Source organism: Stenella coeruleoalba (genome assembly GCF_951394435.1).
Source record: "Stenella coeruleoalba genome assembly, chromosome: 2".
Lineage (NCBI taxonomy): Eukaryota > Metazoa > Chordata > Mammalia > Artiodactyla > Delphinidae > Stenella > Stenella coeruleoalba.
Genome location: NC_137147.1, coordinates 103,042,088 through 103,274,418, shown reverse-complemented (window position 1 = coordinate 103,274,418; position 232,331 = coordinate 103,042,088). Strand labels below are relative to the sequence as shown.

The 232,331-nt window shown below is 48.1% G+C and overlaps 1 protein-coding gene across 3 annotated transcripts; it reads left to right on the top strand.

Annotated features, from left to right (window-relative positions):
* The first annotated feature begins 34,830 nt into the window (after nucleotides 1–34,830).
* Nucleotides 34,831–225,400, top strand: PCSK6 (proprotein convertase subtilisin/kexin type 6). Of its 3 annotated transcripts, XM_079912964.1 has the most exons (22): nucleotides 34,831–35,431; nucleotides 82,310–82,414; nucleotides 97,052–97,162; nucleotides 97,678–97,821; nucleotides 99,237–99,313; nucleotides 101,566–101,654; nucleotides 143,946–144,118; nucleotides 148,120–148,332; nucleotides 151,634–151,734; nucleotides 155,730–155,833; nucleotides 157,593–157,710; nucleotides 168,896–169,084; nucleotides 172,802–172,938; nucleotides 204,283–204,462; nucleotides 204,608–204,646; nucleotides 207,976–208,078; nucleotides 209,013–209,209; nucleotides 210,998–211,085; nucleotides 214,028–214,131; nucleotides 218,421–218,550; nucleotides 222,547–222,659; nucleotides 224,042–225,400. In XM_079912964.1, the coding sequence occupies exons 1-22, from the start codon at nucleotides 35,141–35,143 to the stop codon at nucleotides 224,137–224,139; spliced, it is 2,904 nt and encodes a 967-aa protein (XP_079769090.1). In that variant the 5' UTR covers nucleotides 34,831–35,140; the 3' UTR covers nucleotides 224,140–225,400. The 3 variants fall into 3 exon arrangements, with proteins under 3 accessions (XP_079769090.1, XP_079769091.1, XP_079769092.1); XM_079912965.1 differs by lacking the exon at nucleotides 204,608–204,646; XM_079912966.1 differs by lacking the exons at nucleotides 204,608–204,646; nucleotides 207,976–208,078; nucleotides 210,998–211,085; ... (2 more) ...; nucleotides 222,547–222,659; nucleotides 224,042–225,400 and having other exon boundaries at nucleotides 209,013–209,137.
* Nucleotides 225,401–232,331: the final 6,931 nt, after the last annotated feature.

Genomic DNA, 232,331 nt, shown 5'->3' with positions numbered 1-232,331 from the left:
CCCGTGGTGCCCTCAGGACTGCCCCTGGATCTGAGTTCTGACTGTTTACTGCTCTGAATTTCCGTTTTGCTGGTTTGTGGCGTGGCTGCTGCAGCCCTGGGGCTGTTGGGTGTGGGTTTCCTCAAGCACGGCGATGTTTATATCCATACATGGCTCTGCAGCATTTTTGGAAGAGAATTAAAACCAAAGTAACTGCCATGATAAGCGTCCATACCCTTGGCTCTTACCAGACCTTCCGGTAGAACTTGGAACTGGTCAGTTCCGAGGAGGATAAAGTTAATGATAATAATACTTTGCACTTGGTCTAGCAAAAATATTTTGAATACGGTGGAGGCAAGGATATGAATGTTTGCTTGGCACTGTTTATCAGGAAGTGCTTCTGCTTGTTTGTTATGTTAGGGCTTTGTATACAGAAATCAATTTTTCCTCTCTCACCAATGGGGGGCCACATTTCTTGCCAGTTGCTACATCCAAAGTTTAACAGGAAGTTGCCATTCATATTTAAATGGTATATTTTAAAAACATATCTGTAAATAGCTGAAGACAGGACGGCTGAAGGTGTGAGTTGTTTAATATTCTCCCTGACAGATATTTTTGCTCGTGAAATTACATTTCAGTAGTTGTAAAACAGGAAATTTAAAAGCACCAAATCCAGGAGATGGTGACATTTTGATGCTTATCCATCTTTGAATCTGTGGAGGTTCAGAGTTACTCAGGGGATAAGGATTTTTTTTTGGTGGGGAGAGGGTGGCTCTGAAGAATTATTCTTAGTTGTATCCAAACATATAATAGGAGAGCAGGAGATAACCTGGGAAAAGCAAAGTGCATACCAGTATTCTCCCCTAGTTGAAAGGGGGGGAGAAAAAGCCCCTTTATATGCAGCATGGTAGCTGTCTTTTCTCCAATAATTATTAAGAGTTTTCTTGCATATCTTTCACTTCCTCCAGGGGCCATCTCCCCGCTGTGTAATAATACATCACCTATGGGGACTCTTTGGCATCAATAAAACAGCACCAGAATGATGGGTTGGAGCTGTACACATCCCAGCAACAGGTCCCTTGGATGGGTATTAGGGCAATCCGTCTCCAGCACAGGGCTCGGGTAATGTATTATTCACAGGATAGAATCACCCAAGGACCAATACACTCTGGCTGTAACTCAGATCAACCCAAGATGCAGCTCCAGGTTGCTTATTGGGTCTACACAGCAGTAATTCAGTATTTTGTAATCCTTTGGAGTCAGAGATCTTGCTACAGCAAATCTGGCTTCAGATCCAGGGGACCTTCTGTTACCCCACAAACCAGCAGACATCAAGTCTGTGCACCACAGACCCATGGCACCGGCTGGCTCAAGAACTTGGAACGTTCTTTGACTGCTACTTAGACGTTTGTCTCAGTTAAGGAAAAACCAATTATGTGTTTATTCTGCAGAAGCTTAAGGGCTCATAAAACTGGGGAAAAACAGACTTCTGGTTTAAGATGGTGGATTTTTCACATGGATTTTTCTTTTTCCTTCCAAATCCAATGAGGAGTTACAAAATGAAAAAATATCCCCAAACAGGAAGGGGGTTGGAGAAAGGGTTATAGGCAAATAAGACATTAAAATGGATGTAGGGAGATAGAGAACAGAAGGCATAGGTAACAGATGGGAAAAAGCCAAGGATCGTGTGCAGTGCAGAGAACATGGCAGTGGGGCTCACAGCAGTGGCCAGTTCTCCCAACTGAACACAGAGAGACTGGAAAGTGAAGGAGGGCATCAAACAGAATGTTTAATTAAAGGTTTGTCAACAGTTGTGCCAATCGGTCCCTTCTCTAAATCCCCGCTCACTTCACAGGGAGAGACCAACATTAGATATTTATTCCTAAGCAAACTAAAAAACCAGAAGGCACTTCCTAAAGACATTTGACCAAGGAGATCCAAGGTTCCTAGTGTCAGTATTGGTGACTTCCCATTCTAATATCAAAGAATGGTCCCAAGAGCACCAGCATCCTACTTGTGAACCCTAAAGCAAAGTCTGCTGGTGCACAAGGCCAACCCCACACATGATACTCCGGTCCAGGCCTTTTATTAGCTCAAGGGTGTGGCTTGTTGACAAGACACAACATGCCAGCTACTGTAAATACGGTCCTTCACCTCAAATATGAACAGAGGACTAAACATAAACAAGACACATGGGAAAGCTGGCCATCTGTAAAAAAAAAAAAAGACCAAGAATATTGAACAGAATAGCTGACTGCATGAGATTAAAAACACAACCCAGGGAAGAGAGGGAACCTGACAAATCTAGTTAGTATCCTCAGAGAAATCTGGGGGAGATTTTGCATCCACAAAATCAGAAGTGGATGCTGTGAAAAGAGAATGAGAAGGAGCGGTTTTTGTTTGTTTGTTGTTTGGTTTCTGGCTTAAAACAACAAAAATTCTTTCCTTCACAGTTCTACAGGTTAGAAGTTTGAAATCAGGTGTTGGCAGGTCTGTGCTCCCTCTGAAGGCTCTAGGGAAGAACCCAGAAGGCATTTTTTGAAGCTAAACATTCAGATGAAGAGCTGAGAGATAAAGTTGAGGAAACCTTTTGGATGTGAAACACAAGAACAAGGATATAAAAAATATGAGAGAAAACATAAGGGACCTAAAGCATTACTCCAAGAGGGCAGCACCCAACTACTATCCATTTTCAGACAGAAAATGGAGAGAAGAATATTACCAAAGAAAAATAGAGATTTTTTTTGTTCTTTTTTTAAAATTTTTTATTGAAATATAGTTGATTTACAATGTTGTTTCAGGTGTACAATAAAGTAATGCAGATGTATATATATATTTCTTACATTCTCTTCCATTGTAGGTTATTACAAGATACTGAGTATAGTTTCCTGTGCTGTATAGTCTGTTCTTTTTGGTTATCTATTTTATATATAGTAGTGTGTATATTTTAATCCCAAACTCCTAATTTATCCCTCCCCCCACCACCTTGGTAACCATAAGTTTGTTTCCTATTTCCGTGAGTCTATTTCTGTTTTGTAAATAAGATCATTTGTATCCTTTTTTTAGATTCCACTTACATATCATACGGTATTTATCTTTCTCTGTCAGACTTACTTCACTTAGTATGATAATCTCTAGGTCCACCCATGTTGCTGCAAATGGTATTATTTCATTCTTTTTTATGGCTGAGTAATGTTCCATTGTATATATGTACCACATCTTTATCCATTCATCTGTCGATGGACATTTATGTTGTTTCCATGTCTTGGCTCTTGTAAATAGTGCTGCAGTGAACATTGGGGTGCATGTATCTTTTGGAATTATGGTTTTCTCTGGATATATGCCAAGCAGTGGGATTGCAAGATCATATGGTAGCTCTATTTTTAGTTTTTTAAGGAACCTCCATGCTGTTCTCCATAGTGGCTGCACCAGTTTACATTACCACCAACAGTACAGGAGGGTTCTCTTTTCTCCACACCCTCTCCAGCATTTATTGTTTATAGACTTTTTGATGATGTCCATTCTGACTAGTGTGAGGTGATACCTCATTATAGTTTTGACTTCCATTTCTCTAATACTTAGCAAAGTTGAGCATCTTTTCGTGTGCCTCTTGGCCACCTGTATGTCGTCTTTGGAGAAATGTCTTTTTAGCTCCTCTGCCCATTTTTTTTACTGGGTTTTTTGTTTTTTTGATATTGAGCTGTATGAGCTATATGTATATCTTGGAGATTAATCCCTTGTCAGTTGCATCGTTTCCAAATATTTTCACCCATTCTGTAGGTTGTCTTTTTGTTTTGTTTATGGTTTCCTTTGCTGTGCAAAAGCTTTTAAGTTTAATTAGGTCCCATTTGTTTACCTTTGTTTTTATTTCAGTTACTCTAGAAGATGTAATCCAAAAAGGTATTGCTTCGATTTATGTCAAAGACTGTTCTGCCTGTGTTTTCCTCTAGGAGTTTTATAGTATCTGGTCTTGCATTTAGGTCTTTAATCCATTTTGAGTTTATTTTTGTGTATGGTGTTAGAGAATCTTCTAATTTCATTCTTTTACATGTAGCTATCCAGTCTTCCCAGCACCACTTATTGAAGAGACTGTCTTTCTCCATTGTATATTCTTGCCTCCTTTTTGTAGATTAATTGACCATAAGTGCATGTGTTTATCTCTGGGCTTTCTATCCTGTTCCATTGGTCTATATTTTTGTTTTTGTGCTAGTACCATACTGTTTTGGTTACTGTAGCTTTGTAGTATAGCCTGAAGTCAGGGAGCCTGATTCCTCCAACTTTTGTTTTTCTTTCTCAAAATTGCTTTGGCTATTCGGGGTCTTTTGTGTTTTCATACAAATTTGAAAAATTTTCATTCTAGTTCTAAGAAAAATGCAGTTTGTAATATGATAGGAATTGCATTGAATCTGTAGATTGCCTTGGTAGTATAGTCATTTGGACAATATTGATTCTTCCAATCCAAGAAAATGGTATATCTTTCCATTTGTTTGTGTCATTTTTGATATCTTTCGTCAGGGTCTTATAGTTTTCAGAGTACAGGGCTTTTGCTTCCTTAGGTAGGTTTATTCCTAGGTATTTTATTCTTTTTGATGCAGTCGTAAATGGGATTGTTTCCTTTATTTCTCTTTCTGATATTTCATTGTTAGTGTATAGAAATGCAACAGATTTCTGTTTGTTAATTTTGTATCCTGCAACTTTACCAAATTCACTGATGAGCTCTAGTAGTTTTCTGGTAGTGTCTTTAGGATTTTCTATGTATAGTATCATGCCATCTGCAAACACTGACAGTTTTACTTCTTTTCCAATTTGGATTCCTTTTTCTTCTCTGATTGCTGTGGCTAGCACTTCCAAAAGTATGTTGAACAAAAGTGGCAAAATGGGACATCCTTGTTGTGTTCCTGATCTTAGAGGAAATACTTTCAGCTTTTCACCATTGAGTATGATGTTAGCTGGGGTTTTGTCATATATGGCCTGTATTATGTTGAAGTCAGTTCCCTTTATGCCCACTTTCATGATAGCTTTTATCATAAATGGATATTGAATTTTATCAAAAGCTTTTTCTGCATCTATTGAGATGATCGTATGGTTTTTATTCTTCAGTTTGTTTATGTGGTTTATCACACTGATTGATTTGCAGATATTGAAAAATCCTTGCATCCCTGGGATAAATCCCACTTGATCGTGGTGTATGATCCTTTTCATGTATTGTTGGATTCAGTTTGCTAGTATTTTGTTGAGGATTTTAGCATCTATGTTCGTCAGCAAAATTGGCCTGTAGTTCTCTTTTTGTGTGTGTGTGGTATCTTTGTCTGGTTTTGGTATCAGGGTGATGCTGTCCTCATAGAATGAGTTTGGAAGTGTTCCTTCCTCTGCAATTTTTTGGAATAGTTTTAGAAGTTTAGGTGTTAATTCTTCTCTAAATGTTTGCTAGAATTTGCCTGTGAAGCCATCTGGTCATGGACTTTTGTTTGTTGGAAGCTTTTAAATCACAGATTCAATTTCAGTACTTGGAATTGGTCTGTTCATATTTTCTGTTTCTTCCTGGTTCAGTCTTGGGAGATTGTACCTTTCTGAGATTTTGTCCATTTCTTCTAGGTTGTCCATTTTATTAACATATAGTTGCTTCTAGTAGTCTTTTATGGTCCTTTGTGTTTCTATGGTGTCAATTGTAACTTCTCCTTTTTCATTTCTAATTTTATTGATTTGAACCCTCTCCCTTTTTTTCTTCATGAGTCTGGCTAAAGGTTTATCAATTTTGTTTATCTTTTCAAGGAACCAGCTTTTAGTTTCCTTGATCTCTTCTATTGTTTTTTAGTCTCTGTTTCATTTATTTCTTCTCTGATCTTCATGATTTCTTTTTTTCTGCTAACTTTGGTTTTTGTTGGTTCTTCTTTCTCTTGTTGCTTTAGGTGTAAGGTTAAGTTGTTTATTTGAGATTTTTTCTTGTTTCCTGAGGTGAGCTTGTATTGCTATAAACTTCCCTCATAAAACTGCCTTTGCTGCATCCCATAGCATTTGTATTATGGGTTTTGGGTTGTTGTGTTTTTGTTTTCCTTTGTCTCTAGGTATTTTTTGACATTTTCTTTGACTTCTTCAGTGATCCATTGGTTGTTAAGTAGCATATTGTTTGGCTTCACGTTTTTGTGTTTTTTTTTTTTTTTTTTTTTGCGGTACGCAGGCCTCTCACTGCTGTGGCCTCTCCTACTGCAGAGCACAGGCTCGGACACGCAGGCTCAGCGGCCATGGCTCATGGGCCCAGCTGCTCCACGGCATGTGGGATCCTCCCGGACCGGGGCACAAACCCGCATCCCCTGCATCTGCAGGCAGACTCCCAACCACTGCGCCACCAGGGAAGCCCTGTGTTTTTGTTTTTTTGCAGTATTTTTCTTCTCACACTTGATTTCTAATCTTATAGCATTGTGGTTGGAAAAGTTGCTTGATACAATTTCAATTTTCTTAAATTTACTGAGGCTCACTTTACGGCCCAGCATGTGATCTGTTCTGAAGAATGTTCCATGTGCACTTGAAAAGAATGTGTATTCTGCTGATTTCAGATGGAATGGTCTATAAATATCAACTAAGTCCATCTGGTCTAATGTGTCATTTAAGGTCTGTATTTCCTTATTGATTTTCTGTCTGGATGATCTGTCCATCAATGAAAGTGAGTGTTAAAAGTCCCCCACTATTATTGTGTTACTGTCAGTTTCTACTTTTATGTCTGTTAACATTTGCCTTACATATTGATATGCTCTTATGTTGGGCGCATATATATTTACAATTGTTATATCTTCTTTGTGGATTAACCCATTTATCATTATGTAGTGTCTTTCTTTGTCTTTCGTAACAGCTTTCATTTTAAAGTTTATTGAAAGTCTATGCTGCCTTGGAACTTCCCTGGTGGTGCAGTGGTAGAGAATCTGCCTTCCAATGCACCGGACAGGGGTTCTATCCCTGGTCAGGGAACTAAGATCCCACATGCTGTGGGGCAACTAGGCCTGTGCACTGCAACTACTGGGCCTGCATGTCCTCAACTAGAGAGCCCGCATGCCACAAACTACAGAGCCCACATGCTCTGGAGCGCACGCACCACACTACAGAACCCATGCTCTCTGGAGCCTGCACGCCACAAGTAGAGAGAGAAAACCTGCATGCCACTACTAGAGAGAAGCCCGTGCGCCACAACAGAAGATCCCGTGTGCCACAACTAAGACCTGACAGCCAAAAATAAAAATAAATAAATAAATAAAATAAATAAATACTAAAAAAACAATAAAGTATATGCTGTGTTGTAGAGAGCATATATATGAGTCTTGCTTTTGTATCCATTCAGCCAGTCTGTGTTGTTTGGTTGGAGCATTTTATCTGTTTATATTTAAGGTAATTATCAGTATGTATGTTCTTATTTCCATTTTGTTAATAGTTTTGGATTTTTTTTGTAGGTCTTCTTTCTTCCTTTCCTCTTTCGTTCTCTTGTGGTTTGATAACTGTTTTTAGTTTAGATTCCTTTTTCTTTTTTGAGTGTGTATATCTATTATAGATTTTTGGTTTGCAGTTACCATGAGGTTTTGCTATAGCAGTCTATGTAAATACATGATTATTTTAATTTACTGATCTCTTCATTTCAAATGCATTTCAAATATCCTGGATTTATACTCTCCTCCTCTTATGATTACTGGTTTTGATACCATATTTGTGTGTATCCAACCTTTCCTACCTTTACTGTATGTTGGCCTTTACCAGTGAGCTTTCCCATTTTGTACTTTCCTTGTTTCTCATTGTGGCCTTTTCTTTTCTGGCTGGAGAAGTACCTTTAGCATTTGTTGTAAAGCTGGTTTGGTGGTGCTGAACTCTTTTAGCTTTTGCTTTTCTGTAAAGCTTTTGATTTCTCTGTCAAATCTGAACGAGAGCCTTGCTAGGTAGAGTACACTTGGTTGTAGGTTTTTCCCTTTCATCAATTAAAAAAAAATATTTCTTTTACTTAGTTGTCTTTGGCTGCACTGGGTCTTCGTTGCTGCATGCGGGCTTTCTCTAGTTGTGGCAAGTGGGTCTACTCTCTGTTGTGGTGCATGGGCTTGTCATTGTGGTGGCTTCTCTTGTTGCAGAGCACGGGCTCTAGATGCACAGGCTTCAGTAGTTGTGGCACGCGAGCTCAGTAGTTGTGGCTCATGGGCTCAGTAGTTGTGGCTTGTGGGCTCTAGAGCGCAGGCTCAGTAGTTGTGGCGCACAGGCTTAGTTGCTCTGCGATATGTGGGATCTTCCTGGATCAGGTCTTGAACCCATGTCCCCTGCATTGGCAGGCAGATTCTTAACCACTGTGCCACCAGGGAAGCCCCCCTTTCATCATTTTAAATACATCATTCCACTCCCTTTTGGTCTGCAGAGTTTGTGCTGAAAAATCAGCTGATAAACTTATGGGGATTCCCTTGTATGTCATTTGTTGCTTTTCCTTTGCTGCTTTTAATATTTTCTATTTATCCTTAATTTTTGTCAGTTTGATTACTATGTGTCTCAAACTCAAAGCGTGGTCCTCCTTGGGTTAATCCTGTAAAGGACTCTCTGCACTTCCTGGATTGGGTGACTGCTTCCTTTCCCATGTTAGGGAAGTTTTCAGCTATTAATCTCTTCAGATATCTTCTCAGGCTTCTTCTCTCTCTCTTTTCCTTCTGGGACTCCTGTAATGTGAACATTGGTGCATTTGACATTGTCTCAGAGGTCTCTTTAAACTGTCCTCATTTTTCATTTTTTCTTTATTCTGTTCCAAGGCAGTGATTTCCACCACTCTGTATTCCTGGTCATTTATCCATTTTTCTGTCTCATTTATTCTGCTATTGATTCCTTCTAGTGTATTTTTCACTTCAGTTGTTTTATTCTTCAACTCTGTTTGGTTGTTCATTATTTTTTTAAATTCTTTGTCAGAAACTTTGTGGGCTTCCCTGGTGTGCAGTAGTTAAGAATCTGCCTGCCAATGCAGGGGACATGGGTTTGAGCCCTGGTCCGGGAAGATCCCACATTCTGCGGAGCAACTAAGCCCATGAGCCACAACTACTGAGCCCGTGCTCTAGAGCCCATGAGGTACAACTACTGAGCCCACGTGCCACAGCTACTGAAGCCTGCGCACCTAGAGCCCATGCTCCGCAATAGGAGAAGCCACCACAATGAGAAGCCTGTGCACTGCAATGAAGAGTAGGCCCCGCTCACTGCAACTAGAGAAAGCCCCCACACAGCAACAAAGACTCAACACAACCAAAAATAAATAAAATAAAAAGTATATAAATTTTTTTTAAAAAAAGCTTTAAAAATAACTTTTTATAACTTCTTGCTCTATGCCTCCATTCTTTTCCCAAGTTCTTGGATCATCTTTACTATCATTACTCAGAACTCTTTTTAAGGTAGATTGCCTGTCTCCACTTAACTTAGTTGTTCTTCTGGGGCTTTATCTTGTTCTTTTGTCTGGAACATATTCCCTTGCTGTCTCATTTTGTTTAAACTTATATTTGTATTTTTTATATATGTATTTTTATATAGTAGCTTAGTTATGCTTCTTGACCTTGGAGAAGTGGACTTCTGTAGGGCAAGTCCTATGTGTCCCAGCAGTATACTCTCCTCTCATCACCCAAGGACCAGGGACCAGCTGGTCTCAGGGTAGGTTCTGACCTGTGTTTACAGACTCAGTTCTGCAGGTTAAGGAACATAGTTTCCTTTCTTCTGGTGTCTGCTCCCTGGTGGGTGAGGCTGGACTAGAGGCTTGTATAGGCTGCCTGGTGGGAGGGACTGTTGCCTGCCCACTGGTGGATGGAGTTGGGTCTTGGCTCTCTGGTGGGCAGGACCATGTCACGGGGCATGTCTAGAGGTGGCTGTGGGCTCAGGATGTCTTTAGGCAGCCTGTCTGTTGATGGGTGGGACTGTGTTCCCACCCTGTTGGCTGTTTGGCCTGAGGAGTCCCAGCACTGGAGCCTACAGGCTGTTGGGTGGGGCCAGGTCTTGGTGCTAATGTTCCAAGCAAGATGTCAGCCCTCAGATGAGTACTCTGTGTATGTTCGCCACCAGCTTTTATGTCCCGAGAGAGCCACAGCTGCCCCTTGCCTCCCCAGGAGACCCTCCAAGACCAGCAGGTAGGTCTGACCCAGGCTCCTTTGAAGTCACTGCTTTTGCCCTGGGTCCCAGTGTGCATGAGATGTTGTGTGTGCCCTCCAAGAGTGGAGTTTCTGTTTCCCTCAGTCCTGTAAATTTCCTGCGATCAAGACCCGCTGGCCTTCAAAGCCAAATGCTCTGGGGGCTCCTTCTCCTAATGCCAAACGTGGGGCTCAGAACTCTTCCGTCGAAGAACTTCTGTGATATAATTATTCTCCAGTTTGTGGGTCACCTACCCAGGGGAGTATGAGATTTTTTTCTATCATGAATGTGCCCCTCCTACCATTTCATTGCCATTTCTTCTTTGTTTTTGGATGTACAGTATCTTTTTTGGTAGGTTCCAGTTTTTTTTATTGATGGCTGTTCAGCAGTTGTGATTTCGGTGTTCTCATGGGAGGAGGTGAGCTCAAGGTCTTCTACTCTGCCGTCTTGTCTTCAATCTCAAGAGTATATTATTCTTATTCAGGATACCCGTGTTCCTCTGCCTCACAGTGATGTTGTTGCCTTGGTTAAAATCCACACTGCGAATGGGAAGTCCCTCACTGAAAAACAGAGACTCTCAGATTGGCTTAAAATTCTGCCATATCCTGCTTATAAGGTACATGCCTTTGCTCTCAGTGCTGGGCAGTCTGAAAGCACCACATAACAGAGCAGACAGAAGTGTCAACAGGGTGACCAGGTCCAGAGAAGGTAGGGAAACCGGTGGGGCAGTCAATCATCAGGGAGGCCCGAGCCCCAGTGTACAGCTGCTCATGCTGCAACCCCGGCTGTGCTCCAAATAGAGATATTTTAGACATAGATCTATCTTCTGGTTTAACATGGCAGAGAAAACACCTGAATTTATGGTTGCTTTCTCATAAAGGAAGCAATTTCAATAAAATGAAAATGGGGGGATAGATCTGTAAGGGCAAAGAGAATGCGAGGAGAGACTGAAGCAATCTGTTTGGAAGCTGGGAGGTAGATGGCTGAGGAATAACTGTTAATGGACCCATGAAAGCTGAAGCCTACACTAGGGGAAAATCTAGAAACTGAAGAACTACCAAAAGACTCTGGAGTTGAAAGCATCAGTTAACTCTGAATGAAGGGATTAGGTGAGGCTCAAATGAGGAAGAATGTTTGAAAATCTTTACATGAAGTAGGTAGACCTCCTGGGATTCCCTCCCTCATCCTGTGCATCCTGATGAGCATCACCCTCTTGTGATGAGCAGAAGAAAGCTTAAAAAATCATAATTGAAATCTTGGAAACAAATCTACCCATCAAACAGGATTATTGGACTTCTATTTTACCTGATGATAAATGTAACAGGAATCAGATTTATCCTCTCTTCTAAAACAACTAAAAATCTGGAAAAATGAATGAAACTGAATTGTAGGGCAACTTGAAATGGCCTATTGTATGTAATTGGAACTCTAGAAGGAGAAGATAGTGGGGTGAGGTTGTGGTAGGAGACAGAAAAAACATTTGAAGAAATAATGGCCGTAATTTCCCCAATTTTGATGAAAATTATAAATCCACAGGTCTAAGGAATTTGGTAAACCCCAAGCACAAGAAATGTAAAGAAAACTACACAAAGACACGTCATAATCAAATTGCTTAAAACCAGAGGTAAAGAGAAAATCTTAAGAGCAGCCAGAAAATAAATACACTGCTATTAGATAAAAGTGATGGCAACTTCTTGTTGGAAACAAAGCAAGCCAGAAGACAGTGGAGCAACATATTTATGTACCAAAAGGAAAAAAACATTGTCAAACTAGAATTTTATACATGGAGAAATTGGGAAACACTAAAGCAGAAAAAAGTTACCACTTGCAGAAACAAACTAGAAGAAGTTTTAAAGGAAGTCATGGAGACAGAAGGAAAATGATCCTAGAAGAAAAACTGGATCTGCACAAAGGAATGATAAGCACCAGAAATGATGTGTATGTGAATATAAGATTTCTTTTTTTGTTTTTAAAAAAGTCTTAATTTTAAATATAAAAATAGTAACCATAGAGTTTATAACATATGTAAAATCTAGACAAAATATAGCGCAAAATTCAGGGGAGGAAGAATGGAAATATACTGTTGTAAAATTCTTATACTACACACAGAATGGTATAATATTACTTTAAGTGAGACTGTAATAAGTTAAAGATGTATACCATAAACCCTAAAGTAACCAGTAAAATAAGAAAGTAAAGGCTTACAGCTAATAAGCCAAAAGAGGAGATAAAATTAAATTATAAAAATACTCAATCTAAAAGAAGCCAGCACAAAAGGAAAACGGGAACAAATAAAAGATGAGACAGGGGCTTCCCTGGTGGCGCAGGTTGAGAGTCTGCCTGCTGGCGCAGGGGACACGGGTTCATGCCCCGGTCCGGGAGGATCCCGTGTGCCGCAGAGCGGCTGGGCCCATGAGCCATGGCCACTGAGCCTGCATGTCTGGAGCCTGTGCTCTGCAGCGGGAGAGGCCATGACAGTGAGAGGCCCGCATGCCACACACACACAAAAAAAAGATGAGACAAATAGGAAACAAATATCAAAATGATGTATTTAAACCCAAACACATTAATAATCAGACTAAATGTAAATGGTATAAACATCCCCAATCAAAAGGCAGAGGTAGTCAGAATGAATAAAAAAAACAAGATAACTATTTGCTTTCTAAAAGAAATCCATTAAAATATAAGGACACAAACAGGTTAAAAGTAAAAGTTGAAAGAAGGCATACAAGGTAAAAAATAGATTTTAAAAATTTAGATCCAGTAGTCAAACCAATTTAAAGAAAGAAGGAGTGGCTCTCAGAGAAATTAAATTTCAGAGTGAAGAATATTATTAGGGATAAAGAGGATAATTTGGTAATGATAAAAGAAGCAAGTTACCAAGAGTGTACAAAACAAATGGAAGCATTAATGCACATCATAACAGAACTTCAAAATTCTTGAAGCGAGAGTGAATAGAATTGTAAGGAGAAATGGACAAATCTTCTACTCTCAATAATTTGAATAAAAAGTAGATCGAAAATCAGTAAAGATATAGAAGCCTTGAACAATACTTTCAACCAACATGTTCTAATTGATATTTGTAGAGCTTTACACTTAACAACAGAAGAATGCACATTCTTTTGCAGTACATATGGAACGCCCACTAAAATAGTATATTCTTGGGCAATAAAAAATTCAATAACTGTATAAGAATTTAAATCAAACAGTCTGTTCACTGATCACAATGGAATTAAAAGTTAATAATGTAAGGATTGCTGAATATCTTCAAATATTTGGAAATTAAACAACACATTTTAAAATAACCCAAAGGTCAAGGAAGAAATCAAAAGGGAACTGAATCAAAATGAAAATGCAACCTATCAAAATTTGTGGGATGCAAAATTTGTGGGATGCAAGTATGCTTTAGTTAGGGGAAAATTTATAGTACCAAATGCATATACATTAAGTCTCCTACATACGAATGAGTTCCATTCCAAGAGTGCGTTCGTAAGTCCAATTTGTTCATAAGTCCAACAGAGTTAGCCTAGGTACCCACCTTTTACAGATAATGCCAGACATGTGAACTAACTTACATGATTGGACATGCAAATGCATGTTTGCCTCTTTGAAAGTTCACAACTGGAAGGTTTGTATGTAGGGGACTTACTGTATTAGAAAAAAGAAAAGTCTCAAATAAATTACTTCAGCTTATACTATAAGAAATAAGAGGGCTTCCCTGGTGGTGCAGTGGTTGAGAGTCCGCCTGCCGATGCAGGGGACACAGGTTCGCGCCCTGGTCCGGGAAGATCCCACATGCCGCGGAACGGCTGGGCCCGTGAACCATGGCCGCTAAGCCTGCACGTCCAGAGCCTGTGCTCCGCAACGGGAGAGGCCACAGCAGTGAGAGGCCCGCGTACCGCAAAAAAAAAAAAAAAGAAATAAGAGAAAGAAGAAAAATTAAACTCAAAACAGAAGAAAAGAAACAATAAAGAGTATAAATAAATAAAATAGAGAATAGAAAACAAAAGAAAAAATCAGTGAAACCAAAAGTTTGTTCTTTGATAAAATCAATAAAACTCAAAAGCTTCTTGCCAGAAGTATCAGAAAAAAATATCAAAGATACAAATTACCAATATCAGGAATGAGAGAGGGGACATCACTACAGACTTTATATATATTAAAAGGAAAATTATAAAGTATTATAAATAACTTCATATGAGTTAGTTTAATAATTGAGATGAAAGAGACTTCCCTTGAAAGATATAAACTTTCAAAGCTCACTCGGAAAGAAACAGCCATAATAAAAAACAACATTCTGATATTTGCTACAACATGGATGAACCTTGAAAACATTATGCTGAGTGAGTAAGCCAGACACAAAAAGACACCTGTTGTATGATTCCACTTGCATGAAATATCTATAATAGGCAAATTTTATAGAGAGGAATAGAGGTTACGGGACTGAGAGGAAGGGGAAAAGCGGTTTACTGTTTAATGGGTACAGAGTTTCTCTTTGGAATGATGAGAACGTTCTGGAAATAGTGGTGATGGTTATGGGACATTGTTTATGTGCTTAATGCCCTTGAATTGTATATTTAAAATATTTGAAATGGTAAATTGTACATTATGAATATTTTATCACACACAAAAAATAAAAAGAATCTGAATTTGAAATAGATAATCTGAATCAAAAATACATAATCTGAATATGAATAAATCTATTAAAGAAATTTAATTTGTAAGTAAAAATCTTTCCAAAAAGATGACTCCAGGCACAGATGGCTTCGCTGGTGTATTCTGCCATACATTTAAGGAAGAAATAATATCAGTTCTATACAAACTCTTCCAGAAAATTGAAAAGGAGGAAATACTTTGCAACTCATTCTGTGAGGCCAGCATTACTCTGATACCAAAACCAGACAAAGACATTATAAGAATACAATACTACAGACAAATTCCCTTCATGAATTTAGATGCAAAAATTTTTAACAAAATTAAGCAGAGTGAATCTAACAGTAAATAAAAATTGCAATACATATTGCCAGGTGGGATTTTTCCCAGGAGTGCAATGTTAAACATTAAAATCAAGTAACTCGTCATATTAGCAACCTAAAAAAGAAGAATCATGTGACCATCTCAGTATATGCAGACAAAGCATTTAACAAAATCTAACATCCATTCCTGGTCACAACGCTCAGCAAAGTACAATTAGAAGAGAACTTCCTTGACCTGATAAAAGGTGTCTATGAAAAAACTATAGCTAACATCAAATTTAATGGTGAAAACCTGAATGCTTAAAGCAACAATAAGATACTGCCACACACCTGTTAGAATCTAAATCCAAAACACTGACAACATCAAATGTTGGTGAGGATACAGAGCAACAGGAATTCTCATTCATTGCTGCTGGAATGCAAAACACTAAATCCACTTTGGAAGACAGTGGTAGTTTCTTACAAAACTAACCATATGCTTACCATACAATCCAGCAATTGCACTACTTGGTATTTATCCAAATGAGTTGAAAAGTTACATCCACACACAAAAACTGCACACAGATATTTATAGCAGCTTTATTCATAATTGCCAAAATTTGGAAGCAACCAAGATTTCATTCAGTAGAAGAATGGATAAACTGTGGTACATCCATACAATGGAATATTATTCATCACTAAAAAGTAATGAGCTATCAAGCCATGAAAAGATATGGAGGAAACATAAATGCATATTGTGAAGTAAAAGAAGCCAATCTGAAAAGGCTGCATACTGTATGATTCCAACTGTATGACATTTTGGAAAAGGTAAAACCATGGAGACAGTGAAAAGACAGTAACAGATGTCCCACTCTGGGGCAGGATGTTGATAGTGGATGAGGCTGTCCATGTGTGGGGGCTGGGGTGTATATAGGAATTCTCTGTACTTTCTGCTCAATTTTGCTGTGAGCCTAAAACTGCCCTGAAAAATAAAGTCTATTTAAAAAAAAAAAAGGAAAAGCACCCACAATGTTATGTTTCAGTATGTTGTGCTTTGTTAGAAAAATTCACCTTTCCCTCACAAGATTTCTTTTGTGATTATTACATTGTACCTCTAAGAAAGTGATCTTTTAAGTTTAAAAAAAAAAAACTGAATGTTTTCCCTCTAAGACAAGAAACAAAGCTAGGATGTCTGCTTTCAGTATTTCTATTCAACCTTGTCCTGGAAGTTCTCGTCCATTCAATAAGGCAAGAAAAAAATATAAGGCATCCAGATGGGAAAAAAGAAGAAAAACTGTCTTTATTTATAGACATGATCATCCTTGTAGAAGTCTTTACAAAATCTACAAAGAGCTACTAGAGCTAAGAAGTAGTTACAGTAAGATTATAGGATATTTGATCCATGTACAAAAAAAGTTAATGTGTTTCTATGTACTAGCAATGAATAATTAGAAATTAAAGTTTCAAAAACAATACCATTTACAGTAGCATCAAAAAATTAGATATTTAGGGATAAGCTTGATGAAAGATGTGAAACACCTTTATGCTAAGAGAAATTAAGGAGGATCTAAACAAATGGAGAGATAATGCCTTGTTCATGGATCAGAAATCTCAATATTATTAACAGGATGGGTCTCTCCAAATTGATGTATAGATTTAACACAATCAGAATCCCAGCAGATTGTTTTGTAGATATTAATTCACTATTTCTAAAATTTATATGTAAATGCAAAGGACCCAGAATGGCCAAAACAACTTTGAAGAGAAGAACAAATGAGGAGGGTTTTCACTACCTGATTTTCAGACTTATGATGTAGCTACAGTAATCAAGTAGGATGGTATTGGTGTAAAGATACACAAGCAGATCAGTGGAGGAGAGGAGAGTCCAGACATAGACTCGCACATGTATGGGCAATTAATTTTTGAGAAAGACCCCAAGGCGATTCAAGGAGAAAGGGATAGCCTTTTCAATAAATAGCACTGGAACAATTTGATACACATATGCAAAAAAAAAAAAGAACCCTGTTTATTGGTTTACATTGGATCATAGACCAAAATGTAAATCCTAAAACTACACATTTTCTAGATAAAGAAAACATAGGAAAAAAATCTTTGTGAGCATGAGTCAGGTAAAAATTTATCAAAACCGTAATTCATCTAAGAAAAAATTATTATATTGATTATGGTGATGGTTTCATCGGTATATACATATGTCAAAACTTATCAAATTGTATATTTTAGATGTGGACAATTACATATTAATTATACTTCAATAAGGCTGATCAAAGAATATTGCTGTAGAAAGGAGGATTTAGAACACAAAAATGATTTTGGAATTTAAAAATAAAAAAGCAGAAATGAAATATTTAGTAGAAGCCTGGAAAGAAAGTTGAGGAAATCTAATAATTAGAACAACTTCAACAAAGAAATGGAAAATAGAAGCTAAAAGCTAAGAAAATTAGACTAAGGAGGAAATGGAACAGTTTAAATTATAGAACTTTCAAAAATAGAGAAGAAAGAAAATGGAGGGGCAATATACCAAAGAAACAACTCAAGGAAATTTCTTGCACACAAAAGACTGGATTTCTAGTCTGAGGGGTTTACCACTTGTCCAGCACGATGAGTGGAAACAAAGCCACACAAGACACACCAGTGAAAAGTTTTAAAACACTGGGGACAAAAAAAAGGCACTAAAGTTCCCAGAGAGAAAGAATAGGCCCACAAGGCCTAGTATTAGTCCTGTATTAGACTTCTCAGCAGCAAGGCTGAAGGTAAAGGATAAGAAAGACCTTCACAGTTCTTGTTGAAAATGATGTCTTAGAATTCTGTGTCCTCAAGACTCTCATCATGCTGTTACTAATGGACACTTTCAGATATGCAGTGTCCTGAATTTTAAAAAAATTGCTCATATTTTCTTTCCCAGGAAAGGGGAGATTTTTTTTTCTGTTGAAGAGTTTGGGGATGAATTTGTGATAGGTACATAAAAAAACTAAACAAATGGAAAAAAAAATTGCCTCCAGTGAAAACAAAAAATTGTATAAGAAAGAAAATTTTAATGTACCACATGCTACAGCCTCAAATAATATATACAGTCATAATAATATAAATGCTAAATATTGATTTGTCCAAAAATTATTATACCATTCTATTAGAAGAATGGGAAGGGAAAGAAATGTATTTTAGGGTATGGGAGTGGAGTGCGAGAGCTGAACCCTTATTGTCCATTGTCTGAAGTAAATACATTATATTTAAAATAAACAAAAATCAATACATTGGAATTTAAGCATGTGATTTACAAATACAGAGGCAAATATCAGAGGCTAAAAACATCAGAAGTAGTGGCTTCTGGGGTGTGGAAAGGAAACAGCTAACTTCATGTAAGACCTATAGAACTATATGATTTTTAAACCATGTAAATGTACAACTTTTATTAAAATTAAAAGAACAAAGACACTATAGAAGAAAGTTTCTCAGAACTGAAGAAACATAGTTATCTCCGGACTAAAAGACCCTCCAAGCTCCAAGTAGGACAGAGAATAAAAGATTCATGCCTTGATGCAGACTCAATTCAGGACATCACACATAAAGGGAAATTCCTAAAGCTTCCAGGAGAGAAGAAGTCATCCTTGAAAGAGCAAAAATAATGCTGGCCTCAGACATCTTACCAGGAACATTGGATATTAGAAGAAGAAAAAATTCTGAAAAATATAATTTAAAACCCAGTATTCTATATGAAGAAAATTGTTATGCCTGTGAGAAAACAAAGAGTTTTAGATTTATAAGTACTCTAAAAACTGATCTCCAAAGCGCTCTTTCTGTTACTGCAGGATATATTCCAGCAAAAAACTTCAAGAAATAGTAGAATTAAGAGGCTTGGTAATCTCAAAGATCCAGCAAAGAAAAAATAAGGCAAATAAATATTCCAAGAACAAAAAGTTATGTGAGAAGCTCATGTCTGCGTCTAAATGTGAAGGAAGCAAAGTGACATGAATTTAATGATTGGCCATTCGCGATTCTTGTAGTTAATGACACTGGACCCACAGAGAAGGAAATAAAATCCTACTATCCTGACTGACTTTGAAGGAACAGTATTTACTAACTCATAATAGCGTAAACAGTGTTTATTGTTTTTTAGGTTTTAAGAATCAGCTTATGGACAAAACATGAAAGAAGTATGTTCATAAAATAGTATATAAAATTATCAACTCTGACAATTTAAATGTTGTCAGGGTATAGTTGAGAGAAATTAAGAGATTGTCTGAAAACAATAGAAGAAGTAAGATTAGGTGTGAGACAATGTTTCAAAGGTAGCCAACAGAAAAATTTAAATAGTAACTCTTAAAATTTAGAGGAGGGAGTAGTGTGTTAGCTAAAGCCTGTGTTTCATAGCAAAGAGTCAAGCTGAATATCAAGATAGAGCCATAGTGTGCTAAAATTAAGATGCTAACCACCAGAAAAGCCAAATGCAGAAATGGTTAAAGATGGCCCCCCAAAAAAGGATGGCAGCTTCTGGGACTGTGGGTGGGGAAGGGAACGGAGTGGGTGGCCTTTGCTTTTCATTATGTGGCCTCCTCTACCGCATGTATTCAGAAAAGCATTTTGAAATGCTTTAAATGAATAAAATAAAATGTTGATGTAGTGCAAGCCCAGACAGTTTTTCGTTTCTGTTTGTCTTTTCTGTTTTGCATTGCAAGTGCCTGACTTACTCTCTGATCGCCTAGGCATCCACTTCAAAGACGGCTGTCTCGGTAAACACGCAGCCAGCCACAGGGCTGGATAGAGAGCCAGACTGCCTCCTTCACTGAGGTTCCCCGTTTTAGAGATCTTGGTTGATTTCAATAACTAACCATTTGGGCCACTTGGGGTTTTTTTTTCCCTTCCTGCTCTTGTGTTTTAAATTCAGCAATAGTGAGCGAGCCTGTGAAACCCTAGGCCCCTCCCTCAACCCCAGTAAAAGCAGAACCCCAGCACCGAGAACTCTCTGTGTGGCTGTGTAATTTCCAGGTCCTGTAGGTAATGAACCTTTATTTTCTCCAAGTTTCCTGATGGCTGTTGCTGAAGGGTATCTTGCAGTCATAATAAGAACCACAAGGGCCCATCCATCCACAACACTGGTTATTGATAGGCGGAGACAGGCACAACACAGTTGCATTGTGAATAAATACATCCTTGTTCTGAGAACTAGATGTGAAAAAGTTGATAGTGAAAAGCAGTGTCTTAGACCATCAGGACACGAGGGTCTTCAGCATTTGTCATCCATTTGTCATCAGGCTTCAGGATGGTGGCCTTGCTGGGAGTAGGAGGGACAGTCCCTTCCTCATTAGGACTTCTGCAAAATTAAGGATAAGCTTACTGTGGACACAGGGTGTTGTTTTGATGGCTGTGTGTGTGCACGCACGCATGGGTGTGCGCGCACGCATGGGTGTGCGCATGCGTGTGCCAGGTGGATGATAAGAAAAGTGTCTGAGTTATGAATCAAAGTGGCCGAGTGGTTTTGGTAGAATGTGATGTAGAAGACCTAAGAACAGAACAAGACTAAGTATAGAAGAAAGTCCATTATTATGACCTTTACTGATAGAGCCAACTGCCAGCTGGAACTCTCCCCCAGCCCCTCCACCTGCCGCCGCTCTGACAGATTTCTGTAGTGGCCTCTGCTCGGAGAGGGTCCCTTGCATGCTGGTCTTATGAGAGAATCATGTAAGAAAGCCCAGGTTAGTTCAGAAGACTTGGAGACCCTTTTTGCTTCCTGTTTACCCGCCTCCTCACCCCGACAGCAACCTCTGGGTTCCAGCAGACAGACCCCAGTGAGCTGGCAGCTGACCCGCCACCTGGCAGGTGCCCACGGCCTCCTGTTCTCCCAGTTCCCTTCCCGTCTCGTTGTGGGAGGTAGTTCCTACATTGCATGACCTCTTACATGCCAAGCTAAGCCTCCAGTGGACCATGTCTAACAGCCCAGGTCACAGGCCCAGTGTCCGAAGGCCTCGGAAACGGCAGGCATGTGGGCCCAGCCCCAAGGGATCTCCCTCCTCATGTTCACCCCTACCACCCCAAGAGCCGAGGTGCATAAGGATGGCGTGGACAGCCTCGGCGACCCCTGAATTTCAGCATCAGTGAATGCTCTGACCCTTAGATCCAATCCGGTGTTCAGGGTTGGTGGAATCTGTACATCGCTTACATATTTCACATGGAAAAAATCCTCACCTGGGCAAAAATGCAGGCCATCTTGCCAGCCCCTTCAGGCTATTTTCAGTGCCATTGTCTTTTCCACTAGCACTTAGACTCTTATCTTGATTGCATTTGTTCAGTTTTAACGACCACTTGGTTATCTTTGCCTTTGGGGCTGTGGGTCGGACCCTTTTGGCATCTGTGGGAAAAGCTTTGAGTGATGTATGTCTGCACGGAGGTAGTGTGCATCTCGGTCTCACTTAAAACGAGAAACCGCGTCACCTTCGTGTGAAGCTCTGAGAAGAGCAGTGTCAGGGCCGTGTTAGAGGATCTGGGGCCAAGATGGGCTATTAACGCTTGGTTGGTCTGAAAGGCTCCCAGACACCCACTGACATGGTGCATCCTGATTGCTCCTCCAGCATGAGGGATGACCCCTCACCCCACATCAGGGTTTGGTCCAGGTCCCTGGTGACGGCCAGCGGGAGCACCCCCCTTGCCTGGTGAAGCACAGGGAGGGGTCGATGTCACTGCAGATGCGCTCGGCTGGAAAAGCGTTCAAATGATGGGCTGGTGGCAAAAGTTTGACATTTCGATATCTCTTTGCCTTTTAACGTGCTCATGTGGGGACAGCCTGTACCTGCTTTTCTGCTTTAATCCATCATTTTTCTCTGGGCAAAAGCACAAAATAATACAGAATAGGAAGAATTTTGGGTCCAGCGATGGTAGGTACAGCCAGCTCTCCATGAACCTGACAACACGTAGATTAGTCAGAACATGGTTGGCTCCCTGTTCCCGTGTGTGGCAGACGTGGATGACAATTTTCATGTAATTAGAGAACAGTTCAGTAAATTACTGTATCGTAGATTCTCTTTAACCCGTGGCTCAGACAACCCTAGGACTGCTTACAGCCTTGACACCGACAGTCCAAACATTGTCATTATTCTATAGATCCCCAGAAGGGCTGGTTAATGTAGAACTGCAGTCGCTAACCCTTAACCCTGCCCCCTCTTTTGGACTAGAAGACAGTGCTGTTGACATTCCTCCTGGACTCCTCCTTGCAAAGCGCGGTGTGTGTCCCCATGGCCTCCTGCCTGGTGTCCGAGCTGCCCCACGTGCTGTGTCTCTCACCACGCCTGCCCCAGCAAAGCAGAGTTCACGGAAAAGTTCACGGGTGCCTAGTCCCATGGGGCAGAAAGGGCAACAGACACAATTCACGTTGGGTTATATATAGGCATAGGTGTCTTACTGACGATCAGAAAAACATTTCTGGGGGGAAAATAAGTAACAAGAAAATGGAGGAAAAACAATTGAAAACTCAAGAAGACAGATAAGATGTGAAAGGAAATGACAAAATAGAAGAAATAAGAATTGTTTGGGAGGGGTGCCTGTGACTTGGACAATTGTCCATTTTGCTGGGGTGTCAGGGTGGGTAGTGGGAGCAGGGAAGGACCCTGGGGGGTGGGGAACGAGCACAGCAAATGGGTGCTGCGGCACTCCTGGCCTGGGCAGATCCCGCTGGGGCCAGGATGGGAGGGGGACTGGCAGGCAGAGGGGTGCTTCCCGGGTCACCCAAATACTGCCTGATACACCAGCTCGCAAAACCTCCCTGGCACGAGCCACTTCCGAGCCACCACTTCTCCCACGGATGCTGCTGCCTGAGGCCCCAAGGGTTATTACTGTAGTCTCAGATGTTTCATTTAGTCTTATCTCCCTCCCTGTCGGTGTCTTTCTTTGTTTTTATTTATTTTCACGTTATTTTAATCTGTCTAGATGCCTAATGGCCTGTATCTGAGCTCAGCAAGATACTTTGAATGGTTTGAGTAGCTTGATTCCTGGCCCCATCAGAAGGTGTTCTGAATTCTTAAACCAAAACCTTCGCCTGGCACTTCTTAAAGTATTAGTGATACCCTGCCCTCCCCAGTTCCAGCTGAAGCATTTGGTCCCCATGTAAAGTTGCCAGGTTTAGCAAAGAAAATTACAGGACAGCCAGGTAAGTTGGAATTTCAGATAAATAATTGGTGTAAGTATATCCCAACTATTGTGTGGGATATATTTATACTGAAAAATTTTTTCATTGTTTATCTGAAATTCAAATTCAACTGGGCATCTAGCATTCATCTGCAAGCCTACCAGCTAGTCCTGCAACTGCTCTGTGAAAATGTGCACCCTGGGCTGGTCGGCGGTGCCCGTCCTCAGATGTGGCCACGCTCCTGCCTCTGGAGGAAGGCCATGGGGTGTGGGTGCATCCTTGGGCTTTGTGTCCCAAAGGACCAGTTTTGCCCCCACCCAGGGCACTCACTTTCTTGAGTTCCTCTGACAGGGAGGTGACACAGGCAGAGAGTGGAGGCAGCTCCGGGGCTGGTGGGCACCCCACCCAGGGGTTCCCCAGCTTGGAAACCCTGGCCTCCCTCCTGGCCTCCCTGGGCCGGCTGCTCCAGACACGGCTCCTCCCTCCTCTGTCTCCTCTAGGGGCAACGGTGTAGCCTGCTGACCCCGGGGGCAGTTCTGGAGGGACCCTGAGTGCCCAGGAGCACAGCCCTGGGGTGGGGATGGCAGAGATGGTCACCATCAGCCAGTGACTTCCCCAGGCCTGTTGCCCGTTTCTGCCGACCCCCAGGTGGACCAGGGGAGGGTTCTGCTTCCCCGCCCTCCAGGCCTCGCGGGCCTTGCCCGTCATCCAGGGATCTCGCTCACTGTCTGCGGGACAGGACAGGCACCTCTGGGCGTGACTTGGCTTCCTCCTCCACCTTTGTCTTGTGCCTTCACAACCACCCCTCCACCCTGACTACAACATTCACTTTTATCTGTAAAATGGGAGGAATCATAACCATTGTACGGGGCGGCTTTAAAAACAAATGAGACACAGATGTACGTGAAAGCCTGGCAGAGGCCTCAGTAGGACATGAGTGTTTCTCTTCCTTGCCCCCGCTTTGTCCTGCCTTCCTTGGCCCCCACTTCCTCCTTCCTTCCTTGCCTTGCTCCCTCCTGACGGCCCTGGGGCTGTCTGTGCGCCGCATGCTCCTTCTGTGTCTGGGATGTGGAACATCTGTCTCCGTGGAGCGGCGCCATGGGGCTGGCCGGCCTGGAGCACATTTGTGCTCACACAGCCGCACACAAACTTCTGCAGCATGTGTTTACAGGTAGCAGTCAGATGTCTGGCCTCATAATCACACCTCTTACGTGATGCTGTCTAAGCGCAGGGCACAAGTCAGAGCACTTTATCTACCTTGACTCATTTGAGGTGAACACAAATTTTGTGCCCATTTTATCCTCAGTTGGGAAAACCTAGGCCCAGAGAGGTTAACTGACTTGCCTGAGGTCACACAGCTAGGAATGGCAGAGCTGGAATGAGAACCTAGATGGTCAGTTCAAGAATCTCTGCTCTAACCACAGTGCTCCACTGCCTCTCCTTCTCCTGCCTGGGCATCTGCTCTGTCCAGACCCTCCCCTGCCTGTTCCAGGAGACAGGACCTGAGCTCACTTCCTGCTGTGCTGTCTTGTGGTACTGCTTGTGCCCCAAGCCCTCCATGAAGTTTGGCCTGAGAGGTGCAGCATTTTGGCTGTGAGCGAGAAGGTTCCCAAGGGTAGGGACTGAGAGAACGAGGGTGACGACCTGTGACCCATGATGACTACATGCTTGGGGGGAGCACGCTGCTCCATGTTGCTGGTTTGTAATGAAAGATCACCTTACAGGATTGGGGTAAAAGGGGCTTAGGAGAAAGAAAAATAATAAGGGAATTAGCCCTGATCCAGATGAAGACAGCTAGACGCAAAATCGTATGGGTCACAGAAATATTGTTTGGTTACCAAATTTTCCACCTTTTGGAAATGACCGTATGGAACGGCAGGCTTGGTGGCGTTGTTGGTGGGACTGGACATGGTGGCCAGTGGCCTCACACAGGGCAGAGGAGTTCCTGGGTCTCGCTCCCTGAGGAGAAAGAGTGCTGGGCTTGCTGGGGCTGCAGTTCACGCTGCTGTGTTCCCTGCTGCTAGTGCGTCTGGGTGGAGAGAAAACACAGCAGGAATGATTTTGGCTGGGTTGGGGATTTGGGAGAGTTTAGACTATAAATAGTGAGTATATAAAAAGCCTCAAGTGGATTTTTGGAAGCCCTAAATTCACCACATAGATCCAGGCAAGATAACAGTAACCATTTAGGTTTTAGTAACATCTAAATGTAACTCGGCACAGCGCCCTGCCACCCCACGCTTCTGCTGTCACCACAACCCCTGCCAGCATCTGCCAAACCAGAGACACACGTCTCAGGAGCTTTGCTGCCAGCCTGCTGGCTGCCCTTGAGGTCCTGGCCCTGCATGAATGACCTTGCCTCCTCTCCATGGAGGGGCCGTTTTAAGTCTCATCTACGGCGGAGGAAACTGAGGCCTAGCAGGCGAGGTGACCTGTCCAAAGTGACACAGCCAGCAAGCACTGGGCTGGATTCCACCCACTACCCAGAGCCCACCCCACTGCCCGCTGCCCCGCCCTGCCTGAGACCGGACTCCGGGGCCCGCACCAGGGCAATGCTACAGGAAGCTATGTTCAGGTCAGCAGAAAATTGAAGCAGCATGTGGAAAGGAACGTGGGTGCCTTTGCGTCTTGCTTCTCGGGGCCTGTGGTCACCAGGCTTCTCTTGTCTCTAGGCCCCTTGTTTCACGTGATACACCGACTTGTCATAAAGCCCCTCTGCGCTCCTGCAGCCCCGGCTCGGGAAGCCCAACGCCTGCCCTGGTCCTAGGGCTGCTTGGCGTCGATGAGACCCGGCTCTACTGCCCTTGGCCCTGGATCTGCGCTGCTCTTGGCCACCTACAGTCAGGTCTTCTGGTCTTGATTCTTTTAGCAAAATCATTGTCACCTGATACTGAGGGCTAGATAACCTGGATGGTGTGACATTTAGGATGACAGCAGTCATATTTATAGGAAAAACCCAGGGCTCCAATGGATTGTATTTAAACCTGTAGGATTCCCTTCACAGTCCTACCTGCCCACGTCAGACTAGCTTATCCTCCTCCAAGGTTCTGGAAGAGACTGCTGTAGGAAACCCCAGAAGGAGGTTCTAGCTTGTTTGTATAGGGAAAAGGCACCAGGTCTGAGGCTTCTTCCTACCAGGGAGGAAAGGGAGGTCCAGGGAGCCCCAAGAGCTGGAAAGCAGCTTCTGAGACTCAGCCCCCAGTCGGCACCGAGCTGGGTGTGAGAGATTCCAGAACCAGAACATAAGGCAGCACAGCCAGGTGAGCAGCTCTGCCTGGGGACAAGAGGGAGAGGGCTGGGGCAGGGGAGGGGTGCTTTTGGTGAAGGAAGGCTTCACAGAGGAGGTACCCTGCGGCAGGAGGAATTTGCATGTGGGGGCGGGGAGGGGAGAAAGGCACACCCAGGGAGGAGGTGTCGAAATCCAAGCAGCCTGGGCCTGAAGGGCTGGTCCATCTGGGAAGGTGGTTGGCCCACGATGGGGCAGGAAGAGCAAGAAAGACAGCGCCAGCTTGCTAAGGCCATGAGGGCTCTGCCTCATGGAGTTTGGTCTCCACCCTGTTGGCTGCAGACATTCACAGTGGTCTTATTAGTAGGCTCCCAAGAGCACGTGGGAACCAGGCCTCAGGTCGAGGGTGGGGTTAGAGGGGCAGTGAGCTGGAGCAGAGAGCCAGGTTGGAAGTTATCCTGACAGTCTGTGTGTGCGAGGTGAGGCCTCCGCTGGGACAGGAGCCCAGGGGGTGGGGAAGGATGGGGAGCCAGGCAGGAGCCAGGTGAGGGAACAACATTTCCATGGATGTCACAGGGAACGTTTGAGGCCAGGGTCTGGGCAGGGCAGAGGTGAGCAGGCTGGTGTTTTTAAGAGACCAGAACAGTGAGGGTGTTGAGTAAAGAGCTAAAGGTGTGGGACCCAAAGTGTGTCCTGAAGATGGGAAGGGCTGCAGAGAGCCATGAGGCTTGGCTGGTCGCAACAGCGGGAGCGTCTCTCCTCTGCTTTCCACTTCTCTTGGCATTAAGTCCAAATTCTTGCCAGGGCTGGTGAAGCTGCCCCAGCCTGGCCTCGTGTCCCTTCTCAGGCCACCCTCCTTTCACTATCAATGCCCCTGCCCCTTTGTTTCTCTTCTAGCTCTCCCACCACACCACCTTCCTCCTGCCTCAGGGCCTTTGCACATGCTGACCAACTGCCAGGCGCTTTGCCTGGAGCCAGGTGATACCGGGGGGTGGGGGAGTCGGTGTTAATGTCGGGTTGCCCCTCCCTTCCCCATCTCAGCTCTTCCATCATCCATGTCACCAGTTCCCTCCACTGTAAACACTTGGTGCAGTCTCTGTTTTCCTACTTAGACCTGACTGATGTCTGCTCATCTAGGTATTTCCTGTTTATTTCTTTGAGCTCAGCTTAAAAGTCACTTCCTCCGGGAAGCTCAAACCATCCAGTTCAATGCTCTTCCAATATCTGACCAACGGGCTGTGCATGGTGGGTGTGGAGGCTGGCGTGGGTTGTAAGGGACTTCTGGGGCTGCAAGGACTTTGGTTTTGTTCTGTTTGAGCCTGGAAGGGCTCTAAGCTGGGGAGTGGCCTGTGTGACTCTGTTTCACATGATCCCCCGTGTTGAGGGCTGATTCAAGGGGCAAGGGCAGAATAGGGAGGGCATTTAGGAGACTGCTGAGTTATACCAGGGGACATGTGAGCGTGGCCTGGCCCAGGGCGGTAGCAGTGGGAGTGGTGAGAAGTACTCAGGCTCTGGATGGATTTCCAAGGTAGAAATGACCAGATTCCCTGAGAGCCTAGACTCGGGGAGGGGTCAAGGGGGCTGCAGGCTTTGGGGCTGCCCTTTACCATGATAGGAAATCTGGGGGTGGGTTAGGGGGCTGGGAAGAGCAGGAGCTCAGTTTGTGTGATGAGCCTTAGACGCAGAGGGGAGATGTCTTCAGTGTCTGGAGCTCAGGTGTGATGTCCAAGCTGGTGACACAGGTTGGGAACCATCAGCTGGTAATGGGCACCCGCAATGATGAAAATGACTGATGTCTCCGGTGGGGCGGTAGAGGTGGGTGGGCGGGGGAGAGGGAGGAAGCCCAGAACTGGGGCTTGGGGCCCTTGATGCTAAGAACCAGCAGTGGAGACTGAGGAGCAGCCTCTGTGCTGGGGGGACCAGCGCGGTGGAGAGGGGTGTCCCAGAGGCCACGTGGGAAAGGCTTCAGGGATGAGTGGTCACATGCTGCAGGAAGGGCTCGGGGGACCAGGGCTGAGAACTGGCCCCTGGCCTCTAGCCACCCGGGGCAGTGGTGACAGCAAGCAGGGTGTGGCTTCAGGCAGTGAGGGGTGATCTGATTGGCATGGGTTTGAGAGCGCCAGAGAGAAACTGAGACACTGGGTGGAGACAACTTTTTGAGAGTTTTGTTTTCCTATAAAGGGAGGAAGAAAAATGGGAGGGTAGCTGGAGAGTTCGTTGTTATTGCTGTTTTAAAGATGCTGGAATCACAGAAGCAAAGAGAGAACTCAGCAGCTGGTGCAGGGACACCCTTGAAGAACCACATGGCAGGGCTGGGGGGGCGGCGGGCGCAGGGGGGCGCCCAGGAAGGGAGTGGGTTCCTTGGCAGGAGCGGGGCCCCCTCGGGCAGCAGGGTTGGGAGACAGAGCCCACGGGTGCAGTGGGAGAGGACGGTTTTCCCTGAGAACCTGATGAAGAAAGACGCGGGGCCTCGGGAGAGTGAGGGTGGGGACAGGGTGGGAGGCGGAGAAAGGAGCATGGGGATTTGCACGACTGTGGAGGTGTGGATGGTGCATGTCAGGGAGACGGGTGGCTGGTTCTCCATCCGCCGTCGGCTGCGGTCGCAGGTGCCGACACAACGGAGAGCCAGGCGCAGAGTGACCCTTAGGTGAAGAGCCAGGTGACCTTCTCCAGGGCCTGGGGTGGGGGGTGAGGGAGCCTGTTTAGGGTGGGGGGCAGGGCGCTGGGAAACGTGCAGATGAGGAGAAGGATCTGGGAGAGGAAAAGATGAGTGTGCTTAATTGCCAGAGCAGGAGCCCACGGGGTGGGGGTGGGGGTGGGAGGGTTCCCTGAGGAACCAGGGAGGGGCAACCAGGGAGGGGCAGCTTGGAGGGGGCGGGGGGACAGAGAAGAGACCGACCGCGTTGCTGCCTCCGGCTGCAGCAGCCAGTTCCTCTGCTGCACCCAGCCCGGCCCCTGAGATGCACGTTCCCCATTATCTCTTTATACACTCGGGTTCCCGAGACAATGGTTGTCTAGAAAGGACTGGATTTCGAGCTCTTCTCTCCAGCTTGTGCCTCGCTCAATTTGCAGAGAGTGGGGGGGGCGGAGCCCAAGTTCCTAATTTATTCTCACTTGGAAAGAGTGCTCAGGCAACGAAGCCAAAACTCGTCCTGGCATCAAAGGAATGATGTCCTCACCCAGGAATAAGACGCAGATCCCGCCGCCCATCTGCTGGGCTCGGGTAGAATGCAGTGCGATCCTGGGGGTCTGCTTGGCATGGGGGGGGGGCTCTTCCTTCCCTCCCTCCTCCTTTGTGTTCTTCCTTTCAATAAATACGCATTTGCAGTCTGAATCTATATGAAGGTGATGGAATAGAAAGGGAGGGGAGGAGATGGTAGGCCCAGCCAGCAGCCTTCCTGGACCAGCGTCTTGCTAGCAGATCTCTGATTTTACTCAGTCTGGGGCGGTGATGTTTCCCCAGGAGGAAAACCAAGACTGATGCAAACCAACGTGGGTGACCCCGCTTACTCTGTCAATGATTACCTGGGAGGGGGAGGGTTTGTGATCCAGTTCGGGTCAGTGGGGCCTGAGGTGAAATGGACTGGACATTGGGTGTGTTCCCCTAAGGAGATGAGACAGTCAGGAGAGGGAAGGTCGCTCCTGCCATTCCTTCCTTGGAGGCCATCTTGAGATGCCCCAGGGTGGGGCAGTTGTCTCTGTCCGTGAGGAGAAGGCCAGGCAAAGGACAGGAAGGCTATCTTGAGCCCTGCTGTCACTGAGCTGCTGAATTAACAACCCTGGATCCAGCTCTCACCAAATTCCTGTTCATGGGATAGTGAGTCATCTTTATTGTCCACGTGCCTTTTACTTGGATATTCCAGTACTTGTAACCAGAGGCATCCTAACTGCCGCGGCAAGGAGAAAGTAAACCATTGTGGTTTTCTATCACATGGGGCGCGGAGCCTCCTGGGAGCCAAGGCAAGAAGGGAAAACAGAGAAATGGCAAAGCTTTCATTCTTAGTTGGGAAGAGCTTCTGAGGGAGTTTCAGCTGTTTTGCTCCTAAATTCCTTGTTTGACACTAAATTTTTGCCTGGGAGTTTATGAAAGGAACACTGAGATACATAATTGCTAGATTCAGGATAATTGTTTTGCAGGAGAAGCAGTTTTCACAAGACTCTTAAGACAACGAGGATCTAGGTATAAAGGGAGAGTCTAACCAGAGAGGCAAAGAGTGGGTGGGAGTGGGGTGGGCAGAGAGCTGCTCCACGCACCCCCCAAGATGGTCAACCCCCCACCTCGAAAGGAGTAAAGCCCAATATGAATCAGAGCCCACACTGAGGAGATGATGAGATAAACTGGCAATAACACAGAGTGGAAGGTGGAGCAAGACAGAAAGGGAAGACCCCTGACCCACCAGAGCGAGAAGGATTTGGGGTGAAAAGACTTGGAGTCATTTGGGGGACCCCTGGTTTGTAGAAGCCCTGGTCCTGGATGCTTTCTCGGGACCGGGGGTGGGGGTGGGGTGAGGAGACGGGGTGTGTGTGGAAGGGGTGGAAGGAGGCAGTGGTCTACTCTTCTGCGGGCCCACTCTCATCACAGGCCCACTCGCTATGTGGCGTCTGTGTCAGCATCTCCTGTCCCCCAGGCTAGGGACCATGTGTGTTATCCAGGCTTGGTGTCAGGGCTGTCAGCTCTACAGAATGCGTCCTATAGGGCATCACACCTCTGAATGCTGTGTAGTCTAAACCATCCAGGTGGTCTCCTGAGAGAAGGGTAGAATTTGAAAATTCACAGTAACCAGGCGATGGGAGACCTTTGCTTTGCCAAAGGAGTCAAAACAGATTTTCATTAAAAACACGGCGCTTTCTGTACCTCTGCTGTAGAATGTTAATAGATGCCACAAAAAGAAACATCAGAGCCATTTGAGAGAGTCAAATAGGCATCTCCACTGCAGTACGTCTTGGAGGCATTAATGCCATATTCACCAAATCCAAGAGACACCCTTAAGTGGGAGATGCGCCAGGAGTTGACATATTGCTGAGAAAGCAAAAGTGTCCAAGTTGGGAAGTGTCATGGGGACTCTTCCATTCATGTGCCAGTGAAAGGCTGCACCGTTGGTGCAGGAGAAGATGAGAAATAAACCCACCACCAGAGAGGGACAGCAGGGAGCCCCCTGGCCTGTCCCCTGGCCATGGTGGAGGCAGGGAGAAATGCTTGTACTGATCATTTGAACCATAAGCTGGTTCTCAGCTGGGGGTCACAGCACCCATGTGGTCCCCAAGGGGTCTCAGGAGCTGTGTCCCAGACCACTGGGGGGAGCAAACACAAATCCTCTCAGGAAGAAGTCAATTTCGGTCAATTTCGGTCCAGGCCAGTGGTGATCGCAAGACACTGGACTGTGAGATTTTCCCCGATTTCAGGGATGTTAAGATGTGAGGAAATGTGCAACTAGGCCTGGTGGAAGGACAGGACATTTATGTGCCCGTGAACCCCACAGAGGGACAGAGTGTGCAGCCTTGCCCATCTTACCCCACTGGACGCTCCTGGTGCCCGGCGGCAGCAGTGGTCACCGGTATCACCATTTGCGCGTGTACTTGGTGCCAGGCTGGGCAAGGGGCTTGGCCCCTGTCAGCTTTGACTGGCTCCACAGATCCCCTGCATCGGCACAGCATCATTACTGCCATTTTGGCAGAGGATACTGGAATAGCTTTGCCCGGGGTTGCACACAAGTGGCAGGGAAGCTCTGCTGAGTGCGTGCTCTTCTCCCACATCCTGAAGGTGGTGCCCATCAGACGTTCTTTGAGGGATGCCACCCCAACCTAAACCTACCGAACCTAGCACACTTCCGAAGTTTTAGAAAACTTCCCTTCAGAAGTTTTAGAAAATGCTAATACAAAGATGTGATATTTATGCTAGTATCTTCCCAAATCAGACAAGAGGAGGTGGCATCACTGGGAAGATGTTACTGAATTACAGTGTGTTCTCATGCCCACCATTGATCCCTTCACAGCAAGTACAGGATTACACAGCTGGGGCCAAGGGGTGCCCAGTGCTGCCCGGACCACTTGATAGCAGAAGACTTCACATAGCCACTTGGGGTGTGTTGAAACAGAATTTGATCCAGAAATTGCCTCCTTCCGAAGTGGTTAAGATTCCGCGCTTCCAGTGCAGGGTGTGTGGGTTCTATCCCTGGTCAGGGAACTAAGATCCCACATGCCGTGTAGTGTGACCAAAAAATAATTTTAAAAAATAATAATAAAATTTTTTAAAAAAACCGAAAAATTTCCTGTCTCCAGTCACCTTTGTGGTCTATGTCCTGTCCATCCGCAGGCCTGCTGACCTCAGACTAGGGAAGCAGCAGGCCCCCCACCCCCGTCCCTACAGAGCTGTGTGGCCCTCAAGGGCCATCTGGAGAGCTGGAGCTGGAGTGAGTGGTAAACCCCCTCCCTACAGGAAGACGAGGCAGGTCTTATTGCAGATCCAGTCACAGTGCAAAGGGCTGGTCCTTCTGGGATCAAGCTGTCCTGTCACCTTGTAAATCAATGAGCAACCCACAGCAGGTGCTTTAAGATGTTCATTTTGGGAAGCTGGGCTCCCGACAAAATTGAAGCCAAGATATTGTCTGGGCACATCCACAGTAAATGTAAAGTTTACCCCAAATGAGCAGATCTATTAATAAAATAAATTCGGATCCCTCCAAATAAAAATTCAGATGCATTTTAGTCTCCTCTCAGTTCAGTGGGCTGAATCCCTTAATCTACTAAATTATTATGGAAAAACCCTTATCTCTATCTGTCAAAATCACTGCTGCTTTGGTAGTATCCTCTGGGGACACATGAGCCGCTTCATAATAACTTAGACTATGTGCATTGTAGCCTTAGCTTGAAGAGGGTCACGTACTTGAAGGAGTACAACACAAGGTCCAGGACAGGGTCGAGGGACAGTCTGGCCAACAGGGGCCAGAAAGGTGACAAGTGTATTGCTGGTAAGTGACAGAGGGAGGCCTTTAATCCAGTGTCCCTCCTCTGTGGGCAGCCAGGGTGGCATTGGGAAGAGACAGGCTGTGGGTTCTGGGTACTGTTTCTGCCCTGTCAGGGCAGTGCGATTTCCCGCAGGGCAGCCCAGCCTGTGCTAGGGCCTCTGTCTCTCACGTGGGCAGGGTGAGGCCATCTGCAGGAGGGAAACTCAGGGCCTGCATTCTGCATCGTGGGCTGAGCCCACTTGGCCAGGGGAGGAAAGGGAGGACAAACTGCATTTAGTGCAGAAAAGGGAAGAAAGTGTGGGAATTCAGTCCCCAGGTTCCAGAGGGGCCCCTGGCAGGAGCACTTGTGAACAAGAATTTGGCTGGTCCCTGTTCTCCCACCTCCACTGGGGTGACTCACGCCAGCAGAAAGGATGAATCATGTGGGTTATGAAACCGAAGGGCTCCTGAGAGGGAGGCTGGAAAGGACCCGGGGAAGCCATCGGCATGGGTCCTGCTCTGTCCCCACCTGCTCCTGCCCCTCGTCACCGACCTTCCACCTGCCACGCCACAGTCTCGCACAGTGAGCTCTCTACAGCAGCCCGAAGGCAAGGGGCTGCTCCTGGAGACAGACCATCAGGGCACGATTCCCTTCCCACCTCAAGGCCTTCCTGGCCTAGTTTTTGTTTCTTCACCAGCCGGTAGTAATCAGGGTAATAAAGGCTTGCTTTCCACATGTGGCCAGTTGGGACCAACACCCCTTGGGAGGAATGGGAGAAGAGATCCTGCCATTCACCTGTTGCAGGTGTGAACATTTCTGCAGCTTTCCAGGTGCACCAAATAAGTCTCTGTTGGATTCTAGGCTGCTCCAGGCAGCCGGGGCCAAGATGATTCCACTTACTTTCCCACTGATTGGTCCCAGGTCAGCGGGAGCTTTTAAGAGTCTACACAGCTAGTGATCACCTACCATGCGGCAGGCTCTGCGCTCATATAAACATTTATCAACATCCGATTGCAAGGCCAGCGCTCATGTCATGCCCTAAACAGCCCCACGGGGTAGATAGCTACTGTCACCCGCTATCACAGGTGGAGCCCTGTGCTCAGAAAGGACAGCAACTTGCCCAGGATCACACAGCTAGGAACTGGACAGCTCGGGATCCACAGCACCGTCTACCCCCCAGTGGGCTGCAACCTGGGGGCTGTCCCCCGAGGTTCCTCCCGAAGCCAGCTAATCTGCCAAACGTCTTTGCCCCCCTCACCAAGCCCCTTCCATCAGGCCTAGCTCTGAACGGGCCCTGACCTGTCTTTCCTTGTGGCTTCTTGCCCCAGAATCCAGGACCTAGGGCGAGCCGCTTGTCTCACGCAGGGACGAGCAAGAGCAAGGCCTCGCACGCAGGTCAAAACACCATCAGGCAAATGAGGCCCCCAGGCTGCCCTACCAGAGGGGGGCGCCGGCCCCCAGCCCGCCAGGCTGGGAACGGGACTCACCTGAGACGACCCGGGCCCTCCCGGACGCCAGTGGAACGCGTGTCCCGAGGGTCCCCGAAGTCTGCGGGAAGTTCCAGGCGGGAGCTTCGCCCCGGGCTCGCGAAGGTGGGGTGCGGGCCGCTGAGCGCGGGCCAGGGCGCCGCCGGGCCGCGCGGGCGGGAACGCGCGGCGGCCGTCCCCTCCTCCCTCGCTCCCGCCCGCAGCGGCGGCGGCGGCGCTTCTCCGGCGCGGAGCGGCTTTAAAAGGCGGCACCCCACCCCCTGGCGCACTCGCCGCTCGGGCGCCGAGCGAGCCTGCCGTTGCCATGCCTCCGCGCGCGCCGCCCGCGCCAGGGCCCCGGCCGCCGCCCCGGGCCCCCGCCGCCGCCTGGGACGCGGACACCGACACGGACACGGCCGGCGCCGGCGGGCCCGGGCTCCGGCCGCTCGCGCCGCGCCCCTGGCGCTGGCTGCTGCTGCTCGCGCTGCCCGCCGCCTGCTCCGCGCCGCCGCCGCCGCGCCCCGTCTACACCAACCACTGGGCGGTGCAAGTGCTGGGCGGCCCGGCCGCCGCGGACCGCGTGGCCGCGGCGCACGGCTACCTCAACTTGGGCCAGGTGAGTGCGACCGGCCCGCGCGCCCGAAACTTTCCCGGCCTCCGGCGGGCGCGGCGCGAGGGGCCGCCCTGCAGGGAGTCGCCTGGGAGCGCGGCGCGCGGGGCCCTCGGCGGGGACGCCGGGGCAGGCCCGGCGCTACGGGGTCAGCGCCCCGGGTGCGGGCACCTGCCTAGCCGCGCGAGAGGAGAGCCCGTGGCGGGAGCCGTCCTCCGTGTCCCCCGAGCTTGTCCCGCCGCCGACCCCGGCCTCTCCGCGCCGGGCCCTCTGACCTCGACGGGCCGCGCGGGGCTCAGGAACCTGTGCGCGGGGCTCAGGAACTTGTGCGCGCGCCGGAGGGGCAGGCGGCTGCGGGGGTGACGTGCGCTCCCTAGGTGTCCGCGACTCCCGGAGGGAGGGCGGCTGGTGCCTGCGCCCGGGAGGCGCGGGACCGGGCAGTCGCGTCGAGGGTCGGAGGCTGCGGTCCCGCGTTTGAAACCCCTCCAGGCTTCTGGCGGCGACGGCGGGGGTGGAGGGAGTTGGCTTTGTTTCTGGGCCTCCGCGCGGGGTTCTGATGGTAGTTTTCTGCGGACCAGATGTATGACCTTAGGCAAGTCACTTCCCGTCTTCTCCATCTGTCCGGACAGTGACAGTGCGTACGTGCGCAGTGGTTGCGACGATCCTGTGTTTTCTGGCCGCAGGGCACCTGCCGGGTCTGACCCTGGCCGGGGAGCCAGGCGTCCTCCCGTGGCCTCGCCCTCAGGACTGCTGTCAGTTAGCAAGAGGGGACAAACTCCGGGCACAGAGGGTGCATAACTCCAAAGGACCTCGGTGGCAGGTCCCTTTTTCCAGCTCCAACCCTGCAGGGTGGCAGTGGGGCAGGTTGATCCTGATTTATGGCGGGGGGAGGGGCCGCAGCAGGCTCAAATGTGCGGTCCTACCAGTGGATCTCTCTGTGCAGTGAACAAGTCTCCTACAAACTACACACTTAGAGGATCAAATGGAGTGACAGGGACGCGCGCGCTCATAACTCAAGCCCTACTGCCAAGTGGCGTTAAATTTAGTTTCATCGTTATCCGTGACAGAAGCCAGCAAAGTGTGGTGCGGCCCTAATGTAAATGACATCTCTTTGCATCCTGAGTCTAGTCCAGATGCTGCTAATGTGAGATGTGCCACCTTTGGGAAAAGTGGATTCTACCTGTTTCAGCTGTACTTCACACCACAGGTTAGAGTGTATCTGAAAGAACCCATCACATCCTTTGTATATCTTTTTTTGTTGTATTTTGACCACTCAAGTCTGTCCAAACATCCTGTGATTTAAGATTTGCCTTTGAGTAGCACTGGCTTCAATTCTCCCTGTGGTTCCTAAGTCTCTCTGGTTCACGGTCCAGACTGAAGAAGGGGCTCCTCAGGGTCCATCCGGCGCCTTGCTTGCCCTGTTGGCTTAGGGCCCCAGCTCCTGCTAAACTTGGCTGCTCTGCCCAGATGGTCCAGCAATTTGTCTTCCGCTAGAAGTGACTCTTAAATGGCGTGGTAAATTACAAATTACAAAGTGCCTGGGTTTCTGGCTCTTATAATTAAATGAGCAGAGGGGAACTGAAGTTGAGTGGAGAGCTCCTGGACATTGCAGGAGAGAGGCATCGTGACTCCCCCTCATGACTCCTGTCCTTGGGGATCAGAAATGCCAGTCCCCTGGCCACGCCCGATCTTTGAAACAACTTCTGTCTGACTCACTGAGTTGCTTGTGCATGAAGTCTGCTGTCCTCACTTTGCCTGTGGGAGAGAAGTTTGCTCAAGGGTGTGCACCCCTCCACCCGGGACCTTATGGGGGAGCGTTTCAGTGTCTCCCCACTTGGTCCAGGGCAGCCAGGGTGGACTGCACACAACGTGGTCGCTCAGCCTGGTGGGCGTGCTTCTGGGGCTGCCACTGGAGGCACTCTCAAACGGAGGGGCTGGTTGGTTTGGGATACGAGCTGTGTCAGGCGAGTGTGTGTGTGTGCGCGCGTCCACGCGCGCTTGCAGTTACTCAAAGAGGGCCTGTTATTCTTTATTCCCAAACCTGCTTTCCTGCCCACCTCCCCCAAGTGCATTGCTAATGTGGAAAAGGCCTGGAGCACTCCACCTTCTGCCTATTCACTAAGAACTCTTTAAAAACCTTATTTGCCTTTTTCAGCCAGGAGAATTTGTGACTCATAAATAAGATGTAGATATTATTAGCTTTGATTTATGGGTGAGTGAACTGCGGTGAAGCATGGGCTGGAAGCTGTTTGTGTTCACACAATAAGAGTGTGTCACCTCCAACAGTTGTGATTCGTCCACTTCGTCTCCTGCTACGTTCTCTGGTCCCGGGTCTCCTTTGGGCGACTCTTTCCCCCAACCCTTCATGGGCAGTTAGTGTTATGCCCGGTACCTGCCCTGACTCTTTTTCTCCCAAGTCTTTGCTGCGCTCAAGTTCTGGCTTGATTGCTTTACTTTCTTTCTTTCATACAACTGATAACCTGATTCTGTTTATTTTATGTGGTGCAAAGGTAAATTAGACCAATGGTTTTTCATCTTTCTTGAATCGTGGGTCCTTTTCAGAGTCTGATAAAGGCTCTGGATCCGCTTCATTTAAAAATATGCATCATCAGGAACAAGACAAATGAGTCTCTTTTGGCCCTGGGGGCCCCAGATAATGCAACACAATTTACAAAAAAAGGAATAAAAATTGGGAAGAGTCAAATGTCACTCTTGACAGATGACAAAATTAGCCACAAGGATAATCTGAGAGAACCTGGAGACCAACTAATGAGAGAGTTGAGTGGGTGCTTGATCAACAGGAGCTGCCCGACAGTGGCCACAGCTGCAAAGATGAGAGGAATTATAATTCCCTGCAGCATAGGCACTGTTAGAGACTTAGGAATAAATCTTAGAGTAGCGCGAGACTTGCGTGGAGAAGATTACAAAACATTTAAAGAAGCATTAGGAGAAAGAAGGCCTGAATGATGGAGAGACAGATTATGTTCTTGATGGGAGGGCTGACTGTCACAGGTCCCCTGAATTAACGTGTAAATTGAGTGTCGTCTAGTTGTGATACCGATAGGTTTTGTTTTCTTTTTAAGCCAGGTATGAGCTATTTATTTATTTTTGATTTTGACAGTTTGGGAATTTTTATCTTTTAATAGTGGAATTTGACATATTGACATTTACTGTTCAAACCATGTGGTATTCATTTTTTTTAACAAAGTATTTTTTTAATTAAAAAATTATTTTAACATCTTTATTGGAGTATAATTGCTTTACAATGATGTGTTAGTTTTCTGCTTTGTAACAAAGTGAATCAGCTATACATATACATATATCCCCATATCTTCTCCCTCTTGCATCTCCCTGCCATCCTCCCTATCCCACACCTCTAGGGGTCACAAAGCACCGAGCTGATCTCCCTGTGCTATGCGGCTGCTTCCCACTAGCTATCTGTTTTACATTTGGTAGTGTATATATGTCCATGCCACTCTCTCACTTCGTCCCAGCTTACCCTTCCCCCTCCCCGTGTCCTCAAGTCCATTTTCTATGTCTGCATCTTTGTTCCTGTCCTGTCCCTAGGTTCATCAGAACCATCTTCTGTTTTAGATTCCATATATATGTGTTAGCATCTGGTATTTGTTTTTCTCTTTCCGACTTATTTCACTATGTATGACAGATTCTAGGTCCATCCACCTCACTACAAATAACTCAATTTCATTTCTTTTTATGGCTGAGTAATATTCCATTGTATATATGTGCCACATCTTTTTTCTCCATTCATCTGAAGATATATAGATTGCCAACAAACACATGAAAGGATGCTCAACGTCACTAATCATTAGAGAAATGCAAATCAAAACTGCAATGAGGTATCACCTCACACCACTCAGAAGGCCATCATCAAAAAATCTGCAAACAATAAATGCTGGAGAGGGTGTGGAGAAAAGGGAACCCTCTTGCACTGTTGGTGGGAATGTAAATTGATACAGCTACTATGGAGAACAGTATGGAGGTTCCTTAAAAAACTAAAAATAGAACTACCGTATGACCCAGCAATCCCACTACTGGGCATATACCCTGAGAAAACCATAATTCAAAAAGAATCATGTACCAAAATGCTCACTGCAGCTCTGCTTCCGATAGCCAGGACATGGAAGCAACCTAAGTGCTGATAGGTTTTGATATGGAGTATGAAATCACACAAAGGAAGAGTAGGGTCTTGGAATACCAGAGACAACTCTGAGAAGGGAGATGGGCAGCGTCTCTGCCACCATAAGCCTTGGTGATCACAGCAGCTCCGCCTTGGCCCAGTGATGGTCTGGTCCATTGGTGGAGTTGACTCCAACCCAGGCATATGTGGGAGCTTGTATGTAAGCAGAAGAGGCTCATGTGGATGGGAAGTCTGGGCAGTTCAGTAAACGGCGCTGAGAGGGCCGACTCTGCAGGGAAGGGCAGCCAGACCCTCACCTCACACTCCATAACAACAAACTCCAGATGGAATGAGAGCCTGAATGTGTAACTGCCATGGAAGGCCTTTATGACATAGGGAAAGGAAAGGATTCCTTTTTTAAAAAAAAACTTATTTTACTGAATTATAGTTGATTTTCAGTGTTGTGTTAATTTCTGCTCTACAGCAGAGTGATTCACTTATATATACATTCTTTTTCATACTCTTTTCCCTTATGGTTTATCCCAGGAGATTGGTTATAGTTCACTGTGCTATACAGCAAGACCTTGTCGTTTATCCATCCTATGTATAATCGTTTGCCTCTGCTAACCCCAAACTCCCAATCCATCCCTCCCCCACCTCCCGCCTCCTTGGCAACCACCAGTCTGTTTTCTATGTCTGTGAGTCTGTTTCTGTTTCGTAGATAAGTTCATTTGTGTCATATTTTAGATTCTACATATAAGTGATATCGTATGGTATTTGTCTTTCTCTTTCTGACTTACTTAGTATGATAATCTCTAGGTCCATCCCTGTTGCTGCAAACGGCATTACTTCATTCTTGTTTTATGGCCGAATAATATTCCATTGTATATATGTACCACATCTTCTTTATCCATTCTTTTGTTGATGGACATTTAGGTTGTTTCTGTGTCTTGGCTATTGTGAATAGTGCTGCTACGAATATAGGGGTGCATGTATCTTTTTGAATTAGAGTTTTGTCCAGATGAATGCCCAGGAGTGGGATTGCTGGACCATATGGTAGTTCTATTTTTAGTTTTTTGAGGAACCTCCATACTGTTCTCCATACTGGCTGTACCAGTTTACATTCCCACCAACAGCGTAGGAGGGTTGAGAAAGGAAAAGATTTCTTAAACAAGATGCAAAAAGATCAAATAAAAAAGGGAAGAGATTGATCCATTAAAAGTTCTGTATAATAAAGGCTTCATAACAGTTGAAAAGCAAATAAGAGAGTAGGAAAAGTATTTATAACATATAACAGATTAATGCGTAGATTATTTAAAAAGTTATAAATCAATAAGAAAAAGGATAAATGCCAGGTAGAAAAATGGAGAGGCATATGAGTAGGGAATTGAATGAAAAGGAAACCCGGATGAGAAAAGATGCCCAGTCTCCCCGGGAGCTGTTGGGGCAATGCACCTTCAGGCAGTAATCCCATTTCACACCTATCTGATTGGCAGACTGGGAACGTGTTAGTATGAAGTGTTGCCAAGGCTGTAGAGGAGCTGGAACTTTCAGATGCTGCTGACAGAGTGGAAATGGGGACAACTACTTGGAGAGTAATCTGGGGTCAGGTCACATCAGCAAGTCCACATCTCAGCTTTGTCATAAGAAACTCTTGCACAGGTGCACCAGGAGACTTGTACCAGAATGAACGCAGGGGCATTTTTAAACGAAGGGAAACACAACCTAAATATCCATCAGCAGAAGAATGGAGAGACATATCGAAATAGCCACACCATGGGGTACTCAACAATACTTAGAAATGAGTGAGCTAGGCATGTATCTACACAGATAAATGTCAGAAATAATGTTGAGTGAAAGAGGCAAGTTGCCGATGTACAATGTAATAGTATTTATGTAAACTTAAAAAAACACTGAGCCATTCTGTAATATTTATGAATGTTTACACATGTAGTAAAAGTATAGAAGCTTGGGCTGGAAGGATCCACAGCAAATTCTAGTTAGTAGTAGAATTTCAAACTTCATCTGCAGTGTTCTAATTCTTAATGCACTTTGTAGACATATATGTAATATATGCACTTGTAGGGACTTCCCTGGTGGCACACTGGTTAAAAATCTGTCTGCCAACGTGAGGGACAAGGGTTGGAGCCCTGGTCTGGGGGGATGCCACGTGCCGCGGAGCAGCTGGGCCTGAGGGTCACGGCTGCTGAGCCTGTGCTCTGGAGCCCGCAAGCCACAACTGCTGAGCCCACGTTCCACAACTGCTGGGGCCCGCGTGCCTGGAGCCCGCGCTCCGTAACAGGAGAGGCCGCTGTGGTGAGAGGTCCACACACTGCAGCAAGGAGTGGCCCCCGCTCGCTGCAACTGGAGAGGGCCCGCACATAGCAAAGAAGACCCAGCGCAGCCATAATAAATAAATAAATAAATAAATAAATATACACACACACACACACACACACACACACACACACAGTTGTATACAGACATCCATAAGTACATGCATATACACATGTGCATATTTATACGGGTATACACGTACACCTACACATGTGCACGTACACAGAGATACACATGAAATGTTAAAGGGGGAAAAGAAAAGAAAAATGCACATCATACACACATACCGCTGTCTGTGTTCCTGGGCCACCTGTGGGCATACAGGTAGCTGTGGGCCCAGCATGAGAAGCCCGTGCTTTACACTCCCCAGGCTGGGCTGATCCACTTGTCAAGGAAATGGTGACCTAGGGAAACAATGCCTGGCTGCAGCTCACGGGGCTGTTGGGAAAGAGCTGGACCCAGAGCCCAGGAACCCTGCTGCTGGCCACTGCCTTCTCCCTCTGCCAGGCTTCTTTCTCCCTCAGGTCAGTTTGTGGCAGAGGTGGCCTCACTCCAACCTACATCGTTACCTTTGACACTAATGACTCTGAGAAAAGACAAGTTGTTTATTCACGTGAAGAGAAAGGCAACAAGCCATTTGCACAAACCAAATCACAGCAGCTCAACGTCTGCAGCTCTTAGAAGTGATGTTTACCTTTAAGGTGGCGCTGAGGCACCACGCTTGCCCTTACGTTTCTGCTTTGCCTGGGGAATTGACTAATTTGTTGGTTCTGAGTCTGAACATAAAACGGTAGGCTGGCTGTCAGGGCCCTAAAAGATCTAAGAGCCTTCAATGATTTTGAACTTGCCTTAAATAGTTGTACTTAAAATAGCTGCTGAGTGGAGCATACCTGGCTCAGAATTTCAGGTGGGCCTTTGTCATTCACTTGTCAACAGAGGAAAATTGTCATGCTGCGGATGGCTTGTTCCTACAACTGAAAACAAGCTGAAGCTTTAGCTGGGTGTTAAAATAATGAGCCAGAACTTGTTCCAGGGAGTGTTGGGGGCTTGGGAGGGGCAAGGGGAAGCCCTGCAGCTTCCCCAGTCACCTGCAGCATAGTCCTCTGGTATTGATTTTCGGCTGGAGGCTGTCTTTTATGCTCTGAACCAGGAGCCATGCTGGTGACTGGCCTGCAAATGGCAAGGGAGAGGTTCTGGTGTGAGCTGGGGCTGGGGGTACAAACAAAATTGGGATTGTGAAGCTTGTGTAGTATCCCACCTTCCCATTTGCTATCTTTATTCGGATGGTAATGGATCAAAGTGGATAGGGTTTTATTTGATGGGGGTGGCGGTGGAGAGATGCGTGCCAGGCTGAGTTGCAGTACATGGAGCCGGGAGAGCTCCCAAGGGCAGCATCCGAGGGGGACTCAGAACCAGGCCGGGGTGGCTGCCTTGGCTGTCTGGTCCCTTGGGAGGGTTTGAGCTTCTCTAGGCAGAAACCAAGGGTGCAAATGAGAAACACAGCGGCTGATGGGGTGAGAGAGCCAGAGGACTGTCTGGGGCCCCCTCCCTGGTCTTGGGCTTTGCAGGACTGTCCACATCCTGGGGAATACTCCGGGATCCTCGGGGTCTCTGAGTCTCTGCACAGATCTTGCCTCTAAAACGTAGTTCCTCCGGTCTAACCCAGCCCAGCCAGGCGCTGACACCCTCCCCCTGCTCCTCCCATCACCCTGCCCAGGGAGGCCTTCTGACTGCGCTTGTGAGCGCCATCTCCTTTCCAGCCTGGACTGTGGCGTGGCCTCGCACTGACCGGAGGCCCTGGCGTGTGCTTGCGCCTGGCGGGCAATTCCCTGGGAGTGCTGTCGCCCACGGAGCCTCATACCACCCTGCAGGCAGGTGTCAAGGGCCTGTTTTACTGTGAAGAGATCTCAGGTCCAGTTAAGTGTGACTTGCTGCAGGTTATAAACCGGTGACTGACAGGCCAGGGCCCAAAGCCCTCCCATTCGGCTCGCCTGCCCCGTCCTCCCCTCTGGCAGAGGAACCTCACCTCTGTGTCTCAAACGAGGGTGAGCAGCGGACAGACCCGCCAGCCGCTGTCCCTCCTTCCTGCCACCTGCTTATGTGCACGCAGGGTGCTGGAGGTGACGTGTTCCATCCTGAGTAGCTGCGCTGGCTCCTTCTCATCAGCACTGAGACTCACAGTTCTCCACGTGGAGGGAAAAAAACCAACCCCTCCCTAGGATGCCACACACAGTCCCTCAAAGTCTGCACATTCTCCAAGGGACTGATCCTCCTTTGCTGCAAACCTCCTCCTCTATGTGTGTCCCCGTCCACAGGGGGGACCACCGTCCACCGGAAGCTCAAGGCCTGGAAGTCACCACTGCTCCCCTGCTCCCGCGCCTCCTGTCCTGTCCATAACCAAGCTTGTCTCTTTGGCCTCCTGGATGGCTCTTAGGTCCCCCCAGCTTCTCCCCGCCACCACCCGGCACAGGCCTGGGCCTCTCACCCGTCCATGCCATGCAGGCCCAGTCCACTGCCTTCTGCTCCGGCCCCGCTGATCCCCTCACTTTGTGCACTTGCTTCCCTTTCAGCTTCCTTGTGCTGTTCTTTCTGCCTAGGATGGCTTTCCCCTGCCCACCTGGTCAGCGCCTCATCCTTCCTGGCCATCTGTGGCCGGACCTGACTTCCCCAGCTCTGCAGATGTGCCCTCTGGGCTCCCAAGCCTCCATCATCCTGACCCTGTCTGCTGGCTTGTGTGTTTCTGCCACTGGGCTCTGGACTTTGTGGTGCCTCAGTCCACATCGGCTCTCTGGTTGCCCTCTGAGATGAGGTCTGATTCTGCCGCTTCTCTGATGGCAGAGCCGTCTTCCCAGGGCAGCCTGGGCCCAGCAGACACGCCCTCATTTATTCAGCCAGTGTTTGTTATGTGCGCGTGTGCGGGTGCTGGGCCCTCAGAGATAAGGAAAACATGGCCCCTGCCCTGTGAGAGCCTTTCAGTGGAGGGCAGGATGTGAGCATTTTGACCGAGCAAGGTCAGGCTCCTCTCGGTGTCTGGACTGAACCATCTCCACCCACACCTTTTATCTTAATCCCTTGCTTCTCAGAGTCACGCTCAGCCGGCAGCTCCCGCCTCTGCGAGGATGCATGGGGAGGAGCCGGCCCGTGATGCTCTAGTTTGCTCCTAGGTCTGGTGGGCTACACACTGTGGCCCAGCCGTGCCCTGGAGCCCACCGTAGATTCTTCAGATCCCAAGGGTCGCATCATCCTGCTGAGTCCTGGGTCTTCCTGAGGTCCGGTGCCTCTGCTTTAGGAAATTTTGAAGACCCGGCAGCAGGCATAAGGCCCTCGGTCCAGTGCTGCGCAGAACGGGGATGAATAGCCGTCAGCTGTCGGGAGGGAGCCTCACGCTCCACAGGATGGGATGGGATCAGCAGCTCGAGTTCCCATGGTAACCAGCCCATCAATGCCCTCAGTGTCAAGTCGATGGCACCGTGGAGAAGAAGAAACAGTCTCATTGTCTCCCCCTTGGCCGCTTGGGCACAAACCAGCCGCGCTCCACAGGGCTGGACAGCCATGGGCCACCGTGGGGCACGATCCAGCCAGAAAGGGGCCGTGGGGCTTCAGCTTCCTAACCCTTCCTGGGGCCTCATAAATTCCTACCGCTGGCCAGCATCTGTCACTTACAGAGTCCTTGTTGGGTGACTGTCTTCTCAGTGGGAAGAAACGGCCCATCCACCATGGGGGTGGATAAACTGTGTCCAGTGTCTCGGTCGGGTGTTCGAAAGGGACCTCGGTGTCCAGACCTCGGTGTCCAGACCTCCCCTTTTTGTTTGTGCAGCGGTTCTCAGAGATGACCTCCTGTGTTTACTTGACCAGAACCTCGTTGCCCCCTCAAGGCCCCAGCCCAACCCGGGGTCTTTGTCAGACTGCCTGGGGTGGACAGTCTGGGCAGGAGGGGGTGAGGGGGAGGGCAGGCTGGCCTGCTCATCAGATAAGGGCCTGGAGTCCCCTGGCCTGGAGGAGGCGAGGCTGTTCCTCTGCTCACCCGCCCTCACCCTGTCCTCCAAGCCAGAAACCAGGGCATCGCTGAGTTTCCCTCCTCCGCTGGTGCCTGTCTGCTGGCTGCAGCTCCTTCTCTCTGCCTCCTGGTCTCGCCTGCAGCCCTTTCCCTGCCTCTGACAGTGCCTGGGTTACTGCCTCACTGCTCTCTAGGCCGTTCCCCACCTCGTGCTGTCATTTCCCTGCTTTGAAACCCACAGAGGCTCCTCCACAGCAAAGCCTGACAGGCTCAGCCCTTGGGGAGCGAGCTGTCCCCCTGTCCCTGCCTCTCCATCCTCCACACAGAACCCCTCACAGTTGCCAGATGCTCCAGCCGGTCCAGACCTCTGCTATGCTGGAAATGTTCCATGTGCCTTTTCTTTCTTTTGCACCTGCTATTTGGGGGCAGCTTTTTTAACCTGGGTGCCCATTCCCATGTGGTCCACTTGGAGAACCTGCTCTTCTTCAGGATTAGCTGAAGTGCTGTTTCCTGACCTGTCTGCTGCCCAGCAGGGCTGAGCTCTGGCTCCCAGGCTCCAGGGCCACGGCCTGCGAGGGTGTCTGTCTCCCCACCAGACCGCAGCCCCTTGTGGTCAGCGTCTTTGTTCTTTTTGTTTGCTCATGCCCCGGCCCCGCCCTCAGCTCCCACACCACCTCCCAGAAGCACCTGATGACTGTGTTTTCCTTAGAAGGGGGTCACTTGGTCACTGGGTTCCAGGACCCCCATCACCACTGCCGCCGGCCAGCCCCTGCGCTGTTCTTACTGTTCACCAAGCACTGCTCTGATCATCACCCCAGAGCCCTATTACCCCGTTACACAGAGGAGCAGACTGAGGCACCGAGCAGCTGAGTAACTCCCTAAGGCTCAGTCCAGGTCAGAGCAAGGCTTTCCACAGGGGCGCCTTCGATTCCAGCGTCCACGTCAGGAAAGGCTGCAGAGAGCAGGTGGCAGCGGGGCTGGCCGGGGAGCTGGAGTCGGGGTCTTGTAACTGGTAAGGCAGAGGGTGCAGTCCAGGCAGAGGGAAGGCTGAGACACAGGGGTGCCCTGGGAAGGTACCTGCACTCTCCCAGCGAGGCAGAGGGCTCGGCTGTACCTTCGGACCCTCCCTTCTTATCAGGCCTCTGGCCCCGGGCTTCACTTCAAAGGCTTATCTATGCAGCAATGAAGGCAGCCCTGAGCTTTGGAGTCTAAGAGCCTCAGGAGCGGGGAGCTTTCCTTGGATGCCTCACCAGCCTACCCGGAGCCGGAGGAGAGTAGAAAACTGTCAAGCAGACACCCAGGAAAAAAACCAGAACTGGAGAGAAGGGGCTTCATGACCCAGGGTTGCACAGAGAGTGGCACAGCCTGGAGGTGAAATGGTCATTACTTGATTTTTCTTTGTATAATACAGAAAGAATACGCGATATAGAAAGTTTGGAAGATATGGAAAAGAGCAAAGAAAACTTAAAAAATCATTTATAATTCTTCCACCCAAAGATAATCACTGTTAACATTTTGGACCGTGTCTTTTCTTTTTTTTTTTTTACACTGTGTGAGTGTGTGTTTGTGTGCGCGCATGTATCTGTATATATATCTGTATATACGGATGCACACACTCACACAAATGTCTTAGGCAAATAAGGTTGTACAGTTTTGCAGCTGTACTTCCCAGGTCTATAACGGTTCTGTGGTACAATTTTTAAAAAATATTTATTTATTTATTTAGGCTGCGCCAGGTCTTGGTTGCGGTGCGCGGGATCTTTAGTTGTGGCATGTGAACTCTTAGTCACAGCATGCATGCGGGATCTAGTTCCCTGACCAGGGATCGAACCCGGGCCCCCTGCATTGGGAGTGCAGAGTCTTACCCACTGGACCACCAGGGAAGTCCCTGTGGTGCAATTTTTAATGACTGCTCAGTGCATCATTTAGTGGCTGGCCCGTAACTTACCTAATCTTTCCCCTGACATTTAGGTCAGTGGATTCTTTGTGAGTCCTCAGGAAGGTGGATATTGCTGCTGGTCTGGAATGCCAGCACCGGGTAAGGAGGTGGATGGGTTCCGTCCCTGCCCGGTTGCCTGCTGCCAGGCCTCACAGCCCTGGTTCCCACGCCCGTCACTTTCCCCGTCTCCCCACCCTGATAACTTGTGCTTTAGTTCAACTCATAAGGATTGTATGCAGTACTTTTTCCTTATTTTATAAAGTTACACATGTATTATAAATATTCTCCCGTCATAAAGATTCAAACGGTGCAGATGTATAAAGAAGAAAAACCCCAAATCTCCTTCCTCCCCTCATCCCATCCTCAACTTAACCTTCCCCCCAGACGCCACCACCGTCCACACGTTAGTATCTGTGTGTCCTGTTTCACAAACACATTGGCACACTTACATGGAGAGTTTAGGGGGTTATTTTTCACGTAAACGGGATTGTGCCAAACATGTTTTTCTGCACCTAGCTTTTCTTAGCCTAACAATACATCTGGGAAAGCTTTCTACGCAAGTACACAGAGATCTACCTCATTCTTTTGAAACAGTTTAAAGCTATTGTATTGAAGCAACATATTTGGTTTACAGCATTGACTTAATGTTATTTGATTTGCCTCCAGGTTTTTGGGGGTTTTCTGGGGGATATTATAAACAACATTGCAGTGACCATCTTTATTCGTCCTCTCTGTGCACATGTATGAGAATTTCCGTAAGATACATAATAGCAAAAACAAGTAGTAGTTAGAGTAGTGAATAACGATTACAGACACCTACTGGCCCTTATGTGCTTTCCTGGAATTGACTCGTTTAATCTTCTTAGAAACCCTGTGAAGTAAGTACTGTCATTATCCCCATTTTACAGATGAGGAAACCAAGGCACAGAAAGGTTAAGTAACTTGCCCATGGTTGCAGAGCTTGTAAGTGCCAGAGCCACGATTTGAACTGATATGGTCTGGCTCCAGAGACTGGGGAACTGCTGAGGCAAAGCTGTTTTCAGCATGGGGGCGGGGGGGGGGGGGCGTCGGTCCAGGCAGGTGGCTCCGAGTGGCACTGCCCCCAGAAGTGTGTGGAGGCCAGGCCCTCAGCGGTCCTGTGGGGAGGTCATCAATGCCCGAATTTCTAGTTCTTACAGGTAAAAATGAGCTCTCGTGGTTGTTTTGCCTTTTTCTGATTACTGTTAAATACCTCTTCATAAAGTTATTCATCACTTTAGTTCTTCTCTGAATGTCTTATCTTCTTTGCCCATTTTTCAGTTGGGTTATTTCGCTTTTCTCCTGATGGTCCAGTCGCTGTATTGTGGATATGAATCTCCTGTCTGTAAATAGACTCTCCCGTCTGTCACTTTTCTTTGAACGTTGTTCAGAGGGTGTTTGCTGCTTGTTTTCGGAAGTAAAATCCGCAGTTCCCTTTGTTTGCAGGGCTTTGGGCTGGTCACTTGATGTAACTCAGAGTGAACAAGACAGGGTCCCTACCCACAGCAGAAAAGAACTTAAGTAACCGTTGCAAGAGGAATACTGGAAATAATACAGGGGTGAAGTCCACATGCTTTAGGATGATAGGAGAGCGGGGCTGATTTTCACCTGGGAGGTTCAAGGGTGGCTTTGTGACCAGTGGCCTTTGAACCAGACCTGGAAGGGCCCATGGGTTGTCATAGGCAAAGGAGAAGCGGGGAGCAGGTGGGCCATGCGTGGGAGCACTAATCTGCGTCCCGTTGGGAAGCAAGCCAGCTCAACGGCTCAGGCAGAGGCACATTTACAGCGGGGCTGCTTCTAGACGTGTGAGCGGCGTGACAGAAACCAGCCAAGGCTGTTGGCCAGCGCGGAGGGGGAGCTGCTACCCACCTCGGGCTGAGGGGACAGAGGGAGGAAACAGGGTCAGCAGAGCCTGTGAGACCTGGGGTGGTGAGGATGCAGCCTCCTGGCACCTCCCACTGGCTCAGCCCTCAGGGGGTGTGTTGTCAGGAGGGGTGCAGGGCAGGGCGGAGAGGAGAATACCAAGAGAAGGAGCAAAGTCCTGGGTACGATGTCATCAGAGGGCAGAGGAGTTCACTTGCTGCTGCTTTTATTCAGCAGGCATTTATCGGGTGCTGGCATGAAGCCTGGCACCATGCAAAGGACTGAGCGGGTAGAGGTGTATCCGGCTGGCGTTGCCCCTGGGGACGGGGCCTCGGCGCCACCATTAACTCTCCGAGTGTCCTCTTGGCGGGTACGGCAGAGGTATGTGGTTGCAGCCCTGCTAGACCCCACGTACCTGGATCTATGCCTCCTTGTTCCAGTCGGGGTTTATTTAGGTATGTCTGGCTGAAGACAGATTTTAACACGGAAAAATAAGTCCATTTGTGGCCACTAGGCACTCGGTCTAACACACGTCTTGATCTTCTGCTGTTTTCCTAAACGTAAACAAACAAAAATATCCGTATTTGGGTTCCTCTTGATAAAGCCCAATTTCTGTGAAAAGAAAAGAAACCTTATTTCTGTTCTGCTATCAAAGTAGCCGTTCATGGACTTCCTTGGCAGTGCAGTGGTTAAGAATCCACCTGCCTATGCAGGGGACACGGGTTTGAGCCCTGGTCCGGGAAGATCCCACATGCCGCGGAGCAACTAAGCCCCTCTGCACAACTACTGAGCCCACGTGCCACAACGACTGAAGCCCGGGCACTTAGAGCCTGTGCTCTTCAACAAGAGAAGTCACTGCAGTGAGAAGCCTGTGTGCCGCAATGAAGAGTAGCCCCCGCGCGCCACAACTAGAGAAAGCCTGCTTGCAGCAACGAAGACCCAACGCAGCCATAAATAAATAGATAGTTAGATAGTAGTCGTTCATGCCTGAGATCTTAGGCACGTCTCAATTTCTCTTTTGCAGGAATATGAAATTATTAGCTGCAGACAAGCAGCGGGATTTGTTTCAGTAGCTTAAACAAATTTATATACCACAACTTTGTCAATTCCATGCCCTCACACCCCTCCATTCAAGTTCAAGATGCAAAAACCCATTTGTGGGAAAGGAAGCTTTCTGTTCCCAGAGTTTCGTGTCCTTGTATAAAATGAACTTTCTGGTACTTTCTAGGTCTTTTTTTTTTTTGGTTTGCTTTCTCAAGGAACATGGTTTTCTACCTTCCTGTGATATATGGCCACAGCAGGAACATCCTAAAACCAAATTGTTACTTCTCACACCGAGTAGCCTTGAGATCCAAACAAACCCCAGAGGTAGAGGTGGGTTCGCGAAGTCAGGAAGACCATCTCTGAGGCTCGTGGCCAGGGGCCAGGACTGACCACCCCACGTAATGACAATCTGTGTCATCCTTACTCCAACTGAGGAAGTGCGTTTCCAAATCCTAACCAGGAGCATCTTTCCACTTTCCAACTTGACTTTTACTTGCAAAGAGCCCTGGATGTGTTTCTGTTTTCTTCTTGTGTCAGAAGTTCGATTGCTACATAGAACCATTAGAAAAGCCTCTCTGCAAGCCAGTTGGTTTGTCTCACTAAAATTTGGTCTTACTTTCCAGCAGTTGGTTCCTTTCCTGAAGTTTGTCACTTGCGGTGCCTTGAGCTGTGCCAACAGCTGTGCCAGCCTGGCCTTGTCTTGGGGCCAGGCAGCCGCTCAGCCTCCTCCCCGGGGTCTCCCCAGCACACTCACCTCCTCAGGGGAGTCTTGAAATGACTCAGCGCCTCCACTGAGACCCCTTTTCTCCCGGCAAAGCCAAGGAAACTTGTTTGCATGCTTGCCACTGCTTTTCTCCCCTTGGTGTTTGTGTTTCGTATGAATCGTGTGGTCAGGCTGCATGCATTAGACTCCAAGTCTCCAGGCAGGGCTGTGTTCCTGCACGCACCCTGGGCACGGAAGAGATGCTCGAAGATTGTTATAGACAATGGATGCAGCCAGGAGGGAAGAGCCATCTTGCCGGAACTGTCCAGTTTGTTCTAAATGACCGCCTTTGTCCTGAGGTCTTTTGGGGGAGTTTTGTTAGCATTGAGCCCAGTTTGATTTCTGCATCAGCCTTTCATAGCAGAAGATGACATGTTGGCCGCTGTGACTAGCCTTCCTGTGGCCAGCAGGAGCGGGTGCCATGGTTTCCCCAGCAGGTCGTGGTGCTTTGCTGAGAGAATCAGACGGACACGTGTTTCCATCCGTCAGAGCAAGACACCAGCCTGCCTGTCCCCCTGCTGGTTTCTCAGCAATCTGGGGGCAAACTCTGACTTTTTTCCCCCAGAGGCTTATGGAGTTTCCTGGGTTGTTGAGCTTGTGTATCACAATTCCTTAAGTTTCTGAGGTCCACCAGCAGGAGAATGGATAAACCAATGTGATGTATTCCTTCGATGGGCATCTTTATTCAGCAATAAAGAGGAATAGGCAACTGCTTTGTGACAGCGTGGATGAATCTCAGGCTTTGTACAGAGTGAAAGAAGCCTCACACAAGAGAGCCATCTGATTCCATTTCTAGAACAGGCAAAAACCAATCTGTGGTGGAATAAAAACTAATCTATGGGGTGGGGATTGACTGGGAAGGTAAGGTGCATAGGGAGACTTTCTGGGGGTGATGGCTATGTTCTCTATCTTGATAGGGGCTTGGGGCTATACCGGTACACACGGTTATGAAAACTTAACAGATGTATAACTAACAATTACTCATTTCCCCATGTGTAAATTTTACTTCAAAAGAAAAAATCTGTAAGCAAGTATTGAACTCCCCATTATGATGTATATATTGAAGTATTTAGGGGACATGTACCGATACTGCAGTCTACTTTGGAATGCACTGGAAATAAGATGGATTGACAGATGGATAGAGGCATGGATAGATGGAGAGGAATGTGATAGAGTCACTGTAGCGATTGTCAATGGTGGAGTCAGGGCAGTGGGTATTTGGATGTTGGCTGTACAGTTCTTTCAACTTTGCTGTTTGTTGAAAATTTTCACAATAAAATGTTGGGAGAAAAAGATCTTTAGGGTTGTGGTGGGGATAGGACAGATTTGGAAGACATCCCCTGCTGTCCTTGGAGATATATCATGAATCTGTGTGTAGAGATAAGGATGAGAAGCCTAGGGATTTCCTGGGGCCAGTGAGGTCATCAGAGAAAGCCCCATGGAATCTGGGTTTGGGGGACGTTTGCTTTGGTAAGGTGTGTTCTGGGGTCACGCCCGCATCTGGAAGGATTACTGTGGCTCCCTGAGCCCTTAACTTGCTTGTTTCCCAGGAGCAGAGCTTCAGCCTGGGGAGAAGCACCCAGTCCACGTAAAGGAGCAGAGTCCTGCTGTTGAAGGACCTTCCTGCAGGTAGATAAGCCTGCAACAGACGCCCCTGGCACGGTGGTGGTGGTCTGGGCTGCTGGCCTGCTACTTACCTCCTTGGGCCTGTTCTGCAGTGCTTTTCTAGTTCCAGGATTTGAATTATTGACTTTGTACAGAACTTTCAGCCTCTCTTGAGTCATTGGATTGGAGAGCTGGACTAGCAGCCGTCCTGCGTGGAGTCCTAACGGAGGGCTGTCCTAAGCTGGGATCCTGCCCCTGCCTTGCTCCAGGCTGCCCCAGGCCAGATGCACCAGAGATACTGCCCTCAGGCTCCTCGTCAGAGAATCTCTGCCTGAGAGAGGAAGCTCCCCGTCTGCTGGTAAATTTAGGGCATGTGTGAGAAGGCGGGGTAGGGAGAGTGGAGAAGAATGAAAGCATTATTCTAGGAAGCTTCTTTTATTTATAGATTCTCCTAATTCTATTAAAATGAATGCCGGAGGGTTGTAAAACTTGGAGCACGTAACATAATAGCCGTGAAAGGATGTTAAGTGAAAATAGAGAACGATGATAAAGTAAGAAGAGTCTTAGTACTGAGAGGAAGATGTGACATTTTTCGGAAGTAAAATCGTCTTAGAGCACACTGTACAGGGAAAGTGAATTAAAATAAGGACTTGGGGGCTTCCCACTTGGTGCAGTGGTTAAGAATCCGCCTGCTAATGCAGGGGACACGGGTTCGAGCCCTGGTCCGGGAAGATCCCACATGCTGCGGAGCAACTAAGCCCATGCGCCACAACTACTGAGCCTGCGCTCTAGAGCCCGCGAGCCACAACTACTGAAGCCCGCGCACCTAGAGCCCGTGCTCCAAAACGAAGAGAAGCCACCACGATGAGAAGCCCGCGCACCACAACTAGAGAAAGCCCACGCGCAGCAACGAAGACCCAATGCAGCCAAAAATAAAATAAATAAATTTATTTTTAAAAAAAAGATAAGAAAATAAGGACTTGGTTAGGATAGAACTTGGAAGGAAACAGAAAATATTTCATAATGAAAAAGAGACAGTGTTAACTGACATTACACTAATTACATTATAGCGACAAATAAAATGTCATCGTTCTAAAAGGAAATAAAACTAATTATGTACTTAATGCGTTTTAAGAGGAGTTGGCAAAATAAGATGTGTTAAATATGAGAAATATGTAAACAGCCATAAGTTGCCCGCTCTGTTCTGGCAGCCGGGACAGTGCCTTATCTCCCACATGTAAAACAAGGGATCTTTGATTCCTGACATAACATATTAATGGGACAAAAAACTAAGTAGCCCCTTATATTAGAAAAGCTGGAATCAAACAAATGCTTTTAAATGGATGAATTGATGAATGAGTGAAGCGTTTAAAAATACACACTCAAAAGGGAAAACAACAGAACTACCTTCTAAGATAAAAATCTAATGAATGAAGGCATGAAAGAAGGTGCTTCTCTTTACCGCCAGTAACTTAACCTCTTTGTGCTTTTTCTACTGGAGAACGGAAGTTATTGGTGCCCCTGACAGGTGCTTGGAAAAAGCCAGGCCCAAAGTGGACACTTACGCATGTTAATACTAATAATATTATCATCACGGTGATGACTGTTAATACCAAAAGAGGGGAATGACATGTCCTTTCAATGTCAGGCATTGGAGTCAGACTAGGAAGGCACCGTCTGTTTTTAAAGTTGGACTTCAAAGCTAGCAAAAGGTGTCATGGAGAAGATTTCAGACATACTGCTTCTTTTACCTTTCATCTTTTCTTTGGGAAAAGACGAGCTGATGTGAAAAGTTTAGGGTGGGAAAGATAGAAGTTAAGCCAGACCAAGAAAGAGCCAGTGAGCCATGGTTTGGGAAGCCAGGACACCCCAGCCGCAGAGCCTGCCCACCGGCTCCCAGGGAGGCACCTGGCCAGTGGCCGCTCCAGCCAGCCCCACATGGGATGCGCCCTCCTCAGCCGTCCCCCTGCCTGGCAAGCTCAGCCAGACTCATGTCCACCACCACGGATGCAAAAGAGGACACTCCTGCTTGAAATTAACTGGTTAATGATCCTCTCTGGAGGATGAAAGAAAATTTTAGATTAAGTAAAACTTATTATCAGTTAGCCTGTGTGGGCACCTGGGAGCCAACGCAGAAGCTCAGGAAGGAATAGTTTGTTACCTGGACCCGGCAACCTGGGGCCTGGAGCAGCTCTGTACAACGTGCGTTTGCCTGTTGATTACAACCGACAGGTCTACTTTTACTCCTGACGGAGAAGAGTGTGCCTGGGGATGCTGGATTTTATCCTTTTCCCAAACTGTTTTTAGTCTTGACATCACTCAGGAGGGATTGCACAGAGCACTGACTCTCCTAATTCAATGAGCAAGAGTCGTAATCGGACTTCAGGCACAGGAGGGCAAGAGGTGGTTGTTTTCTCTTCTGCTGCTCTTCTTGTAAGAGCCAAATCTCCCCACAATGGGTGTTTTTCATTTTATCAGGCAATTTTGATCTGGTAGCTCTTGCAGTCAGAGCCAGTGGCCAAAACACAGACTGTAGGATCAGAAGAGCCGGGTTCTAATCCCAGCACTTTGTCTGCAAATTGGTCAGCAGTTGACGAGCCAGTTGACATCTCTGGGTGTCAAGTCATGCATTGATCTGTAACGTATGATTGTAATAATCACTTTCTAAATAGCGTTCTCATCTGGCTGTTGTGAGTGTCACGGTGTGGACCTCAACATCTGCATGACTGAAAAGGGATGGTGGTTATTAGTGCAGCTGTGAGTGAGCCCACTGGACCAACAGATGCTCTGTGCAGGCCTCCCGCGTGGACACTGTGACCACCAGCCCAGGGCCCACTCCCATTTACCAGCGCCTGCTGTAGCTTCTCCCCCACATCTTGCCTGGGTTGGTTCCATATTGATTTTGAAGGAGCTGTGGAATGCCGGGTGTTTGAGGCATCCTGGGGTCACAGTCCATCTTGGGGTGTGAGAGCTGAAATATGAAATGATCAGATTGCTACAATTTAATTTAAGCGGTAATCTAAAAGCTCCCCTGCTGAGAGTGGAGCGTGTTCATTCTGCTGAGGGATAAGACAACGTGCCACCAATCTCAGAGCATCGTGGGACAGTAGCTCGGGATGCATTCAGCTGCTAAACAAGAAGGTGGTGCCTGAAACAAAGGCTCACACAGCACGTCCGGAGATGGGCCCTCCAGGGTTGGCGCGGGACCTATCGGTGTCTCCCTCCCCTTCAGGCCTCACGTCCAAGTTCCAGGCAGGAGACAGGGCTGGGGGCAAAAGGTGGAAGGGTGAAGTCTTTCCCTTTTTATTCAGGAAAGGTCACCTTCCCCAGGGACTTGTGCTGACAGCTCATGGGATAGAACTATGTCCCTGGCTGGCTATGCTGGCTACAAGGGAGTCTGAGAAATCAGGATTTTAGATTCTACAACCTCTACAGAAGAGGCGGGTAGAAGAGAAAGTGTTGGAAATTGAGGTAGTGTCTGCCAGCCATGCATCACAATGGCTGTAGTACGCTTCTAGTGTCTTACGGAGAATCAGGAAGGAGGGCGTCTTGTGTTGTAACAAGAGAGAAACCGCTTCTTAAAGTTGCTCAGAGTAAGCAGCAGTTCAGGGAAGGGCAGGCTCTGACTTAGCTGCTATGGGAACACAGAGAGCACCAAAGAGGCAAGCTGGTCTCAGGACTTGCTCTCCAGCCAGGGAGACACCTGCACCAATAACCAACCAGTAGAATGTGGTAAGTTGGCTGGGAGGAGTGGAAGTGATACTGGAGGACTGGGCAGTGGGGGATCACTTGTACGTTCCAAAGGAAAATACTGAGGAAGACGATGATGATGATGATGATAAGGGTAATGATGGTGAGGATGACGATGGTGATAAGGATGAGGACAGTGACAATGACAAGGATGGTAAACGCTTATTGGGCCAGAAACCGCTCTACATGCTTGATCTCATTTACTCCTTACAGCCACCTCCTTACCACTGTTAAAAGATAAACCAAGGCATATTGAAAATTTTAAGAATTTATTTGAGCAAAAATCGATTTGAATCAGGCAGTGCCAACAGGAAGTGGTTATTAACGCTGTACAGACAGGAGCAAGACTTTTATAGGGGAGACACAGAAGCAGAGCAAGGAAGCGATTTGATAGGCTGTAGCTGCAGCAGTTGCCTTATTTGGGAAAGCCTAGTTAGCTGTTCCTGATTGGCTGTCCTTAGGTTGTGATTTCTTAACCTTGAGGCATTTACAAGCTTGGGTTTGGCTGCTTGTAAATGCAGGCTGCTAAGGCCTTAGAGCCACCTCAGCCTAATGGCCTCCTCGTGTGATTAATTTAACCCCACCCTGCCCCCACCTCTCCAACCCCACAGGGTAACCGCTGTCCAAACAGTGCATGTAGCACAGGTGAAGAAGACATGCTTAGACAGTACCTTGCTTTGTTTCGCTTTTGAGCTCTCTAAAAATGATATACTGTGTGGTGTTCTGGGACCTCCCCCCCGGCCCCCTTTACATGTCTCTAAGGCTCAGCCACATTGTAGCCACAGCCCCAGCTTAGCTGTGGTTCATTTATTTTCACTGCTATACAGTATTCATTGGCCAACAAATCATGATGTATCTGTCCTTCTCCTGGCAATGCATGTTTGTGATTTTTACGAAGAACATTGTTGCTAAGAACAGCCTTGTGTGTGACCTGTGGTGACCTGTGGCGCGCATATGCCAGAGTTTTTCTTGGGCACATGCCTAGAATTGGGATGACGGGGTTTATGTGTACTGGATACCAGTGCTTTATCAGTTACAAGTGAGGGAAATAGTATTTCCCAGTTTGTGAATTTTTTAAAAACTTGTGTACGTGTCTTCTGATTAAATAGGAGAATTAACTTTTACGTAATTGTATGTATCAATCTTTCCTCTTTTTTATAGCCGTTTTATTAAGATATAATTCATGTGCCGTGTGATTTACCTATTTAAAATATACAATTCAGTGTTTTTAGTGTATTCACAGGGTGTGCTACCATCAGTGCAGTCAGGTCTAGAGCATTTCATCACCCCAGGAAGAAACCCCACACCCACTGGCTGCTGCTCCTCGTCCCGTCCCCACTCCCCCAGCCCTAAGCCACAACTCATCTGCTTTCTGTCTATAGCTTTGCCTGCTCTGGACATTTCATAGAATGGAATCATACAGTATGTGGTCTTCTTTGTGTCTGGCTTCTTTCCCTTAGCGTGTTTTCAAGATGATTTTGTAATATGTACCAGTACTTTATTCTTTTTATTTCCAAATATTCCACTGTATGGATATACCAATATATGGATGTTTTATTTGTCTATCAATTGATGGACATTGAGGTTGCTTCTGCTTTTTTGGCTCTTATGAGTAATGCTGCTGTGAGCATTTGCATGGAAGTTTTTGCGTGGGTGTGTACTTTCACTCCTTTAGGATAATATTGAGGAGTGGAGCTGCTGGGTCACTTGGTAACCCTATGTTTGACCTATTGAGAAACTACCAGGTTGCTTTCTAAAGCGGCTCCACCATTTTACAATCTCTCCGGCAGTGTATGAGTCTTCCAGTTCCTCCACACTGTCATCAACACTCGTTATTATCTGTCTTTTGTACCCATCCTAGTGCTGTTCTGGTTTTGGTTTGTGTTTCCCTGATGGCTGATGATGTTGAGCATCTTTTCATGTGTTTCTTGGCCTTTTGCATGTCTTCTGTAGAGAGATGTCTGTTCCAATCTTTTGCCCATGTATTGTTTTGTCTTTTATTATTACATATTTTAGATGCAAGTCCATACCAGATAGGTGATTTCCAAATACTTTCTCCCATGTCGTGGGTTATCTTTGCACTTTCTTGGTGGTGCCCTTTGCAGCACAAAAGTTTTTTTTTTTTTTCATCCATTCTTTCTCTGGCTTTTAGTTGGTATGTTTAGGCCATTCACATTTAAAGTGATTGCTGATATCATTGGCTTAATATCTACCATGTTTCTAATTGTTTTCTGTTATATTTGTTCTCCTTCCTGCTTTTTCTACATTCTCTGATTATAATGGAGCCTCTTAGATAATTCTATTTTATCCCCTCACTTAGCATATCAATTATAGTTCTTTAAAAGTCTTTTAAGAGATTTCCTTGGAGTTCACAGTATGCATCGTTAACTAATTTAAGTCCACCTTCAGATGGACTTCATGGGTAGCGCAGGTGCCTTGTAACAGAGTATTCCCAATTCCCCCCCCCCCCACCCCCGCCCCTGGTGATGCCAGTCTCTTCCTCTGTGGATAGCGCTTCCTCTGCTCTCGTTGAAGAAACCCTTCCTTACCTGAGGTCAGAAGGCTCGCCCAGGGTATCACTCAGCATCGCAGAAGGAGCAGACAGCACCACGGCCCTTTCTTTATAATAGCCCCAGCCCCCCACCCCAGAGCCAAAGTGGGGCCATGGCCATTCCCTGGCGTGCCTGCCAGGCTCTGTGTTCTGGAGCTGGGAAATGACCCAGCAGGGGCCCTCGGGGGCACTGGACACAGCGTCAGGGAGACCTGGTCCATGAACAAAATAAAACAATACAAGGAGCGTTTACATCAGTCAGAGACAGGACCCGTGGGCCACGGTGGCATTTCAGGGATGTGGGATCAGTGCGAGTTCAGAGCTCAAGTCTCATAGCTGCCAGGAGGTCTGGATGCCCCTCCCGCAGTGCACCGCCACCGGGAGGGGGCTGCAGGAGCCTGGGGAGGTGTGAGGAAGGGCTCTCCCCTAAAGGCACCCGGTCTTTCTGTGCTTGTTGTGGAGCTCTGGGTCTGGGCACTGAGATACTGGGGATCCCCACTGCAGGGCTCTGCAGCAGCTGAGTAGGCTTCGGCTTCTCTGTGTCGAGAGGCTGCCCCTCTTTTCCTGGGTCTCACTCCATCTCTTTGCTCGGTGTCATCATCGCACCTACCTCCTGGCCTCCATCGGCTGTGCCCACCGCTGGCGTCTGCCTCTCAGAATCCCGTGGTTCCCACTGAGAGGCGCTGGAGCAACCCTTGGTCACCTGCCTGACAGAGAGGACGGCCACCTGGAACCCTTGAAGGGTGCTGCCCTGCCTCCCCCAGGCACCTTCTGAACTCCTTGGTGAGGGGTGGCTGAGCAGGTTTCAGAGAACAGATCCCTCCAACATTCCTGTTTCCTGGGGTCCCCACTGACCACCCACAGCAGCATGTTGGACCCTGCAAGAGATACAGTTGCTTGGACCCCACTACGGCCCTGCTCGATGAAAACCTCTGTGGGTAGGCCCAGCCGTCGGGTGTGACGAGCCCCTGGGGACCCAGCGCCCTCGAGTCTGGAGAGCCACTGCCTCACGGGCATCGGTAGTTCCAGCATCCTGACCTCACCAGCCATCAGATTTGGTTCACTCTCTATGTTGATCGGCCAATCTTACCAACTGTAAACACACCCTGCGTATCTGAGTTACACATTACACACCCCGTTTGTGGGGAAAGGACCCGTATCTGCGAGTCTGGCTCTGTCTGGACCATTTACATCCCATCCGCCTGCTCTCGCGTGGTCCAGGCTCCTGCTGGTACATACCGGCTCTCTCCTCCCAGGGTAGCTCCTGGATCCCTGGGACGCAACTCATTTTGTGGGTGTAGGCGGCGAGGGGTGTGGACTGGGTCCCGAGGAGAGAGGCCCCCCCGCCTGCTGTGAGGCAGTAGCTTTTCTTGCAGAGGTGAGCCTTTCCCCTCACAGCTGGTGGGAGGGTTGTTTCTGTAGATCGGGCAGGTCAGTTCTCTGTTGCAGCCAGTGTCTGCCTGGCTCTGATGGGCCCTCTTCTTCCCACCTTTCCTAACTGTTACTTACCTAGGAGTGTTGTGCGTTTCAATTTTTTTTTTTTTTTTTGACTCTGGAACCTTAAAATCACACTCTGGGGCTGCCATGGGGGGGGCCTTCTGGTTCTCCACATGTGTTCTTAGTTACTGATTCTTAGCTTTTAATTTCTCCTTTCCCCCATGTGTGCTCTCTAGGGTCATAAGCAGAATCGACCCAATTTTACAAGCTTTGCAATCACATTTGCCACGGCCCCTGTTCTCCCAAGGCCCCACCTCCTCCTGCACTTCATCCCAGTATTATTATGTGTAATCACGGATGCTCTGGATTTGCGTGTAATCCAGTGCTGTGGATTACCCTCAGTCACACATGCACACACACGTCCCCAGCAAGGTGGTTATCTCAGTGCTCCGGAAATGTATGCACAACCCAACCGCAGTATCCCATTTTGAGGGTCTATTTTAGGATCACTTCCAGTAACAATTACTTTATCAGTCAGGGTCTCAGCAGGAAAGATTAGGCTACTGTGAGGAGGGTAAATAGATAGACTCACCTTTTCCAGAGATGTGGGTGGACTGTTAACAGCAGAGTTGCCTTTATCCCATGGCCCTGAAGGAATAGGGAGGGAAAAGTGGTGGAGCCTGGGAGGAGAGCTGTCTTCGACCAGGTGCCTTGAGAAGAGCAGTGACTTTCAGGGAGACACGGCAGCCTGAAGAGACCCCACAGGGAGCGTCAGGGGAGTAAATAGGACAACTTCACTCTCTCCGTCCTCCCTCTGCTACCTTCCCAAGGTTTTCCAGGGCCAAACCCATCCTCAGCCAGAGAGCTCACTGATGCAGTCCTTGTTACTGGGGCTGAGAGCCGGGGTTGGGGGGGGTGGGTGGGGAGGAAAGTATTCAATAGATTTAGGGAGTTAATTAGAAGCTATCTGGCCCATTCCCGTAAGTTCTAAAAGCTTTAGTTAGACTTCTCACACTTAAGTACTTAATCTGACTCCAGTTTGTTTTTGTATTTGATGTGAAGAAGGGATTTAACTCCCCCCTACCCCATGAATTTCCCAGCATCATCATTTGATAAGTCCCTCATTTTAATTGATGTTTCCTGGTAAATCAAGTTCTGTATTGGCATGAGTTTTTCTCTTTTCTGTTCTGTGAGTTTATCTGTCCTTGACCCAGTGCATCACAAACTTTCATACTGTAGCCTTATAATAAGGCTTGATATATTGTAGGACAAGTCTTATTCTTTTTCAGGAATATCTAGGCTATTCTTGGCCCTTTGTTCTAACATGTTAACTTTGAATCAATTTGACAAGTTTCACAAAACAAACAAACAAAAACCCTGTTTGAAATTTGACTGAAATTTTATTTAATATATAAATCTGTTTGATGTATTTGTTATAGCTTTATGATATGGGGTCTTCCTGTCCATGAACATGGTATGTCTATTTATTTACGTCTCCCTTAATGTCTATTAGCAAAGTTTTATAACTCTCTCCATATAGGACTTACACATCTTTTGTTAAGTATATAGGTACCTTAAGTTTTCTAACATTTGTTGCTAGTATGTAGAAATGCAATTTATTTTTAAAAAATACTGTTCTTATATCCAGCCACCTTGCTACAAACTCCCTTATTCTTTCTAATAATTTGTCTATAAATTTGTTATGGTTTCCTAAGTAGATAGTCATATCACCAGTGAATGATGGTAGTTTTGTTTCTTCCTGATCAATATTTAAGCTATTTACTTATTGTTGGTGATCCTGGACCTTCAGTATAATGATAAATAAAACATTGGTTATTTGGACATTCTTACCTTGCTCTTGATTTTAAAGAGAATACTTTCAATATTTCCTTGTTAAGATTGATATTTGCTATTTGTTTTTATAGATAACTTTTTAACAGGTTAAGAAAGTTCCCTTTTCTTTCTAACTTGCTAAGAGCTTTTTATCATGGGTTTTGCATTTTAGCAAAAGTTTTCCTGCATCTCCTTTAATCTATTCATGTAATGAATTACATTTATTGATTTTCTAATGTTAAAATACCCTTGCATTTCTGGGATAAACCAAACTTGGTCCTGGTGGACTACCCGTAAAACTTATAGGCCTGTTTGTGTGATAGAAAAGATGTTTAACTACTGCTTCAGTTTCTTTAATGGAAAGCCTGTTGTCTTGTATTTCTTTCTTTGTTAGTTTTTATAATTTTCCAGGGACTTGTTCATGTTGTCTAAGTTTTCAAATTTGTTAGCTTACCATCGTTGATAGTGTATCCTTATTATTTTTAAATTCTCTGCTTTATCTGTGGTTATATCTCTCCTTTCGTTCTCTTCTTCCTAGGTTTTGGCCTTGTTTATTCTCTTTATTATAAATTTATTTTCAATTTTTGCAGAATTCTCCTAAATTTATCTCCTTTCTTCACTGGTTTATTTACTTTTAAAAATTTTTAGTAAGACACTTAATCTCATGAATTTTCAGTGTGTTCACTTCTAATCGGAGCACCTAAGGTTATACACTTCCCTTCCACTGTCATGTTCACTGATGCTCCTAAGTTGTTGTATGTAATATTCATTCACTCATTCCATTCTACGTATTTTAAAATTCCCATTATGGTGTTTTCTTTGACCTATGAGTCACATAAACATGTTTGTTAATTTCCAAGTGTGTGGGATTTTTGAATCCCTCTTTACGTTACTGACGTCCAGCTGAATTACACCGCCGTCAGAGACTGTGTTGTCTGGGAGATCAGTTCTTTGATGCTATAGCAGACTTGCTTTTAGCCCTGGTCGTGGGTCAGTTTTTGAAAATGTCCTGTGTGTCTGGAAAAGAGTGCTGTCCTCTGTGGTTGGGTGCAGAGTTCTGAGCCCTCTTGAACACGCCTCTGGATAGAGCTGCTCAGACCCTCTGCATCTCCGTTGACTTTTTGTCCACGCGCCTCTCTGCTCTCCGGGGATATCTCTGTGCCTTACGGCTTCTGGAGTTGGGGCTCATTAAGGAGAAACAGATTTGGGCTGACCGTGGAGGGTGAGGAGGATTCTGTCCGATGTGGGGGGGCAGCTGGACGAGAGCAGCATGAATACTGGTGGGAGGAGGGCCAGAGAGAAGGGGCAGTTTGGGGCAAGGACCAGAGGCCCTGGGAAAGGCCTATTTTAAGAAGAGAGGCAGGAGAGAGTTGTTGGAGGGCTAAAAGAAGGGGACCCACAGGAGGGAGAAAGCCGAGGGGCTTTGAGCTGAGTGGGCCTGTGCTGTGGTGGAGGGTGTCCTCTGGTCACTGAGAAGCCCAGCAGTGCTGAGGGTCTAATGTCATGACAGCTTGACCAGGCGGGAAGGATGCCCTTAGCTGTGCCGGGGACTGGAAAAGCAGGATGGCTGAAGGTGGGAGGGACAGGCAGTGTATGGTTCTAAGGACAACATGGTTGAAACAGTGGCCCCAAAGGACCGGGCTGGGGTAGATGGATGGGGCAGGATGGACCAGTGATCGGGGCATCCAGGTCATGATGGACGGGAGGGGAGAGTCGTGGCGAGGGAGGGGTTTGGGTGTGGGGGCCTGGCTGGGAACGTGCTCATGGTTGCTGGAATGGGGGGGGGGTGGTCTGGGAGAGAATGAGGGGAGTGTTGAGGCCAGGGTGTCAGGAGCGTTGTTTACCAGGGTGTCAAAGTCATGTGTCAGTGGCAAAATGGTGATGAGAGGAGGGTGAGCCCTTTGACAGTGGCATGAGGGGTGTAGCCAGGAACACGTGGTGGTGGGTGGTATGGACTCAGGGAAAGGAAACTCGGGTCGGCCTGCAGGCGATCTTTCCTGGGAGGGTCCTACGGTCACGTTTCTGAGAGTGAGGAAAGCCGTGAATAATCAGGTCAGACGCCAGGACTGAGAAAACCAGGACACACACAGTATACTGGGGGGTCCCAGGCAACTGGAGGCTTTCAGCTAAGACGAGGCTGTGTACGGAAATACCAGACCGGTAGAGGGATGTTTGTTTGAGGCTTTTTTTTTATAAGTTTATTTTGTTTTATGAATTTATTTATTTATTTGTTTTTGGCGGTGTTGGGTCTTCATTGCTGCGCGCCGGCTCTCTCTAGTTGCGGCGAGCAGGGGCTACTCTTTGTTGCGGTGTGCCGGCTTCTCATTGCGGTGGCTTCTCTGGTTGCGGAGCCCGGGCTCTAGGCGTACGGGCTTCAGTGGTTGTGGCTCACGGGTTTAGTTGCTCTGCAGCATGTGGGATCTTCCCTGACCAGGGCTCGAACCCCTGTCCCCTGCATTGGCAGGCGGATTCTTAACCACTGCGCCACCAGGGAAGTCCCTGAGGCTTTTTAAAAAAGTGGTCAACTGTGGTAAAATATGTGTAACATAAAATGTACTATTTTCACCATTTTTCAGTGGACATTTTAGTGGCATTGGGTACATTGATATTGCGGTGCAGCCGTCACTACTGTCCGTCTCCAGAGCTCCTTGTCTTGCAAAACTGAAAATTTCTATCTAGTAAACACTAACGTCCCACTCCCCTCCCCCTTCACCCCTGGCAACCATCATTTTACTTTCTGTCTCTATGAATTTGGTGACTCCCAAGTGCTTCGTAGGAGTGGAATCTTACAATATTTATCTTTTTGTGACTGGCTTATTTCACGCAGCAAAATGTCCTCAAGATTCATCTGTATTGTAGCAGGTCTCAGGATTTCCTTCCTTTTCAAGGTTGAATTCCGTTGTGTGGATAGAGCACATTTTGGTTATCCATTCGTCTCTCAGTGAGCACCTTTGGCTCCTGTGACTAGTGCTCCTGTGAACACTGGCTTACAAAGATCTCCTTGAGATCCTCTGTTTCTAATTCTTCTGGGGCATATGCTCAGAAGTGGAGTTGCCAGATCATATGGTAATTTTATATTTACCTTTTAGAGGAACCACAATGCTGTACCATTTTACATTCTCACCAGCAGTGTACAAGGGTTCAAATTCCTGCACATCCTTGACAACACTTGTTATTTTCTGCTATTTGGGTTTTTTTTTTTATAGTAGCCATCCTATCTGGTGTGAAATAGTATTCCATTATGCTTTTGGTTTGCATTTCCCTAATGATTAGTGATGCTGAGCATCTTTTTATATGCTTATTGGCCATTTGAATATCTTCTTTGGGGAAATGTCTGTTCAAGTCCTTTGCTCATTTTTAATCTGGGTTTTGTTATTGTTGAGTTGTAGGAGTTCTTTATACATTCCGGATATTAGCCCCTTTTCAGATATATGACTTGCAAATATTTTTTCCTATTCCATTTTTTGTTTTATTTTTAAAATTAAAAAAAATTTTTTTTTTGATTGCACCACAAGGCTTGTGGGATCTTAGTTCCCCGACCAGGGATTGAACCTGGGCCCTCGGCAATGGGAGCACAGAGTGCTAACCACTGGACTGCCAGGGAATTCCCCTATTTTTAAAAAATAATAGGGATTCCCAAGGGTTCAGTGAGAGGAGTTAGGAGCAGGGCTGGGTGAGGACATTCAGGGGGTAGGGGGTGGGGAGAGGGGACCTGGAGGAGGCTTGGGGGTGTGGAGTGCGTGAGCAGTTGGTGTCTGAAGCTGGGGCGATTCACCCACGTGGGTGCCCAGAATGAGGGAAGTTGGGCTGTCACATTACATGGCAGTGGATACGGCTGGCGGTGGATTAGGGGGTCCACACGCGCGGCTTCCCCCGGCACGCAGGTGCGATTCACAAGCCCTTCCAAACTCTGGGATCTCCAGGTGCCCGGAGCAAGGCGGTGAAGGCTTCTTTGACTTGGGGACAGGATAGCCTGTCAAGACAAGTTGCGTTTTAGTTTCTTTTTCTGATCTTTTCTTCTTTCCCAAAGCCTCTCTCCCTTGGCTGAGAAAAGGCACACGTGCAGCCATTCTGGTTGATGAGGCCTGCAGAACCGCAGCAGAACTGCTGGCGGTAAATAACCAGGCGTAGAAAAGAATTCTCGAGGAAAGTTCCATGGCAGGTAGGGGTCATCAAATGAAATGGAAGGCAATTTGTTTCTCTCGAGGTGAGGCGCATGTGGAGGAGTGATGTAGAAGCTGACAGAGAGCTACCAAAAGCTGCTAAACGTAGCTTGGATTTGGGGAAGAAAGAGGTTTGAGAGGTGATGTGTTGAGTAATTAGACCATCGCTGAGAATCTGAGTCACCATTTGACAACATTCACGTCTGTCGTTGTCACTGGGGAGAAACATCACAGAGCAGAGGTCTTTGAAAGGAGCTGATCTACAGAGAACTCCCTCCAGGCTGCTGGGTCTGTTCCTCTCGGGGAGACCCCTGAGAGGGGTATGTGCTGTGAGATGCAGAGCAGGGCGGGGGGCCCTAGAGGTGGGAGATGGTCCCCAGAGGGGGGAGTGAACTCAGAGGGTGTGGCAGGCGAGCCAGGTCCCACGGTGGCCCAGGGGTGTGTGCAGCCCCCCAGGTGTATTTTATTCTAATTAGAATGCTTTTAGAAAATTGGAATAGTTACTAACATTTAAACATTGGGAGGAACTCTGCTCAATATTTTGTAATAACCTAAATGGGAAAAGAATTTGAAAAAGAATGAATATGTGTATGTGTATAACTGAATCACTTTGCTGTACACCTGAAACTAACAAACATTGTAAATCAACTATAGTCCAATATAAAATAAAAATTACAAAAAAATAAATGTTGGGAGATTTCAGATAGGAATTTAAGTTTCCAGCTTCTCTCTTTCTTTTTTTTATACCATTTTATTCAAGAAAAAGAAATTCAGTGCTACCTACTTTTTAAAAATAATTTTTTTTTAAATTGAAGTATAGTTAATTTACAGTGTTGTAAATTAACGTCCCTAATTTATTCCTCCCCCGCTTCAGCTTCTCTTGAAAAACGGAAGAGCAGGTCCCTTCCTCACAGCGAGACAAGGAGGGAAAGTGACCCCAGAGCACCTGTGTCCTGTTGGGTCTCAGGACAGTTGCTCCCTTTGCCACAACTTGGCTCTCCCTTCCCCTTTGCCCATCATCCTCTGGCAGGGGGGCAGGTCCTCACTGCTGACCCAGCTCTGGAAGAGAAGCCGCTGGGCCCTGGGAGCGCAGGTGTGCGGCTGCGACCTTGTGGGTCACCCGGAAAGCCCTGGACCCCGTTCCCCTTGGAGGAGACGTGTCATCTGTGTTTGCTGATGCGGGTGTGGAAGTACCAGCTCTAGGCTCCAGTGAGTGGTGATCATAAATCAGACAGAACTTCACAGAACCCAGTGAGCGAGTCACCCGGAGTTTGTCTTTACAGACTTGTGAGCATGAATGATGACAAAAGCATGAATTCGTTTTACAGAACTGAAAAAAATGGCTCAGCCTGGGATTGATCGTATATTGCAACCTCATTTTATACGAGTGGATGAAAATAAGAGGGACAAGAAGTTAAGTCGTAAGTCCATCTCAGGGACATGAAACATCCTGAGGATGCCCGGACAGGGCGGGCAGCGTGGGGCATGCATGGAGGCCCCCAACCCTGCGGGTTCCCACGTGCCCCCAGCGCAGACCTGGCCAGTCGTGGATGGGGAGTGTTCGCACTGGCCTTTCTGGCTCTGTCTAGGTGGGATTATTTTCCCCACAGGGACCACTAATAAAGAGGGGTATGTTTATGGGTTTTTAAAAAATCTTTATTTATTTATTTATTTGGCTGCACTGGGTCTTAGTTGCGGCCCGCAGGATCTTTTAGTTGCAGCATGCATGTGGGATCTAGTTCCCTGACCCGGGATTGAAACGGGCCCCCTGCATTGGGAGTGCGGAGTCTTAACCACTGGACCACCAGGGAATGTATATATATGTTTTTAATTGAAATCAAAGGGCAAATGGGATTTGTTACCTAACTAACTTTGCAACTGGCTTTGTTGCAAACCATTTTTTCCCTCCCAAAGTGGGATGTATATTATTTCTTACAGAAATAATATGAAAAAAGCTACTTGAACGACAGCCTGCCATGTGTCAGGCCAGGCCCCATTCACATGTGTCGTGCCTCATTTATCCTCCCAGCAGCCATGGGGGGGTGGGGTGGAGGTGTACTGTTATCCCATTGCCTGGAAAGGGAAATGGAGGCAAAGAAAAATTAAGGAACTTGACTGGAGTCTCTTTTCAGTTAAATGGAGGAGCTGGCCGGGCGGCCTGGCTCCAAGGCCACAGTCGCAACTTGGAGTTCCCCCGCTCTCCCCGTCCCAAGTCCATGTAAGGTGGTGACCGGGGTCCCTTTGCTGTCACCTCCCTGCCCTGGCCCCATCTTTCCTTGAAAGCGCGGTAGAGAAGAGGTTCTCTCCACTAGTAGGATGCCAGCCTCTCCAAATGTGGGTCCCCGTTTCTGTCTTAGGGAGTATTTGGGTAGCTTGTTGCTCAGAGATGAGATCTGAGTGCCAGCGGGGCAGGAGGGCTTCCTCTGGGGCCCTCCTCGCCCTGCTCTGAGGTGCTCACTTCTGGGGGCCTATCCCCGGAGGCAGGTCCTGAGTCGCGTGAGCCCTGCAGGACCCCAGAGCCTGGAATAGCGCCCAGCTTGAGAGCTGCTCAGAGCCTTGTGGGGAGAGTGGAGGCGTGAGCGGGCAGTCGTGTGGGTGTGTCCAGGGGTCAGTAAACACAGGAAGGTAGCTGAAGGGCAGCGCCCCGTGTGGGAGGCGTTCATCCAGCCGTCAGTCAGTCGTGTGCACAGTCTTAGTGAATCGTGGGCAGAGGTGAGAGGGCTGACAGAGAACAGGGTAATCTGTTTTGTCCCGCTTTCCTTTCAAACAGCGACTTCTCACCTACAGATTAGTGCTTTTGAAGTTCTACTTTGAATATGAAAGTTCTGTTGAAATTTTTTATGGCCAAATATTCCATAAACCATAATGTTAACATGAAAGGGGCAGAGAGAGAAGCTGATCCAGCTCCTCCTGAGACAGAGTAGAAACGGAGGCTGGCAGCCACCGCGGTCCCCTGACCCCTTAATGCAGCAGCTGCGTGAAAAGTCCCAAATGCCGCAGTAAAAGGGCCCAGATGGAAGTAGTTGTACGAAGCTGTTTTAGTTTATAAACCAAGATGTGCTTTGCAACCAGGTGAGGGTGTCACGCGAGTTGGGTGTTGGTGAAATCATGACAGCTGACTCCCCAGCAACTTCTTCACTTTGAACTGCTGGCGGGGGGTTGAGTCACAGAAGCCAAAGGACAGTGCGTGCTTCTCTTTCCATCTGTTCTTAATGGGCATTATTGAGTTTGGGCACTGACGTGCTTGGACTGAAGGTTTCCGTGAAATCTAAACCTCCTGTCTCAGCAGGGCCAGCCCCTGAGAGGCCAGCTTCCAGGGTGGGTCATGGGGCCCCTGGTCAGCAGACCTTCAAGGCTGTCACTTGGGATGGGTGTCAGGATATAAGGAAGCTGGGGTGATGGGCTCAGGTCCCTCCCTGGTGTCTCTTTTCCCTTTAGGGGAAACCACATAACTGAGAGGAACATAGGATGGGGCTGAGCCGACTGGAGCCCAGAGTAGTTAGTAATGACAGCCGAGCAGCGTCACTGGGCTCTGTTTCTGTCCTGGGCTCTTTGGGGCTGATGGCATCTCCCCATCTCAGGCCTCCACATGCCACTGTCCTGGGAGCTGAGGTCCCCAACACCCAGCGTGACACCAGAGAGGAGCCAGTTTTAGGAAAGGGGGGCAAGAATGTAGAGGAGATATATTTTTTTAATGGCGGTAAAATATACGTAATAAAATTTACCATCTTCACCGTTTTTAAGTGTCCAGTTCAGTGACATTAAGCACATTGCTGTGCAGCCATCACCACCATCTCCAGAACGTCCTCATCTTCCAAGAATGGAACTCTGTCCCTCTCAGACACTAACCACCGCCCCCAAGTCCTCACCATCTGCTTTCTGTCTCTGTGAATGTGACTGGTGCCTCAGATAAATGGAATCAAACAGGATTTGTCCTTCTGTGTCTGGCTTATCTCACTGAGCATAACGTCCTCAAGGTTCATCCGTGTCGTGTCGTAGCAGGTGTCAGACTGTCCTTCCTTTTTTAAGGCTGAATGATAGTCCCTTGTGTGCATAGAACACACTTTGTTTATCCATTCATCCATCGATGGGCACTTGGGTTGCTCCAGCTATTGTGAATCATGCTGCTGTGAACATGGGTGTACAAATATCTGTCCGAGTCTCTGCTTTCAATTTTTTTTTTTTTTTTTTTTTTTTTTTTTTGCGGTACGCGGGCCTCTCACTGCCATGGCCTCTCCCGTTGTGGAGCACAGGCTCCGGACGCGCAGGCTCAGCGGCCATGGCTCACGAGCCCAGCCGCTCCGCGGCATGTGGGATCTTCCCGGACCGGGGCACGAACCCGTGTTCCCTGAATCGGCAGGCAGACTCTCAACCACTGCGCCACCAGGGAAGCCCCTCTGCTTTCACTTTTTTTGGGTATAAGAGCTATTTATTTTTAAAGAGAAAAATTTTGAAGATTAATTTCTCTAAAACACTTTTTAATTTCCCTTAGCATAATTCCTCTCAAATGAGAGTTTTTGATATTAAAGTTTGAATTTTAAACATCTTTTTTCATAAGGACAAAAATCTTTTTTTTAGCCGTGCCGCGCAGCATGCGGGATCTTAGTTCCCCAACCAGGGATTGAACCTGTGCCCCCTGCAGTGAAAATGTGGAGCCCTAACCACTGGACCACCAGGGGAGTCCCTAAAAATCTTTTTTTTTTCTTTTTTTCATACCTTGTAGCCTCCTGACCTGCCTTAGTCAAGTTTCCCCAAATTGCAGTCCAGCACTGGCCCTTCTTTCTGGGGAGCCTGGGAGGGGGCTGGTAGGACCCAGATGGGCCCTCCCCAGTTTCCTTGGGTGCTCAGGGGATCCCCGGCATTGCTGGCCCCGCAAAGTGTGCTATGCATGGCCATTGTGCTGAAGGTCATGGACATCTTTTACTCCACTCACAAGTCTTTGCCAAGAGCAAATCTGGGCATGTCTGTCCCAGACTGTCTCTTCCCTGGCTAATTTTCCAGATGAGAGTTTCTGAAGATAAGGCTCTCCCCCTATGTCTTCCATACTCAGCAAGAAAAAAGTCAGCAGCAGGCCTCCTAGAGTGGGGAAAGTCCAGACCAAATGTCTAGATCCCCTGTCGCAAGGACCACGGGCTGCTTGCAGCCCACAGGTTTGTTTTAGGCGGGCCGCACAGGGGTGTTAACATTTTAGAATTAGTGCCAATGTACTATTAAAAACTTGCAAGAGCTCATGTAGGATCTGAACGTTGGCTTCTCTGGAAGATTTCCAGAGATCTAGCAGTACTGAGTTCCTGACTCTTTATCCACCCATCACCTCCCGGTTGTGGGGTCCCTGCCTGGGCCCTGTGGGCGTCCAGGGTACCTCTCCCCACTGGAGACCAAACATTGCAGAGCAGTTAGCAGGCAGTGGGGACACACGGGGTGAACCCACCCTCACCATCAAATCAGCCACGTGGGTGATGGCTTAGAAATCTGGCAAAATGACTAATTCCGGACAGCCATAAAGAAACCGTTAACCAGTAAATGGCTTGAAATGAAGAGCTTCAAAAAGGTTGTAGAGTTTTTCAGATGTCTGTTTGTGAATATTAAAGGTATAGGTTGAGGCCAGATGTATACGTTAATTGTCCTCACCTGAAGCTAGACGATTTGGCTTGGTGACTTCAGGGAAGAGAAAATGCAGTCTGCTAAGTAAAAATTAATGATTTTTCAGGAATTTGTAGGAAGTTGGGCAGCTTAATTGCACTCTTTGGGTGGATACACGTTGAAGAAAGCAATCTGAGGAGACTAGGAAATTGTGTAACAGCCTTAACTTGGGTCAGAATTGTAATTACTGTAGTAACAGAATGTTGCTGTGTGTATCTGTGACTGAAATGGGAAGCAGGATTTTTTTAAAATGCTTTTGAAAGTAACAACAAAATGTCCATTCTCTCTCTCTGGACTTCCTTAATTATAAATACCATAAATACCAAGTAACTCACTGCTAGCTAAATATAGGTTCAGTGGCCATCTATATTTATAACTTTCTAAAGGTGGAAGTCACCAGCGCCAGGCTGAATTAATTTGGTGTGTAGGTTTTTATAGGCTCTAATTAGTTATGTTTTTCTTAAGCAGACCCACTGGGATGAATAACATTATATAACTGAACTCTGTTTGAAAGTGACGCCCGTCACTTTCAAACATAGACTCTCCTCCAAGAGCCAGAGCCCTTGAAGACACAGGCCCTGTAGACCAGGAGTTCCGGAAGCTGGCCCACTGCAGCTGTGAGCAGCGGGGCTCAGGACATCTGTTTCCATCCAGGGGCAGGCTATGGGAGTGATAAAGTGAATACTTTTTTGCAAAGTCAGAAGCCTCATCTGCAGCCCACTGGCTTCTGAGGCCTTGAATTGGGACACTTTGTGACTTACCAGCTGTTCCCCTGAGGCAGATGCCACTGTGCTGGCCTGGGGAGGTGGGTGGCATCCCCGTGGACTGACCAAAGTATGTGCTTGGCCATCCCCCACCCCCCCCCACACACACACCAAAAGCCAGCTTGCTGACTTGAGGGCTTACAGCATTGCACCTGCATCTGAGGTCACGTCCATTGGAGGCCTGAGTGGGCGGGTGGACCTTTGGAACCATCAGATGTCATTTGGGGTGGGTCCGGCATGCTCATCGGTGACTTTGCTGCAAAGCAAACGTGATAAATCAGATGAGGTTCTGCTCCTCTGTTCCCGAGGCTCTGCAAAAAACACCAAGTCATCTTCTTTTCCTCCAGGAAGGCAGGGTGCGCCCCAGCTGGCAGCACCCACGGATCCCTCCTACCTCACACCTGCCCTGTGTAAGCAGGGAGGTGATCTGAAGCTGGCTGTACTCACATTGACAGGAAAAAACAGGACAAGAGAGGCTCTTTCTGTAAACACCCCCAGCCCAGGCCTCTCCCCCATCACACTTGGCTTTTGCCCCTTCCTTGCTGGGCTCTGCAAGCTGTTTATGCTCCTCCCCACCTGTGGTCACTGAGATGCTTCCTCTCCACAGCCGGCCACTTGGAGGGAGTGCAGAGCCCTGCACCGCCGGCCTCGCTCAGCCCCGTGTCCCTGTGACTGGACGTCAGAGGGGCCGGCTCGGGTCCCGCCCGGGCCACACAGCTGATGGGAGGTCGGCCTGCCTCCACGGCCTCAAGACTGTCCTGGGAGGGGGCTAGAGAGAGCCCAAAGGCAAAACAGCTGGGAGGCCTGGGGTCTTGGTCACAGCCGAACTGGACAGCCCTATGTAGGTGGACAGGGGAAGACATGTGTCCTTCCAGTGTTACTCAAGGTCTGTTCATTTCACCAAACATTTCTTGAGCTCCTGCTGTGCCCCAGGCGCTGCCAGGGCCTGAGGATTATACAGATGACAGTTTCTGCCTTTGAGGAGCTTAACGTGGAGGGAGGAAGGGAGGGAGGGAGGGAGGATAGGCTGTGATGGGTACATGTAGGCAGACCTGGGCCTGGGAGGTCCACGAGGGCTTCCTGGAGGCAGTGACAGCTGAGGTGATGGTTCAAGTCAGAGTTGGAGGTGGCATTGTTGGTGTGAGGTGTCCAGCATGCGCAGGCTCGGGGGTGTGAAAGAGCATGCAAGGGTCCCTCAGACACCGCAGCGTCGCGGGAGAACAGAAGGTGAGGCAGGTGAGGCCAGGCCTGTGCTGGAGAGCTGGCCTGGCCTGGTTGTGGAGCATTCGTGTGCCCCGTGAAGGGCTCGGGCTTCATGCCCCTAGAGGGGGCAGAGCTGGCATGGCAATGGCAGTGTGATGGAGTCTAGGAGGCCAGCAGTGCCCTGCCCTGGTCCAGGCAGGGCGGTGGTGCTGCCTGCCCTGGAGCGGGGTCAGTGGGGAGCAGCCAGGCTCGAGAACCATTCAAGAGGTCGCTTTCAGAGGGTTTGATGGCTGGATGCGCGCGGAGGATGGTGGTGCCTCACCAGGATGAGGGATTCCTCGGGAGGAGGAGCGGATCTGTGTGGAGGTGAGGGCAGCAAGATGGTGTTGATCTAAGGATGGATGCTCTGGTTGCGGCTGGGGTCGTCTCACCCCAGGTGGTCTGCTGAGAACAGGGAGGACTCAGCCCTTCCAGCACACCGTGCTCAGGGCCCCAGGCAGGGCCAGTGGGGGAGTGCTAGGCAGGAAGGGGAGGAGGGTAGGGGCCTTCTCCTGGAAAGGGCTGTCCTCGGGGTTTGACATGATCCGTGGCTGCAGCTCAGCGTCTCCTGGGGATGGGTTTCAGAATCTACATGCCCAGTTGTGTTCCAGTCCTCTAGAACCAGAACCTCCATCTGGGGGCAGGTCTGGCCCACAACAGGTTTGCTCCAAGCCTCAGATGCAGAGGTTCTGAATTAGGGTGACCTGCAGTGGCCCTGGAGGTCCACTCGGATGTGAGGGCTGTGGGAAAACCAAAGACTTGCCTGGTTGCATCTCAGGGCCATTTATGTGTGAATCTTGCATAAACACACACAACTGTATACACACAAACATAAATATACACACAAATGTGAATACACAACATGTGTATATATACACACACACATCTGTGTACACACACATGCAGTCATACATCTATATACATACATACATACATAAATACACAGACACATGCCCATCCATCCACACACACACTCACACACAGACACAGTGCAACAGATGTGTGCGTGGGCCGTAATAGTGTCTGTCCTGATTGCTGCACTGGAAGGAAGGAACGTGAGCCCCGTGAGGCACTGGGCTGTGTGTGACCGAACTGCTGCCGGGGACCAGACTGAGACGAGTGGGATCCCCATGGCAGTGATGCTGCACGTGTGTCTAGAGGCAGAGGGGCGGTGGTTAAGGGTGTGAACTCTGATTCACCTCCTGACTGTGCTGTGTGGTGGGGGTGGGGGTTGAGCGAGTCACTTGACCACTCTGTTAAGTGGCGCCTCTGTTTCCCTGTCTGCAAGATGAGGGCGCTCCTGGCACCTGCCTCATAAGGTCGTTGCAAGAATCAAGTTAATGCATCTGGACTCTCAGCTTGCGGCCTGGGTGCTGTTCTTGTTATGAACCAGGAGCCCCCAGCAAAAGTCGGGGTCCTTAGTGGCTGTGAAAAGGAGGAGGGGGACTTGCTGTTTCCTATAACTCTATACCCTGTTTACCGTCCAGATTTTGTACCGAGTGCATATATGACTAGGTTGTTTTTTATTCTTTTCATTTATTTATTTATAATATTTATTTATTTATTTGGTTGCAGTGGGTCTTAGTTGTGACAGGTGGGCTCCTTAGTTGTGGCATGCATGTGGTATCTGGTTCCCTGACCAGGGATCGAACCTGGGCACCCTGCATTAGGAGCTTGGAGTCCTATCCACTGCGCCAGCAGGGAAGTCCCGGTTTTTTAAAAGTGTCTAAAAGAGGGCCTTCCCTGGTGGCGCAGTGGTTGAGAATCTGCCTGCTAATGCAGGGGACACGGGTTCGAGCCCTGGTCTGGGAGGATCCCACATGCTGGGGAGTAACTGGGCCCGAGAGCCACAACTACTGAGCCTGCGCGTCTGGAGCCTGTGCTCTGCAGCAACAGAGGCTGCAATAGTGAGAGGCCCGCATACCGCGATGAAGGGTGGCCCCCGCTTGCCACAACTAGAGAAAGCCCTCGCACAGAAACGAAGACACAACACAGACAAAAATAAATTTAAAAAAAAAAAAAAAAAAGTGTCTAAAAGAGCAGAGGTCCCCAACCTTTCTGGCACCAGGGACCGGTTTCATGGAAGACAACTTTTCCACGGATGGGGGCGGGGGTTGGTTCAGGCGGTAATGCGAGCGATGGGGAGCGGCAGAGGAAGCTTCGCTCGCTCTCCTGCCGCTCACCTCCTGCTGTGCGGCCCGGCTCCTAACAGGCCTGGGGGTTGGGGACCCCCGTAACAGAGGAATCTGTTAGAGAGAAACCACATCCAGCTCTCCTCACTATGGGTTCTTTGATCTCGTTTCTTCCAATGTTCTGGCTGAGAACTCTTAGCGAGGTTTTTAATGATGTTCTAATGATGTTACCAGTTTTATCAACTAATGTGTATAATTACATATCAGTGTCGAGTGAAGGGATGGGAGCATCACAGACTCAGCGGATTGTTCATTTTCTGTAGTGGCAGGCTGAGAGAATGACTCTAATTAACGCATTGTGAAAATATGAAGGATACGAAAGAGAAAAAGCATTTATGGAAATTTTATGTCGTGACCGACACTCCCCTCCCACCCACCCCCGAAAAACACAACAAAAAACACCTCGCAGACCGGAGACCAGGTTCATTGAGGAAGAATAGATTGAGGTTCTGGAGGTTCAGCGCTGAGCAGGACTGGTAGGCAGCCTGGGAGGACGGAGAACAGCTTCTATTCCGTGCTCCGGAGGAGGAAGAGGAGGCTGCCAGGGCCCTCGGGCAGCAGGGCTCTGTTGCAACCGCCGCCCCTGTGTTGACGGAGCAGGTTGCTTAGGCGCTGGCTGTGGAAGTGGTGCCCAGAGCATGGGCGTGGTGGCCAGGGGAGCACAGCAAGGCCAGGCTGAGGGACAGCATCCAGGATGGCCAGGGCTGCCGAACCAGGACGAGCGCCTACTTTAATGTCAATGCAGATGCCAAGTAAAAATGAGAATGTTTTCTTTTTTAAACATCTTTCTTGGGATATAATTGCTTTACAATGGTGTGTTAGTTTAGAATGTTTTCTTTCTTAGGGGATTACCCTGAATTTAAGACGTCTTTGTGCCAACCCCACCTTTTTGTCTATTCTTCTGCTTCCAGCTCTTGTCAGTTTGACCCTCAAGCAGCATCAAAAGTGTAGCAGTAGGTCCTGAGCCCTAACTGTGTAGCTGTTTGTCATGCTGTGTAAGGTGTCATCCCCTGTTTGTCTGTGGGCACAATGGGGAGAGTTGGCTCAGGAATTGGGAGACCCTGAGGGTAACGTTGGGCTTAACCCCCCTGGGCCTCAGTCTTCCCATCTTTAAAATGGAGTCATCTCCGTGGTTCCTCCCCCCACCCCTGTCTGTGAGGCCAGAGGACAGTCAGCTGTCCCTCATGTTTAACCAGGCCAGTGGCCACGTCCCCAGAGTGATCTGCCCTCCTGTCCTCTTATCTCACGAAGGTACCCGGAGAGCTCAAGGGGCAGCTCCCAAGTGGGGAGGGCATAACTGGGGTTGACACGGCTGTGGTGGGGGAGGTGACAGGGTGGGCAAGGGGGACGGGGCAGGAAATGGCTATGTCGTAAATGCCACGTCATCCAAGCTGGGCTGTGTCCCACTTGCAGTCAGGGCACCCGCCTCCTGCTCTGCCATCCCTTGATCCTTTCCAACCTTCTGCCTGTCTCGGAAACCTCATATTCCTGACCCAGGCCTGATGCCAGGGGGCGAGCTGGGCAGAGGGCAGCACAGCGTGAGTCAGACAGACAGGAGTGACCCGGGGGGCATCAGACAAGGATGGTGCCTCGAGAAAGGGCAGCTCAGTGACTAGGTAAGATGCTGAAGGCGCTGGCCTTGCAGCTGCACTTGTGTTTTTAAGCAGAGCCCCTCGGTGTGTGGACTGGTCGTCCCCAGCCCTTAGAGAAACCATGTCCAACCTCAGAGACTTTGGTGGACTCCCTAGACACACTCAGCAACAAATGCTATAAATCGCAGGTTGGCAGACATTTTCTGTAAAGTCCACATGTGACGTGTTCTAGGCGTGGGGGCCAGAGGGTCTCTGTAGCCACCACTCAACTGTGGCATCACAGCATGAGAGCAGTTGTGGGCAGAAGGTAAGTGGACGCTGGTGGCTGTGCCCCAGTAAAGCTTTATTTATAAAAACAGGAGTGTGTGTATGTCCAAAAGAATGGAATGCAGGGTCATAGACTGATACTTGCCTACGTGCTCAGAGCAACATGATTCACAGTAGTCAAAAGGTAGAGGCAACCCAAGTGCCCATCAGTGGATGAACAGATAAACGACCTGTGACTTGTACACACAATGGAATATGATTCAGCCTGAGAAAGGAAGGAAATTCTGACACCTGCTACAGCATGGGTGGACCTCGAGGACATCATGTTAAGGGAAACAGGCCAGTCACAAAAGGGCAAATGATCCTGCTGAGACAGCTAGAGTTGTCAGATTCCCAGAAACAAGAAGCAGATGGTGGGCGCCCGGGGCTGGGAGAGGGGGAGGGGGAGCTCGTGTTTAACGGGGACAGAGTTTCAGTTTGGGAAGATGAAAAGATTCCGGAGGTGAAGGTGGTGACGGTTACATGACAGAGCGAATGTGCCCAGTGCCCCTGAACTATACGCTTAAACATTGTTACAATCATCAGTGTTATGTCTATTTTACCACAATTTTAAAACTTAATGTAAAAAACCAGAACGTAGACCAGATTTGACCCATAGGCCATCGTCTGCCCACCACTGCTCTGAATGAGTTAGTACTTGATAACCACACAGTGTAGCCACAGCCTTCGGGATATTATGTTCATCCAAGCTGCAGAGGGTGCCCAGGCCTCTCACAGTATCTGGATTCCCTCCTGAGCATCTGGGCCCTGTCTTCCTCCTTCCTTCCTTTTCCTACCCTTGCAGTCATTCCAGCGTCAGGCGGCCCTTTCTGTCCCGTGCCCTGTCAGGCCTATGTTTGCCTGACATTCAAATCTTTGGTTTCAAGGAAGGAAGGTGTCTCTCCCCATGCTCTCACACCGGCTTCTGGAGGGGCAGAGGGTGGATGGAGGTGCACAAAATCTCAGGGGGATCTGGAGGGCCGCTTCCAGATTCCTGAATAGCCAGTGACCCAACTCCCTCCTTTTTTCCTGAGTCAGATTCCAGCTTTTCCTGCAGCTGGGCAGGAGGGGGGCCTTGGCTGGTGTCCCCTTCTCCCCTGCACCTAACCCTAACCCAGGCCCTCCCCCTCCCCAGATTCTAACCCTAACCTAACCCTAGCCCAGACCCTAACCCTCCCCAGATCCTAACCCTAACCCAGACCCTCAGCCTCCATGCTGGGCTGGATATAAGCTTCCAAACAGATGTGGCATTGGCCATTGCTGCCCTCAGGGGCAGTTGGCTGGGTCAGGACTGTGAGAACCATCTGTTCTTCCCTTGAATTGCTCAAAGAGAATGACTCGCGTCAGCTCAGACCCTCTGAGCCATTGCTCGGGATGTAGCTGGATAGGGGCAGAGACAGGGGCCTGGGTGGCCTTGGGACTGGCCTTTGAAGAGAGGCTTGGCTGCCAGGTGCTGCCCTGAATGGCTTCCAGGGCTACCCTGACATGGGTCTGCTTAGGGTCAGCAGCTCTTCGATTAATCCATCCCCTTGCCAGCAAATTTGATTCCACTCTTAGTTTCTCCACGTCCCTCAGTGGAAATTGACTTGAATGCCTGGAGTTAAAAGACCAAAAGTTGTGAAACATCTCCCAGGGAAGGTAGCAGCTTATAAGCAAACATGCTGATTAAACATTGCTGTAAGTTAAGACTCCATTATTGCTAAATAACAGCTCTGGCTTGTTCTAGGAGGAGCCCTTTGACATACATAACAATTAACTTTGTTGAAGAAGTGAGCAGTTAACTGTAGGAGGAGGAAAAAAAGTGCTTTTGTGCAAAATAGGGCAGAAATAATGAGGTTTATGATGGTAGAGCAGTGTCTTGGGGTAGGAAATGAACTGAGAATCATAATTGCAGAAAACTATGTATAGAGCACTTACTACCTGCTGGGCACTCAGCTGGCTCTTTATATATGAAGAGCTGTACCTGACTCTGTACATTTATATAGAGAGAGAGAGTCTTGGAGCAGCCCTTAAACGTAGTAGTTAGTTTTCTCACAAGGAAACTAAGACTCATGGAGGGTCTGAAGCCCAGGTCACCCAGCAGGAATGGTTGAGTTGAGGTCTGTCCTAGACCCAGTGAAGGATTGAAGGAGCCTTGGAGAAGAGCCAGAGAGAGAATCCCAGCTCTCAGTACGGCCAGGATTTCTCGAACACCCACTAGGTTCAAGGCACTAAACTAGGCACTGTACAGATGATACCTGCTTACCCTCATGACGATCACGGTATTCACTGTTCTGTGCTTGTAAGCGACAGAAACACCCTGGAGCAAGCTTAAGTGAACAAGGACGTTCTTTATTTCAAGGACAAGTGGGTGTCTCTGGAAGCTCAAGAACAGGATGCATCCAGACTGCCAGGCTTTCTGGCAATGAGCGCTGAAGGCTGTAGTAAAGTGGGCTCTCTCTGTAGATACTTGCTTGATCTTCTTGTGGAAAGATGTGGAAATGGCCACTCAGAATCTCCACGTCCCTCCAGGTCTCTGCCTGGGCCGGTCCACTCTGCTGGGGATATCTTGTAGCAGATGCAATGTCTGTGAGTAGAAGGTCTTGGTGAATTGGGTGGACATTAGTCCTACTTAAACAACTGCATGGGGTAAGTAGTTTTATCCCCATTTTACACGTGAGGAGTTGAGATTTGCAGGAGGTGAATCTTGCCTGAGAGATCACACGATCATTGGCGGTGAAGGGAGTGGGCAGGGCTTGGATTAGGTCTATCTGACTGGAAACCTAGGCTCATCATCACATCTAACTGCTCTAGAGGACAATTCACCCTAAATTCACTCTTTAATCAGACACTGGAAAAGAAACTAGGATGGCTTAGCCTGAGAAGGGCAGCGTGAGAGTCTATATAGTATTCGGTCAGAAAGGTCTCCTCTTCAGTTAGAAAGCTCTGCTGTCAAGGATGGTGACCAACCAGCTGTTTTCAACAACCAGTGGAAGTTAGAACGAGAAGCAGGTCTTCTGAGAACAGTGTCCTTATGCTCCGGGGTCGTGAGATACGAGAGCAAGTCGGTGCTGCGGGGAGTGGCCAGCGGGAGCAGCCCATCAGAGGGCCACATTCACTGCCCCTCCACGTCCCCTCCAGGCCTCAGGCTGAAATCTGTCCTGACAAACCACTGCTGGCAGAAAACTGGGACACCCTGGGGGCTTGGATGTTCTCAGCTGACCTTTCCGCAATCCCCAAGCAGATGAGGCCGAGTGTTTGCCTTGGCTCCCTTGTTGCACTTGAGAGTGAATGTTCATTCTTAGATATTTCAGTTTACCCATGGGGTGGAAAGGATGGAGTTTGTTTATAAATGAATATTTTGGTGTAGGCCTGACTTGACACTAACTTAGCTACTTCAGGGATGCTTGACCCTAAATGAACATTAATTCATGTCTAAAAAACTTGGCCAAGATAATACAAACTTTAAGTGATATGACCTCATCGCAAGATTTGGGGAGTGTGTGCTTCATTGGAAAATACTACCTAGTGTTGTTTATCCAAAAGGAGTCTCTGAATCGACCTTCGTGTTCACAGACGCTGAGTCTGCCAGAGACTTGAGTGGGGAAGTGTGACGAAGGGTATGTTTCCTTTGGGAGCAGGACGAGCCTCTCAGAGGAGGATGTTTGTGGGATGCAGAATTTTGAAAGACTGTATTGACTGGTGATATCCTGCTTCTTGTTTTGCAGATCGGAAACCTGGAAGATTACTACCACTTTTATCATAGCAAAACCTTTAAAAGATCAACCTTGAGTAGCAGAGGCCCTCACACCTTCCTCAGGATGGACCCCCAGGTACAAATCTCTGCTCCCTATGCAGGGTGCTTTTTTAGGGCCTAGGGTATTGTTTGCTTATTTTGGGGGTCTGTGGTTCTGAAAATGCCTGAGTCTGAGTTTTAATGGGATTCTAGATAGCCTTTAGTTTTCCATATCCACTTGGAATAAAACCAGAAAGATGTGCAGCTACATATCAGACCATCTAAAGGCTCCAAATATTCGGGTTCCTTGGGAGACTTGGGAATTTAAATTCTTGACTTCAGTTTGAAGTAACAATCAAATGACTATAGATCTAATATTTTAAATCTTTAAAAATCAACAAAATACACAGTAGTCAGAGGCGATAAATGTGTGAATCTTACCCATAAAGGCTATGCAATTCAAGCTAGCGTTTTTATAATGAAATTAGAATTTGGACAAATGGATGTTTTTGTGATTGTCATAACACATATCTTAATGGTTACCATGAACTTAAAAACCTGGGAAGTAAATGTAACTCTTTTTTCCTTAAAAATTCCTGTGATCTCTGAGATGAAAACAGATGTAATTTGAAAAGAGGCTGACATTTTTAGTATAGTTCATATTTATTGGGTGGTTAATTATACTTTCTTTCTGCATAGATTTTAGATTAATATTTGACAAATATCAATCAACACTTGGTAAGATTAAAAATGTCAGATGGTCAAGTGAGCCTTTGATGACTTCATTCATTCACCAGGTGATTTTGGAATACCTGCTATGTCACGCTGTGTCCACAGCAGGGCTGTCAGAGTGGATGGTGGGGCTGACAGTCTATAGAAGAATATGTGATATGTCACAGGGCATTGAGCGCTATGAGGGACAGTGAAGTTCAAGTGAGAAGCAGTAGCAGCCCCAACAAAGAAATGAGGCCGTTGGTAAATCGTAGTTTTAGAACATGGAAATCACCTTCTCTTAAAAGCAATGTGTGAAATGTTCACTTGGGCTCCAAAGCTGGCACGTGTCACTCCTTCAGTGATCCCCAGAGAACATGGATAATAAAGTTTCCTTGGGGAAATTGGCCTTGGTGTTGTCCCAAGCCACCCCACTGATAATCGTGGATACTTTTGTGTTGGCGGAGCTGGGGGTAGTGGGAGAGATGGTGTATCCCTGAGAACTGTACCTAAAACATTTCTCCAGGACATGACCTTGTGGTGGTCTGGTTTTAAGAACATGAGGAAGTGGTCCCTGTGAAACTAATTCGTGCAGTTGGGCTCTGACAAGGTAGACATGTAGTGTATGATTCTGAGTTCATTTTATAGGTGGGTAGAAGGATGGATGGATGGAAGTGTGGGTGGGTGGACAGACTGAAGGAGATAGATAGCAAATATTGTGCTAATACCATTCTTCCTTCATAGCAGGGAAAGGAATTTAATGTTTTTGTTTTGTTTGTTTGTTTGTTTAATTATTTATTTATGCATGGATGCATACTGCATCAGGTCTTAGTTGTGGCATGCTGGATCTTTTAGTTGCAGCACGTGGACTTCTTATTTGCAGCATGCGACTCTTACTTGCAGCATGCAAACTCTTAGTTTAGGCATGCATGCAGGATCTAGTTCCCTGACCAGGGATCGAACCCGGGCCCCCTGCATTGGGAGCACGGAGTCTTACCCACTGGACCACCAGGGAAGTCCCAGGAATTTAATGTTTATGAAGGGATTAGTATGTGCTCAGGCAGCTTACATGCATCCTCCCACCTGACTGTTTGGGGCTGTGTTTATACCCGTGTGTGTTCATGCCATGGAGCTTGAGGGAATGCTTTTCAAAGGGGCTGGTGTATTTTTTTTTTCCTCTCGGAAGCAAAGCCAGGTGGTAGTAGCTCATTCCCACAGGATGGGGCCACTGGAGAAGGGCCAGCAGACCCGAATCACCGTAGAGCTGAGTGCAGAGTGCCCAGCCCGTCACCAAAGACATGTGGGTTCTATGCGGCTGCGGGGTCGGGGGAGGCGGGGTGGGGGGGCTGAGGTTCGCAGTGACCAGTCACCTGTCAGAGTGCGGAGACGTTTCTAAGCTAGGAAGGGAGTTGCTGCAGTGCCCTCCACAATTTCTCTTAAGCAAGCAGTGGTCTGTCTTGTGAGGACGGCATGCTTGTTCTCTGTCCAAAGTCTTCGGAGCTATCATTCCCACAGAGGGAGTCACAGTGAGGTGCGCGCTGTTTGCATGGGGGAGCCCCTGCCCGCCCCCAGCCCTGTAGAGATGTGCAATGAGAAGAGGATGGGACAGTGGATTTCTTGGTCCCCTTTCTGTCACTGACGAGGGTTCTTAGCCTCCTAATCAAAAGAAATTGATAAAAGCCCAGACAAGAAATTCAGGCAAGGCTTTATTGGGGCCCCGCTGCAGCAGAGGGGAGCGGGAACAAACAACAGGTACCTTGCTAGCTCCCTGATGGGGGCTGAGCCTGTTCCTTATATGGGGTGAGGGTAGGGGGTGTGTCCAGAATTCGGGCCAGAGGGGTGGCTTAGGTGGCAGTGAGTGCAGGGGGCACGCACAGTACCCTGCGTTTGCTCCTGATCCCTGCATTTGCTCCCTGCTCTTCAGAAGTGGCAGTTGGGTTTTCGGTCTTTTTGTATCTTGCTGTCCCTAAATTGCCCCAGCTGTGCACGCATGCAGTTACTTTTTTAGTCCCTTATAGTTTCTTTGTATTTTGTTGCTTGAGGAGACGTTTGTCCAGGTGCAAGCACTACGGCAAAGGGTCCCAGGTCCCAGGTCCCAGCCTGTCTCATTTCCTGAGGGATTTTGGAGAATGAAGCTGTTTCTCAATTGTTAGAACTATTTCTATTAGTTAGACGTAATCTGTGTTTTAGGCCCCCCCCCACTCTTTTTTAGTGATTAAATTTTAAAACTCTTAAAGGTATTCAACTCAACTCCTCCATCCTTCCTTCCAAAAATATTAATTATGCACCTGCTGGGTGTGAGGCCCTGTGCCCCAGGGGATGCAGAGATGCCCGCCCAGCGGGTTTCCGCTCTGTCAGCACCAGCGGAGCAGGACACTGCAGCCCGAGCGTCCGGCGCTGAGGAGAATTCCGGGCGGGCCCCAGCCAGCCTCCTCCAAGGCATCTGAGATGATGGGCTTGGGCATTGTGGGTGGGTTCAAAGTACGGCATTCAGTCTGGGTCTGAGGGCAGGGTATTCCGGTCATCAGCTGTGTCCTTGAAGGAAAGAGCAGGAAGGAGAGACTTCCAAAGGCTATGGCAGTTAAGTTTTTCAAATAAGAATCCCTTTTGTACAGAGCTTCTTAATAAGCTCCTGGCAGGGCCGCTATCAGACCATCCTGCCAATAAAGAGGAAAGAGAGAAAAGGTAAACAGCCCTCACATTCCAGCACCGCCTGCGACTCCCACGTGATTGGCTGATTGTTTCCTACAGTTCTAATTAAATGCTTAGCCCCAGGGAACGCACATAGACATCTGAACCCAATTCCGAATACAAATTCAGAATTGTGACTGAAATGCCTCTGTTTAAATCAGTCTCGTTTTAATGCAAACCAAATCAATTAGCTGTCACTCTAATATTTACTCTACCTAGTCGTTCCAGTGAAATATTGGGTAAAATTAGCTATTTTACAAAAGTGTTTAGTGTTACCTTGTCCTGCAGCACCAGGACATTTTCCCACATGAGCAAAGCATTTTTGTGTCACCTTCTCGATTGGAGAGTTGTGTAATTAATATTATTGAGAAAGGGAAAAGATGATTTAATATTATTCAGAGTCATTGGAATGCGGTTGCCATCATGTTTGAATGACCAAACTGGAGATGAATGTTATAGGGTTTAGGATAAAGCTCAATCGAATGCAGATGGTATTTTATTTTAATTAGCTCCAGTCCCTATTGTATAAAATTGCTTTGATAAGTGATGGAATTTACAATCCACCCCTACTTCGTGTGAACGCTGATAGAGTGTACATTTGGTGAACGAAATGGAAGCAACACACGAGCGGGAGGGAAGATTTAAGACTTCAGCCACACGTGCACACACGTTTATTAAGCATCCCTTGGCTCCGATCTTGCACCAGCATCGTGCGGTTGTTTTCCTTCCATTCTTAATCACCTTTACTTGATGTTTTTAACCACCTTTGGAAAGGGCCATTTTGCTCGAAGGGGTTTGTGGACCAGCCCTCTCCTTGGCAGAACAGCCCGACTGTTCTCAGGGTGCAGTATCAGTCACTGGGTTTTTCCCAGGGCTGTCATTTAAGCCAACTGAGGGCATTTGTTTTTAACTTGTTCTTTTGCCAAAAGTCGGGAGAAGGGTGGATGTTACTGAAGCACCAGCCAATAGCTGTAAGGGCTCCCAAATTTTTTAAAAATTACTTGTTCTGATTACGTTCCAAGCTGGCTTATAGTTCGACACTGCTGCTGCATCTTCCAACCCTTACATTTTAGAATGATGACTCTGGTTCAGCCCTTCCCTTGCGTGCTCAGCCAGATGGATGACGGAAATGGGAGGATAAAGATGTTATTGGGGGGCTCTCGGTGGCTCCTTCCGGGGTGATGGGAGGCTTCGGGTTGACGCTTTGTTTCAGTCCTTCAACGCTCAGGAGCTGGAAACTGATTTCCAGGGCCGGAGTGGGCATTCTGTTTTGTAGGATGGGACTTTGCCCCAGAGTGTAATCAGAGCTCAGTTTTTTTTTTTTTCCAGCAGTGATGCAACGTTTAAGCAGATCTTTCCATTAACCACAGAGGGAATTTTATCTGACAGTCTTGTGTGCTAGAGCCATTTGGAGTGCAAACAAACAAAAAGTTCCTGGCAAATAGCAGCACATAGACAGGAAGTGACCACATTGATCTGGGGGTTGATGAACTGCGAGATGGGCTGGGGGGAGGGTGGGCTGCCACACGGGGCCCGACAGGTTCACCCGCGTGGGGACAGCAGGGCTTCAGCTGTCTTTTCACGTTTCAGCACAACCCTGCTGGGTCTAGTGAACTGGACGCTACCAGTTGGTAAGCAGTTAGAATTTTCAAATAGGCTTTAAAAGATGGTGCTTTATGATTTCACCGGCAGGCTCGACGCTTCCACTTAGATGCCTCCAAGATGTCTCAAAGTCACCGCATCCCAAAGCCGAGTGACCATCCCTGACCGCACCTCTGTCTCACAGAGAAGCCACCCCCTGCCCCATGCCCGTTCCCCACCCTCCGTCCACCACCCATGCAGCCCGTGCCCCAGGCCTGTCCTCTGGTACCTGGACGCTGCACAGCCCCTCTCACTGGCCAGCTGTGGGCATCCTTGCCCAACACCAGTCTGCTCTCCACTGTCCCGAGGGAGCCTATGAAACACGCCTGTCATGGTGCCACCGCCCCTGGGAATGCCCTGCCCAGGTCCCCCTTGGTCTGGCCTCCCTGTGGCCCCTGGACCCCCGCCACGCTGGCCTTTAAGATCCTCATCGGATGACATTTGCCCTTTCCCCCTGCGCAGCCTTTGCACATACTGGCTACCCCTGTGTCTCTCTCTGGTCTCGGCCTGTGCATCCCCGCCGCCGGGAGCTGGCTCAGCGGCTGCTCCTAGTGGTTGGGTGTCAGCGCTCTGGGTCTGCGAGGTCCCCTCAGCATCTGCCTTCCCCAGGGACTCCAGGAGCGGAGGGGTCGTGGCTGTTTAGATCTTGTCCCAGCACGGAAGTGACAGGGCCAGAGTGCGTCTGGCCGTGTTCGCAGCTGCCCGCTGCTGCAGGGGACGTACCATCTTAAAGGGTTTAGTGGTCACTTGGGCGTCTCCCTCCATGAGGGTCCCAGCGCCGTGAGGGTGGTGAGGAGCCCATCCATCGGCTCTCGTGCCCCCACTTTGTTCCTGTAACGTCTGTTTCCTGGCCGCCTTGGAGACAGTGCCAGGACCGCAGGCCCAGGTGGGAGTGAGGAGGGGTTTCATTTGCTGGGGATCCAGTAATGACAGGGACCAGGGACACGGCTGGTGGGAGCTGCAGGTGGTTCCAGGAGGCCTGGAGTGCGAGGCCGGGCAGAAGCCGTGAGAGGCAGGGGGATGGGGGGCGGGGGGAGCTCGGGGTGAGACGCACACAGCCCGCCTTGTGCCGGGGGGTGTCACGTTCTCCAGGGCCAGGGCCGCCCTCACTTGTTTTCACTCCAGGTCCGGCAGGCTACCCAGTAAATAGCAGACAGACCCTTAGTCAGTGTTTATTGAAACAGATCTCAGTTTTCAGGGAGTAGGTTCACATAGCAAGTTGTATCTGTTACCATTTGCTCATCAACTTCTTTTTACCTAAAGGACTTTAGAAGTATCTTGTGGCCTTGGTTAAATTGTGACAGAAGCCTTGAAGAGGGCTTGAGTTCACCAGGCTGCAGAACGACGGACATGGGGCCCGGGCAGCGTGCTGACCAGCGTCCGGCTGGTGACCGTGGAGAGCAGGGCTCCTTCGGCCGCCTGTCCGTCCTGTGTGAGTGGAGGCAGGTGATTCTCGGGGATGCGGTGCTTCCCGTCAGAGCCCTGATTTCCCGAAGTCCATTCATGTTTCCCAGTATTAGCAGGAGGAGTGGTGCCGGCTCTCACCAGCTGTAAGTGGTCACCTTTTGGCCCGTGTAGTTCAGCTTGGGTGGAACGAATTCGAGAAGTGGCCTGTTGAGGAAGGGGGGACAGGCCTGGGTCCCCGCTTGCCTCTGTGATGTGGGAGGAGGAGGGGGAGGTCTTCTAGGCTGAGTTAGATCAGCTTTTAGATTTTTGGTTCGTCTTCCTTCTCCTCTGCCTCTTCTACTGCCCTGACTCACGGATTTCCATAGCAACCCGGCATCTCCTCCCCACCCCAGGTGGTACCCTCAGGAGGGCTCGAGCGTCTCCCTGAGACATGATCTAACAAGGCTGTTTAACCATCACTCGCTTGTGGGGCTGGTGCCCTCTGCCCCAGGAAGATAAGCGTGGGAGTATCAATCCTCGTATGCAGTCGGACCCCAATCCACTTGCCACCTCCACGAGCCTGGCTGAGTCCCATGCTTCTTACCCATGTCGGAATCACAGGCCCCTCTGCAAAGCTGATGGAGGTTGTGGACATTCTCTCTCTCCAGAGGAGAAAAGAAGTCATGTGCTCATGTCCACGCTGCTCTGCATACAGCTTCTGGGGGTTCCTGGGACGTAAACCTGCCCTTCCGTCCTCTAGGATCTCTGGGCCCCAGGTGGGAAGTCCCCAGCTTGGGTACCACTCAGCTCCTACGTGCCTGAACCATTGCCTGTCCTTGCAAACTGTAAGGTGACGCGCACTTGTCAGGGAGGATTATTTTCCTTTCTTTGAATCCTCACTTGGCGAGTTAACTTCTCAGTGCTCTTCAGCTGGTGGAAAGTTGACCCGACACGTGTTGGGACAGTTGTTGAGAGCAGTCGGTGTTGACGGGACTTGAGATGTAAGGGTCCAGGCTGCTGAGTGCAGGGGTCACAGAAATGGGCTGGTTCGGCCCCTCCCTCAGCTGGAGGCTGAGGCACAGAGGACGGGGTCAAAGGTTGACCTTCCCCCATGCTCCCGCTGCACTGTTCTCTCCTGGAAGAGGCCTGAGGACCTGGGGGCCCCTGGACACTTGGGGGTCTGGCCTCTGACATCTTCCAAGGATTTGCCCTGATCTGCAGGCAGGGCTGCTTCTGTCACAGCAAACGGTGGAGGGAATCCCTGTCCTTACACAGTGACAGAATGAAATGTCCTTTGATGAAGATAAGGGGAAAAGAAAAGGGAAAGCTGGCCAGAGCTGTCTCCCTTGCCCTGGACACAGCTGTGCATGAACACGAACCCTAAATAGAACGCACTGCTCTTCCCCTCGCACCGGTGGAGATCTGGAGGGTATGGGGACGAGGATCTCGGAGAACAGCCTTTGTTGCCTTAGCTCCCTCTCAGAGTAAAGCCCCTGGAGCCCCTTCTAGGACCCACCAGCTCCTAAAGATGCCCTGGGGCTTCCCGAGCCTGGTGGAGCCCGTTAGAGGGCAGAGCGTAGGCGTGTGGTGGCTTTGGGTGGAGTGCAGGGGTCATTCATGCTCTCTCTGGTGGCCTTGGCTCGTAGGAGGAAACTTGAAAACAACGTGACAGCAACCCCCTTTTGCGCTTGTTGAACCCAGGACTGATGTGCCAGGCTGCCTTCTGTCCTGGCAGTGTGCCCGTGGCCCCGGGAAGAGGATGCACTGGGGCTGCCCAAGGCGCGCCTGCCTAGACGACGCTCGGACGGCTGTACGACCGGCAGTGCAGATTGGGATCCTGCTCGTTTACATGGCTTCTTTCTAAGCATCTTTTTATTTTTTTTAAAACATAAAGTTTTTTAAGGGAGTAGTTTATTAACATTCTTTTTTAAAAAAAATATTTATTTATTTGGTTGCACCAGGTCTTAGTTGCGGCAAGTGGGCTCCTTAGTTGAGGCTCCAGGGCTCCTTAGTTGTGGCATGCAAATGGGATCCAGTTCCCTGGTCAGGGATTGAACCTGGGCCCCCTGCATTGGGAGCGCAGAGTCTTATCCACTGCACCACCAGGGAAGTCCCTCTAGCATCTTTTAAGTTTACCTCCTCTTATCTACAGAGTGACATTCAACAGATACCGAATTTTAATTTGACTTCTCAAGAAGAAAGCTGGAGGAAGCGTTGCCTCCAAAAGAAAGCGTTGCTCTTCATCTCTTCATGAGAAGATGATAAAGTCTTCGTGACAAGAATGTTTAACGGGAAACATACAGAAAATGGATAAAAGGAAGAGGGTCAGAGTGAAGTCCCACCTTCAAAATATGACTTTGAAGAGGTCAAGACACTTTATACAGGTTTATAGAGGTTTGCCCAGGAGAGATACTCTGTGTTGAGCTGGGGTTGCAGGTGGCAAACCTTGCTCTTGTCCAGAATCACTGATCTTCCACAAAAAGTCCACGGAGGTCACCTGGGGGTCATGAAGACCCAGTCGCACTGTCTACTCCAAAGTGTTTCTGAAAGTCTGACTGTGGTTACAACATATTTTATATCTGAAGCGTATTCATTTAACTTCATTCCTTCGTTCAGGGAGCATTTAGTGAACTCCTCTGTATACTGTGCGTCGCCTGGCACACAGAAGTATAGTGGTGAGTGAAACACAGCCCACGCTGTCCGCACAGGCCAGTGGGGAGCAGAGGGTAGTCACACCGACCCTGGACACATCCGACCACAGCTGCGGTCCGTGCCGGACAAGTCAGGTCAGGGAAGCCCCTCGCCCCTGGCAGAGACACACCTAACTTTGCAGCGTCAGCTTTCAGTTTGCCTTTTCAGGAAGAAGGAGGACAGGACTTTAGTCCAGCAGATCTTTGCTGAGCAGGTCCCTGTTACAGGCAGGTGTTGGCTGAGAGCTGGAGAAACAAGCGTGACGGAGACGCATCCCTCCTTCTGGGGGAAAATGGGCTTCTGAACAGATGATGTCCATGTCCTGGGGTGGAGGCAGCATCACCACGCACACACCTGTGGGGGCACAGGAGCCCGGGGGGCCACCCTGGCCTCCCTGGGTGTCAGGGAAAGATGCCAGGGTGGGGAGGGTTAAAGTGGAACACAAGTAAGTTGGCCCAGTGAAGGGGCACCGTGAGAGTCAGGCCTGTGGGGGGGGGGTGCCAGGGGGATGAGAGGCGGGGCTGGAGGAGGCCCTGGTTGGGGGTCAGACCACATCATGCATCAGTCATGGGGCAGAGTCACCCCAAGAGTCACGTGACCGTCCAAATGCCAGGGGATCGTTGCCATGGTGAATCTTGGGGATGGGATCCTGACCCCTTGAGGAGATGGAATGTGTGACACTCGTGTTGGAGAGGATCCCAGCTTTGTTCTGACTTGGGGGACAGGTGGGCTTTAGTGCTGATGAGTTAGGAGAATCAGGAGGGTGAGAGGGACCTGGGTATAGGGGGCAGGACCCACCTTGGGGCAGCTTTAGTTTCAGAGAACGGCAGGGAGAGGTGTCCAGGGCCCTGAGATGTGCAGGGGGGAGCCGTTAGGGTGGGGGCTGCAGGCTTGTGTGGGTGAGGCTGCCAGCCAGAGCTGGGTACACTGGGATGGCCATTCTGTTCTGGTTTTTCAGATACTGGGGGACTTCCCTGGTGGTCCAGTGGCTAAGACTACACATTCCCAATGCAGGGGGCCCAGGTTCGATCCCTGGCCAGGGAACTAGATCCCACATACCGCAACTAAGAGTTTGCATGCCGCAACTAAAAAGATCCCACATGTCACAGCAAAGATCCTGCACGAAGTTAAAAGAAGTAAAATTTTGGGTAAGAGCTGCTGCCTTGAGTCCCACCCCCGCTCCAGTGCTTTTCCTGCAGCCTCAGCCCATCCTCTGGGGGCCTCTGGATCCTCCGTTTAGCAGGACAGCCTCATGGATTCTCAAACATTTAAAATCTCAACCCTGATCAAGGCTGTGATTTAAACCTGTATCAGTCTCCCAGGGCGGCTGTAACAAATGACCAACAACTGGGTGGCTTAAAACAACAGAGATGCGTTATCTCACAGTCTGGAGTCCACAGGTCTGAAGCTGAGGTGTCGGCAGGGCAGTGGTCCCTCTGAGGGCTCTCAGGGAGCATCCTTCCTTGCCTCTTCCAGCTCCTGGTTCCAGATGCTCCTCAGCTTGTGGAATCTGTCTTCACAAGGCCCCCTCCTCCTGTGTCTCAACCTCCCTTTGCCTGTCCTTTGTAAGGACACTTGTCATTGGATTTAGGGCACAGCATGACCACATCACCAGAGCTTTAACTTAATTACATGTGCAAAGACCCTTTTCCCAAGGGAGGCCACATTCACTGGTTCTGGGTGAATGTACCTTTTGGGAGGCCACCAGTCAACTCTCTACAAAACCTAAAGAGAGTGATGTGGAATGAGCAGGGCCTTTCTTCTCAGCGATATTTCCCCTTCCTTCACTCCAGTGATCTGAAGGCTTTGCAGAGTGATTGGTTCTCTTCCTAAGAAGCTCAGCTCTTACCACGCACGCTTAGTCGCAATGTGTATTTTAACGTGCCCCAGGCCCACTCATTTGCAGGCTTACCCGGGTTTAGGACTTACCTTCCAAGTATATTCCTATGGCCTTGAAAGGCAGACAGTGTGTACTGCTGTCTGCCCCCCGCCTTTTTCACCAAGAGAAGGTCTGAACACCTCCTCAAGGTGTTCTGAGGGATCTGATGAGCAGAGCACGAACGAAGCTACAGTGTAAAGTGACAGCCGGGCAGACTGCCAGCAAACTATGACGACTTTCCTCTTGCACGAGCCCTCTCCGGGGAGGAAGCGTGCTGCCAGTTCTCCTGAGCATCTCAGGTTGCTTTTCCTCGTAGAGATCGTCACAGGAAGAACATCACAGTCTGGCCCCCTCCCAGCCTGACTCTCCCCATCACCACCAGCTCACCGCTAGTATTCCTTCCTCTGCAGTTTTTTGGAATAGCTTCAGAAGGATAGGTGTTAACTCTTCTCTAAATGATAGAATTCGCCTGTGAAGCCATCTGGTCCTGGGCTTTTGTTAGTTGGAAGTTTTTTAATCACAGTTTCAATTTCAGTACTTGTGATTGGTCAGTTCCAGCTCACCGTCTGTTTGCGAGCTCTGCAGAAGAATGAATTCCACGAGCGACACACGTCCTTAGGGATCCTGAACTGTGTGTTCCTTTGTCATAAAGAGCATCACTGTTCGTGATGAGGGTACCTTTTGGGAAAGCTAAAGTTTCAGGCACTTGGATTTGGGTCATCGGCACCCCTGACCTTCCCGGAGAGGCCAGCTGGCTCTGGGTTCCAACCTGAGGGGCCCCTGAAGCAGAGCTCTGGGTCTGAGCTGGAGGGTGGGACAGGGGCCTTGGTCCTGGATGGGAACCAGTGGTATTTACACTCATACTCATGTTCCTAGAACCTAGCGCCGGACACACAGTGAGACTCAGTGCAGCTTTGGTGAGCGAATAAGGGACCACGGGGGTCGTGCTCTCCAGAGAAATCAGGGCAAATCTGGGAAAGGCCAGGATGATGGGATCCAGGAGCCCCCGCCCTTTCCTGGAGTTGGGTGAGAAGCAAGGCAGTGGCTGGAGCCTGGAGAGAGGAGACGGGGAGCAGGCTCTGACCAAGTGACCGCTGGCTGAGTCAGCCTCTGTGACTGGGAGGTCACCTGTGAATCCACCTCCACAGACCTGGCGAGTAATTTGTTATACCCAGTTCCATTGGCCTACAGTGCCTGGCTGTCTCTCAGAGTCTTACAATGACCTGTCTCGGGAGAGGGCTGCCCCGGGACCATGCCACAAGGAGAGCCTCCAGCTCTGCCGTGGGCCCTGGGCCATCACAGCCGACCCTCAGAACTGTGTGTTAAGTTGGGTTCTTACCCAGAGCCCAGGAACGACTGGAGGCCAGGTGCCCTCACTCTTTTATCCCACTAGGGGATTGTTTTGTGACTTCTGGCAACATGCTTCCCCATGTCACCTGCCTGATTCGGGGGAGTCACCTACTCAGGCTTGGAAGAGGAGGGTTCACCTCCTCTGGGACAGGAAGTAAAGCCTGGTGGGCACCACAGTTGGAAGGCACTGGTACCAGTAAAATGGGTAGTGAGTCAGCCAGGCAAGGTGGACGGGAGCATCCCGGGAGCTAGGAGCTGTCAGTGGCTTGCCTACCACTGTACTTTACAACAGGTTGCCTAGCAGGTTAGGAAATACAGTCTTAGGTTTTTGATACTGAGTAAAGCTTTCTGGTTCAGGCAGTAATATATGAGGAAGTTGCAAAATGCCATCAGAGGGTGTTATGAGCAAAGTATCTCACTGTACAGTTTTATTTTCCATGGAAGTATCTATCAGTGGCAACTATGAATGATCCAGGACTTGGGCCTGGGCTTGTTCTAGTGCCTAATCCAAATTGTTCTTGAGCTCTTTGCAGCATTTCCCAGGAAGCTGATCTACTGGTGTTTTGCAGACAAGTCACATTGGTGGGGGGACAGGCTGTGATATTTCTTTCTAAGCATTTTGTCCTGGTGACCAACAATGCCTTGAGATCAGTCGTCACTCTTAGATGTGAATGAGGCTGTCCTCTCCTCCCTCAGGACCATGTGGGGAGGTCGAGGCTGAGCGGTCTGAGGGGAGCAGCTTGACCCTTGGACTTTGTGCCTTCATTCCCCTGGGGTCACCGGCCTTGGCCTGGCCTCCAGGTCAGCCAGGGTCCCCCATCATCACCCTCCCGGAGGCTCCATCCTCCTTCTCCCCTTCACCTTCTCTGCCCTGGGCCACCTGTTGCCTTCTTGGAGCCTGCATCACACCCTGTGCTGTGTGGTGGGAGCCCCTGACTGGAGCACAAACTTCTGAGAGCAGGGCCTGCTGCCCCCATCCTGCCCATCTCAGCCCCCGGTGCAGAGCTGAGCCCCAGCGGGAGGTGTACTGAATCGGGGGCCCATAGCAGCAGGACCAAGAAAATGTTTCGGTTCAGGGCACAGGAATTCAGGTCCCACATCTTTTAAAAGTGAAAAAACTCAGACTTCCCTGGTGGCGCAGTGGTTAAGAATCTGCCTGCCAACACAGGGGACACAGGTTTGAGCCCTGGTCTGGGAAGACCCCACATGCCGTGGAGCAACTAAGCCCGTGCACCACAGCTACTGAGCCTGCGCTCTAGAGCCCGCGAGCCACAACTACTGAGCCCACGTGCCACAACTACTGAAGCCCGCACGCCTAGAGCCCGTGCTCCGCAACAAGAGAAACCACCGCAATGAGAAGCCCATGCACCAGAACGAAGAGTAGCCCCCGCTCGCCGCAACTAGAGAAAGCCCGAGCGCAGCAAAGACCCAACACAGCCAATAAATAAAAAAATAAATTTTAAGATAAATAGGTAAATAAATAAAAGTGAAAAAACTCTTCCACCTTGAACAACTCTTACACACACACACATGTGAGGATAATACAGCCATGTGCCAAGCAGTGATGTGCATGCTTTATATGCCAGTTTATATGCCAGTGCTCCCTCATGACAGGCCACAGTGATGCCCATCATACAGGTGAGGCCAGGGAGGCTAACCGACTGGGTCACACAGCTGGTGAGTGTGGGGCTGGCTTTTGAATCCAGGCAGCCAGCCTCCTGGATTCCTGCTCTTAAATAATATTTATCCTGCCTCTCAAGCTTTTTTCCTTGGTTGTGAAGGCAGATCATGCCGATTGAAAGAAGTTTATAAAACCCTTAAAATAATTTTAAAATTTAAAATGAATAATAGTGTCACCATCAAGGAATTGCTGCTATTAATAGTTTGCTGTATCCCTTTTTAGGTTTTCTGTACATGCTTTGGTACCATGTTTGCAGAAGCTGCTAAAAATGCCAATATGTGGATTATCATAATTAACCGTATCCTCCCTGTAAAACATTATACTTCCAACTCCTGATCGCCATTTGACCGGTTTCTCCCCTCTTTTCACTCTTTTCATACCCTTGCATGTCTTTCCTTTTAATTAGGGACAAGGGTCACCAGAGAATCTGTTGGCAACTTCACAAGGTCTTTTTTTTTTTTTCAGTAGAATCATTTCAAACTCTATGAGAGTGGTCCTATTCCCTCCCCTACAGACCCAGACTAGTTCTTGTCTTTCAAATATGATCACTTGAAGTGAAAACATCTCCTTGGAATTTACCATCCAAGACATCTAATAGACACAGACGTTCATGGAAAAGGACAGCTGGAGCACCTACGAGGAGGCCACGTGAAACCAGGAGATCGTTTTTAAAACAAAAAGTAACTGCGTTTCTTCCCTGGTAGGTGAAATGGCTCCAACAACAAGAAGTTAAACGCAGGGTGAAGAGACAGGTGCGAAGTGACCCTCAGGCCCTTTATTTCAACGACCCCATTTGGTCCAACATGTGGTACATGGTGAGTAGGGCATGGGCCTCTCTGTCCCTGGAGCGTTTGTAGTGCTGTGTTTCTGAGATGGGTCAGTTTCCCCCAACAAAGCTAAATTCTCATGACAGCTCCAAACAGACACACTTCATCTGAGCGTAAAACTCCTGTTTTAATGCTGTGAGGTGCAAGCTTTCTTGTGAAGTTTTTTTAATTATGTGAAAGTCCAAGGGGAGGGGCTCTTTGAGCAGGGGAGCGATTGGCTGCATGGTGTATGAGTCACTACATGGTGAGTAGTGAACAGAGCCCCTGAAGGGCGGTGGGTGTCCTGGGAAAGTGATGGACAGATTGCCGGGGCAGAAGAAGCAGTAGACCCTCCACGTGGACCGTTCCCAGAAATGGGTGGTAGAAAGAGGGTTCTGCTCTATCAGGCACGGGAAAGCATTTTCTCCGTATTCCCTTATGAGCATAGGAGCACCTCTGCTGGGTTTGCAGGTCTGTGTCAGGTGTGTCTGTGGCGGGGGGCTTTGTGTCTTCTGTGCCTGCAGCATTGTGGCGACAAGAACAGTCGCTGCCGATCAGAAATGAATGTCCAGGCGGCGTGGAAGCGGGGCTACACGGGAAAAAACGTGGTGGTCACCATCCTGGATGATGGCATAGAGCGGAATCACCCCGACCTGGCCCCAAACTATGTAAGTCAAGCCTTAAAACTGGCAACTGGCACGCAGAGACATTCAACTGCGTGGGTCATTAAACAAGGACACATTTATAAAACGATAAGGTGCCTACCCCTCCCTATATCAGACAGTACAGAAAACTGAGCAGGGTGGGCTGGTGAACCCAGCTCCCCTGCTGCCCGGAGCCAGGGGTTCGCAGAGGGATTCGTTCACATGTTAGAGGGTTCACATGTACTTCTGGGAACGGGTCCTAAGAAACTCAGAGACGTGTGCATGGAGGTCGCCATCAGATCAACATCAGCGACGTGAGAAATGGCAGGGTTAAGACGTGGGCTTAGGACCCAAACTGCTGGGGCTCCTGTCCTGGCTCTGCGGCTTCTTAACCCTGAGACCCCGGGCAATTTACTTGACTTCTCTGTGCCTCGGTGTCACATTCTGTAAAATGGGGTTAGTAACAGGACTACTACCTCCTCGGGTAATTGTGAGGATTAAACGGCTTCATAAATGTAAAGGAGAGAGCCCAGCACGTAGTAAATGTGAGAAAGGTATTTAGTATTATGAGGCCCCTGGGGTACAGTGTTGTCTTAATTTCTGCTGTGCAGCAAATATGCATATATATATTTTTTTTTCATGTTCTTTTCCATTATGGTTTATCACAGGATATTGAATATAGTTCCCTGTGCTATACAGTAGGACCTTGTTGCTTATCCATCCTATATATACTAGTTTGCAAAAGATGACAGTTTTGAAGTCAACCATCTGGAGAGCTTTTATAATGTGTCTTAAAAGGATGTTAGGATATTACACGAATACTATGATTATAAGTATATACGCAAAAACATGCATATTAAAAATACAAGATGAAGGACATTCTGACACTTGCTACCACGTGGATGAACCTTTATCTGATGCACGCGACCACACGGATCAGCCACATGGATGAAGACATTATCTAGGTCACAAAAGGACAAACACTGGATGCTTTCACTTACATGAGGTCCCTAGAGGAGTCGAATTCATAGAGACAGAAAGTAGATGCTGGGTGCCAGGGGCTGGGGAGGGGGATGGGGAGTTCGTGTTTCATGGGGACAGAGTTGTAAGTTTTGCAAGATGAAAAGCGTTCTGTGGATGGATGGTGGTGACGGCTGCCCAGCAGTGTGAATGTACTTAAAGCCATTGAACTGTGCACTTAAAAATGGTTAGGGTGGTAAATTTCGTTATGTGTATTTCCCACCATAATATATATACATACATATATATATATGTGTACAAAATTTTATATATATATATATAGTTATAGTTATAGTTATAGTAAGGGAGTACCAAGTGTGCATTTTTCTCTGTTTCCAATTGAGGCATAAAAACAATTTAAAGCAGGGCTGTGATATGCCAGGCCATTTCTCTTCGGTCACGAGGGTTTCATTTCTTAGGATTCCTATGCGAGCTATGACGTCAACGGAAACGATTACGACCCGTCTCCGCGATATGATGCCAGCAATGAGAACAAGTATGTCACTTGGTCACTTGGCCGGCCCCTCCTTGCTTCCCTTTCCGTCTCCCTGCAGTCACTGTTGAGCTGGCCCACAGTCGGGATCCTGGAACTGTGACAGGTCAGAGGCACCTCTCCGGCTGCCTGGCTGGGTCTGGGGCTGAGCCAGGAGCCAGCCCCACACAGCCCTTCAGGCACAAGGCAGCCTCGGTGGATTCGGCCCCTTCCTAAGGGGTGTCACCCCTGATGGTCAGCTAGCAATGGATGTTGGACCAGCATCGTTCCTGTTCGAAACACTGTTGGATTTGAAAAGAGTAACCCTTAAGTCTTGTGGTCTCCACAGCCGGCTGTGTTCAGACCACAGTGCATGGGTCAATATCCGAGCCTTTCTGAGTCTGTCTTTGACCTCACGAGGGAGGTGGCAGAAGAGTGAATGATGCTGGGTAAATCGGGGCCCAGATCCTGGGCCTGGCTGTGTGCCTCTGTGCAGGCTGGGTGATGTCTCGTGGCCTGAGGCTCCCCATGCCCCAGGGCTGTGGGTGGGCGTCGGGTGATGGGTGAGGGACACACACGGAGGGTGTTCAGTCAGTGACGCTTGTGATCATCACTTTGCAAATGAAGGCGGGAGGTCTGGAGAGACCAGGTGACTCGGCTCCGTGGGTGGCAGCCCTGGGGGTGATGTCCACTTTCCCCAGCCCAGCCCTAGAGCTTGTTTGCTGTGTCCTGCCTGTCGTTTCTCAGTCAGCATGCCCCATGCCCCATGCCCCAAGCTCTTCTCATTCTTCCAAAAATATTTAGAGAAGAACAGAAGCTGTTTCTTTCTTCTCCACTGTTTTTTTGGTTTGGTTTGGTTTGGTTTTTAATTGTATTTTATTTGTTTTAGTTGTGCCGGGTCTTAGCTACAGCTCACCAGTTCCTTTAGTTGCGGCATGTGTGCTCCTTAGTTGTGGCTGGCGGGCTCCTCAGTTGTGGCATGTGAACTCTTAGTTGTGGCATGCATGTGGGATCTTAGTTCCCTGATCAGGGATCGAACCCATGTCCCCTGCATTGGAAGGTGGATTCTTAACCACTGCGCCACCAGGGAAGTCCCTTTCTTCTCCACTGTTGACACGACGCTTGCCAAGGTGTGTCTTCGTCCATAATATCTTAGGTTGTGGTTGATTTGATTCTGGGGTTCAAATCCTGGTGCCCACAGGGTGCCATGCAGGGAGGCTCGGCCGGCAGACGCAGTCAGCACGACGGACCACGGCGCTCCAGGGAGCCTGCAAAGGCCCCAGCCTCACGTCCCCAGGTGCCCTTCCCACTCAGCCACCAGCACACCAGTGGTGCAGGGCGCCTGGTCTCCCAGCCCCGAGTGCAGGGAGCCAGGAGGGATAATCCAGACACTGCACAGTGATCCATGAAGGGCAGGATTGAATGCTGAGTGGGACGGTGGGCTGCGTGACTTGGGAGCAGCCCTGGCTGTGGGCGCACGAGGTCCGGAGGACAGAGGGCTGCCTCCCCAGGGCTAATGCATGAGCCCTGGACTAGTTTCAAAGGTGGTTTTAAAGTTGACTCAGTGATTCTGATCCCCTGTGGACTCTTCTCAGAGATATGCTCCTTAAACTCGCCGGTATTTTTTGGCTTCTGCTGGAGGAACTGACCCGGTGCAGCATGTTGCAGAACGGGGTCATTACCCGAGGGGAGCGATCTGTTTTTCAGGTGGCCTCTTCCTAGTCTGTCCACCGCCGCTGAGTGTTCCATTTCGAGCTTTCTTCCTCGGCTCCTGCTGCAATGGCCGTGGGAAGGGTGGGGGTGCTGCCCGAGGGGAGCATGGGGTGGGAGGAGGGGGACACAAGAGGACACAGGATCTAGGGTCTCATGTGTTCCTACTTCAGCTCGGCAGCCAGGCAGGCGTCTACGCTGTGTTGTCAGTCGCGGGGACGCAGAGCTTGGGAGGAGGGATGCTTGGGCCCCTGGCGCCGGAGCAGGAGACTCAGCCTGATGCGGGAGCATCGTGTCTGCAGGGCGGCGGGAAGGCCTTGCCAGCCTACGGGGTGCGGGGTGGGGGTGGGGAACGGGACGGTCCAGGCCCGTGCAAAAGCCCACTTGATGCCCCTCCCGGAGCAGCCATCAGAGGGCGGGGGGCGATGGGAAGGGATGTGGGGAGAAGGCTTCAGCATCCTCCCCGGGCTTAGGGATAATGACTGTTCTTGCAGGAGAGCTGAGCAGGGCTGAACCCACTGCAAGGTGCTGGCGGAGTCCTAACTTCGTTTTTTCCTTTGCCTCAGACACGGTACTCGCTGTGCGGGAGAGGTCGCCGCTTCAGCCAACAACTCTTACTGCATCGTGGGCATCGCGTACAATGCAAAAATCGGAGGTAAGGCCCAGGAGTGTGCTGCCTGGGGGCTCGGGCCTGGGGCAGGGGTACTGCACGTGTCCCTCCTGCGAGTCTCAGCAGTGGCACTTCCGTTGGCCTCGGTGGCCGAGTCGGACCCTGGGCCTGACCTCACGCTGCCAGGGGCCTGGAGGCAGAGGTGTTGCTCACTGGTTTGCCTGAAAAGCCTCCGCGGGTCCTGTGGGTCCGGCTGCTGACTCACCGCTGTCAAGCAGACCAGTCCTAATAGGCCGCCTGGGTCCCCTCCTGCTGCCCATCCTGCCCTCCCTCTGACTCTCCCAGCAGGGTTTACGGTTTTCACTTGGGACGAAGGCCTTTCCTTGGCCCCAACTCCCGCTCGAGCATCCTGGCCCACTGCTCCTGCCCTGTCCCTCGGCTTTAGCCAGAGGACATTTGTCATAGTGTCCCCCGGAGATGCCCGGTCTCCCCTGTTTATGACGAGCTGGTAACATTTGCCTCACCCCAAAAACCTCTCCCCGCTGCTCTGTTCTGCTCAGTCCACCCATGACTTACGGCCTCTCACGCCCTCTCTGCTCCACGGAGTGCTCCCCAAATCCAGGTGTCCCCCCTCGTCTTGTTTACTGAGGGAGGTCAGCCTTCCAGGTCCCTTTAAGGAGCACGCCTGACCCTGGGTGTCTCTGGCTCTGTTGTTTGGTTTCTCCATTTGTGAGTCAAGCTTCTTTTGTTAGGATGGGGCTTTAGAGCAGAGTCACACGTCTTCCATGCCCCCCGCCCCTGCCCCTGCCCCCGCCCCCTGAGCCTGGCAGATTGACAACTCAGACTGGCAGACAGTAAGTCAGTAAGTCCTCTGCAGTGCCTGGTAGGTGCGCATCACTGAGCTGGCACTGAGCAGGTGTGACCGGGGCAATGAATTGTCCTCGACCGTCCACTTAGCCTTGGGGCACTGGCTCTCGGTTTGGAGGTGCTCACATGCACACTGATGGCCATGCTGGGATGCCTTCCTGGGGTGTGGCCTTCTCTGCTGCTTTGTCTTTGTGGAGGTGGTTTAGCTCCCTCAGCTCTACTACGAGTAGCACAAGGTGGAGAACTCTGGGTCACGAGTCTTTGGGGAATTTCTTGAGTTTTGAAAATAGGGTCCCCAGCTTTCACTTATTTAGGACCCTCTGCCTGCTGTTTCCCTTGGAAACCTTTGAAGTGGCTGGGATTTAACCAGCCATCATTAACCACCAAGGGCGTGTCCTGCAGAACAGATCAGGAGACTGTCACCTGGCCTCACTTCTTTGTGGATAGTTCTTTTACGTTGAGATGTGTAAGTTCTCCTTGGAGCTCTTGATGAGTGAAGAGCCACGAGAAGTCTCTCTGGCTGACCTGGGTACCAGTTCCACTCCCACCACCCACTGGCTCTGTGTCCTTGGACAACGGGTATAAACTGTCTGTGACACGGGGTTGGGTTTGCAATGGAGACATAGTGTGGGCTTGAGGTTGGCATTGACCCAGGGAACCCGTAACAGCCACGTCTCCAAGGCTGCTGCATACAGCTGTAGCCTCTCAATACAGGCAGCCGCACCTCTTCCTGCCCCTCCCTCCAAGCCCACCTCTGGACAGGGCAGTCTTCAGGCACCTCTAACATAGCTTCTCTCTCCACATGTTGACACAAAGCAGGGAATTTCTCTGAGATGCCCCTGGTGTGACCATGAGCTCTACTTTTTTATACCTTTTTTATTTTTAAAGTTGTTGTTCAAGAGATTAAAATGGATATCCTAATTTATTCCAATCTATGTGGAACTAATATTATACCACTTCACGTATAGTATATAAACCTAAAACATTATTTGAGTTCACACTCACTGTTGTTCTTTATGCCATTGTTTTTGTGTTTTACTTCATATATTATAAACCCAATGTTTATTCTTATTTAAACAGTTGGCTTTAAAATACTTATGGAAAGAAATATACTTACCTACATGTTTATCAGTCCCAGTGCTCTTCCTTATTTTCTGGCTTCATATTTCTTCTGACTGGCTTCAATTTTTCTTCAGCCTGAGAATTTCTTTTAGTATTTTAGTATTTCTTTACATGTAGGTATGCTGGCGAGAAGTCATCTTAGCTTTTAGGTGAAATTTATCTAAATTTCATCTTCATTTTTGAAAACAATTTTACTGAACATAGAATTCTAGGCTGACATGTTTTTCTTTCAGCCCTTTAAAGATGCTATTCCATTGTCTCTGGCATCCATTGTTTCTGATGATGAGTCAGTTGTCATACTTACCTTATTGTTGTTCCCCTTTATGTAACGTGATTTGTTCCTCTGGCAACTTTTTTTTTTTTTCCTATCTGTGCTTTGTCTGTGACTATAATGTCCCTTGGTGTAATTTCTTTCATATTGCTCCAGCTTGGGGTTAGCTGTGCTTCCTCCTGGGTAATTATTCATATTACTTCTTTTCTAAATCAAATTTGGAAAAATTTCTGTCAGTACTTTTTGCAATCCTGTTTCCTCTCTTTTCTCTTTGGGCACCAATTATACTTGTTAGATTGCTTGATATACCTCACAGGTTGAGGCTGTGTTCATTTTTTAAAATCTTTTTTTATCTGTGTGCTTCAAATTTGATAATTTCTTTTGCACTGTCTTCTTCAGGTTCACTAATCCTTTCTTTTGTTGTGTCCAATCTGTTGTTGATTCCAAATGATTTTTTTTTTTCTTTTCTACTCAGATATTGTGCTTTTCTGTTCTGTGATGTCCATTTGGCTTTTTTTTTTTTAATATTTTCAAATCTTTTCTTACATTTCACTTCTCTTCACCCATTATACCTATATATTACTTTGGACTCTTTAACATACTTATGAGTTATTTTACAGTCTTTTATACTAATTCCAATACCTAAGTCATTTGTGGGTATGTTTCTTTTTTTTCTTTTTCCTGTGGAATGCCTTCTTCACTTTTTTCTTTTTTCATATCTTTGTTGGACTATAATTGCTTTACATTGTTGTGTTAGTTTCTGCTGTATAACAGAGTGAATCAGCTACATGCATATGTATATCCCTATATCCCCTCCCTCTTTTGTCTCCCTCCCACCCTCCTTATCCCACCCCTCTAGGTGGTCACAAAGCACCAAGCTGATCTCCCTGTGCAGGGCAGCTGCTTCCCACTAGCTATCTATTGTATATTTGGTAGTGTATATATGTCAGTGCTACTCTCTCACTTCGTCCCAACTTACCCTTCCCCATCCCCGCGTCCTAAAGTCGATTTTTACATCTGTGTCTTTTTTCCTCTCCTGCCCCTAGGTTCATCAGAACCATTTTTTTTTAAGATTCCATATATATCTGTTAGCATATGGTATTTGTTTTTCTCTTTCTGACTTACTTCATTCTGTATGACAGACTCTAGGTCCATCCACCTCACTACAAATAACTTAATTTCATTTGTTTTTATGGCTGAGTAATATTCCATTGTATATATGTGCCACATCTTTATCCATTCATCTGTCGATGGACACTTAGGTTGCTTCCATGTCCTGACTGTTGTAAATAGCGCTGCAGTGACCATTGTGGTACATGACTCTTTCTGAATTATGGTTTTCTCAAGGTATATGCCCAGTGGTGGGATTGCTGTATCGTATGGTAGTTCTATTTTTAGTTTTTAAGGAACCTCCATACTGTTCTCCATAGTGGCTTTATCAATTTACATTCCCACCAACAGTGCAAGAGGTTCCCTTTTCTCTGCACTCTGACCAACATTTATTGTTTGTAGATTTTTTGATGATGGCCATTCTGACTGGTGTGAGGTGATACCTCACTGTAGTTTTGATTTGCATTTCTCTAATGATTAGTGATGTTGAGCATCTTTTCATGTGTTTGTTGGCAGTCTGTATATCTTCTTTGGAGAAATGTCTGTTTAGGCCTTCTGCCCATTTTTGGATTGGGTTGTTTGTTTTTTTGATATTGAGCTGCATGAGCTGCTTATATATTTTGGAGATTAATCTTTTGTCAGTTGCTTCATTTGCAAATATTTTCTCCCATTCTGAGGGTTGTCTTTTCGTCTTGTTTATGTTTTCCTTTGCTGTGCAAAAGCTTCTAAGTTTCACTAGGTCCCATTTGTTTATTTTTATTTCATTTCTGTAGGAGGTGGGTCAAAAAGGATCTTGCTGTGATTTATGTCATAGAGTGTTCTGCCTATGTTTTCCTCTAAGAGTTTTATACTGTCTGGCCTTACATTTAGGTGTCTAATCCATTTTGAGTTTATTTTTGTGTATGGTGTTAGGAAGTGTTCTAATTTCATTCTTTTACATGTAGCTGTCCAGTTTTCCCAGAACCACTTATTGAAGAGGCTGTCTTTTCTCCATTGTATACTCTTGCCCCCTTTATCAAAGATAAGGCGACCATATGTGCATGGGATTATCTCTGGGCTTTCTATCCTGTTCCATTGATCTATATTTCTTCTTTTGTGCCAGTACCATACTGTCTTGTTTATTGTAGCTTTGTAGTATAGTCTGAATTCTGGGAGCCTGATTCCTCCAGCTCCGTTTTTCTTTCTCAGGATTGTTTTGGCTATTCGGTGTCTTTTGTGTTTCCATACAAATCGTGAAATTTTCTGTTCTAGTTCTGTGAAAAATGCCATTGTTAGTTTGATAGGGATTGCACTGAATCTGTAGATTGCTGTGGGTAGTAGAGTCATTTTCACAATGTTGATTCTTCCAATCCAAGAACATGATATATCTCTCCATCTGTCTGTGTCATCTTTAATTTCTTTCATCCATGTCTTATAGTTTTCTGCATACAGGTCTTTTGTCTCCTTAGGTAGGTTTATTCCTAGGTATTTTATTCTTTCTGTTGCAGTGGTAAATGGGAGTGTTTCCTTACTTCTCTTTCAGATTTTTCATCATTAGTGTATAGGAATGCCAGAGATTTCTGTGCATTAATTTTGTATCCTGCTACTTTACCAAATTCATTGATCAGCTCTAGTAGTTTTCTGGTAGCATCTTTAGGATTCTCTATGTATACTATCATGTCATCTGCAACAGGGACAGTTTTACTTCTTCTTTTCTGATTTGGATTCCTTTTATTTCTATTTATTCTCTGATTACTGTGGCTAAAACTTCCAAAACTATGTTGAATAACAGTGATGAGAGTGGACAACCTTGTCTTATTCCTGATCTTAGAGGAAATGGTTTCAGTTTTTCACCATTGAGAATGATGTTGGCTGTGGGTTTGTTATATATGGCCTTTATTATGTTGAGGTAGGTTCCCTCTCTGCCTACTTTCTGGAGAGTTTTTATCATAAATGGGTGTTGAATTTTGTCAAAAGCTTTTTCTGCATCTATTGAGATGATCATATGGTTTTTCTCCTTCAATTTGTTAATGTGGTGTATCACGTTGATTGATTTGCATATATTGAATAATCCTTTCATTCCTGAGATAAACCCCACTTGATCATGGTGTATGATCCTTTTAATGTGCTGTTGGATTCTGTTTGCTAGTATTTTGTTGAGGATTTTTGCATCTATGTTCATCAGTGATACTGGCCTGTAGTTTTCTTTCTATGTGGCATCCTTCTCTGGTTTTGGTATCAGGGTGAGGGTGGCCTCATAGAATGAGTTTGGGCGTGTTCCTCCCTCTGCTATATTTTGGAAGAGTTTGAGAAGGATAGGTGTTTGCTCTTCTCTAAATGTTTGATAGAATTTGCCTGTGAAGCTATTTGGTCCTGGGCTTTTGTTTGTTGGAAGATTTTTAATCACAGTTTCAATTTCAGTGCTTGTGATTGGTCTGTTTATATTTTCTATTTCTTCCTGGTTCACTCTGGAAGGCTGTGCTTTTTTAAGAATTTGTCCATTTCTTCCAGGTTGTCCATAATATTGGCATATAGTTTCTTCTAGTAATCCCTCATGATCCTTCGTACTTCTGCAGTGTCAGTTGTTACTTCTTTTTCATTTCTAATTCTGCTGATTTGAGTCTTCTCCCTTTTTTTCTTGATGAGTCTGGCTAATAGTTTATCAATTTTGTTTATCTTCTCAAAGAACCAGCTTTTAGTTTTATTGATGTTTGCTATTGTTTCCTCCATTTCTTTTTCATTTATTTCTGATCTAATCTTTATGATTTCTTTCCTTCTGCTAACTTTGGGGGTCTTTTTGTTCCTCTTTCTCTAATTGCTTTGGGTGTAAGGTTAGGTTGTTTATTTGAGATGTTTCTTGTTTCTTGAGGTAGGATTGTATTGCTACAAACTTCCCTCTTAGAACTGCTTTTGCTGCATCCCATAGGTTTTGGGTCGTTGTGTTTTTATTGTCATTTATGTCTAGGTATTTTTTGATTTCCTCTTTGATTTCTTCAGTGATCTCTTAGTTATTTAGTAGTGTATTGTTTAGCTTCCATGTGTTTGTATGTTTTACAGATTTTTTCCTGTAATTGGTATCTAGTCTCATAGCACTGTGGTTGGAAAAGATACTTGATACGATTTCAGTTTTCTTAAATTTACCAAGACTTGATTTGTGACCCAAAATATGATCCATCCTGGAGAATGTTCCATGAGCACTTGAGAAGAAAATGCATTCTGTTGTTTTTGGATGGAATGTCCTATAAATATCATTTAAGTCCATCTTGTTTAATGTATCATTTAAGCTTGTGTTTCTTATTTATTTTCATTTTGGTTCATCTGTCCATGGGTGAAAGTGGGGTGTTAAAGTCCCCTACTATGATTGTGTTACTGTTGGTTTCCCCTTTTATGGCTGTTAGCATTTGCCTTATGTGTTGAGGTGCTCCTATGTTGGGTGCATAAATATTTACAATTGTTATATCTTCTTCTTGGATTGATCCCTTGATCATTTTGTAGTGTCCTTCTGTGTCTCTTGTAATAGTCTTTATTTTAAAGTCTATCTTGTCTAATATGAGAATTGCTACTCCAGCTTTCTTTTGATTTCCATTTGCATGGAATATCTTTTTCCATCCCCTCACTTTCAGTCTGTATGTGTCTCTAGGTCTGAAGTGGGTCTGTTGTAGACAACATATGTATGGGTCTTGTTTTTGTATTTATTCAGCCAGTGTATGTCATTTGGTTGGAGCATTTAATAATTACCTTACGTTTAAGGTAATTATTGATATGTGTGTTCCTATTACCATTTTCTTAATTGTTTTGGGTTTGTTTTTGTAGGTCTTTTCCTTCTCTTGTGTTTCCTGCCTAAAGAAGTTCCTTTAGCATTTGTTGTAAAGCTGGTTTGGTGGTGCTGAATTCTCTTAACTTTTGTGTATCTGTAAAGGTTTCAATTTCTTCATCGAATGTGAATCAGATCCTTGCTGGGTAGAGTAATCTTGGTTGTTGGTTTTTCCCTTTCATCACTTTAAACGTGTCCTGCCACTCCCTTCTGGCTTGCAGAGTTTCTGCTGAAAGATCAGCTGTTAACATTATGGAGATTCCCTTGTATGTTATTTGTTGTTTTTCCCTTGCTGCTTTTAATATTTTTTCTTTGAATTTAATTTTTGATAGTTCGATTAATATGTGTCTTGGCGTGTTTGTCTTTGGGTTTACCCTGTATGGTACTCTCTGTGCTTTCTGGACTTGACTACTTCCCATGTTAGGGAAGTTTTCAGCTATAATCTCTTCAAATATTTTCTCAGCCCCTTTCTTTTTCTCTTCTTCTTCTGGTACCTCTGTAATTCGAATGTTGGTGCGTTTAATGTTGTCCCAGAGTTCTCTGAGACTGTCCTCAATTCTTTTCATTCTTTTTTCTTTATTCTGCTCCCTGGCAGTTATTTTCAGCATTTTATCTTCCAGCTCACTTATCCGTTCTTCTGCCTCAGTTATTCTGTTACTGTTTCCTTCTAGAGTATTTTTAATTTCAGTAATTGTGTTGTTCATCATTGTTTGTTTGCTCTTTAGTTCTTCCTGATCCTTGTTAAGTGTTTCTTGTATTTTCTCCATTCTGTTTCCGAGATTTTGGATCACCTTTACTATCATTACTCTGAATTCTTTTTCAGGTAGGTTGCCTATTTCATCTTCACTTATTTGGTCTTGTAGGTTTTTACCTTGCTCCTTCATCTGTAACATATTTTTTTGTTGCTTCATTTTTTTTTTTTTTTGATGGGTGGTGCTGTATTCCTGTCTTACTGGTTGTTTGGCCTGAGACGTCCAGCACTGGAGTTTGCAGGCAGTTAGATAGAGCTGGGTCTTGGTGCTGAGATGAGGACCTTCAGGAGGCTGCACTCCAATTGATATTCCCTGGGGTCTGAGGTTCTCTGTTAGTCCAGTGGTGTGGACTCAGAGCTCCCACCACAGGCGTTCGGGCCTAACTTCCGGCCTGGGAACCAAGATCTGGCAAGCTTCATGGCACGTTAAAAAAAAAAAAAAAAAAGGAAGAAAGAAAGGAGCAGTACAATATCAACAATAAAAAACAGTGGCGCAGTGGTTGAGAGTCCACCTGCTGATGTAGGGGACACGGGTTCGTGCCCCGGTCCGGGAAGATCCCACATGCTGCGGAGCGGCTAGGCCCATGAGCCACGGCCACTGAGCCTGCGTGTCCGGAGCCTGTGCTCCGCAACGGGAGAGGCCAGAATAGTGAGAGGCCCGCGTACCGCAAAAAAAAAATAAAAAAATAAAAAATAAAATTAGGATAAAAAATATATTAGGAAAAATAAAACTATAATTGAAACAGCTGCAACAAAGTGAAATAAAACCACAGCAGAAAAAAGAAAAAAAAAGGGTGGGTGGGGGCAAAAAGCCAAAAGGAGAGATCACTAACAAAGTATAAAGAGTAAAATAAAATTAGAAGAATAAAAGATTTATTAGGAAAAATAAAAATATAAAAGAATCAACAACAGTGAATCAACAAGGTAAAACAGAATCCCAGTGTAAAAGAGGAAAAAAGAAAAAAAAAAAGCCTTGGCTATGGGGGTGTTTAGGCGGGGGGGGGGGGGGGGGTGGAACTTAGGCAGGGGTGGGGTTTAGGGTGGGGCAGGACCTAGGCGGGTGGGAGGGGTGATGATTGAGCGTGGGGCGGGGCCTCTGCTTAGGACCTGAGTGAAAGGGGAGAGGCAGCAAGTCGAAAGGAGGGCCTCTGGAGTGTGGGGTTCCAGAGTTTGGAGGTAGGGCCCTGAGTGAGGGTTTGTGGGTGGAGTTTAGGCCCAGCACACTGGAGGGGGTCTCAGAGGACGTCTCCGAGTGTAGAGGTAGGGGCCTGGGTGAGGGTGTGGGGCGGGGCTTGGGCTCTGCATGGCAGGAGGGAGGCTCTGAGCACAGAGGATTAGGCCCGGGAGCCCAGCAGGCTTCCCGGTGCCTAAGTGGACGGGGAAAGCATTGGCCGCGTTCCCTTCCGTTCCTTCACGCCCCTCCCCCGCCGTCTCCCCCAGGGTCTGCCCCCTCGCCGCGGGACCCCTAACCATGGGTGGGTCCCGCTGGGTGTAGGAACTCTTCCCCTCCCCCAGCCACTGCTCAGGGTTGCCGGTCCCGGAGGTCTGGCCTTTACTTTTGCTCCCCCTTCCCTCCCTCCCACTCCCTCAGGACCCACGTGGCTGGAGGGGGCCTAGGTGGGCAGAGGATCAGGCCCAGGATTTCAGCAGGCTCCCGGGAGCCCAAGTGGGCAGGGGAAACCTGGCCACGCTCTCTTTTGTTCCTCTGCCCTCCCCGTGGTTCCCTAATTTCCCCCTTCGGGCGTGGGATCTCTTCCCCTCCCCCAGCCACCCCTCAGGGGCACCAGTCCCGTCCTGCCTCCACTTCACCTCCCCCTTCACTCCCCTCACGTCCCATGTCCTACCCGGTCGCTGGGGGTTCCTCCCGTCCCCTTAGGTGTCCGTGGTCCCCCATGGGTGCCTGGTAGGTGCCCTAGTTGTGCGGAGCCACTAATTCCTCATCCTTCTAGTACGCCATCTTGACTCCGCCCCATTTCTTTTTTTAAAAATTGAAGTATAGTTGTTTTTCAGGTGTACAGCAAAGTGATTCATATGTGTGTGTATTTATACACACAGATATACATATACGTCTTTTTCAGCTTATTTTCCATTATAGGTTATTACAAAATATTGAATATAGTTCCCTGTGCTATACAGTAGGTCTTTGTTGTTTATCTATTTTATGTATAGTGTGTACCTGTTAATCCCAAATTTCCAATTTTAAGTCAAAGACAAATATGATATCACTTATATGTGGAATTTTTAAAAATATGATAAAAATGAACTTATTATCAAAACAGAAATATACTCACATAGAAAACAAACTTATGGATACCAAAGGTGCGGGGAGGGATAAATAGGGAATGTGGGTATGTTTTCAATCATTGATATTTCTTTTTACAACGTGCACATTTGCGCATGTCAAGTAATTTTTTATTGTACACCGGACATTGTTATGCTACATTGTGGGGACTCTTGATCCTATTATCCTTGAATACTGTTGAGTTTTGTTCTTGCAGTCAGTTCAGTTTGAACTTATGGAGGCTTGATTTTTCCTTTTTTTTAGGATTGATCTCTTTCTGATTTGTCCTTAGCCTTAGAGAAAATCCTTTAGCCCAAGCACATAATCTTTACTCTTAGGTAGTGTGACCCTTTTGGTATTTCAGCGGAAAGACTGAAGTGTTTAGCCAACACCTCTAACTTGGCAAGACTCAAACTCCAGATTGACTGCCCTGCAATGGGCAGCAGCTGGAACATCTGCTCACTCACTCATTCAGCCTCCAGCTCTTCCTTTCCTCCTGGACTTCTTAGAGAGTTGCCTAAACGTGTTTAGTCCAGCGGTTAGCTGAGTGTTTGAGGGAAGTTTCAGTATGTCCTCTTCCGTAGCTCTCTCCTTTCTAGGATTTCTCTCGATTTCCACCTGCTCTAACAATCCCAGACTCCATCCCACGACTCCCCAGGAGAATAAGATTGCATTTTTCTGATGGAGTTCTAGCTTCTCTGCATCAAGAGAAATGGGGAGTTCCCTCAGAGGAAAAGTATAAACTCACATCATACCCAGTATTGTTGCTCTTTTAAGAACTGAATTGCATGCCCCTGCCTTCTTATGGTAGCTTTCCAATGCCCTTAAAAAGGTGGTGTTTTCTTAAATAAGTATTTAGTCCAGGGTTTATAGTTATTACTTTTAGAAGAGTTAGTGGGATAGAAGCTACTTTGCCATTATTGACACTAAAACATGGTTTCTGTTTCTTTACCAGTTAGATGGTGTATTAGTTATCTATTGCTGCATGACAGTTACTCAAACAAACATTTGTTATCTAGCACAGATGGTGGCTTAAATGAGTGATTCTGGCTGAGGGTCACTCATGAGTTTGGCTGTGACTGTAGTCTGAAGGCTTGGCTGGGACTGGAGTATCCACTTCCAAGACGGGTCACTTCTTTGTTGTTGGCTAAAGTCCTCAGTTCCTTGTTGGCTGTTGGCAGGACGCCTTGTTTCCTCAACATGTGTATCTCTTCATGGAGTTCTTAGAGTGTCCCCATGGCATGTAGCCAGCTTCCCTTATTGCAGGTGATTCAAAGAGAGAACCAGGAGGAAGCAGCAATGTTTTTCTTATGACTTAGTCTTAGAAGTAACATACTGTCACTTAGGTCATACTCTATTCTTTAGAAATGAATTCTACATACACTCAAGGGGAGAGAAATTAGGCTGCACCTTTTGAACGGGAAAGTGTCAAAGACTTGTGGTTATGGTTTAAAATCACCACAGATGGGCTCCTAAAAGTTTGACTATATATTTATACAAATGGAGTAATTTTTTCTACCAGATTTCTTTGTAGAATTGCATGTTTCTTACATGTTTTATCACATAAAAATAAATCGAATGAAAGTAGTAGAACTGTCCAAATTATGTATTTAAAATAATATGCTTGCTAGAACATTACTAATAAGTCCAGATAACTCCAAAATATATATAATGCTGTATCAAAGTGCAGAAGAGCACAAGGAAGGTAAAATATCATCTGGATCCTGGTAAAAGCAGGAATAACCAGTACTTACTGAGCTCTTGCTAGATCACAAGCACTGATCTAAGGTCTCTGTATGTATTGTCTTACGTAATCTTTACAAAACACTATGTCATTGATGCTACTTTTATCCCCATTTCACAGGTAAGGGCCAGAAAGGTTATGTAACTTTTGCCAAAGATCAAACCAAGCTGACTTCAGGCCCCAGCTCTTAGTTTCTGCTCTTCAACAAAAATCTTTAAACCGTATATACGAAGTGTGGATGGACGGGTGGATGGATAGATGGATGGACAGTATTATTTCTTTAACATTTGATCATACTATACAGATGGTTCCTGATACATGATGGTTTGACTTATGATTTTTCAACTTTACTATGGTGTGAAAGTGATACACATTCAGTAGAAACCCTACTTTGCATTTTGAATTTTGCTGCTTTCTTGAGCTAGCGATATGCAGTACAGTACTCTCTCATGATGCTCGGCAGTGACAGCCACAGCTCCTGGTCAGCCACACAATCACAAGGGCAAACAACTGATAAACCATTCTGTTTTCACTTTCAGTATAGTATTCAATAAATTACATGAGATATTCAACATTTTATTGTAAAACAGGCTTTGTTTTAGATGATTTTGCCCAACTGTAGGCTAATGTAAGTGTTCTGAGCATGTTTAAGGTAGGCTGGGCTAATATTTTCAACTTATGATCCATTTACCAGGATGTAACCCTATCATAAGTCGAGGAAGATCTGTACTTGTTTTCAGTAAAATATACTAAGTTTAATTTTATGCAAACTTAACACAAGAGAAAGTAAGTCAACCTGAATATTGCCGAACTTCAGATTTAATTCTATGTTTAATTTTATTTGTTTACTGTTTAACTTTATGCTTAATTTATTTGGTTTATGTGAATTTAACAGAAGAAAAAGAAACAAGTTTAAAGGGAAGGAATTGCTGAACTTCACGTAAATACTTCCTTATAATGAGATATTTTCTCAAGTGTCCCTCTTTTATTGAAAAAAACAAAGCCCCAAGATTGTGACAGTCTTTAAGAGGCCAGGGTTACATTTTTTTGTTGTTGTTACATATTTCCCATATTGAGTAATTAGCATTTACTTCAGTTTGTTCTCACTTCTTCACCCCACACCTCAATATTAGTTTTTTTTTTAATTTTCTTTTATTATTTTTGGCTGTGTCGGATCTTAGTTGCGGCATGCGGTCTCTTCATTGTGGTGATCAGCCTTCTCTCTGGTTCCAGCACTCGGGCTTCTCTCTAGTTGTGTTGTGTAAATTTTCTTCTCTCTAGTTGTAGTGTGCAGGCTCCAGAGCGCGTGGGCTCTGTAGTTTGTGGCACGTGGGCTCTCATGTTGAGCCGTGGGAGCTCAGTAGTTGCAGCTCGCGGGCTTAGTTGCCCCACGGCGTATGGGATCTCAGTTCCCTGACCAGGGATCAAACCCGCATCCCCTGCGTTTTTTTTCTTGCTTCTTTTTTTTTTTAAATTGGGGTATAGTTGTTTTACAATGTTGTGTTAGTTACTACTGTACGGTGAAGTGGAGTTCCCTGTGCTATACAGCAGGTTCTCATTAGTTACCTGTTTTATACATATTAGTTTATATATGTCAATCCCAATCCCCTGCATTGGAAGGCGGATTCTTTACCACTGGACCACCAGGGAAGTCCCTAGGGTTTTTGTTTATTTTCTTTGATGTTGTTTTTGCATTGTCGGGGTTCAGTATTAACCGTCTGTCACTATGATTCTCACAGTTTTTTAGTCTTGGTCACCACCATCATTTTCAGCACAGTTTTTCCATTCCTGAGTAATTTATTTTGATTCATTTCTTAATTCCCTGGACTTTGCCACCCAGTAACGTTTTCAAGAAGGGCCAACAGGTGTTGTTTTCTTTCATCTTTGAGAAGTTCTCAAGGTTGCCTTTATACCTGAATTATATCTTTTATATATTACAGCCTTACAGACCTTGGTAAACATCACCTGTTTGTCTTCTGGATTCATTGTTGCTTGGAAGAGTTTGAAGCCAGCCCAACTTCTTCCCCCTGTAGGTGATGACTTTTTGGCTTGGATAGGATTCTTCCTTTATCCTTGAAGTCCAGTAGCTTTGCTGGGCCACCTCTGGCTGAGGATTATTCTATAGCAGCTGTTCTTGGGATTCAGTATCCTTAAAAAGATCTGGGTATTTTAAAATTTTAGGCAAATTTTCTTGTCATGATTTTTGAATATTTTTAGCTATATATGTTCAGTTCTGTGCTCCCTGTGTACCACTTATACGTATATTGGATCTCTATTTCCTGAATTCTATATCTCTTTCTAAACATATTAACTTATTTCTTTTCTATTTTATTTTTCCTCAGGCTTGTCCTCTGTGTCTCTGACAGTTTCCCCAGTGCCTTTTTCTCCCTAGAGAAAACCCTAATATGGCTTTCATTTCTAAAAGTCTTTAATTTTTTCCATCTGTTTCTTTCCTGAGGATGAACACACTTTGGGCCTCTTGCTTTTGTCTTGTTATTTCTTCATGGAATCCTTGTATCTCTTTGAGCTCTTGCTTCATAGAGAAATCATTTTTTCTTTAAATTTTGGATATTATGGAGAAATGTTTGTTTATAGTTTTCATCATTTTCTTGCACTTGTTATGCCCCCTTTTTCCTTATTTTTTGCAGCATTGTTGCAGAGGTGTCATGCTAGTCACTTTCTGGTTATGATTAGTGACTGGCTGGAGAGGATTGAGGTCTTTCTTTCTAGGCCAGTAAGATGCTAAAATGTGGGAAGGAAGAGAAGGGGGAGTGAGCTAGGCTGTAGGCACTGTGAACCCAGATCCTTCTCGTCTGCCAGTCCAGTATCTCTGAGAGATCCCCTCCCCTCACCAGTGAATTAGCATTAATTCATTATATGCGGACACAGCAGGGACAGGGGCATATCTGACTGCCACTTTTCCTCCTCCAACAAATCATGCCACAGAAACTGCCTGTTCTTGGAAAGATGATGTGTTTGTGTGATTCCTGGTCAGACATCACTGTTTCTAAAATAATGGGCATTTAGGTGGCTTTTCATTTTTGCTATAAAAGCAATACAGTGTGGCAAAGAAACAAACTCCCCTAGCCACCCATGCCCCAGTCATATGGACCTGAGGTGCATCACTACTTTGTGGAGAAATTATATGCCCTTGGGAATCAGAGAGGCATGTGTCATCTTTATTGTTTTCACAGAGGAGAGTGGATCACTCCTACATGTTTAACTGGAAGTCCCGAAGTTTCATTTCAGAGAAATTTCAATTTTTAAAAAGTTGTAGAGCTGTACGTTGATGATTTTTGCCCTTTCTTCTATATGTAATATTTCAATAAAAATCTGTTTAAAATTTTTATGATGTCACATTTGTTAGTCTTCCTTTATGACTCTTGGGTTTTGGATCTTGCTTAGAAAAGCCCAAAATAATAAATCTGTTTTATATTTCATCTAAAAACTTAGCTTTAGAAGAATAGTTCATCTTGAAACCTTCATGGTTTTGCCTTTTCTGTTAAGCTTTTTAATCCGTGTAGAATTTATTTCTGTGAATGTTGTGAAGGGGAAATCTAACTTTATTTTTCTCCAGAATTAATATTTAGTGATCTCTGCATGCCACCTTTATTATATACTAAATTCCCCTATGTGTACCGGCTCCTCCATTATGTTTCATTAGTCTTTTAATCCCTAAATAATACTTCATTTTAAATTATCATGGTTTAAGAAGATTTTTTTGATAACTGATAGGATAAATTTTCTCTTAAGGTTCTTTTTCAAAAATTTCTTGGCTATTCTTGCACATTTTCTCTTTCAGGTGAACTTGAGAATCTACTTATCAAGTTCCATAAAAAATCCTGTTGGGATTTTGATTGGGATTACATGGAAATTATAGATTAATTGGGGGAGAATTGACATCTTTACAGTATTGAGTCTTCCCACCCAGGAACATGGTATGTTTTTATTTATTCAGGTCTTCTTTGACATCATTTAAAATAGTTTTATCACTGTCTTCATATTGATCTTATGCATTTCTTGTTAGGTTTATATCTAGGTTGATTTTTTTAAAATTATATTGCTAATTATTATTGAAATGGATATAGAAGAACTTGATTTTTGTGTGTCGTTGTTTTGTACCTAGCCACCTTAATGAACTCTATTGGTGCTATTATTTTTTATTCTCTTGGCTTTTCTAGACAGGTGTAAATAAAAGCTGTCTGTTGATGGTGGCTTTTATTCCTTTAATATTAATTACTGTCATTTCTTTTTCATGTCTTATTTCAATGTATAGGAACTCCTGATGAATAATTAATAGTGGTTGTCTATAGGTGTTGTTGTTTTGTTTCTGATGTATACAGGAATGATCCTGTGTTATACCATTGGTAGGTGTCTTCTGTAGGTTTCCTGCAGTTACTCTTTATTAAATTAAGGAAATTTTTATATTCCTAGATTTCTAAGAGTTTTGATCAGGAATGAATGTTGAATTTTATTACATGCTTTTAAAAAAAGCATTTATTGAGGTGATTTTATTGTTTTTCAACTTTACTATTTAATCTGTTTAAATGTAGTAAATTTCAGTAATAGATTTCCTAACACTGGAAATTTCACCCTTCCATTCTTGGAATGAGTTGTATTTGATTGTGAGTATTGTTCTTTTAATACAGTGCTGCATTCAGTTGTTAATATTTTATGCATGGATTTTCCATCTTTATTTATAAGATAGATTGAGCTACAGTTGCTCTTTCTTTTGTGATGTCCCTCATGAGTCTGGGTATCAGAATCAAGCTGGTTTTGTAGAATGAGTTAGGAAGCTTTCTAGCGTTTATTGTGTTCTGAAACAGTTTATATACTGTGGACATTGCCTGGTTTTTGAAATGTTGGTAGAACTTATTAATCAGTCTGACCAGACATGGTGACTCTTTAAAGAGCTAGGTCTGTTCAGGCTTTACATTTCTCCTTGAGGGAATTTTAGTAGTTAAATTTTCCTAGAAAATCATCCATTTCTTCAGATTTTCAAATATATGACATACGAATTTTATATCATATTTTCATAATTAAAAAATATATTCTCCATGTTTATAGCTATAATTGTTCCTAATCTTATTCGTGGCATCTCTCCTTCTTCCCTTGATCAGACTAGTGAAAAATTTGCTATTTCCTATAAAATAGGTTTTTCAGAGAACTAGATTTCTTAAATTTAAATACAATTGACATACAACATTATACTGTTTCAGGTGTACAACATAATGATTTGATATTTGTATACATTGTAAAATGATCTCAATAAGTCTAGTTACCATCTGTCACCCCACAGTGTTATGAACTATTTTTTCTTGTCATTTTAAGATTCATTTTCTTAGCAGTTTCAAATTTGCAGTACAGCATTATTGACTATATTCACCATGCAGTACGTTATATCCCCGTGACTTATTTACTTTATAACCGGAAGTTTGTACCTCTTGATCCCCTTCACCCATTTCCCCCCCACCCCAAACCCCCTTCCCTCTGGGAACAACTAGTCTGTTCTCTGTACAGTAGTGCCCCCTTAACCATAGTTTCGCTTTCTGTGGTTTCAATTACACGCAGTCAACTGTGGCCTGAAATACAAAGTGGAAAATTCCAGAAATAAACAATTCATAAGTTTTAAATTGCACGCCCATCAGAGTAGCATGATGAAATCTCGCACCAACCCGCTCAGCCCTGCCTGGGACATGAATCATTTCTTTGTCTAGTATATCCCTCCATTAGGCACTTAGTAGTCATCTCAGTTATCAGATGGATGTCGCAGTAACACAGTGCTTGTGTTCAAGTAACCCTTATTTTACTTAATAATGGCCCCAAAGCCAAAGGAATAGTGATGCTGGCAATTCGGATATGCCAAAGAGAAGCTGTAAAGTGCTTCCTTTAAGTGAAAAGGTGAAAGTTCTCGATTTAATAAGGAAACAAAAAAATCATATGCTGAGGTTACTAAGATCTACGGTAAGAACAAATCTTCTGTCCATGTAATTGTGAAGAAGAAAAAGAAATTTGTGCTAGTTTTGCTGTTGAACCTCAAACTGCAAAAGTTATGGCCACAGTGCATGATGAGTGCTTAGTTAAGATGGAAAAGGCATTAAATTTGTACAATAAGATATTTTGAGAGAGAGCAAGAAAGAGACAGACTGCATTCACATAACTTTTTTTTTTTTTTTGCGGTACGCGGGCCTCTCACTGCTGTGGCCTCTCCCGTTGCGGAGCACAGGCTCCGGACGCGCAGGCTCAGCGGCCATGGCTCACGGGCCCAGCCGCTCTGCAGCATGTGGGATCTTCCCAGACTGGGGCATGAACCCGTGTCCCCTGCATCGGCAGGTGGACTCTCAACCGCTGCGCCACCAGGGAAGCCCTTCACGTAACTTTTATTACAGTATATTGTTGTAATTGTTCTGTTTTATTCTTAATGTTGTTAATCTCTTCCTGTGCCTAATTTATAAGTTAAATTTTGTCGTAGATGTAGGTATGCATGTATAGGAAAATACGTAGTATATATAGGGTTCAGTACTATCCATGGTATCAGGCATTCACTTCAAGTCTTGGAATGTATTCCACATGGGTAAGGGGGGACTGTAGTGTCTGAGAGTTTTGTTTTGGTTTTTAGATTCAGCATATAAGTGAAATCATACAGTATTTTTCTTTCTCTGTCTGGCTCATTTCACTTACATTCAAGGTCCATCCCTGTTGTTGCAAATGGCAAGATTTCATTCTTTTTTTTTTTTTTTTTTTTGCGGTACGCGGGCCTCTCACTGTTGTGGCCTCTCCCGTTGCGGAGCACAGGCTCTGGACGCGCAGGCTCAGCAGCCATGGCTCATGGGCCCAGCCGCTCCACGGCATGTGGGATCTTCCCGGACCGGGGCACGAACCCGTGTCGCCTGCATCGGCAGGCAGACTCTCAACCACTGCGCCACCAGGGAAGCCCAGATTTCATTCTTTTTAATGGCTGATTATATGCCGTTGTATATGTGTCTCAGATCTTCTTTATCCATTCATCCATCAGTGGACTCTTAAGTTGTTTCCATATCTTGGCTACTGTAAATAATGCTGCAATGAACATGGGGTGCATGTATCTTTTTGAATTAGGGTTTTTATTTTCTTCGGATAAATATCCAAAAGTGGGATTGCTGGATCATATGGTAGTTCTATTCTTAATTTTTTGAGGAGTCTCTGTACTCTTTCCCATAGTGGCTGCACCAATTTACATTCCCACCGACAGTACACAAGGGATCCTTTTTCTCCACATCCTCACTAACATTTGTTATTTCTTGTCCTTTGCATAATAGCCATTCTGACAGGTGTGAGGTGATAGTAGCGCACTGTGGTTTTGATTTGCATTTCCCTGATGATTAGTGATGTAGAGCATCTTTTCATGTGCCTGTTGCCCATCTGTATGTCTTTTTTGGAAAAATGTCTATTCAGATCCTTTTCCCATTTTTTAATCAGATTGTGGTTTTTTGTTATTGAGCTGAATGAGTTCTTTAGGATATTAACACCTTATCAGACAGATGGTTTGCAAATATCTTCTCCAATTCAGGAGGTTGCCTTTTTATTTTGTTGATGGTTTCCTTCACTGAGCAGAAGCTTTTTAGTTTGATGTGGTCCCATTTGTTTATTTTTACTTTTGTAGCCATTGCCTTTGGAGTCACATCCAAAAAAATATTGCCAGAGTGATGGTAAGGAGCTTACCACCTATGTTTTCTTCTTGGAGTTCTATGATTTCAGGTCTTTACATTCATGTTTTTAATCCATTTTGAGTTAATTTTGTGTATGGTGTAAGATATTTGTCCAGTTTTGTTCTTCTGCATATGGCTGTCCTGTTTTCCCAATACCATTTATTGAAGAGATTGTCCTTTCCCCATTGTATATTCTTGCCTCCTTTGTTGTAAATTGACCATATATGATTGGATGTATTTCTGGGCTCTCTATTCTGTTCCACTGATGTATGTTTCTGTTTTTATGGCAATACCATACTATATTGATTGCTATAGCTTTGTAATATAGTTTCAAATCAGGGAGCATGATGCCTCCAGCTTTATTCTTCTTTGTTACGATTGCTTTGACTTTTATGGTTTCATACAGATTTTAGGATTGTTTGTTCTAGTTCTGTGAAAAATGTCATTGGAATTTTGATAGGGATTGCATTGGAACTGTAGATTGCTGTAGATTGCTTTGAGTAATATGGACATCTTTTACAATATTAATTATTCCAATCCATGAACATGAAATATCTTTCTGTTCATTTGTGTCATCTTCAGTTTCTTTCTTCAGTGTCTTATAGTTTTCAATGTACAGGTCTTTCACCTCCTTGGTTAAATTTATTCCTAGATGTGTTATTCTTTTTGATGCAATTGTAAATGGTATTAAGTCTTAATTTCTCTTCTGATAGTTTGTTGGTAGTGTATAAAATGCAACAGATTTTTGTATATTAATTTTGTATCCTGAAACTTTACTTAATTTATTGGTTCTAACAATTATTTTTTTGTGGAGTGTTTAGGGTTTTCTATATATAAAATCATATCATCCAGCAATAATGATAGTTTTACTTCTTCCTTTCAAATTTATATGCCTTTTATTTCTATTTCCTGCCAATCACTCTGGCTAGGACTTCCAATACTATGTTGAACAAAAGTGGCCAGAGTGGGCATCCTTGTCTTATTCCTGATCTTAAGGGAAAAGCTTTCAGCTTTTCACTGTTGAGTGTGGTTAGCTGTTGGGCCTGTCATATATGGCCTTTATTATGTTGAAGCATGTTCCCTCTGTATCCACTTGGTTGAGAGTTTTTATCATAAATGGATGTTGAATTTTGTCAAATGTTTTTTCTGCATCCATTGAGATGGTCATATGATTTCTATCTTCATGTTGTGTATCATGCTGATTGAGTTGCAGATGTTGAGCCATCCTTGTATCCCTGGAATAAATCCCACTTGATCATGATGTATGATCCTTTTAATGTATTACTGAATTTGATTTGCTAATACTTTGTTGAGGATTTTTACATCTATGTTTATCAGGGATGTTGGCCTGTGTAATTTTCTTTTTTTTTTGATGTCCTTGTCTGGTTTTGGTATTAGGGTAGTGCTGGCCTCATAACATGAGTTTGGAAGCATTCCCTCCTTTTTAATTTTTTTAGAAGAGTTTGAGAAGAGTAGGTATTAAATCTTCTTCAGATGTTTGGTAGAATTAACCAGTGAAGCCATCTGGTTCTGGGCTTTCGTTTGTTGGGAGTTTTTTGATTACTGATTCAATCTCCCTACTAGTAATTGGTCTATTCGAGTTTTCTATTGCTTCATGATTCTGTCTTAGAAGAGTGTATGTTTCTAGGAATTTATCCATTTCTTCTCAGTTGGCCAATTTGTTCTTGTATAATTGTTCATAGTAGTCTCATGATCTTTTGTATTTCTTTGATGTCAGTTGTAATGCCTCCTCTTTCATTTATGAGTTTATTTAAGCCCTCTCTTTTTTCTTAGTGAGTCTAGCTAAAGGTCTGTCAATTTTGTTTATGTTTTCAAGGAACCAGTTTTATTGACCTTTTCTATTGTCTTTTTAGGCTCTATTTATTTCCACTCTGGTCCTTATTATTTCTCCACTTCTACTAACTTTGGGCTTCGTTTCTTATTTTTTTAGTTTCTTTAGTTGTAAAGTTAGATTGCTTATTAGAAATTTTTCTTGTTTCTTGAGGTAGGCCTGAATTGCTATAAACTTCTTTCTTAGAACTGTCTATGCTGCATCCCATAGATTTTGTTATGTTGTATTTTCATTTTCATTTGTTTCAAGGTTTTTTTTAATTTCTCCTTTTATTTCTTCATTGATCCATTGGTGGTTCAGTAGCATGTTGTTTAATTTCTACATACTTGTGATTTTTCCAGTTTTCTTCTTGTAATTGAGTTCTGGTTTCATACCATTACTTGATATGATTTCAGTCTTCTTAAATTTATTTAGATTTGTTTTGTGGCCTAACGCATGATCTATCCTGGGGAATGCTCCATGTGCACTTGAGAAGATTATATATTCTGCTGTTTTGGGATGGAAAGTTCTGTATTTATTAGGTCCATCTTTTAAACATCATTTAAGTCTGATGTTTCCTTATTAATTTTCTGTCTGGATGATCTATCCATTGATGTAAGTGGGGTATTAAAGCACCCTACTGTTACTGTATTGCTGTCCAATTTCTCCCTTTAGGTCTGTTAATATTTGCTTTATATATTTAGATGTTCCTATGTTGGATACATAAATATTTATAAATGTTATATCTTATTATTGGGTTGACTCCTTTATCATTATTTAATGCCCATCTTTGTCTTTTATTACAGACTTTGTTTTAAAGTCTGTTTTGTCTGATACCAGTATAGTTACCCCAGCTTTCTTTTGGTTTCCCTTTGTAGGAAACACCTTTTTCCACCCCTTCACTTTCAGTCTGTATTTGTCCTTACATCTGAAGTGAGTCTCTTGAGGGCAGCATATAGTTGAGTCTTGTTGTTGTTGTTGTTTATCCATTCAACTATGAATAAACATTGGAGAATTTAGTCCATTTACATTTAAAGTAATATTGATAGGAATGTATCAATACTTACTGCCATTTTGTTAATTGTTTTCTGTTTTGTAGTTTTTCTGTTTCTTTCTTGTTATCTTACTTTCTTCCCTGTGTTTTGATGAGTTTCTGTATTGTTACGCTTAGATTCCTTTCTTATTATCTTTTGTGTATCTACTGTAGGTTTTTGCTTTGTGGGTACCATGGGACTCACATACAACAGCCTATATATACAACAATGTATTTTATGTTGATAGTAAGTTAAATTTGGGTGCATTCTAAAACCACATTTTCACTACCCCCCACCACACTCTATGGGTTTTTTTTGTTTTTTTTTTTGCGGTACGCGGGCCTCTCACTGCTGTGGCCTCTCCCGTTGCGGAGCCCAGGCTCCGGACACGCAGGCTCAGCGGCCATGGCTCACGGGCGCAGCTGCTCTGTGGCATGTGGGATCTTCCCGGACTGGGGCACAAACCCGTGTCCCCTGCATCGGCAGGCGGACTGTCAACCACTGCGCCACCAGGGAAGCCCCACACTCTCTGTTTTTGATGTCACTTTTTACATCTTGTTATTTTATCTATCCCTTAACTAATTATTACAGTTATTTTTACTACTTTTGTTGTGTCATCTTTATACTAGCTTTATAAGTGATTAACCCACTTCCTTTCATGTATATTTACCTTATTTACCTTACCAGTGATACTTTCACTTTCAGTTATTTTCTTATTACCAATTAGTTCCATTTCTTTTCAGCTTAAAGAAGTCTCTTTAGCATTTCTTGTAGGGCCAGTTTAGTGGTGATTAACTCCTTTAGCTTTTGCTTGTCTGGAGAACTCTTTATCTATCCTTCAATTCTGAATGATAACCTTGCCCAGTAGAGTATTCTTGGTTGGAAGGTTTTTTTTCCTAGCACTTTGAATATATCATGTCACTCCCTTCTGGCCTGCAAAGGTTCTTCTGAGAAATCTGCTGATGGTCTCATGGGGGTTCCCTTGTATATAAAAAATTGGTTTTCTCTTGCTGTTTTTAAGATTCTATCTTTAGCTTTTGACATTTTAATTATAGTGTGTCTTGGTGTGGGTGTCTTTGGGTTCATCTTATTTGGAACTCTCTGAGATTCCTGGATCTGGATGTCTGCTTCCTGCCCAGGGTAAGGGAGTTTTCAGACATTATTTCTTCAAAAAAATATTCTTCCCCTTTCTCTCTCTTTTCTCTTTCTGCATTCCCTATAATTCGAATGTTATTGTGTTTGATGTTGTCCCATAGGTCCCTTAAGCTATCTTTGCTTTTTTAAAAAATTCTTTTTTCGTTTTGCTTCTCTGTTTGGGTGAGTTCCACTGCCCTGTCTTCTGCTCACGGATCCTTTCTTTGCCTCATCTGGTCTGCTGTTGAACTCCTCCAGTGTATTTTTCAGTTAAGTTATTGTGTCCTTCAGCTTTGTGACTTCTGCCTGGTACCTTCTTATATTTTCTGTCTGTCAAAATTCTCACTGTGTTCATCTATTCTTCTCCCAAGTTTGTTGAGCATTTTTATGACCATTATTTTGAACTTGTAGTTGGTAAATTATCTCTGTTTCATTAAGGTTTTTTTCTGGGATTTTTATCTTGTTCTTTCGTTTGGAGCTAATTCCTCTGTTTCCTCATTTTGCTTGACTCTCTGTGTGTGTCTCTGTGTTAGGAGAAACAGCTCTCTCTCCCAGTCTTGACAGGGTGGCCCTTGTAGGTGATGAACTTTGTTGTTTAAACTTGCCCTCATTCTTGGTTGTCTCTTGAACTACCTCTTTGATTGTTTCAGACCTGTTAGCCCCAGAAACACAATCCTCTCTGGCCACCAGAGCCTGGCACACAAGGGCATCCCATGTGTGGGCTGCATGCACCCACTGGCTTTGGGGGACTGTGGGGGGCTGCGGCACTTGCCTGCTGCCTCTGATGGGGCTACAGCAGCAGTGCAGGGGGGCCGGGGAGGACAGGTGCTAACAGGTTAGAGTCAGAGGGCAGAGGGCAGAAATGGCACCTGCCAGCCTCATTCCCTGAAGAGACTCCCAACAGGCTGTTGCTCCTTTGGCAGATGTTTTAGGATTTTCAAATGAATCTTTTTCACACAAGGTCAAGGCTCTTTTCAAGCTTCTGCTTTTGTGCTGGGTCCTGGGGCGAGTGAATCTTCATGGGAGCCCTTTAAGGGCAGAATCTCCATTCCCTACAGCCCTATGGTCTCCTGGACATAAGCCCCATTGGTTTTCTTTCTTTCTTTTTTATCAAATAAAGATATTTAGTCTTCAGTTTTATTGAAAATGTATTTTCAGGTGCAAAAGTGAATCACCTCACCCCCAAACTCCTTAATGGCTAAAACTAACCCCCTTAATTATTTTTTTTTCACTTTCCCCCAAATGAAACATTTTTATTGACTACAAGTTGTATGTGGGTGGATGGGAATTGTTTATCAATTTTCAAGGTACTGTTAATTACCCACTGGTTTTTATTCCCTTTAAGTGGAGTCTTTATGGTAGGGAACACTGCTTGCTCCCCTTCCCATTTCCTTCTTTTTCTTTAATTATTATTTTTTATTTTTAAATTTTTATTGGAGTATAGTTGCTTTACAATGTTGTGTTAGTTTCTGCTGTACAGCAAAGTGAATCAGTAATATATATATATATATATATATATATATATATATATATATCTCCCCTCTTGTTTAGATTTCCTTCCCATTCAGGTCACCACAGAGCATTGAGTAGAGTTCCCTGTGCTATACAGTAGGTTCTCATTAGTTATCTATCTTATACATAATAGTGTATATATGTCACTCCCAATCTCCCAATTCATCCCATCCCTCCATTCCCCCTTGGTATCCATAAGTTTGTTCTCTATATCTCTGTCTCTATTTCTGCTTTGCAAATAGGACTTTGCACTTCCACTGCAGGGGGCACGGGTTCAATCCCTGGTCAAGGAACTAAGATCCTGCATGCTGCGGCACAGCCAAAAAGTAAAAAAGCCCTGTTGGTTTTCGAAGCTAGACATATGGGGGGCTTGTCTCTCTATGGCAGATCCCCAAGGTTGGGGTACCTGACATGGGACAACAACCCTCTGGCTCCTCAGGGAGAAGTTATGTGTTTGTGAGATCCCTCCAGACTGTGGGTCTCCATGCTGGCAGTGGGGGGTGGGGTGGGTTTGGCGAGACCATGTCCCTGCCTCTCCTACCCACCTTGATGTGGCCCTTTTATCCTTTGTTGTGGAGTAGCTGTAGCTACTTCTCAGGTTCTGTTCAGAAGAAATATTTCCACTCCTTCCTTCTCCTTCTGCCAGTCTCCATACCTCACTGAGCATCCCCTGCCGCCCCCTCTGGCTTCCAGGTGTTTAATTGGTCCCCCTGATTCCTCCCTGAAGAGCTCGGCTTTTTGCCCTGTCCCTCTGGAGAGCAGGCGGAGGCAGTGGAATGCACAGCCGTTTTGGAGCCGTCACAACTCCTGGCAGTCCAGAGCAATCTGCCTCTTCCTTTGCGCTCTCCTTGCTCTCCCTGAATGGGGCCAGTTTCAGATTTCAGCCCGGGAACTACGGGGTCGCCAGCCAACACAGCTTCAGCCTGAGTCCCAGCTCCACCCTCTCAACCCCTGGAAGCCACCTCATCTCCCTCCCACAGCTCAGACTGATTTTTATTTTTTGATTGAGTTCTTTTATTTTCTAACACATAAATTGCTATTTTTGTTTGTTTATTAATTCTTCCAGCTTTTAAATTTTTATTATTTTTTTCTAACTCCTTTGAATAGAATGTTTTGTTCTTTATTTTCAGGCTTTGATGTGCTTTAATAAGTAATAAACGTTTTTTTCCCTCTCATTACCTATCTCTGGCTTGATTATACAGTGCTCTTATTGGTATTCATTTCTGAATAATTTTTTATTTCGGCTTTGATTTTTTTCTCTATAACTCAAAAGTTATTTATAAGGGATTTAAGTTTTTTTTCCAACTGCATAGACTTTTTTGGTGTTCCTTTTGTTGCTGATTTTTAACTTTATTGGGATCAGAGACTGCGCTCTGTATAATTTCTGCCTTTCTGAATTTGTTAAAAAATTCTTTATGTGGTTCAGTACATGTTCAGTTTTTGTCAACATTCCAATGAGTATTTGAGGAGTAGTTTTATTCTGTGCTTATTGAGTACAAAAGCCTATATAAATTAGATCAGAGGTTGCCACCAGGAGCCCACAGGCTGCCTTGGCCTGCAGATATGTTTTGTACAACCCACATAAGTTTTTTTGTTGTTGTTTTTTTCTTTTGCGGTATGCGGGCCTCTCACTGTTGTGGCCTCTCCTGTTGCGGAGCACAGGCTCCGTATGCGCAGGCTCAGCGGCCATGGCTCATGGGCCCAGCCGCTCCGCGGCATGTGGGATCTTTCCGGACCGGGGCACAAACCCGTGTCCCCTGCATTGGCAGGCAGACTCTCAACCACTGCGCCACCAGGGAAGCCGTTGTTTTTTTTTTTTTTTAACTTGAGGAAACACTTACAAATCAAGAGATTTTATGTAGAAAATAGGGATTTGGGGTTTCTCTTGAAAAAAATCAGAAGCTCTGGCTCTGCTGGACCCTCATTCCTTCATGGCGACACTTAGCTGGTGCTGCACAGTGGCTGCACTTCCAAAGGATGGTTTAACCGTCCCCCTCACCTGTCCACGTCAGCCATTCATCCTGCCTGCCTGGTGCCTGTAGGGGCCGCATTTGTCACCTGTGGCTGCAAGAAGCTCATTCAGGTGTTTGGACGTCTTGTGTTTTGTCTACCTGGTCTGTTTCTGAGAAGGGATGTTAGTCTCCATATGGATTGTGGATTTGTCGATTTCTCTCAATTTTTGGTGTATGCATTTCATAGTTATAAGATGTACAAAAGTTATCATCTCATATTGATGTCATGAGCCTTTCTTTAATCAATAGAAAAATCCCCTCCTTGTCTTATTCTCTTTTTGCCTTTAATCATTCTTTGGATGATAGTAATATCACCACACCTATTAAATTATTTTTATCGTCACTTTCTTCATATGTTTTTCATCCTCTATTTTTAACCTTAGTTTTGCAATCAGCATGTATCTGGCTTCATTTTTTTTTTTTTTTGATACCATCTAAGAGTTTTTTGTTTTTGTTTTTTTAATTTGTTTATTTTTGACTGCATTTGGTGTTTGTTGCTGTGTGCGGGCTTTCTCTAGCTCTGGAGAGCGGGGGCTACTCTTCGTTGCAGGGCGCGGGCTTCTCGTGCTGTGGCTCCTCTTGTCGCGGAGCACGGGCTCTAGGCATGTGGGCTTCAGTAGTTGTGGCATGTGGGCTCAGTAATTGTGGTGCACAGGTTTAGTTGCTCTGTGGCATGTGGGATCTTCCTGGACCAGGGCTCGAACCTGTGTCCCCTGCATTAGCATGCAGATTCTTAGCCATAGTGCCACCAGGGAGGTCCCTCTTTGGTCACCTTTTTTTCTTTAATCTTCTTTCTTTTATGTTTACAAAATCTTTTTCTCTACTAAGCCATTCATTCTTTTGAAAGATATTTTTGAGTGCTTGCCGTATATATGGATGGCTATCTAGGTAGTAAACTTTCTGAGTTCTTGAAGTCTTTATTTTCTTCCAACAAATTAGGCTGAGTTTAGATTTTAAGTTCAAAATAACTTTCACTGAGAATTTCAAAAACCTTGTACCCTGGTTTTTTGGCCTGCAGTGTTTCTGATGAGGCATCTGGTGCCAATATTAATTTTTGTTCCTTTTCAGATCACTTTCTTCTTCTTCCAGAACCTTTCAGGATTCTTTTCTCTTTTCTTGTTCTGGGATTTGACCTGTGTGTGTTGATGTGAATTTGTTTTCCTTTTCCTGCCTATCCCTCAGTGAGTTATTAACCGTTTTTCATTATACTCCAACAATTATGTGAACTTAACTGTAAAGGTGGGCCAGTTTCTTTGTTCACCGTTGTTTAGATTTGAGATTGAAATTCAAAGACTTCTGTGCTTGGCTTCAGGAAATTCTTCTGTTATTTATTTGACTCTTTTGCTTTATTTTTCCTCATTCCATCCTCCTAGAACTCTTATTAGACAGATACTAGATGTTGGCCTCTTCAGACTTTCTATCCCTTTGACCCTTTGTCTTAGGTCTTGAGAGAATCCCTAAGCTCAGTTGACCAGTTCTCTGACACACCCTATCTTTGCAGTTTTTACATTTTGAAAAGAATTTACCTTCTAGGATTTCTAATTGATGTTTTCAACTAAATGTGTATTTGAAATAATTATAGATTCACATGCAATTGTAAGAAACAATACACAGAAATCCAGTGTATCCTTTACCCAGTTTTCCATCATGGTGATCTCTTGTTGAAACTACAACTACATCTCTTGTTGAAACCAGGATACTGACGCCGATACAGTCAAGATACAGAACAGGGTCACAAAAGGGTCCTTCATGGTGCCTCTTTATTACCACAACCACTCTTGCCCCAGTCCCTTCCTTAACCTCTGGCAACCACTCTTTTGTCCTCCATTTCCATAATTTTCTCATTTCAAAAATGATGTAAAACGGAACCATAATTTGGGAACCAGGAATGTTCTGGGAATGTCTTCCTCTTGGAAAAGTGAATTAACTCTAAGGACCAGTTAGTGACCAGCATTAAGAAATCACTCTGTTTCCTATTACAGAGTATCCAAGCACACTGGCCAACAGAGTTTGTTAAATACTCTGTGGTAGGATTAAATCATGGTATTGATAAATAGAAATATGCCAATTACAATGTATACATAAAGATGCTCCATTAATATCAGCATTATAGATGCCAGAGAGTTAAATGTAAACTTTCCCCCATCATACTTCCTGAGAAGGAGTTAGATTAAAATTTAAACAAAAATCCAAAATTTTTGAGTCCAAAAGAATTGACTGAAAAATCTCTTTTTCTTTTATTTTTAAACTTGTGGAGAAATGAAGTTCAAGATTCTTCCTCCCCAGCTGTCTTACTCACTTTTAGCTAGAGGTTGTAATCAATGTCTGGCTAGCATATATTGATTTTTAAATCAATAGAAATATTACTAACTTTTTTATGTTCAAATATTTTTTCTCCAGTTTGTTAATAATTGTTATTTAATATTGATGTTAAAAATTTTATTTTTATGCGGTCAGAATAACTTTTTTTTACATCTTTATTGGAGTATAATTGCTTTACAATGGTGTGTTAGTTTCTGCTTTATAACAAAGTGAATCAGTTATACATATACATATATCCTCATATCTCTTCCCTCTTGCGTCTCCCTCCCTCCAGAATAACTTTTTATCTTTAATTTCTGACCTTAGTTTTGTGATTATTATTGTCTAATTGATTTGTAATAAAGCTCAATAAAACTTGAAAAAAAAAGGAGATGCGTTCCCAACCCCCAAACCCCCACCCCAAGTCCGCATCAGAGGGTGACTCTAGTCGTTGGGTCTGCTCTGCGGGCCACATGCTGTGCTTCCACCTCCAGCTCCTTCATAGCTGCCCCAGCTCAGGGCCAGGGCCACATGGCGAGTGAGGCCGGCCTGGGGAAGGCGGCGCTGCCCAGGGACCCTGGGTCATCCTAGGTGTGGGAGGGGGTCCTCAGAAGTAGGGGCCCGCAGTTCCCCAGGTGCGGTGGGGGACCGCAGGTGCTAGCTGGTGGGTCGGGCAAGGAGGGCCACCATCTTCAGGGTAGAGGTCGTGCAGCAAGGCACGGCTCTGGAGGAGCGTGCCTCCAGAGTGTGCCTCCCTCCTACCCCAGGGAGGAAGGCTCCACTGGGACAGACCCAGAGATGAAGACACTGGGGAAGCATCAGAGTTTGGCCAAATAGCACAAGAGGCAGGAGGCGTCTACAGATGCGGGAGATGGGTGGACGTATCTACCTATGCATGTATCTACCTATGTGGTTCTCGTGCCCAGGGGAGAAATGAGGAAAGGATGGCCAGTGAAGGTTCCAGAGAGCGGGGCCCCACGTGCCAGGAATGACGCCCAGAGAGACATAAGCTAACAAGTGGAAAAAAAAAGGAACCATATACCATGTAACCTTTGGGATCGGTGCTTCTCACTCAGCATGGTTCTTCGAAGATTCATCCAGGTTGTTGTGTATATCTGTAGTTTATTGATAAGTAGTATTCCATGGTATGGATGTGACACAGTTTGTCTAACCATTCACCCGTTAGGGGACATCTGGGTTGTTTCTAGTCTTTGGATATTACAGGTAAAGCACCTAAAAACATTGTTGTATAGGTTTTTGTGTGAGCATTGTCTTCATTTTTGGGGGATAAACATCCAGGAGTGCAGTTGCCGGGTTGTATAATAGTACATGTTTATTTTTTTAAGAAACTGGGAAATTGTTTTAAAGAGAAGTTCTACCATTTGACCTCTAACAATGTATGAATGATCCGATTTCTCTACATACTTGCCAATGTTTGGTATTGTCACTGTTTTTTTGTATTAGACATTGTGATAGGTATATCATAATATCTTATTAATTTGCACTTCTCTAAGGCTAGTGATGTGGGGTATCTTTTTATGTGCTCATTTGCCATCCATCTATCCTCTCCAGTGAAATGTCTCTTCATGTCTTTTTCTCATTTTCTAATTTTTAACTATTGAGTGTTGAGAGATCTTTATATATTCTAGCTACTTGTGCTTTGATGATTATGTTGTTTGTGAATATTTTCTCTCATTTTGTAACATGTCTTTTCATCCTCTTTAACCAGGTCTTCTCCAGAGTAAAATTTTTAAATTTTGATAAAATCCAGTTTATTAACTTTTCCTTTTAGGGTCATGTTTTTTGGTATCAATCTTAGAACTCTTTGCCTTATCTTAGATTCTAAAGATATTCTCTGTTTGTTTTTTGCCTAAAAGTTTTATATTCTGAGTTTCATTTTGAGAGATCCAATTTGAGTTAATGTTGTATAAGTTATCAGACTTAGGTCAAGGGGTTTTTTGGTTTGTTTTTTGTTTTGTTTGCCTATGGTCATCCAGTTACTCCAGCACCATGTGTTGAAATGCCTGTCTTTCTTCCACTGAGTTGCTTTGCACTTTTGTCAGGAGTCATTTGGGCATATTTGTGTGAGTTTATTTCTGAGTTCTCTGTCTGTTCCATTGATCTATGTGTCTGTCCCTCTCCCAGTGCAGCAGAGTCTTGATTATTATAGCTACAAAAAGTTGTGAAATGGGGTAGACTGATTGCTCCCACTTTAGTTTTCTTTTTCAAACTTATATGAACTTTTCTAGTTCTTTTGCCTTTCCATACAAGTTTTATTATTATCTTGGCAATATCTACGAAAAATATCTTGCTGGGGTTTTGGTAGGGATTATGTTAGACCTGTACATCAATTGGGAGAATTGACATCTTTACTATGTTCAGTCTTCACAAACACAATATCTGTCTTCATTTTTTTAGATCTCCTTTGATTTCTTTCATCGGCACTATGAAGCTTTCACTATGCAAGTCCTATACATGTTTGGTTAGATTTATACCTAAGTATTTCATTTTATTTAAGCAATGATAAAAGGCATTGTACTTCTTTCTTTCTTTCTTCTTTGCTGTGCACAGGCTTTCTCTAGTTGCCACGAAGCAGGAACTACTCTTCATTGCGGAACACGGGCTCTAGGTACGTGGGCTTCAGTAGTTGTGGCACGTGGACTCAGTAGTTGTGGCTCTCGGGCTCTAGAATGCAGGCTCGGTAGTTGTGGCACACGGGCTTAGTTGCTCCACAGCATGTGGTATATTCTCGGACCAGAGGTCGAACCCGTGTCCCCTGCATTGACAGGTGGATTCTTAACCACTGTGCCACCAGGGAAGTCCCAGGCATTGTATTTTTAATTTTGATGTTCATGTGTTCATTGTTAACATACAGAAATATAACTGCTTTTGCATGTTAATCTTATCTCCTGCAACCTTTCTGAATTTGCTTATTAGTTCTAGGAGTAGATTCTTTAAGATTTTATACTTGATAATGTCATCTACAAATAAGGACAGTTTTATTTCTTCTTTTTGATCCTTATGCCTTTTATTTCCTTTTCTTGTTTCGTTGCCGTGGCTAGAACTTCCAACCTAGGGCAGACATCTTTGCCTTGTTCCTGAGTTTAGGGGAAAGCATTCAGACTTTCACCATTAAGTACAATGTTACTTGTAGGCTTTTTTTGTAAATACTGTTTAGCAAGTTGGTGATGTTCCCTTCTAGTCATAGTTAGAGAGGTTTTTTTTTCTTCTTTAAATGAGTAGGTATTGAATTTTGTCACTGCTTTTTCCTCATTGAGTGACATGATTATGTGATTTTTCTTTTTTAAATTGTCAATATGGTAGGTTATACTGGTTGAGTTCTGAATATTGATCCAGTACTGAATCTGGCCAAGCCCCACTTGGTCATGGTGTTTCCTTTTATATATATATATATTACTGAAACCTGTTTGCTAATATTTTGTTAAGGATTTTTGTGTCTGTGTTCATGAGGATTCTTGGTCTGTAATTTTCTTTTTCTTTCTCTCTCTTGCTCTTTTTTTTTTTTTTTTTTTTGGTATTGTCTTTGTACTATCAGGGTAATCCTAGCTTCAGTAAATGAATTGGGAAGTGTTCCCTCCTCTTTTATGTTCTGGAAGTGATTGTGTTGAATTGGTGTTAATTCTTTAAACTATTAGTAAAATCTTCCAGTGAAACCATATCTCTTTGGTGGGGAGATTTTTTAAAAATTACAAACTAAATTTCTTGGAAAGTTATAGGGTTGTTCAAATTATCCTTTTCATATTGGGGTGAGTTGTAGTAGTTTGTGTGTTCTGAGGAAGTGGTGCATTTCATCTAATTTATGAAGTTTATTTGTGTAGAGTTGTTTGTAATATTCCCTTATTACACTTTCGATGTTGGTAGCATCTGTGGATATATTCTTTGTTTCTTTCCTGATATTGGTAATTTGTGTCTTCTTTTTTTTTTCTTAGTCATTCTTAACTGGAAGTTTATCAGTTTTATTGATCTTTTCACAAAATTAGCTCTTTGTTGCACTTATTTTCTCTAGTGTTTTTCTGTTTTCAATTTCACTGTTTTCTGCTCTTTATTATTTCCTTCCTTCCTCTTGCTTTGGGCTTATTTTAAAGCTCTTCTTTTTCTAGGATCTTGAAGTGGGTGCTTCGCTTACTGATTTGAGACTCTTCTTCTTCTCTGGTGTAAACAATGGTACCATAAATCTTCCCCTTAGCAATAGTGTAACCGTGTCTCACAGATTTTGGTACCTTGTATTTTCCTTTTCATTCAGTTCAATGTTTTGTTTCGTTTTTCCCTTGAGACTTCCTCTTGGACCTGTGGATTTTTTTAAAGTGTGTTGTTTTGTTTCCAGCTGCTTGGAGATTTTTCTGTTTTCCGTCCCTCGTCAGTTACTAGTTGGATTCCATTGTGGTTGCAGAACACATTCTGTAGGAGTTCAGTTCTCTTAAATTCATTGAGGTCAGGGTCTAATCTATCTTGGAATACGTTCTGTGGGCCCTTGAGAATAACGTGTATTCTGTTGTTGCGTAGAATGTTCTAAAAATGTTTCTGAGAACCTGTTGGTTGATGGTGTTGAGTTCTTCCTCATCCTTTCTAATTTTCTGTCTGGCTGTTCTGTCGAGCGTTGAGAGATGTTCAAGTCTGGCAGGGTGGTGGTGGCCTCCCCATCCCCGGGCTCTGTCCTGCCTCTCGGCCTCTGAATGAAGCCTGCCGCTGCCCACGCCCAGCCTGGGTGCCCCTGCCCTGCTCCTCTGGCACTGCTCTCCCCTCGGCAGCAGCCTCCTCGCCCAGGCCCTGCTTCTTCCCTCCCCTCAGATGGCTGCTTGCTGTCTTCCCGCAGTTCCTTGGACATCTCATCTGCCAGTCTTGTTTCCAGGGCTGTTACAGTTTTATTCATTTTCTTCTCTTTTTCCTGTTATTTCTAGGGATTCGGGCCCGTAGTAGAGGTGGACCGAGGGCTTGGTTTTCATTCGTGGTCCGGGCTCCTTAGTATTTTTATTGTGATGGTGCTAAGTGCTATCACTGGTTGCTGTTACTTACCAGATGCTTCACCAGACATGTATACTCGTCTGTGCACCTCAGAATGATTCTGCAAGTTGGATATTATCATGGCCACTTTACACCTGGGGAAAGTGACAGCCAGAGGAGTTGCCTGCCATGTCCAGGTCCACACAGCTGCTGAGGCAGGCCTGCTGACCTGGAGCCCGGGTTGTCCCTTTGTGGCTGCGGGTCTCTGATGCTGGACACAGGGGTGGCCGGATGAGGACAGCTGTCATCAAGCCCTGTGAGCAGGAACAGAAGCAGGAAGGAAGGGTCCATGGTGTGCACGTGTATTCTTTTCCTTGTTTGCATTCACATTCCTTCGAAAGATATTTCAGCCTTGCTCTCTCTCTCAGCCTCAAATGTACTAAGCTGTGTGCTCTGTCCTTCCTCTGATAATGGGGCAACGTGGGAGGTGGAGGGAAAGGATGGCGGGCCTCACCCCGTCCTCTCTCCTCACTTAACCTCTCTTTACTCTTTCACTCTGTTAACCTTTTTTCTTTTTTTTTTAATTTCAGCCCTATGTTTGATTTTCCCCTCCTCACTCCTTGTAATGCTCCTTCCCTCTTTCCCCATCTGCTTCTGGTCAGCATTGGTGGTGGGTGGGCTCAGACTTGCCTGCACCTACCAGCCTTCAGCTCATCATCATCATCATCATCATCTCCATCATCTCACCTGCCAGGTGAGCTCCATAGACAGGGCCCTCCCTGCCGGTGCCTTGAGAGGCCCCTGGGTGTGAGCCCAGCCGCTGCATCATGTCCTCCTGGCTTCATGGCCCCTCCCAGCACCCTGTGAGACAGGCTTTCTGGGCAGCCAGCTGTCCACCCGACCCCGCCCTGAGCAGAACTTGCTCTGTCAGGGAACCTGCAAGGCAGGCAGTGAAGCCCTCACCCCTTTAACTCTAAAGGGCATCAGTCTTTTGGGGAGTTGCTCCCCTGAACTGATGCTTAACAAGATTCAGACACTTCCCTGGGTCAGGATGGTGTCACCTGGAGCACAACCTGTCCTGCGTCCAACTTGGAGAAGCACCCCTGGCCCAAGGGACAGATCCCAAGGCTGCTAGGGAGCAGGGCCGTGGGCGGCTGCCAGGAACCCCTCCCGGGCCTGGCAGATGCCCTGAAACTGAAGAACTCTCTACTCAGGCTCCATGAAGGACGTGCATCTTTTCAGTCTGTTGACTCTGTTTCTGGGAAGGAAAAATGAAACAGCAGCAGGCCAATTTCTCTTGGTGTTTTTGTTCTGTTTTGACTGGGGAACTGAATCATGCCTTTCTTTTCGCAAACATGAGACTGTTAAGTACATAACAGCTAAATTAATCCTTGCCCATATATTAGTTAATTATGTTAATTCAGACTTACAGAATTCAGTCTCATTAGCGTTTCCATTCAGTAGTTTAGGCTTATGAGTGTTTTAAGAGGACAGTTTAAGCTACAATTTTTTTTTTTTTTTTTGTGGTACGCGGGCCTCTCACTGTTGTGGCCTCTCCCGTTGCGGAGCACAGGCTCCGGACGCGCAGGCTCAGCGACCATGGCTCACGGGCCCAGCCGCTCTGTGGCATGTGGGATCTTCCCGGATCCGGGCACGAACCCATGTCCCCTGCATCGGCAGGCGGACTCCCAACCAGTGCGCCACCAGGGAAGCCCTAAGCTACAATTTAATCTTCAAAGGCTCCAAGTGCATTTTCCACTGCAGGAGGATTCTAAATACCTTGCGAGGTTTGGGAGGATTTAGTGACCGTGGGCAACTACAGCCCCACATTCTCATCAGAGACTCCCCGCCTGCTGGGTCTGGTACCCCGAGGCTAAGAGGAACCTTGGGAAGGAGGAGATCGACAAGGGTGGCCACAGCTCCTGCACCGTGTCCCCCTGGTGGCCATGCCCCCGCCACGCTGCCCTGCAGCCCCCCCGCCCCAAGGACAGGTGAGCCGGTTCTAGGCTGCGTGCTGGGCTTCCTGAGGTTGTCCTCACAGACACTGAGCAGGAAGCAGCTCTGCTTCTGGGGGTGTGTGAGGAAGGCTGGGGAGAGCACAGGGAGCACGTCCAAGCCTACGTGACAAGCCGGTGGCCTCTGTTCTGGGTGGTGTGACTGTCTTATCGCCACCGTGTTCTGGTCTCTGTCAAAGGCCAGCTCAGGGCATGTGCTCACGTCCTTGTCACAGGTGCACATCCGCTAGGGCTCCTCGTGTCCCCACTTGCAGGATGGATACTCGGGTCCCCATCATGCTCTTCTGTCCCAAGCTGCCAGCTCTCACTGGATCGCCTTGTTCTCTGGCCCCTGCTCCCTGGTGGAGAGACCACGAAAGTCAGTCTGCGTTTCAAATCTCTAGAGCATTGCTGAGGTTCTTCCACTCTTTTATAGTTCTCTGAAAAATCAGCAGAACCTGATTATGAAAGAGTGACCTGTTTTAAAATAAAGATTTCATTACTATTTAGGTATGACAAGGCCCATAGATCAGGAGACAATGGCCATTGAACAGAGTTTGTTACTCACAGTTCCCAAGAAGATGGGTTATGCCTGGCGTGGAGGACACGCGGAAAAGCACCAGGGTTGGTCGGGGGGCAGAGGGAGCGAGGGGACCTGTGGGCTTCAGCCTTTATTGTGGTTTCTGCAGGAAAGAATGGGCGAGGTGGGGTGAGCAGGCTTAGGATGGGCTAGTTTGAATCATTTCAGGGCTCAGGGCTTAGGAGCTGCCCCTGGTTGTATGGTACCAGGCCCTGGGCTGATTAGGGCAGGTGGAGAGTAACCCCAAGTGTAAAAGCCCCATAAAGGGGGGGTGCTTGGGGGTGTGAGCTCTGGATTGGTTGGTTTGCATAGGAAAGATGTGCTCCTGGGGTAGTTCTGGACCATATCCAGGAACTGGCCAGCCCTGGGGCATGGGGGTGTCGGTCCCTGCAGCGTCAGCAAGGCCCCAGGATGTCAAAGCATCAGAATACAGAAGATAAGAGACCCGGTTCAAGGCCTACCTAGGAGGGGCCCGGGGCTCCGTGGCAGGACAGGCCCGTGAGTTCACTGGGGCACCGCTGGCTCTAGCTGTGTTTCCACTACAGAGGGAGATTGGGAAACTAGCAGGAGGCCAGGGGGAACTTGGCTTGGCTGTCAGCCGCGGGTCTCCAGGCACTTCGTGTGACAATGGCAAGTGCAGATGTGGCTCCCAACCCGGCCGACCATGCCCCCCGCCCCGGGTCCTAGGAGGAGGCTGTCACGTGTGGGTGTATTTAGAGATCTGAGAGCCCTGTTTGTCTTAGGCCATAATGAGAGTTAACAGAAACCTTTTAGGTTTTTAACATTTCTAAACAACTGTTGCAACCTCACTTGGCCCAGAATGACTGTTGGTAGAACACAATGTACTGTAGTTTTAGTGGGGGGAGAAAAAAAAAAAACAAAAACCAATTCTCTGTGGATTTATGAAAATAAACTCAGAATTAATGAGCAAAATTTGTTGGGGAGGCCTATGTGTCACACTCAGGAAGCTACAGTCTCATTTTACTCTAGCATTGCCATTCGTTTGCTGAAGGCAAAATACGTTACTTGTAAGTAAACAAAAGTGGCCCCCGTGTCCTGCTCCCCTGCCTTCCTGCAAACATTAATCACCGGCTGACTTCTTTGTGTGTGTGTGTGTGTGTTCTCCCTGTTACCTTTTTTGGGGCTTACCAACAGAAATGTATTTTCTCTTGGTTATGGAGGCTGTTGAGTCCAAGATCAAGGTGTCGGAAGATCTGGTTTCTTCCGAGGCCTCTCTCTAGACCAGCACATACGGCTGCTTTTCACTGTGTCTTCTCGTGGTTATCCCTTAGTCTGTGTTGTCCGTGTCAGAATTTCCTCTTCTTAAAAGGACACCAGTTGTGTCGGATGGGTGCCCACCCATGTGACCTCATTTCAGCTTAATTACCCCTTTAAAGACCCCGTCTCCAAAACCAGCACACTCTGATCTTCCTGTTTACTTTTTTAAAATTGTTTATTTATTTATTTTATATCGAAGTACAGTTGAGTTACATTGTTGTGTTAGTTTTAGCTGTACAGCACAGTGATTCAGTTTTATATATATTTTATATATAAATATTCTTTTTCAGGTTCTTTTCCCATATAGGTTATTACAGAGTATTGAGTAGAATTCCCTGTGCTATACAGTAGGTCCTTGTTGGTAATCTATTTTATATTTAGTAGTGTGTGTATGTTAATCCCAAACTCCTAATTTATACCCACCCTTTTCTCCTTTGGGAAAAGACAAATAACATATGATGTCGCCTATATGCGGAATCTAAAAACAAAATACAAATAAATTTATTTACAAAACAGAAAGAGACTCACAGACATAGAAGACAAATCCATTGCCTTTGAACATGGAACTTCTTCAGGACGTTTTCAGGGGAAATGCTGTGTCTCGGGCTGCTTCACATGGGCGTCTGCATGTCCACGGGTTTGCCTTGCCTTATACAAGCCTGTGGTTTGCAAAGTCCCACCATAATTTAGGAGCAGGAAAAGGGAGGAAGGACGGGTCACTATGAAAAAAAATGTTTTGTTTTTTTTAAAAATAAATTTATTTACTTATTCATATTTATTTTTGGCTGTGTTGGGTGTTCGTTGCTGCATGCAGGCTTTCTCTAGTTACAGCGAGCAGGGGCTACTCTTCGTTGTGGTGCGGTGGCTTCTCTTGTTGCGGAACACAGGCTCGAAGCGCGTGGGCTTCAGTAGTTGTGGCACACGGGCTCAGTAGTTGTGGCTCGTGGGCTCTAGAGCACAGGCTCAGTAGTTGTGGTGCACGGGCTGAGTTGCTCTGTGGCATGTGGGATCTTCCCGGACCAGGGCTCAAACCCGTGTCCCCTGCGTTGGCAGGCGGATTCTTAACCACTGCGCCCCCAGGGAAGTCCCGGTTGGTTTTTTTTAACTTCATCAAGAGTCTTGTAAAATCATTGCTTTCATCAGGTTCTCCTGGGGCCTTGAAACTATCGTTGGGTGCAGGCCATTTTATAGAAAGTTTATTGTTTCCTGCGAGGCAAGCTGTGTGATTCTTCCCTGGGGGACTGAGCCCTGGCAGCACTAGGAGGTGTCCACCCAAACGCAAACCTGTCGGGCCCTGCAAAGCCCCGCTGTCCTCCTCCTCACACTCCTCCCACCTGGTGCCGCAGACGGGCCCTTGGAGTGGACGGCTCAGGCCTGCTCATCCTCCCCTGGGAGCCCTGAACCCAGCCCACTGCTGAGTCGTGAGCACGCTAACAACCATGAGTGGATCTGCCATCCAGATGATTTGTCCACATTATTTTTGTACCTGACAGTTTATGGGAAATGGGTCTTTATTTTTTCATTGGAGAAATGACTGTTTTCTTCAGTTTGGCGTTTCCAGAGAGCCATTCACATTTAAAGCTAATATTGGAACAGCAGGTTTCCACTGAAAATATTTACCTTTTCCTTGTTGGCAACTTGTCAGTGTAGGGGAAAATAGATGCTTCATTAAAATCTAAATACATTATGCTTTCTTTCTCACACGTCAGTCACTCTTCCTCCAAGTTGAGGAACATTGTGAGAAGTGTTGGGAAAGCATTCTGGTCTTATGTTTTTACTTATTTTAGATGTCATCTGGCATCTTGTTCTTGTTCAAAAAGAGGCATCCCAACACCTATCACTGGCATGGAGAAGCCCTAGGATAGCAGGTTAAATGTCACCCCTAGGACATCAGAATTGATGGTGGCTTCAGTGTGACCGGCGGGGTCTCTTGCCCTGGAAACTCCATTGCCAAATAGAAGGGCATAAAGAAAGCAGCTGCCGTTTCTCAGAAAGCACAGGGCCCCAGTGCCTTAGCAAATAGTTAATTCCCCCGGCTACCCTGGCAGGTGAGCTTTGTGGAAAACAAGGGCTCGGACAGGTTGAGACCCTGGGCCAAGGTCACACGCAGCCGAGATGAGATTCCACCCCAGGACTGTCTGACCCCTGCTCTCTTCCCCCAGCTGTGAGCTGCTCTTTATTTTGCCTGGGGCCCCGCCTCTGCCACACCACATGGCCAACGTCCTGTACTCGTTATGGCCTCTCCTTGGGGTTTGTGGCTCCAAGAGCCTCTGGGCCTAGTGTCTCTGATGTAGCCAAAGAGACGAAGGCCCTGGGCACATAGACTAGCAACTGGGAAGGATGGTACTTGGGGCTACCCTGAGTCTCCTCGTCCACCCAGAAATCTGAGAAAGGAGAAAGTGCGATGAGCTGATGCAGCAGAAGGAGCCCCGCCCCACGACAGATGCCCACAAACCCAGAAAAGATTTGGCCCTCGTTATAACCCCCTTGATCTTCAAAGGGAAATTGGCTCCCACTTCCTTGAAATTAAGAACCTCTGTTTATCAAAAGACACCATAACAAGTGAGAAGACAAGGCATCAACTGGGAGAAGATGTTCACAACATACATAACCAGGAAAGGATGAATTCCCAGTACAGGCAAAGCTAAGCAGTGTATCGTGCAGACAGTTGTATTAAAACACCCGTTTTTAAAGGCAATGGAAAGACTAGTCCAAAATTCTGAGCAGTTTCCTCCGTGAGGGGCAGGGCTTGGGTTGAGGCCACAGTGGCTCAAGTTCATATTTTCCCTAGATGAATGTTCATGTGTGTCTGTTATTTTATTAGGCTTTATAACTAACATGTTTGTGCCAGGCAGTCCTTCATACATGTCAAATAGTAAATGTTTTAAAAATAAAGGTAAAAAGTAGTTATTAACAACCCCCGGAGGTAGGTTTCACTGTCCCCGTTTTTACAGGTGGGGTCAGACTAGCTGCTGACACACACTGGGTACTTACTGCACTCCAGGCACTTTATATGAATCGTCTTTTTCAGTGTTTATGGCTCCTCTATAGATACAGTCATTTTCATCATCACAGTTCATAGAAAACAGAAGCTTAGTGAGACAAGGTAGTTCTTGCAGTCACTAGCTGGTCACAACTGGTGGTCAAAGCAGGGCTTCCCCCATGACCTGCCCCATGTCCCTCTCGTGGGTGAGGGGGTGACCAGGCGTCTACCCCCACTCGTCCTGTGCTGCCGTCTCCGTGTCTGAACGATGGTGGCATCCCCACGCTGTCTACTGCCAGGCACCTGAGGTTCTGAATCACTCAGGCGGTCGTAGACCGGGAGGCCCAAATCACAGACAGTTACGTCCCACAGTTCTGGAGGCTATAAGTCCAAGATCAAGGTGCTGGCTCACTGGTTCCCCATGAGGCCCACGTGGTGGCTGGCAGACGACCACCATCCGTGTCCTCACACGGTGGAGGGGACAGGAAGCCAGGGAAGGGTGCTAATCCTGCCCTGGGGCCACCCTCCTGACCTCACCTAAACCTAGTTACCTCCTAAAGTCCCCCCTCCAGATGCCCTCACCTCGGGGGTTAGGGCTGTAGCATATGAATCTGGAGGGACACAGCGTTCAGTCCATGGTAGGCAGGGATGAGGGGAAGGGAAATAGATGGAGAGCTGGCAGGTAGAGCGGATGGTGTTGAAATCTATCTCTGCTGCTCCCTTTTAAGGCCGTCCAGCTATAAGGAGCTGGTTCTCTGATGACCTCAGCCCCTTCCTCGGTCAGCACCCATGTGGCTGTGAGTACTTTGTTGAGTTTTTGATGTCACCCGGGCCTAATCTCACTCTTGTTTTGCTGTGAATGTCTCTGACATTGTGTTTGAGTACAGTTTCGAGGTTCTAAGAGCAGGAGTTTCCAGTAGCTTGGTGTCCCAGCTAAGCATGGGGCCCGGATGCTGTGCCCAGCTCCCCGGACAGCTGTGCGGGGACCACGGTCCACACGGGGACCAGTGGCCGTGCGGGACCAACACCTGCATGGAACCCCCCACCCACCCACCTTCCATGCGACTGTCACGGGCCTGTGCTTCCAGGCATCCGCATGCTGGACGGAGACGTGACCGACGTGGTGGAGGCCAAGTCCCTGGGCATCAGACCCAACTACATCGACATTTACAGCGCGAGCTGGGGGCCGGATGACGACGGGAAGACGGTGGACGGGCCCGGCCGACTGGCCAGACAGGCCTTCGAGTACGGCATTAAAAAGGTGTGAGTAACCCAGAGCTGCGAGGGAGCCTCAGGGATGGGGGGAATAGTGAAAATATTTAACAGTGAGAAATCAGAAGGAATAAAGCCAAAAAGAATATTAAAAAGACTCTCAGTCCGACAAACCCAAAGATGATCTTTCAAATGCTCTTTTAACTCTTCTATGCATATGGAAGGAACTGGGTTCCCTCACGTTTTTTAGAAACAAATATGGGACCATCTTCATGCTGTTTTGCAGTATGTCTTATCAAACAACCAACATGTCATATAGGTAAGAAGAAATCTTGTCACATAGGTAACAATAAATAAACTTGAGGGACTTCCCTGGCGGTCCAGTGGTTAAGACTCCATGCTTCCACTGCAGGGGGCGTGGGTTCCATCCCTGGTCGGGGAACTAGATCCCACATGCCATGCAGTGTGGCCCAAAAATAAATAAATAAATTTGAGCAGCATACACACAAAATTAGAGTGACACAGGGGAGAGCCCCAAAGCAGGACGGCGATGGTGCCAGGACCAGAGCGAGGGAGAAGTCATTTGGGGGCTCAGGGAAGTGGCCGTCCACCAACGAGAGCAGAAGGACATCACCTCATTACAGAGTAGCTGTTCCGGAAAGTACCAGCTGGTCACTCACCAGCCCCCTGGCTCTGAGCCTTGGAGCCTGACTGCCCCCAGCTGAGGGGTGTATGCAGGTGGGTGGTGGGGATCCTAGACTAACCACCCGGCCTGTTAACTGGGACAGTGCAGGTGGAAGGGGTGTCTGGGCCTCGGCCCACCTGCTCACAGGAAACCCGAGCCGGGGAGCTGTCTGCGTCCATCACGGGGAGTGTGCTCACCCAGCACCCCCGAAGCAGCAGGTCTTGGCCAGGTTCCCTCCCTGCCAGCTCGCAGCCCAGTGTGTTTGGGGTGGACCCCACTGGGGGCTACACCGAGCAAACATCTGAGCATGGGCCCTCCACCCCCCGGCTGAGGGGGAGCTGGCAGGCTCCTCTCGGGAGGTCCAGCCCAGTCACTCTGTGGTCATCAGTTCTGGGTCCTTGTGAGTCAGAAAAGCCTGGAGATGTCCCAGCTCTTACAAGCACGGTGGCAAGGCAGATTTATGGGTGAGGACAACTTCTTGGAGCAGACACAGAGCTGTGGTCAGCGTCCGGGTGGCCCTGGGAGGCCCGGCAATGCTGGCAGGGTTGGGTCAGGAGGTCCAGGCATCCCCAAGGCAGGGTTTATACCTCTGACTTCTACAGGAAACAGGACGGGGGCCAGGTCAAGCCCATTTTATTATCTATATTTTAAAAACATTTTTAAAAAGTTCTTATCTTATTGTAAACCATGCATGATTAAAATGTGGTTAACAAATAAAATAGTACCAGAGGATTATAGTGAAAGCAGCCCTTATCGCCCTCTGCCCATCCCCCCGTGGTGCCCCACAGAGGAGCAATCCTGAATTCTGAGCAACACCGGCTACATCCAGCTCTCAGGGGAGTGTGGAAGGTGCGGAGAGGACCATGTGGTTCTTGTCACAGTTTCTTGAAATACTGAAGTCACTTCATTTTTTTTTTTTTTAGTCATTCTGAATAAAATATGCCACATAGGGAGCCTTAGATCGCAGCTGTCTGAAGTTGTCACTGAAAATCCTCCTAGAGATTTGATGATCTCAGACCGAACCACATTCTCCCATCTGTTTTTCCTCCTCGATGCCCTGTTTGTCACCTATATCCTTTTTCTGTAAAATCTGACTTCATCTTTGGTAGATGGTGTGGGTTGGTGGTAGGAGACATCAGACCCTGTACTTTGGCATAAACATGTGTTTGATGTTGGTCCTCGTGTGGCTTGTCACCCAGAAGGGGAGAGTCAGTGTCACTGTGGCTGAAAGCACTGGCTTTGTCCAGATGCCGGGCATTTGCTAGCCCTCTGAGTCCATGGATGAGGTCTCCGCTTCCCAGGCAAGATGCTCAAATACGTTCCGATGGTGTTGAGGTGTGGTGGCTTCCTGAACAGAAGTGCAAGTTCATAGCCAGGGTTGAAACGTCCCCTGGAGCCTCTGTCCTGTGGCTTCCATAGGAACAGAAGACCCGGAAAGTGAAAATGCAGTCCTCAGCGATGGCTCAGACCTGGGTGCTTCCTCTGCCTCGTTCCCACGTTCCCTTTCCAGGAAACTGTTTTCAGAAGGGAAAGAGGCTTTGGACTCCTTGATGCCTGTGAGAACTCATGGGTCTAGTGGTACCTGCAAAGTGCAAGGTGAAGAGATGCAAGTCTTTGGCATTTAGGCCTCTGTTATTCAAAGTGGGGTCCCAAGCAGCAGAGCTGGCATCACCTGGGAGCCCGTCAGAAGTGCAGAATCTTGGGCTCACCTGGACCAGCTGAGCCCAAGTCTGCGATGTAGCGAGACCCCCAGGGATTCTCCTCACAAGTGTGAGAAGTGCTTTTTGAGGCCATTCACCATGCTGCTGGAGCAGTAAGATCGCTTGCCCTGCTTTGCAAAATGACAGCCTTTGATAAATAATTTGGAGTGAGGTGAGGAGTTGGAGGTGAAATAAAGACAGGCTCTGACGGGTTCAACACCCTTTCATTCCAATTTTCGTTGGCTTTGAATGAGCTTCTGATTAATCTTTTCCAACAGGTAGTTATGGGCACAGACACACGCATGTCCTTAGTCCTTTGTGCCTTTTTTTCCAGAAGGTTGCCATTTTTGCTAACTGTAAGTAACCTTTCTGTCGAGCTGTTGGCCGTTTGGGCAGGTCTGCCTTCGAGATGTGGAAAACGGAGTGGACGAGGCAGTTTTGAGCCCTGGGACTGGGCTGTCCCTCGAGCCTCAGGTTGGAACTGGTGCAGATGTGGGAGTGAAGACAAATAGGCAGAAAAGGGTGGGGACCTGTGGTCTACTTGGTCCAAAAGTGGGGTGTCCTGGTGCTTCTGGAGCAGATGGGTGCCCTCAGTCCGGGTGGACTTGAGCTCCAAGGGTGTGTCAGGCATCCTGTCAGAAGCAGCGCTTCAGTCGGGCTACGGGGAATTGTAGGATTTTGTTGAAAATTTTCTTTAAATTGGCCAGTTGTTGGGCCTGAGTGTCAGTTTCCTCCTGTGTGTTTGGACAGGAGTATCCTTGGCAAGGATGCCGGAGCCACCAGCCCACGTGGAGATGGGTATTGGCACCTCTCTCTGGGGCTGGCTGTGCCCACCAACGGTCCAGCCTTTCGGACCGAACGGGTCGGTTCTGTCTTGGAACTGGTGTTCTTCTTTAGCTGGTGTTTGTGGCTGGGATGAGTGTTGGTTGGATCCCATGGGTGTGGGTTGGAGAGGCTGCAGGAGCTCCCCTGACCTGCTACTGTCTTACAGCGACTTGCTGTCACGTGTGTGTCCTTAAATGTGAAAAGCTACACACAGGTGAAGCCGCTGGCCTTGGTTGCGCTGGCAGTGTGGCCGCTTCAACGCTGACCCAAGGGGAAGCCCGGGGGCGCTCTCCTAGGATGGCCCCGGGGTGTTCTGGCCCTTGGCCCTTGTTCCTGCAAATCCTGGGCCCGCCGCTTTTCAAGGAGCTCTTCTCCAGGAAGGATGCTTCTGCAGCTGGGTTTTCAGGAACTTTTGCCCTCTTCCTCAGCCAGAAAAATTAACGTCATAAATTCAGCCGTCAGCTTTCATCTCAGTGTACTTGGGGACGCTGCTTGGTCTTTCTGATCGTGGGACATTGCAGTGGAAATCACTGGTGTTGCTCTGGGACAGAGCAGCTTGTGTGAGGGCCTTGATTTTCCCGTGAAGAACAGGGAGGACTTTCTGGGCCAGCTTCTCAGTATGACGTTGTGATTCTATGGTGTCATGGCTGTTGCCGCCAACACTGTGAAAATTGGAACGCCAGAGCCCATCAGCCCACAGACCACGCACTGGGCGGCCTCTGTCTGGTCTGAGTGCATCCTCCTCGGCCCCCTCCCTCTTCATGGGTGGAGGGGGACGCTGGACAGGGGTGAGACCAGCTGGGGGTCCATGTGGGCTGACGCCTGTCCTCTCCCCTCCAGGGCCGGCAGGGCCTGGGCTCCATTTTCGTCTGGGCGTCGGGGAACGGCGGCCGAGAGGGGGACCACTGCTCCTGCGACGGCTACACCAATAGCATCTACACCATCTCCGTGAGCAGCACCACGGAGAATGGCTACAAGCCCTGGTACCTAGAGGAGTGTGCGTCCACCCTGGCCACCACCTACAGCAGCGGGGCCTTCTACGAGCGCAAAATCGTGAGTCCTCGACGGAACCCCGGGGGATGAGCTCCTCGTCCCATTCTCAGGAGGACGGGCCAGTCAGGGCAGTGTGTACCTGGCCCCGGGCCCAGCCTTGCCGTCAGGGAACTAGTTGTGCCTCAAGGTAAACCCCAGGCCCTTGGCAACCTTCCTCAGACCCTGCCTTTCTAATTTTGGCACAGAGTACCAATTAAAACCCTCTCTGTCTCTAGGGATCTAAAAATAGCCTTTAAGAAAGGAGTGTATTCTCAGCGCGGTGTCTTTTTTAAGCTTTCTGTGTTCTGTGGTCACATCGCTTGGGATCCAACTGGCCTGTTCAGTTTCAACGTGCAAAACAGAGTGAGAGAAAGTCTTGCTTCTATACGGAAACAGTTTAGAAATCTGAGTGTCCTAGGTGTTCCCTTCCTCACAAAAGGACTTTTCCAGACACTTGAGGTTGAGAGTGGTTCTGTCGGTTACGCTCACTTCAATGAACACAAGTGCGGTTTATCTTTTAGAAAGTAACTTTTAGTTTAGTGATGGGTGAAGTTTGTGCTTGTTCCTTCCCTACGTGCTTTCCTACTTTGAAAAAATGTAAGAGGGGAGGGTTTCAAGTTGAAATCAATGCAGAATTCAAATGCACAGTCGTTAAGATGGTTTTTAGACCTTTAAAAAAAGGAGACCGTGGTGCTGGCCAACTGGTTTAACCTGAAAGCTCACTGGCGTCTTTTCATTTCTCCTGTTGCCTGGCCACATCTTTAGACATTACTTGCAGGCATATTTTTACATTTTTCTGCGGGAGCGTGCAGGCTTCCCGTTCCCTGATTTGCTCTGCACCAGTGGGAAGGTCAGCCGCTATCCTCCCACCGCCAGCCTGGCAGCAGCCCGGGCTGTTTCACGAAGGTATTAATTTATTTTCCTTTTCTACTGGACTGTGCACTCCTGGGATGGGGCTGAGATTCTGAATGGTGTCCTGTTCATTTAGGAATCTAGCTCATTTGAACACGGACTTGCTGGAGTCTCATTAAGCAGAACCTGACAGAGGCCTTGGCTGGAGGGGGCAGGGAGGTGCTGTGTGCCGGGGACTCTGTGCTGGGTGGATGCCATTCCCCATCCCTGGGAGCAGGGCTTGCAGCTTTATTTGCTTAATTAATCACACAGCATCTGCAGGTGTGTACGTGTGCATGCGTGGGCACACACCTTAGCTGCAAAATGCCTTAATTTCTTTTTCTTTTTTAAAAAAAATTCTCTGAGCCCTAATGTATGGTAAGAAGGGTGTCGTTGGGCAGAGGGTGAAAGAAAATCACACTCCATTGCAGCTGCTGTCCTGGTGCTCGTCCCTGGTAGTATGGGTGGCAGGTTGTTTTTGTTTTGGTTTTTGTTTTTTCCCCCAACTCAACAAGGCCAGGTGTTTGCTCTGAGTCCCTTAGAGACCCTGCCAGGGGGTGAGCCCCTTCCCTGGATGGTGGGCAGCTCGCGTCTGCACGTTCAGGCAGGTGTCCATGGAAATTGGAGCTCGGGCCCCTCGTCCTCTTCCGTTGCTACAATGCAGCGAGTACCGACCTGCGAGGGATTGCCCGGTGCTGAGACAGGGCTTGTGATCAAATCAGTTGCACTTCTAAAGAGGCATCTCTCCCTCATTCATCCACTCACTGAACACAGCCAAGTACCAAGCAGGATGTAGAGTTTCAGGAAGGGGCTGCCCACCTCCCTGTGGGGAGGCCCCTCTACTCATGCCCCTTTCTCTGAGGCTGGAGAGCCAGCCACGGGCCTTACCTGCTCTTGGGAGCTTGGTGTCCTGCCCACACAATCTCATTTTCCCTCACTGGCCACCTTTGACTGAGTACAAGCATGTGCCAGGTGCCAGCTGTGCTTTCACAGGAGCCCCGTGAAGGACTTGGCATTAAGCCCCTTTGCAGATGAAGATCCTGGGGTCAGAGAGGTTGCATCCTCATCCCTGCTCCCTTGCCCTCCCCAATGTCAAGGTCCTGCTGAACTAGGAGGGGGGGAGGAGGCTGGTCTCCACCAGCATCCCTGTCGAATCTTCCTCTGTGTGTGTGACACGGGCTGGATCCCTCTCACTGGTGATGGTCGGCCCAGCTGAATCATGAGGAAGGAAAATGCTGTGTTTGGAAGAGGATCTGGACTGTTACCACAGGGGAAATTCGTTCTCAAGGGTTTTGCAGATGGGTTGCTGGAGGCTTACGGTTGGTGGGTATATTAGTCTCCTATTGCTGTCATAACAAATTGTCCCAAACTTCGCAGCTGGAAACAGCACAGCTGTGTCATCTCACAGCTCTGTGGGCCAGAAGTGCTGCAGCCTCCACTGGGTCTCACGAGGCTGATGTCCAGGTGTTGGCCGGGCTGTGTTCCTTTCCAGAGGCTAGAGGGAGAATCCATTCACTGTTCATCCAGGGTGTTCACAGAACTTAGTTCCTGGTGGTTATAGGACTGAGCTCCTGTTTCCGTGTGGGCTGGCTGCCGAGGGCTGTTCCCAGCTTCTGCGGGCCACCCATGTTCCTGGCTTTTGTCCCCCCAGCGCCCTCTTCAAAGCCAGCAGGGAGGGTCAGGTCCCTCCTAAGCCTCATCTCTCTGACAGACTTTTAAGGGCCCTGTAATTACATCCCCGACTTAAGTTCAGCTGGTTAGCAGCCTTAGTTCTACCTGCAAAATGCATGGGAGTCACACTAGGGCCAGTGTCCCATCCAGCACAACAGGCGTCTCCCAGCTGTACCCACGCGTGCTTCTCCGTTTCAGTTCAAAGGGAAGGTGCAGTCAGGCTGGACTGTGGTGAGGCCCAGAATCAGTGCCCACCCCCGTCACCGAGGGACACAGGTGTAGCTCCTGCTGCAGACAGAACTGGGTGCTCTGGGACACTGTCAGCTACCTGGGAGGACGTCCTGGTGGAGAGAGTGCTCTGTGACCTTCTCTGACCAATGGCCGATCTCTGGCTCACGGCAGAGATGCTCTCTGGGCCAGATGACACCAGCACGTGTTTCCCTGCTCTGAAGTCTGGAGTGACTTGGGGGTTGTTGGTGGGGGCCCCGGCAGGGGGTCTTGGCGTGGAGGCCCCTCTGTTTCATTCTGTCTCTCTGTTGAGTCTCGGGCTGCATCTGCAGTGGTGGGGGGCTGTGGCCTTAACCCCCTGTTCCTACCCCGCCATCACCGTGTTGCTGCAGGGGGTGCCAGACACGCGGAAACCTCCGTTGCCAAGGTGTGTCTGCATAGCACCTCTTCCATCCCTGGGGCTAAGGTCACGCCTGCCCAGGGGCAGTGTCCTGAGCAGCCTCTGACCCGGCTGCTTGCTGCCCCTGCCCAGGTGACCACGGACCTGCGCCAGCGCTGCACCGATGGCCACACCGGGACCTCTGTTTCAGCCCCCATGGTGGCCGGCATCATCGCCTTGGCGCTGGAAGCAAAGTAAGTTCCCACCTACCTTCCCTCCTTTTCCTTTTTTTAAAAAAGTGTTTATTGTGGTAAAATACACATAACGTAAAATTTATGTTTTACACACCATTTTAAGGGTGATGCTCGTTAAGCACATTCACTGTTGAGTGACCGTTGCCGCCAGCCATCTGCAGAACATTTTCGTCTGCCCAGACTGAAGCCCTGTACCCGTCAGATAGCTTCCTGTGTGGTCTGCTTGGGCTTAAACAACAGAAACGTACGATCTCACAGTTCTGGAGGCTAGAGGTCTAAGATCGCGGTGTCGGCAAGGCTGTTTCCCTCTGAGGCCTCTCTCCTTGACGTGTCAGTGGTCACCTTCTCCCCGTGTCCTCACGTGGCCTCTGTGTGTGTGTGTTTAGATCCTTCTGTAAGGACACCAGTCACGTTGGATCAGGGCCCACCCTAATGACCCCATTTCACCTTAATTACAGACGCCCATCTCCAAATGCAGTCACGTCTGAGGTCCTGGGGGTCAGGGCCTCAACGTGTGATTTTGGGGAAGGGACGCGCAATGCAGCCCATAACACTCCCCATTTCCCCCTCACCCAGCTCCTGCCAACCACCGTTCTAGTTTCTGTCTTTGTGAACCTGACTCCTCTCGGACTTCAAATTTGTGGGATCACACAGTGTTTGTCCTTCTGTGTCTGCCTCACTTCACTCAGCATAGTGTCCTCCAGGTTCACGTCAGGATTTCTCCTTAATGGGCATGAGTGGCTTCTTCCCTTCTCTCCCGTTTTCAAGCTCACAGTCTCCTGCCCTTCGTAGGAGCACAGGGAGCCGGGGGGGGGGGTGCCCCAAGCCTGCACCGCACCCCCAGACCACACTTTAGGCTGATACAGCTGTCCTTTGTCAACTGTAGTTCATAAGTTGACAATACGGTGGTGATGTTTTATCTGCTTTAAGCTGAATGAAAGCCCTAGAGTTGTCAATGGGTGGAAGGTTCAGAAGAAGAGAGTCTACTACACATACAGTCATGGGATCAAAAACAGATTTTAGTTTAAATATCAAAACTGGCTCAGAACAGCCCAGCCCTTTGAAGGAGTCATTTGCCGCAGGTGAGATTTTAAATGATTCAGCAGTTATATTTGGGTTGCTGCAGTCCTTCTAATTATGTATGTTTGCTCGTTGATTTGCATCAGGCGAAAGAGCGTAAAACTCAAATGCTACCCATTTCACAAAGAAAGAGCTAAATATCTTTGATTTTCAGGCCAAAATGATAGCTTCTGTGTCCTGAGGCTCATTTAAAAAATGCTAAATAGTTGCTTGTGTGGGAAGTTGCTTTCATATACTTGGTGATTAGTTGTTTTATATTTTCTTTCCTTCCTTATTGGAAACATGGAAGGAGTTTTGTTAGTTGAAACTAAATAGAAAACAGACCCCGCTTTGTGCCGGATTGTCCCATTAAACTTGGCCTGTGGACTCATGAATTCCCCGATCACTGCCTCATCGTTTTAGCTCATCCTCAGAATTTTACAGGTGGTAGGTCAAGCACACGTCATTGGAAACAGCGTCCACTTAGAGCATTTAAACACATAGGGTTGGTCCAGGAAGGAACTTGGTGTAACCAGGGGCACTGCCGGCCTCAGCTGAGGGGCTTTGGAGGCCGGGGTAGTATCTGGACAGCTGCTCACGTGTGCAGCAATTTTGCTGTGGAAGGAGGCCGGGCAAAGCCAGGTCACCTGGGGGGAGAAGCTCTCGGGGGTGCAGGAGGCCTGCAGGCAGCATGTGACAAGGATGAAGGAAGAGCCTTATGTGTGAGAACCACCCCCAAGGCCTAGCAATCCCTTCTTCACTTAAAAAAACATTTTAAACACCATTTCTTAGACATGTTTTCATACAACTATATATGTGATTTCAGTACTATCATCAAAAATGAAATGGAGTTTCTCCTAGTAAGATGGTTTCTCACATCCTCCCTTTCTAAACCCTTTCTGTGTCAGCTCTGAAGCCCAGGCTTCCTGGCATCTGTGCTGAGCTCCCGGGGGGCTGGCTTTCTCCATCCTGGGTGGACCCTGCAGATGTGAGGGGTGACGAACCCGGCCAAACAGGGGAAAGGGCGGCAGGCACATCTGCCGTCTGGAATCCAAAGCCTGTGCGTGCGCCTCTCCACCAGAGGGCAAGGCCGTGGGCCACTCAGGGCCTCAGATCCTCCTCTAACAGTGAGGCTGGCTGTGGTCCTCAGAAGGGCAGTGGATAAGGGGAGGATAGCAAGTCAGCTTGTGCCAAGAAAAGGTCTGGAAACTGTACTGATGGGAACAGTTGGGATAGGCAGCCAGGAGGCCACTGACTGGCCGGGGACCAGCACAGTGTCAAGAACGTGGTGGAGAAATCAGGGGAAGCCAGGGCTAGAGCCCAGAAAGCGGGAGACCCCAGGGAGGAGGAGTACACAGGCCCCCCAGGACTCAAGCCACAGGTGAGCTTCTAGTACTAAAGCAGGCAAAGCATTTGTTGGGAAAGTAAAATAGTGCAGCTGCTGTGAAAAACAATGTGATGGCTCCTCAAAAAATGAAACAAAGAATTACCATATAATTTAACAATTCCACTTGTGAGTGTGCACCCAAAAGGACGGAGAGCAGAGACTCGAAGAGATATTTATACAGCCATGTTCACAGCAGCATTACTCACAATAGCAGAAGGTGGAAGCAACCCAGATGTCCATCAGTAGATGAATGTGGTCTATGGAATGTCATTTGGCCTTGAGAAGGAAGGAGGTTCTGACCCCTGCAGCAACGTGGACGAACCTGGAGGACATTATGCTGAGTGAACTAAGCCAGTCACAGAAGGACAGATACCTTGGGACTCCACTTCTGTGAGGCACCTGGAGTCATCAAATCCATAGAGACAGAAAGTAGGATGGCCTGGCCAGGGGCCTGGGGGAGGGATAGGGAGTGAGTGAGTGATGGGGGCAGAGGTTCAGTGGGTTAAGATGATCACGTTCTGGAGATGCACGGTGGTGACGGCTGCATAACACGGTGAATGTGTTTAATGGCGCTGAACTGTACGCTTAAAAACGGTTGAGATGGTACATTTTATGTTACATATATTTGCAGACACACACACAAAGAGTGGGCAGTTGGAAAGATGCCTGTGAGGACTGGCCAGGGCGGGTGCTATTTAAGAAGAGGTGGCGAAGGCTACGTCCAGGGAGCTCCCGCTGTTTTTTTTTTTTTTTTGGCTGTGCTGTGTGGCCTGCAGGATCTTAGTTCCCCAACCAAGGATCGAATCCATGCCCCCTGCAGTGGAAGCACGGAGTCTTAACCACTGGACTGCCAGGGAAGTCCCCAGGGAGCTCCCATTCTTGTCTGTGTTGCGGTCCTAGTGCTGTGGACAGAGCAGGATTCTGAGAGCATCATTGTCAGGTGGATCCTGTTTTGAGGAGTGTTGAAAAGGCAAGCAGATGTATCTTAGTGTCCAAGGTATCTCATCTCTGCATTTTTAATCGTGGGCAAGTGTTCTTTTAATGAAATGTTTCTACTCTGCACCAAAATGAATATATTGTTAATGTAGAATTACTAAAATCTCAAATTCTAGTGTGTGGGCAGTGGTCCTGGACATGGTGTCTGAGTAGGTGATGGCTGGGCGTGCCCCGGCCCACGGAATGCTCACTCACATGGTAAAGACTAGTCCAGATTGTCCCAACACGTGCTGATACGTAAGGCTGTCCTCCCCCCGGGGCCAGAGTTTGCCATAGAGCCTCATACAGACTCAGGTGGATCGTGGTAGCAAGGCTAGGCTTTAACACTGTGGGTTTTTGGTCACCCATTGTACTATCTTATCTTAGGGTTTGATGACTAGAAACCGTTCTTTACAAAGAGGTTGTGACGTTGACCCTTGACAAGGAGGGGAGCCTGCGGAGCCTTCCTCAAGTCCAGGCACGAGGCCGGCTCCCAACGCCCCACCTCTGATGGGCCTTGTGGCCGCCTTACAGACCCACATGAGTACAGCCGTCTGTCCTTGTGTCATTGCAGCAGCCAGCTGACCTGGAGGGACGTCCAGCACCTGCTGGTGAAGACGTCCAGGCCGGCCCACCTCAAAGCAAACGACTGGAAGGTGAACGGTGCTGGTCATAAAGGTGCGGCCAAGACTCCGGGGCTGGGTGGGTCCTGACCTCCTGGAGCCTGTATGGGCGGGGACATGAATTTCTCAAAAAGAACCCCCAAATAACATTAAGTATGTGTCACAAGAATGAAAGGTAGAAATCCAGTAGTTTAATAAGGTCACTCAAGTTCTGGGCTTGCTAAGCCTCCCGACTTCTGCCACGTCAGGGGCCACCTGTACCAGTATGGACTTCATGGTTCTCTTTAAATGGGCTTGCCTATTTTTTTTTTTTTTTACACAGAGAAGTATATTTTAAAAGGAAGCTCTGTTACATCTAGTTAATCATGGGTTTGATGTGTAGTTACGTTTTTTCTAACGCACATTAAAACAAATCCATAATTATTAAGATACATGATGTTTGCTTATGTGCCACCTAAGGACAACTTGCATTCTCAGCCCTGGGTAGCTCTACAATTTTGAAACTATCCCTCAGTTTCCTGACCTGTACAAGGAGGACATTGAGATAGTTATATAAGTTACTTTCTAACTATAAAACTTCTGTCAGCAAGCCCTTGTGTTTTAAAAGGGCTCTGTCCCCATCATAGCCTGGGACAGACCCAGGTACCATGAAATCAACCCACAGTCCAGGCTTGTAACCCAGATATTTGGAGCCTCTTGAGCAGGTTATTATAGGACTGTGCCACTGGCTTTGTTTGTCTTGCTTCTTACCAGAGATACTTGAAAGAGATTTACATTCAGCCATGGTATGTTAGGGAGGACGTTTTTTCCTTTTCTTTAGCTCAGGTCCCGCTATTTCGACACCAAGCCTGATACTACTCTGAAAAATACAGGTCAAGCATTGTTACCCTAAGTTCCGAGGGACATTCCTTTTAATAAGGAGGCCATTGATTAGGCCTGATGCATCCTTGTGTTGCAGGAATGTCTGTGGTAGTGGCGTGCTGCAACAAGAGCTGACCTACATTGCGATTTTGGCCTAATTAAATAGGAAAAGAGATTGTATCTAGTTCTTGACCTTGCCTCTTAAATTCAACTCTGAAACTCTCCTGCGTTGGCCAAATTAAACACCAGCTTGGGCCAGCCTGTGTGCTGGGTGATGCTGCTCTCCCCGAATGCCCTAGAAATTCAGCAGGGAGAGCAAATGGCAGAAGAGATGAGCAGAGCCTTGTTTTATTGTGCTTATTGCACGTCGTGGTTGCGTGAACTAAGGTGTCGCATGTTTTGCTTTTCATGTCCGGCTCAAAATTCGGGGAGCGCAGATGCCAGGAAGTCCCTTTTTTTTTTTTTTTGCGGTAGGCGGGCCTCTCACTGCTATGGCCTCTCCCGCTGCGGAGCACAGGCTCCGGACGCGCAGGCTCAGCGGCCATGGCTCACGGGCCCAGCCACTCCGCGGCACGTGGGATCCTCCCGGACTGGGGCACGAACCCGTGTCCCCTGCATCGGCAGGCGGACTCTCAACCACTGCGCCACCAGGGAAGCCCAGGAAGTCCCTTTAGTATAAAGAAACTCGCCCTCATCTTACAAAAAGAAAGTACTAGGCCCTCTCAACACTTCCTTTATTTTGCACCAAAATGGGACGTATTTTCTGCCCCTCGCTCCTGACCTGAAAGAGTTGGGAGAGTAAAGCAGCTGGGAGTGTCCTCAGAAGGACGGGTGCTGTGGCCCGGGGCTCTCAGGCGCTGGCAGGGGCCCTGCAGCCCTGGAGGGACACAGGTGGCCTGTCCCCGGACGGTGGTGGCGGTGGGGAGCTGGGTCTGAAGGCCCTGTCTTTTCAGTTAGCCACCTCTATGGATTTGGCTTGGTAGACGCGGACGCCCTCGTCATGGAGGCCAAGAAGTGGACTGCAGTGCCCCTGCAGCACAGCTGTGTCGCTGTCACAGACAAGAGGCCCAGGTGAGCTCGGTTCTTCCGGTGTGTCCTTTGGACTCTGCTGGAAGGTATTTCGGGGATGGGGGAGATAGGTGTTCACACACGCATTCCTGTGCACATCGGTGAGGACATGCGTGTGTGGGTGCGTGCAGTGCGTCTGTAAACATGTCTGCATTTTTTCTTGTGGATTGTGAAGCAGGGAAAGGAATCGATTCTTAATCCAGTACTGTTTTGAGGCCTTTTGCTGTCATTGTAGTTTCCCCTTTTGTCAGTTGCTCCATTCTGAGGCGTCCATCCCTCAGCCTGAACCCCAGCCTAGGATTGGAACTTCTTAGCCGTAATATTTAGCAGAGCCACCCAGACCTGGGAGCTGCCCTGCTGGCTGGGGGCGATGGGCAGCAGCGCCAAGCGGCCTCCGAGAGGCTGGAGCCATAGCTCTGGCAGCTCCACCGGCCCCGAGAGTCCGCAGTGAGACCCCATTGGTCCTGGACCAGGGTGGCAGCCCCAGCTTCTTCTCTGTGGCAGGAGAGGGTTTAGTATCCAGAGTGCACAGCAGCACGGTGTCACTTTTATCTGGACTCAGATAAGCTTAAGGTGTAAACACTGGGATTTTTTTTTTAACATCTTTATTGGAGTATAATTGCTTTACAATGTTGTGTTAGTTTCTGCTGTAGAGCAAAGTGAATCAGCTATATGTATACATATATCCCCCTATCCCCTCCCTCTTGCGTCTCCCTCCCACCCTCCCTATCCCACCCCTCTAGGTGGTCACAAAGCACCGAGCTGATCTCCCTGTGCTATGCAGCTGCTTCCCACTAGCTATCTATTTTATATTTGGTAGTGTATATATGTCCATGCCACTCTCTCACTTCGTCCCAGCTTACCCTTCCCCCTCCCTGTGTCCTCAAGTCCATTCTCTTTTTTTTTTTTTTTTTTTTTGCGGTACGCGGGCCTCTCACTGTTGTGGCCTCTCCCGTTATGGGGCACAGGCTCCGGACGCGCAGGCTCAGTGGCCATGGCTCACGGGCCCAGCCGCTCCACGGCATGTGGGATCTTCCCGGACCGGGGCACGAACCCACGTCCCCTGCATCGGCAGGCGGACTCTCAACCACTGTGCCACCAGGGAAGCCCTCAAGTCCATTCTCTATGTCTGTGTCTTTATTCCTGTCCTGCCCCTAGGTTCATCAGAACCCTTTTTTTTTGGACGGCGGGGGGATCCATATATATGCGTTAGCATATAGTATTTGTTTTTCTCTTTCTAACTTACTTCACTTTGTATGACAGACTTTAGGTCCATCCACCTCACTACAGATAATTCGATTTCATTTCTTTTTATGGCTGAGTAATATTCCATTGTATATATGTGCCACGTCTTCTTTATCCATTCATCTGTCAATGGACACTTAGGCTGTTTCCATGTCCTGGCTACTGTAAATAGTGCTACAGTGAACATTGTGGTACATGAGTCTTTTTGAATTATGGTTTTCTCAGGGTATATGCCCAGTAGTGGGATTGCTGGGACATATGGTAGTTTTAAAAAAAATCTGTACGGAATTCCCTGGCAGTCCAGTGGTTAGGACTCTGCGCTTCCACTGCAGGGGGGCACAAGTTCAGTCCCTGGTTGGGGAATTAACATCCCGCATGCTGCGTCGCATGGCCAAAAAAATCAACTGTAAAGTAAATAAAATAGCAAGAATCCTATTCCGTTAGGAGAGGAGATCAGATTACTCTCCTGAATTCTGCTGTTGCCGCTGTCCATTGTATCCTTTTCAGAATGGTGTTACTCTAGGCTTTAAAATTGATGAAGAATGGAATGCATTTCTTTCTCTCTATAACTGTTTATTACCTTTGGAAAATGTGTGTTTAAAAGAAAAAGAAATGATGGGGTGATTAAAAGGGATTCTTGCTTTATCAACAAAGATAGATCATACTCTTCGAGCTCGCCCCTTCCTTAAAGGCATCTACCTCTTATAGTATGCCCTTCTGCTATAAAATGTTGAGAAAAGTGTTTCTTGCTGATGCCTTGCATACAGTAGAAATTCAGAAAGTATTTGTTGGATGAACAGCCACAGAAGGATCTTTTGAAAAATTGCATTTCCCTCCTGCTGCTAATTGTGAAGACTGACTGCCGGGTTATCCCTCCAAGGCCTGAGGAGCTGGTAGGCCAGCAGGCGAGTCTCAGCCTTGACATTTGAAAGCGTCGTTTTCTCTGGGGAGCCTTAGACTGTCAAACTCAGGAGAAAGTGGAAGGTTTTCTGAGATTAGGAGGCCTTTTGCATTCTTTTGCTTGGTTATTTGGAAGACCCCTGGCACACAGGCACTCAAGCTCCAGGTTAGGTGGTGCTGGACTCGGGGGCTGGGTCCCACCCGCGAGGCTGCCCTCTGCCCTGCCGCGTCCAGGCTGCAGCCCTTCCTTTCCACTGGCCTCCCCGTCGGGGCAGCTCCTGAATGAAGCATTCTTCTGCTGCCAGAAATAGTTTTAAGATGGGAGAGTGGTGCCTAGGTGGCGAAGGGTTGTTTTTATTTTTATTTTATTTTGTTTTTTAAGTGCTGGTACACGAAGTCTAGACAGCATGGGTTGAGGGGCGCAGCCATACTACACAGTGTGACATTGTTCCTGTCCTTTGAGGAAAGGTCCCCGCAAATTCCAGCAGACGGGAAGAATCGCACTGCTGTTTCTAAGGGAAAATCATCTTTACGTGTAGCAGTTTCAGACTCTCTGGAATATTCAGCCAATCTGCTGTCCCAAACCTCAACTGCACATTCAGTTGTTCCCAAGGACATAAGGGCCGAGAGAGAGACAGACAGCCAGGTGCTCCCACGTGGAAGGCAGATACGTGTTTAGCCCTGATAGCCTCATCTCCCGGCAGAGCTGCAGCCTGCCTGCCAGGGTCGCTTGAGCCAGAGCTGCTGAGCACCCCCAGTGCTTATGGCTGGTTTCCTTCATCAGGGTTCTTGTGTAGCTTTGCCTAAGCTGCTGGGACCGTTTAGCTTAAAGATGAAAAGGAAGTCTTCCCGCACGCCTGCTTCTCCCTCTGCCTCTCCCTGCTCCCTCTCTTCAGATGTTTCTTGATCTGGGGGTCCCCGAAGACGGCTGTCCACTCTCTTGGCCTCTTTCTGGTTTTTCCTTCTCATTGTGGAATCTTAGGATGCCGTGAATGTCCCAGACCTGGCTTCAGTGCTTCCTGTGGAGAAGAGCACAGAGAGAGGGAGGGAGGAAGGGGGGAGGGGGCCTCTTTGGCCACCCTTTGCGGACCCATGTACCCATGGGACACGTTTCCCTGTCTTCCCTCCTGAGTATAAGGCCCAGGCCAACCCTACTGTGACCTTCAGAGAACAGTGTTCCTTGCTATTAAGTGCAGGCGTCCTGGCAAGGACTGTGGCCACACCTGCCAGTTCTGCGGTGACGTCTGAGCCAGGGGGCCTGGGTGTCCATGGTCACGTGCAGGGCAGGAATGAAGAGCACTGACATCCTTCTTAACAACTTTGAGCCTCAGTTTCTTCTTCTGTGACGTGGGGATGTAAAACAGCTCCCAAACCTCACACCCTGGTTGGGGGTTTTGAATGAGTGAATATACGGGGAGTGCTCAGAACAATGCCTGGCTCACAGTAAGGGCCTGATAATTGCCGTCCATCACATTCACCTACGTATTTACAAGCAGCGTTGTTATAAAAGGACATCACATGCAGTCTGGTTTCATGAAATACCAGAAGAGTAAACAGCATGTGGTTAGTGCACAGTTAATTCTTGAACATCTAGAAATAGATGGTCTGCTCTGTAGATAAACCTAAGTATTCAGAGCTTTTAGTTTTGACGTATATTTTGTGTGGTGGGTGAGTTCTTTAATAAAAGACAAGCCGCACTAAACCACGGGCTGTCAGGATGGTAATCTTCCAAACCTGCTGAAGCTGAAGACGAGTACGTAAGTCCTCTTTGCTTTGGAGGACTCTGGCTGTCTTTCCAGCGCGAAGTTAGGAGACATGGATGTCATAGACCGTGTCGCTGTAGCCTGGGTTTTTAAAGATGCGAGGGAAGTGCCGGCTAGAAAATCCTGCGAGTCAAATAAGATACTTAAAAGCTGGGCCTCGTTTTCATTCACGGGAATTATACTAAGCTTGATTTTCTTCTTCACTTTTTCAGAAAGGCTATAAAAGTGTTCACTTTATCCTCCTCTATCCGACACCCACAGACTTCCAAATAATTCTGCACAGGCAGATGGCACTGGTCATGATCCTCTTTACCCTCCTGCAATTGACAAAAGTTCTGAGGAGATTCAAAACCATCTGTGCCCAAGACCAGGCAAGAACGTCTTCCACGTGTGTTTGAATGTCACAGCAGAGAGTCGGGCTCAGCGCACATTTTCACGGGTGTCATCTGTAAGGCCCGTAACAAGCCGTTCTCTATCGCAGACGTGCCCGTCGAGTTCAAGGGATTTCCCCTCCTGCTGCACCGACACGCAGCACTCGCTGAAAGCTGCATAGGCTGTGCTTTCCCCGTGGGTGCCTGAGAGGTGGGTCAGACACCACGGCCTGTTCCGGGGTGGGGTCGGTGACAGGCTGTAAAGAGACGGCCCAGGGAGATCTGGCAGCGCCTCGGAGTCGGGGGGCCTGGCCCCTCTCGTTCCTCGCCGCGCCCACCCCTGCAGGCCCCTCTCTCCTGGCGGCTCCCTGGCCACCTCCACGACCCCAGGGACTTCTTACTGTGTCTCAGGCGAGACGGGCTAAATCCCCCACCCCCAGTCCCTAGATGTACAGCATCCAGACTAGGGGTGTCCGTGTGGCCTTCCTGCAGAAGTGAGTACAGCTTCCCCCGACGGGTCTGTGATGGCAGCCCCCAGCCCCACCCATCACAGCCTCTCTCCTGCCGTGCTGCTGGCCTTTCTGCTCCTCTTGGCCTAAACCTGACTCTAGGGCGGGGCGTGGTGCTGGACAGAGCAGGCCAGCTGAGGGACGCCAGCAGGGCCCGAGTGGTCCCCCAGGGCACAGCGGGTGCCACGCTCATGTCTGAGCACAGGCTGGGTCCCGGGCAGGATCTGCAGAGAGGGTGGCCCTGTGACTCCTTGGGTCATGGCCGTGGGGACCATCTCCCTCAACAGGATGTACCCCAGGGGAGGACAGCCCCGTTAGGGCCGAGGGGCGGGCGAGGGTAGAGGGGTGTCAGTGCTCTTCGTTGTGACCACGGACACCCAGGTCCCTGGCTCAGAACCCACACGACCTCACGCAGAACTGGCAGGTGTGGCCACAGTCCTCACCAGGACGCCTGCACTTAATGCCAATGAACACCGTTCTCTGAAGGTCACACTAAGGTGGCCTGGTCCTTCTACTCAGGAGGGAAGACAGGGAAACGTGTCCCTCTGGGCAGGAGCGCATCCCAGGAGCTCAGGCAGGATGGAACCACGTCCCCCAGGACACGTTCCCTCCATCCCTCTGCATCCCGGCTGTGGGGCACACTGGCTCTGAGACGGGAAGGCACCTTGGCCTTGGCTACCTGCAGGCTCCTGCAGTCTCAGTCAGCTGCCACCACCCAAGGGGCCGGGCCCTGGTGTCTGTCATGCAGCAGGTCAGCTGGGCTGGCCCGGAGCACCTGTGTGGCTGGACCCATGCCGGCCCGACTCCAGGGCTCTGCAGCGGGGCTGTGGCACACAACTGGGGCTCACGGCTCTTCAGGCAGCTAGAAGCCCCTCTTTCCTGCTCTGTATTGTGCAGGTTCCCTGCCCTCCCAGCCCCTCTCCAGGGCATCTGATCCGTGCCCGCCGGCTACTGTATGAGGCCGCTGCTCCTGGCTTCCTCCATCATGGCATCCTACATGGGCCTGGGTGCCTTGAGGAAACTCAAGGGGTGCTCTGCAGTCCTGCGCTGGGGGTGACCGTACCCAGGCCCTTGACCTTTGTTCTGTCTCCTCATATCCCTTTAGTTAACTGTTTGTTTTCCTGCAGCCCTTGTCCTCCTTAGCTTTTTTTTTTTAAGACTTTTTGATGTGGACCATTTTTTAAAAATCTTTATTGAGTTTGTTGCAATATTGCTTCTGTCTTACGTTTTGGTTTTTTGGCCACAAGGCATCTTAGCTCCCTAACCAGGGATCAAACCTGCACCCCTTGCATTGGAAGGTGAAATCTTAATCACTGGACCACCAGGGAAGTCCCCTTATCTTATTTTTTGATGCAAACCTGTTTCCCCAGGCTTCCCTGGTGGAGCAGTGGTTAAAAATCCACCTGCCAATGCAGGGGACACAGGTTTGAGCCCTGGTCCACGAAGATCCCACGTGCCTCGGAGCAACTAAGCCCGTGCGCCACAACTACTGAGCCTGCGTGCCACAGCTACTGAAGCCCACACGCCTAGAGCCTGTGCCCTGCAACAAGATTAGCCACCTCAATGATAAGTCCACGCACCGCAACAAAATGTAGCCCCTGCTCGCCACAACTAGAGAAAGCCCACGCACAACAACGAAGACCCAACGCAGCCAAAAATAAATAATTAACCAAAAAAAGAAAAAACCTGTTTCCCCCACATTGTGAGCGCTCCCTACTTCTAAGACAAGCAGTTGAAGCTGAATGATACCATGATTCTCATTGTTCACAGTAGTTGTGTTCTATGATGTCACTACAAATGCTGACTTCATGAATGCAGCACCGTCTTCCTGGGAGCCTCTGGTCACGACACTTTTGTCAACCGGTCAATACAGAAACTTGTTTTATATGTGTTTCTGTCTAGAGACACTTTAAAGTGTATAGTTGACTTATTTGACAATGAGCCATGGTCGGCGGCACTGTAACTCAGGCCTGGATGATGCCTGAACCAACACATGGATTTTCTCCACAAGCCACATCAGTGCCTTCCTGTGCTTAGAATGCTAGCCAGCACTGCAGTACTGTGCTTGGGGCCATTTTAAACAGTGAAACCACCAACAGAAAGCACAAAAATGTGAAAAACGTGGCACTCGGTAGACCAGAAGAAGGACATTTGTTTATAGTATGAGCTTGTTTGACCTCAGCTGGGAACACACACACTGGGCAGTTCACATATTCTGCCTCTCTCTCTGCAAATGACCACAAACGCACCACAAGTATTGATTTGAAGTTATAAATAAATTTTAGTGAGTAGGTGAATTTGCAAATATGGACTCATGATAATGAGGATTGACTGTAATTTCCTTGTCTCCCCCCACCCCCATCAGATTGAGCCTTAGAATTGGAAGGAATGTTTAAAGTCAGCTGATTTAGCCCCTTCATTTCACATAGAAGAGAAATATGTGCCATAAACTTAAACACTGTGTGTTTAAAACACCTTACAGCCCAATTAATCATGGGCAGCCCTGTCCGAATTAATATACTGGATTAGCCTCTTTTTTTTTTTTTCAGCTCAATTTTATTTGCAGCCTAAATGATCGTCTGTGGTTTGATAATCAAAAGTAATTTCATCTAAGGAAAATCCTAAATGTGGACTAACCTGAGTAAGAAAGTCACAGAATCGCTGCCTCAGACTCTCATGACCCTCCTTCCCAGAACGGTCATCCTGGAACAGAGACCCAGGAAGTGACTCAGAACCTCCTTGCTGTCCCCATACAGATGGCCCCAGGCCCTCCCACAGGCCATGTTGCCTTCCTGAGTCTAATAAGTCTGTGCCAATGAACCCCTCTCCATCCAGTCATGACCCTTTAGAAGGTCGGTGCAGGGATTTCCTGGTTGACCTTCTGGTTGACCTTCATGCATGACCCTCCGTTGTCATGGTCCTCGGCTCTGCAGCAGCCTCTTCTCCCCCAGACAGATGCCAAATACCACAGGGGGAAGGACACTGCTGCTTTCTGGTTCTGCTGGGTCTCCAGCTCCACGTGACCTCAGGACTGTCGGGGGAGGAACTGAGCACTGCCCGCTTGGCCCCAGCCCTGCGCGTGGAAAGGTGGCGTCACCCTGGGGATGCTCGGGGCCAAGGCACAGGTCTGGCCTTGCAGCTGAGCTGGGAGAGGTCTTCAAGGTGGGAGTGAGGAATACAGGCAGACCTTGGAGATATTGTTGGTTCAGTACCAGACCACTGCAATAAAACGAGTCACATGAATTTTTTGGTTTCCCAGTGCATATAAAAGTTACGTTTCCAGTGTGCCGTAGTCTGTTAAGTGTGCGACAGCATTATGTTTAAAAAGACAGTGTACATACCTTAATAGAAGATACTTGATCGCCAAAAAAGGCTCACCATGATCTGAGCCTTCAGTGAGTCATAATCTTTTTGCAATAGTAACATCAAAGATCACTCATCACAGACCTCCAGAACTTTTAATAATAATACTGAAGTGTTTGAAGTATTGTGTGAATTACCAAAACGTGACAGTAAGTGAGCGGATGCTTTTGGAAAAGTGTCGCCGACAGACTTGCTTGTCGCAGGGTTGCTGTAGACCTTCAATTTGTACAGAACGCAATTAAGCGAAGTGCAGTGAAAGGAGGTCTGCGTGTGCTGACCTGTAGTGGCTTCCCAGCTTGAGCAGAAAGACGCGGGGAGGGAGAGAGCTTCTGCCCATGGCCCACCTTCTGCTGCTTTTCCCAGCCACTTGATTTACTAGAAAACATTTTTGCCTCTGGCTCTGAATGTCACTGATGCCGTAAGATTCTAAGCGTTGTGAGCGCCTTGAATTTAGTAAACTGCGAACTTGTTTCTATGCATTTTCAAGCAATTAGATGGTATTATGTACTAGAGAATACTGGAGGGAGGTACCAGGAAGTTACTATGAAGCCTGTGGGCTGGTCAGGAGAAGGGAGCTGCTGAGGGCCCTTAGGATGAAGGAACATCTGGAAGGTCCATAATTAAGTCTGACGTGTGGCTCAGCAGGAGGTGCCACGTCTCTGTCCCCAGAGCCCTCTTCTAAGGAGGGCAGCCCCCAGAGCTTGAATATCACTGGGTCTGGAGGGAGGTCTTATAGGACCTTTTACTGCTCAGTTCCCCTAGGTCCTGGGAAGATGGCTTTGTGCACAGACAACAATTTCGGAGTTTAGTAGCAGAGGAACATTTTCGGTTATCTTGGGAGCTTTAAGATCTCTCTACATCAGTTTTGGTGATTAAAGTACAACTTATCTGTGTTTGTGTTTCTGTGCATTGTTTAACCTAAACCCTGCAGCTTCTGTGCGTCAGACTGGCCAACCTTTGTGACCTCAGGGGCCTGGCAGCTGGGGTCCCTGAGCCAGAGTAAAAACAGCAGATTGCAAGAGGCTTTGACAATCTTGTTGAGAATGTCACATGCCCTGAACTGTGCTTTCCTCTAGATGTCCACACCAGGGCTGGGCCCAGGGAGGCGGCCGTGAGGGGGATCGGGCCGCCCTCTTTTTTCTCCTGCTCCTATTCTCTGAATGCCTGAACCTCATCCCTAAGATTAAGGTTTCCTGGCTGGGATCCCATGTCTGTTTCTAGAGCAGGGTGATTGCTCCACATCCTAATTGGCAAATGGTTCGGAGTGGGGGTAGATACAGAGTTTAAAACTTCATTATGACTTTTTTTTTTTTTTTTTTTTTGCGGTACGGGGGCCTCTCACCGTTGTGGCCTCTCCCGCTGCGGAGCACAGGCTCCGGACGCGCAGGCTCAGCGGCCATGGCTCACGGGCGCAGCCGCTCCGCGGCATGTGGGATCTTCCCGGACCGGGGCACGAACCCGTGTCCCCTGCATCGGCAGGCGGACTCTCAACCACCAGGGAAGCCCCATTATGACTTTTGTTTCTGTTTCACCCCCATCTTGCTCTTCAGCCCAGGAGAGCATGGGGTTGTTTAGTGGGTCTTCACACGGAGGGGTCCCCTCCCCCCAGCACCCACGCTGCCTTCTTAGTGCAAGAGGGCCGGGAATAGTTTACCTGGAGATACATGAGTGCCCGGTGGGGCTGGAACTCTCCAGAGCTTTCTTTTCTGCTCTGAGTCTCCCGCAGTGGGGGGCCCACTGACCTGTAAACACAGACGGTGAAACTTGGGAGAAGGCAGTGGAAGAAATCAGCATCTCTAAATCAATTTAGGATGTATGCAAATCATGTTTTCAAATATTTAGAGAGTCTCTGAGGGAGTTACATCACTGTTTATAAGTGTTTTGATTGTTTTTTATGACTCGGGCCCAGTCGAACCAAGCGACGTAATTCCTGAGATAGTGAGCCCACGCTGCCCCAGAGGGAAGTCGGGCATAATGGGAAAAGCGCTCCCCATAATAAACAGAGCGCTAGCCAAGCGGCGGGGAATTATTCCTGTGCTGCTGGGCGGAGGGTGGCCTTTGTTCAGTTTACAGACCATTAGGGTGAGCCGCGGTGGTGCAGACTCAGAGGGTGGCCCAGCTGGGGCTCTGCAGCAGCGTCGTGTGCAGGCTTGTCTGCTCCATCTGGGGAGCATGTGAGAAAATCCTGGTGGAACTGAGTCCTGAAGGACTGGGGCTTGGTGCCTGTCCTCAGATTCCACCCCAGATGATAAAGCTCCCCTGAGTTTGTACAGAGAACTGTCATCCACTCCCTTCACGGGGCGGGGGAGGAAGGGGCCCCCAGCCTTCAAGCAGACGGTCCTGAGCAGACCATCTCCTGTCCAGTCACTGTGGCCTCGACCAGTGCATTCAGCACAAGAGGCCAGGTCTGGCCCTGGGTCCCTTGTCTGTCTCCTCTTTCCTAGTTTCTTGAACACGAGTGTGGGTCCACACAAGCTGGGCACCTCTGGGGACTCAGAGCCTCAAACCCCAGCTCTGCCTCTCAGTAGCTCTGTGACCTTGGGCACGGTCCTGGATCTCTCTCTGGATCAAAAGGGTCGGTCCTCGTGAATTCTCACAACGGGGGCTGGTGTCCGGCACGCAGCCAACTCAGGAAATGTTTGCTGTTGTTATCATTCAGCATCACGACTTCTACCTTCAAGGCCAGTCTTTGAGACAGAAGTGCTGGGGTTTTAAAGCCTTGCAGACCCCAGGCGTTGAGGAGATGAGCTGGCCAAAGGGTTAGAGCACCGAGGGGCCGGATCCATGGGTACGTTAGCTGAGTCTGCACAAGAAGACATTCTTTAAATGTCTCTAAACAAAAAAAAAAAAAAAAAAAAAAAAATGTCTCTAAGCAAATTCCAGAATGATAAACCTCTTCTGGGCAGGTGATGTAACCCCGACAGGCACTTCTGAGTGTGAGACCAAGGGGCTGCGGCCGGGAGGCCTGGATCCGTCCCCCTCGTGTGCGACTGAGGGCTTCAGGTGCCAAGTACTAAGCCCCTCCCTCCTCCACCAGGAGCATCCCCGTGGTGCAGACGCTGAGGACCAGCGCCCTGACCACCGCCTGTGCCGACCACTCGGACCAGCGTGTGAGCTACCTGGAGCACGTGGTGGCCCGCATCACCATCTCCCACCCACGCCGAGGAGACCTGCAGATCCACTTGATTTCTCCCTCAGGGACCAAGTCTCAGCTTTTGGCGAAGAGGTAAATCTAGGCTGGCCTGGGGGGCCGGGGCGGGAGCCGGGCTCACCTCAAGGTCACATGACCCTGTAAGGCACCTGGCACATTGCGGGTCTAGCTGTTTCTGCCTCTTGAAGACACTCACACGTAGACCCAACAGACCTGAAAAAATAGCCTTCTGCAACCTGCCCTTCAAAGCTGCCCTGGGAAACTCTCCATTTCGGGCAGTAAGTAGTGACAAAGGTTTGTGGTGGTTTCATTGCTTAGTGGAGAAATGCATGGAATTCTGGCTATGACTTCGTTGCTGAGGTCATTGGAGATCATTTTTATCGTATTCATTCTGCATTTTAAGTGAGAACGTGTGTTAGAGGAGCTTGTGTCCTGGGGTAGAGCCTGCACGAGCAGGAGGCTCTGAGGGAGACAGACGCACAGGTGTTGGGAGGCTTCTCTCTGCGGAGGTCTTGCCCGTGCACTAGGATGGTCCCTGTGGAGCAGATGCTCTGAGAGGGAGGCTCTGGACTCTTGGAGCCCAGTGCATAGTTTGTGGTGCCCAGTTTGTGCAAGGCTGTGGAGTCCTTTCTTTGACAGACTTCGAGACAAGAAGAAGCGCTTTGCTGCGTTTATGTGACTTGCGGGTCATCGGAGTGAAGGGGTATCGGGAGCTCGGGGGGGGGGCTAGAGGGTCCTGGGCCTCTTTTTCCGGCTCCTTCCAGCTACGAGGCAGAGGGAGAAAAAAGGTTTCACGGGCAAATCAGCATTTCCCGCTTCTCTTGAAAAACGGAACTGGCAGTCGTGCCCAGTACCCCTCAGGATGCACCCTGAGACTGCCCTGCCCGCCGGACCGCAGCCCCCGCTGCCTGCGTGCTGCACCTGGGCCCCCTGGCCTCATTTGGGTCCCTTGCCCAGGACTGCAGCCCTTTCTTGGGGCTGCAGGATTCAGAAATGGGGGTGAGTGACAGCCTCCAGACAGGACCAGGCAGGAGAGGGGCCCTTTTTCTTGATGCCCCTCTGTCCCCAGCTGCTCTGCATGACACAGAGAGAGGCAGTCGGCCTCCATCAGAGAGAGGGGAGTATGCTGTGTCCTCCTGGGCACCCCCCCTGCCTCCCCAGCAGCCCAGTCTCTCTGTGGCAGGAGACTGTGGGCCCGCCCTGGGCTTGTCCTCAGTGCGCTGGACACACCCGGGGACCAGACCCTGGCTTCATCAGCTCCCAGGGCTTGGGCACCAAGCTTGGCCCCTGCTGGTCTCCCCCCTCACAGCACAAGAGTGACAGGTGGCATCTCCCCTCTGAAGGTAGGCCCAGGCCACCCTCTGCACGTGGGATGCCACCATGGGCACGAGTATTTTGAGGGTGCCGGCTGGCAAGCTACAGCTTTGTGCTGTTTTGCAACCAGAGTTGTTACTATTAATCAGAACTTTTAGAGATTGCCTTTAAAAGTCCAAATTTCTAGTGTTTCTTGAAAAATTGGAAGCTGTCCAATACTGGGCTCACGTTCCAGGGCAAATAGTCACTAGAGCACCGCAGGGCCCTGTCCTTGCACCAGCACTGAGGCCAGGTGTGGGCCGCTCGTGCCCAGGCTCTCATGAGGTCACCTCGCTGGACCCCCGTTTGCTCCAGGCCAGATGCCTAGAGGCATCCAAGTTGACAACCCTTGAATCTGAGGCAGGAGCTGGGTGCAGACTCCAAATGGTGGCCTGCATTGACCTTGAGCACGAGGAGGGTTGGGGTGGGGGCCGCAGTGACCAGGAAGGGCTGGCGTGGGCTCTGGAGCCCAGAGGCCTGAGCTCACAACCTGCTCCTTCACCTCCCAGCAGGGCATGTGGGAGCTGGCCACCACTCCTCAACTCTGGAAACGTCCTGTGACCCCTCCCTCACAGTTAAGAGTATTACAAGAACTAGATGTGATGATACAGGTGGAAATGCTGGCATGGTCTCTGGCTCAGGGGCTGGCTGTGCTCCCATCCTGCTTACACCTGCCTAGCCATCAGCAGAAACCTTCCAGCACCCAGCTCTGTGTTCATCCCTTCCTAACTTCCATTCCTCTGCTCAGGCCCAGGGTTGGAGCCCCTGGGATGAGAGAGCGGGCGCTGCTGAGCTCACCTGGTTCACAGCTGCCCGCTCCCTGGGTCACGCTGAGCCAGCACCATCAAGCATGCTCAACCCATCCGGAGCCACTGGGCCGTCATCTGAGTCGTGGGAATTTGGTTTTTTCCAACGCAGTTTGTGTGATTATACCAAGAATTTGTGTTTTAGGATCCAGTCGCTTCTCGGCCTTTTGGCTAAGATCAAGTGTAGGATCGATTACCTTCTACTTTATTTCACATCTTGCTTAATTCAGAAGCTTTTTTCAGGTTTCCAGGTGTTTTTTGCTCCGAGTAAGCTGACATCTTAAGTACCTCAGCCCTTGAAAGAGCTTGTCTTTGTTCTGTCCCCAGTGCCCTAGATTCAGTCTGGCATCGTGTGTGAAGATCAGCCTTGACCCTTGTGGTTTCTTAGAAGAAAGTAGAGGTTTTCCCCTCCCCGCACTGTTCTCCACGCAAAGCACATTTCCTTGATGAACATTTTTGTACAATGGCTGTTTGGAGAACCCCCAATTGGGAATTGAATCTGACATCACACAAAACATGTGTCTGAATTTCTGATGAACAGTAAAGAGCCTCTACATTAAAAAATTGTTATTCCAAAATAGAGATAGAAAATTAGGCTGTGAAGGAAGAGTCCAGAATTGTTCCTTCTACAGAGACTGAGGGGCCCTGGGTGCTGGAGAGGGAGGGTGTCCATGAGTTGCTCCCTGTTTCTGCCTGAACCAAGCGTGAGAAAATGGACCGGGGCCGAAGGTCCAACAGGAAGGACCTTCTTCCAGTCTGGAAGGACCGAGGGGGCTCTTGCACCTGCAGGGGACACGGGCCATGGGAGGAGCGCCCAGGGGTGCCTCCTGCCCGCAGTGGAAAACCACCAGGCCTGTTGTGTTCTCTCCCCCAAATGCAGCTGTGGAAACCTGCTAAGCCCTGGAGATTAAGGGACAACATCTTTCCCACAAGTTTGAGTAGTTGTTCATTTTTTCTTGCTTGTATCTTCTGGAGAAGAACCACACGAGCTGGCTCTCAGACAAATGTGAAAGATTCCTTCGTTCCATAAACCAGCATTTTAGAAAGGCCTCCTTTGTGATGACCTTGCGGCTTTGGGGGAAGGATGGTGTGGCCCAGCCTCCATCCAGGACCTGGGAGTCACAGGCTCTGTAGGATGCCTACTGCGGTGGAACATGGGGGCATTCGTTGGTGATGGAGAGAACCCAGAACAGGAGTCAAAATGCCCTTGAGGGCATTCCATCTCAGCCAGTCACTGGAGGGGGGACCTGCAGTAGATGCCTACTCCCGGGGCCTCTGGTCTGCGAATTAGGGTTGGGGGAGGAGCCTACCGCTGACCCAGCCGCTGCCCTATGCTGGCGCCACCTGTGCAGCCTGACTGCCTTCCTTTCAGAGTGTTTGGAGACCCGGTGAGGTCACGGAGGTGAAGGTGCCGTGCAGGGCTGTGCTGCACAGCCAGGGCCTGAAGGCATCAGCGTCTCCTGCACCTTCACGCCAGCCACGGGCCAGGCCCCTTCCGCCCTGGGAGGCACGTCAGCCAGCTGTGCAGTCACCTGGGCATAATTCCCAGGCAGGAGAGCCCTCGGTGGGCTGGTCACCCTGGCCACCATCCCTCTGGGGACCCTGTGTCCTGACCCCACGTTTCCGATTGCAGGTTGCTGGATCATTCCAACGAAGGCTTTACAAACTGGGAGTTCATGACCGTGCACTGCTGGGGAGAGAAGGCCGAGGGGGAGTGGACCCTGGAAATCCAGGACATGCCATCCCAGGTCCGCAACCCAGAGAAACAAGGTCAGTGGGTCTTGGGAAAGTCCCAGCAACTTTTGTATTTCGATCCTTTTCTTAACTCTAGACTTTTATTCAACTGCAGTACCTGGATCATTCCTTGCTGTTGTTTTTTCTTGGAGGTAAAATTTACATAATATAAATGTCACTGCTTAAATTGTTGTTAAGTGTACAATTCCATGGCTTTCAGTGCCTTCACAGTGTTGTGCAGCCGTCACCACGATCTAATTCCAGAACTTTGGCATCACGCCGGAGGGAAATCCCAGTACCCATTACACAGTCATCCCCATTCCCCCACCCCTCCCAGCTCTTAGCAACTCCTCACCTATTTTCTGTTTCTGGATTTGCCTCTTCTGGACATTTCATATAAATGGAATCATACAACACGTGACCTTTTGTGACTGGCTTCTTTCATTTAGCTTGATGTTTTCAAGGTTCGTCCGTACTGTAGCAGGTGTCAGTGTTTCTTTCCTTTATGTGACTAAATACTCTCCCACATCTTGTTTATTCATTCATCAGTTGGTGGACAGCTGGGTTGTTTCTACTTAATAGCTATTATGAACATCCATGCACACGTTTCTGTGTGGACATGTGTTTTCAGTTCTTTTGGCTGTATACCTAGGAATGTAATTGCTAGGTCATATGGTAACTGTGTTTAACTTTTTGAGGAACTGCCGAACTGTTTCACAGTGGCCAGACCCTTTTACATTTCTGTCAGCAAGATGTGAGGATTTTAATTTCTCTACCAGCACTTTTTTAAAATTATAACCATCCTACTGGATGAGAAGTGGTATCTCATTGTGGTTTTGATTTTCATTTCCCTTATGATCAGTGATGTTGACCATCTTTTCATGTGCTTCTTGGCCATTTTATATCTTCTTTGGAGACATGTCTATTCAAGTCTTTTGCCCACTTTTAAATTAGATTGTTTGTCTTTTATTATTGAGTTATAATCATACAACAAGAGTTGAGTAAGAGTTCTTTAAATATTCTGGATACTAGACCCTTATCGGTTAATATGATTTGCAAATTTTTTCTCCCATTATGTGGGTTTTTCTTTCACTTTATTGATAGTGCCCTTTGGTGCACAAAAGTTTTGTTTTTTTGTTTTTTTTGCGGTATGCGGGCCTCTCACTGTTGTGGCCTCTCCCGTAGCGGAGCACAGGCTCTGGATGCACAGGCTCAGCGGCCATGGCTCACGGGCCCAGCCACTCCGCGGCATGTGGGATCCTCCCGGACCGGGGCACGAACCCACGTCCCCTGCATCAGCAGGCGGACTCTCAACCACTGCGCCACCAGGGAAGCCCTGTTTTGTTTTGTTTTTTAATTAATTAATTAATTTTTGGCTGCATTGGGCCTTCGTTGGTGCGCACAGGTTTTCTCTTGTTGCGGAGAGTGGGGGCTACTCTTTGTTGTGGTGTGTGGGCTTCTCATTGCAGTGGCTTCTTTTGTTGCGGAGCATAGGCTCTAGGCACTCCAGCATCCGTAGTTGTGGCACATGGGCTTAGTTGCTCCGCAGCATGGGGGATCTTCCCGGACCAGGGCTCGAACCCGTGTCCCCTGCATTGGCAGGTGGATTCCTAACCTCTGCACCACCAGGGAAGTCCCAAAACCTATGTTTTCTTCTAAGAGTTTTATAGTTTTAGCTCTGTACGTTTAGGACTTGGATCCATTTTTAATTACTTTCTGTATGTAGCATGAGGTAAGAGTCCAAATTCATTCATTTGCACGTGGCTGTCCAGTTGTCCCAGCACCATTTATTGCAAAGACTATTCTTTCCCCGGTGAATGGTTTTGACACCTTGTCTAAAATCAATTGGCCATAAATGTATAAGCTTGTTTCTGGACTCCCAACTCTATTCCACTGGTCCATAGGTCTCTCCCTATGTCAGTAACACACCGTTTTGATTACTGAAGGTTTGTAGTAAGTTTTTTTGTTTGTTTGTGTTTTTTTGCGGTATGTGGGCCTCTCACTGCTCCCATTGCGGAGCACAGGCTCCGGACGCACAGGTTCAGCGGCCATGGCTCACGGGCCCAGCCGCTCCGCGGCATGTGGGATCTTCCCGGACCGGGGCACGAACCCGTGTCCCCTGCATCGGCAGGTGGACTCTCAACCACTGCGCCACCAGGGAAGCCCTGTAGTTAAGTTTTGAAATCAGGGATATGTGGGTCCTCTGACTTTTTCTTTTTCAAAATTGGTTTGGCTAATCAGGGTCCCTTGCAATTCCATATGAATTATAGGATCAGCTTGTTAAGTTCTGGAAAAAGGGTAGTTGGAATTTTGATAGAGATTTTGCTGAATCTGTGGGTCAACTTGGAGAGTATCGCTGTCTTAACATCATGAAGTTTTCCCATCCGTGGACACAGATGTCTTTCCATTTATTTAGGGCTTCTTTCAGCAGTATTTTGTAGTTTTCAGTCTACTTCCTTGGTTATGTTTGTTCCTAAGTAGTTTATTCTTTTTGATGCTATTGTGAATGGAATGGTTTTTTCAGTGTTTTCAGATTGTTTACTTCTCTGGTAATTTTTGCTCCCTTTCATAACTCTTAGCTAGTAGTCGTCTGTTTAACCCATCTTTATTAAATGCCTGCTACTGTCTAGGCATTGATCTAGGTGACAGGGTACATACACCAGGAAGGAAAAGCACGTAACTGTGATGTCTTGTCCTGTAACCACCACCGAGGTGCTGAGCTCTACCGAAGTCCCTCTGTCGGGTTCCTGGTGGAGTGCAGGGACTGTGCTCCAGTCTGGCTTGTCTGTGGAACAATTTTACCCAAGGTTTGTTTTCTCTGATCAGCTGTTCCCTGTGGCCTTCTCTGCAGACATGCTCTTCTTTTTGATGACCCTAAACCCTTCCTCTGCCCTGATTCTTTTCTGATTCTCTGTAAAACAGTTTCACGGATTTTTTTTTTTAATCAGGGAGAAGGGAGGAGCATTGACTTGCTTTATGCAAAAAAATTGACTTTAAGTGATCAAGTCGTCTCTGAGGTCCCCCTACCCGCCCCCCAAATCACTTTCTTTCTGCCTTTAAAATAATAACTATTATGCAATACATTAGTGGAACAAATTCTGAAAATACAAAAACTTAACATTTTAAATCACTTGAAATTGACGTCTTTTAAAACTAGACGCTCCTCCTCAATTAGTCCTTTAAAAGCCCCGGAGTGCATCGGCCCTATTAAAGGTCCAGGGTCGGCTCGTCAGGCCGGCTGCATCCCCTGCGCCACGGGCAGAGGCAGGGTCCCCGCGCCAGCCGGCACCACCCCAGCCACTCGTGCAGGGGAGCAGTGAAGGCCGTGCATCCACACGCCACAGCCAGCTGACTGTTGGAAGCGCGGGATGAACCTGGTGGGTGTTTATGTTTCTCAGCACTTAGTAAGTCAGGGCTCCTCTCTGGACCTCAGCATCCTCGGCTGGGATGTGGAGCTGAGCTGGATGCTCTCCTGACCGTGGCCTGTGTGGTACGTCCACATCCTGGAAGGGGCCTTGCTGGCCTGGATGCTCCTCTGTGCTCTCTGGCCTGTCCGGACCCCACTCCTCTTCCAGACCCAGCTCCAGACAGCCTACTGTGGGGCTGGGTGGGCACAGAGCAGGCAGGCGCCTAGGAGACCCCGGTCCTCCTCGTCTAGCGCTCCCACTGGGGTTTTGTCGACACGCAGGTGGTGATGCAGTGTGCCCGGTGGTGCCCGAGATGCGGCAAGGCCAGATTGAGCCGAGCTGTGTGGACTGTCGTCAGGACTGATGTTGGTGGGACGCCCTGGAGGGATTCTGAGCAGAGGAGGGGCACGGTCTGAACCACCATGTGGACAGGGTCACTCTGACAGCTGGATCGGAGTGACTGAGTGTGGCTGGAGTGGGGAGAGGGCAGAGGTGGGGGGGGCAGTTAGGAGGCCATTGCAGTGTGAGGTGAAGGTGACCCTGACTGGGGCGGGGGGGCAGCAGTGGAGGTGTTGAAAGCAGCCGGTTCCTAAAGTAGAGTCAAGAGGACATGCTGGCAGATCAGACGTGGGTGCCGAGAGGGGAGGGGGCCCCGAGGACTCCGGAGGTTTGTCCTGTGCGTCGGGAGAAGGAGTGCAATTTCCTAGATCTGGGACATCGCGGGGGAGTGGGTGCTGGGGGGAGGGTCAGGAGCTCAGTTTGAAGGTGCCTGTGACATACCCAGGTAGAGCAGTGGACCTGGAGGCCGGGTGCACACATTTCAGTGCTGTGGGCAGATGGCGGGTCTTGAAAGCCACGCGTGTGGACGGACTCCCCCAGGGGTGAGTGGGATCACCCTCTGCCTGCAGGATGTGGGCACCGGAAGGGAACCTGTTTCCGTAACGATTCCACACGGGTGCACATGCCGAGCTGGGGGCTGCTTCGGTGCAGTGCAGAAGTGCGTGCCGTGCACCTCCCCACCACCCCATCCTGCCCATCCACTCCCCGCCTCGGGCCTGCACCGCACGTGCTGGCTCTGCCCTTGTCCTGCTGACATTTGCTCTCTGGAGTCTGGTCCTCCGGCGGCTGCTGTGTCCCCAGTGCCTCCTGCTGCATGGCTGGTGATGGACACAGAAGCTGTCTGGTGAACGAACGAGGACAGGTGTGATCAGCCCGTGACCGATGCTCTGCCTGCTGCAGAGGACACAGCCTTAGTGGAGGAGGGGGCAACCCCGAATTAAGTCCTAGACAGGCCGTCTCCCTCCCTGAGTGTGGGTGGCATCTGGGCCTGGGCCAGTTGAGACCGGTGCAGAATACACACCCCCTGGTACCTTCTAGCTCTGACCTTCTGTGACCTGCTGGACTCTGGGGGGCGGGGACCCTTCCTTCAGTGTTGTCACAGAGGGTCTCCTCGTGCCTACAGTGGCCCCGGGGGTGGGTTCATTTGTCTGAGCTCCGCCCTGTAGAAACACCATTCCTGAGGCTGCCTTATGGAAACGGGTGGCCAGTGGCTATTGACAAACCACACACCTGCTTCCCGGGCAGGACGAGGTCGGGCTCTCCATCTCGGCTGCCCGTTCAGCCACCTGCTCAGCCGTTCAGGCGCTACCTAGCACCTCCTCCCCGAGCGCAGCCGAAGTCTGCGTTGGCTCCATCGGCATCTCTGCACATAGATGGGGGCGGGAGGGAGAGAGTAAGGACTGTGACAGCCAGGCTCTGAACCATGCAGGTCAGCCTGGCGGGACCTCAGCCTGCGAAGGTGACACAGAAGACCAGGGTTTCCCCCTGACACAGACCCCGAAGCCCAGTAGAAGTGCAGGCCTTCGAGATGCTGTTGGTGCTGAGGCTGTGATGGGTCCCAGCGGGCATGTCGTTCCCTCCCTGGTTGTCAGCTCAAGGTGGCCTGTAGGTACCGGGTCTCCGTTGGCCTCGGTGCCAGACATAAAGGAGCAACACACGGTCACGGCCCTCAGAAAGCACGGCCCCTGTCCTTCCTCTGCAGTGATTCCAAGAATGGGTCCTGGGGCGCGGGGCTGCGTCTCTGTTCATTTCAGTCCCCCTCAAATCTCTGCATCGTAATTGCTTAAAAAAAAAAAAAGCCAATTCAGTTCCAGTGGTATGCTGGGTGAGAGTGCTCTAAAATCTGAGATAAGACCGGGGCTTGCTGAGTAATTCAGTTGTCTGGATGACCCGCTCCCTCAAGCAGTACTCACCTCCTGTCACACTGAGCCTGGTTTATGTTGTTAGTTTTAAAACTCTTTTCTTTACAACTGAGGAGCAGATTACTCATTTGTTTTTCTCTTCAGTTCCTGGGCCAAGGAGAGGGTGTGTCTTCTCCTGGGATCACGCTCCTCTGGAGGCAAGTTAGGGATGGGACTGAGTACAAATCCTGCTTCACAGCCAGGTTGCCTTTGCAAGTGGTGTTTCAATCATTCCCGTCCACGTTCAGCGCACCTTTATTGAAATCTAAATCAGTCCCAACTTGGGGCTACTAGGACCTTGCCTTGCCGCTCGCTGGGGGAGCAGGGCTGGGCTCAGGTGTGGTGGGGAGGGCACCCCAGAGGCAGGTAGGCTGGCTGAACCCCCTCCCCCAGCACTTCCCCCACAGGCCACACCACCACCACATAGAGAGAGGCCAGGCCCAGCACCGCAAGCCGCCAACAGCACCGTCAGAGCAGAGCAGGGGTCCCATCCTGCAGAACATCTCTCGGGGAAGAGTGGCTGCATTTTACAAAGTTTCCATCTCGAATGCGCTAGCTTTTCAGTTTGGGCACTGAATGCAGAAAGTTCCAATTCTCTGGGAGACGTGTTCTTCATTCTCCTGTATCTGCCTGGGGCAGGCCTGGGGTCAGCTTCTGGTGCCCCTGCTTTCCTGAATCGCTGTTGCCGTTGTTCGGGCTGCCATAGCAGAGTGTCATAGACTGGGGTGCTCATCAACAACAGGCATGTCTCTCTCACAGTCTGGAGGCTGGAAGCCCAAGATCAGGGGCCAGCGTGGTCGGGTTCCGGTGGGGGCCTCTTCCAGGTTGGACATGATGACCTGGGCCCAGTAATTGAGGGGCGGAACCTTCCCATCCGCCCTCCTCACCTTGAGCTCATGCTGGTGATCACACCTAGGGCACAAGGCAAAGCCTGTACACCTGCTGGCATCAGGCCAGCCTCCCAGCCTAGGTGTGCACACTGCTCTGCGTCTGGGTGCAGGGAGGCCCCCAGCACCCCTGTGACCTGGGGCTCCTGCAGGCACCCCTGCACATGCGCGAGGCTGTGGATCCTCCCTGCTCGGCTGGGATCAGCCCAGCTTTGAGCAGCATTGGGATGTCCTCCTTGGTCTTCTCACTCATTCACACACTTACCTGCTATGCGCTGAGTCCGCTGGGCAGGCACAGGGCTGAAACATGCTTCTTCCTCCCTCCCCTATGCACCCCCGAGCACCCTGCTCAGCGCCCCACGTGGAGACTTTGCTGGGGCTGTGGTTTCTCTCTGTGCGGGTCCCGCACTTGCCCTGCGAGGGGGAGTCAGGAGCCATTGATGTTTGAATGGAAAGCATAATCAAGCATCCTTCCAATCCTCTTTCTGTGATCACAACAGATATCTTATTTAATGGCCCCAACAGGACTTAGTCTTATGTACTTGGCATTCACATCGTAATAGACTTTCTGAGATGATTGATGGCATTTAAAAAAATCCTGTTGTTCTCCTGAACTCAGGGAACTCACTTTTTCCCTCGATTAAAATTTCTCCTTTTTTCTCTAATCTTCCCTCTGTTTTCAAAAGAGCAGCAGCCCACATGTGCCAGGCTTCTCTTGGTTTCCATAGCATTTCCAGACTCTCACTGAAGGAACAAGCGAGGAATATGATGATAACGAGTGCTTATGTATTTTCCATTAGGCACTGGGTGTTATCTCATTGCTAAAAGTCCGTATAGAATCAGGGCATCTTAAACAGAGTCCTAGCCGATAAGGAATTAAGGTTTATGAAAATAAAAACGTCTTATTGCTAGCGATACACACCACAGTATTTACAAGTGAAATGTTAGTGGTGTCTAGGATTAGCTTTAGAACACTCCAGGGGTGTGGGATGGGAAAGTGGAGGATGGGGAGGGCATGAACAGACGAAGTAGGACAGGCCGAATATCCATGATCGTTGGGAGTTCATTGTACTGTTTTCTCTGTTTTGTGTTTATTTGAAAATTCACATCATGAAAAGTTTTTTAAAATACATGTATGGGGAACATCTCTTCCAAAGTGGTCAGAAGGAAGAACTGTTACGCAGATTGGGCTGGCACAATTAAATAAAGATGTAGGTGCTTTAGAGTAAATACACCTCAATTTTCCACAAGTGTGAAAAAAAAATGTTCAGTACGCCACTGAAGAACTAGTTTCTTTGGACTTTCTTACCCTCAGACAGTCAGTCTAAAATCTATGAAGGAATATGGCAGGGTCCCAAACTCTGTGTGTGCATGTGTGTAAGTGTGTATGTGCCTGCACATATGGGAGTGGGTATCGTATGTGTGCCCGTAGGTAAGTTATCTGTGTGTATACATGTGGGTGTGTGTGCGCGTGCATGTGTGGGTGTGGTGGGTATGCACGTGTGCGTGTGTGTTTGCTTGTTTTTAAAGAACCAGCACAGCCTAGCAGTTGAGCCCTGGAGCTGGCCTGCTCAGCAGACCCCTGTCCTGCGTCTCACCAGCAGTGGCCCTGGATGGGTCACTCCTCCCGCTGAGCCTCAGGGCCTCCTCTGCATAGGGCTGTTGGGAGGATTAAATGAAGCGGCACATGTGAAGTGCTCAGTGTTACGAAGCTTACTCCTCATGGCAATTACTGTGTGTTTTTATCCTCCTTCTGTGGGAGAGAAAGCTGGTTCAAGCCCCACATAGAGCCTGACTGAGCTCACCTAGCGTAAGGGCGCAGCCTGGAGCCAGGTGTGCTTCTGCACAGACGGGCCCGGCCCACTCCATCCCTCCCGGTGGGTGAGTCCCCACGCACCCACCCAAGGTGCACCCAGCAGGCACATTTCGTGGATGTTTTCCTCTTCAGCCCTGTGGCCAGTGCTTTTCACGCGTCCGGCTTTAGGACATTTGTAGTTGGGTTTTTTACTTTAAAGTGTTGCAATTAGAAGATAAAAATCAAATGAAGTAACAAAGGCTAACAGGTGCCTGGTACCAGGAGCATCTGCTGTGCATGAGGGTCAGGGCTCCTGGGAAGCCCTCCTCCTGAGAGGCTGCCTCACCTGGCCTGAGGCTCCAGGGAGCACTTGACTTCTGAGACCTCACTATGATTGATAGGTATGGGCACGGTCCTTTATTTTTTTAACCCACTAGAGCTCTTGAAACACAATAGGCACTTAGGATAGATAGTTATTGATCTTTAAGGGTTTTTCCTATACACTCTGTGCCTGGCTTCAGTATCATTGATTAATCCATTCTTAGCAAATCTACCATTTTATAACACTCCCAGCATTCATCCACTGAATGATTATAAAGTTCTCTGGAAGAGTGAGACTAGGGAGAGAAATTCTGAAAGAATTAAATGCAGATATTTAAACATATTTTTAAACTATAATAACTGTTGATGCCAGAATAGACAGATGAGTCAAGGGGACCAGAATAGATAGTCCACAAATAGAGCTGTGTAGACACACTAACAAATAGAGCCGTGTAGACACACTAAGTGTAACATTTCAATCTGGCGGGGAAAGAATAAAGCGTTGAATAAAAGATGTTGACAATTGGCTCACCATTTGGAAAGGAAATCATTATATTGGTAGATTTATACCCATAAAATTAGAAACTTCTGTTTGGCAAAAAATACCGTAATATTAAAATTAGAAAAATATTTATAAAATATTTTGGACAAACTTGAGTCATTCGCAGATGGTCTTTTTCACTTCTCTGTAGCCGAAGGACTGCAAACTTTTCCTGTGAAGGGCTTTCTGGTCTCTGTGACAACAACAACTCTGCCATTTTAGTGCAAAAACAACCACAGAAAATATGTAAATAAAGAGCCTACTGTATTCTAACAGAGCTTTACAAAAACAGGCTGTGGCTGAAGCCTGTTTACATGTTGCAGTTGAACTGAGTACATGCTCTGTTACTTGGTGATGAAGAGGCCTGTTTATTTGGGGTTTTTTTTGGTTTTTATTGTTTTTTTTTTTTTTTTTTTTTTTTTTTGCTGTACGTGGGCCTCTCCCCCTCCCGTTGCGGAGCACAGGCTCCGGACGCGCAGGCCCAGCGGCCATGGCTCACGGGCCCAGCCGCTCCGCGGCATGTGGGATCTTCCCGGACCGGGGCACGAACCCGTGTCCCCTGCATTGGCAGGCGGACTCTCAACCACTGCGCCACCAGGGAAGCCCTATTTGGGTATTTTTTGAGGCATCCCATCCAGGCGCCATTTTCCCACACATGGAACCATATTGTCCCTTGTGATGGTAAGGTTTTAACAACTTACCAGTGCTCTGGGGGGAAATGATGTGTGTCTGTATATCACATACGTTTATTATAAACTACTGACACAAAGTACGTGTAGAACAAAATTTACAAATAAAAATAAAAGATGCCCTCTTCATACTGTAAATTCCATGTAGCCCATCGATACTCAGAGAATGCTTTCATTAATTTTCACCAGGGACTTCCCTGGAAGTCCAGTGGTTAAGACTCTGTGCTTCCACTGCAGGGGGCCTGGGTTCAATCCCTGGTCAGGGAACTAAGATCCCACGTGCCGTGAGGTGTGGCATGCATGCATCAATCAATCAACAAAATTTTCACCAAACTCTCTTATCCATGGCCAACCTGTGGATGTAGTTGCTGAGCAGCTGTCTTTCCGACATAAATATAGGTCTGAACTTCATTCGTCAACAACACAAGCAACTTCTTTGCTGAATTGGATAATAATTTTCAAAAACTGGAATATTTTCATAATTCTTTATGCCACTCCCAGTGTAATGACTATAAACACAATACACTCTTAAGTTTAATCTGTTACTAACATTTTCTCTGTCACTTTCAGTCTAGAAAATCAACAATAAATGAAGTCCTTATTTATTGCATTTGTCCATTTCCACGTATAAATTCTCCACCATGACCAATTTCAGGCTACCAAGGTGTTGACTCTGAAGATAAAGTTGGGAGGAGACGCACAGGCCACCAGTAGAGAGTATTTCCATCATGTAGACAGAATAGATGTAAATAACCCCCAGAGTATAGGAAATGACAAGATAAAGTAATTAGGAAGTGGTGATTTCTGAATATTTGTTATCTTTGTTCTCAATATAATTTAATTGTAATTTTATGTGGTTTAATTTGTAATAATGGTTATGTTAAGAACCCGCTCACAACATTCTTGAAAGTGTTAACAATCAGCTGTATTAAGTCAATGTGAGCTGGCCCAGCACACCCCTGCATATTGGGAGTTGTATAGGTAGAGGACTTTCTTTCTTTTTTCTTTTTTTAAATTTATTTTATTAAAATATAGTTCATTTACAATGTTGTGTTAATTTCTGCTGTACAGCAAAGTGATTCAGACACCCACTCCATTCCTCCGTGACCCACTACCCCCTTGGCAACCACAAATCTGTTCTCTATGTCTGTGAGTCTGTTTCTGTTTCGTAGATAAGTTCATTTGTGTCATATTTTAGATTCCACATATAAGTGAGATCATATGGTATTTGTCTGTCTTTCTGACTTACTCCATTTAGTGTGATAATCTCTAGGTCCATCCATGTTGCTGAAAATGGCATTATTTCATTCTTTTTTATAGCTGAGTAATATTCCATGATATATATGTACCACATCTTCTTTATCCATTCAAGCATCAAGGCACATTTAGGTTGTTTCCATGTCTTGGCTATTGTGAATAGTGCTGCTATGAACATAGGGGTGCATGTATCTTTTCGAATTACAGTTTTGTCTGTGTATGTGCCCAGGAGTGGGATTGCTGGGTAATATGGTAGTTCTATTTTTAGTTTTTGAGGAACCTCCATACTATTTTCCATAGTGGCTGCACCAATTTACATTCCCACTGACAGTGTAGGAGGGTTCCTTGTTCTCCACACCCTCTCCAGCATTTGTAGACTTTTCAATTATGGCCATTCTGACTGGTGTGAGGTGGTACCTCACTGTAGTTTTGATTTGCATTTCTCTAATAATTAGTGATGTTGAGCATCTTTTCATGTGCCTGTTGGCCATCTGTATGTCTTCTTTGGAGAAATGTCTATTTAGGTCTTCTCCCCTTTTTTTGATTGGGTTATTTGTTTTTTTTGTTATTGAGTTGTATGAGCTGCTTGTATATTTTGGAAATTAAGCCCTTGTCAGTTGTGTCATTTGCAAATATTTTCTCCCAGTCTGTAGGTTGTCGTTTTGTTTATGGTTTCCTTTGCTGTGCAAAAGCCCTTGTAAGTTTGATTAGGTCCCATTTGTTTGTTTTTGCTTTCATTTCTAATGCCTTGGGAGACTGACCTAAGAAAACATTGGTCCAATTTATGTCAGAGAACGTTTTGCCTGTGTTCTCTTCTAGGAGTTTTATGGTGTCATGTCTAATATTTAAGTCTTTAAGCGATTTTGAGTTTATTTTTGTGTGGTGGGAGGGTGTGTTCTAACTTCATTGATTTGCATGCATCCAGCTTTCCCAACACCACTTGCTGAGGAGACTTTCTTTTCCCCATTGTATAATCTTGCCTCCTTTGTCAAAGATTAATTGACTGTAGGTGTGTGGGTTTATTTCTGGGCTCTCTATTCTGTTCTTTTGATCCATATTTCGGTTTTTGTGCCAATACCATGCAGTTTTTATTACTGTAGCTTTGTAGTATTGTCTGATGTCTGGGAGCATTGTTCCTCCTGCTTTGTTCTTCTTTCTCAGGATTGCTTTGGCAATTCTGGGTCTTTTATGGTTCCATACAAATTTTGGGATTATTTGTTCTAGTTCTGTGAAAAATGTCATGGATAATTTGATAGGGATCGCATTAACTCTGTAGATTGCTTTGGATAGTATGGCCATTTTAATATTGCTAATTCTTCCAGTCCAGGAACATGGGACATATTTCCATTTCTTTGAATCATCTTAAATTTCTTTTATTAATGTTTTATAGTTCTCAGCATATAATTCTTTCACCTCCTTGGTCAGGTTTATTCCCAAGTATTTTATTTTTTTGATGCAATTTTAAAAGGGATTTTTTTTTAATGTTCCCTCTCTATTTCATTGTTAGTGTAAAGACACACAACTGATTTCTGTATGTTAATCTTGTATCCTGCTACCTTGCTGAATTCGTTTATCAGTTTTAGTAGTTTTGTATGTAGTCTTTAGGGTTTTTTATATATAATATGTCATCTGCATATAATGACAATTTTACCTCTTTAGGTAAAGGCCTTTTTTTGGGATGAGTATACTTTAAGGTGGATACGTTCAATTGTGACCCAGGCTCAAACCTTACAAAGTGCTCTGCCCCCAACCCCAAAACTCCTTTTTATCCCAATAGCCAGCCGCCCTGAGCAGAGCCTTGGTCCCTCCCCAAGGACCAGACAGCACAATCAGGAGCTCTTATTTCATTGGTTTATTTCTTTCCAAGACCCACTTGGAGGAGTAAGGTCTAATCGCCACTGGTTTAACTTCTTATTTACTAAATCAAACTACTTTTTTTTTTCTTTACTAAGTCTTGCTAATCAGTAAACAGTCATCATTTGAATTCTCAATATGCTAAAAAGTCATTTTTGCAAGGGGGATAATTAACACAGTATTTGGTATAAAAAATTCCGTACACAGGCAGACACCTTCTTCATCTCAAATCCCATGGTTAGATGATTGCAAACAGAGGTTTATACCGTTATAGCCTTAATATGTAAGGAATCACTAAGAAGTTTCACAGATCACTAAGAAATATGTGAAGCATCCCACTAGAAAAATAGGCAAAGAGCTTGAAAGAGCAATTCATGAAGAAAAATGACAACCAGTAAACAAAAGCTATTTAATCTTTGCAGTAATAGAAGAAAGTACAAATTAAAACAGAGACAGGAAGGTGAATATCAGGATAACAAGCAAACAAGCGGAAGTTCCGGGGATTACAAAACAAAACCGAGAATGTGCCTGGCCTTCTGCAGGTAGGGCCACAGCATGATCTGGTATAGAGAGCCTGAATATAGACGTAAAAAGGCCTGGGTCCCGGTTCCAGCTCCACCAACTACTGCCTAGGAGACCTTGTGAGTGATAATAACTCCTTTGTGGGCATGTTTGGGCACCTGATGGGAATGAACATTTCCAGCGTGACCTGGCACGGGATGGGTTGTCACGGAAGCTCAGTCCCTTTTCCCCCGCTTCTCACATGTATAGGTTCTAACCGCAGCCTTTGGGAACTGGTCCATTTTCCCTCCGGGAAAACTCCAGCCCAGAGGGAACAGGTAGAGACCTGCCTCCACACCTCTGAAGAAGATTAAACTGGCTGTGATTCTGGAGAGCCCAGGAATTTGGAAACAACAGAATCCAGGGGTGCTGTGCTGAGGACATGCTGGGTTGCCATCCAGCCAGTTCTTTCAAGTTTGGAGCTCAGCAGGTCCATTTCTATCCTTTCTTCTTCTTAAGCAACATTTTTTCCAAACAAAAGCAAAAATTTGCTCACAGCTTGGTTTTGAAACTGCTGTGAGCAGATAATACACGGCAAACTGCCCTGGCCCTGAGTGGCTCTGTGTGCATGCAGTGAGCCCTGGGGCAGAGCCATGTAAGATGTTCCCACACGTCTTGGCTTTCTTTGGAGCTGGCCCAGAGCACCTGACTCCACCGGCTCCCTTCTGTGGAATCCCATCTTTGGGTTTCTCCTTCCCCCAAACCTGAAAGGTGAAGCCGGGGCAAGATCAAAGAGGTCCAGGCAGCATGTGGTGTGTTTGCCAAAACGTGCGAGTAAAGCTGCAGGGGCCCAGGTGAGTTACGAAGCTGGAACCTGCGCCCCATTCACGCTGACCCGACTGAGAGGAGGCAGAGTCTGTGAGAAGCGGGTGGCGAGAGGGAGACCAGGCTCCGCAGAGCGCGGAGTCGGGCGCAGCATTCAGGCCTGGGGACCCTGCGTGGGGCGAGCCCAGAGCAGAGCCTGGCAGGTGTGATCTGAGTTCCTGCCAGGCCACTTTCTGGCCTGGTTCTGGAACCTCTCAGCCTCCCTTCCTGCACACGTGTGACGCGAATAATAGTATCTGCATCACAGGCCTGGGTGAGGTCCAAATGTAGATTTTATACGAACAGGCACTTGGTGAGGAATTTTGAGGTTTTAGGGTTATGAGCTGAAACATGTAAAGCACTGACTGATAACTCTCAGTGTTATGCTCTCTCTTCTGTGTCACGTTCTGCATTCCTGCCTTAGCAAGCTGCGATGCTCCCTTGAATGGAAGGGAAGGGACCAAAGAAAGCCCAAGGAAGTCATTCTTTTCGAACTTTACTTGTGGTAGTTCATGCCTTCTGCATTGAATCCTGTGTGTTGATTACACTTTACTCCTTACATCTCACACCGCACCCGCCGTGTGCTCCCCAGGTTGCCTCGGCCCCGCTGCCTTGGGGCCTCGCCTCTTGACCAATGGAGAGGTCTGTCCCCACGTCAGCTCCCTCAGCCTCCACCGAGGTGAAGGCTCAGCTAGGGCATAGCTGCCTTGTTCCCGCACAGGTAGGAGCTGCATTGGCCAGAGGGGGCCAATCCAACCCAAGAGGACATGAGGAGGCTGTAACTTTTCTCTCCACTTCCAAGTGACATGTGAAATCCAGGCTTCCCGGTGTCGACTGAAAAAAAAATGCACAACCTAAAGGTTGAGAGTTATGTTTTATTTGGCTGGCAGAGCTGAGGACTTAAGCCCGGAACGTAGCCTCGCAGATAGCTCTGAGGGACTGCTCCAAAGAGGCAAGGGGGAAGCCAGGATGTACAGGAGTTTTTGCAACGAAGTAGTCAAAACATCAGAAGGCTATTGTCAATTAAAGAAAACCAGGGACTTCCCTGGCAGTCCAGTGGTTAAGACTTCGCCTTCCAATGCAGGGGGTGAAGGTTCGATCCCTGGCCAGGGAGCTAAGATCCCACATGCCTCGAGCCAAAACAACAAAACATAAAACAGAAGCAATATTGTAAAAAATTCAATAAAGACTTTAAAAATAGTCCACATCCAAAAAAAAAAAATCTTTAAAAGAAAACCAGACATCTCAAGTTAAGGAATTTAGTGCTATTCTGTGTATAGAAAGATGCAAGATTCTGGGCTCCCTGAAGTCATTCCTTTGATATGCTCCTCAGCTATCTGGGGCCAGTATCCTGCTTTTCTCCATCCTGAGTCCCCTTACGGTGCACCGTTGGGGGTGGCTGCAGTGGCCGAGGGTGACAGTGGGCAGCCCCTTTGTCTCCATCTGAGTTTCCTCAGGGCTCACGACAGGGTGGCTGTAATGTGATGGCTTGATGGCTGCAACATCCTTTGTTCACTGATACGGCAGGTGCTATTTTAGTTCACACCAGCATCTAGCCACCTGGAGGGGCAGGTAGCACACCTGGGAGTGCACGGGAGGTTTGCCCAGGGAGAGCCGAGAGAGAGGCCTACGTCCTTCCCACATGCCCCACAAGACCCATTCGGAAGACCTCCCCTGGCCTAGCAACCTGCTGCTTTGGTGTGAAGTCGCAGCCAGCTTGGTACTTGTTTCCCCCTTCCCGGCCGCCCCTCCTCCACACTCCTGTTGCCCCAGGACTGCACCTCCCCGTCAAGCCTTAGCCCCTGGGCTTTGGCGCAGTGCTTGCTCTCTAGAGAATGTTGCCTAAAGTGTGTGGTCAGTGGCAGACTAAGTGTGCACTTCAGTAATCCCCGTGAACTACTGCGAGGGGTGGGTCATCACGGGCATCCCATTAGAACTGGTTGGGTGTGATTCTGCACTACAGGAAGTGCGGGACGTGGTCTCTCCTCTCTCCCCGGGGCTCAGCCCTTGGAACATGGCTATAATAAGCAGGTGTTGAATGATGGAGTGAATGTAGGTACCCGCAGCCCTGAACCTTGTTTAAATCAAGAGCTCATATAATTTGAATCAACTGTTTTCAGCTGTGCACACTCAGTAACCCGTTTAATAATCAGTTAAAAGAGGTAGAAATTAGTGTCTCCGGTGTGACTGTTCCTTCCCTTTTTGCGTCATAAAACGTTCCATGGTTTCTTGCGTTGACTTTAAAAAATGCGGAACGTGAGACCTGCGAGTTAAGTTGTATTGGGGGCAAAATGAGGACTGTAGCCCAGGAGACAGTGTTTCCAATAACTCTGAGAAACTGCTCTGACGGGGCGAGGGGGGAGCCAGGATATATAGGAATTTTGCAACAAAGAGCAGGTAATTGGGAAAGTCAAAAAATTACTGTTAAATAAAGAAAGCCAGATATCTCAAGTTAAGGAATTCAGTGCTTTTCTGTGTATGGGAAGATGCAAGAGTCTGGGCTCACTGAAATCATTCCTTTGATGTGCACCTCAGCTATCTGGAGCCAGTATCCTGTATTTTCACATCCTGAGTTTCCTTAGGGCTCACCGCAGGGAGTGGCTGCGGTCTGATGGCTGCTAGATGGCAAGTATTCTTTTCAGCCCTGCGTTTCCTCAGGGCTCACTGACTCACGTTGGAGGGCTGCAGTCATTGATGACTGTGACATCCTGTGTTTATTGATATGGCGGGAAATATTCCATTTATAAATATACCATTTATCCCTTGATTTCTGTTCAGTAGCTCTTTCATACACTGCCTCCTCCTGAGAGCATAGCTGTTCTCATTTTCTTGCTGGTGTTACTGACCACGGTTGAATTGACATCTGCTTTGAGCTAGACTTCACTTCCAAAAGAAGAATGGAGATTTTGCAATCTGTGTTTGATGGCTCAATTTATCTCGTACTGGCAGCTTAGATTTCAAGCATGTGCCTTCTGTGCTGGCTTCCAAGTTTGTCACTAAGCTCTCATTTCTGGAAAGTGTGATTATGGAGAATCGCTCCCGCTTCCTGGAAAGAACTGAGGACTCCGGGAGGTTTCCAGGCACCATACACACGGTTGTCCAAAAGTTCCCCGTTTTACCCCATTTGCTTCGAAAGGACTCAGTGTTTCAGTTGGTCTCATTGCCTCCCTTCTGGTCTTTCAGGGGACTGTTATAGTGGTGCTGTTGCCCAAAGTCTCCTAGTTCAGGAGAAAAGGAAGCATGATACCCTGCTTGTTCAGGTGCACGTACGTGAGTCGTGGCTTTGTTCATCACCCTATGTCTCGCCTGGTCGTGGATGTAACAAAGAGATGAGTTTCTTCTTTAATATTTCATTTTTGCAAATAAAATACAAAATGTTGATGAAGGTGAAAAAGAAAATGTATGGGAAGAGGAAGAACTCTCTTGAAACCCCTTCCTCAGGTTCTCCACTGTTGCATCAGGTACAAAGGTGCACCTGCACTGGTCAGCATTCTGGCAGCCAGATTCCCCCCCACCCCCTGCGCCAAGAATATGTAAGTGCATTTAATGTTTGAACATTTGACTTTGTTATTTTCAGAAGCACATCATGTTCAATATGTCTATCTTTCCACTTGGTGTTTTTTCGTCTTGACGGTTTTTTTTGTTTGTTTTTTTGGGGTTTTTTTTTGTTGTACGTGGGCCTCTCACTGCTGTGGCCTCTCCCGTTGCGGAGCACAGGCTCTGGACGCGCAGGCTCAGCGGCCATGGCTCACGGGCCCAGCTGCTCCGCGGCATGTGGGATCTTCCCGGACCGGGGCACGAACCCGTGTCCCCTGCATCGTTAGGCGGACTCTCAACCACTGCGCCACCAGGGAAGCCCCTCGTCTTGACGTTTTACTGCGTTCTAACCGTGCTGCGTACATAACTTTGTATTTCTTTCTGTTACTTGCATATCAAGCGCTTTTTCATGTCAGTTTATATCCTTTGTGAGCAGCATTTTATGTATTTTTATAATACTTCACCAAGTAGAAATACCATCATTTATTTAGGCATCCCTCTATCGTTGGGACGCATAGATTGTTTTCTGGGGGGTTTGCTATTATAAACAGACAACTTAGCGCAGAAAGCTTTCTCCTAAATTTAAAATTATTTTCTTGGGATTGTTCACCGGAAGTAAAATTACTAGGACAAATAAGCGGTGGAAACCACAAATATACCTACACTGGATACATTTTACTAATTTGCTTTTCAAAATGGTTGAACCAACATACAACTTCATCAGGCACAAGTAGGCACTCATTTGCCACCTCTCGAGGAGATAAATGATATCTTTCCTTAATTTGCGTTGTGATAATAACTAAGGAGGGTGAACACTTTTCCAAATGTTTGTGTACAAAGTGTGTGTGTGTGTGTTTTTAATTGCCCTTTCTCCTGTTTTCCAGAGGATAGTCAGTATTGTTATTAAGCTAATAGGTACTCCATGTAAAATACAAATGTAATAACCCTTTCTGGGTCATAGCTCCTATAAATATTTTTTCTGGTCTGTTATTTGACTTATATATATTTTTAAGATAATCTTAAATTTCTTCTCCAGAGTTTTGATAATTCTTTTTTTTGTTCCCAGTTTGCTTGTGATTTGATTTTTTTCAGAATCTGTTTGATTTGGGTTTTTTTTTTTAGTATAAGGTAAATATTTTTCATAAATTGCTAACGAATTACCCCAGAACAAAGATAAAATCAAAATGTTAAGAGATGCTGTGGGCTTCTGCATCTGGCAACAGAAAGACCAAGAATAGGACAACTAGCAAAACAACTAAAATATACAAAACAAGTTGTGAAAATAAGTCCAGCCGTATTGATAGTTTCAGTAAAGGTAGATTGCTTCATTTAGAAGACAAAGATTGTCAGATTAGATTTTTTACATGTGTTTGCTGTTGTGCCGGGCATATTTCATGTACCTACCAGACCCCTGTCCACTCCTGTCTGCCCCACTCTGACTGAGGCTGGTCTATACACAGACTCTCTGCCTGTGGCTGGTGGTGGAGTTCAGCCAGGGGGAAACTCCAGCAGGAGAATGGAAAGAGGAAGGAGATGTTTTTTTCAGAGTTATTTATCCCTCCAGCATCCCTCGGGGTCACAGCCCCACCCTCCCCTTGCCGTAGACTCTTGTACATTTATGGGCTAAACCCCCCTTCTGTTTCTAGCCCCGGGGAACTCCATCATCCCTTGTGGCTCTGTTTTGCTCTGCTGACACCTCTGTAAATGGTCTCTTTATTAAAGCCTTATTGGATTATCCTAGTTTAGTTATGCTGTCTTCTTCCTGCTTGGACAGACTGATGGAACTATATGTAAGAACAATACCTAAAATATAAGAAAACTGCAAAGTTAAAAATAAGGTGGATGGGAAAAGATAGACCAAGCAAATGCTAACCAAAGAAAGCTGATGTAGTTACGTTAACATCAGACAAACAGAAATGTTATGGTGAAAAGCAATCCCAAAGCTGAAGAGGGTCACTGCGCGTTGATAAAAGATTTGGTTCAATTCTAACTTGGCCTCGAAATATATAATGCAAAAATTTGTTAAAGCTCCAAAGAGAGAAAGACAGACTCACACACAAGGTGGGAGATTTAGCATACCTCAAATATATTTGGTAGACAAAATAGCAAGAATCAGTAGCAAGAGAAGATTTGAACTTCACAGTTGACAATTTAGGTCTAACTAATGGACCTACACCCAACAAGCGAAGAATACACTCGCCTTTCAATCGCAGGTAGATTATTCTTGAAAATTGGCCACGTAGTAGACCATTTGGCAAACGTCAGAGTATTTCCAAGGATTGGTAGTATATAAGCCCTGTCCTCTGAGATTACAGGTAAGAAATCAAAATTTAAAAGATAACTAGAAAAAGCCCATACATTTGATAGTTGAAAAACACTTCTAAACAACTCAAGTGTCAAAGGAAAATAATCATAATTTAATAGGGAGGGACTTCCCTGGTGGCGCAGTGGTTAAGAATCCACCTGCCAATGCAGGGGACACAGGTTCGAGCCCTGGTCTGGGAAGATCCCACATGCTACGGAGCAACTAAGCCCATGTGCCACAGCTACTGAGCCTGCGCTCTAGAACCTGTGATACACAACTACTGAGCCCGTGTGCCACAACTACTGAAGCCCATGCGCCTAGAGCCTGTGCTCCACAAGAGAAGCCACCACAGTGAGAAGCCCACACACCGCAATGAAGAGTATCCCCTGCCTGCTGAAACTACAGAAAGCCCATGTGCAGCAACAAACACCCAGTGCAGACAAAAATAAATAAATAAAATAAATAAATTTATTTTTAAAAAAGGATAATAATAATAATTTAATAGGGAATCTTTGGAACTGGATGATAATAAAAATACTGCATATCCAAACAGGTAATGCAGGTGAAGTAGAGATGAGAGAGGAACGTACGTTCCCAACTGCATGTGTTAGAAAAGAAGAAAGGCTAAAGATTGATGGTAGGTGCTTTGTGTCCACCTAGAGGGGTGGGATAGGGAGGGTGGGAGGGAGACGCAAGAGGGAGGAGTTATGGAGATGTATGTATGTGTATAGCTGATTCACTTTGTTTTACACCAGAAACTAACACGATATTGTAAAGCAATTATACTCCAATAAAGAGGTTAAAAAGAAAAAAGATTGATGGTAGAAAATGACCAGTAACATAAACTCAAAGAAAGCAGAAAAAAGGAATTTTTAAACTAGCAGAAATCAATGAAATAGAAAACAAACGTATGTAGAGAGAATTGACAAAATCCCTAAGTTGGTCCTTTGAAGACACTAATAAAATTGATAAACCTCTGGGAAGACTGGTCAAGGAGAAAACTGAGAATATAGTTGACCCTTGGACAGCACAGGTTTGAACTGCACAGGCCCACTTAGATGCAGATTTTGTTTTGTTTTGTTTTCAGTAAATAAGAACTACAGTCCAACACAGTCTGTGGTTGGTTGAATCCGCAGATGCAGGGCTGGCTGTAAAGTTATAGATGGGGGTTGGCACCCCAGACACCTGCGTTGGTCAAGGGTCATCTGTATATAATTTCACGAATGAAAAAGTAGAATGTTATTATAGATCCTATATACATCAAAGTTATTATAAGAAGATATTATAAACAACTTTGTGGCCGAAATGTTAAGTGAAATGACCAAAAATAATGTAACAGCAAAATTGACACAAGAAGAAACAAAAATTGAAATTGTGTGATTAAAGAAATTGATTCTATAATTTAAAAGAAAACTCAGGGCTGGATAGATGCACTGGCAGATTCTACTAAACATTTAAATGGAAGAAATGTAATGTCAATATTCCACGGACTCTTCCAGACAGTAGAAAAAGAGAGAAAAAGAGTCCCAGTTAGTTTGATGAAGCCTGAGTATCCTTGATACCAACTCGCAACAGCCCACTATGAGAATGGAGACTTTTCAGCCAGTGTCACTTGGGAACATAAATAGGAAAATCCCAAGTTCAATATTAACAAATTAAATCCAACAGTATTTTTTAAAAGTTTCTCTTTTTCCTGTCTTTTTTGGATTAAATATTTTTGAATATTCCATCTTATTTCCTTTAGGATTTTTAGCCTATTTTGTGATTGTCACTGTAGACTTGGAGTTAATAGTCCTCCCCACTTTCTGCTATAGTTGTGTGCTATATGTAACTTCTGTACATATTACAAACTCCATCTTGCAGGCATATTTTTGCTTTAAAGGCAGTCATTGTCTTTTAAAGAAATTAAGAGAGAAAAAAAAAAGCTACTCTTTTATATTTACCTACATGGTCACCATTTCTGGTCCTCTGTTCTTTCCTGTAGATCCAGATTCTCATCTGTGACCATTTTCCTTCTATCTGAAGAACTTTCTTCACCATTTCTTATCATGCTGGTCTGCTGGCCATGAATTTGCTCTGCTTGGATTTATTCCAAAATATCTTTATTTCAATCCATCTTCAGTTTGTTTTTAAAAATATGTTTATTTATTGACACACTGATTTTGACTCTGCTTAGAGGACGTCATTGTGATGGTGCTGTGACTCCACCCATTTTTTAAAATTAATTTATTTATTTTTGGCTGTGTTGGGTTTTTACTGCTGTGTGTGGGCTTTCTCAAGTTGTGGTGAGCAGGGGCTACTCTTTGTTGTGGTGTGCAGGCTTCTCATTGCGGTAGCTTCTCTTGTTGCAGAGCACAGGCTCTAGGTGCACGGGCTTCAATAGTTGGGGCACATGGGCTTCAGTAGTTGGGACACGTGGGCTCTAGGGCACAGGCTCAGTAGTTGTGGTGCACGGGCTTAGTTGCTCCGCGGCATGTGGGATCTTCCCAGACCAGGGCTCAAACCCGTGTCCCCTGCATTGGCGGGTGGATTCTTAACCACTGTGCCACCAGAGAAGTCCTCCACCCATTTTTGAATGGCTATTTTCTCTAGATATTGAATTCTAGGTTGGCAGTATTTTTTGTTTATTTATTTTTGGCTGCATTGGGTCTTCGTTGCTGCATGCGGGCTTTCTCTAGTTGTGGCAGGCGGGGGCTACTCTTCGTTGTGGTGCATAGGTTTCTCATTGTGGTGGCTTCTCTTGTTGCAGAGCACGGGCTCTAGGCGCACGGGCTTCAGTAGTTGTGGCTCGTGGGCTCTAGAGTGCAGGCTCAGTAGTTGTGGCACACAGGCTTAGTTGCTCCACGGCATGTGGGATCTTCCCGGACCAGGGCTCAAACCCGTGTCCCCTGCATTGGCAGGCAGATTCTTAACCACTGCACCACCAGAGAAGCCCTATTTTTTTTTTTTTTTTCATTTCAGCACTTTAAAGATAATACATTTTCTTCTCATCTCCATTGTTTCTGGTGGGAAGTGCTTGCATTTACTATGAAAACAAACGTTGTTTACATCTAAGCTATCTAGCGTGCAAGGATAACATTTCCTTTCTCATTTTGTTCAGGCTAGCAAGTTTGCCAAATACAAAATCAATAACCCAAAAGTGCGTTTTCACATTTCAGCATGCAGAACTTCTAATCATTCTAAGTGCCTCACTGCTAAATATAGAAGGACCTCCACACATTCGAGAAGATTATGCAACATTAGAACAGACACAAGCCCTGAAGAGAATAAACTTGGAGGTTAAGAGGGAATTCAGGCAGGAAAAGCACAACAACACAGCAAAACTTCAAAAAAAACTATAGTTGGTGTCCCAAGGTAGAAAACCAAGTAGGGAAAAGGCCAGTTCTTCCCTCCTGTGTTTCTCTCCTGTGTGTCTCCTTTATTGTTAACACAGAACTCTTCACTTCTGGTACTTCTAGTCACCAAATGTGTGGGGGTTTCCCCCCACAGCAAACAATTCTCTGCGGCACCGTCTGGGTGTACTCCGATGCACCTCAATTCTGGTACCACCTACCCGGGGACAGAGTCAGGCCCCACAGGCTAAGGGCTCAGTCCCACAAGACTGTCCCCCGCACACATACACACACTGCGGACACCAGTTGTAAGCCTGGGTTATCACCTGTGCTTTTGACCGACTGCCCCGTAGATCTAAAGACCCCCTCCTTGGGTTCAGTTAATTTGCTAGAGCTGCTCACAAAACTCAAGGAAACACTTGCTTACATTTACCAGTTTATTAAAGGCTGTGATAAAACGGTACAGGTGAACAGCCAGAGGAGGAGATACACAGGGTCTGTGAGGGTCCCTAGTGCAGGAACCTCTGTCCTTGTGGAGTTGGGATGCATCACTCTCCTGGGTGGATGTCTTCACCCACCTAGCAGCTCCCTGAACCCCATGCTATTGGGAATTGACAAGGGTTTTAGGAGCCCTGTGCCAGGAACCGGGGGTCGAGACCAATATATAATTTCTATTATCTCATAGGTATCCTCAGGGAAGATAAAGTATTTCAGTGCTGAAATAAGAACAGGATGCTGCATTTTAAAAAGGAACATTGGGAGGACCAGATAAATGACTTGAAATTTTAAAATATGAGGCAAAAATTAGAAAGGCAAGAGATAGGTTGGAGGAGGAAACATCCCAGAAAATGAAGAGGGAGTGGGGTGGGCATGTGGAGGATAGTGTAAGAGAAAGGATTCTCGATGTCCTGGGTAAGGAGGCATTGGACGATGGCTAGAATTCAGGAGCTTGGACAGAGCACGTGAGCATCTACCCTAGAAGGGCCCCCTCGGAGCCTGACAAGAGGCTGAGTCTCAGGCAGGACGCGGAAAGGTGGAGAGGGTGGGGGGAAGGACCACTGTCCCGTTATAGCCCGTGTAGCAGACTCTGTCTTTTCAAACCGTTAATTTATTACTTTGAACTAACTGAAGAATGTTGAAAGATGGTATTTTAGTGTTCTCTATCTCACCCTGTAGGTGCCATTAAGAAAAGTGAGGTTTTGTGTGTTGCCAGACTGTACAAATGATTGTTCTTTACCTGATATGTGTGTTTCCACACTTCACCCAAAGAAACACTGGTGCTTGGGATTCTGAGATACTCCTTCTGGCACTGAAAATACCATTTTGAAGGGTTTTTATGGCTACAAGATCATAGAGAAGATTCTCCCATCTGCCCGGCTTTACTTCCGGCTCTGGAGGTGTGCACGCATGTGTGTATGTGTGCATGTCCATAGGGGACACATACCTGTGTGCACTCTTCCTTCTTCTTTTCTAGGCCATTTCCTAAATTCTATCTTCCTACCTCTTGCTTGCCATAATGTGGACTTAAAGCACATTTATAACTATGTTAAATTCATTGAGTCAAGGTTGATATTTCTGTGAGTGTATAATAGTTCATATAATGGCTTTATTGAAATATAATTCACACAGCATAAAATTCACCCTTTTAAAGCATCCTTGTATATTTTTATAAACAGAAGGAGTAGTGCCTTTTTTATCCCTTTACCCAAACCTCTGCATTAAACTTTGTAAACAGGTTACCTGCACCTCAGAAGGAAAAGGCTTCCCCTGGAGTGTTATTTAGACTGAAACATATTTCTTGATTATAGGCTTCTCTTTCTTTACTGTGTTTCGACTAAAGAATTTCTCCCTGCATGTTGTAAATGTTGTGTGGGGGGAGAATTAATAAATTCTTTATAGTTAATAGCTTCTCTTATGGCCAAAGAAAACCCAAGAATTCAAAAGTATTAGCTCAGAGTCCTTAATCTAACAAAAACTTTCCCCTGCTCCTAGCTGGTTTGTCTCCAATTGTAAATTCCCCTCCCAAGGATTTTTAACGCTTAATTCAAAATGCTGGAAGAGAAAAGCTTCATTAGTGCTGGTACTTTCTTATTGGCAAATTCAACCTCAGTCTTCCCTTAATTCTCGTTCTTTCTTTGAATAGGAATAATCCTGTTTGTTCATTACAAATTCAATTCATTGAGGGGGAAATGCATTGAAGATGGTGAATGATGATAAAGCCATTTATCGGCAGCCTCTGGGGCATTAGCTAGGATTATCCTCTGCCTCTCACAAGCAGTGCTGGCCCTGAGTGTTTAAGCAGGTGGATTTGCCGTTCTTTCTTCTAGGGGCTCAGGAATCTGATGGGGAGAAAGCCAGGGAATTTGGATTTGGGCATCTTTTCAGATCTCTTCCAGGAAACTAAGGAATGAATGGTACTAGTTGGGTTTTGTAAGGGTAAGCTTGAACAGGCATGCTGACGTCTTGACTAGTAACCAATACACTCTTGTTAAACGCTTTGTCCAAAGCAGACCAACATTCCGGAGTCCTCCCACCTCTGGATGGCAGTTCTGTGGAGTGTGGACTGGGTCTCTGGTCTGGTGTAGCCCTGGATCGTTCTTCTTCTGCTTCTTCCTTGGTTCTTCCCTCCAGGTGTCTCATCTCCTCAACGCTAGGGCAGGCTCTAGGCACGGTGAGCGTGGTGGGACCTGGTCCTAGTGTGGGCTGGACCCTTGGGGTCGTGGATAAGTGTTGACTCAGCTAGAGGAGAGGACCACCCTAAAGCCTAGAGCCCAGAGATGCGTGTTCCTGTGCATCTCTGCCTTACTCTGTGATGCCAAGTCACTGGTGTCTGATCCTTCTGACTCGCCCCAGGTGGGACAGCGGGTTGAAGGTGGGCTGTATACCAGGTGGGCTTCTTCCCAGGTGCGCTGTGGTCTCTCACCTGGCAGTTTCTGAATCAAGCCTCATGAGATGCCAGACTCCATGAAGGGGTTATTGGGCCCCTTAACATTATGTGTCAAGAGCCTTCACAATATTGTATTCTCTCCGGGGAATCTACCTGGGGAGAGCAGTTCAGATGCAGCAAGTGATATTTCCTGCAAATTCATGTATGAAAGCAAAAATGAAAAGGAAACTGAAACACATGTTCTGTTATAACCTATTATGAGAGATTGGTTACGAAAATGCTTATATTCATACAGTGAAATAGTTTGCTGATATTTTAAGATATCAGTATATTAATTTAGCAAACATTTATTGAGCACACATCCCAGAAACTTGCCACACGCTGAGGCCAGTATGCCACGTAAGAAAGGCACATTCCTGCCCACGTGACACCTCTGGTCTGATGAAGGGGAGAAGACAATAAACGGGTGCATAAATGATTTCTGGATGTGATTAACATGATGCTGAGTTAGAGAAGAAAGAGAAATTGCTGCCCTGCGTGATTTCAACTATGTGAAAAACAAACACGCATAGAAAATAGCCAAGAGGAGAATATGCCACACAAGTTAGAGGTGATTCTTATTTTCTTATTTGTTTCAGTATTTAATAATCATCCCTCTTTTATAACTAGGAAAAAATAACTTAAAAAGAGAATTGCAGGGCTTCCCTGGTGGCGCAGTGGTTGAGAGTCCACCTGCCGATGCAGAGGACACGGGTTTGTGCCCCGGTCCAGGAAGATCCCACATGCCACGGAGTGGCTGGGCCCGTGAGCCATGGCTGCTGAGCCTGTGCATCCGGAGCCTGTGCTCCGCAACAGGAGAGGCTGTTGCGCAAAAAAAAAAAAAAAAAAAAGAGAGAATTGCACTTCAAATTATGCCATATACTGGAATACTTGTTTTCATGTCTTATGAAGGCAAAAAAAAAGACTCCCTTGGTAGAAGTAAAAAGAGCATGTTCACCTTTAAGTACAAAAAAAAAAGGAGGAAAATGTCTCTAGAATCACCACTATCTAAACCTTACCCTCAGGTCAGGTTGTCTGCACAGAACCTTTTAGGACAGGGGAGGTCTCCTTCCCTCCTCCTGCCGTCTCGTCTCCCTGCCGCTCTTTCCTCTGTGCTCCTAACTCACCAGCACGGCACCTGGGCCCTCAGAGGCTCTAGTGAATATCTCTTGCAGATGGAGAGAAGGAACAGAAATTTAAACCAAGTATGAGCAACCATCTTCTTGGTCCACTTGTAAATCTTTGGTACAAACGTGGCAGAAGTGCACTTTTTTTTTTTTTTTTTTTTTTTTTTGCGGTACGCGGGCCTCTCACTGTTGTGGCCTCTCCCGTTGCGGAGCACAGGCTCCGGACGCGCAGGCTCAGCGGCCACGGCTCACAGGCCTAGCCGCTCCGTGGCATGTGGGATCTTCCCGGACCGGGGCACGAACCCATGTCCCCTGCATCAGCAGGCGGACTCTCAACCACTGCGCCACCAGGGAAGCCCCAAAAGTGCACTTTTAATGTATCTTCGAAGTTTCATCACTTGTCCCTGGCAAATATTTCTGGCAAATTTCTGAATTTATAAATTGCTTCCAATTTTATCAAATCAGAAAGGTGTCAAGCTCTTAATCATCTGAAAAGAAGCTCAGCTTCTTGTGTCAATAAGAGAAATGCAAAGTGAACTTCTCTGAATTGTCAGATTGTCCATCCAAAGCTGTGAGGAAGCAGGTATGTTGGTATATTCCTGGCAGGGGTGTGATATGACCAGACCCCATGGAGGGCAGTTTGGCAATGTCTGTCAAAATGACAAATTCACATCCTTTTTGATCCCTGCCCCTCCCCCGCACCATTCTACTTTTAGAAATGTAGACTACAGATACACTTACACATGTGAAATGATATGCTCCTTAGATTTTATTTAACAAACTCTGTGCAACAGCTCCCATATGACAGTCACTGTTCTAAATCTCTTACCATCGTTAAAGTCATTTAATTCCCCAAGCTACTCTATGAGGTAGATATTATTATTATTATCCCCACTTTACAGATGAGGAAACTGAAGAACAGAAAGATTAAGTACTTTGCCCAAGGCCACACAGCTAGTAGGTGGCAGAGCCAGGATTCAAACCCAGACTGTGCAGCTCCAGGGTCCTTGCTCTGCCAACCTCAACAGGTACCTCCTCGTGTGACCACAGTTATGGCACTGTTTGTAATTGCAAACATTTGGAAACAATTTACGTGCCTGTCAAGAGGGGATTGTTAAGTAAGTGACGCGATACCTCTCTGATGCAGTGATGGAAAGATGACCAAGATGCATTTTAATGGAAAAAGAAAAGTGCAGAAGGTGCTCCCAGGTGTGTTGGTAAAGGGGACAGGGCAGAGTATGTGCTTGTATTTGCTTGGATAAGAATAAAATACCACCGGAAGGGTGCTCAAGAAACAGGGAACCGGTTGCCATGGAGAGAGATGGTGGAGAGAGATGGGGAAGCAGCTGGAGGGGGACTTCCACTGTGTTCCCTTTTATACTTGTAGATTTTGAGCCATTCACATTTGTTGATTATTTGGAAGTGTAAATCAGAAGCCCTGAGTACCACAGCTTTTTCATGTTTTTTTTTCCCTTGACCATATAACCAATTTGTTTCTAGATTTTTAAATTAAACTCAATTTTTAAAATTCATGTGTGTGAAAGGTAATATAATATATGCCATGGTTTGCTTGTTTTTTTAATCAAACAATCCAGAAGAGAAAACAATAAAAATGAAGTCTCTCTTCCATTCCTGAACCCCAGCCTCCCGTCCCGAGCCCCTCCCGCAAGACAGCTCCTACTGCTGGTTTCTTGGAATTTTTTCTTTTCTTTTCAGCTTTATTGAGATATAATTGACATGTAGCACTGATACGTGTAAGGCATACAGCATAATGACTTACACATGTTGGGAAATGATTGCCCCAATAAGTTTCGTTAATATCCATCATCTCTTATAGACACACACAAAGAAAGAGGAAAATAACTAGGTTTTTTCCTTGTGATGAGAACTCGTAGGATCTACTCCCTGGTTTCTTGGAATTCATTCTGCTCTCCCCCCTCACCCAGGGCGTGTGCCGATCCCGAGCTTGGATCAGCCCCTCTTCTCTTGTTTGTCCTACCAAAACTCTATCCGAAAATAAGAATCTAATTTTAGTGATGAGGCCTTTGGTGGGTGTTTTTGGAGACATCATATAGGATTGAAATAAATCCCGATTCAAATTATAGCTCACGGAGCCCTTGTTCCCTGCCCTGTAGTTATTATGCTCCCCCTTAATGACAGTTCATCACTCAGCAGTTCAAATGTCCAGAGCCTTTGTGGTTTTGAAATGTAGCTTTAATTTGATCCCCGGGAGTTGAGAACGGATGATCGTTCATAGACAGGCCCTGTGTTTGCTGCACCTGCACCCGTGTGAAGTATCGATACTTCTCCTGTAAGCGTCGCTCACTGCGTTAGGGAAATGGCCACGGAAAGAGGCCGGCCCTTTGGAGACCATGTCCTGGGAGACAGCTCAGGACGGTTCTTTTTTTTTATTTTGCGGTACGCGGGCCTCTCACTGTTGTGGCCTCTCCCGTTGTGGAGCACAGGCTCCGGACGCGCAGGCTCAGGGGCCATGGCTCACGGGCCCAGCCGCTCCGCGGCATGTGGGATCTTCCCGGACCGGGGTACGAACCCGCGTCCCCTGTATCGGCAGGCAGACTCTCAACCACTGCGCCACCAGGGAAGCCCCAGGACGGTTCTTTTAAGTCGAAGGACCCACATCCTTCAATCCTGGCCAGGCCAGGAGAGGCCCAAGCAGTGCAGGGCCTGACTTGGGGGCTTCGGAGGCTGCAGGCTTTCAGGACCTGGGGCCTTAGTTGGCCAGGATGATGGTTAAAAAGAAACGGTGCTGCTCTGTGCCCCGCCGTGGGACAGAATCGATTCGTGTCGGGTTGATCCACTTCCCAATAAACCCTGAGGGGCTGGGGCAGCCGGAGCCCATTAGCATAAGCCACATGTCCTCCGGCAGGTCACACTGGCCTTCGGCCCCTCGCCTGAGTGACAGTGACAGCAGTGACCTCTCCGACATGGTCACACAGTCCCAAACGCTGGGCACACCACGGTGAGAAGGGAAGCCGGCCCATGGCCCATGGTCACGTCCAACCCGGCCCTTGTGTGCTTTATTGCATCAGGGATCCCGCCTGGACGTTGCAGGCCAGGTCTCCCCTTCTGTTCTCACCTGAGGGTACTGAGCAGCATGGGCCTCGCTCCCTGGTGGAGGCGGCGGTTGTGGGGGGGGCGCCTGCTGCCCCCGCCCCATCCCTGTGCACAGCGGGCTGCTCTCCCATGAGCCTCTGTCCTCCCCCCACACCCAGACCAGCGTGGGTGCCAGGCATCCTCCCGTTTCTGAGGAGGCCCTCCCCACACCCAGCCTCGGTGGACATTTGGGTTTGTGCCACCCACCAAACTTGCCCACCTGCCCTGGACTAACTGGGATGGAAGGAGCCCAAGACGCAGGATGGAGCATCCAAAAAGCAGGACTCCTCAGCGTAACCCAGTTACCACATTTGGGGACAATGGGACAAGGCTGAGTGCCAGGCCCCGCCCCAGATCCACCCACTGGATGTTCCAAGATGGGGAGGGGGCTGCTGCCCATCATGGGGGTGGGGGCTAATGAGGGGAGGCTGTGCCGAGACCCAGGGGCGGAGACTGTGGCCTGGGCAGGAGGTGGGTCCCTGGTCCCCAGATGACGAGGAGGGGAAGATGCTGGGCTCAGAGCCCTGCTGTCGGGGGGAGGGCTCGGGAACCTGAGCCCGGCAGGGCCAGGCACTTCCGTGGGTGACAGAGGCCCCCGGCCAGACCAAGGGGCCAGAGCACATCAAGGGCTTCCCGAAGGAGGCTCTTGACCCTCGGGTGAGTCTGGGTCCGGTGCCTTCCAGGGAAGTTGAAAGAGTGGAGCCTCATCCTGTACGGCACGGCCCAGCACCCCTATACCACCTTCAGCGCCCATCAGTCTCGCTCCCGGATGCTGGAGCTCTCGGCCCTAGAGCCAGAGCCACCCAAGGCTGCCCTGTCGCCGTCCCAGGCCGAGGTTCCCGAGGACGAAGAGGACTACACAGGTAATGAACCTGAGGCCAGAGGAGATGCTCATTTTTCCAGTGTAGCTCTTAAAACGTGGGCTATTCCCGGCGGAAGGCGGGGCTAGGGTTGTAGGCCTTCCTCTTTCCTGGGAGTCGTAATAATGATGGTAATTTGCACTCACAGCTCCTCCCTCCCATGGCTCTCCTAATATTTTACAGACCAGTAAGTATGCTTCAAACCAGTAAGTACTCGCCAACCTTCCCAGGCCGGGAATAGAGGTTCCCTATGCCCAACCAGAACGGGGACTTGCCGCCTGGCTAGTGACACTCCTCTGGGGCGCCCCCTTTTCATCAGGGGCCCCCGTCTTCAGTCTCAGCCTCCTGACCCTCTCCCTAGTCCATCCACTTTCAGTCCTTGTGACCAGAATGTGGGAAGGACCAGGGTGCTACCGGGAGCCCAGGACGGTTGGGCTGAGTGAGCACAGCCAGGAGATCTTGACCCGCCCAGGGGCCTGGGAGAAAGACCCAGCACAGGGTCTCAGACCTGATGTCAGAGGACACTGATGCTGCAGGAAGCAGCTCAAGCCTCTCACAGGAAGTAAAGATGCCTCGTTGCAAATCCTCTTCCTCCTGCTGCGCCCCTGCAGGGTGGCCCTGGGCTCTGGGCCTGCAGCGCTCCACGCTGAGAGCTGGGGCAGCATGCAGAGGACGTTCCCAGCTGCCGGGCTGGGCACAGTTTCGGTCAGCGAGCTAGGTGGCAAGCTCTTCCTTTCTCTCTGAACCATCCCAGCGATTTGTGAGAAACGGAGCCTTTCTGGTTGGGCATATTTTCCTTAGCTAAATGTTACAGCTACTTGATAAATGATGGGTGAGATCTAAGAATATTGATGCTTTGAGTTATCTAATAGCTTCTGAAGAAAAAAAGTAACAAAATGGGAAACTCCACCAATACAGATCAAGCATAAATTATGGCCGATTCAATTTTAAACTTCTTCTAGCGTGCCTTTAAAATGGAGCATTGAATTATGTATGGACTAATCTGCTCTGTTTCCCCCTGTGATTTATAAACTGTGGCAAGATTCAGTAATTATTAATAAAGGACTGATTCCCCCCCCCCCTTAAAATCTGCTATGACTCTAACCTCACACTGTCCTGGAATCTCACTCTAACTGTTCTGCAGCCCAGGCCGCTCAGTCCTTCCCAGGCCTGGCCCAGGTGGTTAGAGGGGTCTCTGGGACTAAGGTGTGTTTCCGACACTTGGGGAAGTTCCGTGCAATCTCAGGGGCAAGTGGGGCGTGTGCACCAGTCACGGCAGGAAAGAGCGAGAGAGGGGAAGGGGGCAGGAGGGGTGTGGCGTGGAGGGAGAGGAGGAGAGGGCTTCAGGGGGAGGGGGAGCAGTGTGGAGGAGCATCTGGTTGGTGCCCTGGGGGGAGCCCTCCGAGTCACAGACAAACAAGCCCAGGTGCAGAAGCCCAGGGACAGAGAGAGGGTGCTGGGTAGGGGAGATTTTGAGGTGGGGCGATGATTCTCGAAGACTTTCTAAATATTTATTTATTTATTTGGTTGCGTATGGTCTTCGTTGCAGCAGGTGGGCTCCTTAGTTACGGCACGTGGGCTCCTTAGTTGCCAGCAGGCGGGCTCCTTAGTTGTGGCATGCAAACTCTTAGTTGCGGCACGTATGTGGGATCTAGTTCCCTGACCAGGAATCGAACCCAGGCCCCCCACATTGGGAGCGCGGATTCTTAACCACTGCGCCACCGGGGAAGTCCCTGTTGATGCTTTCCGTGGGGCTTCATGCGCAGCTGAGGGGTGAGCTGGCAGGGGAGGCTGCGTGCCTTTCGGAGGCGGAGCTGGTCATACAGACAGTGGGGGTGGGGGGCGCGGGGCGCCGCCCTCTGTCCGGCAGCGGGGGCGCCAAGCAGCGCTCTGATGGGGGCACGCAGGTGGAGGGCCAGCTCTCCCCAGGACAAGGAGTAAAGGGGAGGAGGTGAGTGAGGGCCGGAGAGGGGAGTCCAGCTGCCCATGGACAGTAAGGATCCCAGGACGGAAGGGGAGCGGGGCTCCTGGGGGGGCTCAGGGGTGTGACAGGTGCCTCGCCAGAGCCATCTGGACAGCTGCCCTGTGAAGGGGTCAGCTGTGAGGTGGACACGAGTAGGGGACGCTCTCAGCCACTGTCACCACAAGTGGATTGGGATGAGGCGAACAAGGACCAAGTCAAATGAGAATCGATCCCCAAATCGAGTGAGTCTGGGGCCTGGGAAGGGGTGGGGGCACCTTGTGCTCCAGCACGACCCCAGCGCCCTCCCCCACCCAGACCACAAGGAGCGTCTAGTGCATCCCCAGGGATGCACGCGGCTCTGAAAGGGGTTCACGGGGGGACCCACAGTGAGAACCTTGGAAATGTCAGCAGCGGTAAACCTTCAGGGAGGGAAGCCAAATACAGCTGAGTCTAACACTGGGAAGGTCTGGAGGCCCTTTAAAGAGGAATGAAGAGGGCTTTGTGCCCCTCAGCAAAGACCCATTGTGGGTGGCAGAGAATGGGGACTTTTGTCTTTCCCTCACGTCCCCAGGAAACTCTTGTGGCTGGCAAGACACCTCTTCTTTGCTTCTGAACTCACTCCCCACCCCCTCCAACAACTAAAACCTTGTAGAAGGTTGTTTTTTCTTCCACGGACTCAAAAACTTGCATAACGCCCCGCCAGGCCCCTCCCTCCCCACATGGGGAGGCTTTCCAGAGCCATCTCCCAGAGGAGGAAGAGCGTCGGGGGCCAGGGGAGGTGGGGGTCCCAGCACAGCACCGGCCCTGGCCCCCAGATGAGGAGGACACCTATGGAGGGGCCGCCCGGCCTGAGGGCAAGAGCCAGTCAAACTGGGCTCTTCCCCGAGGCGCAGGTCGGGGGGAGACCTGGGACAGGGCGCCCGATGGGGTCCCCCAGCTCCTGCGTTTTTCTCTGTCACTTTGACAACACCACACAGACTTCCAGAGTTAGAATTTGGGGATCGAGGGAAGACAGGATGCCCCCCTCTGAGGGTGAGAGAGACGGGAGCTGAAAAGGGCTCATCTCCCGCCCACCCCAGACCCACCAGGGTCATGGAAACCCACCTGCCTCCTTCACCGCGTGTGAGGGCCGTGGCGCATTCTGTTCCAGCCTCTCCCGCTTAATTTCCGTCGGATCTTCATGCTTTCCTTCACGATGGAAATCAGAGTTGGTGGCTGGTCCAGCATTGTAACTCCGCTGCAGGGGAGGACGCTGCACGCGGCTGTCCCCTGCCCCTCCCGCCCCACCATGGCTGCTCCTCTAGAACCTCACAATGCCCGCCTTCACCCACCCGGGTCCTCACCCACCACCGGCTGTCCTGCCTGTCTCGAGTCATCAGACCCTCTGACACTGGAGCCCAGAGCCAGGCTTGGCTCCCAGCTGCGGCGGGTCCCACAGGGGTGGGTGCTCTGGCCCAGCAGGGGCCTGTGAGACCCGGACATGGGGTCCTAGGAGACTGGACGTGATTGAGAAAGCATCTCTATGGGTGAAAGGAAATGCTTGTTTCTTTAAGGTGTGTGCCATCCGGAGTGTGGTGACAAAGGCTGTGATGGCCCTAACGCAGACCAGTGCTTGAACTGTGTCCACTTCAGCCTGGGGAGCGTCAAGACCAGCAGGTAAAGGGCTGGGCCTCCCCTGCGTGTCCTGGAGACGCCCAGCGTCCCGCTAAGGTGGCCAAGCTGTGTTCTCCACCCCCGCAGCCTGGCAGCATACTTAGGAATTAACCAAACACCCCGGAAAGGAGATCACCCTGAGGGTCACTGCTGGGGAATTTTATGTTTTGGTAACCTTTTATTCTCATCTCATAAATAACTCGTGACCATGAGAACTCAGAGGCCGTGGCATTGTTTTGTCTGTGCTTATGAGCTTTTTTCTCTCCATTTTGCTAAACAAAAATGGGTCGTATTGAGCATGACAACCACTTGGGAACTGCAGACAAACGTCATCTTAAGGGCCAGTACGGTTCTAAAAGTCAGCACAGTCGGCCGTGAATGAGAAGCCCCCAGCCCTGAGCGCCGGGTAGGGGTGCAGCCCTCCTGGGGAGCACACACCCACCAGGGCTCTGGCAGGGGTGCGGCTGGGACTCTCAGGGTGTCCCCGGGGCCCAGACACAGCCGCAACCTCCCTGCGCTGGGCGAAGACGTTTGTTCTGCTGGCTGGACACAGCCTGGAGACCACTCACTGCCCGTGGGCACTGTCAGTGGGGTTTTGCCGGAGCTGAACGTTCCAAAAGTCAGATACCGTCATGGTGTTGCCCAAGGAAGCCAAGCACGACCTGCGAGTGCCCCCGCCCCCCTCGGGGAACCTTTAAAGGGCAGGCGTCCCAGGTTCCCATGCAAGCCCTCAGCCCTCCCCTGCATCAGGAACTTCTCAGGGGCATTAATGGTTTACCTCTGCCCTGGGGCCTTTGTTTCCTCAGAGTCTGCTGACGGGGAGGCAGCTAAGGCTTCCCTCCCAGCCAGCTGCCCTGCCTTGGCCTGACCCTCGTGCTGCCGGGTAGCCGTGGGGCTGGGGCCAGTAGGAAAGTCCTCTCCCGATCTGCTCCCACAGGAAGTGCGTGAGCGTGTGCCCCTTGGGCTACTTTGGGGACATGGCAGCCCGCCGCTGCCGCCGCTGCCACAAGGGATGCGAGACCTGCTCCGGCCGGGGCCCCACCCAGTGCCTGTCTTGCCGCCGCGGGTTCTACCACCATCAGGAGGTGAACACCTGTGTGACCTTCTGTCCCGCTGGATTTTATGCTGATGAAAGTAAGTGTGTGTCCCCGGGCCTAGAAATCAGGAGTCAGCCCCTCTCTGGGCTGGGGTCCCCTCTCCTGGGAGAATTTTCCCCACCCTCTGCTTCCTGTGTACTCTGTCCTGAGAAAGGACCCTTAACAGGAGGGAGGGAGAGAGGATGAAATCAAAGCCCTCGGACCCTGTGAGTGGATAGCAGTTCACACCCAAAACCTGGCCAGGGTGGTTCAAGGTGACTCAGAAATGGAGCCCCCGTAGTCGGGGGTTGTCACACTTCTGTAGGTCAGTGTCCATTATTCAGGATGGACAGGGAGGTAGCTTGAGCCAGTGGCTCTCAGGCTCAGACCGATTTCAGACATCCAAGTAGAAAGGCTGCCGGGTAGGCCCTGCGGTCTCTCTTGGAGCAGTGGATGTGGGCGCTGGGCGGGGTGCGGGACCCAGCACCCGCTTGTGGCCTTGGTGGTTGAAACTGGGTGAAAGCCCCTCCCAGCAAGAGCCGCTAAGCTGAAACCGGGGTCTGAGGCCAGGGAGGTCTGCGGGTCTCCACGAATGAAGAGGAGCCTGCTGCCGGGCATAACGGCTCAGGGGGACAGGTTGTTCTTGGCTGTGCACTTTACATAGTGACCACACTCCCAAGAGGTGGGCGACGCTTTCCTCACCTTGCAGGTGGGGAAGTGAAGCCGAGCGAGGCCAAAGGGCCCACAGCTAGCAATGACCCAGTGAACTCAGAGCAGCACAGGCGTCCTGCCATCCTGCCTGTCCTGGGAAGTGGAGTGGCTGGGCTCTGGGGCCAGGACCTCATGCCAAGGTTTGAACGCTCACCTCAGCCTGGAAGAGGCCAAAGAGAGGGCTTGGGTTAAATTGATGGAGGACAGTTTTCAGCTGACGTGTTGGCCGTTGTGCAGGGAGGGGGCAGCGCTTCCCAGAGCTCGCCTCTGGCCCGCATCCCGCAGGAGGGGTCCCATCACAGCGTTGCTCTCACTCCTCTGGGGAAGGAGCCAGGGATCCTTAAGGACATATAAAGCCATGGAATAACCACACTCTTTAGAGGGGACACAGAGTCATGCAAGACACGTTTCACAGGCTTTGCAAACACCTGCCCTGGGCTGCAACCAGAACTGTTTTCGGGGCAGAGGCTCCTCCATCCCTACCCCCCACCCCACCCCTGGGCAAAAACCAGCCACCTCGGTCACCCCGAGAGTCACCCCCAGATGCCCTCGCTGAGCCCCTGCAGCATGTGTGTGATGCCACCTGTGGGGCCCCGAGCACAGGGTGGTGCTGACCGGGTGCCAGGATGAGTGACCTGGGTAATCACCGAGACCCAGGGCTTCCCCAAAGTGTGGTGGGTGTCAGAGATTCATGTCTGTGCAGGTGACCGCCAACGTGTCAGTAAAGACGCCTGTGAGGGCCCTGGGTGGGTGGGGTCACTCAGGGGAACCCTCAGGCCCCACCGGTCACACTTAGGAAGACTGGCACCTCGCTAAACTCTGCTCCGCTGGCTCCAGTCCCGGGGGAAGATGCAGGACTAGAGCACGTTTCCTCTGGAAAGGGCCCACCTCCAAGCCTCAAGGTCGTGTGAGGACTTCACTCCAGAAAGGAGGTGCGAGGCCTGTGACCTGACACCTGGGCACGCAGTCTCCACATGCCTCTGGCGGTCGGTCACTGTGTCACCTGTCTAGAGGCAACGCCGGTGACGGCCGTTCCATCAGCCCCGCCTTGGAACACCCGAGTCTCGTTCGCCCGGGTTTGATCCACATCCACTCTTCCCACCTCTTCTCTTTTCCTCCTCTTATTTTTCTCCAGATCAGAAAAACTGCCTTAAATGCCACCCAAGCTGTAAGAAGTGCATGGATGAACCAGAGAAATGTACTGTCTGTAAAGAAGGATTCAGGTAAGACCCTCCCTTCAGACCTGAGGCACGGCCTTGGGTATATGCTGGTATAAGTGTCTGTCATTGATTTACCAAGTGTTTGCCTCCTTTTCCTAAAAGCTAAAATTTCAGAGGCCCAAAGCCTTTCAGGATACAGATTCCGAGTCAAAATCAGATTTCCACTTAGAGATTGGTGTTTATGATAGAAAGTCAGAGGATGGGGGAAATGTCTACATTTTATGCAACATTTGGAGAATTGGTAAGAGCGAGAGTGGATCCTCTCATAGAAAGTAGGGCTGGCGGCTGGAAGGGTAGGGAGTTCTAACAAAGCACAGAGCTCCTTTTCTTAGGCACCGAGCCCCACTCACTCCAGTTTCCTTCCCAGTCTGGATGACTGAGGGAAGGGCAGAGGGGGCTCGCTCTCTGGAGATACTCTGTAAATTCCTGGTTTGCCCGACTCCACCAAGCTCAGCCCACGCCTCCTTTAAAAGCATCTGACCGAACTAATGATTTTTTACTAGAATATTTTGGAACGTTGGTGTAGCCTGTTTACTGCCACCAAATATACATTACTTCTTCCTTGAAGTTATCATCTAGAAGCTTAGAAATCATTCTGTGCAAAATTGTGCTATGGACCCTCCCGCGATCCAGTCTTGAACCAGGGCCTGCACTTTAAGGAAGAAAGGGACGGGTCAGCGAGGGCAGTGAGCAGGGGCGGGGCCGGGGGGCATCACCGGGCTCTTGTTAAAATGCAGGTGCTGGGCTTCCCTGGTGGTGCAGTGGTTGGGAGTCCGCCTGCCGACGCAGGGGACGTGGGTTCGTGCCCCAGTCTGGGAAGATCCCACATGCCACGGAGCGGCTGGGCCCGTGAGCCATGGCCGCTGAGCCTGTGCATCCGGAGCCTGTGCTCCGCAACGGGAGAGGCCGCAGCAGTGAGAGGCCTGCGTACCACCAAAAAAAAAAAAAAAAAAAAAAAATGCAGGTGCTGACCCAGCAGCTCTGTGACTCTGCGTTTCTACCTGGCCCCCAGGGGACAAGGATGCTGCCGTTCCTGCAGCCTCCCCTCCCCTCAAATTCAACCCCCCAGGGTTGAATTCTTTTGCAGTAAGGAGTGATGGAAGAAAACCAGCATTTTACTCCAGCTGCTCTCACCAACACTGCCTCATTTAATCTTCACAGCAACCTATGACGTATGTGACATATATGGCATTCTTCTTCACATCTTACTAACGGGGAGAGGAACAGTTTCCGGGAGCAGCATGACTAAGGTTCCCCAAGCCCGCCCCACCTCCTCCAGATCAGGGGATCGGAGAGAAGAGGGTCCACTGCCCCACGCTCCTGGGAGTCGGGGGAGGGAAGGGGGACAGGACCCCAGAGTCACACGTCATGCCCGTTCTCTGACCCAGGGAGCTGGACGAGGCAGGATGAGGAGTGGAGGGGTGACATGTGGAGGAAGGGGAGCCTCAGAAGGGAAAGGCGGAGAGGTTCAGCTGGCCGCCACTGGGGCCTGGGAGCTCGGCTGTGGGGACCCTCCCGCAGGGCCCCCCACCCAGGCCGGAGACTCAGGGTGTCAGTGGGAGGCACTGTGTTTCCAGCTCCCTGGAGCCTGTTTCCCAGTGGGGATGTGCTGGAGGGGGCGGTTCATCCCTGCTCCTGTGGGTCAGGTAGGGGAGAGGAGGTCAGATGCTCGGGCCAGGAGCTGTGTCCTGGGGAGAAAATGCCTCTCAGGCAGCAGCCCCCCAGGTGGAGGCAGCGGTGCAGCCGTGACGAGCAGTCAGAGAGGACTGTGGACACTGAAACATCATCAGCCGTAATCCACAGAAAGCTTCCTTTTATTGCCCAATATCCTCTTTAGCTGTGGCTTCAAATCATCGGTCCCACTGAAGCAGTGAGGGCGGCCGAGCCGTGCGTCCATCTCTTTAGGCTGGGAACATCCATTAGTAAAGACTTGACTGAACAGCTGGGGGCCGGGACGAGAGGGAGCCCTGGGGTCGGCCTCCGCCTTGATACAGAGATGCTTTCAGCCCCACCGACGTCCCCCCCACCAAGCGCAGGAGCCTCTGGCTCTCACAGACCCTGCGGCATGTGTTTGATGTGTCAGGCAGCAGATCCAGCTACAACATGTGCAGCAGTGAGCTTGGGAACTGAAGCAGCCGTGGCAGCCAACACCCATTCACACTGCTGGGTGCCCGACACCTGCCAGGGTTCTGTCCTCAAAGTAACCTGACCACGCAGGAGCCTTGGCGGACAGCTGAGGGGACGGAGGGGCAGGAAGCTTGGCTGGCCTGCCCGGGGTAGGGGCAGAGGGTCTGCTCCAGAAGCCGTGCGCTCACTGCCTGGCCGAGCGAGGTGAGGGAGGAAGGCCAGAGCCACAGCAGGCAGGGCTGCTGGGTCCCAGGAGCGGATTTTATCTCAGGTTCATTGTGAAGCACAGAAGGTTTCCAGCAAGGGCGAGGCAGGAGCCCACTGGGACTCAGGGTCAGTCTTGCTGCCACCCCCCCTCACGCATCACAGATGCCAAGGCTTCACCCAGGGCTGCGCCCAGTGAGACCGAGCCAGTGGGGTGACCCACCCCTGCTCGAGTTCTCCTCGTGGGCCTTGGGTTCTAGCGTGATTGGTGTCAGTGAAGAGAAGGTGTCACAGAGCAGAAGAGCACAGAAGGCGTGGAGGGCACAGCCTCCCGCACAGGGACCGAGGCCATGGGGCTTTGGGAAGGAGCTTCGGGACCACCAGCCACCAGAAGGCGGAGACTCTGCTTCCAGGCCCGGGTGTCCCTTCCAGCCGGCCTCGAGATGCTGCAGGACAGCTTTGCCGCTTTCATTAGTTCAGAACCTTAAGTGACTCCGAGAGCTGTGCTTTAGCAACCTTCAGTTTCTCTCATGAAAGACATTTGAGGGCAAATCATAATTGAATTAGAGCTTTGGAAAGGATATAAAAGACTGCCTTTTTTTTCTTTTCAACAGCCTTGCACGGGGCAGCTGCATTCCAGACTGTGAGCCAGGCACCTACTTTGACTCTGAGCTGATCAGGTGCGGGGAATGCCATCCCACCTGCCAGACCTGCGTGGGTGAGTTCACGGCCTGCGGGGCCACATTTGGAGCCCAAGTTCCCCAGGCCGGTGGGCTGACTACCTGGAAACCCAGAAAGCCCTAGGACTTGCGGGCTTCCGTGGGTGTTGCAGCATTAAATCCCAGAAGCCCTACCAGGGGCTGGGAGAGGGGAAAGGGGAATAGTGATTAATGGGTACAGAGGTTCAGCTTGGGAAGATAAAGAATATCTGGGGATGGATGGATGGTGGTGATGCTTGCATAGCATTATGAATACCTAATGCCACTGAACTGTGTGCTTAAATGGTTAGTATGGTCAATTGTATGTTACGTACATTTTACCACAATTTTTAAAATTAAAAAAAAAAGAAAAACCACAAGGGCCCACTTGGAGCAGCCTGGGTTTCCCGGTGTCAGGAGCCCAGCCAGGTAGGGGATGCTTTCAGGCCGGGAAGGATTGCTAACTGCTAGTGAGCTCTTGCGTGGAACCCAGCCCTTGCCTCAGGGTAGCAGTGCCGGAGTTTCACGATTCATCGATCTTCGGGGAGAGGCTGGGCAAGTTCCCGTGGTGAAGGAAGAAGGCTTTTTAAAACATAGCCTTAGTTCCTTGTACCTGTCTTCCCTATTTTGAACATTTTACTCAAAGAGGAAAAGATCTCTGTAAACAATTTTATGTGTATTGTAATTTCCCACAGAGATGATGGCATAGCTGCCTTCCAGGCGCAGTTTTTATGCAGAATCGCAGAGAATGATCGTCTTGTTGGGTTTCGTGCTGCAGACTTGTTGGCACCGGGATATTGTAGCACATTCTGAGCTTGTGGACGCATACGTGTTTCTGATTGAATCTTCTCCTCTTGATCCTCCTTCCTGACCCAGCGCTTTGGTCCTTGTTCTAAGAAACCCACATCAGGTTGAGTTTTTGCTGCAGTAACGCTGTAAGAATTAGGTCTCTGCTGAGTCACTGATGCCGTAACATGGGTCCCGGGATGCATGGCAGGACGGGGCAGCCGTCCCAGTGTGGCCACGTGAGCCCATGTCAAGGAGCCCTTGACCCTTGACCCGAAGTGGACATGCCATGGCAAAGACCAGCACTCTCAAGGCCTTTGGAAGATGTGCCTTCCTGGGCCCCCTCCTGGGACAACCCCCCGCAAGGCAGGGGCCCGGCAGCCTTTCCTAGCGTTTGCCTCGTGGCCTGTCATTTTCATGGTTTCTTTGCCTCATTGTTTAGCCCACGTTGAAAGAGCATCGCCGATGTCACTTGTTTAAATTTCATAGGCACTTGAATCCATAAAATTCAGGCGTGTAGCTTTATAATGCTTTTGATTTCATTTATTCAGTGTGGTTTCCTTTGTCTGCATCCCCACACTGCCTGTTGGCAAACAGTCTCTCACTCAGTCCAGAGACCTCTTTGTCACTTGAGGGGTCAGGCTGTCCAGGGGTCTCCCCTGCTCCCCACACCCGCCTGCCCGGGTTCCCTGTATGCTCTGGGACGTGTGCATCCACCCCGGCCACTGCTAGGACAGGGACCCCACCCACTTCCAGTGCTGAAGGCTCCTCGCTGCCTGTCACGGTCCCTGTCGGGAGCCTCTGGCCACCTGGCCCTCCCCTCCCAGCTCCCACTCCGTGACCACTGCTGCTCCCCGCCTGTGAGGGGCCTGGGTGCGGTGTGGGGAGAGTCGTGGTTAGGCACGAGTACAGCATGGAGCACGGTGGCATCTGTCCCCACCCCAGGCCAGCAGTACCTTGGGACACTCAGTGGTGAGTCAGTAGGAATAAGCCTCATCCCATCCTGGTCCAAGTACCCAGAGCCTCTGGCACAGATGATATGATCCCTTGGGGAACCCGTCTGCCTTGGGTGGGTGCAGGGGACCCGGCAGGGCATGGCGCGTGGGTCAGCGGCTAGCGGCCAGTGGGGCACATGTGTGTGGAGTTGAGGGGCACGAGGGCCGGTCCTCACCCAGGGGAGCACGACATGAAATAGCAGATAAAAACCCCCATGACAGGTCAAGAGAGAGATGGCAGAAGAAAGGAACGCGTTTTGTATCTTAGCACCCTTCATAGCACGTTTTTCCTGCCTTTTGAATAAGGGCCCTGCGTTTTCACTTTGTCCCAGGCCCCACAAATGATGCAGTGGATCCCGCCTAAGCATCACCCGTTTTGCTACGATTTTTATGATGTGTCCGCTTTTCAAGTGTCTGACGCCTGGAAAGCCTTGTGACTAAATGGAATCCCTGAGAGACTTTGAATTACAAAGTTCACAGTGTTTAGTAGTAGTGAAAATAGTTGCTCTAGGAGATCTGTGTTGACTCAGCTTTTGTCATCGTGGTAAAAGATCCGGGACATAAAACCTGCCACTTTGGAGTGTGCGCCTCAGCAGCACTGAGCACCTTCACGCTGTCACGGGGCCGGCGCCTCTGCCCATCCCAGGGCTTTCTCTTCTTCTAACCCCAGCTGAACGGGTTTCATCCATTTTTTTTTTTTTTTTTTTTTTTTTTTTTTTTTGCGGTACGCGGGCCTCTCACTGCTGTGGCCTCTCCCGTCGCAGAGCACAGGCTCCGGACGCGCAGGCTCAGCGGCCATGGCTCACGGGCCCAGCCGCTCCGCGGCATGTGGGATCTTCCCGGACCGGGGCACGAACCCACGTCCCCTGCATCGGCAGGCGGACTCTCAGCCACTGCGCCACCAGGGAAGCCCCATCCGCTTTTAAGTTTAGCAAATTGAGCATTAAACTAGGAGCAAATAAGAATGAGTGTTATTTCCCATTGCGGAAGCTCCTAAGGCACTGGGGACCCTGGCGGCCCGGGCAGTAGGACATGGGTGATGGGGGTTGTGGGGGGCACCAACGCCAGATGCTCCCTGCAGATAAGTGATGGGGGCTGGGGCACAAGAGCAGCCGTCCATCCAGAAGGACATAAACCGGACGCATTTGTGGGGCGGCTCTCCCACTGCGTTGCTGCAACAGAGGGAGGACACCCCCGTGGAGACCCCAGGCGGGTGGGCAGCTACTCCTCGTGAAGGCCCTGGAACCCCAAGGGCTCCCGCTTCTGCCTCACGCTCACTCCTGGGTGAGCTCAGAATCCCCTTCCAAGCTGGAAGCTATGGTTCTGAGAGCAGAAACCAGCTGCCGGAGCACCAAACCTCGGGACTTGCAGAGCCGCCCTGCAGACCCCCGTCTGCAAAGGGGTCCTCCCGTGATGCAGCCCAGAGGCCCCCCATAGGTCCAGAATTCACTCCACCTGTGCCTCAGCTGTCAGGCCTCAAGCCGAGACAGGACCACAGTGGGGGGAGGTCTAAGGAGGGGCTGTGGTCTCCGTGAGCATCTGAGATGATTTCTCCCTGAGTTCGATCCTCTAAGCCGCCAGCCGGTGGCCACCTCGCTGCCTCTCTGATGCTCCTTGGGGACTCTGACACGGAAGTGCACACCCAGCACTGACTTGTCGTTGGCCTGAGTGAATGAACAGATGGGCAGACAGACAGATGGACAGCACGGTTTCTTCTGTCTGGACCACTGCCTGCCCAGGCTGATGAGGCCTCCTGACTGGGCTGCAGATTTTCCTTCACGACCCTTGACCCTTTGTTCAGAGCTCTTGCCTTTTCTGCTCCCCACGCCTCACCCCGTAAGCCCTTAGCTGTTTTTTCTCTGTTGAAAGAGTCCTGATCCTTCACACCAAATACCTGTCAACCCCAGGCCCCCAAACCTCTTCTTTCCCTTTTCCCACATATTCTTACACCAAGTTCTGTCCACTAGAAATATGATGTGAGCTACTGATGCAGCTTTAAGTTCCCTCAAGAAACAGGTGAAAATAATTATAACATCTTATTTAACCCCATGTATCTAAATGCCATCATTTCTACATGTAATCAATATTTAAAAAATCAACGAGCTACTGCACTTTTTTTTTTTTAACTATGTCTCTGAAATCCGGTGTGTAAGTGTGTTTGGCCAGGCCACATTTTGAGAACTCAGAGCTACCTGTGGCCGCCCTAGCCGGAATCGGGCCCAGGCCTGCTGGGGAAGGAGACACCTGGCATCAGGGCCGATGAACGTGGCCCGGGCAGCGGGAGGTGTGCTGAGCTTGATGCAGCCTCCGTGTCCCCATCCGTGAGATGTGGGCGTGAGGCCCACCTCCCAGGAGTGGCGAGGCGGGCCCAGTGCAGATGCACAGTGGCACCTGGGTGAATCTAGCTGTGTGGTGGCCTTGGGGCGTCTGAATAGGACCTGGATCTCACAGGTGCTGCAGCAGGTCTTGGACACGTGATGGGCAGGTGGGCGGTCCCTGACCTCTGCTGCTTTTCCCGTACCCCTCAGGGCCCAGCAGAGAAGAATGTATTCACTGTGCCCCAAACTTCCACTTCCAAGACTGGAAATGTGTGCCAGCCTGTGGCGAGGGCTTCTACCCCGAGGAGATGCCGGGCTTGCCCCACAAAGTGTGCCGAAGGTATGTGCGCGTTCCAGGCAGTCCTCCTGACTTAGCCCGAGATGGCCGGGGAAGGGCGGTCAGCGGTGCCTGTGGAGGAGTGGCAGGAGGGCTGGGTCTGGTGGCCCCTGTCCCAGGGGCTGGGGGCAGGGTGTGCCATGTTCCACGACAGCAGTGGGTGCAGTGGGCAGACAGGAACCCGTTTACAGAGGGGGGGACCCTGCAGGTGGTGATGGCCAAGGTCACAGTCAGGCGGCGGCCCTCATGCCTTTGTTCACGTCCTGAGTATCTGTGGAGACCTACTGTGTATCCGGCGCTGTGTGGCTGGGAGGGCAGGACGCGGAGGACGGGGCCCTGACTGGCGGAGCCACCACCCCGGGGCAGACGCCAGGGAGCCCCACCTGCACCCCGGACCACAGTGTGTTCACAGCATGTCATTAAGGAAACCATGTGTAGGATTTGTTTAAAATTTAAATTGGATAATTTAGAGAAAATACAAGATCCCGACAACATCCTCATTCTAAAGCTGCTTCCAGCCAGTGCAGAGATGTTATAACCCTGCTCGTTCTCCTTTTCCGCTCCCTCCCGTGTGTCCGCAAGGCGCACCGTCCTTTTTTGGGGGCTCTGAGCAGTGTTCTCTCTTGTCACGGGATGCGGGCAGTGAAGGGAGAAGCCGTCTGCTTGGTGTCCTCTTGTCCTGCTGAATCTTGCCTCATGTCAGGCCTCATCACCTGGAGCCCAGGAACAGGGCAGGGCAGTCTGTCTCGTCTAGGCTGAGAGTGACGATGAGGAGTCTGCAGGTGACCTTGAAGATCATGATGGTGGGAGTGGGGAAGGGACCGTCCCTCTGACGTAGACTCAAAGAGGGAGCCTCAGGCGCCCACTTCAGAGCAGTGCAGGGAGACCATGCCCACCTGGCAGCTCACAGCTGGGGACCCACAGTGGGGATCTTTGAGATCCTCTCAGGCTGTGTTTGAGAACTCTTGTGGATTGTAACCTATTCTTTAAAACAAACAAACAAACGAAAACCAACAACCTATGTGAGCAAATGAGAGACCACCTGCTCCTTGCGCTTGTGGGACCCACTCAAAGAGGGTTAGGGTTTCAGCCCCACTACCCAGCCACCTTCACCCAGCCTTGCTGAGTCCCGTGAAGGACCCTCGGCACCGGTGTCTGAAGTAAAGTTTCATTTTAACCAGCCAGCTGGTTCCAGGGTGATTACCCTAAGTATGGCAGCCAGGGACAATGCGGAATTACACAGTGATAATCAGTTTCGTTTGTCAGACACCCTGGCTCTCAGAGGATGCTGCGAATTCCCACGAGTATGGCAGCCAGCCCCCGCAGGGCACCCAGAAGCTATGGGGTCCCCAGTGCCAGGAGGCAGGGGGCAGGCAGCCCCCGTGAGCCCCTCCTCGGCTGAGGAGGGCAGGAGCTCCCTGGGTGCTCACCTCCACGCGTGGCAAAGCTTTCAGTCCTGGAGGAGCGTCCAGTGCTGGGGCTGACACAGCAGGCCTCAGAGATAGACCCCCAGGAAGCGCCCTGCACGGGACGCCTAGGTGGTGAATTGCAGCACTTCAGAGAATTCCCGTCTCCCGAGTCCCAGGGCTCTGGAGACCCCTCAGTGTGGATGCCTCTGGAAGGACAAATGGCCTTGGGCCTCTCCCCACCGAGGCAGCAGCAGCGCTCAGAGAGCCTGGCTTCCCGAAGGCCCCAGAATGCTGAGTGCCGGCCCGGGCAGCCTCGAGGGAGCGAGCAGTTAGGCAGGGCTCATGGGGAAAAGCCGGGCCGGGACGCAGGCCTGCCAGGTTGGCAGCCTGCATGCCGAGTCGAGACCCGTTATGCTGAAGCCCACGGCCGAGAACAGTCCATGATGAGTATCTCAAAAGAGGCGCCGGCCACCCCAAGACTTAGGAAGAGGACCTAGAAGGGGGATCAAGGACCTCTTTGAAGACAGAGCAACTCGGTGGGGTATCTGCCCCCCACCCTCCTACCACCCTCCCTCCCCCTGCCCCTCCTGGGTATGTTGAGGCAGGGCAAGACTCAGGCAGGCCTTCTGCTCTGTCCTGTGCCCAGTGTGACGAGATATCTGCCATCTGACTGTCACCTGGAACTGCCTAAAGACGGGAGGCGGGGAAGTGGTCCAGCAGCAGGGCAGGGAGAGGACTGCATCGGGCGCCGCCCTGCAGAGTTTGGCAGGACAGTCGCTGTGGTGTTTGCGGGTGAGGGCAGAACCAGAGGCGTCTTGAAAGCCCCCTGCCCAAGAGGACCACCTGCCAGGCACGGTAACCTTGACGGAGGAGCCAAGAGGGTCTCTCGGAGAAACAGGGGCCCCGAGGCAGTTGGGGGAGCGGCCTGGTGCCGGATTTTTCCCCAAGCCGGGGCCTCCAGATCCGAGCCCAGGCTGGCCGACACCTGACCGAGGCCTTGTGAGGCCCTGAGAGCGAGCCCGTCCGAGGCTGCCCGGGCCTCTGCTTGCGGAACGGGGAGATGCTGAAAAGTGGTGGATTGAGCTGCTGCATCATGGTCATTTGTTACATGGCCGAAGAAAACCGACACAGCCCCGGGGGCTGCCGTGGAGATCCTGAGGCTCTGTGAGGCTGAATTTGGAGAAGAAAGAGAGCTGTGTGCAGCCGGGTCTCCACTGTAGCCGCCCCCTTACTGTTTATAGCAAAGCAGCCCTCAGCCAGGGCCTTCGAGACAGCTGACCACCAATTACATGGCTTGGCTTGGCCCTAGCTCCTGTCTAGCAGACGTCGTCTGTGAGAGAAGCGGGAGTTGAGGGGAGTGGTCCCCTGTGCAGTGGCATGAGGGGCCTGTGGCCCGGCCAGAGCGGTGCAGCAGGGGCCGGGCCCTGGGATCTTCCCCAAAGTGCGCAGTAAGAGTCTGCACGTCGGGCCCTGTCCTCCCGCTCCAGGGTCTGTGAGGGGGGAGGGCAGGCTCTTGCTACAGGAGGATGCGGTTTGCCTGTGGGTTTACACGTTTATAAACATAAACTATGGGCCCGAACTCCAGTTTGGAGGTGCCCTCAGTGACCCCAGGAGAACAAAAGCCAGGCTGAGGGCCTGCTGTCCCGGAGGCCCCATGCAGGCAGAATCCATGATGGCACCTGACCCCGGCACAGGCCCACTCAGGAAGGAGGCCTACAGTGAGCCGTGCTGTTGGCGTCTGGTCGCTGCCTGGGAGGTGGCATCTGTCCCAAGCACTGCCTACCCGATGCCCCGCCCACCCTGTCCGAGCCCTGCTCCCGGGCCTGCAGCTGACAGGGAGCTGGGAGGTGGGTCTAGGGAGACCCAGTCCCTGGAGCTGGACGCGGAGAAGGCAGCAGGTACAGCCCAGGCCCTTCATGGCCCAGAGCAGGAAGGGGCGTCGGCAGGCTCTTCTGTGAAGGGCCCGACGGTGAGTCGTTTAGGCTTTGCTGGCCGTACAGTCTCCAGAGTAGCCGCTCAGCTCCAGTGCCACAGACGCAGCCACAGACAGACGCAGATAAACGCACGGGACGGTGGAGTGCGCCGACCCTCCCACCCCCAAGGTCATGGCACTCTGTCAGCAATAGTCCTGGGTCCCGTCTCCAGGACAGGTCGAAAGGGCATCCCCACCCTCTGTCCCCAGGGGGGAGTCCGACGTCACCACAAAGGAGGCTCAGCCCCGGCTAGCCCCAGGGTCATGTCCATCACATTCAGGGGAGCCTGGCCCCAAGCCCCAAGAGTCAATGCTGACATCCTCAGGGAGCCACCTGTGGCCACAGTGCCCAGGAGGGCGTCCAGGTGAGCCACGGGGAGGTTCAGAGACCTGGGCCCATCCTCAGCTCCAGGCATCCTCCTGCCAACTGGCCGTGACCGTCTCCGCGCTCCCAGGGCAATAGAGGAGATACATGCAGATGCTTGGCCAGGGTCTCGGGCCGTCGTGGGGGGCACAGTTACAGCCAGGGGGTGCAGTGCGGGAGGGCGGGAGGGCTCTGGGAAGGGGCCTGGAGTGACTGTGTCTCTTTCCCATCTGGGAACCCGTGTTCCCCTGCAGGTGTGACGAGAGCTGCTTGAGCTGTGAAGGCTCCAGCAGGAACTGCAGCCGGTGTAAGACAGGCTTCACACAGCTGGGAACCTCATGCATCACCAACCACACGTGCAGCAACGGTGAGCATGGGTGGGTGACCGCCCTGAGCTACCTCGGGGCTGCCCCGGGCAGAAGAGAAAGGAAAAGAAGATGCAGGGACCGCAGTCCCTTGGACAGCCCTGTGGCCCCTCCTCTCAGTGACCACTTGGCTCTCCCCTGGGCCTCCTCCCTTCCCTTTAGGCCTCTCACATTGACCAGACAGGCATCTCCACTACCAGCACAGCTAGTGCGGGTCGGTCCGTTGAGTAACTCTTACAAATGATTCTGTTCTCGCACCGTTCCCACTCTCCTGCCATAAGCCCAAGATGGCCTGGGTGTGGTGACATGTGTTAGGAGAGGCCAGACCTTGGAGGTCAAAGTCAGGAGGCCTGAAGGCTCTCAGCCTCCCTGCACATGTGTCAAGGCCCGCGTGTCCATGGGAAGGACCTGCCTCTGTGCTGTGGGAGAGCCCTGGTGCTCTAAGCCGACAGGGAGAGGCAAGGATGGGCTGTGAAAACAGGATCTCAGAGGAGACCAGCTTGGGGATTCCGGGCAAGAGAAGGCTTGGCAGGGGACTCTGGCCTGGAGACCCAGTGCAGGGGCCGTGGGCAGACGTGCCATGGCGAGAAGGAGCCTCCATGGCTCAGCAAGCCTAGGGAGGAGCAGTCTGGGGCTGGCTCTGGGCACTGCGAGCTGGCAGGCGTGCAGGAGAGGGTAACCGCCAGTGCCATGCTGTCCGTGGGCACGGAGCTGGCACCGGCCCCGGCCTGGCAGAGCGTGAAGCCCGCGGAGAGCACCCTGGGCACGCCCTGTGGACCACAAGGTGGTTTTCTTGGCTTGCAGAATTATGTCCCTTCAAAGGCCAGGAAGCTCCTGATTTAGGAAGCCACCTCCTTGGGTTATGTATCCAGCCCGGGAAAGGGAGGCTGTCCCCGGGGGCGTCTCCCGGTTCCCATGAATGGCAACATCCTCAAAAGCCAGCTGCCGAGGGGAGGGGCCAGCCTCCACGGCTCTTCCCTTCCCCCTCAGCCTTTCCCTCTTGGTGACCCCCTTCCTCTCCCATTTGGTGTGTCCCCGGGATCACGGCGTAGCCTCCATCCTGCCCCTGCCAGGCCTGACCCCATCTTCCTCCCAAGTCCCCCAGCACAACTGTCCAGGAAGAGGAACAGGGACCACAAGGGCTCTCTGGCACAGCCTAGGTGTCCCCAGGCCCTGCCCACTCCCCTGCCACCCCGAGTCTGCTTTTGTCTCCCAGACTCAGCTCTGGCCTCTGCCGCGCCAGGCCCACCACATATCACAGGGGTGACTGGGAGGGCTGCCACCCCCGCTCCCACTATGTCCCCAGCAGAGTGGGGTGATGGGAACAATCCTAACTGGCCCCCAAATCTCACATGTCTCTCCTTTCTCCTTCCCGGGGGCCCAGCGGATGAGACCTTCTGCGAGATGGTCAAGTCCAACCGGCTCTGCGAACGCAAGCTCTTCATCCAGTTCTGCTGCCGCACCTGCCTCCTGGCTGGGTAGGGGCGCCCGGCCGCCCGCACAGGGCAGGGCCCCTCCTGTCTGTCCGTCCACCTTCCTCCAGGCTGTCGGCCAGAGTCTGTTTCAGGAGTGGTACCCTGCATCTGACAGCTTTATCTCCCCAGGAGAGAGGTCCTTCCGCAGCATCTCTGGGCGCCCAGGCCAGGTGGGTGAGGGCTTCGAGGAGGTGTCGGCGATGTCCTCTCACACCCTGCTTGCTGGCTCCATTCTTCTGGCTAACTCACAACGGGAACAGAACCAATTCCAGGAATCCACAGCTCCGGCTTCAGAGCAGCTTCTGGAACCATAAGTTTACTGAATCTTCGAGACCAAAGCAGAAAGGCAGGATGCTTGGTGCATTGCTCTTCTCCCCGTGCTTTTGGGCAGCCCGCAGACCCCTGGGCTGTGCCCCTGCGTGATGGAGGGCTAAGGGGCATACCTGCTCATCTGCCTGCCACAGTCTGGGGGATGGTTTGGTCAGACTGTAAATAAAACAGATTTTGGGGCTTCAAACGTGTGACCACTGGGGATGGAGCATCTATTTCTCCATAATCAGCGACTTCTGAAACTGCAGCCATGGCTTAGAAAGTCTAATCCCAAACGGATGGGTTGGAGGGACCCTCCTTCCTCTGCCGCCCTTTCCTCTGAGGGAGCTGAAGGTCCCTGGTCTCTGCATCCTATCTGTGTCTCTGGGAGTCTCATGGCCCAGATGAACGGTCACCTCTGCCTAACACAGAGGGTCCCCAGGAGGCGTCCCGGGGGCTGGCCAAAAGGTGCCCCAACGACCAAGCAATTCTTCCTACCAAAATGTAAACCCAGCCTGTGAACTGTTAATTGTCTGTCGTGTCCCATTTTGTGGAATTGCTTTGAAAATACATTGGCCCTGCTTTCCAGGAGACTTGTTCTTAAGGTGGGCGCCCCTGCATCTGTGTGTGCTATGAGCCTAACGACACGGCTGGATTTATTTTTGCCAAACCTGTGTGGGTATTTTATAAGCTACGTGTTCTGATTTTTACCAATGTTAATTATTTTGACAAATATTTCATATATTTTCATTGATATGCACAAATCTGCTTGATCAAGTCCCTTTAATATGGGAGTAACATTTGCCTTAAATTTTTTCGAGCTCGTTCTCCATTTCGTCCTGCTCCCGTCTTTGACTGTAACACATTTGACAAGTCCCCTGTCAGCTGGGGGGGAGCCCAGCTGTTGTTTGTTGAATCCACAACTCCAAAAATGAAATCCACAAAGCAAATACAGTGTTAACCCTAAATTAATAAAAGAGTTAACATTTCATGGCAAAGGAGCCTGTGTTTCTTCCCAAGGCACAACGTTGAAACGTGGGTACTGGCCAGTGTGTGAAACGGCTTTATGTGTGCTTTTATTTCAAGGTCTTTGAGCTTTAGCGAATAATGCTGCAGCAAAGTCGTGGGAGAATCCCAGAGTTCCAGCTCCAGGGTGTCCTTTGGCAAACAGACCTTCTTCAGGCCACAGAAGCCCAGACTGCAAGCCTCTTCACCTGGCTGCGAGTGTGATTTCGTTAGGTCACAGCTTGTCTTCCACACAGTGGCTGAAATCCCCGCACCTGTGGGCTCCGCGCTACATGGGATTTTTACCCTGGCCTCTCTGTGAGGTCGGAGTTGTACTTACTAGGAGTCCTTTGTCTGCACATATAGGAAATGCGCTGACTAGAACTGACTTGGGAAAAGACAAAAGTCGGGGAGGGCCGTTGTTTTGGGATTCCAGGGTTGTTTCGGAATTTCAGGAAAGATGTAGCCGGGGCTTGGGAGCCCTGGGACAAGCATTAAGTGTCACCTGGACCCTCATTGCAGCAGTGCCTCCTCTCTGTCCACTTGATGGGACAAATGACAAAACCACTCAGAGCTCCCAAGAAAAATTGGTGCCCATCCAGCCCTCTAAAGGTTTCTGAATCTGCTTCGGGCCCGGGTTCGTCTGCCTTGCATCTGTGTTTGCCCGGTTCCACCAGTTCTGGCCACAGGGACACGTGGCCCCGGAGCCCTTCCAGTGACCACGTGGCCGGAGGTGGGGAGCAGCGTGCAGCTCTCGGAAAGCGGGGGGAGGCTATGTGACCTGCCAGCTAGCTGCCGCCACGAGCAGGACTTGGCCCGAGTTGTCAAATGTGACGTAATGAAGGACTGAGTGAGTGTGTTTGGGAGACAGTAGCCAGGACTGGGCAGAATATCAGTAAGAATTCAACCTCCACCAGGAGCCTGATTGAATTAAAACCAGCAACTTGCTAAGCACCTCTGGTGCAGGGCACCATTTTAGCCCCTAGAGCTTTTTGTCCACTGAGAATTCATGGTTTAACATGTTTGCAACTGAACCAGAAATCAAGTCCTGTTATTACCAAAGGACACCACCTACAAGAAGGCCAGCGGGCAGCACATACCCGCCCGGCAGTGGCTGGGCCAGCCTGTCCCGGGGCTGGCGAGTGCAGTGCGGAGTTGAGAAGGTATTCACAAAGGCCTAAGAACCAATCACCCCCTTGTTAAAAGGGACTGACCACATAAAATGCCTGTTTGCAAATGGTCCGACCTTAAGATTATCTGGACTCTGTTGGGGCAGGACACGTCTATGGATTTTGTTTTGCATGATGGACTCGTGGGGCATGTCCTCTAAACCCCTCATTTCACAGACCGAGGCTCGTAGAGCTGAAGTGACTTGTCTGGGGCCACCCACTGGCGAGGGTGCTCCATCGTGTGCCCCGGGAGGGAGGCTGGCTCTTGGCAGGAGGGATGGTCACTTCTGCAGCTGGCCAAACAGGGCCACGATGCATTCAGTTTAAGCTGTCTTCATTGCCAGGGGATGACATTTTTCTGACCTTGTCCCCAAAGTCTTTGGCACCTCACAGTGGTCCCCAGAGGCACGTCCCCATCCCTCCCAGGCCACTGCTGATTTTATACGTTGTACCTCTTCAAAGGGCTGGGGAGAATTGCACTTTTTACAGGAGATGCACTTATAGTGGGAAAGAGGGGGGATGAATGGAGCTTTAAGTACAAAACGGCGGTGGGGGAGGGGGGCAACATAGTCTAAATGTGGCCAATGGTGCAGTTCCCTTGAACTTGGGGGACTGCCCTTCATTGCATTTAAATCATTGATAATGTGGCTGGAGGACCCTTAAGCCTGCAAGCTTGGGGCCCCTGGGAGCATGTGAGGGGTGGAGGTTTAGATCACAGGACGCAAACAGGAAGGAGGTGGAGAAGTGAAGTAAAAGGAAGGTTATTTTAATAAGAACAAGCAAGGGTGATGGAAAGTAATACACCATAGCCATTCTCTGGCACTGTAAGGTTCTGCCCAGCCGGCTGAGAGGCAGCTAGGGGCCGACTGTCATGAGAAAGGAGTTTGCATCCTGTCCCAGACTTCTCGGCTGCTTTCCTTCATGAGCCAAGGCTTTATCCGTCCTGCTGGTTGTCTCAGAATGTCCTGACGCCCCAGGCTCTGCGGCTTGTCCGTGCACGGAACAGCGCCCCCTACGTGGCACAGAGGCTCCTACCACCCAAAGCTGCCCCTCCCCCGGGCACCCCCCACTCTGTATCAGCTACACCCAGGGTGGTCCTGTTGAGCAGATGGGCACCAGTGTGCCCAGAGCAGAGCACATCTCATTGTAAAGACAGTGGTTCTCACCCAGGGGGTGATTTTTGTCTCCCTGGAGACGTCTGTACTGACATCTAGTGGGTAGAGGCCAGGGATGCTGCTAAACATTGTGGAATGCACAAGACGGTCCCCGCAGCAGAGAATTATCCAGCCCCCAAAGGTGCCGAGGAGGTTGAGAAACCCTAGCCAAGAGAAATGAAATCAAAAAAGAAAACCTGTTCTCAACTTCCTAGAGATACCCTAAAATGAATAAAACCAGCTATAGCTTATGTCCCTGTTTGTGAGCTGAAGCAAGGGAAACCCATACTACTTTCCTTTTTTAAAGTAAAGAAATAAACCCTTCTGTTTTTTTTGTTTTGTTTTGTTTTTGTTTTTTAACATCTTTATTGGAGTATAATTGCTTACCCTTTTGTTTTTAATTGAATAAGAGAAGGGCTTGTCAAATCAGCTCTCTGGTCTAAGGACTCCACCTGGTGGTTCTCTCGGGAATGAAGTTTGGATTGTTTTCTTTATTTTGAAACAATCAATCGCAAGGCAAAATTACAGAAAAGTTGCAAGTACAGTACAAAGAAGTGTTTTCCTGAACAATTTGAAAGTAAATTACCGATGTAATATCCTACCACCTCCTAAATACTTTAAATTATTTCCCATAAACAAGGATCTTCTCCTACATAACCATGGGGATCAGGAAATTGGTATATTCCTACCATCAATCCTCTGACTGGATTCAAGTCTTGCCAGCTGTCCTGATAATGCCCTTAGCAAAAGGGTCCAATTTAGATCACTCTCTGCATGTACTCATCAGGGCTCTAGCCTTCAATCTAGAACAGTTCCTTGATTCTTTGACTTTCATGACCTTGAACTTTTTAAAGATGACCAGCCAGTTATTTGTAGACTGCTCCTCAGTGTGTGCTTGTCTGAGGTTTCCTCATATTTCCATTCAGGTCAAGCGTCTTTGACATGAATCTCTCCGAAGCCATGCTGTGTTCTTGTCATTGCATCCTAGTAGGTGATACAAGACTTTGACTTGTTCCATTATCGGTGGTGTTAACTTTGATCAGGTGATGAGGGTTCCGTCCCCTACGCACCCCCGCCCCTGGGCTATGAAGTGATGCCTGCTAAAGGATGTCCACTCTCCAACATTGTGCTGATGATCCCAGCCAAAGCAATAGGGCAAAACATAAAGAACTGGTATAAGAATTGGAAAGGCAGAAATAAAACGTTCATTATTCTCAAAGAGCAGGGTTAGGCATGTAGAAAATCCAAAAGAACAGTTATAGATTAATGATTAGAATTAGTAAATGACTTCAGCAAGACTGCTGGATACAATGCCAGTATCAATTGTATTTCCACTGTAAATCAACTATTTCAATATACCAGCACTCAATGATTAGAAAATGGAATTTTTAAAATAGAAGATACTGTTTACAACAGCATCAGAAACTATTAAATAACTAGAATAAATCTAGTAAAAGAGGTATAGGACCTCTACACAAAAGCTATAAAACACTAAGAGAAACCAAAGAAGATCTAAATAAATGTTTATGGATTGGAATACTCAATATTGTAAAGATAAGAATTCCCTTCAGGGACTTCCCTGCTTGCACAGTGGTTGAGAATCCACCTGCCAATGCAGGGGACACGAGTTTGATCCCTGGTCCAGGAAGATCCCACATGCCATGGAGCAACTAAGCCCATGTGCCGCAACTACTGGATCCTGCACTCTAGAGCCCGTGAGCCACAACTACTGAGCCCACGTGCTGCAACTCCCGAAGCCCGTGTGCCTAGAGCTCATGCTCCACAACAACAGAAGCCACCGCAAAGAGAAGCCCATGCACCGCAACGAAGAGTGGTCCCTGCTCACCACGACTAGAGAAAGCCCGCACGCAGCAACGAAGACCCAACGCAGCAAAAAAAAAAAAAAATTCCCTTCATCCACAGATGCAATACAATATAAATCAAAGTGTGGGTTCATTTTTAGATACAAGATTTATCTAAAATTTCTATTAAAATGCAACAGGGAATAATAACCAAGACAATGTTGAAAAACAAAGTGGCTCTTTTTTTGAGGCGAATATCAAGTTTTAAAATAGAGCTTAGGGCTTTCCTGTTGGCGCAGTGGTTGAGAGTCTGCCTGCCGATGCAGGGGACATGGGTTCGTGCCCCGGTCCTGGAAGATCCCACATGCCGCAGAGCGGCTGGGCCCGTGAGCCATGGCCGCTGAGCCTGCGCGTCCGGAGCCTGTGCTCCGCAATGGGAGAGGCCACAACAGTGAGAGGCCCGCGTACCGCAAAAAAAAATAAAGTAGAATAGATCTTATTATTATAAAGACAGTAAGATGGTATGCAAAAATAGGCGACTAAACCCATGGAACAGAATAGCTAGTCCAGAAGTAAATCCTCACATATTTAGACATTTGATTTATGAAAAAGGAGGTAGCACTGTGGCACAATGGTGAAAGGATGGGCTTTTCAATAAATGGTGCTGGATCAACTGAATACCCAGATGAGGAAAAAATATATCTTGATCCCTACCTCAGAGTATGTATGAAAATCTATTCCAGACAGATTGCAAATCCAAATGTGAAAGGGGAAACAATAAAGCTTTTAGAAGAAAAGATTTATAATTTTGGCATAGGCAAAGATTTCTTAACGAGGACTCAAAAAACATTAACCATATAGGGAAAAGTTCGTATATTAGACTATGTTAAAATTAAGAACTTCTGTTCACCAAAAGACAGCATTAACAGAGTGAAAAGGCCACAGAGAGAGGGAAGATAGTTACTGTACTTTTATCTCACAAGGACTTCTATCCAAAAAAAAAAGCACCTACAAATCAGTAAAAAAGGACAGCCCAATAGAAAACCAGACAAAACACCTAAACAAACACTTCACAAAAGCTAATTAAATGGACAATAAATATATATTTTTTAAAGTTCTCAACTGTGTTAGTAATCAGAGAAATAGAATGAAAACCACAATGGGATACCACTACCAACCCACCAGAATGGCTAAACTTAAAAAGACAGGCGATACCAAACGTCAGTAAGGAGTATAAACTGGTACAACCACTTTGGAAAATTAGTAGTATCTACTTAAGCTGAAAGTAAGTAAACCCTATGGCCCAACAATTCTATTTCCAAGTATATATCAGTATATGTGTTCACTTAAAGATATTTATTATAATGCTAGTAGGTGCACTATTTATAATAGCTCCAAACTGAAAATTACCCGTGCTCATCAACAGCAGAATAGACAAATTGTGGAATATTCACACAGTGAGAAACTATATAACAACGAGAATAAATGAACTACATCTACACACAAACAGGTTAAGCAAGAGATGCATAAGGTACAATTGCATTTTGCATAAATACAAAACTAGGCAAAGCCAATCTATGCAAGATGTTAGATTAGTGGTTACCATTGGGGCAAGGGTGTGGCTGGAAGAGGGCAAGAGGTGTGCTTCTGGAATGTGCAATCTCCTGTTCTTGATCTGGATGTCAGTTGCTTGGGTGTGTGTAGTTTGCAGTCTGCTGCATGTATATCATGCTTCAATAGAAAGTTCAAAAGGAATCAATTCCAGGGGAATTGGAGAGCTAAATGTGAAGGATAAAACAACTGAGCCTCTAGTAGATAACACAGAAAAACATTTTGGAGATGAGGGAAGATTTCTCAAGACACACACGTGAATACACATACACATAAACTGAACTATGTAAAAATTAGAAACTTCTGGTCATTAAACAACACCTTTTCATTAACGGTGAAAAGGTCAGTAAGCAGAAAACCCTTTCTGGGTCCCAGACCTACATGACCATAGTAAAAGTGTCCTCCCCAAGATAGGACAAAAGACACTGTCAATGGGCAGGGCTTCTGAGCTAAGAAGTTCTTCTTCTGATGTCTGTTCTTGAATCGGACCCTTTGAAAGCTTGTTTCTTTTTCAAAATGGGAGAGGCAGTCACATTCTTATCCTTTTGATTCAATTTACAGCCCAGATCATGATTTGGTGATTTGGGGAATAAGATGTTTTCCTAGACCAAAATGGATTATAATGAGGATGTATGTGAGGACAGTATTTCCACTCCCTGTGAGGTCTTTGGTATTTAAGCAGTTTTAACCAAAAAAAAAAAAAAAAGTGAAAGGTAAACCACAGAGTATACTCATATCCAGAATATATAAAGAAATCCCATAATGAATAATAATAATAATAAAAGGCAGACAACCCAACAGAAAAAGATGGGCAAAGACTTGAATGGGCACTTTGCAAAAGATATCAAGAGTGGACAACATATACAGAAGATCCTCAACTTTATTAGTTATTAGAGAAAAGCAAAGCATTAGTGCAATACCACTACACACCCACCAGGATCGCTAAAATTATAAAGACTGACCGTGCCAATGAGGCTGACGTTGGAAGTGATGGAAACCCTAACACACCACTAGAGACTGTGGAAATTATTTCAGCCTCTTGGCAGTGATCGTCAGGCATTATCTATCGATGATACCACATCCTATGTCCCATTAGTTCCACTCCTGGAGAAATTAAGATGCATGTGCATCAGATCCACGCACATGAAA

Excerpts from the sequence above, each read along its gene's own strand:
- PCSK6 (XM_079912964.1), top strand. The coding sequence starts at position 35,141 with ATGCCTCCGCGCGCGCCGCCCGCGCCAGGGCCCCGGCCGCCGCCCCGG. Across the intron at positions 157,711-168,895 it reads GTCACAGACAAGAGGCCCAG|GAGCATCCCCGTGGTGCAGA; the intron begins GTGAGCTCGGTT and ends CTCCTCCACCAG. Across the intron at positions 172,939-204,282 it reads CCGCAACCCAGAGAAACAAG|GGAAGTTGAAAGAGTGGAGC; the intron begins GTCAGTGGGTCT and ends GGTGCCTTCCAG.